Raw genomic sequence first — 288,358 nt, 5'->3', positions numbered from 1 at the left:
TCCCAAACGTGCTCCATCCGCCATGCTGCGCACTCCCAAACGTGGTCCATCCGCCATGCTGCGCACTCCCAAACGTGCTCCATCCGCCATACTGCGCACTCCCCATCGTGCTGCATCCCCCATGCTGCGCACTCCCAAACGTGCTCCATCCGCCATGCTGCGCACTCCCCATCGTGCTCTATCCGCCATGCTGCACACTCCCAAACGTGCTCCATCCGCCATGCTGCGCACTCCCAAACGTGCTCCATCCGCCATGCTGCGCACCCCCTATCATGCTCCATCCGCCATGCTGCGCACTCCCAAACGTGCTCCACCCGCCATGCTGCGCACTCCCAGACGTGCTCCATCCGCCATGCTGCGCACTCCCAAACGTGCTCCATCCGCCATGCTGCGCACTCCCAAACGTGCTCCATCCGCCATGCTGCGCACTCCCAAACGTGCTCCATCCGCCATGCTGCGCACTCCCAAACGTGCTCCATCCGCCATGCTGCGCACTCCCAAACGTGCTCCATCCGCCATGCTGCGCACTCCCCATCGTGCACCATCCGGCATGCTGCGCACTCCCAAACGTGCTCCATCCGCCATGCTGCGCACTCCCAAACGTGCTCCATCCGCCATGCTGCGCACTCCCAAACGTGCTCCATCCGCCATGCTGCGCACTCCCAAACGTGCTCCATCCGCCATGCTGCGCACTCCCAAACGTGGTCCATCCGCCATGCTGCGCACTCCCAAACGTGCTCCATCCGCCATGCTGCGCACTCCCAAACGTGCTCCATCCGCCATACTGCGCACTCCCCATCGTGCACCATCCGGCATGCTGCGCACTCCCAAACGTGCTCCATCCGTCATGCTGCGCACTCCCAAACGTGCTCCATCCGTCATGCTGCGCACTCCCAAACGTGCTCCATCCGCCATGCTGCGCACTCCCAAACGTGCTCCATCCGCCATGCTGCGCACCCCCCATCATGCTCCATCCGCTTGGGAGTGCGCAGCATGCCGGATGGTGCACGATGGGGAGTGCGCAGTATGGCGGATGGAGCACGTTTGGGAGTGCGCAGCATGGCGGATGGACCACGTTTGGGAGTGCGCAGCATGGCGGATGGACCACGTTTGGGAGTGCGCAGCATGGCGGATGGACCACGTTTGGGAGTGCGCAGCATGGGGGATGCAGCACGATGGGGAGTGCGCAGCATGGGGGATGGAGCACGTTTGCTCAGCCTCTCTCCTTCCAGCCTCCCTCAGCATCAGCCTCCCCCTCCCAGCCTTCCCCAAGATCAGCCTCTCTGCTCCCAGCCTCCTCCAGCACGCCGTGCTCCTCTGCCGACACTCACCCACACCCGATCGCATCCACTCACCCACACAACCGATCGCATCCACTCACCCACACAACCGATCGCATCCACTCACACACACCCGATCGCATACACTCACACACACAGACACTGACGATATTGCACATACGCGCTGATACTCACAACATCCGGGGATATCACATGCTTCTGGCCATGTGATCCTCCGTCAGGTCCTGGAAGCTCACAGCACAATATCGCCGCCGAGAAGCAAGCGATATCCCAGGATGTTGTGAGTATTTGGATGCGATGTGATGTGTGTGTGTGAGTGAGTGTGATCTGATTTGTGTGTGTGTGTGTGCTGTTATGTTATGTATGTTCCGCAGCTGCAGGACCTTGATGTGTGGATGCGATGTGATGTGTGTGTGAGGTGTGTGTGAGAGTGAGTGTGAGCCGGTGTACACTGGTAACTATGATACACATCGGGTAACTAAGGGACCTTAGTTACCCGATGTGTATAATGGTTACCAGCTTTCACGGCCTCCGTTAAGATCCCAGCATCGCAAGGTTATGTCTGGCGCTGCCGGGATCCTGACGGAGCCGGTGCAGAAGCAAGCGATATCCCAGCATGTTGTGATGTGTGGATGTGATGTGTGAGGTGTGTGTGAGAGTGAGTGTGATCTGATGTGTGTGTACTCACCTGGGAATCGGAGCCCCGTGTCAGTTGGGCCACAGCGAGCGTGCATTGCGTGAGGGGGGCGGGGCCTGCAGAGAGCCGGGGCGAGAGGCCAATCCGTGTGGGGGAGCGGGGCCATGGCGAGCCCAGCGGCCAATCAGCTTTGTGTCACCGTAAGGACACAATTTCGGAGCATGACAGACAGACAGACAGACAGACAGAATAAGGCAATTATATATATAGATATATATATATATATATATAAGACCAACAAATTAACTCATGTTTAGATAAACCAGTAATAGATGTAAATCATTTACCTTAGATGTTCAAGATTCCAGGGTCAGAGCGGTGTAACACACCATTGCTCTGACACTGTGGTTTAAATATATATATATATATATATATATAAGAACAGCATATTAACTCATGTTTAGATAAACCAGTAATAGATGTAAATCATTTACCTTAGGTGTTCAAGCCTCCAGGGTCAGAGCGGTGTGACACACCATTACTCTGACACTGGGGTTTAAATAGTGTAGAACCCTCCCTTTTCCATCCACATGACCTACTCCTGGTCACTCTATTGGACAGGGGTCACACAGGTTATAAACACCAAAGTCGACAAGTCAGTCTGTTAATAGCTGGTATACACATTTCTCAGCCAAATCGCTACAATCGCAAGCTTCTTAACATTAGCCAATTTTATCTAGTACTTTTATTTAAACAAAATCAGAGAGAATCGCCATGTACACGGCGCCTGCGCATTAGCTCCAGCCGAACCAGGAAGTACCAGGTGGAACGCACAATGCGTTCCACCTACTGCGCATGCGCCAAAGTAAAAGGCCAATGCGCATGCGTCCAGACGTCTAATACGCCGTAAACCCAGTGCACTAGTCACAACCGGACCAGGAAATCCTTAGTGGAATAGTGGAACGCACAATGCGCTCCACCTGCTGCCTATGCGCTAGAATTAAAGGCCACTGCGCATGCGTCCAGGAATCTAATAGCGCTAACAGCCCAGCGTTTTTATTTATATTAGATTTGTAGAAGCAGCCAGGCTCCAATAGTAGGGCTATCTAGTATTAAATCCCAGATGAACAGTAATATTTATATCTGCCCATAGTCTATTTTACGGATATAATACATCTTTTTTTTTTTTTTTTTTTTTTCTTTTTTTTCCGGCCGCTGCACTACCACAAAACGTCCACCAGAGGTCGGCAGTGTACATAATCAATTCCTTACTAGAAAATGCCATAAACTGTCAATAATGTCAAATATCTTTTAACTAATCTCTTTTTTTATACATACAGATGCTTGCATAGAGTTTTTTTTCTTATTTTATTTACTTTTTTAGGGGGTGTAATATAGCCCAGCTAGGGAAAAACTTCAAAAAATGATATTTATTAATTTTTCAAAAAATTAAAAATACTATGGGGTGACCTTTCCGGTCAATAACAACCCAGGCAGATTTTAGTTGAAAAAGCCGTCCCTAGCCTCTGTGCCGTAGACAGATAACCTCTCCTCCATGCACCACCACAACTACAAAAAAACAATTAAAAACCAGCTGCTCGTTCAGACCCTCAGGATTAGTGGATCTGAACCGATATATCCATTTACATTCCTTCTGAAGTAGAACTCTATTCCAATCTCCTTTTCTAGGTGAGGGGGGTACTTGTTCGATTACCGAAAACTTAATGCTTCCCAAATCTCCTCCATGGGCTGACCTGACATGTCTAGATACTGGGGTGTCTCTTGCATTCCGGATATCCCCCAGGTGTTCCCCTATCCTCTTGCGAAACTCTCTTTTAGTTTTGCCTATGTAATTAAGGGGACAGTTGCAGGTAATCAGGTAAATAACTCCCGTTGACCCGCAGTTGACGAATTCCCGTGTCCGGTATACTTTACCAGTGGTTCTACACTATTTAAACCCCAGTGTCAGAGTAATGGTGTGTCACACCGCTCTGACCCTGGAGGCTTGAACACCTAAGGTAAATGATTTACATCTATTACTGGTTTATCTAAACATGAGTTAATATGCTGTTCTTATATATATATATATTTAAACCACAGTGTCAGAGCAATGGTGTGTTACACCGCTCTGACCCTGGAATCTTGAACATCTAAGGTAAATGATTTACATCTATTACTGGTTTATCTAAACATGAGTTAATTTGTTGGTCTTATATATATATATATATATACTTATACCCCAGTGTCAGAGCAATAGTGTGTCACACCGCTCTGACCCTGGAGGCTTGAACACCTAAGATAAATGATTTACATCTATTACTGGTCTATCTAAAACATGAGTTAATATGTTGGTTTTATATATATATATAATGGGGGTTGTCTTGCTGGGGATTTGCTTCTTCTCTTATTATATGTACTATTAGGTTTTTGGATTTAAAAGAGTATGAATTTGTGTTTTTGACTCTGATATTGATTTTGTTATAACAGGCTATTATGCTTCTTTGAAAAATGAAAAAAATCTCCTGATGAGCTCCGTCGGTTATTGTGTATGGAGCGAAACGCGTTGAGATGAGATGAGAGTTATTAAATGAGTTCATGAAAAATTGAAAAAATTACATGGACTCTGGATAAAAGATCATGATGGGCAAGACGTGACGAGATTATGTGAAGATGAAATTTAATCACATGGACTCGGTTTAAAGAAATTTTTGGTGGTCTCTAGGCACCTAGAAGACAGATTTGGAAGATAAGTGGATAATTTCCATATCTCTGAATTATTGATATTTATGAGCTGTTATATATCTCAGGAGTACAGGGTCATTTTCTAAGCAAGCTATTGAGGATGATCATTGAAGAACAGTTTCTTCCTCATAATTACTGTTTGCCTCTACCAGTAAAAAACCTTGTTAATGTGGATGTGCCAGAGGTAATGGTGGTACTCACCACTTTTTGAGACGTTATTATTAATATTCAAGAGGGATAGAGGAGGGTCTGCTAAGGGCAAGCCGCCGAGGAATGGGGGCATCGAAAAACTTAGGATGTGCTCCATTGTTTGGTAAGGACATTTTTTGAGGGGAAGATTAGGGAGAGAATACAGATTCACCCGCCTCTCTGAGTTTTGACCTTCTCTCAGGTGAAATTATTGGTGGTTATCCACTCTATAAAAACGTCTCTATTTGTCCCCACTGAAGTGGGTGAGACTACCTATTGTCTTTTGTTTTATGTATTATTGTTGTTCATGTTTTGGTGTTTTGTATGCTTGGGTCAAAGGACCCCTTTTTTAATATCCAAATAAAGTAAATAATTTTTTAAAAAATTCCTCTTTGTCACTCAAAGTGAATGGGTATTTTTCTGATAGAATATTGATTTGAGGTACCCCCAAGAAAAGTTTTATTCTGAGAAATTCCATCCTCTACTATGCAAACGATACAGCAGAGGACATTTCAATCGTCTTTATATTGAGTTAAGGAGAAATGAAGATAAATTCCACGCTTACACCCGCATGACCATAACTACCTTTGATCGTTTGTTAGATGAGATTAGGCCAATGATCACATACCAGGACACAAATATGCGTTGTGCCATATCTCCTGAGCAACGTTTGCTAATCACTATAAGGTTTTTTTTTGTTTTTTTTTAAAGTTTTACTTTCAAAATATTGACAACACTAAAATTTATTACATTTCTCCACTTTTTTCCCTCTATTATATAGATTCCTTACAACTGGATTATCCTACTCTGCCTTACATCTTGAATTTTTACTTGGCAAATCTACTATTTTAATCATTGTAAGGAAAACATGTAATGCCATTTGGGAGAAATTACAACCTCTAGTGATGCCAGAGCCAAGTGTTGAAGATTGGTACTGGATAGCAAATGGTTTTTATGAAAAAACACAATTTCCTAATTGCATTGGTGCCATTGATGGAAAACATATACGTGTTAAAAAAACACCAAACTCTGGGACACAATATTTTAATTACAAACAATATTTTTCAGTTGTTCTCCTGGCCATAGCTGATACTAATTACAATTTTGTGGCTGTAGATATCGGTACGTATGGTCGAACAGGAGATTCCCGAATCTTTAATAATTCAGTAATGGGTCAGAGACTAAGGTCCAATGATTTGTCTGTACCACCCCCGCGTCTATTGCCTGGCACATGTGACACACAGGCACCTTTTGTAATAGTAGGTGATGAGGTCTTCCAACTTCGTAGAGAAGTCCTTAGGCCTTATCCACGTCATGTTCTGGATAACAGACGCCATATTTTTAACTATCGATTAACCAGAGCACGACGTGTTGTTGAATGCGCGTTTGGCATCCTGACAGCCAAATGGAGAGTCTTGATCACACCATTGCAATTGAGTGAAAACATCAATGTCAACACCATTATAAAAGCATGTGTTGTGTTGCATAATTTTGTCAGAAAATATGATAACATTGGAGATAATATTACATCTTCAATGGAACCAAATGAAACACATGGCAGCCAACTCATGGCAAGAAACATACGTGCCCCTTCCGCCATACGTGTGAGAGAAATTTTCACAAATTACTTTGTTTCACCAGAGGGTGAAATAGATTTACCACAACATGTTTTGATTGAGCATGTAAACATGACCTAGCCCGAATTTTTTTTTTAAAAAAAAAAAATTTGAAATAAGCTGTTCATGTTTAAAAACTACATATTCAGTGATGATGAAACCAAAATTTTCATTTATTTTGCATAAATAATGCTTTCAGAAGTTAACTTTACACAACTATGTGTGATATTGACCAAACATTTTTGATTTGTTTAGATTTGCTTCATATTACTTTGAAAGAAAAAAACATTGGTTTTTATTTTAGCAAAAAACATATTGCTTTCATATTTGCTTTATAATGAAAAAAAAAATTAAAAAAAAACATGTAACATACAAACTATTATGCTCATAAATTCTGATATGTGTGTGGTGAATGGGGAATGTTAACATTCAGTGGCTGGTGTGTTGATATGTTTGAATTTGGTGTGATGTATTGATTTGTTTGTTGACTATGGGCTGATCCTGATGCTTGACCATGTTGTTGTGCATGATAGGGCATATGTTGAGGCAAATTAGAACCTTGATGAGGCCTTAAAAAATTCCATGATTGATTACCGTGTTGGGCACGTGATCCAGGTGGCTCAATTACATGAGTGCCATAGGTAACCGGTTCACTAGCAACATGTTGAGCAACAAAAGTGTTGTGTGGTACATATTGTTGATGTTGGGATTGGTTTGGTGTTGGTTGTTGCTGTGTTGATTGTAATGTTTGTGTTTGAAATTGTGGAGGATGCATGACTGTTTGTGGAATGGTTTGATTTTCAGGTTGTGCTTGCTGCCTAACTGCATTATCAGGTTGTGGCATTCTCAGCTGATTATTATTTGACTGTTGCCATTGTTCTAGTGAATTAAACACTATTTGTGGGTTGTTTGGTGAGGTACAGGCATCTATGACGATTTGCATGGCTGCTCTAGCACGGAGTCGCACTCCTCTTGGAATTTGCCTAAGATAGTTTGCCATACTTCTTCATTAACAGTCCGAGATAGATATTGTAAAACACCGTTATCTACCTCGCGCCGTGTATTGATGATGGGGAGTTCTCGACGTCGTCGTGGTCTGCGTGACACTGGCAGGGCAACAGGGGAGTGGTCTAAAGCCACTGTAGGGCTGCTGCTCTGTTGTTGAACTTCCTCATCAGGATTATGAAACAATGCTGGTGTGTTATTGAAATCTTGCGATTCATTATCATTGTTTAGTGGATTTGCCAAAGAGGTGCCCTCTTCTCTCTGCTCCGCTGCTTGTTCAACTTGTGCCTCAGATTCTGATGTTGAACGACTTCTTAAATTACTGTCTGTTCTGAAATATTATAAATAAATAATCTTAATTCCAAGCATTTTTAGTTTTTGTTTAAAGAAATATATATGTTTACTTACGGCCTTAAATCCATTATTGGTGCCAAAAAATTCAAACGATCAAAATATATATTTTTTTTTTTTCGCTGAGCCTCAGATCCACTACGACATTGCTGTTGCCTTTCCCGTCGGTATTGATCACGGCAACTACGCCAGCGACGAGTTACATCAGACACTATATTATGGAGAAACCACATACATTAAAAATTATCCTACCATACCATTTTTGGCATGTGTGATATCAAACATCTCCAAATAAAATTTTACATTTGCACTTACTTATCTCTTGACGAACTTCAGAAGAGACACCCAGGCTACTGTGACCGTGATAGGCGTGATGCCAGCTGCATAAACATATGTTAACAATTATAAATGGGAAATAATTGTTAACATATGTTTATGCAGCTGGCATCACGCCTATCACGGTCACAGTAGCCTGGGTGTCTTGTATCCCAAATTTCAGGCCTTTCCTGCACCATCACCAGCAGCAGCTCTACATTGATGTGCCTGGACATGTTGTCGTGCAGTTGTCCGTGGAGGCTGAACTTCATGTTTGTTTGTTTTTTTTTTAACACATGCAAACTGAATTTATATGATGTAATTTCCTTTTTTTTTTATCACTCAAAAAAAAAATCGCACAGTATACGTAAAACACACGGACGGTCCGTGTGTGTTACGTTTTTTAATCGCACCCATTGGCTTTGATTGGCGATTCTCGGCCGTTTCACGCATGAATACGCAGCATGCTGCCGCTTTTCTCGCATCCAGATTCTGCATGCGAGAAAAGCTGACCAAAAGCTCGCACTCATAGAATAACATTGATCCGAGTGTAATGCGAGAATTTCTCGCATTGCTCTCGTCCGTATTTGTCGCTCGTGTGAGCGTACCCTTAGCTTGTATCTGGAGGAGAAGGCCCAGAAGTATAAATGGACTGGGAAGCAGAACAAGTTACCACAATTTTGCTTGTTAGGCCTTTTCATGGATGAAGTGGAGAGTTTTCTTCCATACCTTCATGATGGTGTTTCTGGAGGAATATGTGGATTCTTAATTTTGATACAATGCTTGTATTAATCATTGTGCTCCTAAAATTAAAGATTTATCTTTTTGAATTAAACATAATTTTCTTTATAATGGAAGACAAGAATAACTGCAGAAATATTTTGCATGATTAACACTAGAAGTCCCAGGAATTTCGAGCTCCATAGGGTTCCAATGGTAGAAATGTCAAATGACCCCTCCCTGGGACTTCTAGTGTTAAAGGGTTTGTCCCACAAACAAAGTACATTTTAATTATTTGATCCACAATTGGATGTGTTTACAAAAAATGGTCCTGTCCTGAGAATCTTATAAATGTGCCCATACTGTGTAATGGCTGTGTCTGACCATGCAGCATTGCTCCAGTTCATAGTCTGCACATACCTCAGCTCCTGCTCAGTAGAGAAGGCAAAAGAATATACAGATATTACAGCATGGGGTTGCAGCTGATTCTTTATGTGAGGTAAAACGTGTATTTAAACAGGCAGGGAAATGTTTTACCTCACAGAAAACAACAATTTAACAAATCCAATTATGGAAGTTATTTTATTCCAAGATCTATTGATTAAAATGTTAGTTTTTGTGTAGGACAACCCCTTTACTAGAGATGAGCAAAAAGATTTGCATTGTCCAGTTCCAAACTCTGGTCCAGACTTTGATTTTGTGGTGTACTGTGTATAGCATCTTCTTACTGGCATGTCCTGGGTGCATACACTGCTTTTCTTTCTAGCCCCTGCTGGGTTGTGATTACTTAGCAGGGCCTAAAAAACAACTGAGGTGCCTCATGATATTGTTAGACAAGGAGCAGTAAAGGTGGGCAAGAAATGCCATGCTGAAGATACTGGCCACTGAAGTGAAGTCCTGCTGCAACAAAGACCTAGACCAGAGGTCGGATCTGGATAGCACAACCTGTTTCGCTTGTTTCTTCTTACAATGTTTTCAGTGCAACAGAGAAGACAAAGATAATGCAAATAATATTTGAAATGATCGTCCATAGCAGCCAGATTGTTGTTTGTTTTATGTTATGTGAAATGAGATTTAGAGTCTGATTGGTGTTTATGGGAAACTGCTCAACTTTTTCCAATCCCCAGTGGGTTTTATTTACTGTTTGATGACATAGCTCACACTTGAAAGCTCTTGTCATATGCTGAAACAATTGTCTTAAGGTTTACATGGACCGACTGGCAGCACAAAACGACTGCTGATCAGTAAACTTTACCTGTCGGTGGTCATTTAAATGTCTGTTTACACTGGCAGACCAAACAAAGGGATGTGCACCTAGCAAACTGGTATAGATCGCTCAGTGTGCCATAGCTCTTGACAGTGCGGGTCCTGGTTTTGTGTAGCGCAAAATATCATTTCACCCAATGAATGAGAAACTTGCTCATTCATCAGTTGATCGGCAGCACATTTACATGGCACGATAATTGTGAAATAAGTTTAATTCTGCAGTAAAATTGCAGCTTATATTGAAAAAAAAAAATAGGTCTGATTCATAATGATAGGACTAAGGGGTACTTTGCACACAGAGATAAATCTGCGGCAGATCTGTGGTTGCAGTGAAATTGTGGACAATCAGTGCCAGGTTTGTGGCTGTGCACAAATGGAACAATATGTCCATGATTTCACTGCAACCACAGATCTGCCAAAGATTTATCTCTGTGTGCAAAGTACCCCTAAGTTGTAACCTAAGGCAGTGCTCATAGACAAATGACGTTTTGTTTGGTGGATTGGTTCGCTATACTCGAGCGGTTTTAACATTATCCCTTCTCAATCACTGTTTTCCCCTTATAAAATAATAGCTATACTCTCCTTCAATGAGGGCGCCTTTCTAGTAGTGGCTCTCCCAGAGATGACTTGACAATATGGCCTGAGATCTCTGCGGCCATTCAGTGCTGACTTCACATCATCTTCGGATGTAACTGATATCGAAAGGCTGTTACAGAGCAGCCACAGTTCTAACTTTCTCTGTATGTCTGATTTGTCTTAAAGGGAAGGTGTCGTCCAAAAAAAAATTTCAATAACTGAAAAAATGTAGTTTTAATATTTTAATGTTTTGTTTTAAATATTATTTGTTTCTAATTGAGCAAAATATAAAAAAATTAAAAAGTTTGATATTTTCCACTCAAACACTAGTGGGAGCAGCTTCTGAAATCCTACTGTAGAAGTAGCTTACATTACAACTACAGTAAAAGTGGGCAGAATCTACTCTCCTGTGTGTGATGTCACCTCCCCCTCCCATTCTTGGTGTTTTCAAAGGGATAAGGGAAGATGAAGTTTAGGATCACAGTGCGGAATCATTTTGATGGTGACCGCAGAGTGATCCTAATGTCTAAAGTGTCACCAAGGACAGCTTCATAGTGCTCCCCACATAGCGCTCTGCACGCCCCGGTCCATCAATCCTATGCCGCACGCAAGTCCGCCCGCAATCCTCTGCTACACGCTCGCTATGCTCTGCCGCACGCACGCCCATCCGCAATGCTCTGCTGCATGCTCGCCTGCAATGCTCTGCCGCACACCCGTCCACCCGTAATGCTCTGCCGTACGCTTGCCCGCCAGCAATGCTCTGCTGCACACCCGCCCGCAATGCTCTGCCACACGCAGGCTCGTGTATACTGCGCTCCTCAGTATACTGTGCTCTGCTGACCTGAGGAGGCTCAAGGTGAGCACATGAGAACGGGGGGAGCGGCGGAGAGGAGAGTGGCGGCGGGGGGAGGGTAGGGGGGGCAGGGTACCGGCAGGGGGAAAGTGCAGCACACAGCATACGCTGTGAGCTCCACAAAGATGGCGCCGATCTCCTCCCTCTGCTGTAATCTGGACAGCCCAGGGGGCGTGTCCAGGTCACAGCAGGGAGCTGTCCGTGTTAAGTCTAGGGGTTGGATCGCCCAGTGTTTCAGTAAAACTAGAATTAAATAAAATCTAAATAAACAGTAAGTTTAATTTTGTATTAAAAATACTTGATTTCATAATCACTTATTATTATTACAAAAATAAAAAACGTGAAACCTTACCTTTTAAGATGGGGAGAGTGAATCCATGACTGACTGGCGGCAGAGATGTTATCACATGTCACTCAATCTCACCACACCACCACAGCTAAGTCCCGCAGCTCCGCACGCCACTCCATCAGTTGCCGGAGTGACTGCGCCCATGCCCGGACGCAGAACTGGGTCAGCTCCCAGTCCAGCTAGGCGGCAGTGCCTGGCTCCAGGTTGCTGGACTCCTGCTCCCTTGGGGTAGACATCCTTCCCTCCGGCATGCAGAAACTTGTTTTTGCAGAGTTCCGGTGTCTCTCCTTGGGCCGTCCTCTTACATCCTGGACACACCCTAGGGGCGGGGAGTTCAGGTTTCGCGCCCTTTACTGATGGCACAGCAGTTTTACAGTCTAGAAAATGGCTGCAAGTTCAAATTTTGGTGGTTAAGTCTAAAAAGGCGCGCTGTCACCCATTTTGGCTGGTCTAGTCTGAATCCTGCCGACTACGCCAGTTCTTAGAAAGCTGTCGCGCCCCAGGGCAGCTGAGCTGCTTGGATCCGGGCGGTCCATGGCTTGAGGGGTCCCGGACCCGGGGGCACCGTCGAACAGTTTTCAAATGAAAATAAAAATATAGTCTGACTACTCAACTCGCAGTTTGCGTCCAGGGATGGTAGGGCTGCCTGTTACGGGGGACTGTCTGATAATAAAACTCAAAGGAATATCAGACAGTCAGGGTCCACCGTGCAAAGACTCTGCTGCAGACTATGGCAGAGGATAAGGGGTATATAAGTGTGCCACTGTAAATAGTAATAGCACAAGTGCAGAGTGCAATACCTCTGTTAAACTCACAGAGGAATATAATTAGAAAATAAAGCAATTCCTCCCTTACTTGGAGGGTGTGTGGTATGGTCTCTGTTAATGGTCACAGAGACAAAAGCAGTGAATGTGAAATGGCACCTACCTAGGTCCGTTCCTCTAGCGGTGCCAGGAGACGGACAGCAGCGTAAGCCGCACAAAGCTCGTACCTGCGTTCGCTCCACTAGTGTGCGAAGACACGAACCACTAGATATGGCACCTGCCTAGGTCCGCTCCACTAGTGGTGCAAAAGAGACGGACAGCAGCATAAGCCGCACAAAGCTCCTACCTATGTTCGCTCCCCTAGTGTGCGAGGATACGAACAACTGCCAGACGCAGTATAAGGAACGTTACCCTAGCGGCAACGTCCACCTACGAGTAGAATCACAAGGCCCAGCCGGACCATGTGCCTCAAGCACCTGCCTATGTCCGCTCCACTAAGATGTAAGGATACGGACCGCAGCCGAAGCTGTAAGGTATAAGAACGCTACCCTGCCGGTAGTGCTCACCTAGCATAGACAGAGAGATGCCTAGAGGGACGTGCACAGAGCGTCTACTCTCATGCATGAACCAAGAGGACTGAGCGCCAGACGGCGTGCGTCAGGGTCTTATATAGACTCTGTGCCTCATCCAAGATGGAGGACACCAGAGCCAATCCGCTGCCAGAATGACAGCAATGATGTCACGCTGGCCTATCACCGAGCAAAGCGTCACAAGCACATGACCAGCGAACAATCGGCATAGAAGGTGTCAGAGACATGTGACCACGTGTCACAAGCACATGACCAGCGGCCAATCAGCTTAGAAGGTGTCAGAGACATGTGACCTCGTGTCAGCGATGATGTCACCCGCACATGTGCAATGGCTCCAAGATAGGACTTAGTCTCCAGCACTTGCACATGTGCAGTAGACAGAAATCCGAACATAGTCTCCAGTGCTCGCACATGTGCAGTAGCAAGAAATCCGAACATAGCCTCCAGTGCCACAGCAACCGTAACACTGCTGCTGCGGGTTCCCACTGGGGATGATGGATGGGGCAGCGTGGATGGTGGAGCCCTCCGCAAGCAGGGCTTGTTCCCAGGGGTAGGTGTAGGGTTAACGTGGAGGCGCAGCGCATTAAGTCAGTCCAGACAGGGAGTACAGTTTGATTGTCTTACTGGATTCGCGCTCTGGGGACGTTCTGGATCCCAGGTGCGCTCGTGTCCTTTATAGCTGTGCCAGCCAACCTGGTGCCACTCTCCCACCTTTGCACTGTGGTGTATTTGTCGGTCCTCCCTGGCATGGAGCACTTGGAGGTCCCCCTGGTGTCTGGGTCCTGCCACAGGCAGCTTGGACTATTTAAGGGAATTTCTCCAGTTCCCCTCTTTGCTGTTGATGCCTCGGACGTTAGTGGTGGCAGATGAGTCCTGGAAACCCACCCACCTGGCAGAGTTATCAGATGGCTTGAAATCCTGGCCTGTTCTGGGATCTGCACCCCGTGCGTGCAAAGTACTGTGAGCCCTGGCTATCCACCCCACAGGATCCCTCTGTCCTTGGACCTTGCTCTCTCTTGCTCTCCAGCTACTTTTCTCCTCTGAGTGGCTGATCATTCTACTCAGGTTTTTGCAGAGTCTTTGCTACTTTCAATGTGTCTCAAGATTCCTTTGTCTGTCTTGACACCTGTCTCTTTTATTACTACCGCACACTTCTCTCCTCAACTCCTTCCTCTTTCACTTCCTTTCTCTGACTGACTAGCCACACTTGCAGGTCACTCACTCCTCCCCCAGGTCTGGTCCCTCCCTTCCCAGTTGGCTGCCTGTTAGCTCACAGTGCCCAGCCCTGTCACCTGGCTCTAAGGGGGGTCTCCCACCCTGGTTGTGAGTGTAAATGTCCTGGTGTGCTAGTGTGTGTGTGTACTGACTGGCACAGTCATGTAGGACCCGAACTGTAACCTTGTTGTGACACCTGGTTACCGCAGGGGCGTCACAACTACATTAAAAATAACGTATGGCACAAAAATGTACCAAAACGCATGTGCTGTTTGGTGCATTTTTCTGTCAGAAAGTGCAGATTTCATGGAAAACATTTCTGCACCAAATCTAGAACGTGCGCACATAGCCTAAAAGAGCACAGTCAAGAGAGTCGCCATAATTTACAACATTGGTTTGGAGTTGATTTCTTGAGGACCTCATTTTAGCATCTCCATTCTAGATGATTCACTAATGAGCTGGCTAGATTGGAGTGGGTTTTTTGAGGACCTCATTTTAGCAACTCTATTCTAGATGATTCACTAATGAGTAGTGATGAGCGAGTACTAAAAAGCTCGGGTGCTCTAGGCTCGGGCCGAGCATCCCAAGATACTCGTGTACTCGGCCCGAGCACCGAGCCCAATGTTATCCTATGGGAGACCCGAGTATTTTTATGAAATGACCCCCGGCAGCATGTAGAAACCCTAAAAATGTCACAAAAGTCTCATAGAGTGCTCAAATGACATGGCAACAGCATGGGGAAGATCCCTTGAAGCATTTATCACTCAAAAGTCACAACTGTGAACAATTTTGTCCGAGTTTTACGCCATTTTTACGGACTCACCAGAAAACCTTCCAAAATGACACCAAAATGAATTTTCATGGCGGAAATGTTAAGGGCACATACCCAATAGTGAGATAGAGCTGGTGTATGTTACTTTTTGAGATTAATACATGAAAGATTTTACGTAAAACATTGTGTGGCACTCCGATGTACAAAACGCACGTTTTGTGCTTTTTACTAGCGATGTCGGTCATTTTTTTTTTTTCATTCTATCTCCCGTCGGTCGGTCTCGCTCTGTCGGTCTCTCTCTGTCTTGTCTGTCTCCCTCTCACAGTCTGTCGGTCATTCTCCCCCCTCTCTCTTACTTACCGTTCCCCGATCACTGCCGCGGGGGCTGCACAGCTGTTCACTAAACTCCGGCGGCTTTTCCTCTTTTGAAAAAGCCGGCCGCTCATTAAACAATCTCGTATTCCCTGCTTTCCGGCGCCTATGATTGGTTGCAGTGAGACACGCCCCCACGCTGAGTGACAGGTGTCTCACTGCACCCAAACACAGCAGCCGGTGTGTGTGTGTATACTGTGCAGTGAAATAAATAATTAAATAATTAAAAAAAATGGCGTGCGGTCCCCCCAATTTTAATACCAGCCAGATAAAGCCATACGGCTGAAGGCTGGTATTCTCAGGATGGGGAGCTCCACGTTATGGGGAGCCCCCCAGCCTAACAATATCAGTCAGCAGCCGCCCAGAATTGCCGCATACATTAGATGCGACAGTTCTGGGACTGTACCCGGCTCTTCCCGATTTACCCTAGTGCGTTGGCAAATCGGGGTAATAAGGAGTTAATGGCAGCCCATAGCTGCCACTAAATCCTAGATTAATCATGTCAGGCGTCTCCCCGAGATTCCTTCCATGATTAATCTGTAAATTACAGTTAAAAAACACACACACACGAAAAATCCTTTATTAGAAATAAAAAACACTAACAAAGTCCCTCATCACCAATTTATTAACCCCGACAAACCCTCCATGTCCGGCGTAATCCACGGACCTCCAGCGTCGCGTCCAGCTGTGCTGCATGAAGGTGACAGGAGCTGCAGAATACACCGCCGCTCCGGTCAGCTTCACACAGCAACTGAGGTGAGTATAGCGATCAGCTGAGCTGTCACTGAGGTTACCTGGATGCAGCGTTGGCCACGGGTAACCTCAGTGACAGCTCAGCTGATTGCACTACTCACCGCCGCTCCGGTCAGCTCCACGCAGCAACTGAGGTGAGTATAGCGATCAGCTGAGCTGTCACTGAGGTTACCTGGATCCAGCGGTGGATGCAGCGGTGGCCGCGGGTAACCTCAGTGACAGCTCAGCTGATCGCGCTACTCACCGCCACTCCAGTCAGCTCCATGCAGCAACTGAGGTGAGTTTAGCGATCAGCTGCTGTCACTGAGGTTAATCGCGGCACCGCTGGATCCAGCGGTGGCCGTGAGTTACCTGACTGACAGCAGCTGATCGCGCTACTCACCTCAGTTGCTGTGTGAAGCTGACAGAAGCGGCGGAGTATTCTGCAGCTCCTGTCACCTGAATGTAGCAGAGCTGGACGCGACGCTGGAGGACTGTGGAGTACGCCGGACATGGAGGGTTTGTCGGGGTTAATAAATTGGTGATGAGGGACTTTGTTATTGTTTTTTATTTCTAATAAAGGATTTTTTCGGGTGTGTGTGTTTTTTAACTGTAATTTACAGATTAATCATGGAAGGAATCTCGGGGAGACGCCTGACATGATTAATCTAGGATTTAGTGGCAGCTATGGGCTGCCATTAAGTCCTTATTACCCCGATTTGCAAACGCACTAGGGTAAATCGGGAAGAGCCGGGTACAGTCCCAGAACTGTCGCATCTAATGTATGTGGCAATTCTGGGCGTCTGCTGACCGATATTGTTAGGGTGGGGGGCTCCCCATAACGTGGGGCTCCCCATCCTGAGAATACCAGCCTTCAGCTGTATGGCTTTATCTGGCTGGTATTAAAATTGGGGAGACCGCACGCCGTTTTTTTTTAATTATTTATTTATTTATTTTACTGCACAGTATAGACACGCCCACCGGCTGCTGTGATTGGGTGCAGTGAGACACCTGTCACTCAGCGTGGGGGCGTGTCTCACTGCAACCAATCATAGGCGCCTGTGGGCGTGGAAAGCAGGGAATATGAGATGGCTGTGTGCAGAGCACAGCGCGCCCGCCGGTATAAAGGCTCGGTCACGCTGTGCAGGCCGGCCAATCACTGCAATTCCACAACTAACAGGGCTGTGGCATTGCAGTGGTCTGCCAGCCAATCCCTGCATGAGGGCTGGCTCTCAAAAGAGCGCCAACATGCAAAGATGAAGACCACGAGTACAGCACGAGTATCGCGAAATTACTCGGTACCCGCCGAGTAGCCCGAGTACAGTGATACTCGTGCGAGTACCGAGCAGTAGCAAGCATACTCGCTCATCACTACTAATGAGCTGTCTAGATTGGAGTGGATTTTTTGAAGACCTCATTTTAGCAACTGCATTCTAGATGATTTGTTAGTGAGCCATCTAGATTGGAGTGGATTTTTTGATGATCTCCCTGTAGCCTCCACCAGTGACATATCACAATAGAGCAGGGGTGGGGAACCTTTTTACTGCCGGGGACCATTTGGAAATTACTGCCAACCTTCGGGGGCCACACAAAATTATCAATGTGAAAATGAACCAGCTATATTTGGTCAAATAATTAATTAACTCACCCCTATTGTGGTGGTTGGAGCTGGTTCTCTTTTGTGCGGCTGTGATGTTCGGCGATACTTATGTTGCTTCTCTCTTTTCCAGGTTTGTTACGGTCTGGAGCGCAGGCAACTCTTTGTGATAATAAGATTAGTAGACCATATACATCACACAACAGACACAGGGACTGGTGTATATAAATCACAGGAGACACATACATGACTGAAGGGGCTGTTGGCATATGCATCTCATAGGAGACGCTGGAACTGCTGTATGTACATGACAGGAGACACCTACATCACAGGAGACACTGGGGGCACATACATCACACGAGGGGCTGGGGACATAAAAAAAAAACAAAAAACTGAGCTGTGACAAATGTTCAATAAACATGCAACATTACAAGCATGTGAATTGCAGCCTCAAGACTAGAAAAAAAACAAGGAGAAAATTGTAGAAAAAATACCCTAACTATAAATAAATAAATCGCAAGTGCTTAATAAACAGGGTACTTAGTATATACATTTTTGCAAAAAGGTAAGAAGCTGTCTCACCTCGTCACGGTGTACCCATCTGAGACAGTCCCTAACCTACTAAAGTTAAAAACATATTCTGTACCTGACTAGTGTCATGTCAAAACTTCAACATGGATGGTAAAGTGGTTAGCTGGGTCCCAGATTAAATACACAGCAAAAAGTGAGAAGCAGGTAATTGTTCAGCCTCAGTATCAGGAGGGCTGCACCCCCAACTTGCATTAAAGCAAGATTAGTAGACCATATACATCACACAACAGACACAGGGACTGGTGTATATAAATCACAGGAGACACATACATGACTGAAGGGGCTGTTGGCATATGCATCTCATAGGAGACGCTGGAACTGCTGTATGTACATGACAGGAGACACCTACATCACAGGAGACACTGGGGGCACATACATCACACGAGGGGCTGGGGACATGTATATGCCCCCAGCCCCCTTCTGTGATGTATATGCTTTCAGCCTCTCCTTTGATGTATATGCGCCCAGCCCCTCTTGTGAGGTATATGCGCCCAGACCCTACTGTGAGGTATATTCGCCCAGCCCCTCCTGTGAGGTATATGCGCCCAGACCTGTTACGAGGGGGACCCGGGGAAGCGTGCCAAGATGGGGAATGGACAGCTTCTGCCGGTCAAGGTCCACTGTGCGGTGTAAGGGACCGCTGCTATGGTGGGTGAAGAGTGAGCGGGTTGCTGCTAGCGATCGTCTGGAATGTCACAGACGATCTATGTACACCGGTCTGCCCTAACCCGTGTGGGTTGTATGGCAGGGATCACACGGCTCGGTGTACCTGTTGCACGGGGAAGCACAGAGGTGCCCACGCACGTGTGCCAGTGGAAGTCACGAGAATATGGCACGAGGGTAGCACAGAGGTGCCCACGCACGTGTGCTTTCAATAACCAGGTGAGTCCAGTGGAGACTCGAGGAGCTCACCTGGGACAGGAACACGGCCTGTAGAAGGAGCTACTGCCGGAGCAGCAAGGCAGGGACACGGCCTGCAAACCAGGTGCTGCCTAAGCAGCAAGGGCCAAGCCCACAGAAGAAGATAATGCCTGAGCAGTGGCGTGGCAGCACACTGCCAGACATCCAAACATAGAAGGACGGTCGCGCGCCGCCATGATGGCAGGAGGAGCTTTTAAGGAGGTGTAGCTCCAGCCAAGGGCGGGCGCGAGGCGGAGATGACGGACTTGACCCAATCAGGATCCACGACATCCCAGCCTGGCCAGTCAGGATTCACCACGTCACCAGCCTTGTCACCAAGCCGTGTGACGTTAGTGGGCGAATCAGGATCCACCAAGCATAGCACATGCTCACCCTCCTGCCTCTGGGAAATAGAGGCGGGATCCTCGGTCTCACAATGTGTAGCGATAACGGGAGTTTCACTGCTTCCCTGAGCAGCAAATCTCTGCACATTGCGCAACCTCACAGACCTTCGAGGCTGCTGAGCAGGAGGAGCTGTGGCAGGCAAGGAATGGGAGACCGCCTCATTTCTTGCAACAGGAGTACCACTAGGTGTCACCCTTGTGCTGCCTCTCTGAGGAGGTTTCTCCTGCACTCTGCGCAGTCTGGCAGACCTTCGGCGCTGCGGAGCAGGAGCGCTCGTGGCAGGCAAGGAGACTGTCATTCCTTGCCACAGGAGAGCCACGAGGTGTAACATTACCCCCCCGTCTAGGCCCCCCCCCCTGCCCGTGCTCGAAGGCCGCTATCAAACCCGGGGCGTGGATATGATCCTCCAATTCCCAGGATCTATGCTCCGGACCACGGCCGACCCACTCCACGAGGTAGTACCTCCTGCCCCGTATAACTTTTGTCTCCACAAGCTTCGCCACCTCAGAGTCGTCGGGCGGGGAGTCAGTTTGAGGCGTCAGGGACCCCGAGAACTTGTTAAGTCGTACGGGTTTCAGGAGGGACACGTGAAAGGTGTTGGCTATAGCCCAGCGTGGAGGGAGCTGGAGTCGGTATGCAACCGGGTTCACCTGCTCTAGCACTTTAAACGGACCCAGGTACCTAGGGGCGAACTTTGCTGCCTGTACCCGTAGGTTAACATTCTTAGAGGACAGCCACACTAGGTCACCAGGGGCGAAGGATGGTGCAGGGCGGCGGCGCTCATCAGCCGTTGTCACCATCCGGTCTTTAGCCCTCTTAAGGGCCTCTTGGGTGTTATCCCAGATCTCCCGGGCCTCGGTCGCCCAATCCTCCACTCTAGGATCGGGTGACGTAATGGGCATCGGAACCGGGATTCTGGGATGTTGTCCGTTATTGAGCAGGAACGGAGTCTGACCAGAGGATTCATGGACCGAATTATTAATGGCAAATTCGGCCCAAGGAAGGAGGTTAGCCCAGTTGTCGTGGTGCGCGGAGATAAAATGGCGGAGGTAAGTTACCAAGGTCTGATTGGTCCTCTCTACCAGTCCATTGGTTTCGGGATGGTATGCGGAGGAGATGTTCAGCTCTATCTGCAGGAGCTTACAGAGCTCTCTCCAGAAGCGAGACGCGAACTGGGGACCCCGGTCGCTCACCACCTTGTCAGGCATGCCATGCAGCCTAAATACATGCCTAATGAATAAGGTGGCGAGAGCACGTGACGTCGGGAGTCGTGGGAGAGGCACCAAGTGGACCATTTTAGAGAAGTGATCCGTGATGACCCATACGACCTTGTGACCTGCTGACTTGGGCAGATCTCCCAGGAAGTCCATTCCCACCACTTCCCAGGGACGATCCGGCACTGGCAGTGGGTGAAGAAGACCTGCCGGTCTCTGCCGGGACGGCTTATTCCGTGCACACGACATACAGGCTCCCACATACTCCTGTATGTCCTGGGGTAGTCTCGGCCACCAATAGTGCCTAGTCACAAGGTCTCTGGTCCTTTTGACCCCAAAGTGACCCCCGACCTTGGAGGCATGGGCCCACGATAGCACCTCATTCCGTAGTTCAGGGGGAACGAGGGTCTTGCCAGGTGGCACCTGGTCCAAAGAAGTGGGAGTGACCATCCTCAAGCTGTCCGGGGGTAGTATAAGACGAGGCTCCTCCTCGTCCTCCTCCAACACAACCATACAACGTGACAAGGCATCGGCCCGTACGCTCTTCTCACCGGCCAGGTGGCGGATAATAAAGCGGAACCGGGAGAAGAACAAGGACCAACGGGCCTGCCTTGGATTCAGGCGTTGTGCTGTCTGGAGGTATGTGAGATTTTTATGGTCGGAAAAAACCTCAAATGGATGCTTCGCACCCTCCAGGAGATGCCGCCATTCCTGGAATGCTAGTTTCATCGCCAGTAACTCCCTATCCCCTATGGAGTAGTTCCTCTCGGCCGGAGAAAAGGTCTTGGAGAAAAAGAAACAAGGATGCTTCCTTCCTCGTTCGTCTTTCTGGTACAGGACTGCACCAGCACCGACCGAAGAGGCGTCTACCTCTAGTAGAAAGGGTTTGGAGATGTCTGGACGATGAAGGATGGGAGCTCTGGAGAAGTAAGTTTTGAGAGTGTGAAATGCCTCTATCGTTTCCCGTGTCCATGCTTTGGGATTAGCGCCCTTGCGGGTAAGGGCAATGATGGGTGCTGCCACCGTCGAGAAGTTGGGAATGAACTGGCGATAATAATTGATAAACCCCAAGAATCGCTGGATCGCTTTCAGCGAGCGGGGCTCAGGCCATTTCATCACTGTCTCCAACTTTCCCGGATCCATTGCTAACCCCTGACTGGACACGATATACCCCAGGAACGGCAAGGATTCACGTTCAAAAACGCACTTTTCTAGCTTAGCATATAACGAATGAGTGCGGAGCCTCTTAAGTACTCGGATGACATCCCTCCGATGGGTGGCAAGATCGGGGGAGAAGATAAGGATATCATCCAGGTATGCAACCACGGAAAGATACAAATCCCGGAAAACATCATTCACAAAGTCTTGAAATACGGCGGGGGCATTGCAGAGTCCGAAGGGCATTACGAGATACTCGTAGTGACCGTCCCTGGTGTTGAAGGCGGTCTTCCACTCATCGCCCTCTCGGACTCGCACTAGATTATACGCCCCGCGTAGATCCAGCTTCGTGAAGATCTTTGCCCCGCGGAATCGATCAAATAACTCCGTAATGAGGGGCAAAGGGTATTTGTTTTTGATCGTGATTGCATTTAATCCCCTGTAATCGATACAGGGGCGTAGATCCCCTTCCTTCTTTTGCACGAAGAAGAACCCCGCACCGGCCGGTGAAATAGACTTGCGAATGAACCCTTTTGCCAGGCTGTCCTGAATATATTTGGACATAGCCTCCGTCTCTGGAGCAGAGAGGGGATACACTCTGCCCCTAGGGGGCTCGGAGCCTGGCTTCAGGTCTATTCGGCAATCGTATGGCCGGTGGGGAGGAAGGGTATCTGCGGCCCTCTTGGAGAAGACGTCCCTGTAGGCCTCATAAGGTGTCGGTAAACCTGGCTCCCCTGTATTCCCTGAGGACCCAACCGACCTAATGGTAGCGGGTGGTTCGGTAGTCACGAGGTGCTCCCTACAGGATCCTGCCCATGATGAGATCTCCCCTGTTGCCCAGTTGAGTATAGGAGCATGCTGTCTCAACCAGGGGAGGCCCAGTAGGATCTCATCCGTCCCCCCTGGAAGCACCAGGAAGGACACCTGCTCATGGTGTCCTGGTGGTACTTCCATCCTGAGAGGGATGGTGATCTGGGTGATGGGATCGACTAGTAGGGACCCGTTGACTACCCGAACCCTGAGTGGCTTGGGTAAGAGAACCAGGGGAACTGAGTATCGGGTTGCCAGGGAGGTCGAAATGAAATTGCCATCAGCGCCTGAGTCCAGGCAGGCCAGAGCAGAGAAGAGAGTAGTGCCAAACTGCAACTGGGCGCTGATAGTCAACCTAGAGGGAGAAGCAGCGTCTAGTAACCCCCCTCTGATGGAAACTAGACGCTGTCTTTTCCCGACGGTTTGGGACATCGGGTAGCTATGTGTCCCCTCTGTCCACAGGACAAGCAGATGACACCAGACCGAGAACCTGGGGTAGAGGAGACCGCTTTGGACACCTCCATTGACTCCACGGAGTCGCCTACAGAGCTGGCTGGGAGACCTGTCTGGTGGAATACGGGAGCCAGACGCTTTTTAGGCCGTGAGGACGTGGGTGCTGAAGAGACCTCGAGCCTCCGCTCCGCCTGGCGGATGTCTATGCGAGAGGCAACCACAATCAAGGACTCTAAAGTAGCAGGCACCTCACGCGTGGCCAGTGCGTCTTTGACGAACCCTGCCAGGCCCTCCCAGAACACAGGGACAAGGACCTTATCGGGCCAGTCCAGCTCTGCGGCAAGTGTCCTAAAGTGTACGGCAAAGTTCCCGACTGAAGCGGACCCTTGCCGAAGTCGTAGGAGGCGCAGCGCGGAGTCGTGGGTGACTTGAGGACCGAGGAACACCATTCTCATGGCCCCAAGATAAGATGCTAAGTTATTCACCACCCGATCTCCGCGCTCCCACAACGGCGTGGACCACTTCAGCGCTCTCCCTGTGAGCAGGGACTGGACGAAGGCTACCTTCACCTTCTCGGTAGCGTAAAGAGTCGCGGACAGCTCTAAGTAGGTGGTAACTTGGTTTATAAACCCACGGCACTCGGAGCTGTCCCCGCTAAAGCGCTCTGGAAGCGCAAGGCGAGGAGACCTTCCGCCCAATAGCACAGCCTGGGTAGCCGCCTGGGTGGCGACTGTCGTCAGAGTAGTCTTATCGGAGGAAGACTGCTCCACTGCTGCCAATCGTGACTCCAACTGCTGCACATAACGCAGCAACTGCTGCTGCTCTTCAGCCATAGCCAGACCTTTGGCGCGACCGTAATGTTACGAGGGGGACCCGGGGAAGCGTGCCAAGATGGGGAATGGACAGCTTCCGCCGGTCAAGGTCCACTGTGCGGTGTAAGGGACCGCTGCTATGGTGGGTGAAGAGTGAGCGGGTTGCTGCTAGCGATCGTCTGGAATGTCACAGACGATCTATGTACACCGGTCTGCCCTAACCCGTGTGGGTTGTATGGCAGGGATCACACGGCTCGGTGTACCTGTTGCACGGGGAAGCACAGAGGTGCCCACGCACGTGTGCCAGTGGAAGTCACGAGAATATGGCACGAGGGTAGCACAGAGGTGCCCACGCACGTGTGCTTTCAATAACCAGGTGAGTCCAGTGGAGACTCGAGGAGCTCACCTGGGACAGGAACACGGCCTGTAGAAGGAGCTACTGCCGGAGCAGCAAGGCAGGGACACGGCCTGCAAACCAGGTGCTGCCTAAGCAGCAAGGGCCAAGCCCACAGAAGAAGATAATGCCTGAGCAGTGGCGTGGCAGCACGCTGCCAGACATCCAAACATAGAAGGACGGTCGCGCGCCGCCATGATGGCAGGAGGAGCTTTTAAGGAGGTGTAGCTCCAGCCAAGGGCGGGCGCGAGGCGGAGATGACGGACTTGACCCAATCAGGATCCACGACATCCCAGCCTGGCCAGTCAGGATTCACCACGTCACCAGCCTTGTCATCAAGCCGTGTGACGTCAGTGGGCGAATCAGGATCCACCAAGCATAGCACATGCTCACCCTCCTGCCTCTGGGAAATAGAGGCGGGATCCTCGGTCTCACAATGTGTAGAGATAACGGGAGTCTCACTGCTTCCCTGAGCAGCAAATCTCTGCACATTGCGCAACCTCACAGACCTTCGAGGCTGCTGAGCAGGAGGAGCTGTGGCAGGCAAGGAATGGGAGACCGCCTCATTTCTTGCAACAGGAGTACCACTAGGTGTCACCCTTGTGCTGCCTCTCTGAGGAGGTTTCTCCTGCACTCTGCGCAGTCTGGCAGACCTTCGGTGCTGCGGAGCAGGAGCGCTCGTGGCAGGCAAGGAGACTGTCTCATTCCTTGCCACAGGAGAGCCACGAGGTGTAACACAGACCCTCCTGTGAGGTATATGCGCCCAGACCCTCCTGTGAGGTATATGCACCCAGCCCTTCCTGAGAGGTATATGCCCCGAGCCGCTCCTGTGATATGTACGGCCCCAGCATCTCCAATGTGATGTATATACCCCAGCGTGTAATGTATATGCCCCTTAGCATCTCCAATGTGATGTATATATCACAGGAGGGGTTGGGGCATACACATAACAGCAGACACTGGGGCATACACATAACAGGAGACGCTGGGGCATATCCATGACAGGAGATGCTGGGGGCATATACATGACAAGAGGGGCTGGGGAAGAGACATTACTAGGTCACAGGGAGGCATAAGCATTGCTGTGGGGCACAGACTGCACTGGGGGGGGGCACACACATCACTAGGGCAGCACAGAGAGCACTGGGGGGGGCATGGACATCACTAGGTGGGCACAGGCATCACTAAGTGGGGGGGCACACAGACATCACTAAGTGGGGGGGGCACACAGACATCACTAAGTGGGGGGAGGGCACACAGACATCACTAGGAGACTGAGGGGCACGGACAGCACTTGCAAGCACAGATGTCACTAGGGGGTACACAGCATTGGAGAGAACACAGCACTGGGAGCTGCACACAGCACTACAGGGGGCACGCTGCACAGGACAAGGGGTGGAGAGCGGGAGGCACACAGCACTGGGAGCTGCACACAGCACTGATGGAGGCACGCTGCACCGGAGAGCAGACGGCACACAGCACTGGGAGCTGCACACAGCACTGCAGGGGGCACGCTGCACAGGACAAGGGGCGGAGAGTGGGCGGCACACTGCACTGGGAGCTGCACACAGCACTGATGGGGGCACGCTGCACCGGAGAGCAGGCGGCACACAGCACTGGGAGATGCACACAGCACTGATGGGGGCACGCTGCACCGGAGAGCGGGCATCACAGAGCGCAGGGGAGCGGGTGGCGCACACACACTGGGAGCTGCACACTTCACTGATGGGGCACACTGCACCGGAGAAGGGGCGGAGAGCGGGCGGCTCAACACTGAAAACAGTGAAGCTGCTGTGGGACGGAAGCGCAGAGCGCTAAACCCACCCACAAAGTAAGTCCTGAGCATGCTGGCACCTGCCAGCGAAAGAGCTCATTGGTGCATTCAAGCAGCACATGTGGAAATTTAAAGGGCTGGCAAGACCATGGTGGTGGCTGAAGTACTGCCGCCCCCGGGAATCTACCCAGGGGCCGCACAAAAGGTCATGGCGGGCCGCATGTGGCCCGCGGGCTGGAGGTTCCCCACCCCTGCCATAGAGGCAGGCCACACGACCGCTATGGGGCCCGTGAGTCAGGTGCTGGCACCGCCCCCCCTCCCACGGGCCCTGTGCTGAGGATCACACTTTCATTTATATCAGCATCACAGATGCCAATACAAATGAAAGCAATGATGAGAGAAGGAGCAGAACACTCCGTATCTCATCATTCCCCCGCTGTGTATCTGTGACACCCTGATGTGTCAGCACAGAGGAGTGCGGTGACATCACTACTGTGTGCCGCTGTACTAAAATGTCAGAGCGGCAGAACAGTGGACACACGCTGAGGAGACCGGAGAAGCGGGGGAATGAGGAGGAGTGAGTATATTTGTGTATGTAATCAGGATGGTCAGAGCACTATGGGGGAGCATACTACTATATGCGGGTTGCAAATAAGTATATGTGGGCTGCATATAACTATATGTTGGCGCACAATACAATATTGAGGCATACAATATGGTGGTGCACTATATGGGGGGCTGCATACTAGTATATGGCAGAATATAAGGGGTGGAGGAATATAAGAGGTGTATAATACTATATGGAGGAATATAAGGGGTGCATAATACTATATGGACAAATATAAGGGGTGTATACTACTATATGGAGGAACCTCAGGGGTGCCTAATACTATATGATCTTTTTTATATGGAATATAGGGGTGAATTATACATGGAGGACTGTGGAGATGCATAATACAATATGAAGAACTATGGGGTGCATTATAATACATATAGGACTACAGGGGCTGCATTATATGGAAGACTAATGGGGTTACCTTATACATGAACTATAGGGGTACATTATACATGGAGGAGTATGGGACTGCATAATACAATATGAAGGACACCTTATACATGGAATGCGGGGGTGCATTATACATGGAGGACTATGGGGCTACATAGTACAATATGGACTATGGGGCTGCATTATAATACATGTAGGACTATGGGGGTGCATTATAATATATGGAAACCTATGGGGTGCAGTTTAATATATGGAGGACTATGGGATGCAGTATAATACATGGATGACTATGAGGTGCAATATTATATATGCAAGACTATGGGGTCCAGTATAATATACAGAGGACTTTGGGGGCTGCATTATAATACATGGAGGACTATGGGGGGGATTATACAGTAATACATGGAGTACTATGGGGGCTGCATTATAATATATGCAGGACTTTGGGGGCTGCATTATATGAGGACTAATGGGGTTACCTTATACATGGACCATGGGGCTGCATTATAATACATGAAGGACTATGGGGTAAATAATACAATATGAAGGACTATTGGGACTGCATTATAATACATATAGGACTATGAGGGTGCATTATAATATATGGAAAACTATGGGGGTGCATTATAATATATGGAAAACTATGGGGGTGCAGTATAATATATGGAGGACTATGGGGTGCAGTATAATATACAGGGGACTTTGGGGGCTGCATTATAATACAGGGAGGACTATGGGGAGTGCATTATACAGTAATACATGGAGTACTATTGGGGCTGCATTGTAATATATTCAGGACTATGGGGGCTGCATTATAATATATGAAGGACTATGAGGGCTACCTTATACATGGACTATGAGGGTGCATTATAAAACATGGAGGACTATGGGGGTGCATTATAATACATGCATGACCATGGGGCTGCATTATAATACATGAAGGACTATGGGGTAAATAATACAATATGAAGGACTATTGGGACTGCATTATAATACATATAGGACTATGAGGGTGCATTATAATATATGGAAAACTATGGGGGTGCATTATAATATATGGAAAACTATGGGGGTGCAGTATAATATATGGAGGACTATGGGGTGCAGTATAATATACAGGGGACTTTGGGGGCTGCATTATAATACATGGAGGACTATGGGGAGTGCATTATACAGTAATACATGGAGTACTATTGGGGCTGCATTGTAATATATTCAGGACTATGGGGGCTGCATTATAATATATGAAGGACTATGAGGGCTACCTTATACATGGACTATGAGGGTGCATTATAAAACATGGAGGACTATGGGGGTGCATTATAATACATGCATGACTATGGTGGCTGCATTATAATTTATGGAGGACAATGGGGTGCAGAATAATATATGGAGGACTATGCGGTACAGTATAATATATGGAGGACTATGGGGTGAATTATAATACATGGAGGACTATGGGAGTTGGAGAGCTACCTTATACATGGAGGACTATGGGAAATGCATTATAATACATGGAGGACTATGGGAGTTGGAGAGCTACCTTATACATGGAGGACTATGGGAAATGCATTATAATACATGGAGGACTATGGGGTGCATTCTTTCTAATAATATAAAGGGTTATGTGGGACCCATTATACTATATGGAAGGCTATGTGGGGGCTATTATAGTATTTGGAGAACTATATACGAGGGGGGACAAAGACACAAGCTTGGGATGGGAAAGTTTTGTGCTGATGGAAAGAGGCTCTTTCCCTCAGCACCCAGCTTTCCCATGCTCTGAGACTGGAAAGCTGGATGCTGAGGGAAAGATGTATATCAGAGCATGGGAAACCTGTGTGCCAAGGGAAAGATGTATAGCAGAGCATAGGGAAGCTGGGTGCTGAAGACAAGAGCGATAACAGAACACAGGAAAGCTGGGTGATGAAAGAAAGAGGGATTTCAGATTATGGGAAACCTGGGTGCTGAGGGAAAGAGCCAAGTGTCAACATCATTATCCCATACCCCGAATGTCAGTTTCATTATCCTGTACTCTGTGCGTCTGTGTTGGGTGGGGGGGTCCCAGGTCCAAACTTTGCACTGGGGTCCATCAAACTCTAGTTACACCACTGCTTAGTACAGAGAGGACTAGATTGCAGTTGTTGCACTGAGGTTCGTGATTTCTGGGCACTGTACAGTCTATAGGCTAGAGTCACACTGGCGCATGACTCGAGAAAATCTTGCATTGCACGCCGCTTCTTGTTAGACAATGATGCAGCTCAGATCTACGATTTTTTCTTCAGTCCCAATTGGACCGAGGAAAAAATGGCAGTATGCTACAAATACAGGGAGTCTTGACTCACTTGTACCCAGAGAAGTCTACTGCGCTCGGATGACATCTGGATATACGCAGACAAGTAATGGAGAAGATGGAGAGATTAATCCCTCTCCTCTGCCCCTGTGATCCGATCACTGGATCGGATCACAGTATAATGATACTCGGCTCACATTCGCAGCAGAGCCTGATCCAAGTACCATTAGCATATCACATCTGATGCCTTATGCTAGTGTGGCTCTGGCCTAAGGAAAACCCTCTGTACAGCAACTCCATTCTAGTTTTCTCATTACAGAGATGACTAGATCAGAGTTGCTGCACTGAGGCTCATGATGTCTGATCTCACAGCACTGTTTATAAGAAACATCCTCTGTACAGTAACTCCATTTTATCTTCCCTACAGAGGTGACTAGATCGGAGTTGCTGCTCATGCCTTAGCTCATAATTTCTGAGCTCATTGTACTGTCTATAAGGACGTCTGGTGTACAGCAACTCCATTTTATCTGTCTCACTACAGAGATGACAAGATCGGAGTTGTTGCACTGAGGTTCATGATTTCAGAGCTCCCAGTATTGTCTATAAGGACGGCCTCAGCCAGTCCATGTGTTCCGAGATTGTATTGATGTGCATAGATGTTTGAATAAGCCCTTCTACAGATTACATGAAGGCTCCCATAAACATAGGGCTAAAGTCGCCAGGATCAGACAACAATCTGATGTGTATGGGGGCTTTCAGACAAAAGGTACTGTCACACATAACGAGATCACTAGCGACATCGCAGCTGAGTCACCGTTTTGGTGACGCAGTAGCGATCCCGTTAGCGATCTCGTTATGTGTGACACTTACCAGCGATCAGGCCCCTGCTGTGAGATCGCTAGTCGTTGCTGAATGGTCCAGGTCATTTTCTTCAAAGGCGACGTCCTGCTGGGCAGGACACATCGCTGTGTTTGACACTGTGTGACAGGGTCACAGTGACTGCTGAGATCGTTATAGAGGTCACTACTGCGACCTGTATCGTTCCTGCATCGCTGGTAAGATCTGACTGTGTGACATCTCACCAGCGACCTCCCAGGGACTTACCTGTGATCCCTATCAGGTCGCATCGTTTTCGGGATCGCTGGTAAGTCGTTGTGTGTGACTGGGCCTTTACCTCAAGAATGGATGTAAAGGGAGGGAAGGAGCCGGCGTGTTTGAATTCCACTTGTTGATCCTTTTGTTCTCTTGAAAGATAATCCACCCCCAGAGGAGGCGACATCTGCTCTCTGATAGAGAACACAAGAACATTTGGCCTAGCACTCCTGTCTGTGATAGTCAAGAGAGAGCTATTGGCCAAACAATTGTAGGGATTGGTTGTTTATGGGCCTTAAAGGGTTTGTGTAGTGAAAAACAAGTTCTCGCCTATCCATGTGCTAGGTGATAATTTGCTTATCAGAGTGTCCAATCACCTGGACCTGCACTGTTTGGGAAAACGGGGAATTTTCATCCATGTGTTTCAGGTACGTGAGACATCCACTTTTAACACGGATGCCACACGTACCATGTTATTCTATGGTATTCCTCACATATGCGTATTTTCACACGAACCGTGTGACTCCATGTTTCCCCGCACACATACATGTCTGTTTTTTCTACGGCAGCACAGGTGTCACACGTACCACACACTGATGTGATCCATGTGACATCAGTGTGACACGTACAGGAGAAAACACGTATCTCTGAAATAAAATGATTTTCTATACTCACTTGTCTCCAGCTCTGCTGTCTTCGACACTGCTGTCACTTGCTTCTGACCCCTGCTCATTATACTCAATGAATATGCACTGCATGGAGAACCTGGAAGCAGCAGCGCTGGAGAAATCAGTGCCAGGGACAGCTTTGCTGGGGACAGGTGAGTATCCAGCAGTGTGTGTGCAGTGAGGTCATCGGAGTATCCAAGGAACTCTGATGACATCTTAATGACCCCCACACTACTGCAGTTGTAGCAACAGTGACTTCACAGGTTCATCAGAGTTCATTGGGAACGTCTATGAATCCATGACATTACTGTTTTGACACCCCCGGTAGCACAGATATCACAGGGGTGTTGTCAGGATGTCATCTGAGTTCATTGAGAACTCCGATTAACCCGTGAAGTCACTGCCGCGCCCACACACACACTGCTGAGAGCACCCTTGCGGTGACCTGGGCTCACCTTATGAGGTCCAGGTCACCACAGGAAAGCATACACAACAGTGTGCGTGCGTGCCTGCCTGCCTGGGCTGCTCTCACAATCAATGAGGAACATTCGGTTCTCCATTGAATGTGAGAACATTATGTGATCCACGTGGCCCCATCCCTAATTGGATTACGGCGGACCCGGATTAGGGCTTTGATAGGGAAATAAATCTCTTGAATGATTTTCTCTTTTTATGTGTTTTTAGGTTTGCTTTACGGCAATGTCGTGGGACCTCACCATGGATTACAGTGGACCTTTTTTTTTCTTATTATTTATAAAAATCAAATAAATTGATAAATGAGGGCTGGAGTCGGAGGTTTTTTTGTTCAAATAAACTTTATTCTCCTTTCAATTACTGGATTAGTAATGGCAGTATCTGCTAGACGCCACCCATTACTAATACCAGGGCTTGATGCCAGCTAGAGCTGGCATAAACCCCACAAATATTACCCCGTTTGCCACCAAACCAGGGCAATGGGAAGAGCTGTGTCCAGCACCTGAATTGGCGTATCTAATGGATGTGCCACTTCTGGGGCGGCTGCGGGCTGCTATTGTTAGGCTGGAAAGAGCCAAATAACCATGGCCCTTCCCACCCTAATAATATCATGCCCCAGTTGTCTGCTGTTTCATGGCTGGTTTTTAGTAAAATGGAGGAGACCCCACATCATATTTTAAATCTTAAAGTTTAAAAAAATAAGCATGGGATCCCCTCTATTTTTTCATAACCAGCCAAGGTACAGCAGAGAGGTGAGGGTTGTTGCAGCTGCTGCTGTTCCTGTGCTGGAAATGAGAGTTGGGCGAACCCGAACATCTTTTTTTTTTTTTTTTTTAAATAAAAATGGTGTAAGACAGCTGGTCAAGCTAACTATCTCTATATTGCTATTCTATTTATGTTTCTATATCTATTTTTCAGGCTTTGCCCATCTTTTAGGCTATGTGTGCACATTGCGTAGTGTCCATGCTGAAAAATCTGCAGCGATTTGGCAGTTCATGTGCGCTTCAAATCGCTGCAGAAACACTGTGTAATGGATGCAGTGTGTCTGCAGAATAGATGCCGATTTCATGCGCTCTGGATGCAGCCTTTCCCATAAACAGAGCGGGAGCCGCATCCAAAGCGTACCAAATAAGTGACGTTACTTTTTAGAACGCAGCGATTTGGATAAAAATTTCAGCAGGCAAATCACTGCATTCTTAAACTCAACGTGCGGATGGATTATGCACAATCTTTATAGATTGTGCTGGGGACTCAGGCATTTACGTTGCAGTGCAATATGCAGCGTACGCGCCTGAAATTACGCAACGTGCGCACATAGCCTTACATATTAAAAACATTCATTTCAGTATCATGCATTTTTTACCGGTACCACACGGACGAGACCCTGGCACAAGTGGCTTGCACCTGTTTAAACATAGATGTCTGAAAGGGGCCTTACGGATACCCATCTATGTACTACAGTTTTGAGTTACTGCAAATTATGTTCTCCTCCTTGGCTAAAAATACTTCTCAAGATTTTTAAGGAGTATTGTTACCCCTGTGTAAAATATGTAGTGTGACCTCTGCCAGAGCCTGTCCTATGGAACAGTGGTGGCAACAGTCTCATACCTCCAGCGAAAAGCAACTTACGTCTCTTTAAAAAAGAAAAAAGATTTTGCCCCATATGACTTGAATCAGGCTGTATGAGCCTCATGGAGTTATGTCACCACAAAAGGAGGGAAACACTGAAAAAGACGACTGGGTCTAATAAATGTGGGGCATAAGAGGATCAGGGGTTCCAAAGACAGAAAATACATAGTCAGCGAGATCTGAACAAGTTGCTGTGGGTCAACATGCGAGGACTGTGTGAGTTGTGGAATCTACAGCAATGTGTGAACACAGCCTGATACAGATCCAACCGGCAGCGCCTGATCACTAATGTCACACCGAGGTTTATCATTCTAAAAATGAACATTCAGCCCAAACTTCTACAACAGTTTTATTAAAACAAGTATGTCAATAATTCGAACAAAAAGCAGAACTATATTTATACAGTTTTATTATTTATAGAGAACATTGATTCCATGCTGTACATGGGAACGGGTTACACACAAAATACATTTATAAATCGCAGTGAATAATCCAATCCTGACAGACTGGTACAGAGGAGCGGACCCTGCCCAGCCTGAGACCCCCCGACGTGCAACACGGCCCTCTGAAAGCCCTCCCCCCCCCAACGTGCAGCATCGCCCCCTGCCTAGTACAAGCCCCCAACCTGAAACGTCGACCAGTGCGAAACCGCCCCAAACCTGAAGCATCGCCCCTGGCGAGACCCCCCCCCCCCCCAACCTGAAACGTCGTCTCCTGACCAGTGCGAAACCGTCCCAACCTGAAGCGTCACCCCCTGCCCAGTGCGAGAACCCCCCCCAACCTCAAGCGTCGCCCCCTGCCCAGTGCGAGACCCCCCCAACCTCAAGAGTCGCCCCCTGCCCAGTGCGTGACCCCCCCAACCTCAAGAGTCGCCCCCTGCCCAGTGCGTGACCCCCCCACCCAACTTGAAGCGTCACCCCCTGCCCAGTGTGAGACCCCCCCAACCTCAAGAGTCACCCCCTGCCCAGTGTGAGACCCCCCACCCAACCTGAAGCGTCACCCCCTGCCCAGTGCGAGATCCCCCCCCAACCTCAAGAGTCACCCCCTGCCCAGTGTGAGACGCCCCACCCAACCTGAAGCGTCACCCCCTGCCCAGTGCGAGATCCCCCCCAACCTCAAGCGTCGCCCCCTGCCCAGTGCGAGACCCCCCCAACCTCAAGAGTCACCCCCTGCCCAGTGCGAGACCCCCCCCCAACCTCCCCCTGCCCAGTGCGAGACACCCCCGACCTCAAGCATCACCCCCTGCCCAGTGCAAGATCCCCCCCAACCTGAAGCGTCACCCCCTGCCCAGTGCGAGATCCCCCCCCCCAACCTCAAGCGTCGCCCCCTGCCCAGTGCGAGACCCCCCCAACCTCAAGAGTCGCCCCCTGCCCAGTGCGAGACACCCCCGACCTCAAGCGTTGCCCCCTGCCCAGTGCAAGATCCCCCCAACCTCAAGCATCACCCCCTGCCCAGTGCAAGATCCCCCCCAACCTGAAGCGTCACCCCCTGTCCAGGGAGAGAGCCCCCCCCAACCTGAAGCGTCACCCCCTGCCCAGTGTGAGACCCCCCCCCCCAACCTGAAGCGTCACCCCCTGTCCAGGGAGAGACCCCCCCCCAACCTGAAGCGTCACCCCCTGCCCAGGGAGAGCCCCCCAAACGTGCAGCGTCGCCCCCTGCCCAGTGCGAGCCCCCCAAACGTGCGTCGCCCCCTTCCCAGTGTCAGCCCTCAAAATGTGCGTCGCCCCCCTGCCTAGTGCGAGCCCCCCAAACATGCGTCGCCCCCTGCCTAGTGCGAGCCCCCAAACATGCGTCGCCCCCGGGCCTAGTGCGAGCCCCCAAACATGCAGCGTCGCCCCCTGCCTAGTGCAAGCCCCCCCAAAGGTGCAGCGACGCCCCCTGCCCAGTGCGAGACCCCCAAACGTGCAGTGTCGCCCCCTGCCAAGTGCGAGCTCCTATTCCTTATGGATGGAAGCCTCCACAGCACGGTGTTCGCAGCTTCTACACCTAATGCACAAAAGCTGAATGATTCCACCTCAGGGTCAGGATCCGTCCGCTCTGCACAATGCACAGGGGCCCGAGCACTGCTGCTTCCTGCTCACAGATCTGCGCCGCACTGAGGAGGCCCCGCCCCTTCCGGTGACGTCATTCACTCAAGAACTCCACTCCAGACGCTACCCTACTAGGGGGGTTGCGGAGCAGGTTGGAAATGTAGTAGATATATCTGTTTATTCGAACGTGCAGTGCTGAGGCAAAGGCTTCCACTCACCTTTGTACCCTGTGGCAAGGGAATCGCTACAATGGGACCTGTAGTAATCTGGACTAGTTGGAGGGCGGCAGAGCTGTATTAATCAAAATGGCAGTTAACTTACTGTCTAGTATGTATAGACATAGCAGGTGCACATGTCTTAAAATATGTCAGGAGATCCCTTCCGTAGAGTTCCCTTTAGGGCACTGAACAGTCCTTCTCTAAGTTGCTGTCTGGGGTCCTTTCCCTCCAGGCCAGCTGATCCTCAGAAAAGGAGCCTAGAGTGGGGGGTTGAAGAGCGCTGGAGCCCAGTGTGGGTGGGGTAGAAGGGTGCTGGAGCCCAGTGTGGGTGGGGTAGAAGGGCGCTGGAGCCCAGTGTGGGTGGGGTAGAAGGGTGCTGGAGCCCAGTGTGGGTGGGGTAGAAGGGTGCTGGAGCCCAGTGTGGGTGGGGTAGAAGGGCGCTGGAGCCCAGTGTGGGTGGGGTAGAAGGGCGCTGGAGCCCAGTGTGGGTGGGGTAGAAGGGCGCTGGAGCCCAGTGTGGGTGGGGTAGAAGGGCGCTGGAGCCCAGTGTGGGTGGGGTAGAAGGGCGCTGGAGCCCAGTGTGGGTGGGGTAGAAGGGCGCTGGAGCCCAGTGTGGGTGGGGTAGAAGGGCGCTGGAGCCCACTGTGGGTGGGGTAGAAGGGCGCTGGAGCCCAGTGTGGGTGGGGTAGAAGGGCGCTGGAGCCCAGTGTGGGTGGGGTAGAAGGGCGCTGGAGCCCAGTGTGGGTGGGGTAGAAGGGCGCTGGAGCCCAGTGTGGGTGGGGTAGAAGGGCGCTGGAGCCCAGTGTGGGTGGGGTAGAAGGGCGCTGGAGCCCAGTGTGGGTGGGGTAGAAGGGCGCTGGAGCCCAGTGTGGGTGGGGTAGAAGGGCGCTGGAGCCCAGTGTGGGTGGGGTAGAAGGGAGCGCTGGAGCCCAGTGTGGGTGGGGTAGAAGGGAGCGCAGGAGGCCAGTGTGGGTGGGGTAGAAGGGAGCGCTGGAGGCCAGTGTGGGTGGGGTAGAAGGGAGCGCAGGAGGCCAGTGTGGGTGGGGTAGAAGGGAGCGCAGGAGGCCAGTGTGGGTGGGGTAGAAGGGAGCGCAGGAGGCCAGTGTGGGTGGGGTAGAAGGGAGCGCAGGAGGCCAGTGTGGGTGGGGTAGAAGGGAGCGCAGGAGGCCAGTGTGGGTGGGGTAGAAGGGAGCGCAGGAGGCCAGTGTGGGTGGGGTAGAAGGGAGCGCAGGAGGCCAGTGTGGGTGGGGTAGAAGGGAGTGCAGGAGGCCAGTGTGGGTGGGGTAGAAGGGAGCGCAGGAGGCCAGTGTGGGTGGGGTAGAAGGGAGCGCAGGAGGCCACCAATGTGGGTGGGGTAGAAGGGAGCGCAGGAGGCCACCAATGTGGGTGGGGTAGAAGGGAGCGCAGGAGGCCAGTGTGGGTGGGGTAGAAGGGAGCGCAGGAGGCCAGTGTGGGTGGGGTAGAAGGGAGCGCAGGAGGCCAGTGTGGGTGGGGTAGAAGGGAGCGCAGGAGGCCAGTGTGGGTGGGGTAGAAGGGAGCGCAGGAGGCCAGTGTGGGTGGGGTAGAAGGGAGCGCAGGAGGCCAGTGTGGGTGGGGTAGAAGGGAGCGCAGGAGGCCAGTGTGGGTGGGGTAGAAGGGAGCGCAGGAGGCCAGTGTGGGTGGGGTAGAAGGGAGCGCAGGAGGCCAGTGTGGGTGGGGTAGAAGGGAGCGCAGGAGGCCAGTGTGGGTGGGGTAGAAGGGAGCGCAGGAGGCCAGTGTGGGTGGGGTAGAAGGGAGCGCAGGAGGCCAGTGTGGGTGGGGTAGAAGGGAGCGCAGGAGGCCAGTGTGGGTGGGGTAGAAGGGAGCGCAGGAGGCCAGTGTGGGTGGGGTAGAAGGGAGCGCAGGAGGCCAGTGTGGGTGGGGTAGAAGGGAGCGCAGGAGGCCAGTGTGGGTGGGGTAGAAGGGAGCGCTGGAGCCCAGTGTGGGTGGGGTAGAAGGGAGCGCTGGAGCCCAGTGTGGGTGGGGTAGAAGGGAGCGCTGGAGCCCAGTGTGGGTGGGGTAGAAGGGAGCGCTGGAGCCCAGTGTGGGTGTGGTGGAAGGGAGCGCTGGAGCCCAGTGTGGGTGTGGTGGAAGGGCGCTGGAGCCCAGTGTGGGTGTGGTAGAAGGGTGCTGGAGCCCAGTGTGGGTGGGGTAGAAGGGCGCTGGAGCTTAGGATAATTTCCCTTTAGGGCACTGAACAGTCCTTCTCTTAGGTGTTGTCTAGGATCCTTTCTGTCCAGGCTAGCTGGTAGGGGGAGGGGGTAGAAGTGGCCCTGGAGCCTAGAGTGTGGGGTAGAAAGTCTCTGGAGCCAGAGAGTAGGGGGTGAGGGCTAAAGGACCCTGGAGCCTAAAGGGTACTTTACATGCTGCGACATCGCTAGCGATCTCGCTAGCGATGTGAAATTCTAGATCGCAAGTGTGATCTTTCGAGATCGCACATAGGTCATTTTACGCATGTGCGATCTCGAAAGATCGCACTTGCGATCTAGAATTTCACATTTCTAATGAGATCGCTAGCGATGACGCAACATGTAAAGTACCCTTAAGGTAGAGTTCCCTTTAGGGCACTGGACAGTTGTACTCTAAGGTGCTGTCTAGGGTCCTTCCTCTCCATGCCAGCTGGTAGGGGCGATCCTCCAGTTATGATCACTATATAACCTGGCATGATATGATAAAGGCTAGCTGAACCCCAATGTCTAATGACCTCACAGTATAGGGTGTTACTGTGGTGGGTACACAGGTTAGGCTGGAGTCACACTAGCACAGGGGTGGGGAACCTTTTTCCTGGGGAGCTTTCCTGGGGAGGCCGCAGGGGCACTGGCAGCCCTGGGGAGGCCGCAGGGGCACTGGCAGCCCTGGGGAGGCCGCAGGGGCACTGGCAGCCCTGGGGAGGCCGCAGGGGCACTGGCAGCCCTGGGGAGGCCGCAGGGGCACTGGCAGCCCTGGGGAGGCCGCAGGGGCACTGGCAGCCCTGGGGAGGCCGCAGGGGCACTGGCAGCCCTGGGGAGGCCGCAGGGGCACTGGCAGCCCTGGGGAGGCCGCAGGGGCACTGGCAGCCCTGGGGAGGCCGCAGGGGCACTGGCAGCCGTGGGGAGGCCGCAGGGGCACTGGCAGCCGTTGGGAGGCCGCAGGGGCACAGCCTGCCGTGGGGATGTGCAGGGGCACACACACAGGCCTTTGGACGCTGGAGGGGCACACAGGCATGGGAGCACAAACAAACCTGTTGGACACTGAGGCATCAGCTCCTCTAATGTGGAACGAGAGCGAATTGAACTCGTACTCCACCCACAAAGTATGTCATCATGCTAGCATTGGCTAGCGTGAGAACGTAAGCCTCACAGGTTTTAAAGCGCTAGAAGCAAGCAAGACTGGGCTGCTGCCCGAGTTCTGCGGTCTCTGGAATCTGCCCAGGGGCCATAGAAAAGGTCATCGTGGGCCGCATACGGCCTGCGGGCCGGAAGTTCCCCACCCCTGCACTAGCGTATAGCATCAGATGTGATATGCTAATGACCCTCAGCTCATTCTCTACTGCGAGCGTGTGCTGAGTGTCATTATACTGTGACCCGATCCTGTGATCGGAGCACAGTTGCGGAGGAGAGGGAGAGATTAATCCCCTCATCTGTTCCATTGTCAGCCTGTGCGTATATCGCACCCATACACTTGAATGGGTGTGAGTGACATGGCTCTTGCAATCACAGGATGCTGCCATTTTCTCTTCAGTCCAATTAGGGCTGAGGAAAAACTCGCAGATCAGAGCTGCAGCATTGTCTTAAATGGAGCCGAGTGCAATGTGAGATTCTCTGTGTCTTTAGCCTTACACTCTCATCGTGAGCCAGAGAGGAGGGACTGGGCGTAAAAGGGCCCTTCCTTTAGCATAGAGCAGGTGGGGTAGAAGGATCCTGGAGACTAGAGCTGGTAGGGGTAGAAGGGCCCTAGAGCAGATGGGGTAGAAGGGTCCTGGAGCCTAGTGTAGAGATCCCTTTAGAGCACTGGACAGTCCTACTCTAAGGTGCTGTCTAGGGTCCTTCCTCTCCATGCCAGCTGGTAGGGGGGATCCTCCAGTTATGATCACTATATACCCTGGTGTGATGTGGTAAAGACTAGCTGAACCTCAATGTCTGATTACCTCACAGTATAGGGTGTTACTATGGTGGGGACAGGGGTTACACTTTCGTCTTGAGCCAGAGAAGAGCGGGTGTGGTAGAAGGGCCCCAAAGCCTAGAGTTGGTGGGGTAGAAGGTCCGTGAAACCAAAGAGAAGGGTGTGGGGTAGAAGGACCCAGGATCCTAGAGCAGGTGAGGTAGAAGGGCCCTGGAGCCAGAGAAAGAGGGGGAGGCAGAAGGATCCTGGAGCCAGAGAGGAAGGTTGGGGGCAGAAGGACTCTGCAGCCAGCGAGAAGTGTGTGGGGGTGGAAGGGCCCTGGAGCCAGCGAGAAAAGTGTGGGGGCTGAAGGGTCCTGGAGGCAGAGTGGAGGTCATGGGGGGGGGGGGGGGGGGGCAGAAGGTCCCTGGAGCCAGAGAGAAGAGGGTTCAAGTAGAAGGGCTTTGGAGCCGTAGGCAAGTTCGGGCAGAAGGCCTTGGAGCCTAGAGCTGATGGGGCAAAATGGCTCTGGATCCAGAGATGAGGGGCTGGGGGCAGAAGGGCCCTGGAGCCAGAGAGAAGAGGATGGGGTAGACGGGCCCTGGAGCCAGAGAGAAGGGGGTGGGGGGGCAGAAATGCCCTGGAGCCAGAAGGGAGGGGGTGGTGGGGGCAGAAGAGCCCTGGAGCCAGAAGGGAGGAGGTGGGGGCAGAAGAGCCCTGGAGACAGAAGGGAGGAGGTGGGGGCAGAAGAGCCCTGGAGCCAGAAGGGAGGGGGTGGGAGCTGAAGGGCCTTGGAGCCAGAGAGGAGGGGGTTTGGCCAGAAGGGCCTTGGAGCCAGAGAGGAGGGGGTTTGGCCAGAAGGGCCCTGGAGCCAGAGAGGAGGGGGTTTTGCCAGAAGGGCCTTGGAGCCAGAGAGGAGGGGATTTGGCCAGAAGGGCCCTGGAGCCTAAGGAAATTTACCTGAGAAAACCAATACTGTTAGAGATTTAGCTTCATATCATGTACATGTGTTGTACATTTTTTCCAAATATTCACATTTCCAGTGTTTGTCTCCTGACGACATTCCCTGTCCATAGTGGAGCTTGTGGGTTCCTTGTTTGAGTCCCTCTCTATGAAAATCAAGGGGGCATTGCTATGTATCAGGTGCTCTTTCTCTGAGAGTCACACAGTGACTGCACACATGTACCCAGAGGCTGGACAGCCCCTTTAAGCCTCGTTAAGATGTCAGTGATTTTTAAGGTTTAAGGTGATTTTTATTATTTTATTGTTTTAAAATCAATTTTCATTAGCGTTTGGTCAGTTTATCAGTCTTTGTCGTCCGTGATTTTGTCACAATTGAATTGCTAAGCTATTCCTACCCATTCCAATGGATTGCATTTTGTGCTGTCATGGATGAGTGATATGAATGCTGCACATTCTCATTGTTTCATTTTAGGACGTGTTGTGCCCCATATGGTTTGCTTGTATCAGACTTTTAAGCACCATCATGAATTTTTACTCCTTTTTTACAAAAAGTTACAATTTGATGCAAAACTGATCACAGAAAAAACGATCAAAAGGGAGTAACCCGAAAATATAGATCACAGAAAAAATACTCCTACATTTTTTTTCGTTAAACTTTTATTGAATATCAATATATTGAAAAATGAAGTAAGGGGGGGCGTGTTCAGAAAAATATAAAATACCGTACCCTAAGGGTCTAAAGTACAGTAAAAAATACAGTCTAGTGGACCAGCCAGCGGTATATCCCAGCAAATGGTGGAAGGCTTATATCGCTCCACCAGTCAACTTTACAAATAATGATACATCAATTTTTTAACATTCATTGCAGAAACATTTTAAATACACAATTATCATCCAGATCAAATAATTAACCATGCATTGAAAAAGAGACTTATATAAAATGTAAATTTATAGATAGATTTGGCATATATCTCTCAAATACAGAAACTTGAACTATATGTATTATTGGTAGGACAGTGTAAGAAAATATAACTTTAGAGTACTGTAGTAGGATAAAATAAACATACAGTATTCTTTTTATGTCAAAAAAAGCATAAACAAATTAGCCCCAAGTTATGGGCTGAGAGCCCTCTGTTGTGAAATATTTCATCAGAGTGAGGCTATATTTATGGATGGAAAAGAGGTCCCACTGATGAATTCTATTACATTGTACAAATATCTTTATTTGAGGAATGAGAATCTAATCCGATATATTACAACGTGTGATACACTATGGAACATATGTAATATTTATACCCCTGATGAACCTCCACCCAAGGAGGCGAAACCCGTTGGTTAATATTTCTTGGGGCTAATTTGTTTATGCTTTTTTTGACATGAAAAGAATACTGTATGTTTATTTTATCTCACTACAGTACTCTAAAGTTTTATTTTCTTACACTGTCCTACCAATAATACATATAGTTCAAGTTTCTGTATTTGAGAGATATATGCCAAATCTATCTATAAATTTACATTTTATACAAGTCTCTTTTTCAATGCATGGTTAATTATTGGATCTGGATGATTGCGTATTAAAAATGTTTCTGCAATGAATGTTAAAAAATGGAGGTATCATTATTTGTAAAGTTGACTGGTGGAGCGATATAAGCCTTCCACCATTTGCTGGGATATACCGCTGGCTGGTCCACTAGACTGTATTTCTTACTGTACTTTAGGCTCTTAGGGTATTTTATATTTTTCTGAACACCCCCCCCCCTCACTCCATTTTTCAATATATTGATATTCAATAAAAGTTTAACAAAAAAAAATTTTAGGAGTATTTTTTTCTGTGATTTATATTGATGCAAAACTGCATGAAGGTGGCCGGAAGTATATAGGACAATTGAAGGAAAGCTGATCGGCATTATCCATAACTTGCTCCTCTCATTGCCCCTTCTGCAGTCCTGTGAAAAACATTATACATATGTATAATAACACATGCGAATGTCTTTTTCAGAAAAGATTTTGTCGATGAACCAATACCAGGATGACCTCAAGAGCAAAGAAGCGCATTGTTCTTCCGTCTCGACCCGAGCCTCCCAGTGTTGATGACATTCTGGAAGATGTTTGTGGTGCCGTACCATCTGATCCTGTGTTTGTTTGTGACTTTAGTGACGGTATGCAATATCCATGGTAGTGAGAGTTCGTCCATTTGTCAGCCTTCTCTTCACTCACTCGTTTCTGTACTGTTGTCAGATTCCCTGATGCCTTCCCAGGAGCCCTCCAGTGATGGTGACAGGCAGTACATGCAGAGCTGCGCCTATGTGCAATTGAACAACCAGTTGAAAGAAGCCCAGGTTGAGCTGAAAGAAAAATATAAGTCATTGAGATCTTCTGGAATGAAGCTTGGAAAAGTTATAGAGGAGCTGAGAGAGGCAGCCATGTGATTTAACCCTTCTACTTCTCTGATAGAACCATTGCATGCTATTGAATTTACATGTTTAGTTGATGGGAGTATTTATCTGAAGTATGCTGATGATTTGTATGTATGGAATATCTTCAAGAAATATATAGCGCATGGAAGTTGTCACTTCACTAGGTATGTGTGCCTATCAGTTCTCCATGTGGTACAGCGTAGAAGATACAGATCTGGTCAAGAACATTGTAGATACTTTGGAAAAGAATGGTTACCACGGCTATGTTGAGCACCGTGATAAGGCAGCTGGGGAACTTGCGGTTTCTTCAGCTTCCGTGGTAATTGAATCCAGTGGGATATCTTTCCTCGTTCTTTCCCCTCATTCTCTGAAAGAGACTTGGTACAGGTGGGTATCTGACTGGTGCCTTACAAATGTTATTGAGAACAACACTGCCAGGATAATTCCAATATATGTTGGTTTGCAAGATGCTCAGATACCAGATATTCTAAGGATTGTAAATGGCCTCACATATAACAGCCAATATTTTAAATATAAACTTCTAAATACTATGAAGTCTGCAGTCCGGGTCTGACCATACTTCCGCTGGTCACACTTTTATGTTTAATTTTTTTTTTTTTTAATAAAGGGTATTTGATACGGGTATCGCCATTACAAGTCTGTAGACCATAACTAAATAAATGATTGGTAATATACCGTATTTTTCGTTTGATAAGACGCACCGGATTATAAGAGGCACCCCAAATTCAGAGCAAAAAAAGTGAAGAAAAAAAAAAAAAAATTGGGTCCGTTTTGTAATCCGGTGGTGTATTACCGGAGGGGGTAGTAGCAGTGGTGGAGGAGTCACAGGAGGCAGGAGCGCTGGGTGTCCCAGAAACTATAGGCTGTGCTGATTCAGCGTCAAACAGTGGGGCTGCCGTGCTGGGGCAGCCGCTGCATGTGGTAAGGGCTTCAAAGAAATGGCACCCGGAGTCAGCGCAGATTGAGCTCTAGGCTCAATGGCAAGCCGAGATCTTATCTGCGCAAGCACTACCTCCGGTCACCTTTTTCCTGAAGTCTGCTGGAGGGAGATCAATGGGCTGGAGGCAGTGCCTGCACAGATGAGAGCTTGAGCTGAGAGCTCCATCTGCGCACACACCGATTCTGGGCGGCATAATTTGAAGCCCTCACGGCCCGACCCACAGTGCCAGTCCAGCCACCGGAGACCCCCGCGCAGACCCTGCACAGGTGCTGCAGACACCGCACAGCCGCCCCAGCAGCAGCCGCCGGAGACCCCACACAGCGGATGCAGACACCGCACAGCCACCCCAGCAGCAGCCGCCGGAGACCCTGCACGGCGGCTGCAGACACCGCACAGCCGCCCCAGCAGCAGCCTCTGGAAACCCCACACAGAGGATGCAGACACCGCACAGCCAACCCAACAGCAGCCGCCGGAGACCCTGCACGGTGGCTGCAGACACCGCACAGCCGCCCCAGCAGCAGCCGCCGGAGACCCCACACAGCAGATGCAGACACCGCACAGCCGCCCCAGCAGCAGCCGCCGGAGACCCTGCACGGCGGCTGCAGACATCGCACAGCCGCCCCAGCAGCAGCCTCCGGAGACCCCACACAGCGGATGCAGACACCGCACAAACAGTGTATTTTCTTTTCCGTTGTTTATTTTTACCCAAATGGAGGTTGAAAAATTCATACACAAATAGAGTTCTGAGCCATCGTGTTAGTTACACTAGGCCCCAAGGGGGAATTATCTTAGCCTTCCAAATATTGTCTGAACCACCACTGTTTCTTATACCATAAATGGCTAAATAATAATATTTATATAGCGCTAACAAATTACACACAACATTGTCGGTTATACAGTAAATTATTTAGTGACAAAATATATATTTGGTGGAGGAAGGGTGAACTAGATGGACCTAGGTCTTTTTTCAAATTATGAAACTATGTTAAATATTCTGCAGCACCTTACAACTGGGGAGGGACCTGTACAGACAATAAACACATTGCAGGGTAACACATACCGTGTTTTTCCTAAAATAAGACACTGTCTTATATTTTTTTTGCCCCCCCAAAAAAGCAACTAGGGCTTCATTTTGGAGGAGGTCTTATTCTTGGAGAAACACGGTTGGGGGGTTTACCCCCCAAAAAAGCAGGACCCCTCCCCACCACTTCCCAGGAGACTCATACTTACCAGACCCGGACGTCTGCATGGCTCCCAGGTCCCTGTGATCTCCAGTGGGTGCTGCACGCGTCCTCCCCTGCTTCTGGCTGACACGCTCACACACAGCAGATCACTCACACACACAAAGCAGATCAAGCACACACACACAGCTGATCGCAGATCACACAAACATGCGCGCACACACACATCACATCCAGCGCTTTCGGCCACAGGGAATGATGGGAGGAAGTCGTGTGTCTGCAGGTCCTGTTGCGGCAGGTCCTTGCGCTCCACTGCACAGCCTCTCAGGATTCTGCCGGTGAGAAGAGATCAGTGTCGCTGGATATGGTAAGTGTGTGTGCGTTCCGATGTGTGTGTGATCTTAAGTTTGTGTGTGCAATCTGATTATGCGTGTAATCCGATGTTTGAGTGTGCTATCTGGTTGTGTGTGAGATGGAATGTTTGTGTATGAGATCTGATTGTGTGTGAGAGCTGATATGTGCGGGGGTGCGATCACTGCAGGTCCTGCCGCTCAGCGTCAGGTGAGTGTGATTGCGGGTGTCCACTATGTATAATGAATAGGGATGATCAAATACCTTATTATTCGACTCGACGGATATCCGGCGAATACCTCGCCGCTATTCGAGTATTCGCGAATATTCGACCCCCAATGTAAGTCTATGGGAAACCAGAATAATTTTATGTCGGACCTGTCGGTGATTTGTGGTGACTGAGCAAAAAGGCTGAAATGGATGGGAAAAGGCCGAAACAGTATGGGCACAGCCTTTAGAAGGTGCCTCACTGCATTTCTGGTGTCTTTGAATAATGTGGTCAGAGCAGCACGAGGCGTTTCGCCATAACAGCTCTCAAATCAAAGTAAAAGAGGGGAAATTGCTAAGAAACAGTTTCTAGTGCCTAACAACTGTAATAAAACGTCAAATCAAGCCCTGACCTCCCAAAAAAAAACCACTTTAGCATATGTTCACACGTTTCTTTTTTACAATTTTCCTTCTTTTTCGATTAGAAAGGGCTGTAACTTATACATTATATTGGTGTTTGTCTCTTCTCACTCCTCCTTTTTTTGGACATATTTGACAGCACTTTAAAAGGTCAGCTACAATGTGCCCGTTGGGATGTTGACCTTGTACTCCTCCTCCACCAGCACCACCAGCTCCAGTGGCCCTCTACTCAAATCTAGGAAGGGTCACTGGCTGTTATCAAATCTCAGACTTCTTAGGGCTCTCAGGTGGGCCCTGTAACATACATTGGGGAGGGATGGCAGTCATTTGTAGTTTTCTGTGTTCCCTATATCATTAGTGTGAAAGTTGGAATACGTATTCCATAATACTTTACAGTGCTATTGCCCATGTGGCCATTTGGATGTTGTGATGCCCTCCTCCTCCTCCAACAACACCACCGGCTCCAGTGGCCCTCTATTCAAATGTAGAAAGGGCCACTGCCTGTCCTCAAATCTCAGACTTCTTAGGGCTCTCAGGTGGGCCCTGTAACATAGGAGATGTAAAAAACTACAAATGACTACCATCCCTCCCTAATGTATGTTACAGGGCCCACCTGAGAGCCCTAAGAAGTCTGAGATTTGAGGACAGCCAGTGGCCCTTTCTACATTTGAATAGAGGGCCACTGGAGCCGGTGGTGTTGGTGGAGGAGGAGGGCATCACAACATCCAAATGGCCACATGGGCAATAGCACTGTAAACTATTATGGAGTACGTATTCCAGCTTTCACACAAATGATATAGGGAACGCAGAAAACTACAAATGACTGCCATCCCTCCCCAATGTATATCATTAGTGTGAAAGTTGGAATAGTACTCTATAAGACTTTACAAGGCCGTTTGGGTGTTGGCCTTGCCCTCCTCCTCCAACAACACCACTGGCTCCAGTGGCCCTCTATTCAAATTCTATTCAAATGATTCAGAAATGTATGTTTTATGGTCAAATGAACGCCACGCTGGGACATCGAAGTTGATGTCTTTGATAATGATTGCATCTGACCAAAAGCAGGTTGGGAGCAGGAGGCATCATCGCCTGCTTCCTAGACCGCAGTTTGTGAAGCATTAGGTATAACAATTTCGCCATAATGCATGTAACACCAAGGAGGCCACAAATGGGGACCCCCTAGGGCAAGAGCCTACTCCAAATAGCATACATGATAGGAGAACAAAGGAGATCGGGCAACGACGTGCACATAAAAAAAATTTCAATTTTATTAGATAAAATCTTGTGAAGACTACTAATACAAAAGACATATAGTAAGACAAGTCATACCAGGATGAGGAACAAATAGAAAAAGTGGCAAAAATTAGGTGGGCAATTCAATGCCACACAGCCTGCCCATATACTATACAGGGGTAAACATGTAAAAGGGCGTCACATTCCACAGTTATATGGCGTGGTGATATAATAATAAAATGACAGCCTCATGGAGAAAAAGAATAGCAGGCATGAAGTGGCGTGCTATGTATTAAAGTCTTGAGTATCAAAGACTAATATTAAGGTATGTTATCTCCATATAGGCACATCATGACAGTAATAGCACCACGCCGCAGGGGCACCCAGGCTAGGACAGAAGGGAGTTGCTATCCCAGCATGAGTATGCACAGATGGATTAATCCCAGCATGGGTGACCCAGCTATCAAAACGACACAGGGAGCGTGAACAATACCTGAGTAGTATGGCAGGGCAGGCTGTGGGGACAGAGAGCCTCCTTGACAGCTGTTTCGCCTATGGCTTTATCGAAAGGAGGTGTGAGTAATACGTATTGCACCATTTTTATTTAGGAACCAACAGGTGTGTGTGATCAGACTGACTGTGACGTGTGTACTGCGCGTGCGCCGGCGCCGGAGTACGGAGGGCGGCAGGGAACAAGGAGCCCGCTGTGTAAGGCGCACGCGCGGGACCACAGGACGCGTCGCTATGGTACCCGGGCGCGCGCACCAGCCAGGCTCGCTCCCCACCGTCGCCCGCAGTCAGCGCGCCGAGGGACGCGCAACACCACAGCCAGGTGATCACAAAAGGCGTGCACTGGCAGTCGGGCACTATGTAAGTATACAATACATTAGATGAAACCAGAGTTGCATTTATTAAGACCACCAGTGACGCGATGAAATCAATATCAAGTAGCAGGGTGATCTCGTCCAAAGGGAGGAAACATGAAAGGGACCTAAAAAAAGAAAAAAAAAGAAAAAAACAGACATAAAAGGGAAAAAGTAAATAACAGATAAAAACAACACGTTAAAATAGGGGAGCCCACATTAGACCACTTATTCAATATAACTGGTGCCACACACATAATGTGAGGCACAAAAGACCCGAAGATAATATCCTAAGACCGTGGAGTAAAAACACCACTTCACAGTCAATCAATTAAGGTATACAAGGATGTAAGCAAGGAAAAAGAAGGACATCACAAAAATGGAGCATAGCTAACCACTTCATTTAAACCAAAGGGCACGAGGGTGTTCAGAGAGACAATCCACCTCGACTCCCGCTGAGCGAGAATCTTGCGTAGATTGCCGCCCCGAACACCCCCGTGAATGACATCAATGCCCCTGATCTGTAGAGATTTCGGGCTGCAATTATGAACAGGTTTAAAGTGGCGGGGCAGTGTTTTCAACAGAGTGATGTCCTCCACTGAGGCCGCCGCAAGGATGTCTCTCACGTGCTCCCTGACCCTAATGCGGAGCTCACGAGAGGTGAGTCCGACATAGATCAGGGAGCACGAACATGTGGCATAATAAACCACATGTGTGGTACTGCATGTAATGTAATCCTTGATGGAAAACACCTTTTTACCATCCGAAGAGGAGAATGTAGGTGCCCTGATGATGTTACCACATGCGGCACAGTGGCCGCATGGAAAGCACCCACGGAGGGGACCCCTGGACCCAAAAGGATTTTGTCTGGGGGGAATATAATGGCTCCTGACAAGAAGATCCCCCAGGTTCTTCGCCCGTCTAGCCGTCATGAGGGGTCTCCTAGGAAGCACTCCGGCCAAGGTAGGCTCAGTAAACAGCACCGGCCAGTGCCTCTCAAGGATTCCCCTCATCGTGTCCCATTCATGATTAAATGTCCCAATAAACCGGATCTCACTGTCCATGGTTGGCCGACGTTGTTTGTATTGGAGAAGATGTTCTCTGGGGGTATTTTTTGCACGCAAATAGCCTTTTTTAATACATCTATTGCTATACCCCCTCGCTCTAAACCTGCACTGGAGATCGGACGACTGGGTTTCAAAGGTGGATGGGGTAGAGCAAATCCGCTTCATCCTCAAGAACTGTCCGGTCGGGATGGCGCGTATGGTAGACATGGTATGACCCGAGGATGCGTGCAGGAGGGCATTAACCGACGTGTCCTTGCGGAAGACGTCGGTTTGAATGCCCCCCAACGCATCCACATAAATATTAATATCCAAAAAATCCAGCTGTGTTTTACTGGATCGATATGTCAATTTGATGTTAAGAGAATTGGAATTGAGGTCATCCATGAACTGGCTGAGCTGCCCGACAGTGCCCTGCCAAATAATAAAAATATCATCAATGTAGCGGAGCCAGCACTGCACATGGGAGCCCCCCACAGCGCCACTGTCCCCAAACACCAACCTCTCCCAGAAACCCAGAAAGAGGTTGGCGAAGGCGGGCGCGCAGGAAGCCCCCATCGCAGTGCCGCGCCGCTGCAGATAAAAAAGATCTTTAAAAACAAAAAAATTGTGTGTCAGGGCAAAGTCGAGCAGCTCCAGAACCAGGGCAGCCATGGCGCCATCGAGACCGGAGGTTGAGAGGTAGAAGCGGACCGCCTCCAGACCGTCCGCATGTCCGATGCAGGTGTAGAGCGACTCCACGTCGGCACAAACCATGAGCATATCCGAATCCATAAAGATGCCATCAAGACGCCTCAGGACGTCCGTGGTGTCCTTGACATAGGAGGGTAAGTTTTCAACTAAAGGTTTTAAATAAAAATCAACAAATTTACAAATTGGTTCACATAACCCTCCCATGCCGGACACAATCGGACGGCCCGGGGGGTTGAGGGCATCTTTATGGATTTTGGGTAACAAATAAAATGTAGGGACACGTGGACAGCTAGTGAGCAAACCCTGGAGCATCTTCTCGTCAATGATGCCTTTTTGGTGAGCCTGTGTCAAAATTTTCTTTAAAAGAAGGGAAAAAGAAGTGGTGGGATTATAACTCAAACGTTCATAAGTTGTCTTATCCCTCAATTGCCTATGTGCCTCTCTTTCATATTTATCAACTGGCCAGACCACTATGTTCCCCCCCTTGTCTGCCCCCTTGATAACAATGTCATCATAACTCTGTAGAGAGGTGACCGCCGACCTCTGCCGATGAGTCAAATTATCATATCTACGTTTTGTAGAAACTTTTTTGAGGTCCGCGGTCACCAATCTGAGGAAAATATCTATGGCCGGGCAGAGAGACATGGGGGGGGAAACGCGTGGATCTGGGCCGTAAGAAATCAGGAGACCCACCTGAATTAGAGTTTTGTTCCTCGAGTAGATCCTGTAGATCCTGAAGGGCGCCCCTCTCGGTCTCGTCCAAATCATTCTGTGGTTGTCCCCGTGAGTATAACTTCTTAAAAAGTAATTTCCGGGCAAATAAATTTGTGTCCTTTAGCGCTAAAAAAAGATCAAAAGAATTGGTAGGACAAAAATTAAGCCCCCTGGAGAGCACATCAAGCTCATCATGAGACAGGACATGTGTTGATAAATTGATTACCTGCAATTTACCCTTATTGTTGCTTCCCCCGAGTGGTTTGGAAGGAACGTCAGATGTCTTTTGGCGACTTCGGGTCATGGCACCAATAGGATTTGCAAGGTTGCGTGTCCTGTCAGATGAGCCCGATGGTGCCTCCTCCAGGGATGACTCTGAAAAAAGTGAAGTTGAACGAGAACGAGAGGGGGGCCCTTGTCTTGAAAATTTTCGACCTCGGTTGAACCGATGGCTCCACCTATAAGCTGTCCCCGAGGAGTAGTCCTGGGCGTCACGTTGAAACTTTTTTGATTTTAGGTCACAAACTTCTTTTTCCCACTTTTGGGCATCACCAGCAATTTCTTGGTTAAATTTGTCAAAGGCATCAGCTAAGCACAAACTCTGGATGGTCCTTGTATATATATATATATAGTATATGGGCAGGCTTTGTGGCATTGAATTGCCCACCTAATTTTTACCACTTTTTCTATTTGTTCCTCATCCTGGTATGACTTGTCTTACTATATGTCTTTTGTATTAGTGGTCTTCACAAGATTTTATCTAATAAAATTGAAAATTTTTTTATGTGCACGTCGTTGCCCGATCTCCTTTGTTCTCCTATCATGTAGTTTGTGAAGCATGCAGCATCGGGAAGTGGCAGTTGTTTCACTCTGGAACTCAGGCTTTAGTCCACTAGCTAACACTGAGGATTTAAAAAAGTTCAGTTTCCCCAGGGAGGAATGGTTCCATCACCATGTAGCACAGCATCAGTGGGTACTCCCAACAGCTCCCAAACGCTTTTTTTTTTAAATTGGTAGGATAAGCAACAGGGCATAACATGCCAAGAAGTTTAAAACATTCAGTTTCCCCAGGGGATAATAGTTCAGACACCATGTAGCAAAGCATCATAAGGTACTCCCAACAGCTTTTTAAAAAAAATTGGTAGGATTTGCAATAGAGCATAACATGCCAAGGAGTTTAATACATTCAGTTTCTCACACCGCCAAAAGGTCACAGAAAGCCTCTGTTCCCACAAGACGATACGGCAACATCTCAAGGGCTATCAATCGTGAAATGTGTGCAGTTATGGTTTCTGCCCTTGGGTGCGTAACGGGGAATTTTCGCTTCTTTTCGAAGGTCTGTGGTATGGACAACTGAACAGAACGCTGGGACATCGAAGCTGATGTCGTTGATGATGATTGCATCTGACCAAAAGCATGTTGGGAGCAGTAGGCATCATCGCCTGCTTCCTACACCGCAGTTTGTGAAGCAGGCAGCACCGTGGAAGTGGAAGTTGTTTCACTCTGGAACTCAGGCTTTATTCCACTAGCTAACAGAGGATTTTAAAAAAATCAGTTTCCCCAGGAGATAATGGTTCAGACACTATGGAGCACTGCATCAGTAGGTACTCCCAACAGCTTTTTTTTAAAAAAATTGGTAGGATTTGCAACAGGGCATAACATGCCAAGAAGTTTAATAAATTCAGTTCCCCTAGGGTGTAATAGTTCAGACACCATATAGCAAAGCATCATAAGGTACTCCCAACAGCTTATTTAAAAAAAAAAATGGTACGATAAGCAATAAGCCATAACATGCCAAGGAGCTAAAAAAAATTCTGATTTTGCAGGGGGCTATGTGTAACACACCGTGGAGCACAGTATCAATAAAGAACACAAATAGAGACTGCCTGACCAATTGTTCTAGACAGTGTAGCCTTGAGAGTGCTTGTGCCAGTGCATAATGTACAAAGGCTTGAAAAATATTGCCCTGGGTGATTGGGCCAAACAATTACATCGCAGCAGCATAACAAGTTAGATTAGTCATGCGGTCTCATTAGATGATAGAAGACAAAACAGTCTTGAATGAGAAACAATGGAACTTATTTAAACCTAAGAAATACAAATTTTGGGGCTACACTTATTATTGAGTCTTGTTAACAGGCGGCCTGAGATACTCTGGGGCAATCCATCTGTGGAGACACGGGGCTCAGTGGGTGCTTTCGTCCACTAAAACCCGCCGCCTTTAGAAAGACAGCGTGGCTCAGGGCTCATCCCAACTGAACGCCGGCCTCCTTAACTGTGGGCGTAACACTACTCAGACAACACAGGGTGAGGGAACCACAATAATTAGACTTTATTGGATCCCCAAACAATTAACGGCACATAACACATAACCAGCAAAACACAAATGTAACAGGCAACAGAGTCTCACCCTTCCGCTGGCTCAACAGGGATTAGAATGTCCAGGCCTCCTAGCTTCCAGGGCCGCTTACTCCAATCCAGCAGCACCCCACTTTCGGTGGGCACCCACCGAGATAGGAATAGCGCCAGATTTAGGAAGCTGTGTGAGGTCTGTAAAGTCTGTAGCCAGGTGACCGGATTGTCCCAACCTGAGTGTCCTCCTTAGGTAGTCCTGATATGATGTTACAATCCTGGCAGCTGGAGTCGAAATCCCTAGACTGTGGATATGGTCTCCAACCGGAACCGGAGTCCCTAGATTGAAGCCATAAGATGTCCTGATCCTCTAGTCAGCTCCAAAGAGCTTAGACTGGATCCATCAGCATCCATCAACCTTCATCAACCCTGGTGGCTTAAAGAAGTCCCTTTTATAGCCATAACCTTCCCTTGGGATACACTGCGTCCTCATCGATTGGTTGGACAAGATTGCTTCTCCCATTGGATGAATTTCAAGCTGCATGGATAATGTTCATTTAAATGATGTGCATAGAAAGACTCAGTATATCTACATGGAGTCGGCAAGTCACCGACTAGAGCAGGGGTGGGCAATTAATTTTCCCATGGGGCCGCATGAGAAATTGGGATGGTTTTAGAGGGCCGGACTAATATAATTACCTCGGTTCTACACACACATATATATATATATATATATATACATATACATATACATATATATATATATATATATATACACACAAACACGCATATATACTGTGCGTGTATAATATATATACACATACACACAATGTATACATACACACACAATCCCCATATACTACATCACTACACCCGCCACATACTACACCTGTAATATACATCAGTATACACTACACCTGTAATAAACTACACCTCTATATACTATACCACTATATATTACATCACTACACCCCTATATACACCTGTAATATGCTACATCACTATATACTACACCTGTAATAAACTGCAGCACATCACTATATACTACACCTGTGATAACCTACATTACTACACCCCTATATACTACACTTGTATTATACTACATCACTACACCCCTATATACTACACTTGTATGTATTATACTACATCACTACACCCCTATATACTACACTTGTATTATACTACATCACTACACCCCTATATACTACACTTGTATTATACTACACTCCTATATACTACACCTGTATTATACTACACCACTACACCCCTATAAACACCTGTATTATACTACACCACTACACCTGTAATATACTACACCACTACACCCCATATACACCTGTAATATACTACACCACTACACCCTTATATACACCTGTAATATACTACACTACTACACCCCTATATACACCTGTATAATTCAGGTGTATATAGTGGTGTAGTATAATACAGGTGTATATAGGGGTGTAGTATAATACAGGTGTATATAGGGGTGCAGTATAATACAGGTGTATATAGGGGTGTAGTGGTGTAGTATAATACAGGTGTATATAGGGGTGTAGTATAATACAGGTGTATATAGGGGTGTAGTATATTACAGGTGTATATAGGGGTGTAGTGGTGTAGTATAATACAGGTGTATATAGGGGTGTAGTATTATACTACACTCCTATATACACCTGTATTATACTATACCACTACACACCTATAAAACTACACCACTACACCCCCCCCCATATACCACACCTGTAAAACTACATTCCCATATACTAAACCACTACACCCCAAATATTTGTCAAAAGTTACCCCTCTCCCCCAGCCCCCCGCCTGCCAGCCCCCATTGTCCCCGCAGGTTACTAGTAACCACTCACCTCTCTTTTTATCGTTCCCGTCCTCAGACACCTCCGTACGAGCCCCCCGCTGAGCTGCTTCTCCTTCACATGGCCAGGCTGCGCCGACGCTGTATTCCTAGGAGCCCCCGCCGCTGCCTCTCTCCATACGGCCCCCGCCTCTGCAGCTTCTCCTTCCGGGCAGGAACTTTTCAAATGACACACGCGCGCCGTACTGACGATATCAGGGCGCGCGTGTGTCACAGAGAAAAGTGTCGGGCAAGGAACAGAGGAGAGATTCCTGCGTTCCGCTGCCTACACTGTGCGGAGCTTCAGGATCTGTCCTCTGTTTCCTGCCCGACACGCAGCGTGTGATGAGGGTCAGGGCCGGCTCCAGGTTTTTGTGGGCCCCGGGCGGAAGAGTCCCAGTGGGCCCCATCAACACGCAGACACACATACGTACACATACATATTTAAAGACAAACTCACAAAAATACATATAGAACGGACACATCTATACAGCCATATACACTGACATACATAGATACACATTATACATGCCTACAGACACACAGCTCTGCTGCATACATACAGACACACATAGCTCTGCTACAGACACACATAGCTCTGCTACAGACACACATAGCTCTGCTACAGACACACATAGCTCTGCTACATACATACACACATAGCTCTGCTACATACATACACACATAGCTCTGCTACATACATACGCACATAGCTCTGCTACATACATACACACATAGCTCTTCTACATACATACACACATAGCTCTTCTACATACATACACACATAGGACTGCTACATACACACATAGCACTGCTACATACAGACACACATAGCTCTGCTACATACATACACACATAGCTCTGCTACATACATACACACATAGCACTGCTACATACATACACACATAGCACTGCTACATACACATATAGCACTGCTACATATATACATACATACACATTGCTCTGCTACATACACACATAGCTCTGCTACATACATACACACATAGCTCTGCTACATACATACACACATAGCTCTGCTACATGCATACACACATAGCTCTGCTACATACATAGCTCTGCTACATACATACACACATAGCACTGCTACATACACACATAGCACTGCTACATACAGACACACATAGCTCTGCTACATACATACACACATAGCTCTGCTACATACATACACACATAGCACTGCTACATACATACACACATAGCACTGCTACATACATACACACATAGCACTGCTACATACACACATAGCACTGCTACATACACACATAGCACTGCTACATACAGACACACATAGCTCTGCTACATATATACATACATACACATTGCTCTGCTACATACACACATAGCTCTGCTACATACATACACACATAGCACTGCTACATACACACATAGCACTGCTACATACACACATAGCACTGCTACATACAGACACACATAGCTCTGCTACATATATACATACATACACATTGCTCTGCTACATACACACATAGCTCTGCTACATACATACACACATAGCTCTGCTACATATATACATACATACACACATATCTCTGCTACATATATACAGTCATACAGACAGACACACACGCGGCTCTGGGGCCCAGCACATACGGCACCGGGGGGGGGGGGGAGGGTAGGGTTTTGCAGGGAATACACCTAGGGGGGGAGAAGAGCCCATACAGCTCACCAGGGCCCATAAATCGGGGGGTGGGGAGGGCACATACCGCTCAGGTCACGGTGGAGAGGGGGCCCACACAGAGCCGGAAAGAAGCACTGTGCTGGGGGTCGCTGGCTGGCACTGCAACTCTCATCTGTGGGATGAGCAGGACGCCGGCCGGTAGGTCCGCCCACAGATTAAGTTCAGCCAGGAAGTCTTTGCTCCTTAAAGGGACGGCGCTGCAGATTCCTACTCGGCCCGGGGGGCAGCAGAACTAAGGCGAGTGGGTCCTGGCCAAGGGTCACCAGAACTGACGAGGCCGAGTGGGCCCCCCCGGCTCTCCAGGGCCCCGGCATTTGCCCGGGCACTGATGAGGGCAATCTGACCACGCGCCTCCCGGAGCCTGGAGCTCCGGACAACAGGTCAGATTGCTCTCATCAGTGACCGGCCAGCAAGGACGCCCTGAGCCAGGCGGGCCGGTCACAGAGAGTAGGCGGGCCGGATGTGGCCCGCGGGCCGCCCCTTGCCCAGGTCTGGACTAGACAATGGCTACTAAGGTAATTACATTATCAATTCACAACTACAATACAATGAATGCTCCAAAGGGTCTGGTCCCAAACAATAGTTAAGCAAACATGAGTTACCACACAGTAGAACAATACGCCTGGCTGAATTTTAAGAAACTTTAACCCATGAGAGTCCATGTCGTCACATTCCTCCCCCTTCTTAATATTAGCCAGACATGATAGGCTTCCGATCATCCTTCTCCTCTTGTCGGGAAAGCCCATCCGCATTTCCATGGTTCTTGCCCTGTTTATGGGAGATGGAAAAATTGTAAGATTGTAATGCCAGACTCCACCTGAGCAAGCGTCCGTTGTCTCCGGCAGTGCGATTTAGCCAACTCAATGGATTGTGGTCAGTGAGGACTGTGAACTCATTGCCATAGAGGTAGGGCTGCAATTTTTTTAGGGCCCAGACTATGGCCAGGCATTCTTTTTCTATGGTGGCGTAAGCCCTCTCTCGGTCCAACAGCTTCCGGGAGAGGTACACTATCGGATGTTCCTCACCGTTGTCCCCCACTTGGCTAAGTACAGCTCCTAGTCCGGTGTCCAATGCGTCTGTTTGGACAATGAATCTGCGATGGAAGTCAGGAGCAGTCAAGACTGGGCTTTGGGCTAGCCGGTCTTTCAATTGGAGGAACGCAGTTTCACATTCTGGGGTCTAGATAAGGTTACGAGCATATCTTTTGGTTGTGAGATCAGTGAGCGGTTTTGCTATGGTACTTTAATTGGGGATAAACTTTCGATAGTAGTTTGCGGTTCCTAGAAACGCACGGACCTGTTTTTGATTGACCGGGCGTGGCCACTGGATAATGGCTTCTACTTTTGCAGGTTCGGGACGAATGCACCCACTTCCCACCCGATGTCCCAGGTATAGCACTTCGGCCATCCCCATTTGGCATTTGTCAGGTCGGATGGTGAGCTGGGCTTTGGCTACCCTCTGCAGCACCTGGGACACATGCTGAAGATGCTCTTCCCAAGTGTCGCTGAAGATAGCGATGTCATCCAAATAGGCCTGGGCATACCCCTGACATCCCTCTAGTAAATGGTCTACCATCCTCTGGAAGGTGGCTGGGGCATTTTTCATCCCAAAAGGCATGCTGGTAAACTCAAAGAGGCCAAAAGGGGTTATGAAGGCCGATTTCTCTTGAGCGTCTTTTGTGAGTGGGATCTGCCAGTATCCCTTGCTCAAATCGAGGGTAGATATAAACCGAGACCCCCCTAACCTATCTAGTAGTTCATCCACCCGGGGCATGGGGTAAGCATCTGTAATCGTGACCTCATTGAGCCGTCTATAGTCCACACAGAAACGAGTACTCTTGTCCTTTTTTGGCACCAACACCACACTGGCAGCCCATGGGCTATGGGAGGGGACTATGACTCCCATATTTAACATGTCATCCACCTCGGCCTTCATCATTGCCAACACAGGAGGGGTCACCCGGTAGTCGGATTGTCTTAGTGGGGTGGCTGCCCCTGTATTGACATGATGCTGGACCAGGGGGGTTCTACCAGGCTGACTTGTGAACAGGGTTTCATATGTTCCGAGTATGTCTGATATCTGTCGCTTCTGTGATGGACAAAGCTGCTCCCCTAGTGATACATCTTTTACCCCCATTTCCCTTTTGGAGTCCACTAATAGGTCTGGGATCTGGTCCAACTCTGGATCATCTAACTCTGGACAGCAAACTGGTTCTCGTTCCTCATAAGCTTTTAGCCTGTTGATGTGGTAGGTACGCTCACGAACACCTGCTCGATCCAGGGCCACGGTGTAGTCAGTATTGCCACATTTCTTGGTAATGGTGAATGGACCCGCCCACATGGCTTGCAGCTTGTTTTTCCGCACCGGTACTAGTACTAGGACCTTCTGTCCACAGGCAAATTCTCGGGGCCAGGCAGTGCGGTCGTAACATCATTTTTGCCTTTCCTGAGCCACTTCTAAATTCCCGTGGGCTAACGCCATGAGGTGCCTCATCCTTTCCCTAAACTTTTGAACATAGTCCAGTATGGGAACCTCTTCTGTGGGGAAGGTGCCCTCCCAACTCTCTCGTACCAGCTCTAGGGGCCCTCGTACTTTTCGGCCGTACAGCAATTCAAAGGGAGAGAACCCAGTGGAGTCCTGCGGCACCTCCCGGTAAGCAAAAAGGAGCTGCTGCAAGTTTTTCTCCCAGTCCCCCCCCCCTCGGACTCCACATATCGGCTAATGAGCTGTTTGAGCGTTTTGTTGAAGCGCTCACACAATCCATTTGTTTCAGGATGGTAGGGGGTTGTGCGCATGGGGTGGACTCCATGTTTTTCCCACAGGGTGTGAATCAGTTCACTTTGGAACTGTGCCCCCTGGTCAGTCAATACTTCCTGTGGAAACCGTACCCGGCTAAAGATGTCCAGTAGAGCTTGAGCCACGTGCTCTGCATCTATAGAGGTTAAGGCAACGGCTTCTGGGTAACGGGTGGCAAAGTCTACCAGGGTGAGGATGAATCTTTTTCCACTGCGGCTGGGGATGGCTAAGGGGCCTACTATATCAATGACAACTCTCTGGAACGGTTCTCCTATCAAGGGCATGGGTTGAAGTGGGGCACGGCATGGGGCTCCCCCCATACGCTGACACACTGGGCTAGAGGCTCTGTATTTTTGCACTTCTTGAGTGACCCTTGGCCAGAAAAAACTACGCAGCAGGCGGGCCCGAGTCTTTTCGGTCCCCATGTGCCCAGCCGCAGGAACATTATGAGCTAAACGCAATAGTTGGGGTCGGTATTGCTGGGGTACCACAAGCTGATGTACACGGGTCCAGGGTTTTTCTGGGCAGGATGCGGGCTTCTCCCGATATAAGAGGCCTTTTTCCCATCTATATACCTCCTCCTGATTTCCTCCCCCAGGTTGGGCGGCCGCACTACGGATAAGCTCTAGGGTGGGGTCTGACAGTTGAGCTTCCCTGAACTCCTTACGATCTATCTCCCCCCAATCAATGGCCACAGTTGGGTCTGATGTACTCACATTTGTTGGCTCTGATGAGGAGGCTGAAGATTGAGGAGTTGGGTTCTCCTCTGATGGGCTGGAAGAAAGATCTGCACCAGGATGGTGTTTGGCTTGGCTGCGGGTGATGGCGGTGACAAACTGGCTGGATAGTCCTTGTCCTAGGTCATTTCCCAAAATTACAGGGGTGGGGAGGCCGTCCATGAGCCCCACTTCAACCTCTCCTTGGTCAGTTCCCCAGTCCAACTGCACTCGTGCCAGAGGGATGTTCGAGCGCTGGCCCCCAGCAAGGGTGATGGTCACTTGGCGGCCAGGTAAATGATGTTCTGTGGGAACAATATCTGGGCTGACCAGGGTGATGGAAGCTCCCGAGTCTCGAAGTCCCTGAGCCTGTATATCACCGACCTTGACCGTCTGGATGTGGGGATGGAGGTTAGCTGGTGTACGGTGTCCGGCCTGCCGTAGGGTGTGGACTGGATAAACCACTTCCTCAGCTATTGGTGTTTCTCGGGAGTAGCATTCCTCAGGTCTCGTTGGTTCATCTCGGCATATGTTGACTGGTAGACGGGCTCCAGGCATGGGGCCCCGGTTTTGTAGACACTCTTTGGCCATGTGTCCAAGGCGCCCACACGTATAACAGCGCCGTGGGTTAGACAAGTCACCCACCCTGTTGGTAAACCTTTGTCTTGTTGGGGCTTCTGTGGGGTAATGAGTTAGTCCAGCACGTGAGTCTGGGGGTTGCTTGGATCCATGGGTGAGGGACCTCCTCTGATCGGTGGGCCTATTGGGCCTCCAGCTGGGTCGGTTGGCTGTAAATTCGTCAGCCAATCGCGCTGCTTGCTCTGGGGTGTCGGGCTTCCTGTCAGTTACCCATTCTCGGATTTCCGGGTCCATCTGCTCCAGCAGCTCTTCAAGCACTATCACATCCCGGAGGGCAGCAGCGGAGTGGGCAGCCCGACCATCGAGCCAGCGATTACAGTGTCGTCGGAGTTGACTGCCAAATTCGACGTACGAGACACCCTGGCGAGACATAGTCCGGAACTTAATGCGATGTCTATCGGGTGTTATGGTAAAAAGGGCCAACAAAGTGTCCTTAGTAATTCCGTAGTCCAAGCAGTCCTGAGGCACAAGTGATCGGACAGCCTCCTGGGCCCGGACCGGCAAGCTTGTCCACAGGTATTTGGACCACTCATCTGTGGGCACCTGGTGCATACGCATTAGCATCTCAAAGTTTTGCAAGTGTTCATCTATCTCAGTGCTGGAATCATTAAACACTGGCACATCCCTGTAGAGAAGATGACTTCCTTGGTGGTGGTCTATCCTGGAGGTAGGTGCTGATGGTAAGGAAATCCAAACACAAATTGCAGAACACCAGCCCTCTCTTCCCTTGAAGCTTCAGGCCCCAATGCAGTAAACAATTCCTTGACTCGGTCTGCTTGGGTTTGGTTTGTTTCCAGACTGTCAATGGATCTAGGATGAGATACAGGGTTTATGTTACGGGGGGCTGTCTGATAATAACCTAAAGGAGTATCAGACAGTCAGGGTCCACCGTGCAAAGACTCTGCTGCAGACTATGGCAGAGTGCAATACCTCTGTTAACTCACAGAAGGATATAATAAGTAAGTAAAGCAATTCCTCCCTTACTTGGAGGGTGTGTGGAATGATCTTTGTTAATAATCACAGAGACAAAGGCAATGTGTGCGAAATGGCACCTACCTAGGTCCACTCTTCTAGTGGTGCAAAAGAGACGAACAGCAGCGTAAGCCGCACAAAGCTCCTACCTGCGTTCGCTCCACTAGTGTGCGAGGACACGAACCACTAGATATGGCACCTGCCTAGGTCCGCTCTTCTAGTGGTGCAAAAGAGACGAACAGCAGCGTAAGCCGCACAAAGCTCCTACCTCTGTTCGCTCCCCTAGTGTGCGAGGATACGAACAACTGCCAGACGCAGTATAAGGAACGTTACCCTAGCGGCAATGTCCACCTACGAGTCGAACCACAAGGCCCAGCCAGACCATGTGCCTCAGGCACCTGCCTATGTCCGCTCCCCTAAGAGGTAAGGATACGGACAGCAGCCGAAGCTGTAAGGTATAAGAACGCTACCCTGCCGGTAGCGCTCACCTAGCATAGACAGAGGAATGCCTAGAGGAACGCGCACAGAGCGTCTACTCTTATGCATGAACCAAGAGGACTGAGCGCCATGCGGCGTGTGTCAGGGTCTTATATAGACTCTGTGCCTCATCCAAGATGGAGGACACCAGAGCCAATCCGCTGCCAGAACGACAGGAGTGACGTCATGCTGGCCTATCACCGAGCAAGGCATCACAAGCACATGACCAGTGACCAATCGGCATAGAAGGTGTCAGAGACATGTGACCTCGTGTCAGCGATGATGTCACCCGCACATGTGCAATGGCTCCAAGATAGGACTTAGTCTCCGGCGGTCGCACATGTGCAGTAGCAAGAAATCTAGACTTAGTCTCCAGCGCTCGCACATGTGCAGTAGCAAGAAATCTGGACATAGTCTCCAGTGCTCACAGAAACCGTAACAGTTTACCTCCTCTGATACCACAACGGCAGTGTCCTCATCATCCTTTGCATCATTCTGGGCATCCCAACAGACTAATTTACGGATCAAGTCTGACCGAGTGTCAGTGTTCCCGTATTCAATCTTTCGCATCTGGCACAGATCCTGTAGCATCCATTTACTGCTTCGGTCGTATCTCCTCTCTGGTCCTTGTCCCATGGCTGAGCTGGTGGGGTTGGACATGGCAGCGTCCGAAACCTGAATGCCTCCCCTATGGCCTGCTGGGTATGCTTATGTGCCTCCCTGGTTGTTGGACGGTGTCCACGAACACCAGTCCGCTGCAGCTCCCCTGGGTAAACCAGGCTGAGTAGTATCCCACTGCTGCCACCAATTGTGGAGACACGGGGCTCAGTGGGTGCTCTCGTCCACTAAAACCCGCCGCCTTTAGAAAGACAGCGTGGCTCAGGGCTCATCCCAACTGAACGCCGGCCTCCTTAACCGTGGGCGTAACACTACTCAGACAACACAGGGTGAGGGAACCACAATAATTAGACTTTATTGGATCCCCAAACAATTAACGGCACATAACACATAACCAGCAAAACACAAATGTAACAGGCAACAGAGTCTCACCCTTCCGCTGGCTCACCAGGGATTAGAATGTCTGGGCCTCCAAGCTTCCAGGGCCGCTTACTCCAATCCAGCAGCACCCCGCTTTCGGCGGGCACCCACCGAGATAGGAATAGCGCCAGATTTAGGAAGCTGTGTGAGGTCTGTAAAGTCTGTAGCCAGGTGACCGGATTGTCCCAACCTGAGTGTTCTCCTTAGGTAGTCCTGATATGATGTTACAATCCTGGCAGCCGGAGTCGAAATCCCTAGACTGTGGATATGGTCTCCAACCGGAACCGGAGTCCCTAGATTGAAGCCATAAGATGTCCTGATCCTCTAGTCAGCTCCAAAGAGCTTAGACTGGATCCATCAGCATCCATCAACCTTCATCAACCCTGGTGGCTTAAAGAAGTCCCTTTTATAGCCATAACTTTCCCTTAGGATACACTGCGTCCTCATCGATTGGTTGGACAAGATTGCTTCTCCAATTGGATGAATTTCAAGCTGCATGGATAATGTTCATTTAAATGATGTGCATAGAAAGACTCAGTATATCTACATGGAGTCGGCAAGTCACCGACTAGACAATGGCTACTAAGGTAATTACATTATCACTTCACAACTACAATACAATGAATGCTCCAAAGGGTCTGGTCCCACACAATAGTTAAGCAAACATGAGTTACCACACAGTAGAACAATACGCCTGGCTGAATTTTAAGAAACTTTAACCCATGAGAGTCCATGTCGTCACACCATCTATGGTTCATTTTGATCATTGTCAAACTGTCTGCACTTTCCGTGGATAATCGTGTGCGACTATCTTTTATTATTGATCTCGCTGAGCTGAAAACACGCTCAGACAACACACTCGCAGCAGGGCAAGCTAGCACTTCCAAAGTGTATAAGGCGAGGTTTGGCCAAGTGTTGAGCTTGGAAACCCAATAGTTTAAGGGAACAGTAGACTCTGAAAGCACACTGATACGGTCATCTACATAGTCCCTCACCATCTTACTTAACTGTTCCCTCCTTGTCATAGTTCCCCCAACCGTTATCTGATTCGCAGTTGACGGTTTGTGGAAAATGGACCAGTTTTGGCACATTAGTCCCCCGCCTGTGTTGCTCCTACTATGCATAGCCCTCTCTTGTAATCCTGTTGCATGAGATGATACGCTACCTCTGACGCCAGCATGATCTGAGGGTAATCGTTTCATCAACTGCTCCAGTACAGCCCTCTTTAATGTTTCCGTAGTACAATCCTTATTTGCCTCGACAAGTAGCAAAGTGAATTTGTCTTTGTAGCGTGGGGCAAGGAAGGTACATAACCAGTATTTGTTGTCTGCCAAAATGTGTATTAGCCGGCAGTCATGAGAAAGGCAGTGTGCCATGAACGGTGCCATGTGTCCCAAACTCCGAAATGGAACACTTTGTGTGTCACTGCTAAGAATACATTCTGTCTCCCTAAACCTCCTCTCCTCCTCAGTCTCTCTCTCCTTCTCCCGCTCCTCCTCAGGCCATCCATGCTGGGCAGCCCTGAAGCTTGGGTTGTCAATCCCTTGGTTACCTACTTCAAAGTATTCCTGTTCTTCCTCATCCTCCACATCCTCATCCTCATGATGCTGAGCAAAGGTGGCCTGAGCTTGTTGGCCGAGGTTGTGTGGATTACTAGCAACCATTGTGAAGTCTGGATCCACAGACAACTCGGGTGCATGAACACTTTGGTCAGTCAGACCATCGAGGGAGCGTTTCAATAAACAAATAAGTGGAATGGTAATGCTGATAACAGCATCCTCACTGCTCACAATGTTGGTACAGTAATCAAAATTCTCCAAAACCTGACAAATGTCTGCAATCCACACCCACTCGGCAGTACTTTTGTCTGGCAGCTGCGTCTGACGGGCATGTTCCAGCTGGAATTGGGATACTGCCCTCTGCTGCTGATGGATCCTGGCCAACATATGATAGGTTTAATTCCATCTAGTAGGGAGGTCACATATTAGTCTGTGACGAGGCAAGTGTATGTTCTGCTGCAGCACTGCCAGGCCAGCAAAAGAGGTAGATGACTTGTGGGAAATGTGCGCTAATACGTCGTACCTTGGTAAGTAGGTCTGGTATCCCAGGGTATTTCTTCAGAAAGTGCTGAACTACTAAATTTACAACGTGGGCCATGTGTACAAGCTTTCCAAGTTTTAAAGCCGCCACCAGATTACGACCATTATTGCACACTACCATCCCTGGACAAAGGTCTAACGGCTCAAGCCACTCATCTGTCTGCTCAGTTATTGCTTTCAAAAGCTCAGGTGCCGTGTGCGATTTGTCACCGATACAGATGAGCTTCAGTAGAGTGTGTTGTCGCTTAGCCGAGGCAGTGCTGCAGATATCCCAGCTGGGTAATAATGTCGACGGTTGGATACCGGCGGATGTTGAGGAGGATGCACAGGAGCAAGATGAAGAGTAGAAGGAGGAGGGAGTTGTTGCTGTGTAGGAGGCTACTGAAACTGTGATTGAAGTGGGCCTCGCTATTCTGAGTGTGGGAACTATATAGGATGTTGCCGGCTCCAGGTTCACCCAGTGTGCCGTCAGTGACATCAGCCATGTGAGGAGGTTCTGGAGCTGCAGCATTCCACATTAAGAACAAGAACTTGTTTAAGTACCTGCTGAGATTATCTGCATATCAGCATATGGACTAATGAAATCCAATCTTGGAATGAAAACCATTGTCTATGTTAATTGATGTGGAGTGTGCACCTCGACTAGGCCATTTTTCTGCCCCACCCCTAGATATCAGTGAGAAACCTTTAATAAAAACTGAAATAACTTAATTTTGTCCTAGAGAAATTTGGATTAAAATCTAAAGAACGGCGAAAAATCTTCAGTGCTAAGGTTTTCTCTGAAATATTGTGACATCTCCTCACTATTTCATTTGTCTATTTGAATTAAATGTGTTATGACATATTATATACACCCCTGATGAACCTCCAGTGTAGGAGGAGAAACGCGTCGGGTGAAAAATATTTAATAAAATGTAATTGAGAGTTTTGCAAATAATGTCATATAAACACGTTGTAACCTTGAGGACAATTTTGTCTGGACAAATAGACTCTGGGTACTCCCAATTTTCTCATTTCTTGATCTATTGGAATCTCAGGGTATAGACACACCTAGACTAAAATTCTCCAATCATATATATAAATAAGATGATTGGTACAGTGATATATTGAACCCGGTTGGGGGATATCACTGGTCTTTCTGCTATATGATCGGTCTAGGTTTATTGTATCTGTATATTGTATTTGGCTGCTTGTTGACTTCTTGGTCTATGTATATCCTATAGGAATTGTATGTAAAAAAAATTTTTTTAAAAATTCTCTTTGTATAATAAAGATTTAATATTTTAGTAAAGTGATTTTTATGTGAAATATTGAGATGTAGTGTCCCTGTCCACTTCCGCTTGTCCACGTGTCTGTGGGATGTTGCCGGCTCCAGGTTCACCTAGTGTGCCGTCAGTGAGATGTAGCGTCCCTGTCCACTTCCGCTTGTCCACGTGTCTGTGGTTAAGTGGGCCTTCCCTGTTATGACGTTGGTGAGAGCCCGTTTGATGTTTACAGACACGTGATTGTGGAGCACGGGGATGCCAGAATGAGAAAAATAGTGGCGGCTAGGCACAGAGTACTGATGTTCTAACACCACCAAAAGGTCGCGGAAAGCCTCTATTCCCACAAGCCGATACGGCAACAACTCAAGGGCTATCAATCGTGCAATGTATGCAGTTATGGTTTCTGCCCTTGGATGCATAACAGGGTATTTTCGCTTCTTTTCAAAGGTCTGTGGTATGGACAACTGAACGAAACGCTGGGACACCGAAGCGGATGTGGTCGTTGATGATTGAGTTTGGCCAACATCAGGTTGGGAGAAGGAGGCATCAGCGCCACCTTCTTGCACACCAGTTTGGGAAGCAGACAGCCCAGGGGAAGTGGCAGAGTTTTGAATCTGGAAATCGTGTTTTTCACCTAGAGCTGTCAACCACCTAGTGGTGTGCTTGGCTAACATATGGTTTCTCATGCTGAAGGTGCCCAAGCTGGAAGTATTTCTGCCTCTGCTAAGCTTGGTCTGACAGATTTGACAAATGGCAACCGTTTGGTCCGAAGGACTCTTGGAAAAAAACTCCCACACAATCGCACCATGGACCCTTGGACTCTGAGATGGCTGAAGTGGTGCACGGACCCTTGGACTATGAGATGGCACAGGTGGTGCTGTTATTTGATTTGCACAGTTGATTGACTTCTGGCAGTGGTCGAAACCCTATGTCTTACAGCCTTTTTGCGGACTATGGGCACATGCTCCTCTGCACTGCTGCTCTCGCAATCCATGCCACCCGTCCATGTTGGATCAATCATCTCATCATCGACCTGGTCGTCTTCAAATTCCTGAAGGTCAACATCTTCGGGAATGGAGGTTTCAGGCTGACCTGAGGGAAACTGTGTCTCATCATCCTACAACACTTCCACCTGATTGCCCAGCATGTCATGGCCAACAGAATGGCTTTCTTGTGGCCTTGGGTGCACAAAGATCTGTGCATCACTGCACACCACGGCCTCACCTGCGTTGGTGGTGTTGTGCGGTGAGAGGCAAGAAAGGTCAAAGGGTCCCCTAAACAGTTCCTCAGAGTAACCTGCTTTGGCGTCATATGTTTCCTTAGAATACTGATGTTGTGAGGAAGGAGGACCAGGCTGAGGATTTGATGGGCCAGCCCCTGGGCTACTCAAGTCTGTATGTGTGGACCCTTGGAATTTGCAACTCGACAAGTAACTGGAGGCATTTTCTGCTAGCCAACTCGTTACCTGTTCGCACTGTTCCAGGCGCAAAAGTGCTTTCCCACGTGGACAAGAAAATTAGGATAGGAAGGCAGAGGTAGATAAAGCAGGAACCTTTTTCTTTGGCTCGATCACACTGCTTGGGCGACCACCACTGTCACTACCACCTTGTCCACGGCCCTTACCTCCTTTTTTTCCCATTTTTTTTTTTTTGGTTTGATTATTTGAAGGTGAATACTGTAACGTGACCTTTTGTACAGGCAGTGGAACAACACTTATACCGGGATGTTAAACTTGTGTTAATAGTTTCTCACGATAGCTGTTTCTGTAAAGGCCCAGTCACACTAAACAACTTACCAGCGATCCCAGCAACGATACAACCTGATAGGGATCGCTGGTAAGTTGCTAGGAGGTCGCTGGTGAGATGTCACACTAAGCGACGCTCCAGCGATCCCACCAGCAACCTGACCTGGCATGGATCGCTGGAGCGTCGCTACACGTGGAAGCATGCTGCGCTTGGTAACTAAGGTAAATATCGGGTAACCAACCCGATATTTACCTTGGTTACCAGCGCACACCTAGCCACAGTACACATGGGGTTAATTACCCGATGTGTACTGCAGCTACATGTGCAGAGAGCAGGGAGCCGCGCACACTGCTTAGCGCTGGCTCCCTGCTCTCCTAGCTACAGTACACATGGGGTTAATTACCCAATGTGTACTGCAGCTACATGTGCACAGAGCAGGGAGCCGCGCACACTGCTTAGCGCTGGCTCCCTGCTCTCCTAGCTACAGTACACATGGGGTTAATTACCCGATGTGTACTGCAGCTACATGTGCACAGAGCAGGAGCCGGCACTGACAGCTAAGAGCGGCGGAGGCTGGTAACGAATGTGCTGCCTGCACATTTAGTTGTTGCTCTCTCGCTGTCACACACAGCAATGTGTGCTTCACAGCGGGAGAGCAACAACTAAACAAATGGCCCAGGACATTCAGCAACAACCAGCGACCTCACAGCAGGGGCCAGGTTGTTGCTGGATGTCACACTAAGCAACATCGCTAGCAAATTGTGCATCAGCAGCGATGTTGCTAGCGATGTTGCTTAGTGTGAAGGTACCTGTCACGGCCGGGCGGTCGGGCAGACCCAGGAGGTGGATCCACTGGACCGAACTCTCTGAGATGGTGGTAGGGAGTCCGGCAGCTGAAGCACTGATGGGCAGTAGAACAGTCCGTGCAAGAGAAGGCAGCGGAGGAGTCCCAGGGACCACGGAGTCACAGAAGGTGGTCTTGGTGACGTAGCTCAGGTTCGGAGGCCGAGGTGATATCAGGCGGGGTCCGGAACCTCTGGAGCAAGATGACGGGTCACCGCAGGGATCCGGGATGGTACGGACTGTCAGATGGCAGACGGACAGCGTGCGGGGATCAGGACACGGCAGACTGGATGGCGAGGCAGGTACGGCTCTACAAAGACAGATAGGTGAGTACAGGCACATAAACACCAAGAGACCTGACTCCTAGCTCAGGGAACACGAAGATCAGGCCCCGCCCCCTTGGACAATGACCCCCTATATACCCTGTACCTGTGCAACCTCATTTCCTGTTAATGGACGCTGGCCCTTTAAGAAAGGGTCAGTGACCGCGCGCGCGCCCTAATGCGCATGCGCGCCGCCCGGGTGCCAGAAGCCAGGGAAGGAGGCTGCGAGGAGGACGCAGGGGAGCCGGCCAGGTCCAGGGAAGCTGTCGGGCGCCGGGATCGGGGGCCCGGAGCCCTGGGACGGACGGAATCCGGTGACTGGGGAGCGGAGAGCGTGGCAGGTGAGCCGGGGAACGGGGGTGAGGACCCGGGGAGCGTGACAGTACCCCCCCCCCCACGCCCCCCTCCCCGCAACCGGGACATGAAGGCACGGATAAGAGGAGTGCCCACGTTCTCCCTGGGCTCCCAAGACCTATCCTCAGGACCATACCCTTCCCAGTCCACCAGGAAGAACTGTCGACCTCGTACGGTCTTCATGGCCACGATATCCCTTACCGCATAGATGTCATCATCGGCAATAGGAGGAGGGGCCGGACTGGCAGCAGCGGAGAAGGGACCAAGGACAACCGGCTTGAGCAGAGAGACGTGGAAGGAGTTGGGTATCCTCATCGTGGCCGGGAGCTGTAGCTTGTAGGATACCTCATTGATCTTGCTGAGGACCTTAAACGGCCCGATGTAGCGAGGACCCAGCTTGTAGGAAGGTATCTTCAATCGGATGTACTGGGAAGCAAGCCAGACCAGGTCACCAGGAGAGAAACACGGAGGATCCAGACGTCTCTTGTCAGCGTGTTTCTTCATCCGCTGGGAAGCGCGCCCAAGGGACGCTTTGACAGAGTCCCAAATGGTAGCAAAGTCACGAACTGCAGTATCAGCAGCCGGGACATCCGATGAAGGGGATATAGGCAATGGGACGGCGGGCTGGAGTCCGTAAACAACATGGAAGGGAGATTCGGAGGATGACTCACTGACGTGGTGGTTATGGGAGAATTCAGCCCAAGGCAGAAGCGAGGACCAGTCGTCGTGATGGGCGTTGACATAGTGACGTAGGTATGAGGTCACGATTTGATTGACCCTCTCCACTTGGCCGTTAGACTGAGGATGGTAAGAAGAAGAAAAGTCCAGAGTCACTCCCAGATGTTTGCATAGAGCCCTCCAGAAGCGGGAGGTGAACTGAGTTCCTCTGTCGGACACTATGTGGGATGGAAAGCCATGCAAGCGGAAGATGTGATGTATATAGGCTTCCGCGAGTTCCTGAGCAGAGGGCAGTCCGGCCATAGGAACGAAGTGGGCCATTTTGGAGAATCGATCAACCACGACCCATATGACTGTGTGCCCGGAGGATAATGGCAAGTCCGTAATAAAGTCCATTGCTATGTGTTGCCACGGGACTGAGGGTATCGGTAAAGGCAGAAGACGGCCATGGGGCAAGTGTTTGGGCGTCTTGTTCCTGGCACAGGAGGAGCAGGCAGAGACAAAAGCAGCGACGTCCGTGCGAAGGGATGGCCACCAGTAATGGCGTACAATCGCACCCCATGTTCTCTTCTGACCAGCATGCCCGGCTGTTTTTGAGGCATGACCCCAGTGTAACACTTTTTGCCTGTCGGTATCGGAGACATAGGTCTTCCCGGGCGGTATCTGGGCTAGGGTAACAGGGGCCACCGGAATGATGTTGCTAGGACAGATGATGGGTTGGGTAGTCTCTTCCTCCTGCTCCATGGGCATGAAAGACCTGGACAAGGCATCAGCGCGTACATTCTTGTCCGCGGGTCGGAAGTGAAGCTGAAAGTCGAACCTGGCAAAGAATAAGGACCACCTGGCTTGCCGTGGGTTCAGTCGCTGAGCGGACCGCAGGTATTCTAGGTTCTTGTGGTCCGTGTAGATGATCACGGGATACACTGCACCTTCCAGGAGGTAGCGCCATTCCTCCAGTGCCAGTTTGACTGCCAAGAGCTCTCGGTCCCCGATGGTATAGTTGCGTTCAGGCGCTGAGAAGCCCTTGGAGAAGAATCCGCAAGTCACCATCTTCCCGGAGGAGGACTTCTGCATGAGCACTGCTCCGGCTCCTGAGGAGGAGGCATCCACCTCCAAGGTGAACTGGCGGTTCAACTCCGGACGGTGAAGTACAGGCGAGGAAGCAAAAGCCCGCTTCAAAGAGCCAAACGCGGCGTCGGCCGCAGGCGACCAGTCCTTTGGATTTGCCTCTTTCTTAGTCAAAGCGGAAAGTGGAGCAGTCAGAGCAGAGAAGTGAGGGACGAATTGGCGGTAGTAGTTGGCGAATCCCAGGAAGCGTTGGATTGCCTTCAGTCCAGAAGGGGGAGGCCAGTTGAGAATGGCGGAGACCTTCTTGGGATCCATCTGCAGTCCAGTCTCAGAGATGATGTACCCCAGAAAGGGGAGAGAAGACTGCTCAAAGACACACTTCTCATACTTTGCGTACAGACGGTTCTCTCTTAGTCGTCGTAGAACCAGCTGTACGTGCTCTCTGTGGGTTGGGAGGTCCGGAGAGAAGACAAGGATGTCATCTAGATATACTACCACACAGGTGTAGAGGAGGTCTCGGAACACGTCGTTCACCAGTTCTTGGAAGACGGCAGGGGCGTTACACAGGCCGAAGGGCATCACGCAGTACTCATAATGTCCATCACGCGTATTAAACGCGGTCTTCCATTCGTCACCAGAGCGGATGCGCACCAGATTGTAAGCACCCCGAAGATCCAGCTTGGTGAACAGACGAGCTCCTCTAAGCCGGTCAAACAATTCGGGGATGAGCGGCAGAGGGTACTTGTTCTTAACAGTGATCTGATTCAGACCCCGGTAGTCGATGCAGGGACGTAAATCGCCCTCTTTTTTCTTGACAAAGAAGAAACCTGCTCCAGCAGGAGAGGAGGATCTCCGAATGAATCCCCTAGCCAGGCTCTCTGAGATGTAAGTCGACATAGCCCTTGTTTCGGCTGGAGATAAAGGATATATCCGTCCTCGTGGTGGCGTTGTTCCAGGGAGCAGGTCGATGGCACAATCGTAGGGGCGATGTGGCGGCAGTACCTCGGATTCTTTTTTATCAAAGACATCAGCAAAGGACCAATAAGCCGAGGGCAGCCCCGGTAGGTTCTCAGGAACCGGAGGTCGTCGGATGGGTTGTGTGGATTTTAGGCATCTCTCATGACACGAAGCACCCCAGCGGGTGATTTCGCCAGTGCCCCAGCTGACTGATGGTTCGTGAGTCCGTAACCATGGAAGGCCCAGCAGGATCTGATGGGACATGTGCGGTAGGACGTAGAAGGCGATGTTCTCGGTGTGAAGAGCACCGATGCGCAGTTCAACCGGCCTGGTGGTCCAGGAGATGGTGTCAGAAAGGGGTCTCCCATCCACAGAGGCAATCACCAGGGGCTTGTTGAGTGGGATAACAGGCACCTGGTATTTGTCCACGGTGGCTTGCTGGATGAAATTGCCTGCTGCCCCGGAATCAAGATAGGCCTCAGCCGTGAACCGCGTCTCTCCCGTTGTCACTTGCACGGTCCATGTGACCGGATCGGAGAGAGTCCCAGCACCTAGGGTGGCCTCTCCTACCAACCCTAGGCTTTGGAGTTTCCCGGCCTTTCCGGACAGGAACGGAGGAGGTGTGTGCCCTCACCGCAGTAAAAGCAGAGACCCTGGGCAAGCCGCTCTGCTCTACGTTGTGCAGACTGACGCACTCGGTCAATCTGCATGGGCTCGTGGACGGGACTCCCAGCTGTTGATGACTGAGGTACGGAGGGCTTCTGAGGAGGAGATGAATGCCGTAACGGGCGTCTCTCACGAGATAGCTCTTTGGAGCGCTCCTGAAAACGTATGTCCACACGAGTTGCTAGGGCAATCAGGGCATCTAGGGTGGAGGGCACGTCCCGACCCGCCAACTCATCCTTGATGCGACTCGAGAGTCCCTCCCAGAAGGCGGCTGTTAGGGCCTCATTATTCCACCCGAGTTCTGAAGCCAAAGTGCGAAAACGGATGGCGTATTGGCCCACCGTCAGTGTTCCTTGACGTAGGCGGAGGAGTGATGAAGCAGAGGCAGAAGCGCGTCCCGGCTCGTCAAAGGTGCTGCGGAATGCCTGCAGGAACTGTTGAAGATCCTTGGTCATGGGGTCCTCCTTCTCCCACAAGGGGTTCATCCACGCCAGCGCCTCGCCCTCTAGGTGGGACATTATAAAGGCGACCTTGGCTTGGTCGGAGGCGAACAGATGTGGCAGCTGCGTGAAATGAAGGGAACATTGATTTATGAAGCCCCTGCAGGTCTTGGGATCTCCAGCATAACGAGGAGGTGACGCCAAACGGAGTCGGGAAGCATCTGACGAGGTTGCCACTGGTGCGGGGGCCATGGCTTGCCTGGCGGGGGACCTGGGTGCCGCAGGCGTCATTGATGCTTGTAATGTGTACAGGCGGGTGTCCACGGAGGTCATGAATTGCAGCATGCGGGTCTGGACTTCACGCTGGCGTTGGAGTTCCTCTTGCAGAGCCATTAGTGCTGCAGCGGGATCCAGGGCCTGATCTTACTGTCACGGCCGGGCGGTCGGGCAGACCCAGGAGGTGGATCCACTGGACCGAACTCTCTGAGATGGTGGTAGGGAGTCCGGCAGCTGAAGCACTGATGGGCAGTAGAACAGTCCGTGCAAGAGAAGGCAGCGGAGGAGTCCCAGGGACCACGGAGTCACAGAAGGTGGTCTTGGTGACGTAGCTCAGGTTCGGAGGCCGAGGTGATATCAGGCGGGGTCCGGAACCTCTGGAGCAAGATGACGGGTCACCGCAGGGATCCGGGATGGTACGGACTGTCAGATGGCAGACGGACAGCGTGCGGGGATCAGGACACGGCAGACTGGATGGCGAGGCAGGTACGGCTCTACAAAGACAGATAGGTGAGTACAGGCACATAAACACCAAGAGACCTGACTCCTAGCTCAGGGAACACGAAGATCAGGCCCCGCCCCCTTGGACAATGACCCCCTATATACCCTGTACCTGTGCAACCTCATTTCCTGTTAATGGACGCTGGCCCTTTAAGAAAGGGTCAGTGACCGCGCGCGCGCCCTAATGCGCATGCGCGCCGCCCGGGTGCCAGAAGCCAGGGAAGGAGGCTGCGAGGAGGACGCAGGGGAGCCGGCCAGGTCCAGGGAAGCTGTCGGGCGCCGGGATCGGGGGCCCGGAGCCCTGGGACGGACGGAATCCGGTGACTGGGGAGCGGAGAGCGTGGCAGGTGAGCCGGGGAACGGGGGTGAGGACCCGGGGAGCGTGACAGTACCTTAAGTCTTAAAACCAAAAGGTATCTTTATTGGGCAAACTACCACTTGGAGGAGTCGACAAAGATGTTGTGAATGTCTTTCAGCCCCAAAAGAAAACAGGGTTTGACAATACTTCTATTTTAGTATTGGTTTTTGGCACTCAGACTGTGTTTTAGTAAGAGCAAGCCACTATGTAGGTTCTGTAAGATATGAAGCCCCCAAAATTAAACTAGGTTGCTGATAGGAAGGTACTGGCCTTGAGGCACAAGTAGTGCCACTGACACCAAGTATTAATGAAAATTGGGTAACACTGAGACTGTGTTTTAGTATGAGCAAGCCACTATCTAAGTTCTGTAAGATATGAAGCCACCACAATTATGCTAGTTTGCTGATAGGAAGGTACTGGCCTTGAGGCAAAGGTAGTACCACAGACACCGAGTTTTAATAAAAATTGGGTAACACTGAGACTGTGTTAAGCTGGGTTCACACTAAGCGACAGCGACAACGACGTCGCTGTTATGTCACCATTTTCTGTGACGTAACAGCGACCTTGTAAGTCGCTCTTATGATCGCTGCTTAGCTGTCAAACACAGCGACGCAGCAGCGATCATAACGTCGCTGTGCTATATGTGCAGAGAGCAGGGAGCCGCGCTTAGCGCTGGCTCCTTGCTCTCCTAGGTACAGTACACATCGGGTTAATTAACCCGATGTGTACTGCAGCTACATGTCACAGTGCAGAGAGCAGGGAGCCGCGCACACTGCTTAGCGCTGGCTCCTTGCTCTCCTTGCTACAGTACACATCGGGTTAATTAACCCGATGTGTACTGCAGCTACATGTCACAGTGCAGAGAGCAGGGAGCCGCGCACACTGCTTAGCGCTGGCTCCTTGCTCTCCTAGCTACAGTACACATCGGGTTAATTACCCGATGTGTACTGCAGCCACATGTGCACAGAGCAGGAGCCGGCACTCTCAGCAAGGGCGGAGGCTGGTAACGAAGGTAAATATCGGGTAACCAGGGAAAGGTCTTCCCTTGGTTACCCGATGTTTACGCTGGTTACAGCTTACCGCAGCTGCCAGACGCCGGCTCCTGCTCGCTTCATTTCGTCGCTCTCTCGCTGTCACACACAGCGATGTGTGTGTCACAGCGGGAGAGTGACGACCAAAAAATGAAGCTGGACATTCAGCAACGAGCGGCGACCTCACAGCAGGGGCCAGGTCGTTGCTGGATGTGACACACAGCGACAGCGACGGGACGTCGCTGCAACGTCACAGAAAATGGTGACGTAGCAGCGACGTCGTTGTCGTTGTCGCTGTGTGTGACACCAGCTTTAGTGGCCGCAGGCCACTATCTAAGTTGTGTAAGATATGAAGATCCCCAAAATTAGGCTAGTTTGGTGCTATGAAGGTATTTTGCTTCAGGCACGTTATGCCACTGACATCTAGTATTAATAACAATTTAGTAACGCTCAGACTGTGAATTGAGATAGTCGCTGACAGGCACCGCACTACACCTGAACCCGTTGTTTTTACAATTTTGGGACCTTTTTTTAATTGCAAGTTGTAATACCTATTGCTAGTATAACAGACACACGGGATGTAGCAGTGCTGAGATTGTTGATTATTAGTAGCAGATGTCAGGACAGCTTTAAATCTCTCCCTGCCTGTAACTAAGCTCTCCCTATATCACACACTGCAGTAACAGACCGTATGCAGCACTAATAAGAGGATTTTTTTTTTGGCCGGTTTAAAACAGGAACGGCTGTCACCTAACTAAGCAATGCAGTAACACTGTCCCTAAACCTTGTTCTATGATTTAGGCCCCTTTCACACGTCAGTGATTCTGGGACGTTTGTGCTTTTTTTAAAACGTACCAGAATCACTGACATACGCAGACCCATTATAATGAATGGGTCTGCTCACACGTCAGTGATTTTTCACTGCACGTGTCTCCGTGCGGCGTACCAGCGTGTGCGTGATTGCCGCACGGAGACATGTCCATTTTTTTCTGGCATCACTGATGTTCCACGGACCACGCAGTGGTGTGGTCCGTGAAACACGTGCCAGAAAAAAACGTGCTTTTAAAATAAAAATCATTTTTACTCACGCGTCCAGCGATGTCCTCTGCAGCCCGTTCTCCCTGCTGCTTCTGAACCGGCTCATTATTGTCGCGCATATTCATTATGCGCGACACAGCCGACCTGGAAGCAGCTGCTGCGGGGGTCACCGCCGGCCGGATGCTGCACCGCGGGAGCGATCAGCACCATGGACAGCGGAAGCGCGCACAGGTGAGTTGCTTTCTAAGTGCAATCAAGGGCCACGGAGAACGGAGCCCGGATTGCACTTAGACAACCCACGTGTGCCGTGAATCACGGCACACGCAGGGACATGTGCGTGTTTTACACGCCAGTGAAAAACGTCACTGTTTTTCACTGACGTGTGAAACGGGCCTTACACAGCTGCTAGCACATAGTGGGCACTGTGTTCAGCCCTTACAAAAACTATTTTGGATTGGGCAGCAGGAACACTATCTCATAGAATGCACTACAGTGTCCCTATACCTATTTCTAAGATTTACACAGCCGCTAGCAGCTAATGCTAAATATCTTCAGCCCTTAGAAGGACTAGTATTAATTGGCTGGAGAAACGCTGTCCCGCACACAGTACAGTCTAGCTAAACCGGCAACTCAGGAATTAATGCATCTTCACAAAATGGCGGCAGCCTTATATTACCCCTATGACGCTGTGCGGCCAAGCCAATCTCAGTAACACCACAACGAAGATGGCTGCGGCGTTACTGTGAGGGCAAGCAACGTCAGATGTGTTCATTGGCTAAAAAAGGCGCCAGGAAGTCCAGAAATGAAAATGAAAGTATCGGAGCGAATACCATATTAGCCGCCAGATACCGAATACCTCGAATACCCCATTATCCGACGGATACTGAACAATGGTGAATATATTCGCTCATCCCTAATAATGAAGTGTCCTGCAGTATCTGTAACTTTTTTAGCTGCACGGACACTTCATTATTGAATTGCAACTAGGGCTTATTTTCGGGGAAGGGCTTATATTTAAGCCTTGCTCCGAAAATGCTGAAATCCCTGCTAGGGCTTATTTTTGGGGGAGGGCTTATTCTTGGAAAAACACGGTAGTTCAAGTTACAGGATGCCCGGTATGGCCCAGCCATCATTATAATAGGGGTTTTCATATAAAGCTGTGTGTATTTGGGTGTCGTCAGCATAGAGATAATACTGGAAAACAATTCTGATGGTTTGTTCAATAGGGGCAGTATATAGAGAGAAAAGGAAAGGACCTATGACTAAGGGGTGCTTCACACATAGCGACAGCGACAACGACGTCGCTGTTACGTCACCATTTTCTGTGACGTAACAGCAAACTGGTAAGTCGCTGTTATGATCGCTGCTTAGCTGTCAAACACAGCAGAAGCAGCGATCATAACCTCGCTACATGTGCAGAGAGCAGGGAGCCGCACACACTGCTTAGCGCTGGCTCCTTGCTCTCCTAGCTACATTACACATCGGGTTAATTAACCCGATGTGTACTGCAGCTACATGTGCAGAGAGCAGGGAGCCGCACACACTGCTTAGTGCTGGCTCCTTGCTCTCCTAGCTACAGTACACATCGGGTTAATTAACCCGATGTGTACTGCAGCTACATGTGCAGAGAGCCGGAGCCGGCAGCACAGGCAGCGTGAGAGCTGCGGAGGCTGGTAACTAAGGTAAATATCGGGTAACCACCTTGGTTACCCGATGTTTACCCTGGTTACAGCTTACCGCAGCTGCCAGATGCCGGCTCCTGCTCCCTGCTCGATTCATTTCGTCACTCTCTCGCTGTCACACACAGAGATCTGTGTGTCACAGTGGGAGAGCGCCTTTGAAGAAAACGAACCAGGGCTGTGTGTAACGAGCAGCGATCTCGCAGCAGGGGCCAGATCGCTGCTCAGTGTCACACACAGCGAGATTGCTAATGAGGTCACTGTTGCGTCACCAAAACCGGGACGTAGCAGCGATTTCGGTAGCGATCTCGCTATGTGTGAAGCACCCCTAAGCCTTGAGGAACACCAACAGTAGAGATTTATCTCCCTCTCTCCTCCATAGCCGGCTATTGCCATTCTCGCCCTGCACTCGCGGTACACCGGTGTAATGCGAATGCAGTGCGATCTTTCTCTCGCCCCATAGACTTGAATGGGTGCGAGAGAAAGAGTCTCGCAGTACACTCGCAGCATGCTGCGATTGTTTTCTCTGTCCGATTGGGGCTGACATATAGGCTAATATTGGTCAGAGTGGAATGCGATGTTTTATCGCATTTCACTCGGTCCGATTTTCATGCCGTGTGTCTTAGGCCTAACCAGTAGTAGAGTAGAGGAAGAAGAGCCAGCAAAAGATACAGTGGAGGATCAGTCAGAGAGGTAGGAGAACCAAGAGAGAATGCTGTCCTTAAGACCGATATTGTGGCTAGTGAAGAGGAGTTGTGGTCTTCAGCTGTGTTCCACAACTCCAGTCCTCAGGAGCCACCAATAGTGTGTGTTTTCAGGATTTACTTAGCAATGTAAAGGTGCTGGGACCTGTACAGGTGATTACATTATCATCTGTGCAATACTAAGGAAATCCTGAAAACATGCCCTGTTGGTGGGTCTTGAGGACATGAGTTGGGGAACTCTGGTCTACAGGGTCAAATGCTGGAGAGAGATCCAGGAGAATCAGCAGGAAGTAGTGACCATCATGCTACATTTGTGCCGCCCCCGTTCCAGCAGCCGGCGCTGCTCGGATCCGTACCCAATGCGTGGCTCGAGGGATCCTCCGGACCTGGGGGTCACGCGGACACGTCGAATGAAAAGGGGGACGTAGTTGTATGGCCTTGACCGTATTTGATTCGTGACGCCACCCACGGTGTGTGGTGAAATGGGACACCACCGCTGCTGTTGTGGGATACCCGGGGGAGATGTAATGGCAGCCGGATGTTAACCCCTCCGTGGGTAGGGATGGTTGCCCCGGGGCCCAGTGTCTCTGTGCAGGGTATGGCGATGGCAGGGGCCTGCATGCCCGTATGTAGCAGGGGATGTTTGGTTACTCACAAGCAAATGAATCTCACAAGCCTTTTGTTAAATCAAGTTGCTGGTGGCCGGCCGCCGCGGCCGGTTGTACTTTGGCCTCCCACACGGGCTGGTGGTCACCGTCTCTTCCTCTGCACTGGTTGTGGTTGTGTGTTTGGACTTCCCGGGGTGGAACACGGGAGTCCGCTCCCGTCTTTCTGTGTGTCTGAAAAGCCGTGCCCGCTGATGCTGACCTGTGGGATCTATGGGCCCTGGCGGTTACCCTATCCCTATCTGTAGGTGGTTGTCTGCTTTTGGGACTTTGGTTGGGACAGGATCCTGCCTTCAGTCGGTTGATTAGCTAGGCCGTTGGTTCCGATCCTGGCTTCAGGGTCTGAGTACCCACTCTGTGCACAGTTTCTGGTCGGGTCTCCGGTGTTGATACCGGCGGGCTCCAACCCTGCTCCGGTCCTCTTCGGATCTGCCGAGCCGTCTTCCTGTCTCCTGCTGACGGAGACCACCGTCTGCCACCTAGCCAAGGTACCAGGACTCCAACCCTGGCACCGTTCAACTTGAACTTCTCCTCTGCTGGAGCTACACCTAGCTCCAGCCCCTACTCCTCTCAACTTGAACTACAACTTAATCTGTTTGTTTTCCCGCCCCGGGCTGTCTAGACCCCTAGGTGGGCATTCCCTAGCCGCCTGGTCCCGCCCACTGGTGTGCCTGTCTTGCCCTGAGGGGGGTGACTAGGGTTTCAGGTCGGCTGTATGTGACCTAGGTGAGGAATGGTGTTATGCGAGGGCCTAATGTGTGACTACCTGGTTTTGCCAGGGCGTCACATTCCCCCTTGGTTTAATACAGACCATCCGCGGGCTGTCCGACCACCAAGATTTATTTAACAGGAACTGAAAAGAGAAAATTAAAATTTAGAGTATAATAACAGTGGTACATTTTGGTTTTTTTTCCCTTACGGGAGGCACTTTTCTTAAGTGTTACACATGCAAAACCAGGACGGGACGGACCGGATCCTTCTCACCTCACCCCACCCTAAACAACCTGCCCCCTGGTGCCACCGCTAAGCAATGGTGCGCACCCCTTGCCCAAGTCCAGGACAGGTCCGGGTGTTGCCCTTACGTGCTGGGTAAAAAGTTCCTTACCCGGCAGTCTTTTTCAAGGGCCGCACGTCCAGGGGACCCCTGATCCAGAGGGCAGTCACCGGTTTCGGTGGTGACTGGGCCTCGGCCGACTCTACCGCAGGCCCTTCCTCCAATCAGCCTCTCCAGAGACTGCAGCAGGGTGAGAAGGTTGGTCAGGGACTATTGACAAGGCCCAATAGTTTTTGGGTTGGCCTGCCAGTTCATGGCCATGGTCCATTTTTAAAACTTTTAAACTGGAACTTTAAAGGGTTAATGGTCCCAACCCTCGTTGGGACTCACACTTGAGGTAGCCGGGGGTTTCGCTACCTAACTTTCATCCTCTGTGCTGGAGAATGGCGGAGAGGGGCGGAGGTAAAATTTTTCTCCAACGCTCACCCATCTCTTGACATCCAGGGCGAACCACCCCCTCTCTCCGCAATGCCGGGTATACGAGACCAATTCTCTGGGCTCCAGGTCTCGGTCTGGGTGGCCAACAGGTAGATGAGTGGCCACATCCCTCTGGGACACAAAGATCTCGGCTTCCAGGCCCGGCTCATAGAAGAAGCCCCAGCCTCTCTGGGCTTTGAAGTACCGGACCTGGCCTTGGTATGTTGGGCCCCATACTCGGAAGGTGGCATTCGGGAGATGATCTTTTTCTGCATATGTCCAGGACAGTACCTCCGCCTTTCTCTTTTCCCGGGCCGCTATTTCTTTGCTCAGCTGGCGCCGCTGCCATTCCCAATATGGAGCACTTGCTGCATGCTCTGCTTCCACCTGTGTGGAGGCTGGGCCCAGCCGGACTCCCTCCGTGCTGGCTACGACCAGCACCACTGGCAATGGAGGGCTCTGCTGTGTCATGGCCCGCTCTTCTACCCCACAGGTGCATCCCCGCTGCGTCTCAGCCGAGGCCGGGGACGTGGGAGCGGTCAGCGTCTCTGGCGGCACTGACTTACGGTCAGGGGCTGCCTCCGCTGCGGCCGGGCGGACTGCCGGGTCCGCCGTCATTGCGGGTGCTGCCTTCTCCGGGACCGGGTGTAATGTCATCAAGGTTGCGGCCAGGCTCGGGGCCGGACGGGGTGTCTTCTGGGCTTTAGTCTGGTGTGGAGCTGGTACGGGTGACGGAGCGGTGATGTGCTCGCGGCCTGAGGCTTCCGCTGGCGGGTCCTCACGGGCAGATGGAACGGGTACCGCCGCCGTGGCTTGTGGCAGCGGACCAAGCGGGGTGTCGGCCGCAGGTACGGGCAGTGAGGGAAGCGGCGTGGCGGACAAGGGCAGACCGGGCCCCTCGCAGAGTCCTGGCGTCCTTTGTCTGCTTGGGTCACATGCTACAGACTCTTCGCCCGCCCCCCCTTGGTCTTTTGCAAGCACTCCCTCGTGCGGCAGGTTAGTTTCATTTTCGGTCTCAGGGTGTTGTTTCCTTCCGGCCGTGTTCCCAGGGGGCGGGGCTTCAGCTTTGCGCCCATTCTTGGGGGAGAAGACGCTGGGCTGTAGTTTTTTGAGCCTAAAAATGGCGGCAAAAATGGCGACTTCTGAAAGTTTTTCAACGGATCACCGCTGACTGTCCAATTCAAGGCGCACTTCCACCAGGTAGCCGGATGGGTTTGAATCCTGCTCGTGACGCCAAGTTTCAGGGTGTGCCACCCCCGTGCCAGCAGCCGGCGCTGCTCGGATCCGGACCCTCTGCGTGGCTCGAGGGAGCCTCCGGACCCGGGGGTCACGCAGACACGCCAAATGAAAAGGGGGACGTAGTTGTACGGCCTTGACCGTATTTGATTCGTGACGCCACCCACGGTGTGTGGTGAAGTGGGACACCACTGCTGCTGTTGTGGGATACCCGGGGGAGATGTAATGGCAGCCGGATGTTAACCCCTCCGTGGGTAGGGATGGTTTTCCGGGGACCAGTGTCTCTGTGCAGGGTATGGCGATGGCAGGGGCCTGCGCGCCCGAACATAGCAGGGGATGTTTGGTTACTCACAAGCAAATGAATCACACGAGTCTTTTAGTAAACCAAGGTGCTGGTGGCCGGCCGCCGTGGCCGGTTGTACTCTGGTCCCCCACCCGGGCTGGTGGTTGCCGCCTCTTCCTTTGCACTGGTTGTGGTTGTGTGTTTGGACTTCCCGGTGTGGAACACGGGAGTCCGCTCCTGGCTTTCTGTGTGCCTGAGGAGCCGTGCCTGTGGGATCTATGGGCCCTGGCGGTTACCCTATCCCTATCTGTAGGTGGTTGTCTGCTTTTGGGACTTTGGTTGGGACAGGACCTGTAATCCTGCCCTCAATCGGTTTATTAGCTAGGCCGTTGGTTCCGATCCTTGCTTCAGGGTCCGAGTATCCCCGGTTTCCGGTCAGGTCTCCGGTGTTGGTATCGGCGGGCTCCAACCCTGCTCCGGTCCTCCTCAGATCTGCTGAGCCTTCTTCCCGTCTCCTGCTGACGGAGACCACCGTCTGCCACCTAGCCAAGGTACCAGTGCTCAAACCCTGGCACCGTTCAACTTGAACTTCTCCTCTGCTGGAGCTACACCTAGCTCCAACCCACACTCCTCTCAACTTGAACTACAACTTTATCTGTTTGTTTTCCCTCCCCGGGCTGTCTAGACCCCTAGGTGGGCGTTCCCTAACCGCCTGGTCCCGCCCACTGGTGTGCCTGTCTTGCCCTGAGGGGCGAGACTAGGGTTTCAGGTCGGCTGTATGTGACCTAGGTGAGGGATGGTGTTATGCGGGGGCCTAATGTGTGACTGCCTGGTTTTGCTAGGGAGTCACACGTTCACATGGCATTATTTTGGTTGGTATTTTACATCACTATTTTTGAGCCAAATTCTGATCAGCAGCGGAACAATCAGAGGAAAAGTACTGGTTTTCACCCAGTCTAGTTTAGGTTTACAAACATTGCAGTGAGTTGCAGGTTGTATTGAAGCTAAGGGAAAATTAAACTATTAAATCATCTTCCAATGCGAGTGCATACCTCCCAACCGTACCGGATACAGCGGGACTGTACCGGATCTGAGCGGGTGTCCGGTGTCATGATCGTGAGTCATGTGTCCCGTGGCTCCGCCGACCCGCTCTCTCCCCGTCTGATTTTCTCCCCCTCCTATCCACCTGAGCAGAGCCGAGCGCTACTTCACTGCTCTGGCTCTGTGTGCTGCCACTGTTATGGGTGGGCGGCAGCAGCACTTTCCTGGCTGCCGGCACTTTAAATCCGGCACCTGCAGCCGAGTGCACTGCTCACTGCTGGGCTGCTTGTGTACGGAAGTGCATCTGTGGGCGGAGCTACCGAGCAACATGCTGAGCTCTGCCCACAGATGAAGAGACTGGAGGGAAAAGGCTGCAGCACCAAGGAACGCTGTATGTGACCCCCCACCTACCCAGAGCTGTATGCCCCAGCCCTCTCCTCACCAGAGCTATATGCCTCCAGTCACTCCCCCTCATCAGATCTGTATGGCCCTCTCACCAGATTTGTGTGCCCCCAGCCCCCTCACCAGATTTGTATGCCCCCAGCCCCCACACCAGATTTGTATGCCCCCCAGCCCCCACACCAGATTTATATGCCCCCCAGCCCCCACACCAGATTTGTATGCCCCCCATCCCCCCAACAGATCTATATGCCTCTCAGCACCCCCCAGCTCTGTATGCCTCCAGCCCCCTCCCACCAGATCTGTATCCCCCAGCCCCACCTTACCAGATCTGTATGCCCCAGCCCTCTCCTCACCAGAGCTATATGCCTCCAGCCAACCCCCCCTCACTAGATCTGTATGCCACCCAGCCCCCTCACCAGATTTGAATTACCCACCCCCCTCACCAGATCTGTATGCCCCAGAGCCCCCACACCAGATTTATAAGCCCCCAGCCCCCCCATTGGAGCTGTATGTGCCCCCAGAGCTGTATAAGCCCCAACACCAGAGCTATATGCCCCTTAGTGATATCTATGCTACCAGTAATTTGTATGCCCCACAGTAAAGTGTATTTCCCCCAGTAATGTGTATACCTCTTAGTAACGTGTATGCCCCTCAGTGAAAAACACAGACGTTCTTCACTGACGTGTTAAACACGCATATGTCCCTTCATACTCCGTGGTTGTCCATGTGCAATCCGTGATACGTGATCCGTACTCCGTGATTGCACATGGACATATACTCACCTGCCCCCGCTCCTGCTCTCCATGGTGCTGAAGAGTCCCGCGATTCAGCATCCAGCCACCACTCTCTCACCTCTGCAGCTACTTCCGGGTCGGCTCTGGCTCCATAAATGAATATGCATGCCATAATGAACCAGGCAGGAAGAAGCAGACAGCAGCTGCCGAACTCAGCATCGCTGGAGAAGGTGAGTTGAAAAAACTTTTTATTTTAAATGTCCGTGTTTTTCTGGTACGTGTTTCACGGATCAGACCATAGTGTGGTCCGTGGGACATCAGTGATGCCAGAAAAAAAACGGACATGTTTCTGTGCGGCAATCACGGATACGCATGTACGCTGCACGGAGACACAGTGCAGACCTATTGATTATAATGGGTCTGCATAGGTCAGTGATTCTGGTACGTATAAAAATGAGCTCATACATACCAGAATCACTGACATCTGAAACAGGCCTAATATGTATGTGTGGCACCCTGGGCAAGCCAGGACGTCACAAGCACTACACCAACACACCCCACACCCCGGTTAGGCACACCAAAGCCAGACAAAAACCCTTGTTGCCTTCATCCAGGGGCTGATGTCCACACCAGGGGGTGGAGCCAGGCAGTTGGTCTCCGCCCACCAAGGAGTTCACAGCCCTGGAGGCGGGAAAACAGAGCAGTGAGAGTTGAGGAGTGAAAGTGAGCAGAAGTGAAGTGGTAGAGGAGCTGACTGAAGTTGGTCCGGGTGTGTGGCCCGGACGGAACAGCAAGGTTGGCAGATGGTGGTGACCGTCTGAAGGAGAGGCCTATTGGAGCTAGCCGTAAGGACCGTGGACGGGCGGTACGCAAAGAGAAGCCAGCACCATCCGGCAGGGGCTTACGGACCCTGACAAGGCTAGGAGTCGCCGTGAATTTGTCGAATCTGTTAGCGAAGGGAACCTCCTGGGTTTCCCAGCAGCCAAGTCCTGACAGAAGGCAACAGTCCAACCGTGAGAGGGAAACACCGCCACCGCCAAGGCTACCGTTCTCAGGGCCAGAGCCTGCGGGCAAAAGGGGCTCCTTCAGCACCCATCCAAGCTGGGGGAGCGGGTTACCGGTGGGAACCCATTGGAACCAAACATTACACAGGTGCAGGGAAAGGCAGTCACCATCAACCTGCCGGGAGCAGAAACCACCGCAGCCGCCTGTGGGACCCGTCCATCCAGCCATGTGTTTTACCAAGAACTGTGTCTTCATCATTGGCTGAGTGAGTACCACCGTGCCGTGCGGCACAGCGCTGCCCCCGCGACCCTGCACCTCACCAGGCCCCGTAACCCGCCTGCCATCCATCCCTACCTACCCCATCACCTGGCCCCGGGACAACCAACCCCCTACCCACGGAGGGGAGAACCAACATCCAAGCTGCTCCCCGTCATCGCTCCCGGGATCCCCATCTAGAGCAGTGGTGGTGTCACAACCTCACCACAACCGTGGGTGGCGTCACGGACAATATCCAATCCCCACAATCAAACCCCCCTTTTCACTCACGGGCGAGGAACGCCGCTCGAGTCCCCGGGATCCGGCCCACCGCTCGAGCCACCACCAAGCAGCAGCCGCAGCAGCAGCAGCCGGACCCGAGCAGTGGGAGAGCGCAGCGTCCCCTCCTCCGCCCGCGACAACTTGGCGTCACGAACAGGATCCTACCGCTCTGCCGTCTGGTAGAGGTGCGCCTTGTGACCGCCGGAGGTGTCCGGACGAAAATTTCGAGAAGCCGCCATCTTGGGCGCGAAAAATTCCCGCTCGAGCGTCTTCCCGAGTAGTGGAGGCGCGAGGGCTGAGGCCCCGCCCCTGTAGAGGAGAGCCGGAAAAAGACTAAGGGGGAATGGGATGGAAGATGTCGGCTCCCGAGTTGAATGCTAGCCCCGAACCGCTTGATGGAGCGGCGGCGCCCACGGGGGCAGAGGATGGTGAGATGGCTGCAGCCCCTGTTCCAGTCGCAGGAGCCGCAGGCCCCGAGAATGCGGCAGTAATTCCCCGCGCGGCAGCTGACAGCGGCCCGCCTGCCGCGGAGAGGATGACTGCCCCGACAACCCGCCCGACCGTGACCGGAATGGTGGGCGGCGCAGAAGACCCAGGTGGGGCCAGCTCGGGACAGGAGACGACAAATGGAAGTAGCTCCGGGGAAGATACGGAGTCCCTGTCGGGAGATGAGGCCCCGCTCGTCATTCGTGCCTTCGGAGACACATGGATGGCGCGCTGCAGGTACTGTCGGCAGTGGGGGAATTTTGCAGGTCAGTGCCCTGCAAATGGCCGGCCTTAAAGTAAGAAAGGTTCAAGCATGGTAGCGATTCCCGGTTACCTTGCTGTCGGTCCCCATTGGGACTCTACTGATGTTCCAGACGGCCCTCAAGGCTAAGGAGTCCGGTTGGAGGAGTAGTCGTACCCGCATCATCAGCAGCTGAAAATGGAGTCCTGTGGGACAGTGTCACCCCTGTGTGCGGGTGGCGTTGGGGGGTCGTGCTGTTCGGTGGTGGACTGTGGGAAAGCTGCGGAAGAAGTTGTACCGGAGCCAAGTGTTGTGGATGGCCCCTGGGACCCAGCTGACGGTCCCCGTTGGGACCCTACGGCAAGTCTCCGTTGGGATCCTACAGTTTTGTTTGTGGTAGCCCGTTGGCTACGAAGCACTGTTGCTATCTGATTTGCAATCTGATTAGAACCGGTCGTTGCCGGCAACTGGTCCCCGTTGGGACCCCTTACACAAATGCGTAGGAACTACTACGGACAAGCCCGAGAACTGGCAGGGCAACCACGAACTTGTGGTCTGTAAATAAAAATGTTTTTATGGCTAAACCGTTACCGCCTCCGGAGAGGCTGATTTGGAGGATGGGCCTGGAGGGAAGTGATGGCCTAGGCCCGCCACTACCGCAACCGGTGGCGATCCTCCGGGGGGTTTCAGGGGTTCGCCATGGATGTGGGTCCCCTGAAAAGGACAGAACCCGCTCGGGCAACTAGGCGCAGGACTGGGGTCAAGGTGTGCTGCCCATTTGCTTAGGGGCAGCATCAGGGCCAGGTTGCTTGGGTGGGAGAGAGTCGTACTCGACTTTGGACAGAACTTCTTTTTTCTATCCCACCTAGTCCCCCCCCCCTTTTTTGCAGAACATTTGTGCGTGCGCCCTATTTTTTTTTCTATGCCATGGGGGTCTAGTTTCCAAAATGGGGTCACATGTGGGGGAGCTCCACTGTTTCGGCTCCTCAGGGGATCTCCAAACACAACATGGAATACGCTAATTATACCAGACAATTTTGCGTTTAAAATGTCAAATGACGCTCCTTGCATTCTGAGCCCTGCTGTGCACCCAAACATTTGATTTCCACCACATATGAGGTGTCTGTGTACTCAGGAGAAATTCCACAATACATTTTATGGTGCAATTTTTCCTGATACCCTTGTGAAAAAAAAGCTACCTGGTTGAAGTAACAATTTTGTGGTAAAAAATGTTTTTTTATTTTCACGGCTCAACTCTATTAACTTTTGTGAAGCCCCCAGAGGTTCAAAGTGCTCAATAAACATCTAGATAAATTCCATGAGGGGTCTAGTTTCCAAAATGGGGTCACATGTGGGGGAGATCCACTGTTTCGGCACCTCAGGGGGCCTCCAAACTCAACATGGAATACGCTAATTATCCCAGACAATTTTGCGTTTGAAACGTCAAATGACGCTCCTTGCATTCTGAGCCCTGCTGTGTACCCAAACATTTGATTTCCACCACATATGAGGTGTCTGTGTACTCAGGAGAAATTGCACAATACATGTTATGGTGCACTTTTTCCTGATACCCTTGTGAAAAAAAGCTACTTGGTTGAAGTAACAATTTTGTGGTAAAAAAAAATTTTTTTATTTTCACGGCTCAACTCCATTAACTTTTGTGAAGCCTCCAGAGGTTCAAAGTGCTCAAAAAACATCTAGATAAATCCCATGAGGGTTCTAGTTTCCAAAATGGGGTCACATGTGGGGGAGCTCCACTATTTCGGCACCTCAGGGGCTCTCCAAACACAACATGGTGCTGCTAACGATTCCAGCTAATTTTCTGTTCAAAAAGTCAAATGACGCTCCTTCCCTTCCGAGTCCTGCCGTGCGCCCAAACAGTGGTTTTTCGCCACATATGAGGTATCTGCGTGCTCAGAAGAAATTGCCCAACAAATTTTGGGGGTTCATTTAATCCTGCTACCCTTGTGAATATGCAATATTTGAGGCTAAATTAACATTTTTGTTGCAAAAAGTAAAATGTTCATTTTTTTCCTTCCACATTGCTTTAGTTACTGTGAAGCACCTGAAGGGTTAATAACCTTCTTGAATGTGGTTTTGAGTAGCCTGAGGGGTGCCGTTCTTGGAATGTTGTCACTTTTGGGTGTTTTGTGTCATGTAGACCTTTCAAAATTGCTTCAAATGTGATGCGGTCCCTAAAAAAGTGGCTTTGTAAATTTTGTTGTAAAAATGAGAAATTGCTCATAAACTTTGAACCCCTATAACTTCCTTACATTTTTTTTCCCAAAAATTGTTCTGATGTAAAGTAGACATGTGGGAAATGTTGTTTATTACTTATTTTGTGTCATATGTCTCGTTGGTTTTAGAGCATAAATATTAAAAGTTTGAAAATTACAAATTTTTCAAAATATTCGTGAAATTTCCGTTTTTTTTCACAAGGAAACACAAAAAATATCGGCCTAAATTTACCACTAACATGAAGCCCAATATGACACGAGAAAACAATCTCAGAATCACCGGGATCCGTTGAAGCGTTCCAGAGTTATAACCTCATAAAGTGACACTGGTCAAAATTGCAAAAAATGTCCTGGTCTTTAGGGTCAAAATAGGCTTGGGGCTGAAGGGGTTAATGTCACCAGTATATTTCCTATACCTTATAATTATGATGCTGCTCCATGGAAACTTTATGTGCTACAGAAAAACTATATATCAGGACAAAAAGATGATTCCGAAAAGTACAAACTCACCTGTGATGAGTACAAAAAATATTTTTTGTAGACATGTGTTATATGAAATGACAGTTCAGATCTCTCTCTAATGATCTTTTTACACCTAGGCCTGTGATGGGGACAAGGGGGCATCCACTAGGTCTATAGGAAAAAAAGTTTAATCACAACCACAGATGTAGATTTTTTACCGTAAGAGCAATAAGGCAATGGAACTCTGCCACATAATGTTATAATGGGTGATTCATTACTAAAATTTAAGCGTGGCCTGGATGCCTTTCTTGAAAAATTTAATATTACTGGTTATGTGCACTACATTCTGTGAATAAGCTTTGATCTAGGGAACTAGTCTGATTGCCATGCGTGGAATTGGGAAGGAATTTTTCCCCTAATATTGAGCTTACTATCTGCCCCTTGTGGTTTTTACCTTTCTCTGGATCAACCTATAAGGCTATAGGTTGAATTCAATAGATTTAAGTCTACCTTCAACCTTATAAACTATGAAACTATACTGATGCAAAATACAAAACAGTAAGGTGGACCCCATACAGCTCTCCACCTAGTATAATGGTTTCCCACATAGCTCTCCACACACCATAATAGCCCCCCCCCCCACAGCTCTACACACAGTATAATGGCCGCCACAAGTCCTCCAAACTTTGATGGCCCAACATCCCTACTCCACCTACTCCAGCTACACCTACTCCAGCTCTGGTCTCTGTAGCGTGTGTTTTGAAGTTTCACACAGCTGGCACAATATAAGGCCTCTTTCACACGTCAGTGATTCTGGTACGTTTGTGCTTTTTTTTAAACGTACCAGAATCACTGACATATGCAGACCCATTATAATGAATGGGTCTGCTCACACATCAGTGATTTTTCACTGCACGTGTCTCCGTGCGGCGTACCCGCGTGTGCGTGATTGCCGCACGGAGACATGTCCATTTTTTTCTGGCATCACTGATGTTCCACGGACCACGCAGTGGTGTGGTCCGTGAAACACGTGCCAGAAAAAAACCGTGCTTTTAAAATAAAACTCATTTTTACTCACCCGGCTTCAGCGGCGCTCTGTGCAGCCTGTTCTCCCTGCTGCTTCTGAGCCGGCTCATTACTGTTGCGCATATTCATTATGCACGACACAGCCGACCCGGAAGCAGCTGCTGCGGGGGTCAGCGCCGGCCGGATGCTGCACCGCGGCAGCGATCAGCACCATGGAGAGCGGGAGCGCGCACAGGTGAGTTGATTACTAAGTGCAATCACGGGCCACGGAGAACGGAGCCCGGATTGCACTTAGACAATCCACGTGTGCCGTGATTCACGGCACACGGAGGGACATGTGCGTGTTTTACACGCCAGTGAAAAACGTTAGTGTTTTTCACTGACGTGTGAAACGGGCCTTATGATGTAATTGTGCCTAGTGAGCTGAGACGTCAGAGTTCAGATGCACAGATGGAATGATGGAACATGGAGCTGACGACTCCCTGATCCATTAATTTTCATTCAACTGTATCTGCATTCAGGATGCAGATACACGTGAAAGTTCCAGGCGGTGGGGATGTTTGGTGCCAATATTGCCAGCAGGCCCTGCCCTATTTATTTGTGCCATAGCAGTGTTCTTACTTCTAATCCCTAATACTAGACTTCCCCAACTCCAGTCATGAAGGCGCACCAACAGTGCATGTTTTCGGGATTTCCTTCATATTCCACAGGTGATAATTTAATCATCTGCACAGGTGATGATTCCATGACCTGCGCAATGCTAAAAAAAATCCTGAAAACATGCACTGTTGGTGCGCCTTGATGACTGAAGTTGTGGAACTCTGCCTTAGGCCCCTTTCACACGTCTTCTTCTGGTACGTTTGTGCTTTTTTTTTTTACATAAAGCTATTGGATTTTTCAAGTCAGTATTCACACAGCAGTTTCTGCTATTCCATGTATTCCCCTTACATAGTCACTGGTGTGCATACCTTATCTCCCCATAGTGATGTATTTTTAGGTTTTTTGCACCCAGTTCAGACTTAGAATGGTGTTCCAAACGTTATTCCTTATTGTTAGTAGTTTTTCGTTTGTGAACCCTCCCCATACACACCTATTGCCAATCCATATCATACGCATAAATAGCCTGGGTCTCAGCTTCCCATACACGGTAAGTTTTTTAACTGCATGAGAGGACACACACAAGCTAGGGACCCCAACGTAGAGAAATACTTTGGCGTAGTGTTGGGGCTCTATTGCATTGATCAATTCAGTAGCTAAATTTCTCTTGATTCATATGTTCATGGCAGTAATGCAGATTCCATTTTTCACATTTTCACTCTTACATAAAGCTATTGGATTTTTCAAGTCAGTATTCACACAGCAGTTTCTGCTATTCCATGTATTCCCCTTACATAGTCACTGGTGTGCATACCTTTATCTCCCCATAGTGATACCTTTCACACGTCAGTGATTCTGGTACGTTTGTGCTTTTTTTTTTTTTTAAACGTATCAGAATCACTGACATACGCAGACCCATTATAATGAATGGGTCTGCTCACACGTCAGTGATTTGTCACTGCACGTGTCTCCGTGCGGCGTACCCGCGTGTGCGTGATTGCTGCACGGAGACATGTCCATTTTTTTCTGGCATCACTGATGTCCCACGGACCACGCAGTGGTGTGGTCCGTTAAACACGTGCAGGAAAAAAACGTGCATTTAAAATAATAAACATTTTAACTCACCCGGCTTCAGCCGCGCTCTACAGCCTGTCCTCCCTGCTGCTTCTAAGCCAACTGATTACTGTCGTGCATCTTAATGATGCACGACACAGCCGACCCGGAAGCAGCTGCTGCAGGGGTCAGCGCCAGCCGGATGCTGCACCGCGGGAGGATTCAGCACCATGGAGAGCGGAAGCGGGCACAGGTGAGTTGATTTCTAAGTGCAATCACGGGCCACGGAGAACGGAGCCCGGATTGCACTTAGACAACCCACGTGTGCCGTGATTCACGGGCACACGCAGGGACATGTGCGTGTTTTACACGCCAGTGAAAAACGTCACTGTTTTTCACTGACATGTGAAACGGGCCTTATACCTAGCTTTCTATAGACAGCTCTACTAATCCTGCCTAATCGTCTGTTTGCCTTGCTCTAGAGCTCTGGTTGTCTTGTGTCTGGATTTGCTGTTGTCATGCGGTGTGCTGCTCTATATACACCAGGTGTAATGGCAACTTCTGACTCTGCAATGTGAACAGAGTCTGACACGCCACCTGGTGCTTCTGTATTTTAATTTCAAGGGTGCCAACACTTTTGGCCATTACTGTATATGCTGGTATTTTGAACTGCTTTTGAATAATATTAACTGATATCAATAATAATATATAATAATCAATAATAATAATAATATAATAACTGATCTCGAAGGAATGGGAGGGACAGGATCACATGGGACACATACCTTAAAGAGAACCTGTCAGCAGGATTTAGCACTATAAAGTAAAACCATGACATAATGGCACTATGAAGCGGATTAAACTGATGCCTGTGGTGAAGGAATCCTATCTGTGATTGTTGAATATTCATCCTCCAAAGTTTTCACCTAATGACATCTGTGCATGGGAGTGTATTGGGGCAGGAATAAAGAGCAGGGTCTTCTTCTGCCTGTCCACCTCTCCGCCTCCACTTACCTCCATTCTGAAATTCCACGCAGCCGCCATCATTGGGTGTGGATTGTACATATGCCGTGTGATTATACGGCTGGTCTGCAGGTCTTCAATAAAATGGTGTTGAATCTCTGTGTCTGTGGAATCACTCTGCGCATGCACCAATGGTGGCAGCACAGAATTTTAAAAAAGGTCAGGGCACTGATCTGTGTAACATAAACCATGGCACTTCTTGTATAATGGTGCTGAAATTGGATCCTGTCCTGTAATTAATCAAATAAAACACTTGGCATTCAAAGTCTCAGTTAAGTAGAAATATATTTAATGAGCTGCTTGCAATCCAAACAGTAACAGTACAGTAGACATTTCGGTCCACCTCGGACCTTCATTACTAGTGAAAATAATATATACAAAGGAATAAATTAAATAAAAAGCACATATTTTAGAAAAAATAACAAAAATTGACAAAATGAAAAATAATGTGAAGCTGAGAATTATCATGTCATGAGAATAGTGACATTAATTAGTTCATGAGAAATAAGATTCAGACAGCAAATAAAGCTGTAGTCCAAAATATAGATATGTAACTTGGCATAGTAAAAGAAACATCATTTACACACAGAGGTGAAGTCTCAAAAATTTACCAACAGAAAGTGAGAAAGAAAAGGGAAAAAATTGAAATGGAGTAGTAAAAGTACATAATAGGAATATGACAGCAAGGAGAACATACCGTAGATGCAAATTTAGCAGAGGTGAAGCAAAGTAGTACGGCAGAGCATATTGATCTTATTGATCAGTGCAAATATAAGTGCATGTTGCAAGTGTAATGGAAGAGTAGGAGACCTCACAGAAGCTGTCAGCAATATAAAAGTCAGCAAGTATCTGGTATGAGATTGACCTGTAAAAGAAACGATGAATTGGCAGAAAATCAGAAGACCCTATCCCCGATGCAAACTGACCAAAAAGACCTCCTAGTCGTTGCTCAAAAAACAATCTCTTATATAGTCCTCTTTGCCAAAAAATAAAAAAGTTACAATTTTAAGAATATTGCGACGGAAAAACTATTTATGAAAAAGCATTTTTAGTGTGATAGAAGCAAAACATAAAAAAAAACAGCATACAGTTGAAACCAGAAGTTTACATACATACATTATCTAAAAAGACACATCTCTCCTCTCTCTCTCTCTCTCTCTCTCTCTCTCTCTCTCTCCTCCTCTCTCTCTCTCCTCCTTCTCTCTCTCATCCTCTCTCTCTCCTCGCTCTCCTCCTCTTGCTCTCCTCATCTCTCTCCTCCCTCTCTCTCCTCTCTCCTCTCTCTCTCTCCTCCCTCTCTCTCCTCTCTCTCTCTCTCTCCTCTCTCTCTCCTCCCTCTCTCTCCTCCCTCTCTCCTCCCTCTCTCCTCCCTCTCTCTCCTCCCTCTCTCTCCTCTCTCTCTCCTCTCTCTCTCTCTCCTTCTCTCTCTCTCCTCCCTCTCTCTCTCCTCTCTCTCTCCTCTCTCCTTCTCTTTCTCCTCCTCTCTCTCTCTCCTCTCTCTCTCCTCTTCTCTCTCTCCTCCCTCTCTCCTCACTCTCCTCCTCTCTCTCTCCTCCTCTCTCTCTCTCCTCTCTCTCTCTCTCTCTCTCTCTCCTCTATCTCTCTCCTCCTCTCTCTCCTCCCTCTCTCCTCCCTCTCTCTCCTCCCTCTCTCTCTCCTCCCTCTCTCTCCTCCCTCCATCTCTCCTCCCTCCCTCCTCCCTCTCTTTCCTCCCTTTCTCCTCCCTCTCTCTCCTCTTTTTCCCCTCCCTCTCTCCTCTCTCTATCTCCTCCCTCTCCTTCTCTCTCTCTCTCCTCTCTCTCTTTGTCTCTCTCTTCTCCTCTCATTATTCTAGCCAACCTTGTAAAACTGTAGGGGGGAAAAAAAGCGCAATAGGGTCTTACCCGGTATGAGGGTAGACAGACAAGACAAAGAAGCACTCACCTGGTGAGGTTGTGCCAGTCACAACCCCTTATGATAGCCTGTGAGTGACCAGTGGTTTAGCTGCAGCCCCGGGAGATGAATTTTGTATCACACAGGTAGAAGAGAAGACCGGGTTTATGCCGCGCTAAAAACCACTGATGCGTGTAAATTAAAAAATTTCCTTTTTATTTGACAGTTCCTACGCATTTCAGAGACATCCGTCTCCTTCCTCAGGAAAAGAAATCAAAATGATTTCTTTTCCTGAGGAAGGAGACGGATGTCTCTGAAACGCATAGGAACTGTCAAATAAAAAAGAAATCTTTTAATTTACACGCATCAGTGGTTTTTAGCGCGGCATAAACCCGGTCTTCTCTTCTACCTGTGTGATACATTATTCTAGCCAAGAAACACATGCATGGGCGTCTTTTTAGATATTGTATGTAAACTTCTGGTTTTAACTGTAAATTTGCTATAATTGCATCGACCCGCAGAATAAAGCCGTCCTATCACTAACACCGCATGATGAACAATGCAAAAATAAAAATAACTATTCATGTACCGCTGTCTATTTCTTTATTCTCTCTCACAAAAATCAGAATAAGGCTTGCCTGACATTTATTCTGCCTCTCCACTAATCATATTTGTCTGAATTTCAGTGTAAATACCCAAAAAAACAAGATTTGGCCAAAACCCCCTTTTGGAACCACTCACTACACTTTGTACAGAATTATTAGGCAACTTGTATTTTAGAGGATTTTTTTTATTATTGATCAACAACTATGTTCTAAATCAAACCAAAAGACTCATGAATATCAAAGCTTGATATTTTTGGAAGTTGGAGTGGGTTTTTTTAAATTTGGCTATCTTAGGAGGATATCTGTTTGTGCAGGTAACTATTACTGTGCAGAATTATTAGGCAACTTAATAAAAGCCAAATATATTCCCATCTCACTTGTTTATTTTCACCAGGTAAACCAATATAACTGCACAAAATATAGAAATAAACATTTCTGACATGCAAAAACAAACCCCTAAAAATTTAGTGACCAATATAGCCACCTTTCTTTCTGATGACACTCAACAGCCTACCATCAATAGATTCTGTCAGTTGCTTGATCTGTTTACGATCAATATTGCATGCAGCAGCCACCACAGCCTCCCAGACACTGTTCCGAGAGGTGTACTGTTTTCCCTCCCTGTAGATCTCACATTTTATGAGGGACCACAGGTTCTCTATGTGGTTCAGATCAGGTGAACAAGGGGGCCATGTCATTATTTTTTCATCTTTTAGACCTTTACTGGCCAGCCATGCTGTGGAGTAGTTGGATGCATGTGATGGAGCATTGTCCTGCATGAAAATCATGTTTTTCGTGAACGATACTGACTTCTTCCTGTACCACTGCTTGAAGAAGTTGTCTTCCAGAAACTGGCAGTAGGTCTGGGAGTTGAGCTTCACTCCATTCTCAACCCAAAAAGATCCCACAAGTTCATTTTTGATGATACCAGCCCATACCAGTACCCCATCTCCACCTTGCTGGCGTCTGAGTCGGAGTGGAGCTCTTTGCCCTTTACTGATCCTTCCTCTGGCCCATCCATCTGGCCCATCAAGAGTCACTCTCATTTCATCAGTCCATAAAACCTTTGAAAAATCAGTCTTAAGATATTTCTTGGCCCAGTCTTGATGTTTTATCTTATGCTTCTTGTTCAAAGGTGGTCGTTTTTCAGCCTTCCTTACCTTGGCCATGTCCCTGAGTATGGCACACCTTGTTATTTTTGATACTCCAGTAACGTTATAGCTCTGAAATATGGCCAAACTGGTGGCAAATGGCATCTTGGCAGCTTCACGCTTGATATTCCTCAATTCATGGGCAGTTATTTTGCACCTTTTTTGACCAACACGCTTCTTGCGACCTTGTTGGCTATATGCCATGAAATACTTGATTGTTCGGTGATCATGCTTCAAAAGTTTGGCAATTTCAAGACTGCTGCATCCCTCTGCAAGACATCTCACAATTTTGGACTTTTCAGAGCCCGTCAAATCTCTCTTCTGACCAATTTTGCCAAAGTAAAGGAAGTTGCCTAATAATTAAGCACACCTTATATAGGGTGTTAATGTTATTACACCACACCTCTCCTCATTACAGAGATGCACATCACCTGATTTACTTAATTGGTAGTTAGCTCTCAAGCCTATACAGCTTGGAGTAGGACAACATGTATAAAAATCATCATGTGATCAAAATACTTATTTGCCTAATAATTCTGCACACAGTGTATAATGAGGCAAATGGAGACACTTTGAACTCTGTCTGGTCTCTGTGAGCTAAAAAGATGATGGCACATCTCCGGAACAAATGTGGACCATCACAGCTATGTGCATGCCTAAAAAGGTGTACACGAGCGAAACAGATGCCAAATGGATTCCAAAGTGTCTCGATCTTCCTCATTATAGTGAGTGGTTCCATCGGGTGTTTCATCTGAATCCCATTTTTGGGAGATTTGCATGGAAACCCAGATGTACAGTGAAGAAAATAAGTATTTGATACAGTATTGATTTTGCAAGTTTTTCCACCTTCAAAGAATGGAGAAGTCTGTCATTTTTATCGTAGGTACACTTTTAAAGTGACAGACAGAATTCCCCTAAAAAATATCCAGAAAATCACATTGTATGATTTTTAAATAATTAATTTGCATCTTATTGCATGACATAAGTATTTGATCACCTACCAACAAGTAAGAATTCTGGCTTTCACAGACCTGTTATTTTTTCTTTAAGAAGCCCTCCTACTCTGCACTCATTACTTGTATTAATTGCACCTGTTTGAACCCATTACCTGTATGAAAGACACCTGTCCACACACTTAATCAATCAAACTCCAATTTCTCCACCATGGCCAAGACAAAAGCTTTTAAGCTGTTTAAAGACACAAGGAACACAATTGTAGATCTGAACAAGCTAGAATGAGCTACAGGACAATAGGCAAGCAGCTTTGTGAAAAGGCAACAACTGTTGGTACAAATATTGGAAAATGTAATAAACACAAGATGACTGTCTCAGTGTGGGCTTCCATGTTAGATATCGCCTTGTGGGGTAAGTATGATTCTCAGAAGGTCAGGAATCAGATGAAAACTACATGAGTAGACTTGGTCAATGACCTGAATAGAGCTGGGACCACAGTCTCAAAGATTACAGTTAGTAACACACTACGCCGACATGGATTAAAATCCTGCAGGGCATGCAAGGTCACCCTGCTCATGCCAGCGCATGTCCAGGCCCATTTGAAGTTTACCAATGACCATCTGTATGATCCAGAGGAGGCATGGGAGAAGGTCATGTGGTCAACTGAGATCAAAAATAACTTTTTGGTATCAACTCCACTCGCCGTGTTTGGAGGAAGAAGGATGAGTAGAACCTCAAGGACACCATCCCAACTGTGAAGCATGGAAGTGCTTTCCTGCAAAGAGGGCAGGATAACTTCACCATATTGAAAGGAGGATGCATGGGGTCATGTATAGTGAGATTTTGAAAACAACCTCCTTCCCTCTGTAACGGGGGCAGGGGGTGCCTCAGGGGGTGTAGTCGCGGTCTCTCGCCCTGTGGGCGACAGGCTGACCCCCGACCCGGCCGTCACTGTTAGATCAGAGGTGTTGTTTGTGGGGCAGAGTGTGGGTGCCAGGGACACTTCCATGTGGGCAATTTGCTTCTCGGTGACACCTTTTTCTCTCGGCTCACAGGCCTCTTCACCACTCCCAGTAAAGAGCCACAGACAGGCAGTTGATGAACCAAGAAACATTTTATTGAACACAGCTTCCACTCTTCTTTACACCTTTCAGCATCAAGTCACTTTGGTTTACAGGTTAAACTTCTTGCTGACGGTTTCCTCTTTCCCCGGTAACTTTCCCTTGCCTGCAGGGGACATGCGTTAACCCCCTAGTAGCTGCACACTGAACCCTGTTTCACTGTAGCACAAACTACCGGCTCCGGATAAGTTCTCACCTTTCCACTTCTTTGCCGAGGAACTGCTTCACTTGTTTTCTACGGGCGTTCCCATTTACCTTCACTTCTTTGTCAGGGCACTACCCTTCGCCTGCAGGGGCCACTTGTTATCCCCCTGATAGCTGCACTGCACTGTAGTACACACTACCGGCTTTGGGACTAGTCTTGACTCTTCCACTTCTTCTGCCACTGCACCACTTCCACACTCTGCCCCGTCACCTCAGACTTCTTTCTCCAGTCACATCTCACTGCACACTGGACTCTGCATCCAGAGCCCTTCCTTCCCCACCTAGGCTGCCCTGCCCCTTCCTTCCCTGCCACTGTTACCAGGGGAACCAAAGCTCTACACTGGCACCTAGTGGGGAAACAGTTTATGACAGGTAACATTTTACCATTAACATTTACAATTTGCCACCATACTACTGTGGCGTCTTCAGGGGGGGAAAAACCGCTCCTTTACTACCAGGGGTCCGTCTACCCCTTACATTCCTCCCCTCTTTAACCTCAGCCTCCTGGCGAGGTTCGTACCTGCAAAACAACACATGTAGGAAAACACACAGACTGGCACACAAGTTTGGTGCCCGGAGTCCCTCCAGGGAAGCTCCCGGTCTTAGTCGCACATCTGCCCGGAGGCCGTCCTCAGGCGCTCCCGGTCTTAGCTGACCTTCTGCCCGGAGGCTATTTCCAAGCGCTCCCGGTCTTTGGGTGGGCAGAAAACAACAAGACAACAAGATTCCTTCTTAACAGTCATGGAAGGAGTCCACGCACAGTTCTGCATTAAGTTCCTCCCGGGTTCAGTACTTTTAACGTTACTGTAACTGGAAACATTCACCGGCTTTCAACAGTACCGGTTTTCAACGGCAAACAAATCACTCTCTTCCAGACGATTACCTTTTCCGCGTCCTACGGGCACCAGCGCTCCCGCTACGGCTTGCTTGTCTGTCCTGGCCTCCATTTTGTGTAGCACAGGTAACTGGAACTGTTGCTTCTGCTGCAGGGATTGCAATTTGCAATGGCGCCGGGGAAGGTGGAGGCGGTTCTTCTTTTCCCGCTTTAGCACACACTCCGCCCCCGGCTTCACCCACCAGGTCAGCACAGCGTTGGCGACGCCTTTTCTTTCTTGCGGCGGCGCCCACGTCTCTAGACCTCTGCAGCTTCTTGGGGCAGGTACCTCCCCTCTTTGGGCGGTGCACTCCGGGCTTCTTCCTCCCAGGCCAGCCCAGCGCTTTTCGTTTGGCGCCAACTTTTCGCGCCTCCGCTGAGTCCATGAGGACAGCCGCCATCTTGCCGCCATCTTGTGGCCTGTTCAGCACGTCAGGCACCACTTGATCTTCCTCACAGTCTCTGGTCGGGGTTTCTTGCATGCAGGCTTGATCCTGCCGACTACGCTAGTTTGTAACGGGGGCAGGGGGCGCCTCAGGGGTTGTAGTCGCGGTCTCCCGCCCAAGGGGCGGCAGGCTGACCCCCGGCCCGGCCGTCACTGTTAGATCAGAGGTGTTGTTTGTGGGGCAGAGTGTGGGTGGCAGGGACACTTCCATGTGGGCAATTTGCTTCTCGGTGACACCTTTTTCTCTCGGCTCACAGGCCTCTTCACCACTCCCAGTAAAGAGCCACAGACAGGCAGTTGATGAACCAAGAAACATTTTATTGAACACAGCTTCCACTCTTCTTTACACCTTTCAGCATCAAGTCACTTTGGTTTACAGGTTAAACTTCTTGCTGACAGTTTCCTCTTTCCCCGGTAACTTTCCCTTGCCTGCAGGGGACATGCGTTAACCCCCTAGTAGCTGCACACTGAACCCTGTTTCACTGTAGGGCAGATCTAGCACAAACTACCGGCTCCGGATAAGTTCTCACCTTTCCACTTCTTTGCCGGGGAACTGCTTCACTTGTTTTCTACGGGCGTTCCCATTTACCTTCACTTCTTTGTCAGGGCACTACCCTTCGCCTGCAGGGGCCACTTGTTATCCCCCTGATAGCTGCACTGCACTGTAGTACACACTACCGGCTTTGGGACTAGTCTTGACTCTTCCACTTCTTCTGCCACTGCACCACTTCCACACTCTGCCCCGTCACCTCAGACTTCTTTCTCCAGTTACATCTCACTGCACACTGGACTCTGCATCCAGAGCCCTTCCTTCCCCACCTAGGCTGCCCTGCCCCTTCCTTCCCTGCCACTGTTACCAGGGGAACCACTGCTCTACACTGGCACCTAGTGGGGAAACAGTTTATGACAGGTAACATTTTACCATTAACATTTACAATTTGCCACCATACTACTGTGGCGTCTTCAGGGGGGGAAAAACCGCTCCTTCACTACCAGGGGTCCGTCTACCCCTTACACCTCAGTAACAGCATTGAAGATGACCTGAACCACACAGCCAGGCCAACTAAGGATTTGCTATGTAAGAAGCATTTCAAGGTCCTGGAGTGCCCTAGGCAGTCTTGAGACCTGAACCCAATAGAAAATCTTTGAAGGGAGCAGAAACTCAATGTTGCCCAGTGACACCCCCTAAACCTGAAAGATCTGGAGAAGATCTGTATGGAGGAGTGACCTGAAAGATCTGGAAAAGATCTTTATGGAGGAGTGATATGAAAGATCTGGAGAAGGTCTGTATGGAGGAAAAGGCCAAAATCCCTGCTGCAGTGAGTCCAAACTTGGTCAAGAACTACAGGAAACATTTGACCTCTGCAATTGCAAACAAAGATTTTTGTAACAAATATTAAGTATTTGATACAATAGAAAAAAATAACTTATTTTAAGCAATAACATGCAAACTAATTATTTAAAAATCATACAATGGGATTTTCGAGATTTTTTTTAAATTCTGTCTCTCACAGTTTAAGTGCATCTGTTGCCTTACTGTGATTTTAAGACTTTATTGTACTGTGGCTTTAAGAGACTGCTTTCCTGCAGAGCACAATGGAATGATCCGAATCTCCCCTGCTGCTATGTGCTCGTTTGGTTCTCCCTGAGAAAAGTGCAGGCAGAACAGGAAGTGGCAGACAGTGTGAGAGAGTTCCAGGACGTGCAGAGGGACGCATACAGGAGTGTCGGTATCCAGCCTGCTAGTAGACACCGCCTGGTGAGCCCAGCTGCCCAGAGAATCATGAGAAGACAGGTTCTAAAACGCCCTCCCGGAGTTAAGTGCGCACCACCATACCGTCAAGCCATGGAGCGGATTGGTCCTGCGAACGGAGCAGTGAGTTTACGCCCAGACACAGCGGGTTAGGAAACTTTGTTAAGCCTCTGTAGTCAGAGTGCGGTATCCGCACATTCCCTAAAGGGGAGACCAGTTAGGACAGAGCAAGATTGTAGAACGTTGAATATATGCATATTGCTGTTTTGCTGTTAAAACTGTATTGTATGTTGTACTAATCGTGGCGATGTGGTCAGTTGCTTCAGTTAAAGAGTATACTGTTGTATTGAGGGTTGTTTTCCTGCATTTACTCCTTTTTCCCCCCTCGTACTGCTCGGCAGATTTTGTTTGTTATTCTTTGTAAATAAACATTCCCCTGGTTTGTCTGTTAATCTGTCTGATCCTGTGACTTGCTCTGCAGAGTGGAGGGCCCTCAATTCATCGCTTCAAGTGCCACTGCGAGCAGGGTCACGGTTATCAAGATGGAGGCTGCAGATAGCCGTGGCGGAAATGTTGTGGGGGACGCTGGCGCTAACAGGGTTAGCGCTGCCGCAGGCAATGGTGGAACCCCTGCAAGGAAACTTCTCCATATTTAATGTCCTACCCAAATTTGATGGAAGGAACATGCCGTTGTCGAACTGGGTTTCGTGGCTACACAGTGTACTAAAGGTTTATGGGATCGGCCCTGAGCTGGAAGCAAAATTTGCGTTAACGGCTTTAGAAGGAGAAGCCTGCAAAAGTGTCTGCCTTCAACCAGAAAATACAAGGAGCACGTTGAAGGAGCTGGTGACCTTCCTGGAATAGATTTATGGGGAAACTGTGTATGGGCCATCTCCGGGCAAAATTCTTCTCTAGACTACAGCAGGAAGGAGAAGATATCTCGCAGTATGCAACAATACTACAGAAGGTAATGGCAGAAATACAGAAGAAGGAAGGTGATCAGGGGGCCAGTTTAGAATTCATCAACAAGATACTCCGCGATAAATTCAACGTGGGGCTTTACAATACCTCATTACGAAGGGCTCTGTCGGAGCGTATCCGAGTGGACTCGACCCTCTTATTCCGGAAGATCCTGGTGGAGGTGGTGACATGAAGTAAGGAAGAAACCTACACATCCATGGTGGTATGCTACCACTCTGCAATTGGGGACACTGCATTGAGGACGATTCTGGCTCAGGCGATACAAAATTTGCAGGACTCTCTGACCAACATGCAACATGGAAGAGAAATTGACTTTGATGGAGTTGGACATGAAGAACTGCTCTGCCCCTGAAGTCCCTTATCTACTTCCAAAGTACCCCTATCAGACCTCCCACCACCTCCAAACATGAGACCATATCAACCAGGCCCCCCGTGGTCTTATAGATCTTACCAACCACCTGTGGAGACCGTACCCCGCAATCAAAATAGGTCATGGTGGAGTAAAGATGTTATCTGCTGGCGGTGTGAAGGATAGAGTCATTTGACCTGAAACTGCCAGATGGAACCCCCAGCCATACCATAACCACTGTTTAACTGCCAACCTCTACAGTAGTGTGGCACCCTGTGGGGAAACCCAAAGAGAGACAAACCCTTATGAGAATGATCATCATCATGGTAGCAGGTAGTCCATCCTGTGTGCTGAATTTGAAGGTGTCCTCGTAGATTGTTTAATTGACACTGGCCAAGTGATGACTATGCCGAAAGATTTCTTTAATCAATACTTCTAGGTCCTGGCAAGACCCAAATGAGAGACTCTGATTTATGTGTCTGCTGCTAATCAGCAGTCGTGACCCAGTTAGTGGGGTCATGTGGATGAAGGTATGCATCTGCGGTCAAGAAGTGGGGATGAAAGGGATTTTGTTGGTTGCGGAACACATCAGAGAAGATGTGCCCGTGATCTTGGCCATGAATGTCCTGCAGGAAGTGGACCAGATATTGTTTACTAAGAATGGCCCTGGTTACTGGAAGCATTGAACCCCGCACAAGGCCACCTAAGTCGCCTTCCAACATCTAATACAAGTTTGCCGAACTCAAAAGAGCGTGCAAGCACATTGTGCGGTAAGGGTCATTTGAAGCACCGCCAAAGAGCCTGTGGTGTTGTACCCTAGGAAGGAGAGTGTGGTCTATCTGCTGGTCGGTACCCACCAAAACCATGACAGGATAGAGGTGCTTGTTGAGCCGATAAATACCGGAAAAGGTGATCAGGAGGTGATGGTAGCCCGGACTCTAGCAGTAGTTCATCGGGGGCGAGTTCTCCTACGTGCTGTGAACGTGGGGCTGTGAGAAACCTCTCAGTTACCGGCAACGGAACTGGCTCATGTATATCTCCATCGAGGTGAGGTGGTGAACTGAAGAGAGGTATCCTTTTTCCTAGTGGAGGATGCTGGCTGGACTCTGGAAGTCTCAGAAGACACTGAGAAGCAGCCGTCCCCAGAGTGGAGTGGGCAAGTGGTTCTAGATCAGATGGAAGTAGATAAGAAGTCCCTTGGCCCCGAGAATGTACAAGTAATAGAAGTGATGCTGTGGAAGAATCAGGCTGCATTCACCCACCATGCCGAAGATTTTGGCTGTACAGATGCCATCACACATGAGATACCAACAGTGGACACACGCCCGATTCGTGAACGATACTGGCAGATTCCTCCCAGACTATATCAAAAGGTGAAGGAATTGCTGGGACAGATGCTGGAGTCGGGGGTGGTGCAAGCGACTAGGACATGTACTTGGCGGTCTGCGGGCTCACAACCTGAAAGTAAAACCAAAGAAATACCAACTCTTGAGTATTTGGGCCATACGGTGTCGTGGGATGGAGTAATACCATCCCAAGAAGAGGTGGGGACCATTCAGCAGTGGCAAACCCCCTGGACCTTGCGAGAGTTGAAAGCCTTCCTAGGACTACCTAGAACCACAAAGGTTAGTATTGAGGTAGCGATTATATCAGAACACCACTACTATGACTACTCTCATAAAAAAATATATTTTATTAAATTTCATAAATATTAAAACAGAACAATTATCGTGTTCTTATTTCTTCAAAACATTTAAGATCACATAGACATACATATAGAGTGTAGGTGTCAACCAAGGTTATACCCACGCCTGAGCACGGCCTCAGAAAGTGGTTGATATAGAGGAGGACAGAGTATGGTTGTTACTAGGTCACTGTCAGGCTGATACTGGTTAAATGTATACTGTATCTACCTTTTGGCTAGTGGATAGATGTCCTAACTGCCATTGAACCTCTCTCTACTTGAGGTATATGTGAGCCTCACTGTCCTTACCGACCTATAGCGGGGGTAACCACCACCAAAAAAGTGATAAAGTGCATAAAACAGAACCATAGGCAAACAAGTACAAGAATGCGTTAGATGTCCAGGGTTCTTATGTTAGGTATAGTTTCCCTAATATAAATTTGCTGGATTGGTTAGGTAAGAGCCTGGAGTACCACTTAGCTTATGGACCCCCCAGCTCTCCCGACGCGTTTCACCCCGCCTAACGCAGTAAAAGGGGATCATCAGGGGATATGATATGAGTCACTTCTTAGAAAGGACACAGGGGAAAAGGGTCCTCTTATTCAGGAAATGATGCCTGTTCCCTTTTGATATAAAGTTATAGTGAGAGGACTATTTAATGTCCGGGATGGTTAAGGTTATCAGAGTCTAGTCCCTGGATATGGGCGTGGTTGTATGTACACTCGTTTGCGAGTAGGCAGGTTCTTGTATCCACTCTGATTCTCAGGGAGATGTATAGTCTTATCTCACAGTTCTATAGAGCGGTTTGTGTATCAGTCCTCTTGGCAGATAGCGAGGGCGAAATAAATTTTCTAGCGATGTTTGGGAACCGTCACATCACTCAAGATATGGAAGTGACCCTTTTGAATGAAGGATATGTGGCAAAAATACTTCTTCTGTGAGAAAAAGCAACGGTGTGTACACAACGGATGAGGGAATGTACCCTGTCATAGGAATGTAATGGTGAGTCGTATGTCATATGTTTCCTATAGCTAGAGCTCTACCAGCAAGGACTGTTGGTCCCGAGTATCAGCACTCTAACACGCTGGGAGCTCACACTGGTTCCTGGTAACCCGTCACGTCCTCTGTCTGTTGCTGCCGTCCAGACCGCGGAACCAGTGTGAGCTCCCAGCGTGTTAGAGTGCTGATACTCGGGACCAACAGTCCTTGCTGGTAGAGCTCTAGCTATAGGAAACATATGACATACGACTCACCATTACATTCCTATGACAGGGTACATTCCCTCATCCGTTGTGTACACACCGTTGCTTTTTCTCACAGAAGAAGTATTTTTGCCACATATCCTTCATTCAAAAGGGTCACTTCCATATCTTGAGTGATGTGACGGTTCCCAAACATCGCTAGAAAATTTATTTCGCCCTCGCTATCTGCCAAGAGGACTGATACACAAACCGCTCTATAGAACTGTGAGATAAGACTATACATCTCCCTGAGAATCAGAGTGGATACAAGAACCTGCCTACTCGCAAACGAGTGTACATACAACCACGCCCATATCCAGGGACTAGACTCTGATAACCTTAACCATCCCGGACATTAAATAGTCCTCTCACTATAACTTTATATCAAAAGGGAACAGGCATCATTTCCTGAATAAGAGGACCCTTTTCCCCTGTGTCCTTTCTAAGAAGTGACTCATATCATATCCCCTGATGATCCCCTTTTACTGCGTTAGGGGGGGTGAAACGCGTCGGGAGAGCTGGGGGGTCCATAAGCTAAGTGGTACTCCAGGCTCTTACCTAACCAATCCAGCAAATTTATATTAGGGAAACTATACCTAACATAAGAACCCTGGACATCTAACGCATTCTTGTACTTGTTTGTCTATGGTTCTATTTTATGCACTTTATCACTTTTTTGGTGGTGGTTACCCCCGCTAGAGGTCGGTAAGGACAGTGAGGCTCACATATACCTCAAGTAGAGAGAGGTTCAATGGCAGTTAGGACATCTATCCACTAGCCAAAAGGTAGATACAGTATACATTTAACCAGTATCAGCCTGACAGTGACCTAGTAACAGCCATACTCTGTCCTCCTCTATATCAACCACTTTCTGAGGCCGCGCTCAGGCGTGGGTATAACCTTGGTTGACACCTGCACTCTATATGTATGTCTATGTGATCTTAAATGTTTTGAAGAAATAAGAACACGACAATTGTTCTGTTTTAATATTTATGAAATTTAATAAAATATATTTTTTATGAGAGTAGTCATAGTAGTGGTGTTCCTTCCTAGGACTAGCAGGATATTACCGGCTTTAATTGCCTTAATATATTTTGATGCACTTAGAGTGACCCCTAGTGGTTTAGAATTATAACTACATCACTGGCATAGCCGCCCTCTGTGCACTTAGTGTGACCCCTAGTGGTTTTTAACTATAACTACATCACTGGCATAGTTGCCTTCTGTGCACCTAGAGTGACCCCTAGTGGTTTTTAAAGTCATGTATTACAGCTATTCTTTCTATTATGATCTCTGGCCCATTATGACTCTTTGAGTCTTGCTTTATGCATATGGTCTCGTTTATGCATATGTGTAAATACTACTATGCGGCTCTGTTAATTGTATAATTACTGATGCATGTAATGTTGTTCCCATCAATACCTGTACTATTAATAAATGATAAACTGTATTTATATCTAAAAAAAATCTATTTTGATCAATTTGATTGGTTGTTTGGGCTTTAATGATCGCTTTCCTCTCCTTGCCTTCTAAATATGTCTATGCGATTTGCCCTTTCATATAGTCCCTTCTTCTATTGTATGAGCTGGTTGGATTCATATCTAATTATATATTATGCATATTAGATCACTGTTTCACATTTTTCTTGTATGTTGTACTAGTTGTGGTGATGTTGGCAGTCGCTTCAGCTAAAGAGTATACTGTTGTTCTGAGGGTTGTTTTCCTGCCTTTACTCCTTTTCCCCCTCCATCTGCTCGGCAGCTTGTGTTTGTTATTCTTTGTAAATAAACATTCCCCTCATTTATGCGTTAATCCGTCTGATCCCGTGATTTGCTCTGCAGAGCGGAGGGCCCTCGGTTCATCACTTCATGTCAAACACTTATTTTCCTCACTGTAAGTGCTCAGTGCAGAATACATGAATGTGATCCGAGCCTCATATTGAAAGCGATCAAAAGTTGTTCTGTATCTCAAAATGTTACCTATAAAACCCCTAACTTATCCCATACAAAACCAGCCCCCACTCAGGTCCATCATCTGGCACTGGAAATATAGGGGGGTTCCACATTACTGGTAGAAGAAAGACTCTGGAAAAGCAATATGGCGCTCACACCACCCAAATAAAATCCACTGACGTCTGTGCTCCCAAGTCTAAATGCTCCCCTCCTTCTAACCCCCCTAAATCACAGTAAGCGACCACGTGTGTAGCATTATTATAGTGGGGAGAGCGCACTTAATTTACGGGGTGTGTGTCTCCAGAAGCAGTAGCTAGGCACAATGTATAGTGGTCCTACAATATATGGGGGTACAATATATGGGCAATAAACTGGCATATTTGAATTCTCCAGAAAAAAAGCATAGCGGGGATGCTACAGAATAGTTATTGCAGCAATAGTCATAGATAAATTAATTGAGATGTACAATTTCTACAATGGGGTCACTTTTGTTTTTTTGTCTGATGTTCTTCTTCTGGCCCTTAGCAGCTCCGCAAAATCTGTACTCCAACAACCAAATAGCGCTCCTTCCTACTCAGCCCTGTCGTGTGGCCAAACAATATTTCTGGTGACATATAGTATATCATTGCGTTCAGGAAAAATTGTGCAATAAGTTGTGAGGTCCATTTTTACCTATTATCCCTTGTGTAACTGACAGATTTGCAGCTAATTAAAACATTTTTACCATTAAAATGTTATATTTTCTTGTCTCAATGTTATAAAATACTGTGAGGCATCTCTGGGATCAAAATACTCACTACACCCCTAGATGAATTCCTTACACAGTGATGTTTCCAATATGGGGGGCAGTTGTGAGGTTTCTCCTGATCTGGCACCTCACGGCTCGGCTACTGGAGGCCACAATCTATTCAAATGGAATTTGCGTTCTAAATACCAAGTCACGCTCCTTCTCATCTGATCCCCACTGTGTGCTCAAACAGTAGTGTACAGACACATATACAGAACTAACATGTTCCGTAAAAATTGCATAACAAATTATCCAGTCCATTTTCTCCTGTTACCCTTTATGTGAATTAAAAGTGAAATTTTAGCTTTAAAATCCTATGTTTTTTATTTTTATGGCCAATTCTAATAAAATTCCATGTGGTTTCTGGGTTAAAAATACTCAGCATACAAATAGATGAATTCATTATAGGGTTTAGTTTGCCAAACTTAGTCACATGTGGGTATTTCTGCATTGTTGGCATCATGGTCCAAATTTGTATTGCAAAAATCAAATAGCGCTGCTCCCTTCCGAGTCCTGCCATGTACCTTAGGAAATTATGGGGTCTGTTTCCTCCTATTATCTATTGTAAAAATTTCAAATTTCGGGCTAAGCAACATTTAAAACTTAACTATTATTGTCTCCATAACATTTTAAAAACTTCTGTCAAGCATCTAAGAGGTTCAAAATGCTGAAAACATCCCTACATAAATTCCTTGAGAGGTCTAGTTTCCAAAATGGGGTCCCTTTTGCGGCTTTCTGGTGTTTTGGTTCGTCAGGGACTTTGCAAGTGCAACATGGTGCCCAGAATCTATTTCAGCCAAATTTGCTTTCTCAAATATTGCTCCTTCCATTCCAACGCTCCTGTTTGTCCAAACAGAAAGTTTTGACTACTTGTTGAGTATCCCCTCATTCCTAAGAAAGTGGATAACAAACTGTGGGGTCCACTTTTTGGTGTTACCGCTTGTGAAAGTTAGAAATTTGGTGCCAAAGCAACATTTTTGTGAATATGAGTACCAAATGTTATCAAATTCTGTGAGGTACCTGTAAATGCTCACTATACCTCTGGATAGAATCCTTAAGGGTTCAGTTTCCAAAATGGGATCACTTGTGGGGTGTTCTACTATTTAGGTATCTTAGGGGCCCTGCAAATGTGACATGGTGCTCGCAATCTATTTCAGCGATTTCCTTTCCAAAATTCAAATATTGCTCCTTCCTTTCTGAGCCCTCCCATTTGTCCAAACAGAAGTTTCTGACCACATGGGGTATCAGTGTGCTCAGGAGAAACTGAGTAACAAAGTTTGTGGTCCATTTTGTCTTGCTATTCCTTGTAAATGGGAATAAATTGTCAAAAAACTCACAAAATAGGATAATCACTGGCGCTCAGATCAAAAAACCTATCAATAACGATTATCAAAGTTTTTCTAGTGTAATTTAATGTAGTATAAGAATGAAGCTGCTAGTAGGCAGGGGATACCGTGTGAATATCTCCAAAAGAATCAAGTATATATTATATAATATGCACTACTGCGCTAAACAGTCAATTACACATAAAAACACTTTATTTACCTGTTACAATGTGATTGAGACACTGAACGGCATTTAAAGTGTTAATATTTAGCTTCTGATGGCTTTAGGTGCATATGAGTACTATTAATGGAAAAAAACAGTAAATAAATAAATATGGTGATATTAATGAGACATACTGACAATGGCACTAACAGATATTAGCAGACATCAAATACCTGTCTCCGTTAGAATGAGAATTAAGCGATGGCTAATGGATTGGTGCTTGTAATCGGATGAACACCCCTAATGTGCTGAAATAGAGCGAATATTATATTTTATCAAGTTTCACTATTACTAGCATATATAATTAGTGCTCACAGGCTATCAGCTTATAATTGTCCCTTGTTATTTACAACATTATCACAATTATATATTTTAGTATATTAACTCACTGTTTGATGATAGAGTATATTTAACTCCTTATCCTCTGGTTTATATGTACCAGTCTCCCAGAGTAGTTCAGACTTGATTTGAGCTGCTAGAAGTGCAGCTTAGGCTAAGAACACACATCCGGCTTTTCTGCCGTTTGCGCATCCGGTGCGCTCCTGTACAAAGTATACAGTACAGTGGGAGTTTGTATATGCCTATCTACATATTGAGACTATTAATTCCGGATATAATCGGTTGACTTGGTGGTGCTTGTACATCTTTATGAACTTTGGGAATATGATAAAAGACGGGAATCATAGGAGTTTTATTTAAGATATAATCTGCTTCTTTTTTATTTAAAATGTCTAAATTTTCACCCTTCATGACTAACATTTTTAATTTTTTAAGAAATCGCATAGTCGGGTCACCGGATAATTTTTGGTAGGTTTTTCCATCACGCAAAAGTCGTAGAGACTCTCCATGATAATATTCATAATCCATAAGGACTATGGAGCCCCCCTTATCTGCTGGTTGGATTACCAGTTTATGGTTATTTTGGAGGCTAACAATACTTGCTTTTTTTTTGTGTTAAATTATATGAATAATATCTTGGATTTTTCTTTTTTATTTTTCTTATATCGTCTGTAATAGAATTTTCAAATGTGATAATGGCCTGTGAATACTCATTGATTGGGTTAAAATTAGATTTACATGTTAAATTCGTGTGAACATATTGTGAACTTACTTCAGGTAATGTGCTAGGTGTGAGAGATTTTTAAAAAAAATATTTTTCAAAGCCAAATTTCTAGTGAATTTCTTTAAGCCAATATATAAATCAAATGAATTACCTAATTTTGTGGGAGCAAATTTTATTTCAAATCTGTTTTATTATTTTTAAGTTTATAAATCAAGCATACATCTTGAACATTTATAAAGATTATAAAACATAAACAGTGATCTCGCAGTTTCAGAATGACAAAAATAACATCACATTGTATATTTCATTGGAACTCTATAAGCTATCCTTATGCTAACACTCCATGACAAACCATACACTAGAAATTAGAGTTCCAGCTAAACATGTCTTCCTGATAATTGACAAGACCACTCTCAACATAAAACAATCCCCTTTTGAGTTATTGAATAAACATTTAAGAAAAAGTAGAAAACTAGAGAAAAAAAAAAAAAAGAAAAAAAAAAGAACAGATATAAGCTTAGAAAAGAAAGAATCAATCAGAGTGAAGAAAGTAGGGTAAAGAGGGGGTGGGGAAAAAAAAGGTTTGTCACCATTTCTCATCCCAAATAACCTGCCAGACTCACTGTGAACTCAAGAGACTCCATGAACGTAATCCACGGTCCCCATACTGTGATACATTTTTCCGTGAGCCCATTTAGTTCAGCTGTGAGTTCCTCCATTCTCTGGAGGTTTGCCATCTCCTCTACCCAGTCAGCTAACGTAGGGCATCTAGTCTGTTTCCAGTATCTGGGAATAATTATACGGGCTGCTGCTAAACAAAATCGCAGCAGGTCCCTCTTTTGTGACTTGAATGAACCTGGGAGGATAGAGAGGAGGGCCACCTGGGGAGATCTCTCCACCTCACCCCCACTCATCTTTTTATATAGAGAAAACACTGAGTCCCAGAATGGTTGCAATTTAGCACAGCTCCACCATATATGTAACATAGACCCTTTTTCTGTACCACATCTCCAGCACATGTCGGACACTGAGGGAAAGATAGCGTGCAATTTGGTCGGGTATTGGTACCACCTTGTGAGAATTTTATAGTTTTTCTCTTGGGCGGCACAAGCCAGAGAAAGTTTGTGGGTCCACAGAAACGCCCTGCTCCATCCGTCTTCCGAAATGTCCTCTCCCAGTTCCTCTCTCCATCTATAGACAAATTTGGGTTTGTCCGACATGTCTCTCTGGTTCAGCATTTTATAAATAAGAGAGATGACATGCCCAGGTGACGAACCCTGCAAGAACAATTTCTCAAATGGAGTAGGGGGGTCCTCAAATTCCTCTCCCTGTCCTGGTTGGATAGAAACGATTTAAGCTGCATATATTCTATCCAGGAAGCTTCTCGCCCTGTGGCCCGTAGAGATGTATAAGGGGGCAGGTATTTCCCTGGAGCACATGAAAAAAACGAGTTTCCTCCACCCGAGCATACCCCAGAAATTCATTGGAATGAAGCCCCGGAGGGAACTCCTGGTTGCCAAAGAGGGGGGTAAGTGGACCACTCCCCTGTGAGAGAGAACCCCTCTTAACCTTACCGTCCCACGTCCCCATCACTGTCCAAATAAACTCCATTCCCTTCTCTATCTGTGACCTACTCTCCTTTCACATCCATGAGAGGAAGTGCAAAGGGACTCCCAATCCGTCCTGTTCGATCGCCACCCATTGTTTCGAGTTCCTATGGAAGTGCCAATCCATTATTTGGATAGTTGCCCTGTAGTATAACTGGAAATTTGGGAGCCCCGCCCCTCCATTATTTTTGTGTCTGGTAAGAGTTTTTATGCTTGTCCGAGGTCTCCGATTCCCCTAAACGAACTTGACAAAGCCGTCCGAATTTTGGAGAAGTAACTCCCCGGCAGCTGAATAGGTACCGTTTGGAACAAGAAAAGAAACCTAGGAAGAACATCCATTTTAATAGCGTTGATACGCTCAAACCACGATAGTCTTTTTTTGTCGTACTTCTTTAAATCCCTAATTGTCCTCTCTAACAAGGGTAGAAAATTATGATGCATAATTTTTGTTGGATCCCGAGGAACAACTACCCCCAGATATTTTATAGCTGACGGTTGCCACTTAAAGGGAAAATTTTGGGTTGTACGGGCTAGATCTTCCGCCGACAGGGTCACATTCATAGCCTCTGATTTAGAGAAGTTCACTTTAAATTTACTTAAGTTACCAAACTCCTCGAACTCTTTGAGCAAAGACGGGAAGGATATGTGTGGCTGGGAAATAAACATGAGGTCGTCCGCAAATAAAGCTAATTTGCGATTCCCTCCCCCGGCCTCTATCCCATGGATACTAGCATTATTTCTTATGGCAACCGCGAGATGCTCCATGACAATGACGTAGAGCAGAGGTGACAATGGACATCCCTGTCTTGTTCCATTGTGGACCTGAAACGATGACAACAGAAACCCATCCGTCTTAACTTTTGCTGAGGGTCTCGAATAAAGGGACGCAATCCTATCAAAATTTTTTTTGCCCAAACCCACCTGCTTTAAAGCGGCCATCATGAAACTCCAACTGACCGGTCAAAGGCCTTCTCCGCATCCACTGAGAGTAAACACATAGGAAGAGAATAAGCCCTCGACCGGGCCATCAGGAGGAACAGATTGTTGGTGTTGTCCCGTGCCTCCCGACTTTGTACGAACCCCACTTGATCTGTGTGTATTACCCCATGCAAGGAAGGAGCAAGTCTGTTGGCTAAGGCTTTGAAAAAAAGTTTTAGGTCTAGATTGATCAGTGAAATGGGTCTGTAATTTGTAACTAACATGTGATCCTTCCCTGGTTTGGGAATAACACATATATGGGCTTCGAGAGATTGCGCCACCCATTGGGAATTTTCTGAGATGGAATTAAATACTTTAGTCAAGAACGGGGATAGCTGAGTTTGGAATATTTTATAAAATTTAGGGGTAAACCCATCTGGACCCGGACTTTTGCCTGAGGGAGATTCTTTAATGATGGATGCCACTTCTGCTTCTGTAAAGTCCGTCTCTAAATTTTCAACCTCAGCACTGGGTATAACCGGTAGGGCCGTTCTGGATACGTAGTCGTTTATTTTATTTTCTAATGCGTCATGAGGCATGTCTCCAAATTTGCTCTTTATGTTATATAGGTCTCTATAAGACTTTTGGAACTGTTCCGCAATGAGAGTTGGGTTCTGAGTCGAAGAGCCGTCTGCTTGTTTAATCATGGGAATGTGGCTGGGGTCTCCCCTAGGGTGTAGAATCCTAGCTAGTGGTCTACCACATTTATCTGCATACTCATAGAGGAATCTTTTTATTCTAGTCCTATGTCGCTCATACTGTCGGTCGAGAATCGATTTAAGCTCCTCTCTATTTTTGACAAGCTCCGCCAGTGTCAAAGGTGATAATGTCTTCTTATGGGCCCTTTCCAGATCTGAAATATTCTGAAGTAGGGACAAAATGGTTTGGGCTCTCTCTCTCTTAAGCCTAGCCCCATGTTTGATCAAAACCCCTCTCAACACACATTTAAGTGCCTCCCACTGCACGGGAAGGGCTGTGGGGTCTTCTGAGTGTATTTCTAAAAATTCATCAATCGTGTTCTGTAGATCCTTCATGCACCCCTGATCCCCAAGCAGACTATCGTTCAGCCGCCAAGACCACGACCTTCCTGCCCCATCTGGGATAGTAAGGCTCAGGAATATAGGAGCGTGGTCAGACCAGGATATACTGCCTATAGAGGCCTGTATCTGCCAGGTCAGAGCCTTTTGGTTCACAAGAAACAGGCTATGCGGCTGTACGAGGAGTGAGCCGGGGAGAAGTATGTGTAGTCACGCTCCACTGGGTGTAACGTTCTCCACACATCTACCAATCGAAGCTCTTGTATTGAGCGTTTAACTTTTGTTAGCTTTCTGAGAGAGAGAAAATTGTGTCCCGAAGTTGTATCTACCTTAGGGTCCAAAGTGAAGTTTAAATCGCCACCCACGATCACGGTCCCTTCTGCGAATTCATCCAATGATGACAGGAGAGAGGAGCAGGACGTCGCCGGATCTCTGTTTGGTAAATACCAATTGACAATGGTAAAGATAGATGAATTAACATTAAGTTTCAAAAAAATTAATCTACCCTCAGTGTCCACTCTTGTGTCTAGAACCGTGTGTATCAGGGCTTTATGGATGCCTATAGACACCCCTTTTGATTTTGACTCTGGGTTGGTGCTATGGACCCATTTGGTGTAATATCTGTCTTTAAAGTTAGGGAGGTGACCAGTTTTGAAATGGGTTTCCTGAATCAATAATATATGGACTCGTTTCTTATGCATGTCAAAGAATACCTGAGATCGTTTTTGCGGGACATTGAGGCCCCTCACATTCAATGAGCCAAAGGTAATCTGCGTCATTCTGAGGAGGAACGGTGAGGAACCGGGAAGTAGGGTCAGAGGATGGGGATGGGAAGAGAGGTGTGGGTGAAGAGAATAGAAAAGGCTAGAGGAGGGAGAGAGAAAAAAAAAAAGGGGGGGTAGAAGAATTAAGTATATAAAGGAAACTACAAACAAAGAGAGAGTACCGTAGGCAAAAAGGACAAAGCACCTCTTGCCTGTAGGGCCGTAACGTGACCCTTATACTTGGTCAAATAAACTAGAGGTAAATGCAGAAAAATAAGAATCTCTATATACCAGGGATGTTAATCCTACGCCACTACCCTGTGGCGTGTTATCCCAATCAGGGAGGGAACTTTCCACAAAGGAGCCCCCTGCCCTGGACTAAAAAACAACTTTTAACTATATATATATTTTGATTTGCAACTAAAGCTCTGTATAAAGAAGGGAGAAGGGGCTTTGAGAGGGTATTGTACCTTATAATGTTGAGGGGCGCCCCCCCATTACACCCAGGATGGAAGGAGGGAACCCCCCACCCCCCTGTCCAGGGCGATACAATATCCCCACAACGCGAAATTCCCATCAGGACCAGGGGATAGACTCCATCATACTATGATCCTATAACCAAAAACATACTAGAACAATTTAATCCACCATCCTCTTATACATCAGACCGGCCTCCCTCCTCCTTCTCTACGAGAGCCATGCATCCGATCACCGACTGGGACGGTGACTCCCCCCCCATTGGAAAGTCCGGCCAGTCCTCTATAGGCACTAATGGAATGTCCAAGGCCGCGGTGAATGAGGGTAAATCCGCCGGAGACAGAAGAACATGCATTCGTCCAGCGTGCCGAACCTGTAGGCGGAAGGGGAACCCCCAGCTGTAAGGAAACTCGTACGAGCGGAGAATGTCCAGCAGAGGTTTAAGAGCTCTTCTCCTTTGTAGGGTAAAACGGGATAGATCTTGTAGAATCTGGATTTGGCTCCCCTCATACAATGGTGATACTCCACTGCGGAGCTTAAACAGAATGGCCTCCTTAATAACATAGCGGTGGACCCTACAGATCACATCCCGAGGTCGGTCGTTCTGGGCTGGTTTGGGGCCCAACGCTCTATGCGCTCTATCCAATTCCAGGGGTTGGCTCGATGGTTCACCCAGAATATTATTGAAGATCACTTGAAGGGTACCATGTAAGTCCTTGGACTCGACAGACTCAGGCAGGCCCCGCACTCTGAGATTGTTTCTTCGGCCCCTATTTTCAGCATCATCTATTGCTTCAACCACGTATTGTATTTGGCAGGAGTGTTGTTCTAATAGTGCCCCGTGGGCCTGTGAAGTGTTCTCCATATTCTGAATTTTAGCTGCCTGCACTTGACTCTGGGTGTCCACTCTCTCCACCTCCCCCTTCAGGGCTGACAGCTCTGTGCGGTACGCCTGCTCCAGCCTGGTTATATATGTCTCCATCTCTTCCCTGGTGGGTATAGCTGAGAAACGTGCCCGGATCTCATTAAGCTCTGTCAGAACTCATGACTCTTGTGTTTTTGTTATGGCTGGCCCTGACCCTGCATGCTTGTCTGCATCTGGTAACTTTAGATTTATGTTGTGCTTCTCCCTGGGTACGGTCTCATTTCTGTCAGGGACCTGTAACTCATTTGCAGTGCAGTGTCCCCCCTCCTGAAATTCCTCACACTCCTGCATCTGTGTTTTAGGAGAGGACGTTACTCCCCCCTCCAGAGGCCTCCAGGCTTCAGGGCTACTGTTTGTATCAGCAGGCACTTCCCCCGTGCTTCTCACTCCGGGTTTCCCCTGTACCTGCAATCTTGGGCTTTCTGGCCTTATCTTCTGTATCTCCTCTTCACTCCGGGTGGTCTCTCCTCTCAGTCACATCAGCTGCTGAGCCTTTCCCTGCATCTTCATAGCTGCCATCTCACTGCTGCACGCTGAGCTCACCTCGTGTGTAGCCTTAGCAGCCATCTTGGGTGTCACCTGTGAAGCTTCTCTCTGCCCCGGCCCGGATAAAAAGTGTTTGATCCCTCTCTCCTCCGATCGTGAAGCTCTGCTGCTGCACCCCTGGGATCTCCCTCGTCTCCTCCGCTGCATAGCCTGTGTTGCAGAGTCCTCAGTTGCGTGGATCATCAGTTATAAAGTCCAGTGGCAGGAGCTAAGACAAGTCACGTCCTCACTCCTTCATAGCCAGGACACGCCCCCTTGTGGGAGCAAATTTTAGACCTTTCTGTAATAATGATTCCTCATACAGAGTAGGATTGTATGAACTAAGGTTATATATCTTTTGGGCCTCTTGAGTATTGACATTGGTTAGCCTTTTGGTGGCATTTTTGCTCCTACATCCTCGTCTCATTTTCTTTTTGGAACCCCAAAAAATGTTTTTGGCAAACAACATTGAAATCTTAATTTATCTGTATAGTCATTTTTATTGGCGACTTTTGATGTAGTTGCTTTTGTGATATTTTTAGTAATATTTTTAGTATTTTTAGAAGCAGTAGTTGGTTTTTTTGGGGATAATTGATTTAGTGGATAGAATTTCTGCATAGGTTGTTTTTGGTCTAGTACCCATAGATCTATTCAGTCTTGAATCTCTATCATCCTTATTTAAATTTTCTGTATTAAGGGTAACTCTAGTAGAGATTAATGTGCCCTCATGATTATTACCAATTTTGTCAATAGATGTACAGTGTTGACTAGAGGTCATGGCTTTTAATAAATTAGAGACCGAATTATGTATAGTAGATGTTTCACAATTATTTTCTTGCTCATTGGTCCTATGTGTTGTGGTAATTCCAGTTACTTGATTCCAATTCAATGGGGTAGATGTTATACTCTCCCAAGAATCAGCTTGAATAGATTGTTGGAAAGTTGTTGGGATTGATAATTCAAGCTGGGTTCGATGTTGAAACATCCTTGGAATTACCGGTGTATATTCAGTTGAATTGGTGTTAGTTCCACCAGAAAATAGGGAGATACTGATATTCTCTTGGCCTTGTTTAGAGTCCAGTGTAATAACCTTGTCCAGAGTAGTCATATGTTCTTCACTAATATAAGATATTTGATCATCATATTGTGTAGCTTCATTATTTAAACCTAATTCAATTGGGACTCCATCTCTAATAAATTTTGCTACCTTCTTTTTAATATAGTTTCTTCATAAGTTTTTAGTCTCTGTTGGATGTTATCAATAATACTATAATATTCTAATTATAATCTAATTGGTTCCAATGTTTTAAAAATTTTATCTATTTCAGCGCTAACCTTACTGAGTTGATTTTTGCACATTTTAATGACAAATTCCAAAGCTTTTATGGAAAATTGTTGTAGCATAGTTTCCCATGCTTCTTGAATATTAGAGTCCCCAACGTTTCCAGCTAATGTCTTATTAATTCATAAACCTTTTGGAACTATCTTGTGTAATGCGTATTTTTCCAGGGATGTAACTTCCCATAATTGTCTCATTTCAGTATGTAATAGTTTTTCCAATAACCTAATATTTTGTTTAGCTAGTTCAATACTGTCAATAAATTCATCATGTGGCTTGGTTAATTTAATAATTTTGTGAGCCATAGATAACCGTGTTTGTCTATCGCTGTGTAGTTCAGATAAGGTCATGGTCGAGCTGCTGACAGTGTTCACACGTAAAAAAACCTCACAAAATAGGATAATCACTGGCGCTCAGACCAAAAAACTTATCAATGCACGATTGTCAAAGTTTTTTTAGTGTAATTTAATGTAGTATGAGAATGAAGCTTTTAGTAGGCAGGGGATACCGTGTGACTATCTCCAAAAGGTTGAAGTATATAGTATATAATATGCACTACTGCGCTAAACATTCAATTACACATAAAAACACTTTACCTGTTACAATGTGATCGAGACACTGAACGGCATTTAAAGTGTTAATATTTAGCTTCTGATGGCTTTAGTTTCTGACCACTTTGGGGGGTATCAGTGCGCTCAGAAGACATTGAGTAACAAAGTTTGTGGTCCATTTTGTCTTGCTATTCCTTGTAAATGGAAATAAATTGTGGTTAAAGCAACATGTTTGGGTAAAATGTTTTTTTTTCCTTCCAACTTGCATTAATTCCTGTGAAGCACCTGAAGGGTTAATAAACTTCTTGGATGTAGTTTTGACCACTTTGAGAGCTGCAGATTTTAGAATGGTGTCACTTTTGGGTATTTTCTATCACCTAGGCCTCTCAAAGTCACTTCAAATGTGATGTGGTCACTAAAAAAATGGTTCTGTAAATTTTGTTGGAAAAATGTGAAATTGCTGATGAACTTTTAACCGTTCTAACAAAAAAGATATGCTTTAAAAATTGAGCTGATGTAAAGTAGACATTTTGATAATGTTATATATTAACTATTTTGTATGACATAACTCTCTGGTGTAAGGGCATACAAATTCAAAGCTTGAAAATTGAGAAATTTTCACCAAAATTCCAATTTTTTCATAAATAAATGCAAAAAATATCATTCTAAATGTACCACTATCATAAAGTACAATATGTCACGAAAAAACAATGTCAGAATCACCGGGATCCGTTGAAGCGTTCCAGAGTTATAACCTCATAAAGTGATGCTGGTCAGAATTGTAAAGTTTAGCCTGGTCACAAAGGTGAAAATTGGCTCCGTCACTAAGGGGTTAAAGGAACGCTGCTTAGCTTTAATGAATTACAATGAAGCTATAACCTGAAGAATATTCTTTGATATTTTTAAACACTCATCCCTTCAGCAACTGAGATAATTATATGAGTGTTCTTATATAGAAGAATTTTATTCCAGGTTGGCAAAGTGACATTTTATTATTTCATGGACAGGCAATATTTTTTACGGACACATTGTAAAACCATAACAAACTATTATAATAAGTGATACATGTCTACATTTTTTTAAAAGACAAGGCAAAAAAGTTCACTAGTTTTATGGGCTGTCCTGGAATTTCTGGACAAGTGGCAACCCTTGACTTATTGTGAAATTACATAAATCTGTTTTGAAGAATAAGCTGAATAGTTTCTTTCAATGTATCTACGAATTGTGCTGCAATTTAAAGCCATAGGATCATTTTTAATGTTACAATCTCCATTGATTATATAATCTCCATCGATGTAGTATAGTTCTTGTAAATTAAATAAATTGTGCCTGTAGGAGTTTAAATGATTACAAAAGTAGGCATAATGGAGCTGATGATCTGAATGTTTTATGGGATTGTACTGAAATTACACTATTTTGTTTGCAATGTACAGTATGTGCGATAAATATGCTGGCCATAAACAACTGTAGATTCAACTGTATATGCAAATCTGAGTTTTAGTTCAAGCATGCATGAGACCTGAGGATCAGATGATGTACCTGTTCACATTAGGGGGTCCTAGCTGAACAGGTGCCAGATGGTAGAGTGCTAGCTCTTATTTCATTTCCAATTTATGATGAAGCCATGTTCCATTTCTCAGTACATTATGATGTTTAGAAACGCAGCAATACCAAATATGTAGTGATTTGAAGTTTTTTTATTGTACTTAATAGTCCCCTTAGAGACTACTGTGTGACTGTTTGATCACTTGTGCTATACATAGCAGTGCATCAGTACTACTATGTATAGCCAAAATCACAATCTCCTATGAGTGCCAACCCTGGTCTGGTTTTCACAGGAGTATCATAAAGACAGGCGCAGGGGTCTTGAGCAGACCGTCACCTGTCAAGGCAACCCATTGGCACCTCGCGATCACTTCTTGGGTGCCCCAACAGGCACGTGGAATGACGTGCCTCCTGCTGCCGCATGTTAAATCTCTGACAGCAACATGTTAAATGTTGCTGTCAGAGATTGACAACAGCATTTAACAGGTTAACAGCCATGGGCCTTTCTCTTCTCCACCTGCGGCTGCTAAAGACATATGATGTTTGATTAAATCAGCCATCATCTGCTGGGAAAGGTACAGAATATGCGTGCGAGCCTGCATCAAAGTCAGGAACATGACATATGACATGAAGGGGTTAAATGGAATTTGTTAGTAGGATCAACCATCCTAAGTCATCTACAAGATCATGTAGGTTATAGGAAGCTGAATAAGATGATGCATTGATATCTGCAATCTGATCTCTTATTCCAGACAAACCCAAGTTGTTCTTAATATGTAAATGAGCTATGGACTAGAATCTGCCTCCAGAGCATATTATAAATTAAAGGGGACAGTTACCAATGTGATTCCTGTAATGACTGACTCTTTGCTCTCTTATTCTTACTGGAGAACTGTGTGTGATTATAACGAACACGATACAGCAGAACTGAACTTTGTAGTTGTAGCTCTCTTTTTATAGTGCTGTCAGCTCAGTTGTACAGTTGTAATACAGGTCTACCTCAGAGCTCACAGCACCAGAGAAGATAGCTACAACTGCAAATTGTTTGTAATGAGAAAAGGTTCAGCTCTGCTGTAGAGTGTTAAGGCCGCTTTATACGCTGCGACATCGCTCAAGCGATCTCGTTGGGGTCACGGAATTTGTGACGCACATCCGGTTGCTTTAGCAATGCCGTTGCGTGTGACACCTATGAGCGATTTTGCATCGTCGCAAAAACATGCAAAATCACTCATCAGTGACATGGGGGTCCATTCTCGAATATCGTTGCTGCTGCAGTAACGATGTAGTTCGTCGTTCCTGCGGCAGCACACATCGCTCCGTGTGACACCGCAGGAACGAGGAACCTCTCCTTACCTGCCTCCCGCCCGCAATGCGGAAGGAAGGAGGTGGGCGGGATGTTCGTCCCACTCATCTCCGCCCCTCCGCTTCTATTGGGCGGTGGTTCAGTGACGCTGCTGTGACGTCGCTGTGACGCTAAACGTACCGCCCCCTTAGAAAGGAGGCGGTTCGCAGGGCAGATAAGTAGTGTGACGGTCCGCGTGATGCTGTGCGCCACGGGCAGTGATTTGCTCGTGTTGCACAACCGATGGGGGCGGGTACCCACGCTAGCAATATCGGTCATGATATCGCAGCGTGTAAAGCGGCCTTTAGTCTGCTCTCCTGATCTTACAACAGGCTGCCGCTGTCTGCTTCACCTTACCTGGCTACAAAAAATAGGGGGCACCCCACATTGTTTTTTGGGGGAAAATAATGAATTTGTAGCTAAAAACAAGGCTCAACACTTTTAGTGCACCATGAAAGGCACTAAAGGGTGCAAGATTATAAAATGCAGGGGAGTGGGACATTATATATATATCTTTCTTATCTATCCAGCTATCTATCTATCTATCTATCTATCTATCTATCCTGGTATCAATCCATCTATCTATTTAGGTATCTAGCTTTCTAGCTTTTGACTGTATGTAACCCTCCTTCAGTTCTTTTTGCGGTCAGCAAAAAAACGTAAGGCACACAGATGGCACTCGGACCATATACGGAACGGATGCGGTTGTCACACGGATGCATACCTGGAAAAACAGGACAGTTTTTTGCGGACTAACGGGATGGTCGTGTGAATGTAGCCTAATAGTTCTGACATCCTATGGTTAAACCATAATTCTATCTTACAGGTATACTTCTTTAAGTTCCTGGCTTATTTTGATGTCCTTCTCCGAAAGTACCAAGGGTTCCATTTCAGTACCATGCAGGATAAGTTACCACCACAGAAACATAACCCAGTGACCATGAGATGGTATACATAGTCACAATAATTTACATTTCATAAACTGCAATATTTATTTTTCGATTTCATACATAGAATAAACTAAAATGGCATTTCATCTACTCAGAAAAGAAAGCTTGAAATGTAGATACCAAGATGCAAACTCCTTTTTTTGTGCTAACAGTACAAGTGAAGCCTTTATCACCTTTCTTCTACATCAAATGCCCTTTAAAATGGCCATAAGAAAATTAAAGCAAAGGCCCACAAGGAACAATTGTCTTGATAATAATTGCAGATTGAAAGGAGTTGGCTCATTCACTCTATCTTTTCTTCTAGTATAATGAACAGGATTTATGTTTTCATAAAGTAGGGCGTGATTTTGTCCTGACTTTGACTCGAAGATAGAACATAAATATCTCTACAAGTGTTAATGTAAATTCTAAAATATTGGCACATGGAATAGCTAGCTATGTGACACAAAAGAGCAAAACTGCTTTAAACATATAAAGTTCAGTCCTCCTCCAGCTCCTCAGCCGCTCTCCTTCAGTGTTGCTAAGTCGAAATAGTTTCAATTTGGCAATATAAAAAAGATTTACTGATGCATTTTCTTCTGCTGTTGTGCAGGGGTAGCAAAAAGGTGTTTTTCAGCCATGCTTTTTCTGTGTCAATATTTTTAAGCTGAAAGAACATATAAAGGATTATCTAGAAACGTGCAGCCTGTATTTGTATTAAGGCTTTGCTCAAAGCATTGTTAGGTCTACTATTGGGTGTGATTGTAGTTTGCAGTTATAGGAACAGTCAACGCAAGCCAATATTGTATAGCGACTTAGAGATGTGGCTTTTGTGTGTGATTTCTTGTGTCATACATAATACTATAGAACTGATTTTTTTTATGTAACAACAAAGCCTTAAGTCTTTTAATGGGTTTTTGTTTTATTGCCCATCAGGACATCTGAAGGTTCTCCAGTATTCATAAAGTGCCAAAAGACATTGCATCAAAAGTCTATGGTGCAGCCACCGTCAGGAAATAGTGGTACTATATTATGTGGTAATTCTCATTTACAATGTGCATTTTTGAAAGTTTGGTTGAAGTGAAAAAACATCCAAGTCCAGCACATCTAATCCCAATAATATAATATGTGCAATTGTTTTTCAGGGCACCCATACAAGATGTGCTCATGGCTAGCAATCACTCACTGGTTACCTTACCTGCAGCTTCTTCCGTGACAGTCACAATAGGACTTGGCACATAATTAAATGGAGTAACTCTGGCTGCCCTACTGGGAGAACTGTGCCTGCTTGTGGGTAAGTTTACTACACCTAAGGCTACTTTTCCAGATTCAGGCATTGTTGTGGAAGTACCAGGCCTGTTTCTGCTTTCTATTGTGGGTGAGGTGCTAGAATTTGTCTTGTTAATATTAAAATCCTCTGTCTGCACTACAGCATCACTTGTTTTTCTACGTGGCTCAATAGACTCCTCTGAAAGTGGTAGTGCACATGCAGGCAGCGTGCTTCTCAAAATATGGGGGATATCTTCATCTCTTATCCGTCTCCATGTTGCCCTGCCTGAACCAGAAGGGGTGTCAATCCTTGGAACTCTTGTACTCTCAGTTTTTGATGTGCCCTGGCCTCCCCTTCCTTCTGCACGTGACCAGGGGAGATTGATGTGAGGAGAGGAAGAGTACCTTTTGAAAGGTTCAGGTGGAGATACCATATTTTTGACAGGTAGGCGAGATGGACTTTCAGAACTTGTCCTTCGTGGAGGACGGTTTGGTGATAAGGGAACTTTAGATTTTGAAGACTTGTGCACTTTTAGCTCCTCACATCGCGAGGAGCATAGAAAAACAGCAGGTAGAGCAGCATTACTTCGCGGAGAAGCTCTGTGCTGTCGTTGTGATATAGAGAGATCAGAATGCTGACGCCTGATACCCCCTGCAGATTCCTTTATAAAGGTAAGCTGACGCAAGATTCCAGATTTCTCTGACTCACTGTTTCGCACTTGGTTAAGGCGGCTGCTCTGAGCAGTGGGTCTTTTGCTTGGACTTTGTCGAGGAGCCTCACTAACCGATTCTACAGCCAAAGGTGAAGGACCAGGTGGACCACGAGGACTTGGTTTTTTCATATAAGGAATTCGCACAGGGGATTTTTGTGTTTTATTGCCTGGACCCTGGGAGTTCCTTACTCCCTTTGACTTTGGAGATGAAGGAGTTACTGATGATTGTATTTTCTGTGACAGTGTGGAATTTCTTGAGGAGGTACAAGAAGGACCACTATTGATTCGAGCTGGAGGTGTAGCACTTCTTTTTGGTAAACTCATTTCAACTCCAATATCTACGGATTTCCCTAAGCGATGAAGACTTCTGGAGCGCATACTGTTAGTGACTTTTGAAATTTCCTGAGGTGCATTATCCTTGTATGATTGCTTGGTTGGTGGTGTTTTCTCTTGTGCAGGCATGTAGATCACTGTCCTTCCACGGTAGACCATTGGTATATTAGAGGAAGATTTTTGGCTTGAATTAACAACTTTTCTTCCTATGTTACTTTTTGACCCTTCACTACTGCTAGATATTTCACTTGATGCAGAGATTTTAGAGCACTGAGGTCTATCTCGGTTTTGTTTATGCTGTCCATATAAAGGCTGCCGGGCTGATATAGAAGGGCTAGACATAAGAGAGTCTGAAGAAGGAGCTCCAGAGATAGTTGAGGATTCCCTGGAAATAGAAGCAGATGCTTTATGTATCCAGTTGACTATGGAGTTAGCACCTTCCTTGATTGCTTCCCAGTCCACAGTGTCCAGATCAGACATATCATCATTTTCTGCTTTGTCTTTAGTGGCATGCAGAGTTTCTTCTTTTTTCTCATTATTCCTATGGTTATGTTTCCTTTTGCGAGCTGACAAACGTCTCCTTCTAGGCATCATTGAACTTGTACATTTTTCCTCATCTGATGTATGGCTTTGTGAGGATTCACGATTCCCAATATGATTACTGGATTTCCTTACTTGTAGCCTTGAAGAATGCTTAATCATATTAGGCTTATCAATCATTTCTTGGGCATACATAGGCTCAAGGTCACTAAGAGAGCTCATTGAAGAGCTGAGAGAATAGCAAGGCATTGGTTCATCCTCAATCAAATTACTAAACTTAGCAGTAGCTTGACCATTTTTGTCAGCACGACTAGGTTCTTTGATATCTTGATGTTCAGGGTACTTGCATTTCTTTCTTGAGGGTCTGGATGTTTCTGTTTTCCTACTTAGAGAATCTTTGCTTAGATTTACAATATCAATCTCATCTTCATAGAAACAGTAAACATCTTCTTCTGTCGGCGTAGTGTGACAAAATGACTGGAAAGCAACATTCCCATGAGAACTTTCTCCTTGTTTGATGTCAAGTTGTCTTGGATGAGTAGAAGAACTAGTACATCTTTCAATATTTTGAATATAATTAGGAGGAAGTTTGTGAAGTGCATCAAGACTTCTACCTACATCTGTTTTATTAGATGTTTTCAACATAAAACTTGCCTTGGAAGGTCTATTAAATTTGTTGTTAGGTTTTGGAGAACCAACACAGAATATATTTTTATTTTCTTCTGTAAATGCTACATTTTCAAGAGAAAATATTCTTCTTCCTTCTGTTTGATTTTGACTATCTAACATAGTTCCATAGTCTCTAATTTCCATTCGGCTTTTTGGCCTATCCCTCTGGTCTTGACTTTCTTTTAAAGAATAATGAAGAGTTTCATCACTCAGAGAAGCAGCACTTGAGAAATTTATAGGAGTTCCCTCTGCTGAGTCTGTAAAAGAAGAATCATCATTAATTAAGTCTTTTTTGGAATTGAAAGTTTTTGCTAGCTGTGTATGAGCAGGAACTAACATGTACACTGGTAACTGGACTTGTTTTTTCATCTGAGAGTTCACAAGGTGTCCAGAAAGGACTGATGTTTTCATTTTACGTAACCTGGGAGGCATAGCTGAGTTGATGCATTCTTTTAATATATCTATATCATCATCTGATACAAGTTCCATCTCTGACTTTTTCATAAATCCTAAAAGTCGATCTTCACGATTGTCTACCTGTTTCTCATGTGCTACAAAGTTCAAACTGTTTTTCTCAGGAAATGGTGGAATAAGTTTGAGCTCAACATCTTTTTGAATATAATGTTCATGCAAGGGCAATGCACTTAGACTTGATGCACATGAGAAATTTTCAGTTGGCTTTTCCACAGTAAAGTAAATCATGGAGTCAATATCCTTAGGAATCTGGAACCTTTCTTTGAAATCTGTTATTTCCATGAATTTTTTCACATTGTTTTCCCATTGGATATTAAACTGACTTGCTTCCTTTTCAAGGTGGATACTTGGGTCAAAGCTTGGTGTTTTGCTTCTGCTTGGTGGCATGGTCTGTCCAGGGCTATCTGGTAATTCACTAGGACTAATGGTTCCACTGATCATCTCACTGCATGGGTCACTTTGAATAGAACTAGCAATAGAGGGGCTCTCAAAACTACCCAAAGAACTGACAGAACTGCAACGGCTCATCACTAATGGTGTCTCCTGAATGTAGTTTTCTGAGGAGCTAGATGGAGTCATATCTTCATTCCTAGATGGTGAGGTATCATATAGAAAATGCTTCTCTGATTTTTTCAGAGGAATAGCAATGGGCTGAGAGATGTTGAGGGTACTTCCATCTCTCTTGGCTCCTTTAGACCTGCCTGGTTTCCTCTTATGACCATTCATGCAGCCATCTTCTTCAAGGATTTCCAAGGAAGAGTCACTATCTATATCATTTTCACTGCGGCTGGGTCCATCCAGAAGGTTGTCTCCAGAAGAAAGAGAGGAAAGGGAACTACAGCGGGAGAAACATATTGGAGTACCCTCTACTGCATATTTTTGCAGTGATTCCTGCTCTCCTGTTGAGGAAGAATGAAGAGAGGTCTTATCTAAAGCTTTTGAAAATGTATCAGAATTCTGTGATGGAAGCATCCACGCTTTCTTCTTTGCAGTAAGAGCCTGCTGAAAAATATTGACAGGTAATCCTGCCCCATTATTTGTTAAATTGTCAATACCAGAAATGTGCTTGTAAGATGGAGATAACTTTATAGTATGTACCAATGTCTCTCCTGACAGTTTATTACTGGAATCATTTACTGCCTGCTCATCTTTTTTTTCAGTGCTATCCATAATTTGAGCTCCTGGAAGAGAGAGTTTTCTTTTTCTGAGCTCATAGAGTTCATTTGGATCCTCTCTTGACTGCCCTTGTTTCAAATCACTTTCATTGGGATCCGTTCTATCTGGTTTAATAACTAGTACATTTTTTAAATCAAGACGACTTGGTCGTTTTTGGTACCTTTGCAGCTCTTCCTTGTAGTCAAGTAAAGCCGCTCGGCTACATGGTCTCATATGTTCTTTTGGACAGTATCCATCACTTGTGCTACCACTGTTAAGACTGTCATTAGAGAGGCTAGTATAAGCTGTTTTTAAGCGCAAAAGTGCTTGAGCTCGACTCAAGTTATCTCTTCTCATCATTCCACTGCTGTCAGAAAATCTACAAGGAGAACAGGACTGAGCTCTGCCCTCATGTAGCTCATCTGAACCATATGGCCAGTCAATACAGTGATCCTCCGAACTAAGGCTGAAGCTATCATCAGAGGATGTGTGCATTGTAGAAATGTCTTCCACCAGTCTTTCTATTTTTGCTGCTGCACAAGTTGACAGTTTTTCAGCAAGGATCTCATCTTGAGTATTTTTCAACTCCTGTTTATTGTTTTCTAATTTTTCAGACTCGACACCCTTTCTTAATGAGGCAGGTTTTGGCACAGTCTGTCCCTGGTTGATAGAGGAGTGAAAGTACATGGAAAGTAAAGACGAATTTCCTGTATCGGCACTGATGGATGTATTTGGAATCTCATCATCATCAAAACAGCCAGAATCTGATGCATAATCTTTAACCAGGCTTTCTATGTGCCGTAAATGTCCCTTAACTGCCTGAGATTTTAGCCCTTGTTTGTCCATAGAGTCAAAAGTCTCAGCTAAGTGTTTGGCATCAAGCTCAGCTTCTAGAGCTTTCTGTTTTCTCATGTAGAGGGATGGCATGCAAGAACCTGGAGAAATAACAGATGCATCCTTGTACTTGAGCGGTCTGTGTGCCAACAAGTTTCTCAGGGCAGCTGCACTTCCCATGGCGATCATCTTGTGCTTGGAATGGATAAGATTGCGCAGCATACTGACGCCTCCCAAATCCCAAAGTAGTTCCTGGTCTTGAGGACATCGAGCAGATAGATTCCACAAAGTCCCACAAGCATTGCTAACAATGGTCAAGCTGTGGGATTTGAGATGTTGCAGAAGAGTCTGAAGACAGTTGTGATCACGCAGGATCTGCCTGTAAAAAAAGAAATGAAAAACATTTTTTTAAAAAAATATAAAGGGGTTGTGCAATGACAAAGTTTACTATTAAAAGCTTCTAAACAAGTACCAGTATATATTTTCACAGAAAATATTTAAAGTGGACAACTTGAATAAAGTCCTGGCCTATAGTGAAAAAGCTGGAGATGCGGCACACAACAGCGGAGAGAAGAGGAACGGATGGGGAGCAGCAGGGCAGCCATAGAGATGAGCGATTAGGTGAGGACTAGGTTTTGTTTTTTTATGTCTGACGTTTAACTGCGCGTTGTATGTAAGTCGGAAGTTTGTAACACACGGTTTGCCTATATATATATATGTAGATTTTAAAATCAGGAGCATCTGTATTTTTTTATGCCTTTTTTTAAATTGATGTCACTGAAGAGCTCATTTTACAAATAAAAACAACATCGCTAACGAGATGTCGTTGGGGTCACGGAATTCGTGACGCACATCTGGCCTCGTTAGCGACGTCGTTGCGTGTGAAACGTACGAACGACCGCTAACGACCAAAATTACTCACCTAATCGTTGATCATTGACATGTCGTTCTAATCCCAAATATTGCTGCTGTTGCAGGACGGAGGTTGTTTGTCGTTCCTGAGGCAGCACACATCGCTACGTGTGACACCCCAGGAATGAAGAACAACAACTTACCTGTGTCCTCCGGCAACGAGGTGGGCGTCACTTTCTTTTGGCTGCTCTCTGCCCCTCTGCTAGAAAGGAGGCGGTTTGCCGGCCGCAGCGACATCACTAGGCAGGTAAGTACGTGTGACGGGTCCTAGCGATGTTGTACACCACGGGCAGCAATTTGCCCGTGACGCACAACTGACGGGGGCGGGTGCTTTCACCAGCGACATCGCTAGCAATGTCGCTACGTGTAAAGCAGCCTTTAGATTTGCTGATAATCAGCAATGAGCATTTATAGAAAATTATCAATCCCAATAGCTAGCCTGTCTAAACTGGCTAGCCAGCACACAGGGAGTAAGCAAAAAACATTATACAGGTGAAATGATTTTTAACCCATTCCCAACATATGACATACTAGTATGTCATATTTCGGGTGCCCTTGTATGGAGCAGGCTCAGGAGCTATGTTAATATGGCATCATCTGGCCTCTATCAGCATTAAGCAGAGCTGAGCTCTGCCTGTTGCCGTTAAACCCTTAGGGTATGTGCCCATGACATGTACATGCAGCACCCTGGACACAGCATGTCATCTTCTGCGGGGCAGCAAGTGCTCTCCGCGGAAGACCGCAGCTGTCCATGCCCATGATCAGGGTTCGAGCCACTGCAGACTTTCTTTCTGTCCTCCTTGCAGAGAACACTTGTGGCTCCGCAGCAATAAACTGACATGCAGTGGTTCGAGAAGTCGCACTGCATATGAGTTTACACTGCAGCAAAAACATGCACAGTGGGCATCGGATTTCTAGAAATCCCATTCACTGTGCTTGTACTGTACAAAACAGCATTTTGGACACAGTGAAAACACACTGTATCCAAAACACTGGGAACCCTGATGGTTTGCACGCAGCCTTAAATGCCACTGTCAACCTCTGACAGTGGCATTTAAAATGCGTGTCCATTGACAAGAGTCAACCCCAACTCCTCTACCCCCACTCCACACACACATTTCCCTTCCAAAAAAACCCTCATAAACAAATGTTAAAGCTTTACTCAAAAGAGAAAAGGAAAACTTTTACCAGTAAATGCACATGGATTGTAATTTGGATGGAAAAAATCCATTGTAGATCTTGATGAATATTCCATGACAAATTTGCTAAGATTCTCATGCACTTTTATTGTACTGTAATACGCCGTGAAATTTTATCCCACAAATCTGGAGAGAAAAGCCATAGCATATCCATTACGTGTGATTATACCTTCAGGTTCAGGTAGCCATATGAAATACTACGGACTTAATTGGCTATATGTGTAGTAGTAATTATATATAGCACTGGAAGTTAATTAGGTGAGCTCACTAAGGATAATATATTGCTTTTTGGTCAGCGCCAATAATTCATAGCCTAAGATTTTTGTATTTTCCTGCTATTACTCTTTGCCAGGGTGCTGTCACTGTGTTTACATACTGCGATATCGCTATCGATATCGCTTGCGAGCGTTCCCGCCCCCGGCGGTTGTGTGTCACGGGCAAATCGCTGCCCGTGGCGCACAACATCGCTAACACCCATCACACGGACTTACCTTCCCTGCGACGTCGCTCTGGCCGGCGAACCGCCTCCTTTCTAAGGGTGCGGTTCATGCGGCGTCACAGCGACGTCACACGGCAGCCGTCCAATAACAGAGAAGGGGCAGAGATGAGTGGCCGGAACATGCCGCCCACCTCCTTTCTTCCTCATTGCCAGTGGACGCAGGTAAGGAGATGTTCGTCGTTCCTGCGGTGTCACACATAGCGATGTGTGCTGCCGCAGGAACGACGAACAACATCGTACCTGCAGCAGCAACGATATTTGGAAAAGGAGCAACGTGTCAACGAGCAACGATTTGTCACGTTTTTGCGCTCGTTGATCGTCGCTCCTTGGTGTCACACGCTGCAATGTCGCTAACGGCGCCGGATGTGCGTAACTAACGACGTGACCCCGACAATATATCGTTAGCAATGTCGCAGCGTGTAAAGCACCCTTAACTCTCCTTACCTCCATGTTTTTACTCAATTCCTAAATAAAATGTAAAATTTTAAATATTCTCTGATTTACTTTTGTGCATCTTTGATGTAGGTTGTGTACATTTCCCAAATGCACCATGGAAAAAAATGTTTTGGGGGGTATCGTTTCATAAACTACTATTGCTTAGTTTGCAGTCTATGTGCTGTCCTTTTCGTATACAGACGGCATAGGTTACCAAGAAGACACTTGTGTAAAGAAGCACTTAAGACCGGAGGAAAAGTGAATATGCAACAGTATATCAAAACAATATTCCTTATATAGGACATTATTTCACAATACTAGTAAAAACTAAAAATTAAACTATACTGAATTGGAAACATAGAAGTAGAGGAAATACTAGGACAATCCTTACCTGTAGTCATCACGTGTGGCAATTAGACTGGATACATTTCTGAGAATACCACCTCCACTCTCTATGATAGACAATGAGTTGCTCTGACACTTATAAGTCAGGGTGCTCACCAAAAAACCAAGTGATCCATCAACAGAACAGACAGATGCCTTGTTCTCAGTGCTATGGGCAGACAAATTCCACAAGGCGCTCAACACACTTTTCAGTGTAGACTCCTAATATGACAAAAATCACATTAATTATGGTGCCAAATGTGAACCATAAACCAATTATCTTCTAGCTATGATTCTTACCTTGCTGGCCCGTAATGCGCACTGCATTAAACTGACAACACTGCCTATTTCACGCAAAATCTTCTTACTGTTGATATCTGCTCGCCATGATAAATTCCTTAAAATACTTGATGCCACCTGGAAAATGGAATAATCACATGACGTAATATATACACTACATGCTCAATGTATAAAACAATAAACCAACAATGTGTGGAGTATATGTATAAAATATACCTGCTGAAGTTCTTCACTCGCAGATGCCAAGTGAGCCACAATTGCCTGCATGCAGCCACGTCGGGAGCACAGGGTAGCCTGTGTAATAGAAAATGCCCACCGTAGAGTTCACATATAAAACTGCATAGAATTTCATGTAAACTGACATGGTCAAGACAGTAATAAATAACAGCAAATAGTAATATTAGTAATGAAAGTATGCATATTCAATATATAGAACTACCCTCTAGTAGTGACTATATACAACCAGAATTATATAATTGGCAATGAATGTCTTCAGTATTATGATCAAATTATACATTAGACACATGCTGTTATGCTTCACTCCTCACCTTGTTCACGACATCCCCAAAAGTGAGATTGGTGAGTGCCATCCCTGCATAGCGCCGCAACGCCAAGCTAAGGGGATCATTGGTCATACGGTGCATCTGGTAGTCTACCTCTAGAAGCTCTGCAATTGATTGCAGACCACCTAAAGAATGCAAGAAAAAAAAAATAAGAGAAAATACACAGTTGAAACCAGAAGTTTCCATACACTCTATAAAGACACATCTGCAGGTTTTTCTCACTATCTGACATGAAATCATATGGGAATGTCTTTGGAAGCTTCTGATAGGTTTATTTGCAACATCTGAGTTAGAGAGACACCCGTGGATGTATTTTAATGCACACCTGAAACACACTGCTTCTTTATGTAGCATCATGAGAAAGGCAAAAGAAATCAGCCAAGATCTCAGGAAGAGAATTGTGGACTTGCACAAGTCTGGTTCATCCTTGGGTGAAATTTCCAGATATCTGACAGTGCCTTGTTCATCTGTATAAACAATTATACGCAAGTACAGACAAGATGTGAATGTCCAGCCATCATACCGCTCAGGAAGGAGACGGGTTCTGTGTACTAGAGATGAACGTGCTTTGGTCAGACATGTGCATATCAAAAAAAAGCAAAAGACCTTGTGAAGATGCTGGCGGAAGCTGGTAAGATTGTGTCATTATCCACAGTGAAACAAGTACTGTATTTTCATGGGCTGAAAGGCCACTCTGCCAGAAAGAAGCCATTACTCCAAAAGAAACATAAAAAAGACAGATTAATGTTTTCAAATGCACACAGGAAAAAGGACCTTAATTTTTGAAGACATGTCCTGTGGTCTGACAAAAGTAAAATTGAACTGTTTGGCCATAATGACCATCGTTCCGTTTGAAAGAAAAAGGGAGAACTGGTTACAAAGTGGCTTAAGGATAACAAAGTCAATGTTTTGGAGTGGCCATCACAAAGTCTGATCTCAATTCTATTAAAAATGTATGGGCAAAGCTGAAAAGGGGATACCTATGAACATGGCTCAGTTACACCAGTTTTGTTAGGAGGAATGGGCCCAAATACTGTACCTACCAACTATTGTGAGAAGCTTGTGGAAGGCTATTCAAAACGTTTGATCCAAGTCATACAGTTTAAGAGCAATGGTTTCAAATACTAATGAAATATATGTAATCTTTTGACTTAGTAGAAAGTAATAAAAATGCCTTAAAACATTCTCTCTTATTTCTCTGGCATTTGGCAAATACATAGATAATTTTGGTTCCTAATTGACCTAAAACGGGAAAGGTTATTTCTGATTTCATGTCAGATAGTGAGAAAAACATGCAGATGTGTCTATATAGATAATGTATGTAAACCTCTGGTTTCAACTGTATAATGTCTCAGAGTATATTTTGTAAATCTGCATTTCTCCTACTGCAGAGGACAGTCATAGGTAAAATGCATTCTTCTAGTGAAATCCATTCTCCGTGCTGCTGTCTTTCTGCCTTTGCAGATACTTACTGCATGCAGGTAAAGATGAAGCTATAGGAATTCCAGAGATGAAATTGGTTTCATAAGAAATTACCTAGCTCATTCATTGCTCTTCGATATTCTTCATCAAATGATAATTTCATGATGGCACAACTGGCTTGGCAGATTTGGGGTTCCACGGGCACTGGCACTGAAAGAAAGACCTTGTATGACTTCTCGGATGTCATTAATATATACTGTTTTTAAGCTTATACAACAGAATGCAGTAAGTAATGTAACTGCATTTCCATTCTATCAAATACTTAGATGAACAAAAATAGCAATATAGTCTCTTATTATTAACAGGTATATTACACATTGAAATGTATTTTGTAGATTTTGGCTGAAATGCAATGAATATTAAGTTATTAAAGTGTGATCCTTTAAATGAAGGGATTTATCACTGCAGCCAATACTAACTCACAATTCTTAAATTCTGTCTATTAGATATTTTGATTGAACATTGATAATTTAGGCCATCTATATTATTTACTCTTGATTTCCTTTTCACCATATCCTATGGGAATGGGGATGAATACTTCTGAAAACACCTGGCTGGCAAAAAATATTTTGTTAGCCAGGCTGGAAAAACCAGAGTAAAGAAGCCCAGCATAAAATTCTCCCTGGACCCCGCACATAACACTGGAGGTGACCAAAAGCAGGGAGGTGATCTTATGGACAGGTTACCTGGAATTGATATACATATACCTGGACTACTATCATGCACACCATCCTTCTGGTCATGACTTAGCATCCAGTCCCAGCAGGTCTCTGTATATGAACGTATCTGTTCCAGAATGTGGAGGACTCTCATCTCTTTTTTAGCTTGTCCTTCATCTGGTTGGGAGAAGATGACATTGTGAAGCGCTGCATTAGCTCGCATGCGGGCATCTTTGAAACTCTGTGATTCAAGTGTCCTTCCATCCCGTTCTGTTTCATGTAAGATCTGGAGTAGTAGTGGGAGACAGCCAGATCTACGCATTGCTTGACAACTGTCCTGTGAGCTGGACATAGCCAACAAAGTACGTGACATGTCATCTTTATCACGTGTGGCCAACATGGACAAAAGCCAGAACACAACCTCAACCTGCAACAAAAAGTAGGTATTACATTACTCAGTATTACAATCTTTGCACTAATTTATCATTGTGCATACACAAGTTCATTTCTCAGGTCAATACATCTGTCTTCTAGCCATTTTATACATTTACCTTGTTTTCTGGTTGAGCAGAGTTGTCTTCAGCTTGGGAGACGCTCTCTGTAAACATTTTCTCTGTAGGTTCATGACTTACACTGGGCTGTAAAAGATAATTATATTATATTGCACATGAATCTTCTTTCCCACACATTTGAAATGGTGATGGTGGTGGTTTTGGCTAAATCAGCAGAATGATTTTTTTAATAGAGCCCTCACCTATATATAAATCCTCCACATAGGTAACCTAAATGAGAAAAAGTAATGATTCACCCTGTAGAAGTTATTTTTACCTCGGTAGACTGTTCTCGGTTTTCAATTCTACGTATTTCTTCTAGTTGCTGCTCTATCTGCTCCACGCGGGATGCTCGTATCTGCCAGACAGAAATAAGTATAACGGTTCTTGTTTGTATTATATATATGTAATATATATAAATTCAATTATTTCAATAACCATAATCATATGTTTTATGTCTGAATAATTCAACAAAGAAATATAGTAAAAATATCTAATTTTTTAAAATCTATGCAAGTGATGCCCTGAGACATCTGAAGGGCTGAAAATAGTGGCCCATGGACTGCACCATGTCCTTCCCCACTTGCCTCCCGTGATTTCATTACTATTTGCTATGATAGCAGTAAATTCATTATTGGAGGACGGAGCCGTCTTCCATCAATCAGCATGTGCGACTGAGACAGCAGACACAATGACGTCACTACATCATGTCTTCTTTGAGGAGAGCCAGTGCCCCAGAGACCAGGGCAGAGCACCTGGGAAATGGGAGTAAGGCGAGTATGTGTGTTTTTTTTATTGTGCATGGGATGTGTGCCTGTATATAGGAGGCTTTATGAGAACTCATATTGTATATAGTAGCTATGTGAGGGCTCATACTGTATATAGTGGAATATGTGGGCACTCATACTGTATATAGGGGACTGTGGGGGCTCATACTGTATACAGGAGGCTATGTGAGGTCTCAACTTATATACAATGGGCTATGTGAGGGCTCATATTGCATATAAGGGGACCCTGTAGTCAATCACACGGTCAATTGGGGGCTGTGTGTAGAAGCTTACCGTATATTGGGGTGGCTGTGTGTAGGCTTATACAGTATTAGGGAGACTGTCAGCATACTTAGTTCTGCTCAAAATTAAGTGATACAATTAATATAAAATGAAAATTAACCCCTTCACAACTTGGGACGTACTGGTACATCCTAAATCATATCGGGGTAATCACTGCCGGCTGCTGCGATGAGCCAGCAGTGATCCCTGCACGTCTGCTGATTTGAACAGCAGACATGTGCAGCTAACAAGCGCAGGTGTAGCCGCGATCCACATGTGCCTGTTAACCCCTTAGATCATGCTGTAAAAATGTGACGTCGTGATTTAAATGGCCGCAGCGGGGAACCATAGGCAGATTATAATGAGGGCAATCTGGGCTACCGCCCGGGGCCCGAGGCTCTAGGGGGGCCCATGCTCCAGAAAGTAAATTGCCCCCATTATAATTTGCATGAAATATTTAATAGATGCTGGGTACGCCTGGCCTGCCGCCCGCCCTGCAGCACTCCATGAAAGTGCGGGCACCGGATCTCACTGATCAATTGTACTGGCGTCTATATTGTGTGTATATTTATATATATATATATATATATATATATATATATATATACACATATATATATATATATATATACACACACATATATATATAGTATATAGATATATACTGTATATGTATATATATATATATATATATATATATATATAGATAGATACTGTATATATACATATGCGTGTGTGTATATATATAAATATATATATATATATATATATATATATATATATATATATATGCAACAATGCCATCACCAATAGTAGAAAATAGAAAAAACCTATGAAAAACCTAGATGACAAATGAGTAGTGTTTAAGACAGAATAGCACTGGGCACACATGGCTGTAACTAAAGATAGAGCCAAAGGACCTAGAAAAAAAACAATAAAACAAACAATAACCTGCGCAATGACCAAGAATACTGTGGAAATAGCAGAAGCTGATGGTGAATTAGGGGCAGATGCAGTTCCAGCGCTACGCGTATCGCCGCAAAAGTGTCTTTCTCGAGCATTAAAATACGCATGGGTTATTGCGCAGGCTATTGTTTGTTTCATTGTTTTTTTTCTAGTTCCTTTGGCTCTATCTTCAGTTACAGCCATGTGTGCCCAGTGCTATTCTGTCTTACACACTACGCATTTGTCATCTATGGTTTGAACCTTACTATAGCGCGGTTTAGGTTTTATTTCAGCCGTCACTGCTAATTGGGGAGTATGGCAGGGTTTACCTGATCCAGCGTAGCGATATCTAGTGTTTGGTGTTCTCATAATACATATACTGTCATTGTTCTGCATTGTAGGTTTTTTCTATTTTCTATTATGTATCATGCTGGAAGTTTTATTATTTTTCCAGCTGTTATTCTGGTGATGTCATTGTTGCATTTTTATAGAGAGTGTTCAGACCATTAGCAGTCTATACATGTGTTTTCTCAATGTTTTTAAATTGTCTGGTACAATTTTTGTATTTTTTGACTGTTATAATAAAATTTGTTATACGAACTACTTATATGGTGAGCCCTCGTTTTTGGCACAACCCTTTCCTGCCAGCCTCATTGTTATTGTGGCGAGGTGATCCCTGGGGTGAAATGGGTGCCCTCCATCATTTTCTAGTGTGGGAAGTATATAGGGACACAATATAGGGAGAGAGGGTGAGAGGAGGAAGGTATATGCCGTCAATGTGTGCAGAAAGAGGATGGGAAAGGAAAATGTATATATGGCAACACAGTATGGGGATAGGTGAGGATGGGGAAGGGAGATGTATATATTTCCTCATTGTGAGGAGAGTGGGTGTGGAAGGGGTATGCATTTAGACACAGTATGGGAAACAAGAAGGAATGTATACAGACAGCATGGGGAGAGAGGGTGAAGGGGAATATATATAGACATAGTATGAGAAGCGGGGTGGGGAGTGCATATGAATACAGTATGGGGAGTAAACAGTGGAAAGAAATTTTGGGGACACAATATGGGGAATTTCAGGACTGTATGTGAGCGAGGGAGTAATTTTGAGAACACAGTATGGGGTGCAAACAGGCAGAATGGGCGCAGACACAGTATGTGGAATGAGGGGGGAATGAGTGTGGAGGTAGTGAGGAGACAGTATGGGATGAAAAAAATGTGAGGGGCACAAAATAGAGACTGGGTGGTGGGGAGGTTTGGAGAGGGGGCAGCATGGGGGGGACACATTGTGAGGCCACAGTGAGAAGGGGTGTGTGATAAGGGGGCACAGTATAAAGACTGGGCAGTATTTTGGGGACAGAGTGTAGAGGACAGTGTGAAGAGGTGACTCAGTATAGAAAGGAGAGGGCAGTGTGGAGGGCATGCACTATTAGAGGGACAGTGTGTGCGCCTCATATTTTGTGCAGAGACCAGAGTGAGGGATAATTACTGTATTTACTCAGGTACACAGTGAAGAGCAGATATTTTTTATATAGGAGTACTATAATAATTCTGATATTTTTAAGGGTATCATGCCAAGATGTGCTGCAGAAAAGTGGAGAAGATGGATTTCTGCAGAGTTGAGCTGTGTATGTGACATCATGACGTCTGTACAAGATAAAGAAAAGAAAAAGAATGACTCGGATCAGAGACAACGTCATCTATAAGGTACCTGGATGTAAATGATTTATGATGCTGACTATTTCACATCAGTACTGTGGTTCCTGTTTAGTCCACAGTCTGATAACTGATAACTCCCAGTATTTCCTTAACATCGTTAAGCATGTACTGGAGGTGTACTAATCGGGTTATATGGATGTATTTCTGTACTGCTGGTGGTTCTGGTGATGTATTTCTGCATTGCTGGTGGTTATGGTGTGGAGTTTCTGTACTGCTGGTTGTTTTGATAATTAATTTCTGAACTGCATGTGGCACTTGATGGGGAATTTCTGGTGGTTCTGGTCTGGAATTTCTGTACTGCTGGTGGTTCTGGTGGGGAATTTCTGTACTGCTGACGGTTGTGATGATAAATTTATTTTCTGCTGGTAGTTGTGCTGCTTTGTTTCTGTACTGCTGGTAGTTCTGGTCAGGAATTTCTGTACTGCTGGTGGTTCTGGTGGGGAATTTCTGTACTGCTGAGGGGTCTGATGATGAATTTCTTTTCTGCTGGTGGTTTTGCTGCTTTGTTTCTGTACTGCTGGGGTTCTAGTTATGTATTTCTGTATCTCTGATGGTTCTGGTGATTGTATACCTGTGCTGTTATTAGTTTTGATCTTGTACACAAGTAAGAATCCATAACTTGTAAGATTGTGTTATACGTTTCTATATTAAAGAGGTTGTTCATTACTTTAACATTGATGACCTATCCTAAGAATATCTTTAGGATATCCTTAGGATAGGTCATCAATGTCTGATCGGATGGGGTCTGGCCTGCCAGCCAATCAACTGTTCTAGTTACTGGGGGAAGCAGCAGGTGGCCGGAAATGCTCAAATGCAGATCGGCTCCGTTTTCTGATCGTGGCCACGGCTGGATACTGTACATCCACTCCTATTCAAATCAATGAGGTCCATATGCAGTATCTGGCATACTTGAGCTCACATGATTGTCCACTCTTGCCTCTGGCATGGGAGAATCCTAAGTGTGCAGAGCATGCGTTGTGGGAATCGAGAAGTCTGCAGTCACCTAGAGTGACTGCAGACTTTCACTGTAAACCTGGACAACCCCTTTAATTATAAAATTAAGCCCTGTAGCCCAATCCCAACAGCATGTAATGTACTCACTGTCAGGATTCAGCTCTTCATTCTGGCTCTAGCAGTCATCACATGTCTGCTCCACTCACATGCAATTTTCATATTTAGTCATGTGACAATTCGCTTCTCTTTCTACTTCTCTGTTTTTTATTGAACATTGAGAGAATTAGAAAGAGCAGGTCATCTGTACATGAGTAATCGTGCAAATCATGAGCGGTCACAAGACGACTAACCAAACCGCGGGGGGTGGCACCAAACAGAATTCTTGCCCCAGGTGCCAGAAAGCCTAGATACACCCCTGCGGTGACCTGTTCTCTGGAGGTGCCTGCCGACCTGTTCACTAGCAGCAGGCAGCAGCACACTATGTGAAACGGGGGGATTGTAATTTTCTATAAGGTGGGGACGAGGGTGTCTTCTATCAGTGTTCTGGGGCATCTGATCTATGTAGTTTCAATCCTCCATTCCCAATCTATACACTGTGTATGTATAGATAGGTGAAATGCCCCAGCACACTGTGTATGTATAAATTGGGAATGGAGGACTGAAACTCCATGGGTGAAACTCCCCAGCAGTTTTGCACTATATTCTGTGTAGCACTTTCTATATGAAAAATTTGTGAAAATTGGCAATAGTCTGGTTTACAGATTAAAGTTGGACTGCTTAATACTCTGCCTTAGTGTTTTGTTTTTAAACTGAAGGGTATAGTTATTAGATTAGTGGATGTTTTTAAGGTTATAGTTTCGGCAACTATTTTTTAGAAATTATCTCTTTCAAGTGTATGATGATGGACCCGTCACATGACCCATCACATGACCCATGTGTAGGGAAGGGGGCCCACAGATCCTGAAGAGCCCGGGGCTCTGGTTACCCTTAATCCGCCCCTGCGGGGAACGCACCATTCTTCGCCGCCATCGGAGGCCCCGTGAAGCGATCACGGGGAGTCGATGGTTTCCATGGTAGCAATGGACCATGTGATGATGTGGCGCCCCTGAGGCTTGCGTCGCCACAGGGACATTGCACCCCAGTCAGAGGTGTGATGTCCCATCCTGGATAAGGAAAGGGGTACATGCCAGTTCACAGGTAAAACTACACTACACCCATTGTTAGGCACACACAGGGACCAGGGACAGTGGCAGAAACCTTCCCATGCTGCATGCTGGGAGGAGACGTAAGACCCATCCCTGCTCCCATAGGGTGGTAGCTTAGCAACCGGGGGTGGGAAGAGCCAGCCGAGTGTAGAGCAGAGAGGAAGGTCAGAGTTTCAGTTTACCTCAGAGAGTGAGAGAGTGAGGAGCCAACATGTAGCTGTGAAAGAGAAAGGAGCTCTGTGAGTTCAGAGTGTCCGCAACAGAGAAAGAAAGCAACAGAGAAGGAGAGAAACAGAGAGTAGAAAAAGAGCTCTAGTCAGGCAGGAGCTAAAGAAAGAAGAAAGTGACGCTTCCTGGTGAAGACCCTGGGACTCGGAGGGTCCAGGTGACACCAAGCAGGGAACGAAGGGATTCCAGGGCCACAGATAGCTTCAGAGCTGGTGGCCAGTGAAGTCAGCTGAGAAAGGACGCAATTAGAGGGGTGCACTGGCATCAACCCCCAGATTTACCCGGGATCGGCGGAGGTCCCTGACGGTGGTCCCAGCAGTCCAAAGGCTCCTGCAGGCCTTGACAAGAACTGTGAGTAAAGACCTTGAAACTGCACCCCTGGTGTTGCCTCAGTTATTTCTCTGCATAGACACTAATAAGCACCAACTATGCCCCGGGGTATTGCTCCACCTGTGGGGAGCAGTACCATCATTGCTGCCGTATCATCACCCCGGAGGCCTCATAGAGCAGCGGCGGCTTAATAGCTGCATACCACAGGTGGCGTCATGAACACAAACTTTATTCACCCCCAACACTGCAGCCATATTTTATTGACACCCACCAGGGCCACGGAGTCGAGCCCCACCACCACTGACGACCCCCAGACTAGTCCGGCCCGGCATCGGGTGTCCCATAGCCCTGGGGTGGGCGAGTCAATGACTCCTGTCACTATCATGACGTAGTTCCTGGTAGAGCCGACAGAGTAGCGGCTCTAACAGGAAAGCTACATTTCTGCTGGTCAGAGTGGGGCAACTCTGATCAATAGAAATGAACACGCGATCAGACTGCTGATCCTTATAGTCTCCTATGGGGACTAGTAAAATAAAATTAAAAAAAGTAAAAAAAAGTTTAAAAAAAACCAAAAAATAAAATAAAAGTTCAAATCACCCCCATTTGCCCCATTTAAAATTAAACAATTAAAAAAAAAAATATACACATATTTGGTATTGCTGCATTCAGAAATGTCTGATCTATCAAAATATAAAATCAATTACATTTTTTCAGGGGCAAAAAAATTCCAAACTCCAAAACTACGTTTTTGGTTGTCGCAAATTTTGCGCAAAATGCAATAACAGGCGATCAAAACTCAAGACGCAAAAAATAAGCTGTCACTGAGCCCCATATTCCGGAAAATGAGAATACAATGGGTCGCAGAAAATGGCGCAAATATGTGCCATTTTTATTGGACAAAATTCAGAATTTTTTTTAGCTCCTTAAATAAAAGTGAACCTATACATGTTTGGTATCTACAAACTCGTACCAACCTGAGGAATCACACAGTCACATCAGTTTTACCATATAATGAACACGGTGAATAAAATAGCCCAAAACCAATTGTGCAATCTCACTTTTTGCAATTTTTCCGCACTTTGAATTTTTTTGCCGTTTTCCAGTACACTATATGGTAAAACTCATGGTTTCATATAAAAGTAGAACTCATCCCGAATAAAACAAGTTCTCATGTGGCAAATAAAAAAGTTACGGCTCTTGGAAGAAGTGGAGCAAAAAACAAAAATTGAAAATCGCCCAGTCATGAAGGGGTTAATATGCTAATATTAATATTGAACAGAATTAATTTCAGCCTATTGGATCAGCTCTCTACAACAGCCATGTGGCTCATGTGGCCCCTCAGGAAAATTAATTGCCCACCTCTGCTATTCATCATGCATCATTTATGCCATTTATCCAGAAAAGACAGCAGTACAGAAAAGAAGCAGTTTTAGTCTAGGGTCAGATGGCCATATATTCTCTCTTCTGAGAGAATTGGATCGATTATACAAATCACACTCTGATCAAACTCTGATTGGAGTTTCATCAGTGTCGGCATTTTGTGATCCAATTCTCGGAAGAGGAGGAGATGGACAAAAAACAATTCTCTATCTTCTCCATTGTGTTAGTCCTTGAAAACAGGATTGCTCTCACATGTCTTCTAAGCACAGTGGGATGTTTTCAATGGACTATTGACTTACATTGCCAAGTACGATATGATAATTTGATCAAAATTGGACATGCTGCGATGCCCCATAATATAACATAGGTCACAGTGCAATCCACTGTTTTGTCGGATCGCACTCGTACAGAAAATATGGTGGTGTGAGCGCACACTCAGAATGACTTACTATTCCCTCTGTATGCCTACGATTTCATATGGATGGGAAAAAGTGGTGGCATGATCCATCAGATTTAAAAATACGGACCCTCTTCGAGTATACTACACATAACTGAACTGCTAGTTCTTCATTGACATAGCTCGGCCATTTTTTTATTACCATACTGCATACAAGTTTGTAAGCGCTTGTTAACCATATAGGGTACGCTTAACAACTTAATACGCTGGAGTGGTCTCCTGTTACAGCTTTAGCTTCATTTTTATTCTTTTATCATTTTTATATATATATATATATATATATATTTCTATATATATAAATATAAAGTTGTAGCATGTTGGCTCTGGGTGGTGCTGCTATGGTTACTACTTTCACACTTCAGTCGTTTCAAATCCGCCAGGTCCGTCATTGCGACGGAATGACGAATCCATCGTTTTTTAGCTGTCAACGGACACAAAGGATGTGTTATTTCACAGGATTCCATTCACAGGAATCCTGTGAAATAACTGATCCGTCGCATCCGTTACATCCGTTGTGCATCCATTTTTTGACAAATCCGTCGTGATCCATTTCTTTTTGGCACAGCCTAATGGGAATGCCAGACATGCTAGGCATGCTCAGTAGAACATGACGGAATCCAGCACTGGATTCCGTTTTGTGACGGATTACGGCAGAATCCTGCATTATAGACAACCATTATACCTCTTGACGGATTGCGACAGAATCCTGCGGAGTGCGTTTTTTTGACACTCCAAAAAATGTTAGTGTCAGTTGCTTCCGCCCAACAGTCAGTCATTCAACGACTGATCCATCGCACGGTAGATGCAACGCAAGGCCATCAGTCGCAATCCATCGTTAATACAAGTTTATGGGGAAAAAAACTGAATCCTGCAAAATATTTTGCTGGATACCGTATTTTTTCAAGGCAACGGATTGTGACTGATGGAAAAAGACTGAAGTGTGAAAGTAGCCTTAGCCATGTGAATGCTGCGGTACTGTACAGCAGGTTTTACAGAAAAGATCCAACTTTACAGCACAAGATGGTTAAACAGAGGGAAGGACTCCCACCATTCACACCAAACTACATGATCTCACAGCATAAATGGATTGCCATGTTAGCCAAGAGTTTAGAACACCACTCGGCCGTTTTCACCTTCTATCGTTTGTCGGTCCTCAGCAGCTTGTGACCTGCTGCATCGCTTCAGGGTTTCATAGCCTAGTAGAGTTCAGACATGGCCTTCGCAGACAGCTTTTTAGCCAGTAATAATAGTGTGACGCCCTGGCAAAACCAGGTAGTCACAGATAGGCCCCTGCATAACACCATCCCGCACTTCGGGGTACTTTGCACGCTGCGACATCGCAAGCCGATGCTGCGATGTCGAGCGCGATAGTCCCCGCCCGCATTGCAGCAGCGATATCTTGTGATTGCTGGCGTAGCAAACATTATCGCTACGCCGGCTTCACATGCACTCACCTGCCATGCGTTGTCACTCTGGCCGGTGACCCACCTCCTTCCTAAGAGGTGGGTCGTGCCGCGTCACAGTGACATCACATGGCAGGCGGCCAATAGCAGCGGAGGGGCAGAGATGAGCAGGATGTAAACATCCCGCCCACCTCCTTCCTTCCGCATTGCAGCCGGGACGCAGGTAGGAGATGTTCCTCACTCCTGCGGCTTCATACACAGCGATGTGTGCTGCCGCAGGAACGAGGAACTACATCGTACCTGTCGCTGCACCGTCATTATGAAATGTCGGACTCTATACCGATGATTAGAGATGAGCGAACCGGTCGCGGTTCGGCTCGAGTTTGGTTCGCGGAACGGAGGTCTCGTTCGAGTTGGGTTCGTCGAACGTTCGACGAACCGAACTCGAACCGCATAGGAAACAATGGGAGGCAATCACAAACACATAAAAACACCTAGAAAACACCCTCAAAGGTGTCCAAAAGGTGACAAACAACTCACAACACAACACAAACACATGGGAAAGTGACAAGGACATATACTCATGCGAAAACAAAATAGCTGGACAAGGAAAAAGAGGAGGAGACACAGATATAGGCATGGCACGCCCTTCTAAAATCATGTAAAACACCACAAGGTGACTCCAAGCGGAGTCTCCCTTTTTTTCCAAAAATTGGGCCACACAGACACTAACCCCTTCAGTGGCAGCACTTGTGCCCTAGTTGTACACTTCACAGGTAGATTTGCATCAAGCACATTCAAAAATACGCCATACTTAACCGTCCCCAGGATGACCCCGGGGTAGGTAGCAAAGTCTTTCCTGATCCCAGCTCTGTGCATCTTGGATCATTTTTAAAAACAATGTAAGCAAGGGTTACTCCAAGCGGAGTCTCCCTTTTTTCCAAAAATTGGGCCCCACACACACCCACCCATTCAGTGGCAGCACTTGTGCCCCAGTTGTACACTTCAAAGCTAGATTTGCATCAAGCACATTAAAAAATACGCCATACTTAACCGTCCCCAGGATGACACCGGGGTAGGTAGCAAAGTCTTTGCTGAACCATGACTTGTTCATCTTGGCTCCTTTTAAAAAACACAGCAAGCAAGGGTTACTCCAAGCGGAGTCTTCCTTTTTTTCCAAAAATTGGGACACACACACACACACCCATTCAGTGGCAGCACTTGTGCCCCAGTTGTACACTTCACAGCTAGATTTGCATCAAGCACATTCAAAAATACGCCATACTTAACCGTCCCCAGGATGACCCCGGGGTAGGTAGCAAAGTCTTTCCTGATCCCAGTTCTGTTCATCTTGGATCATTTTTAAAAACAATGTAAGCAAGGGTTACTCCAAGCGGAGTCTCCCTTTTTTCCAAAAATTGGGCCACACAGACACTCACCCCTTCAGTGGCAGCACTTGTGCCCTAGTTGCAAACAGGATGTTTTGATTTGCATCAAGCACATTCCAAATCCACAAGCATTTACTCTCCCCAGGATGACACAGGGGTAGTAAATTCCTTGTGGATCCATGACTTGTTCATTTTGATGAACGTTAGTCTGTCCACATTGTCACTGGACAGACGCGTGCGCTTATCTGTCAGCACACACCCAGCAGCACTGAAGACACGTTCAGAGACAACGCTGGCAGCTGGACACGACAAAATCTCCAAGGCGTAAGTGGAGAGCTCTGGCCATTTTTCAAGATTTGAAGCCCAAAATGAGCAAGGCTCCATTTGCAAAGTCATGGCATAGATGTTCATTTGGAGATACTCCTGTATCATCCTTTCCAGCCGTTGACTATGTGTCAGACTTGTTGTCTCTGGTGGCCTTGCAAAGGAGGGTCTAAAAAAATCATGAAAAGATTCAATAAAATTGCTGTTACCAGCACCAGATACGGTGCTACTGGTACGGGTAGACTGTTGAAGATGACGAGACCGTCCCATGTTTGTCAAGTTACAACTGGGAGATTCACTCCCTGCACCTGCACGGTTGTTTGGTGGAAAAGCCGAGCTAAGATCGAGTAACAGCTTCTGCTGATACTCCTGCATACGTGCGTCGCTTTCTATGGCTTGAATTATGTCACAAAATTTGGACTTGTACCGGGGATCTAATAGTGTGGCAAGCCAGTAGTCATCATCACTTCTAATTTTCACAATACGAGGGTCATGTTGGAGGTAGTGCAGCAAGAACGCACTCATGTGTCTTGCGCAGCCATGCGGACCAAGTCCACGCTGTGTTTGTGGCATAGAGGTGCTAACCGTTCTTTCTTCCTCTGACATCTCCCCCCAACCTCTTTCAACTGAAATTTGACCAAGGTCTCCCTCATCCGCTTAGTCTTCCATCTCCATGGACAGTTCGTCCTCCATTTCTTCATGTTCTCCTGCACCTTCCTCAACATTTCGCCTGCTACCATGCGCCCTTGTTGATCCCTGTCCCCCATGGTCCCATGCCTGCCGCGTTGGTGATGATGAACGTCTGGACCTTGGTGATGTTGTTGTGTCTTGCGCATATGAATCCTCCTGTAGTTCCTCCCCTTCCTGTTGTCCCACCCCCTGACTCCGAATAGTGTTTAGCGTGTGCTCCAGCATGTAATTGACTGGAATTGTCATGCTGATAATGGCATTGTCAGCGCTAAACATATTCATCGCCATGTCAAAACTGTGCAGAAGGGTGCATAGGTACTTGATGTGAGACCACTCCATCAGGGTGATCTGCCCCACCTCTGCATCTCGTTGGCCCAGGCTATACGTCATGACGTATTGCACCAGGGCTCAGCGGTGCTGCCACAGTCGCTGTAACATGTGGGGAGTCGAATTCCAGCGTGTCGCCGCATCGCATTTCAGGCGATGAACCGGCAGGCCGAAAGACTTCTGGAGCGATGCAAGTCGCTCAGCTGCGGCGGTTGAACGGCGGAAGTGAGCAGACAGTTTTCGTGCCCTGGTCAGAAGGCCATCTAGGTCGGGATAGTGTGTTAAAAATTGCTGGACAACAAGGTTCAACACGTGAGCCATACAAGGCACGTGTGTCACCTTGCCCAGGTGAAGGGCCGCACCCAGGTTTGCAGCATTGTCGCACACGGCCTTACCAGGCTGCAGGTTGAGTGGAGACAACCATTTGTTAAACTCAGTCTCCAGAGCTGCCCACAACTCAACCGCTGTGTGACTCCTATTTCCAAGACATGTCAAGCTAAAGACCGCCTGATGCCGTTGCGCTCTGCTGCCAGCATAGTAATGAGGGGTGCGTGATTCCTTCTGCGCAGTGAGAACGCTGGTGGCCTGACCAGGCTGGCTTGGGGCGGAGGTGGAGGACCCAGATGAGGTGGAGGAGGCAGAAGCAGTGGCGGAACTTGGACAGACAGAGGATTGACACACAAGTCGTGGGGACGGCAAGATTTGTGCAGCAGACCCTTCACCATAGTTACATAGTTACATAGTTACTAAGGTTGAAAAAAGACCTAGGTCCATCTAGTTCAATTTTCCTCCACCAGTTCTACATTTGGTCACTAATTCATTTATAACCAACAATGTTGTGTGTACTGAGGAAATCATCCATCCCTTTTTTGAAAGCTGTTATAGTATCTGCCATTACTACCTCTTGTGGTAGGGTATTCCACAGTCTGACTGCTCTAACTGTAAAGAACCCTTTCCTATTTAGCTGTCGGAATCGCTTTTCTTCCACTCGCAGTGAGTGCCCCCTGGTCCTTAGTATTGTCTTTGGAAGAAATAAGTCATGAGCCAGTCCTTTATATTGACCACACATGTATTTATGCGTCTCCTCTGAGACGTCTTTTTTCTAAGCTAAACATATCTAACTTTTTCAACCTCTCATCATATGGGAGGCCTTCCATTCCTTGTAGTAGTCTAGTTGCCTGCCTTTGAACTGACTCTAACTTCTGAATGTCCTTTTTAAAATGTGGAGTCCAAAACTGGATCCCATATTCCAGATGTGGCCTTACAAGTGATTTATAGAGGGGTAATAATACGTTGGGATCGTGGGATCTAATCTCTCTTTTTATACACCCTAGAATCTTGTTTGCTTTTGCAGCTGCTGCTTGACATTGAGTGCTGCTGCTCAGCTTATTTGTAATGAGAATACCCAAGTCCTTCTCCTGTTCTGTAGTCCCGAGTTTACTTACCATCTATCACCATAGTTACCCAGTGCCCAGTCAGCGACATGTAACGTCCCTGTCCATGCTTACTGGTCCAAGTATCGGTGGTGAAATGCACCCGTTCACACACAGAGTTTCTCAAGGAAGCGGTGATGTTGTGTGCGACATGCTGGTGTAGCGCGGGCACACCTTTCTTAGAGAAGAAGTGGCGACTGGGCATCTGGTACTGGGGCACAGCGACAGACATAAGGTCTCTAAAATCTTGTGTCCACCAGGCGGAAAGGCAGCATTTCGGTAGCCAAGAGCTTACAGAGGGATAAAGTCAGCCTCTTAGCTTTGGCATGGGTCGCAGGAAATGGCCTTTTATTTGTCCACATCTGAGGGACAGAGATCTGGCTGCTGTGTGTAGATGGTGTTGAGTAGGGTGTCCCTGGAAAAATGCAGGTTTGTGAGGAAAGTGCAGGCGGAGATATGATGTTGCCTTCATCCAACGTTGGTGCTATCGATGTCGGACAGAGCTATACACACGCACTTGTTTCCCCTTCCAAACCAACTGACGACCCACCAAGCAAACTGCCTGTTGCGGTTACAGTGGTGGAAGTTGTGCGTGGAAAACCAGGTGTGACAGCTGTCCCCACAGTCCTAGAAGATGAAGAGCGCGCGGATGCACTGGAAGGGGCAGGCGGTGTATGGTTCGCTCCGCTAGGCCGCATTGCAGCACGGTGAGCTTCCCACTGGGACATATGATATTTATTCATGTGACGATTCATGGAAGAAGTTGTCAAACTGCTGAGGTTTTGCCCTCTACTAACAGAATCACGACAAATTTTACAGATCACATAATTTGGGCGATCTTTTGCTATGTCAAAAAAGGACCAGGCTAGGCAAGGCTTAGAGGGCATGCGACCTGCTGATCCACCCCGACTAGTGCTCAGAGGCACAGTGGTGGCTGAGGATGCAGTTGTAGACGTGCTATCAGTACTCTGACTCTGTCCAGGAAGGCGCAAGGTAACTTCGTGGTCAGTTGCATCCTCCTCCACCGTCTCTGTTGACCTCCTCGAGGGCCTGACTGTGGGATCTAGAACTTCCTCATCAATTGTTGTGTTTGCACTCCCCTCACCCTCAGACCGAGCCTCTTCTTGCCCTGACCGAATATTTAAGTTGTCATCCCAATCTGGTATCTGCGTCTCATCGTCATCAGTATGTTCCTCATTGTCTATAACAACAGGTGTTACAGTTTGTGAAAAAGGGTCAACATTATGCTCAGAAACTTGGTCCTCACGGCCTGAATGAGAGTCACAAAGGTTCTGGGCATCACTGCAGACCATTTCCTGGTCTGTACTCACTGTAGCTTGGGAGCAGACCTCTGATTCCCAGGCTATAGTGTGACTGAAAAGCTCTGCAGACTCAGCCATCTCAGTTCCACCATACTGTGCAGGGTGGATGGAGACTTCAGAGCTGGGAGAAAGCAAGTTTGATTGGGATGACAACTCAGAGGACTGGTGTTTTTTGGATGTGGTAGTTGAGGTGGCGGAGAGGGCACTTGTTGGACCACTTGAGATCCATTCAAGCATTTTCCTTTTTTGGCCATCATCTACCTTTGTTCCAGTTGTTCGTGTCCGTAAAAAAGGGAGCACATCGGATTGTCCACGGTAAGTAGTAGACACCTTACTTTTGCTGGAAGATGGTCTATCTTCAGCAGATGTTAATGGAGCTTTGCCACCTTCCCCACGGACAAACCCTTTTTTTCCTTTTCCAACACGCCTCTTCCCCTTTCCACCAGCATCTGTCATTTTGCCACTCATTTTTATTGCGACAAGATTGTGCACTTAAAATGTGGTAGTAAAAATTGAGAGGTGGTGTAGATTGCAGCGGTGGTCTATCTTTATTAACAGCAGAATAAACAACAATAACTATCCCTGACAATGCAACTACGGCCCTTAAACTGGCAGCATAGTTTGCTAGTATAATGGCTTAGTAACAATGAGTTTGAGTGTGCAATGCAGAGGTGATGCACATAGATTTGCACCAGTGGGACACTAATGGAAGTCCAACAGCCACTTTTAGGATGCCACTAAGTTTACTCAGTGTTTGCTAGTATAATGGCTTACTAACAATGAGTTTGAGTGTGCAATGCAGAGGTGCTGCACATAGATTTGCACCAGTGGGACACTAATGGAAGTCCAACAGCCACTTTTAGGATGCCACTAAGTTTACTCAGTGTTTGCTAGTATAATGGCTTAGTAACAATGAGTTTGAGTGTGCAATGCAGAGGTGCTGCACATAGATTTGCACCAGTGGGACACTAATGGAAGTCCAACAGCCACTTTTAGGATGCCACTAAGTTTACTCAGTGTTTGCTAGTATAATGGCTTAGTAACAATGAGTTTGAGTGTGCAATGCAGAGGTGATGCACATAGATTTGCACCAGTGGCACACTAATGGAAGTCCAACAGCCACTTTTAGGATGCCACTAAGTTTACTCAGTGTTTGCTAGTATAATGGCTTAGTAACAATGAGTTTGAGTGTGCAATGCAGAGGTACTGCACATAGGTTTGCACCAGTGGGACACTAATGGAAGTCCAACAGCCACTTTTAGGATGCCACTAAGTTTACTCAGTGTTTGCTAGTATAATGGCTTAGTAACAATGAGCTTGAGTGTGCAAAGGGCAGGAGGGTACAGTGGCAGGGTTGTGGGTCTGGGTAGAGGAAAGGAAGCCTGCCTTTCTATCGCTCCTAATGGGGAAATGCAGCGAGGAAATCCCTGACCTTAGCTACACAGATGCTGTCATCTTGTGTAGCTGTTAAAATCTGTTTTCACGGACCTGACTGTCACCTATGGCTCTGACCCTGCCAGTATTAGCCCTTAAAAGGACTAATAGAAACTTCTATCCCTATTCTGTATAGCGCTGTGTATAGAGCGTACACAGCAGTATCGGAGACAGGAGCTACGCCAGCGGTGACTGACACCAAGACGCAGAAGGCAGATAATGGCGTGCTGGAGGAAAATGTCCGTTTTTATAATGCATGGACATGTGACATGGACATCCTATCACACATGCCGTTGCTTCTCTGGCTAAAAGTCCACTTAGCTGTGTGTGTGTCTGGGATTGGCTGACATGCTGGCCCGCCCCACTACACGCGCGCGCTTAGGGAAGGAAGACAAGGGAAAAAAAAAAAATGATGTTTGCCATTATCCATACAGCAGTGATCTGAATGCGCTGTTCCCGCACACTATGCACTGAAATTTCATAATAGTGTGAGTCACAGAGGGACTTACACTATTACAGCGGAAAGCCAGCTAGTAATTAGCTTGTCTTTTTGCTGCTAGAACCGTTCTCGAACGTATCTAGAACTATCGAGCTTTAGCAAAAAGCTCGAGTTCTAGTTCGATCTAGAACAGCCCCCAAAATCACTCGAGCCGCGAACTGGAGAACCTCGAACCGCGAACCGCGTTCAACTCTACCGATGATACGATAACGACGCTTTTGCGCTCGTTAATCGTATCAAAAAGGATTTGCACACTATGATATCGACTACGACGCCGGATGTGCGTCACTTTCGATTTGACCCCACCGACATCACACCTACGATTTAGTAGTGTGCAAAGCCCGCCTAAGGAAATACACAGCCAACCTAAAACCCTAGTCACCCCCCCTTAGGGAAAGATAGACACACCAGTGGCCGTGACCAGGCGGTTGGACACGCCCACCCAGGGGTTTAGACAGCCCGGGGCGGGAAAACAGTAGTTAGTTGAGTTTACAGTTCAAGTTGGAGAGGAGTGTGGACTGGATCTAAGTATAGCTCCAGCAGGAAAAGTTCAAGTTGAACGGTGCCAGGGTAGGAGCCCTGGTGCCTTTGGCTAGGAGGCAGACGGTGGTCTCCGTCAGCAGGAGATGGGAAGACGGCTCGGCAGAACTGCGGTGGACCGGGACAGGGTTGTAGCCCACCGGTACAGACATGGAGAACCGACCCGGAAACCGGAGCACAAAGGGGGGTACTCGGACCCTGAAGCCAGGACTGGAAACAAGTGGCCTGGTTAATTAACCGATTGAGGCCAGGACTAGAGGTTCTGTCCCACCCAAAGTCCCTCATAGAAGAGAACAGCCCACCGATAGGGATAAGATGTCACCGCCAGGGCCCATAGATCCCACGGGCCAGCGTCTGCGGGCACGGCTCCTTAGGCCACATCCATCCGGGAGCGGACTCCTGAGTTCCAGACTAGGAAGTCCACCTTACACAAAGTCAGTGCAGGGGAAAAGGATAGAGACCACCAGCCCGGGTGGGGGATCTGAATGCAACCGGCCGCGGCAACGGCCACCATCAACTTGGTTTACCAGAGACTTGTGTGATTTATTGACTATGAGTAATCAAGCATCTCCCTTGCCGTCGCTACACCCTGCACCAGACACTGGGTCCCGGGGCAACCATCCCTACCCACGGAGGGGTTAACATCTAGCTGCCACTACATCTCCCCCGGGTGCCCCATAACAGCAGTGGTGGTGTCCCAGCTCACCACACACCGTGGGTGGCGTCACAAACTTAATACGGCCCAGCCCGTACATTTACGTCCCCCCCATTTATTCGGCGTGTCCGCGAGACCCCCGTGTCCGGAGACCCTCAAGCCACCACCCCCAGAAGGCTCGGATCCGAGCAGCGCCGGCTGCTGGCACGGGGGCGGCACAATAGTTTTCACCAGATTACTTAGTCACAAGTTGAAAAATGTTGCACTCTGCTGCCACCAGTGGATGTTTGTTAACTTACAGTTTGATATAAAGCTCTATAGAGATGAGCGAACATGACGAGTAAAGTTCGATTTTTGTACCGAACACAGACTTTACAAAAAAATCAATGTACAAGTTCGGAGTTCGGGGGCATTACGTATGCAAACCACTCAAGCAAGCATCGCTGTGCTCAGGTACACGAGATGCGAGCCGCTTGCAGCGTTTGATCAGCTGGCACTGAGGGTAAGAAAAGCGTGATTGGATGTAGTGTACACCCAAAAAACAATTGAAAAAGCTTGCCTACCCTCCCCTGGAAGTGATCTGTTTATGGCTGGGTGCATGTGGGCAGGGACCAGAACTGCTCAATCAGTGACTGCCATTGGGGTTCAGGTCAAGACCGGTTCCAGAACTGAACTTTATCTAAAGTCCGGTTAAACCTGTAGTACCAGGCAAACACAAGAGAGGATTCTCAGGTAAGTTTTATTGTGCCAATTTTCAGATAAGGATCCACTTTTACAACAGACTTTGTAAGACAAATATACCATCGCTGAGTATTTGGGGAGGTTCTTTTATACTGGAGATTTTCTTCGCCATTTCTGCACCTATTACCTAAATTTAGGTTGCTTACATTTATTTCATTGCTTTTTTTTAGTGTTTTCTACATGTATTTTTAGCGTGTTTTTGACGCTGCAGTCTTTGTCTCTTTTTCGTATATCATATTTTAAATAAATAGTTTTTTATACTTCCTGACATTCGGCTTTGACAAAACTTTATTGATAAGGCATGTGTGGATTACAGGCTGCGGAAACGCAGTAAAAACATGTTTTTTTACCTGTGGATTCTCCGCATGTAATGTAATTCTATGGGGGAAATCCACACATAAAAATCAGTGTACTGGCAAGAGAAACTGACGTGCATTTAAAAAGTGTACCGTAAAGTCAGTTTACGGAGCACAAAAAAAAGTACAGTGGGCATAACATTTCATAAAATCTTATCCGCTTAGCTACAACTATAAGACGCTACGTTTTTTACAAAACAAAAATACGAAGCATCAAAAATTCATAATGGGAGCTTAACCTCAAAGTACTACTCCAGATATTTGTTTTTAGCACTGGAGTGATGCTTCTCATCTAGGTTCCCTGCACTTAGTCTTATACTTACCTGCCAGCATCTTCACCATCTTGTGACTGCAAAATCTGATTGTCCGGAAGTCAGAAGTTATGTCACAAGCTTTCAATGCAAGTCTATGAGAGCCAGAACAGAAAACTGCTTGTTATGCTCGCCGAGTGAGTGATGTTAGTGAACCCACTCGGTCGCAACACACAGAAATCCCAGAGGGGCTTGACTACGGACCTGAGCCTGCTCTTCACCAGAGCTGCTGATGGTGGAAGTGTTACACTGCAGGTATTGGTCCAGGTGCTACTTGGGAAGACTGGTGTTGCATTGGCTGGCCCCAGGGGTACAGGAGCGACAATCTCTGGTATTAGGTTGTGTAGCACCCCTGAAGCCCTCTGGGTGCTACAAGATTCTGCATCCCCACCAGGATGCAAGGCCTACCCCCTTGGGGACCCAGAACTCCAGTGCCAGTAACACCAAGAACCCAGGTAATCCCAGTTTTCCCCAACAAGCTCCCATACAATGGTACCCAGCTAGGGTGGGACCATGGATGGCCGCCTAGAGGTGGAGCCATTCCAGTACACTAGTTGACCAGATGGGAGGGGCAGACTGTGGAGAGTAGTCAGAAACACAGGAAGTCAGGAGGAGAACTGAAGTGACAGTGGAGAAGGGAGACTGCGGGGAGACAGAGCAGTCAGCAGTGTAAAGGTGGAAGTGAAGTGACTCCCTGACTCTGGTTGACGGTGACCTGGTACCCAGGAGAGGTGGTTGCCGGTGGAGTACTCCCGGAACTACGCACTTGTAACGGGGGCAGGGGGCGCCTCAGGGGGTGTAGTCGGGTCCCCTCGCCTTGTGGGCCGCAGGCTGAACCCCGGCCCGGCCGTCACTTGCAAAACAGGTGTCTTGTTGGGGCAGAGTGTGGATGCATGGGGCCCATTCATGACAGCGTTCTTTCTGTGCTCTCCAGCTCCTTCATCACTTTCAGGAAAGAGACAATTGCAGGCAGCAGATAAACCAAACACCGATTTATGAAACAAAGCTTCCATCTTTTTGTTTGCAGCAGGTTTACTTTAGTACGTTACAAGTTACAGGTCCTTTTCTACAAAAACGGTTTCCTTTTCTCTACGGGCACTTTCCTTTGCCTGCAGGGGACATACGTTAACCCCCTAGTAGCTGCGCTCTAACCCGGATTTACTGTAGGGCAGATCCAGCACACACTACCGGCTCTGGATAAGTTCTCACCTCTCCACTTCTTTGTCAGGACACTAACCTTCGCCTGCAGGGGCCACTTGTTATCCCCCTGATAGCTGCACTCCACTCTAGTACACACCACCGGCTCCGGACTAGTCCCAACTCTTCCACCGTTTCTCATGGGTTTCCTCTGCTTTCTAGCCAAGAGTACTCACTCAGGCTGACTGCCTCGTCTCACTCCCACACTCTGCCCCGTCACCTCAGACCGAGCTTGCTCGCCTCTCACATCTCACTGCACACTGGACTCTGCATTCAGAACCCTTCCTTCCCCACCTAGGCTGCCCTGCCCCTCCTTCCCTGCCACTGTTACCAGGGGAGCCACTGCTCTACACTGGCACCTAGTGGGGAAACAGTTTATGACAGGTAACATTTTACCATCAACATTTACAATTTGCCACCATACTACTGTGGCGTCTTCAGGGGGGGAAAACCGCTCCTTCACTACCAGGGGTCCGACTAACCCTTACACACTGACGGGGTACAGGACTATAGGACAGTAAAGAGCTTCAAGCCGACCTGTTAACACCTGCACAGCAAAGGGGACCATCAAGGACCTTACTGACCCTAAAGAATCCGAAGACTCAATAGCAAAGGGAGAACTGGGGACAGGACCAGAGACTCCATGCCCACAGGGTTCACGCTACCGTCAGGCCGACAGAAGTGGACAACCACAGACCGGGGACCCCCAGTGTTCTATATCACGGGGACCCACTTACCAGAGACAGGTGCAAGGGCAGAAGGTACCAGAACACCAGACTGGAACTGGGATGAAGGGGACCTGGAGGCGAAACCAGCTGGCCTTGGGCAACCAGTTAACATCCAAGTGAGTAAACCAGGTGCACTGAATATCTGTCTGGACTCCTTCTTCCGACGCACACTGCACCATACACCCGCTGGGGCAATACCCTACTTGCGGAGGGACTACCAAACTAGCTGCTAATACCATCAGCCCCAGTAGAGACATTTTGCAGCGGCGGCTCCCTACATATAGACGCAACACCGCAAGTGGCGTCAGGACTAAACTTTATTCACAAATCCCCTGTAAATATCTCCATTACAAAAAGGGCCCAGGGCACGGAACCGGGTAACGGCAACCATCGTGACATTCCCAAAAGAAACACTGCCCGGAACCGAGTACCCCATATCCCTGGGTGCGACAGTTGCGGCAGCAGCAGGTGAAGATAATCCGTCCGAGGTGGATGGATGGACAAATAGATGGATGCGGCAGCAGCTGGCAGAGATGCTTGCAGCAGCAGGGCACATGGCTGGCGTGGCAGCTTGCTGCAGCAGCAGCAGGATAGGTAATGGCGGCCGGAGGAGTGGCTTGCAGCAGCAACAGCAGGTAGAGATAACGGTAGCTGCACTCTGTAATGCAAACAGATGTAAGCAACAGAACTAGCTGCGGCAGCAACACAGTGCTAGGGAACCTGACTACAGCAAGGAATTAAACTCATTGCCCAGGTAACTCTCAAAAGGGGTTGCCTTAAATACCTGCAATCTCCCAGCTGACCTGGGAGGCACGTCCGGGTTAAGAGGATGCTGGTCCTTTAAGAAAGGGAGTGTGGCCGCGGGCGTGCCATACAGGCCGAGGCCTGGTTTCAGTCAGGATTACTGACGCTCCATAAAGCCCCTGTCACATTTAACGACTTACCAGCGATCCCGAAAACGATGTGACTTAATAAGGATCGCTGGTAAGTCGCTGGGAGGTCGCTGGTGAGATGTCACACAGTCAGATCTTACCAATGACGCAGTAATGATCAGTGACCTGTATAACGATCTCGGCGGGCATTGGGACTGTGTTAGGAGGTCATTGGTAGGCGTCAAACACAGCGATGCGTCCTGCCCAGCAGAACGTCGCCTTTAAAGAAAATGGTCCCAACCATTCAACCACGACTAGCGATCTCACAGCAGGGGCCTGATCGCTGGTAGGAGGGTCACACATAACGAGATTGCTGCGTCACGAAAACGGTAACGTAGCAACAATCTCGTCAGCGATCTCGTTAACGATCTCGTTGTGTGTGACGGGGCTTTAAGGCTACAGCATGAGACGGAGATGGGACACTGCTGTATGACACCTGGACAGGTTGGAATCGGTAACCTCACTGGGGGAGGGGGACAGCAGAGTGCGAGGACGCCAGCATGAGCATTACACTGCTTTATGACAGTGGTTTTTGTTTTGGTGAATTAAGTTCTTGTTGTACAACATGAAGGGCATTTGCCTTGTAGCTATATCAGGGAAAAAGCCAAACTGGCTGCGGCTTCCAGGATTGTTGACAGTGGGATCTGCTAGAATCAGCTGAGAGGATTTCTGGTGAGGCAACCCCATTATCAGGTCCTTGATAATTGCCAAGTCCTGGAGCAGAACTTGCCTGTTTTATGAAAGTATATAGTCACCATGCCTGCCACAGTAGCAAGGCTTAGGGTGTGTGCACATAAAGTCTATAGTTTTGCAGCCAATTAGTAACCACTGATCAGCTGCAACCTTCACATTTCTGTCAGACTGATCTGTGGAGGCTGCAGCCCATCAGCATCTGTTCATGGGCTGCAGTTATCACATAACATAACAATTGTTAGTCACAAGAATGCGGGAATTACACCAGGAAGGGAAAACATGTTGCTATGTTATTTTGGGCTCTTAAGAATAAGTTGTCTAGGATTCGACATCTCTTTCAACTCCTGTACCTGTTTCCTACAATACAATTAGATTGCTTTGGGCAATGACTTTATATTGAAGTATTACAATTTATTTAATCAACTATGTATTACACACATGGTCAAAATTGTTGGTACTCCTCGTTTAATGAAAGAAAAACCCACAATGGTCACAGAAATAACTTGAATCTGACAAAAGTAATAATTACTAAAAAATCTATAAAATGAACAAATGAAAGTCAGACATTGCTTTTTTGCTTCCACAAAAAAAAAAATAAAACTCATGAAATAGGCCTGGACAGAAATGATGGTACCCCTGAAAATAATGTGACAAAAGAGATATGTTAAATCAAGGTGTGTCCACTAATTAGCATCACAGGTGTCTACAATCTTGTAATCAGTCAGTGGGCCTAACACAGGGTTAGGCTAGTTTCAGACGTCCGTGTTTTAGGTACGTGTGACATCCGTTTTTAACACGGATGTCACACATACCCATATTACCCTATTGTGTACGCTCACACGGCCGTGTTTTCACACGGACCGTGTGGCCCTGCTATTTCACACGGAGACATGCCCGTTTTTTCTCCAGCGGCATGGGTGTCACACGGACCGCACACTGATGTGATCCGTGTGACATCCGTGTGACATCAGTGTGACACGTACCGGAGAAAACACAGGGTTTTAAATAAAAAGATTTTATATATTTACCTGTATCCAGCAATGCTGTCTCCGGCTCTGCTGCCTCCCACTCCAGACCCCTTCTCATTATTTTCATTGATTATTCACCGCAGTGAGAAGCTGGAAGCAGGGGCATCGCGGTGACAGCGAAGGATACCGCACCGCCAAGGACAGCATCACCGGGGACATCGCTAGTGACAGGTGAGTATGCTGCCAGCAGTGTGTGCAGGGACGTCCAGGAGGTCATCAGATTTCCCAATGAACTCTGATGACCTCCTGATGACACCCCTGCGACAACTGCGCTACAGCGATTGTCACAATGATGAATTCCAGGGGTACATGAGAGTTTATTGGGAACCCTGATGAGTCTCTGGATGTCACTGCACAAACTGCTGCATACTCACCTGTCACCGGCGATGTCCCCGATGATGTCCCCGGCGGTGCTGTCCTCGGCTGTGCTGTACCCAGCCTGTCCCCACGATGCTCCGGCTTCCAGATCCTCAGGCAGTGAATAATCAATGAAAATAATGAGCGGGGATCAGGAGCGGGACGCACAGAGCCGGAGACAGCATCGCTGGATACAGGTAAATATAGAACATCTTTTTATTACAGAGAAACGTGTTTTACCCGGTATGTGTCACACGTATGCAAACACGGATGTCACACGTGTGACAAACGTGTAACACACATATGACACATGTATGACACACATATGACCATAACCATGCGTGTGACTGGTACCTGATTAAACACGGACGTCTGAAATCAGCCTTACAGATACTCACTGTGCTGTTTGGTGACATGGTGTGTATCACACTCAACATGGACCAGAGGAAACAAAGTAAAGAGTTGTCTCAGGAGATTAGAAAGAAAATTATAGACAAGCATGTTAAAAGGTAAAGGTTATAAGACGATCTCCAAGCAGCTTGATGTTCCTGTGACTACACTTCCACATATTATTCAGAAATTTAAGATCCATGGGACTGTAGCCAACCTCTCTAGACGTGGCCGCAGGAGGAAAATTGATGACAATTCAAAGAGACAGATAATAAAAGAGCCCAGAAAAACTTCTAAAGAGACTAAAGGTGGACTTCAAGCTCAAGGAATTTCAGTGTCAGATTGCACCATCCATCACTGTCTAAGCCAAAGTGGACTTCATGGGAGACGACCAAGGAGGACACCATTGTTGAAAAAAAATCATAAAAAAGCCATACTGGAATTTGCCAAACTACATGTTGACAAGCCACAAAGCTTCTGGGAAGCTTTTTGGCAAGGCACATCAGCTCTATGTTCACAGACGGTAAAATGAAGTATGTCAAGAAAAGAACACTGTCCCTACTGTGAAACATGGAGGAGGCTCTGTTATGATCCGGGTCTGCTTTCTGCATCTGGCACAGGTTGTCTTGAATCTGTGCAGGGTACAATGAAATCTCAAGACTATCAAGGGATTCTAGAGAGAAATGTGCTGCTCAGTGTCAGAAAGCTTGGTCTCAGTCGCAGGCCATGGGTCTTGCAACAGGGTAATGACCCAAAACACACAGCTAAAAACACCCAAGAATGGCTAAGAGGAAAAGATTGGACTATTCTGAAGTGGCCTTCTATGAGCCCTGACCTAAATCCTATTGAGCATCTTTAAAAAGAGCTGAAACCTGTCATCTGGAAAAGGCAGCCTTCAAACACGAGACAACTGGAGCAGTTTGCTCTTGAGGAGTGGGCCAAAATACCTGTTGAGAGGTGCAGAAGTCTCATTGACAGTTACAGGAATCGTTTGATTGCAGTGATTGCTTCAAAAGGCTGCGCAACAAAATATTAAGTTAAGGAGGTACCATCATTTCTGTCCAGGCCGATTTCATGAGTTTTATTTTTTTTTAAATTCTGTGGAAGCAGAAAAGCAATGTCTGACTTTCATTTGTTCATTTTCATAGATTTTTAATTTATTATCACTTTTGTCAGATTCAAGTTATTTCTGTGACCATTGTGGATTTTTCTTTCATTAAACGAGGGGTAATAATAATAATAATAATTTCGACCACGTGTGTATATTCTAATCCCTTTCTTACATACAAGAGCCACTACAATCTGAGAAGTAATAGTAATATTAGTTTATTATTTCATGATCTGCTGTAATAGGTTCTTCTTAATGTTCAAAATAACCTGAGTGCCACGATTTCAGCTAAGTGGCTGCTTATGAAAATTTAATGACAGTTTCCATCAAGTAAATATCCAGCTTTTAGACTATACTCTATTTCTTTTTAACTCTTCTATATAAAACGTTTATGTATGTTTTTGGATCATGTGTGCTTCCTAGCTCTATTTAGCACTAGAGTTGAGCGCAGTTCGCGGTTCGAGGTTCTCCAGTTCTAGGCTCGAGTGATTTTGGGGCCTGTTCTAGATCGAACTAGAACTCGAGCTTTTTGCAAAAGCTCGATAGTTCTAGAAACGTTCGAGAATGGTTCTAGCAGCAAAAAACCAGCTAATTCCTAGCTGGCTTTCCGCTGTAATAGTGTAAGTCACTCTGTGACTCACACTATTATGAAATTTCAGTGTATAGTGTGCGGGAACAGCGCCTTCAGATCACTGCTGTTTGTATAATGGCCATTTTTTTTTTTTCCTTGTCTTCCTTCCCTAAGCACGCGCGTGTAGTGGGGAGGGCCATTATGGCAGCCAATCCCAGACACACACACAGCTAAGTGGACTTTTAGCCAGAGAAGCAACGGCATGTGTGATAGGATGTCCATGTCACATGTCCCTGCATTATAAAACCGGACATTTTCCTCCAGCACGCCATTATTAGTGCCCCACTGGTGCCAAGCTATGTGCAGCACCTGTGCATGACACCCTCCTGCTCTGTTTTTAATAAGCTATAATGATAGCAAAAAATGCTGTCATTTAGTGGCATACAAAAAGTGGCTGTTGGACTTCTGTATTGTCCCACTAGTGCAAAGATATTAGCAGCACGTCTGCCTGCATTGCACCCTCAAACTCATTGTTACTAATACATTATAATACCAAAAATTGAGTAAACTTAGTGGCATACAAGAAGTGGCTGTTGTACTCCATTAGTGCCCCACTGGTGCCAAGCTATGTGCAGCACCTCTGCATGACACCCTCCTGCTCCGTTTTTAATAAGCTATAATGATAGCAAAAAATACTGCCATTTAGTGGCATCATAGAACTGTCTGTTGTATTCCATTAGTGCCCCACTGGTGCCAAGCTATGTGCCAACTTACCAGTGGCGCATCACAAGAGCTTCCAAGTTATCTACCTAAACATAGTCAAAACACATTACCCCCCCTGAATACCCTTGTTAGCTGAAGCCTCACAGATAATGCAGATGATAACAGTGTGAATGCAAACCACACAGCTCTGCAACACAGTCATGGAAATCTTGAAAAGCAACAGTCAATGCAAACATGTGTTGCTGTCCCTCTATGATTTAAACTGTACGTGACAATTTGACAGTGCAGAGGCAGCAAGTCTTATTGTCTATATAGTCGGCCTACCCAGAACAGATATGTGTTTTGCTAATAAAACAAAGTGTTGCGTGCCCGCATTATTGTCTGGGCACAGCCTACCGTACCCGGGTACTGTGATGTCCAGTTGCCAGAAATACAGACTTTACGCTCCTCTCACGGTAAACAGTATAGACAGCACCGTAAGAATGTTGGTCTGTGGCACAGGATGCTGCTCACTGACGTTACAGTGCTCATCATCAAAGTACAACACAACTCCCCTCACAATTGAACGAACTGTTTCCGCGGTGGCTCCTTGCTGTAACACACACCTTTAGCTTTTCCTTCTGTTCATAGACAGCATCTCCAAGTCCACACCCGAAGAGCAATTTTATATTGCTATAGTGACCAAAGGCAGCTCCAAAAAAAACAGCAGCCCCTTGTGTGTAGTCTGCAACAATGCATGTAATGAACGGCAAATAAGCATATTGCGTTGACAGTTGCTAAAGCTGAGCAATACACCTTCACGCTGTCAATTCATATCCATGTGATACTTCATGGAGGAAGTACTCAAAAGTGTGGATTTTTGCCCTCTACTTACAGATTGTTGACAAATCTTACAGATTCCATGACTTGGGTGATCCTTTGCGATGTCCAAAAATTCACAGGCTAGGCAAGGCTTACAGCCCATGCGACCTGCATAGCCAACACGACTTCTGCTCAGAGTCAAAGTTGTGGTCCAGGATTCAGTTGTTGACGTGCTTCCAGTACTTTGTCTCTGGCCAGGAAGACGCAACGTAACCTCGTCGTCAGTAGCATCCTCCTCTACCTCTTCTGCTGACCTCATCGACTGGCTGACTTTGGTTTGACAGTAAGTGTGGTCTCCAACCTCATCAATAACCCTGTGTGTTTTCATTCCCCTCGTCCTGAGTCCTCCGAGAAAACCTCTTCCTGCCCTGACCGAATAGTAAAGTTGTCATTCCAATCAGGTATCTGTGCTCCTCATCATGTTCCCCATTGTCTCCACCAGGAGGATTGACTTTTTGGAAATGAGGGTGTAGATTAGGCTCAGCACCTTCTTCATCGGGGCCTGGATCCCACTCACAAAGCTTCTGGCCATCTGCGCAGATCATTTCCCCTGTCTCATGGAACTCGCTACCTCAACACGTCAGATTATCTGCTACACCCGCAAGCTTCAAACTGAATCTGAAAACTCATCTGTTCAGAAATGACTATAACCTTCAATGACACCACCACCATACGTACTTGACGCTCAACCTACACCACTCCTACTGTCTCCTCCCAAAAATCCTTTAGAATGTAATCCCGCAAGGGCAGGGCCCTCTTCCCTCTGTACCAGTCTGTCTATAGTTACTTGTATATGTATTCTGTATGTAACCCCCTTCTCATGTACAGCACCATGGAATCAATGGTGCTCTATAAATCAATAATAATAAAAATAATAATAACTTCCTTGTCTGTACTCATTGCAGCTTTGGAGCAGACCTCTGATTCCCAGGCTATAGTGCGACTGAACAGCTCTGCAGACTCAACCATCTCTGTTACCCCATACTCAGCAGGGCTGGTGGAAACTTGAGAGCTGTTAGGAAGCAAGTGCGATTGGATTGACACCACAGAGGAATGGAGTATTTGGGATCTTGAAATTGGGGTGGAGGAGAGGCCACTTTATGGAGCACTTCAGATCCATTGAAGCAGCTGCTGTTTTGGCCTCATCTACATTTGTTAGCGATGGTCGTGTCCATGAAAAAAGGGATCATATCAGATTATCCATGGGAAGAAGTACACCTGTTCTTTTGGATGGTATTTGTTGTTACAAAACGGTGACGCCTTAAACGCAAGCAGCCTGCTGCGGTTTCAGTTGCGCCCAGGCATCAGCTGCCATTTAGGCCTGTGCCTCGGGTTGTCCAGCTGGCTGCTTTCTCCTCCACGTCTAAGTGTGGAGAGGCAGCTAGTGCGCATGCGTGTGCCGATTTACCCCAGCCGCAGCCTAACTCCAGTGTTTCGCCTAGTGAGTATGCTCAGCCTGACTGTGCCATTCCTGAGGCTAAGTCTTCATTTCGGGCTACAGCGCATATTCCCACACTTAGTGCGAAAAGCCTCTTTGCACAGGTACTTGCACTCCGTGCCTGGTCTAAGTCCTGTGTTGTGCCTAGACACCATGCTAAAGCTGATAGTCTTTTTTCAGAGACTGTATTTCATGCAACTGACCATGGTCAGGCACTTACTACATCAGAAACTAGGTCCGGTAATGAACTCTTTGGCTCTGCCCCTGATGTGGGGTGCCCATTTAGACCACAGGGCATCAGGTGTCCTGACGATGTGGCCAGGCCACTCCCAAATGGCTTGCAGAGGCCCGCCCCTATGACTTGTCACCTCATTATTGATGGTCAGACGATGACTGGTGAGGTGTTTGGGTCATGACAGCCATGAGGTCATCATTGAAGTTGCGGTTCCAAATAGGACGCTAGTTATGCCACTCATGACGTATCACTCTGCTTTTGTCTCCAGGAGGTGCATTGTGGTCCACCCTGGTTTGTGGCGGACCCAGGTTATAAAAGGGGCTGGAGACAACAAGGAGGTGCGCAGTCTTCTATTATGCTCCGAAAGAGCACACCTCCATGTGTTGAACCCATTGCGGCTTTAGGCCAGAGGTAGACAAGGATAGGGCGTTGATGCAGGCCGCCACCACAGTTGGTAACGCAGAACGGTTAAGACCAGCTCCTGTCCTACAAGTCCTGCTTGTGCAGCCCAGTGGCATTAACAGGCCTGCTGCTGCTGATGCGCCTGCTGTCCACAGGTGTGGCCCCAATGCACACGGTCAGCGTACTGAATGGCCCCTGTGATGTTAACAGGGAGTTCCTGGGCTGGGTGGGCGTGTGGACCCTGTGACGCTAACAGGGCTCCCAGTCTCAAGATCCGAGTGGCGTCTAACTTGGTTCAGGCTACTATTAGTTTCATAGCCACACAGCTCTGTATCCTCCACCGAACCTTCCAGTTGCCAACCTCTCCTTTTCCATCTGGGAGCACGGTGGACACTGACTGCTGATGGGGATATATTCCTTTCTCTTTCTTTTCTTATTAATTTTCGTTATATAGCGGTAACATAGTATATACCACCTTATCCAAATCTGCCAGTCCCACCGTAACAGATGGTGTTTCTTCATCAAATGTCACTTTTGCTTAACCAACAAACCCACGGACAAAAACTTTTTTCCCCTTTCCAACACACCTGTTCCCCTTTCCACCAGCATCTGTCCTTTTTCAACTCATTTTGTATATGACCAAAAGTACAACTCTGCAGGGACACCGTACTCAATGCCATCTCAGCACAGCAGCCAGCCCTCGGTCCCTCAGATGTGGACAAGTAAAAACCATTTCCTCCTATCCATGACAAAGAGTTGAGATTCACTCTGTGCAGCACTGGTGTTTAGTGGAAAAGCAGATCAAAGATTGCGTACCACCTTCTGAAGATACTCCTGTACACGTGCGTCCCTTTCTATGGCAGGAATTATTTCGCCAAATTTTGTCTTGGCTTGTCTTGATCTAACAGTGTGGCAACCCAGTAGTTAGCATTACTTTGAATTCGTACAATCCGAGGGTCATGTTGTAGGTAGTGCAGCAAGAAGACGCTCATGTGTCTTGTGCATCCAGGAGGACCAAGTCCTTGGTGTGTTGGTGGCAGAGAGGTGAGAATCGTGCCTCCTTCCTCTGCCCTCTCCCCCCAACCTCGCACAACCGAAATGTGAGCAAGCTCTCACTCATCTGCTGAGTCTTCCATGCCCATCGCAAGTTCGTCCTCCATTTCTTCATGGCTCCTGCACCTTCCTCAACAATTTTTGCTGATACTATGCGCCCTTGTTAATCCCTATCCCCCACCATAACTGCTGCCTAGGTGCCGCTTACCGTATGGACCTTGTAGATCTTATTATCCCTTCTGCATATGACTCCTCCTGTACTTCCTCACCTTCCTCTTGGACCAATACCTGACTCCGAATAATGCTTACAGTGTGCTCCATCATGTAGATGACCAGAATTGTCACGCTGAGAATGGCATTGCCAGTGCTAAACATCTTCGTCGACATTTGTAAACTGTGTAGAAGGGTGCATAGGTCCTTGATCTGACACCACTCCAGCAGCGTGATCTGCACCACCTCTGGATCAAGTTAGCCCAGGGTATACGTCATACCGTATTTCAGCAGGGCTCTGCGGTGCTGCCACACACGCTGCAACATGTGCAGATTCCAATTCCTGCGTGTCGGAACATCGCATTTCCGGCTTAAACCGTGGTTTAACCGCCAGACCCTAAGACTTCCGGAGCGATGAAAGTTGTTGAGCTGCTGGGTGCGAAGGATGAAAGTGAGCACATAGCAGCGTGCCCGCTGCACAAGGCCATGTAGGCCGGGATGGTATTTTAAAAATTGCTGGAGAATCAGATTCAACACGTGAGCCATACAAGGCCCGTGTGTCACATTGCCCTGACGAAAGGCCGCAGACAGGTTTGCATCATTGCCGCACACGGCTGTTAAGTCACCAACGTAGTCCACTCAATCAATTTCTACTCTGGTCCCAATGGGAAGTCACCACACCCTTTTTTATGCCCCTCCTGTCTGCAGACCACTGCCAGACAAAGCTATGAACCTCTTGTTACTGTTACCCCCAGTTCAGATTTATGAGTTTGTGTGCTTGTTACCTGACTACGTTTCCTGCTTGCTGTTTATGTACCTCGTTGGCCGATCCGCATTTCACCTCTGCTTGTTTTCTGATTAAGTCCTGGCCATCCCATTCTGTTCCTCTTCCTCAATTAATGTTTTTGACCCTGCATGACTACTATTCTCTGGAACTGCAGCCTTCCACAGGTATTGATCAACTTGGGCCCTGTGTAATTCCAAATCACTGTATAGGGGTTAAAGGGTTTCAGGGTTCTGGGTGTCCAGCTTGGTGAGTGGCTTGCCTCTAGCCTATCCTTTACAGCCCATCTGAGTGTGTCGATCCAGGCAGGCGTTACACCGTGCCCTCTGCAGAAGGCCATGTAGGCCGGGATAGTGTTTTAAAAATTGCTGGACAACCAGGTTCAACACGTGAGCCATACAAGGCACGTGTGTCACATTGCCCTGAAGAAGGGTCGCAGACTGGTTTGCATCATTGTCGCACCCGACCTTCCCTGACTGCTGGTTGAGTGGAGACAACCATTGATGAAACTCGGTCTCACTCTCCAGAGCTAACCGTCCACAATTCCTCAGCTGTGTCTCACATTTCCCCTACATTTCAAAGTAAACATTTGACCGCCTGATGGCCTTGAGCTCTGCTGCCAGCATAGTAAGGAGGTGTGTGGGATTCCTTGGGCGCAGTTACAAGGAAGGGTGGCATGACCACACAGGGTTTGGGCCGAGGTGGAGGACCCACACAAGGTTGAGGAGGCAGAAGCAGTGGAGGAACTTGTACATACAGAGGAAGGATTGACACACAAGTCGTGGGGACGGCAAGACTTGTACAGCAAACCCTTCTCCATCTCTCACCATAGTTACCCAGTGCCCAGTCAGCAACATGTAACTCCCCTGTCCATGCTTACTGGTCCAAGTATCTGTGTTGAAATGCACCCTGTCACACACAGAGTTTCTCAAGGAAGCGGTGAGGTTGTGTGCGACCTACTGTGGTAGCGCGGGCACGCCTTTCTTGGAGAAGGAGTGACGACTGGCCATCGGCTCTTGGGGCACTGCAATGGGCATAAGGTCTCAAAAATCCTTGGTCTCAAAAGGGTGTAAAGGCAGCCTTTCTGTTGCCAACAAGTTGCAGATGATGAAACTCAACCTCTTAGGCATGTCATGCCCTTCGAAAATCATGTAAAACACAGCGAGGGGATTCCAACCACAGTCTCCCTCGTTGCCACTAATTGGGCCACACACACCCCACTTGACTGGCATCAGTTGACCCAATTTTCAAGATGAAAAAGATGCTTTGCATGAAGCACTCTCAAAAATACGCGTGCCTTTCCCGTCCCCTGGCTGACCCAGGGGAAGAAAAGTCCTCTGAGAGCCATGATTTGTTCATTTTGGTTCTTTTAGAAACACAGCGAGGGGACTCCAACCACAGTCTCCCTCGTTGCCACTAATTGGGCCACACACACCCCACTTGACTGACATCAGTTGATGCCCCTTTTCAAGATGAAAAAGATGCTTTGCATGAAGCACTCTCAAAAATACGCGTGCCTTTCCCGTCCCCTGGCTGACCCAGGGGAAGAAAAGTCCTCTGAGAGCCATGATTTGTTCATTTTGGTTCTTTTAGAAACACAGCGAGGGGACTCCAACCACAGTCTCCCTCGTTGCCACTAATTGGGCCACACACACCCCACTTGACTGGCATCAGTTGACCCAATTTTCAAGATGAAAAAGATGCTTTGCATGAAGCACTCTCAAAAATACGCGTGCCTTTCCCGTCCCCTGGCTGACCCAGGGGAAGAAAAGTCCTCTGAGAGCCATGATTTGTTCATTTTGGTTCTTTTAGAAACACAGCGAGGGGACTCCAACCACAGTTTCCCTCGTTGCCACTAATTGGGCCACACACACCCCACTTGACTGGCATCAGTTGACCCCCCTTTTGAAAAAGAAAAAGATGCTTTGCATGAAGCACTCTCAAAAATACGCGTGCCTTTCCCGTCCCCTGGCTGACCCAGGGGAAGAAAAGTCCTCTGAGAGCCATGATTTGTTCATTTTGGTTCTTTTAGAAACACAGCGAGGGGACTCCAACCACAGTCTCCCTCGTTGCCACTAATTGGGCCACACACACCCCACTTGACTGGCATCAGTTGACCCAATTTTCAAGATGAAAAAGATGCTTTGCATGAAGCACTCTCAAAAATACGCGTGCCTTTCCCGTCCCCTGGCTGACCCAGGGGAAGAAAAGTCCTCTGAGAGCCATGATTTGTTCATTTTGGTTCTTTTAGAAACACAGCGAGGGGACTCCAACCACAGTCTCCCTCGTTGCCACTAATTGGGCCACACACACCCCACTTGACTGGCATCAGTTGACCCAATTTTCAAGATGAAAAAGATGCTTTGCATGAAGCACTCTCAAAAATACGCGTGCCTTTCCCGTCCCCTGGCTGACCCAGGGGAAGAAAAGTCCTCTGAGAGCCATGATTTGTTCATTTTGGTTCTTTTAGAAACACAGCGAGGGGACTCCAACCACAGTCTCCCTCGTTGCCACTAATTGGGCCACACACACCCCACTTGACTGGCATCAGTTGACCCCCCTTTTGAAAAAGAAAAAGATGCTTTGCATGAAGCACTCTCAAAAATACGCGTGCCTTTCCCGTCCCCTGGCTGACCCAGGGGAAGAAAAGTCCTCTGAGAGCCATGATTTGTTCATTTTGGTTCTTTTAGAAACACAGCGAGGGGACTCCAACCACAGTCTCCCTCGTTGCCACTAATTGGGCCACACACACCCCACTTGACTGGCATCAGTTGACCCAATTTTCAAGATGAAAAAGATGCTTTGCATGAAGCACTCTCAAAAATACGCGTGCCTTTCCCGTCCCCTGGCTGACCCAGGGGAAGAAAAGTCCTCTGAGAGCCATGATTTGTTCATTTTGGTTCTTTTAGAAACACAGCGAGGGGACTCCAACCACAGTCTCCCTCGTTGCCACTAATTGGGCCACACACACCCCACTTGACTGACATCAGTTGATGCCCCTTTTCAAGATGAAAAAGATGCTTTGCATGAAGCACTCTCAAAAATACGCGTGCCTTTCCCGTCCCCTGGCTGACCCAGGGGAAGAAAAGTCCTCTGAGAGCCATGATTTGTTCATTTTGGTTCTTTTAGAAACACAGCGAGGGGACTCCAACCACAGTCTCCCTCGTTGCCACTAATTGGGCCACACACACCCCACTTGACTGGCATCAGTTGACCCAATTTTCAAGATGAAAAAGATGCTTTGCATGAAGCACTCTCAAAAATACGCGTGCCTTTCCCGTCCCCTGGCTGACCCAGGGGAAGAAAAGTCCTCTGAGAGCCATGATTTGTTCATTTTGGTTCTTTTAGAAACACAGCGAGGGGACTCCAACCACAGTTTCCCTCGTTGCCACTAATTGGGCCACACACACCCCACTTGACTGGCATCAGTTGACCCCCCTTTTGAAAAAGAAAAAGATGCTTTGCATGAAGCACTCTCAAAAATACGCGTGCCTTTCCCGTCCCCTGGCTGACCCAGGGGAAGAAAAGTCCTCTGAGAGCCATGATTTGTTCATTTTGGTTCTTTTAGAAACACAGCGAGGGGACTCCAACCACAGTCTCCCTCGTTGCCACTAATTGGGCCACACACACCCCACTTGACTGGCATCAGTTGACCCAATTTTCAAGATGAAAAAGATGCTTTGCATGAAGCACTCTCAAAAATACGCGTGCCTTTCCCGTCCCCTGGCTGACCCAGGGGAAGAAAAGTCCTCTGAGAGCCATGATTTGTTCATTTTGGTTCTTTTAGAAACACAGCGAGGGGACTCCAACCACAGTCTCCCTCGTTGCCACTAATTGGGCCACACACACCCCACTTGACTGGCATCAGTTGACCCAATTTTCAAGATGAAAAAGATGCTTTGCATGAAGCACTCTCAAAAATACGCGTGCCTTTCCCGTCCCCTGGCTGACCCAGGGGAAGAAAAGTCCTCTGAGAGCCATGATTTGTTCATTTTGGTTCTTTTAGAAACACAGCGAGGGGACTCCAACCACAGTCTCCCTCGTTGCCACTAATTGGGCCACACACACCCCACTTGACTGGCATCAGTTGACCCCCCTTTTGAAAAAGAAAAAGATGCTTTGCATGAAGCACTCTCAAAAATACGCGTGCCTTTCCCGTCCCCTGGCTGACCCAGGGGAAGAAAAGTCCTCTGAGAGCCATGATTTGTTCATTTTGGTTCTTTTAGAAACACAGCGAGGGGACTCCAACCACAGTCTCCCTCGTTGCCACTAATTGGGCCACACACACCCCACTTGACTGGCATCAGTTGACCCCCCTTTTGAAAAAGAAAAAGATGCTTTGCATGAAGCACTCTCAAAAATACGCGTGCCTTTCCCATCCCCTGGCTGACCCAGGGGAAGAAAAGTCCTCTGAGAGCCATGTCCACATTGTCAGTGGACAGACGCGTGTGCTTATCTGCCAGCAGACCCCCAGCAGCACTGAAGACAGGTTCCGAGAGAACGCTGGCTGCAGGACACGACAAGATCCCCAAGGCGTACGTGGCAATCTCAGGCAATTTATCCAGATTGGAAGCCTAAAATGAGCAGGGCTCAAGTTGCACAGTAATGGCATCGATGTTTCCTTGCATATACTCATATATCTGTGTGTCCTCCTCTTTTTCCTTGTCCAGCTCTTTTGTTTTCGCATGAGTATATGTCCTTGTCACTTTCCCATGTGTTTGTGTTGTGTTGTGAGTTGTTTGTCACCTTTTGGACACCTTTGAGGGTGTTTTCTAGGTGTTTTTATGTGTTTGTGATTGCCTGCCATTGTTTCCTATGCGGTTCGAGTTCAGTTCGTCGAACATTTGACGAACCGAACTCGAACGGGAGCTCCGTTCGGCGAACCGACCTCGAGCCGAACCGGGACCGGTTCGCTCATCTCTATTTAGCACTTAAACTAAGCTCATTAGCTGCAGGGATATTATATGGTACTCCCACTTGGGTACAACTATGATTGAGGGACCTAGACAAGATACAAATGAGCTAATTGTCTACTATCAGTTCATTATCTCCCTGGATTTGGAATTACACACATTCCACTCAGTATAAAGCTTGGGTCACACTAAACGACAGCGACAACGACGTCGCTGTTACGTCACCATTTTCTGTGACGTAGCAGCGACCTTGTAAGTCGCTGCTATGATCGCTGCTTAGCTGTCAAACACAGCAGCCGAAGCAGCGATCATAACGACATGCGTCGCTGTGCTGCAACATGTGCAGAGAGCAGGGAGCCACGCACACTGAGCGCTGGCTCCTTGCTCTCCTAGCTACAGTACACATCGGGTTAATTAACCCGATGTGTACTGCAGCTACATGTCACAGTGCAGAGAGCAGGGAGCCGCGCACACTGCTTAGCGCTGGCTCCTTGCTCTCCTAGGTACAGTACACATCGGGTTAATTGCACGATGTGTACTGCAGCTACATGTGCAAAGAGCAGGAGCCGGCGCTGGCAGCGTGAGAGCGGCGGAGGCTGGTAACGAAGGTAAATATCCGGTAACCACCTTGGTTACCCGATGTTTACCTTGGTTACAGCTTACCGCAGCTGCCAGATGCCGGCTCCTGCTCCCTGCTCGCTTCATTTCGTCGCTCTCTCGCTGTCACACACAGCAATCTGTGCGTCACAGCGGGAGAGCGACGACCAAAAAATGAAGCTGGACATTCAGCAACAAGCGGCGACCTCACAGCAGGGGCCAGCTCGTTGCTGGATGTCACACACAGCGACAGCGACGGGACGTCGCTGCAACATCACAGAAAGTGGTGACGTAGCAGCGACGTCGTTGTCGTTGTCGCTGTGTGTGACAGCACCTTAATGCCCCCTTCACACGTCCGTGTTTCCAGTACATGTGGTGTCTGTTTTTTCATGTACTAGAGATACTTTCACTGTATGGCTGACAACAACCAATAGACTTCTATGGGCCGATCAAAAACATGTACAGCACACGGATGACATCAGTGTGACATTCGTCTGTGTAACTAAAATTAAATGAATTAAAAAAAATAAAGAATTTTGTGTGTTAAAGATGTGCAAAGAGGATAGAGAGAGACAGAGAAAGATGGATAGATACCTATATAGATTTTGCAGCTATTAGTCAAAATAAAAAAAAAATGATGTGCAGTTCCCCCCCATTTTTAACTCCTTCACAGACTTGGACGTCCAAGATAATGTTTCCCTGCATTTTCCCGGCGTATGTTGACTGATCACACCTGTTAACTAGTTAAAGCCCGATGTCAATCTCTGATTTAATGTGCGCCGGTGGGGAGTGCACTATTTCCCGCTCCCATCGACGGCCTCTTGACGTGATCACGATGTGCCGATGAGTTGTCATTACAGTCGTAGGTCATCTGATGACACCTGTCACTGTCATGACGAGTTTCCTGTGAATGCTGGCTGAATGCCGACATTCACAGGAGATCAGCAATTCTGCTGTTCAGAGAGATGCTGAGGCACCGCACTGTACAGCAGAAGCAATCAGAGTGTATGAGCTTCAAGTCCATGAAAAAGACTAGAAAAACAAGACCAGTACAAAAAAGACTTAAGAATTATTTTTTTCTGGTGGCTGCGACATTGCCATAAAATACAATAACAGGCAATCAAGACATCACATCTACCCAAAAATAGTATGATAAAAAACTTCAGCTCAGGAAGCAAAAAATAAGCTATCACTGAGCCCCAGATACTGAAAAATGAGAATGCTACATGTCTTGAAATATGGCGACAAAAGCACAATTCTTATTTTTATTCTTTTTTATAAATTTCAGATTTTTTTTTCACCACTTAAATAAAAATAAAACTATACATGTTTGTATCTACGAACTCATACTGACCTGAGGAATCATAACGGTAAGTCAGTTTTACCATTCAGTGACAATGGTAAGTAAAAAAAACCCAAAAAACAATAATGTAATTGCACTTTTTTTGCAATTTGAACGCACTTGGAATTTCTTCCCATTTTCCAGTTCAATATGTGGCAAAATGAATAGTGTCACTCAAAAGTACAACTCATCCAGCAAAAAAACAGCCCTCATATGGCAATATTGACAGAAAAATAAAAAAAGTTATGGCTCTTGGAAGAAAGGGAGGGAAAGACGGATAATTGCAGGGTGGTGAAGAGGTTAATAACAAGCAAAAGTAAAGCAGAAATCTGTAGGCTCATACAGTGTGTTCACTCATATCCTGTCCACCGCCATTAACTTGAGAACGGCAGCAGCTATAGTTATAAAGTGGTGTCTAGGTATAGTAAACGCAATGAAACCACCTATAGCGCCACCTGGTGGAAAACAACGGAGTTAGCATTTTTATCTCGAAAACGGAAAGAGAGAGAGAAAAAAAGTTAATTAAAAAATTGTAGGGCATCATCAATTCAATACGAATCGACACTTTGCATACAGAAATGCTATGATATGAAACCCATGACCCCCCCAAAACATTGAATGCTGGTCACGCATATGGCACTCATTTAACTTTGATGATCAAAGTGGCCACCGTCAGCTGCAATGCACATCTGGACTCTGGACAGCATACTGTACCTTGCTGCACGTTGTGCAATATGGTAGGTGACACGTTTGCACAAGTATCTGTAATATGTTGTCATAGGTCCTACTATGTTGGTGGAGGGGTCGCATACACCTGCTGTTTGATATGACCTCACAGAAAGATGTCCAATGGGGTCAGGTCAGGTGAGCATGGAGGCCACTCCACGCAGCCACCATACCCAATGACTTGTAGGAAGGTCTACATGAGGTATTGCTTCACGTCCGCAGCCTTGTGAGTTTTATACGTTCTAATCATAGCATTTCTGTATGCAAGGTGTCAATTCATATTGATTTGATGATGCTCTACAACTTTGTAATTCACTTTTTTTCTCTATTTCGTTCCGCTTTCGAGATAAAAATGCTAACTCCATTGTTTTCCACCAGGTGGCACTATAGTTGGTTTCATTGTGTAGCGCATGGCTACTTTACTATACCTAGACACCACTTCTATGCCTATAGCTGCCGCCGTTCTCAAGTTAGTGGCGGTGGACAGGATATGGGTGGACACACTGTGTGGAATTTACATTGTTATTTGGCCTTTCCGAGACCTAAAATATCAGTCCACAACTGGTCCAGAAGTGGCACATCACATTACATGTGCCCCTTGGCTCTTCCTGATTGCCCTGGTGTGGTGGCAATTGGGGAAATAGTTTATGGAGTTGATGCCTGCTGTGTAGTGTTAGAGTAACAATGTTTTGAAGTTTTGATTTTGAGGCTCTATCTCACCATCTACTACAGCTATGAGCATGAGACTACTAAATTTGACTTGCAACAATTTAACATATGATTAGTTATGCAGATTCTTGTCATTTCACTGCATTGTTAGGCCTCTTTCACACGTCTGTATTTAAACATGTGCAAGCCACACGTACCAGTATGGTCATTCGTGTGACATCTATGTTTGCCTACATGTGACATCCGTTTGACTGGTACTGGTAAAAAATGCATGATACTGAAATGAATGATTTTTTAATGTGTAAAAGATGTGCAAAGCTGGAAAAATTCCAGGTAGAACAGATGAATTAGATAGACAGATATAAAGAAAGAAAATAAGAAAGAACATATAAAATGGACAGAAAGAACAGATAGAATAGCTCACTAGATAGAGTGATAGCTAGCTTGGCAAGCTGTTTTGCAACATTTTTATTTTAAAAACAATGATGTTTCCAGGAAGTCACTATGAGATCCGTTGCTGGAGTTTTTTGTTTGAAAGTTGTGTTGTATTGTTCACTTCCTTAACCCTTTTTGATTTGCCTCACTGGTCTGTTATACATTACTCCCTCCTATTGTTTGGAGTGCCTTATACGATTGCTGTTGATTTTACCCCTCTCATCCATCCTGTGTCTTTAACCTAGAATGGGACTAGCGCTCCCACTAACCTGCTCTCTAGACAGGGCTGTGTCCAGGGATAGGTACGTGATTGCCACATGGGGTGAAATAACCTGTGTAGGGATGTCAGGGAATTTAGGGGTGCTTAAAGTAAGTGTCAGTGGTTGCCCCTTTCCTATTCTCCCTAGAAACAGTGTATACCTTCTCCCATCCCGCCTTACGCCGACTTTGGTGGAGCGTGACAACCTTAAGCCGCCCTGTAATGGCACCTGGTGCTTATCATCAGACAAATCTACCCTCACTATCAGAGGCTCTGGTGAAGGCTGGGTAGTCATGCCCCTTTCAGGGAAAGCCATATTTTGGGAACAGTGGGACTACTTTCCTCTCTCCAACACTGTACTGTGACATGAATATTCTTGTAGTCAGGAGTAGGAGAATCCGGTCAGTTGGTCAGCCTTTTTAGTCACCACCAGTTACAGAACACCATTAGGCAGAGACGCCTGATCTATCATTTGTGTGCAGGAATGAGCAGATCACATTATCTTCTTTCACAGCTGTGACTTGGATGTAATACAATACTTATCCAGTATTCGATGCATGTCATTCTGTTTAGTGTGCGACTACAAGATTCACCCTTTGTAGGGACAAGACTGGAATTAAATTGTGAGGTGTCAGGTTAGAGATGAATAATATAACCTATACCATTATTAATCACCTATCTGATACCAATTTGTAATTGTTTTTCCTTCGGTAATACGTATTTGGAACCCGGAAAAGATTTATCTTGACTACTTTTATAAAGGAAACCATTGGGGCATTTTTCTGCTTAGGGGAATACACTGTTTGGGATACCCTAAGAGAATGTTTCGAATATCTTACCACTGTGAGCCAAGCTGCACAACCCTGCTAAACATAACGAGTCTGATTCCAGTGTAAAAAGCTTTGAAAAGTCATAAATCGTCGGCACGAGGCGTACATCTCATAATGAATCTGGAGCCTCACACTCCATCCTGTCCACTCATCAAGACCGGCATGAAGATTACCAGACTTTATGAAATCTGATATATTTTGGTAAATTTACATAAGTCCCTTTAGTCAAAAATGGGTAGAAGTGTAATTTTTAAACAGAATTCATATTTATTCATTGATGTTGTTCCATCATTTCCCATTAATTTCAGTTTGTTAGGAGTTCAACCATACTGCACCCACTAATTAGATATTTATAGTTTATGAAGGAAGGTAATACGGTCCGTATCAATCCAGATATTAAGATCCAATCTTGTGCTTTTTTGTTGCTCTCTCACACTTAAAGGATAAGAAAACTGGAAGCAGTCACAACCCTCTAACATCATTGCAAATGATGAGCCTGCTGGCCATGTTTCTACGCAGTTCAGACGAGATCACCTGAAAGACGGCAGGTAACTTTATGCAGATGTTCATTGTGAAGGCTCAACACATCCATTATATGCCAGTTAGCAAGCTTCACTTTTAACACTAGAAGTCCCAGAAATTTCGAGCTCCATGGGGTTCCAATGGTAGAAATGTTAAATGACCCCTCTCTGGGACTTCTAGTGTTAAGGCAGGTGCAGACTAGTGTATTTTCATTCTGACTGTAATCCAGCTAAACATCGGATCACACTGGGACCAATGGTAGTCTATAACCGTTGACATGTCTAATTTTTTTTCTGCGTACAGAGTCTGTCCGATGAAGGAATCACTGCACACCAAAGTTTGATCCCATAGTCAGATCATACACGGCCATGCAAGTCAACGAGTGCATGAAAAACATCACACAGCACTCAGATGACAACTAAGGGCAGTCTGATGTCCGCTGACTGACACAATTGAGAAGAAGGAGACATTTTGTTCTCCATCTTCTGCTCATCCGAGAGAATTGGAGCACACTATGCTGACACTTGGATCAAAATCTGATCAGTGTTTCATCATAGTTTCATTCACATAATCATGCTGATTCTCTCGGATGAGACAATATGATCTTCTGCATGTGCCCTTGCAATGATGCTAGTGGAAAACAAATCTATGGATCCTAATGTGAACTTCACACTGAAGCACATCAGATATCCCATCTTGTCTACAGCAAATGCTGGACTTTAGAAAAATGGCTTCCAGTTCTTTATTTGTTCCACTGGATCGAGCTGAAACACACTTGTTTTTCCCGTACTGTTACACGGTCAACAAGTAAAGTGTTCATAGAATGGCTCAGTGAGACGATTTGTCGGACGCTGTCACAGGAACAGGAACGATGGGGATGATTTGGATTTAAAATTTTAATAACTAAAATAAAACAAATGCAACGCGTTCCTGAGATGATCCGTTCTCTTCGTCAGGCATAATTCAGCAGGAACAACATTCAATTTAAAGCACACAATGTAATGTAAAAATACCATTCTTTACTGGACACCTATTCACCTGGACACCTAGTCACACAAGGACTCAAGCACAGGATTGATCAAATTAACCCTTTCAGGGCATGTGTAAATATCATGCATTACATATAGGAATTTATACATGTAAATAAGGAGTTGGTTGAACTTTTTTTCCCCAACAATTTATATTTAAGGTTTATTTGTGTCTGTGATTGTAAAACCTTGCTACGGTTGTTGTTTTTTAAGAAAAGATTACAAATACATTTTTGCTGGTTTTGTCAATTTTGAGACAATTACTTTTTCTAAAATGATCAGATCTTCTGTTCATATGCTAGCTAAACTATATCACTCTCATTGCTATGTAGAGAATTCAGAAGTGATTGATTTAATCCTTAGGGGCATATTTCATGTGGGAGGGGGAAGGTGGGCAGAAATAGCAGTTAGAGCTAGGTGTCAAAGCCATCTCTGCCTCATCAGACAAGACCATTATTATAAACTAGAAGGTGGCCCGATTCTACGCATCGGGTATTCTAGAATTTACGTATTGTGTAGTTCATGTATGATTTTTGTTATATATATATATATATATATATATATATATATATAGATGTTGTTGTGTGTAGTTACCAAGTGTTTGTGTAGGCGCTGTACATGTTCTGGATGTTGTCTGGGTGTGATGGGGGGTGAGAGCGGTGTTGTTTGTGTGTTGCGTTGTTTGTGGAGCGCTGTGTGTCTGTAGCGTTGTGTGTGTGTTGCGCAGTTTGTGTGTGTGTGGTGTGTTTTGGGGGGAGGTATGTTTTGTGCAATGTGCGTGTTGTGCGGTATGTGCGTATATTTGTGTGTGCAGCGTTGTCTGTGTGTGTGGGTGTCTGTGTAGGGCAGTTGTTTGTGGTTCCCAGTGTGTGTGTGTGGTGTGGTGTGTTGTGCAGTGCGCGCGCGCGCGTACGTGTGTGTGTTGGGGGGAGGTGTGCACTTCCCATCGTGCTCCATCCCCCATGCAGCGCACTCCCCATCGTGCTCCATCCCGTATGCTGCGCACCCCCCATCGTGCTCCATCTCCCATCCTGCGCACTCCCAAACGTGCTCCATCCGCCATGCTGCGCACTCCCAAACGTGCTCCATCCGCCATGCAGCGCACTCCCCATAGTGCTCCATCCCCCATGCTGCGCACTCCCAAACGTGCTCCATCCGCCATGCTGCGCACTCCCCATCGTGCTCCATCTCCCATGCTGCGCACTCCCAAACGTGCTCCATCCGCCATGCTGCGCACTCCCAAACGTGCTCTATCCCCCATGCTGCGCACTCCCAAACGTGCTCCATCCGCCATGCTGCGCACTCCCAAACGTGCTCCATCCCCTATGCTGCGCACCCCCCATCTTGCTCCATCTCCCATCCTGCGCACTCCCAAACGTGCTCCATTCGCCATGCTGCGCACTCCCAAACGTGCTCCATCCGCCATGCTGCGCACTCCCCATCGTGCTCCATCCCCCATGCTGCGCACTCCCAAACGTGCTCCATCCGCCATGCTGCGCACTCCCCATCGTGCTCCATCTCCCATGCTGCGCACTCCCAAACGTGCTCCATCCGCCATGCTGCGCACTCCCAAACGTGGTCCATCCGCCATGCTGCGCACTCCCAAACGTGCTCCATCCGCCATACTCCGCACTCCCCATCGTGCTGCATCCTCCATGCTGCGCACTCCCAAACGTGCTCCATCCGCCATACTCCGCACTCCCCATCGTGCTGCATCCCCCATGCTGCGCACTCCCAAACGTGCTCCATCCGCCATGCTGCGCATTTCCAAACGTGCTCCATCCGCCATGCTGCGCACTCCCAAACGTGCTCCATTCGCCATGCTGCGCACTCCCAAACGTGCTCCATCCGCCATGCTGCGCACTCCCAAACGTGCTCCATCCGCCATGCTGCGCACTCCCAAACGTGCTCCATCCGCCATGCTGCGCACTCCCAAACGTGCTCCATCCGCCATGCTGCGCCAGCATCAGCCTCTCTACCTGCAGCATCAGCCTCTCTCCTCCCAGCATCAGCCTCTCTGTCCCCAGCATCAGCCTCTCTGTCTCCAGCATCAGCCTCTCTGTCTCCAGCATCAGCCTCTCTGTCTCCAGCATCAGCCTCTCTGTCTCCAGCATCAGCCTCTCTGTCTCCAGCATCAGCCTCTCTGTCCCCAGCATCAGCCTCTCTGTCCCCAGCATCAGCCTCTCTGTCGCCAGCATCAGCCTCTCTGTCCCCAGCATCAGCCTCTCTGTCCCCAGCATCAGCCTCTCTGTCCCCAGCATCAGCTTCTCTGTCCCTAGCATCAGGCTCTGTCCCCAGCATCAGCCTCTCTGTCCCCAGCATCAGCCTCTCTGTCCCCAGCATCAGCCTCTCTGTCCCCAGCATCAGCCTCTCTGTCCCCAGCATCAGCCTCTCTGTCCCCAGCATCAGCCTCTGTCCCCAGCATCAGCCTCTATGTCCCCAGCATCAGCCTCTCTGTCCCCAGCATCAGCCTCTCTGTCTCCAGCATCAGCCTCTCTGTCCCCAGCATCAGCCTCTCTGTCCCCAGCATCAGCCTCTCTGTCCCCAGCATCAGCTTCTCTGTCCCCAGCATCAGCCTCTCTGTCTCCAGCATCAGCCTCTCTGTCCCCAGCATCAGCCTCCCGCAGCATCAGCCTCTCTGTCCCCAGCATCAGCTTCTCTGTCCCCAGCATCAGCCTCTCTGTCCTCAGCATCAGCTTCTCTGTCCCCAGCATCAGCCTCTCCGTCTCCAGCATCAGCCTCCCCATCCCAGCCTTCCCCAGGATCAGCCTCTGTCCTCTCAGCCTCCTCCAGCACGCCGTGCTCCTCTGCCGACACTCACAGATCCGATCGCATACACTCACACACACCCACACACACCCACCCGATCGCATACACTCACACACACCCGATCGCATACACTCACACACACCCGATCGCATACACTCACACACAAAGACACACACACTGACGATATTGCACATACGCGCTGATACTCACAACATCCGGGGATATCACATGCTTCTGGCCATGTGATCCCCCGGCAGGTCCTGGAAGCTCACAACAGCACAGTATCGCCGCCGAGAAGCAAGCGATATCCCAGGATGTTGTGAGTATGTGGATGCGATGTGATGTGTGAGGTGTGTGTGAGTGTGATCTGATTTGTGTGTGTGTGTGTGTGTGTGCTGTTATGTGTGTGTATGTTCCGCAGCTGCAGGACCTTGATGTGTGGATGCGATGTGATGTGTGTGTGAGGTGTGTGTGAGGTGTGTGTGAGGTGTGTGTGAGGGTGAGTGTGATCTGATGTGTGTATGTGTGTGTGTGTGCTGTTATGTGTGTGTATGTTCCGCAGCTGCAGGACCTTGATGTGTGGATGCGATGTGATGTGTGTGTGAGGTGTGTGTGAGGTGTGTGTGAGGTGTGTGTGAGGGTGAGTGTGATCTGATGTGTGTATGTGTGTGTGTGTGCTGTTATGTGTGTGTATGTTCTGCAGCTGCAGGACCTTGATGTGTGGATGCGATGTGATGTGTGTGTGAGGTGTGTGTGAGAGTGAGTGTGAGCCGGTGTACACTGGTAACTATGATACACATCGGGTAACTAAGGGACCTTAGTTACCCGATGTGTATAATGGTTACCAGCTTTCACGGCCTCCGTCAAGATCCCAGCATCGCAAGGTTATGTCTGGCGCTGCCGGGATCCTGACGGAGCCGGTGTAGAAGCAAGCGATATCCCAGCATGTTGTGATGTGTGAGGTGTGTGTGAGAGTGAGTGTGAGAGTGAGTGTGATCTGATGTGTGTGTGTACTCACCTGGGAATCGGAGCTCCCTGTCAGTTGGGCCAGAGCGAGCGTGCATTGCGTGAGGGGGGCGGGGCCTGCAGAGAGCCGGGGCGAGAGGCCAATCCGTGTGGGGGGGCGGGGCCATGGCGAGCCCAGCGGCCAATCAGCTTTGTGTCACCGTAAGGACACAATTTCGGAGCATGACAGACAGACAGACAGACAGACAGACAGATAGACAGACAGACAGACAGACAGACAGAATAAGGCAATTATATATATAGATATACCATGGAATGTGGTACAGCCTAGCATAGGCTCTCAGGAGCCTCCAGTTAAGCCACTGGTGGTCAGCATTTTTCATATAATTCTTCTTGTCTATGTTACTAGCTGGGACCTCATATCTTTCATTAATTAGACTTTTCTTTTACGATTAACTCCTACCTGAGCTCTTTGCATCATTTCATCCGCCGTACCAAATCTTTCTTCCAAAACACAACGCAAATGCTCTGACTCAAACTCCAACTGTTGTCGGATAAGATCGATCTGTAGGGAGAACTGAAAGAGAACATTTAGTGCTCAGGATAAATAAGTATGATATTAGAAACCAGCAGTAGAGTGTAGAGAAGAGATACGTGGCACAGAATAAAGACATAATTTGTGCATCTGGATCAAGGTCCCCTAAGTCTCAGAGCATCTCACCGTCTCAACCTGGGGCAGCTCCTCCAATCGCTTGGACAGACTTTGAAGCTGGGAGTAATACCATAATTTCTCTTTTTCCTCCTTGTCAATCTCTGCCAGCAGCAGAGCTCTAACAAAAGAAATATTGTATATCAAACTCAATATAACACCTGGTTGTGTAAAGATTGTTGACTGCTAGAATCAATCAAAGCTAACCAGTAAGCCGAGAAAATAATGTATCTTAAAACAGATTGTCCTAATAAATCTGCTGCTCATTTATCAAAATATGTGTAAAATATAATAGTTGACAGTACTCAAAACCTATGTATACATAAAAGTAGACATTCACTTTGAAGACCAACCTTATGGTTAGCAAAACTTACAAGTTTATTGTATGCACATTATGTATGCTATAAGTCATACAGACATTTAGATATTTTTTTTACATGTAAAACATCCAAACATAACAATTCTAAGCGTAAACCAGCCGTCATTTGAAAGTACATTCAATAATTGAATAGATGGTCTTTTTTCCCCATCATGAATTTTACTGTCTAAAACTCCTCATTAATTGTTTGCCTTTGTAAAGTTTTTCACCTTTCCTTATCCAGTTCTGTCTTCAGTGCTGCACTGGACCGACTTTCCACTCGTCGTTTCTTCTGAGAACTGTCTGTGTATATTGATGATGTCCCAGAAGCCCGACCCAAGACAACAGAGGGATCAGGAGGACCAATCCCTGAAGATGTATACTGATTATATAAACCAGGAATATCACCTTGCAGAGCTGAAACAGAATGGAGCCATGTGAATGTAAATTAAACTTGTCAATGAAAGGTTGTTAGAAAAGATTGATTTACATAGAGCAAGTGAAATAAGAATTGAACATGTCACCAATTTTCTAAGTAAATATACATGAATTTCTCACCAAATTTTGGTAACAACCCATCCAATCCACACAGGCAAAGAAATTAAACCATAGATGTCCATAAATTTAGTTATCTGTAATTATGAGAAATTACACAGGGAAAATAATTGAACACATGAAGAAAGAGAGGTGCACAAAGCCATAGAAAATCATGTCACCTGCTGAAATCTATCAGTAATTAGAAAGCAATCCTGCCACTTAGTGAAAAAAATAAGATCAGCTGGTTCAACTTATGGCCATAAAAAGGTGTCTTATTAGCAAGGTAGCACACAAGAAACATCTCATTATGGGTAAAACCAGTGAGCTGTCTCATGACGTTTGCACTCGTATTGTTGCAAAACATATTGATAGCATTGATTACAGAAGAATTTCTAAATTACTGAAGCTTCGTCTCCTCTGAATTCTACCTGCATTTGAGGCTTCAGATTTAGTGTCCTGTGGATTTTTTAATGTGATGGTTACCCTGCTGGTTACTATCAGCTGAATAATCATCAGCTGATCTTACCCTAATTCTAGTGGCATGACCTCTGGCCACAACTTCTTAGCACTTGACACTTTAGTTGTGTATTGTGTTTACTTATTTATTCATCCTGCTTGAATCCTTCTACACTAACCCCTTTGCCTCATATTTTTTGTACCATATTTATACATACTATGCAGGTTTTTTGACGCTCCTTTTTCCAGTCAATAGCTGTGTTTTATTATGTGTGCATTTTAATCATGTATTAATAAAGATTTAATATTCAGTGACTACTTTGTTCGGGTTTTTTCTTTTTTGGTATAGTACAGAACACATTGACAAGATGATCCTGTCCGTGGGTTTGCAAAAAAACAGGAACTGACCGAGACAGATGGAATGGTCATGTGGATGAGCCCTTAGGGTCATAATGTGGAAGTGGAACAAACAGCATTTCACCATAAACCATCCATGACCAGTTGTTCATTGCAAGAGTTCAGGCAAGGGAGTGAATAATTATAAGAAGCGTTGTCCAAGGACCACCTGTGGAGAGCTACCAAAATACCTGGAATAAACATGCACAATTGTTTCAAAGAAAACAATAAGTAATGCACTCGACTTCCATGGCCTGTATCCACCTTCATCACACAAGACTCCATTGCTGCACAAAAACATGCTTAAAGCGTGTTTAAGGCTCTCTGCGCACATTGCTTTTTCATGCTTTTTTTATTTGCAGATTTTAATCAATACTGCAAGGAAAAATGCATCCCAGAAAGGCTATGAAAATCCTGAAGTGCTGTGCGCACATTGCTTCCTTTTGTTGCACAAAAAAGAACCAGCATGTCAATTCTTTCTGCTTTTTTTCCCCTGTGTTTCCCTATCTCAATAAATAAAAAGAGCATGAAAAAAGCATGAAAAGGGCATGAAAAAAAGCATAAACGTGGAAAAAAGGCACCTTTTTCAGTAGATTTTTCCTGCGAAGAGATGCAGTTTTATGTGCAGAAAAAAATATGCTACGTGCGCACATAGCCTAAAGTTTGCTCAACAACATGTAGGCAAGCCTGTGAAATACTGGGAATATAGTCTGGTAAGATGAGAACAAAATTGAACTCTTTGAGTACCAAAATGTACACCATGTTTAAAGGCCAAAAGTCAAATCGCCCCGAAAATACCGTACCAACAGTGAAGTTTGGAGGTGGGAACATCATGGTGCGGGGCTGTTTTTCAGAATACAGCAATGGAAAACGTCATATGATTAAAGAAAGGATAATTGGACAAATGTACCGAGACATTCTTGATAATAATCTGCTGCCATCTACCACGATGATGAAGATGTAATGAGGGTGGATATTTTAGCAAGACAATGATCCCAAACACTCAGGCAACAAAACTCTAAACTGATTTCAGAGAAAGAAAATAAAGCTGCTTGAATAGCCCAGCCAATCACCTGACCTGAAACTAATAGAAAATTTATGAAGGGAACTAAAGTTCAGAATTCATAGATGGAGCTCATGGAAACTTTAGGATTTGAACAGTGTTTGTGTCGAAGAAAGGGCCAAAATCCCACCTTAGCAATGCATATGACTAATATGTCCACACATAAGGCGTCTTAAAGCTGTCATCATAAACAAAGGCTATTGTACGAAATATTAAATACATTTCAGTAAGTGTTAACCCCGTCATGACCAGGCGATTTTCCGTTTTTCTTTGCTCCCCTTCTTCCGTAACTTGTTTATTTTTCCGTCAATCTTGCCATATGAGGGCTTGTTTTTTACAGGACGAGTTGTACTTTTAAATTAAGTCATAAGTTGTACCATATAGTGTACTGCAAAAAGGGAAAACAAATCCAAGTGCAGGAAAAATTGCAAAAAAATTGCGATTGCACTGTGTTCACTATATAGTAAAACTAATGTGTCGTTGTGATACCTCAGGTCGGTACAGGTTTGTAGACACCAAACATGTATAGGTATACTTTTATATAAGGGGTTAAAAAATTCAGAAGTTTGTCCAAAAAAAGTTGTCCACTTTGTGCACTATTTCCTGCAACCCGTAGCATTCTCAGTTTTTGGGATATGGGGCTCAGTGATGGCATATTTTTTGCATCTTATGTTTTTAATGATACTATTTTTACACAGATGCTACGTTTTTATCGCCTGTTATTGCATTTTGCACAAAATTTGCGATTACCAAAAACGCAATTTTGGCATTTGTAATTTTTTTGCCACTACGCCGTTTACCGATCAGATTAATTGATTTTATATTTTGATAGATCGGGTGTTTGTGAATGTGCTGATACCAAATTTTTATTTTTTTAACCATTTAATTTTCAACTGGGCTAATGGGGGGGTGATTTGAATATTTTTTAAAACTTTTTTTTCACTTTTTTTTCAGCCAGCGCTGTGTGGGCTGTAACAGGACCTACATCATGATAGCGACAGGAGTCATCACATGACCCTGTGCTATAATGGCAATTATTCGCTCCGCGTGATCTTGTCACGGGGTCTCCGATGGTGGCAGGGAAAAGCACGTTCCCCACTGCAGCGCTTTAAATCACACTGTCACATTTTGCCAATGCGATTTAAAGGATTAACAGGCGCGGGTGGATCACAGATCCACCTGTGCCTGTGAGGCACTCATATCTGCTATACAAATCAGCAGGTATATGTGGGGATCACCACTGGCTCACTGCAGCAGCTGGTGGTGATCACCCCTTCATGATTTAGGACTTAATGTTACGTCCTCAGTCATGAAGGGGTTAATACTTTTAGTAAAAGGTGATTTTTCTATAGTTTTGATTGCTGAACTCAGTAAAAATATAAAAAAAAATTCCATAACGTTTAGATTTTCACAATAGTAGCTGTGCTAATGCACAAGGGCTGCAAGTGTGCATCAATGCCTGTAGGACATTCTGTGCACTTTAAGGAAAGCTATGAGAATTTAGACTTTATTCTCAAGAAATTTAACTACAGTATGAGTATCCTAGATGGTCAATATGTGGTGATCAGAAAGTTCTCTCTTTGCTCCTTGGGCATCAAGGAGGATACACAAAGTACCCATGCTTTTTGTGTGAATGAAACAACCAGGATAAGACTCATCACTGGAGCCAAGAAATTTGGCCAAGCCAAAGAGAACATCTTTCACACGGCAGCCGTCCAATAGCAGAGATGGGGCAGAACATGCCGCCCACCTCCTTCCTTCCTTATTGCCGGTAGACGCAGGTAAGGAGATGTTCGTCGTTCCTGCGGCGTCACACACAGTGATGTGTGGTGCCGCAGGAACGACGAACAACATTGTACCTGCAGCAGCAACGATATTAAGGAAATGAACAACATGTCAACGAGCAAAGATTTTTCATGTTTTTGCGTTCGTTGATCGTCGCTCCTTGGTGTCACATGCTGCGATGTCGCTAACGGCGCTGAATATGTGTCACTAACGACGTGACCCCGACGATATATCGTTAGCGATGTCGCAGCGTGTAAAGCACCCTTAAGAGTAAAGGTATCAAGAGAAGGTTTGAAGACAAAAGGAAAGAATTAATTTCTAATAAAGTTGCAGAATAAATGTTTTGTGCACATTTTTGGCTACAATTTTTCTTGATCATCTCACTTGCACATAATTTAACTCTCGTTCTGTGCAAATTCTATACATAATGGTTAAAAATAGAAGTGCTTTTTTTCTAAACCAGGGCATAAAAAACATAAGGATCAGTCATAAAATTTGAAACAAATTTCATAAACTCAAATTTTTCATACCTTTGTTATTACACATCACTAAATTTATGGACATCTATGGTTTGATTTCTTTGTCTGTGTGGATTGGATTGGTTGTTCCGACATCTGATGAGAAATTCATGTCAATAGCACCATTTGAAATTTATTTATTTAGAAAATTGGTGATGTGTTTAATACTTATTTCACCTGCTATAAATGAGTAATGTAGTAAAAGAGATCACAGTTTAGCTTTCATGCCAGTATACTTATAAATACTTAGAATCTATTAGCTTTTTTTAGCAGCATCTAGAAATTCTTCATGTGTCCCTCATGGCATTGATAGTAGAATATAAAGGAAAAAAAACAAAAGTCAAATATAAGGCACACGATAGATTTTGAAGAGAAGAAAACTGGAGACTGATTTGCTTAGAACTGAGTACACTATATGTAAAAGAAGCCCAGAACTGAGTGCACTATATGTAATAGAAGCCCAGAACTGAGTGCACTATATGTAATAGAAGCCCAGAACTGAGTACACTATATGTAAAAGAAGCCCAGAACTGAGTGCACTATATGTAATAGAAGCCCAGAACTGAGTACACTATATGTGAAAGAAGCCCAGAACTGAGTACACTATATGTAAAAGAAGCCCAGAACTGAGTACACTATATGTAAAAGAAGCCCAGAACTGAGTACACTATATGTAAAAGAAGCCCAGAACTGAGTACACTATATGTAAAAGAAGCCCAGAACTGAGTGCACTATATGTAAAAGAAGCCCAGAACTGAGTACACTATATGTGAAAGAAGCCCAGAACTGAGTGCACTATATGTAAAAGAAGCCCAGAACTGAGGACACTATATGTAAAAAAAGCCCAGAACTGAGTGCACTATATGTAAAAGAAGCCCAGAACTGAGTGCACTATATGTAATAGAAGCCCAGAACTGAGTACACTATATGTAAAAGAAGCCCAGAACTGAGTACACTATATGTGAAAGAAGCCCAGAACTGAGTACACTATATGTAAAAGAAGCCCAGAACTGAGTGCACTATATGTAATAGAAGCCCAGAACTGAGTACACTATATGTAAAAGAAGCCCAGAACTGAGTGCACTATATGTAATAGAAGCCCAGAACTGAGTACACTATATGTAAAAGAAGCCCAGAACTGAGTACACTATATGTGAAAGAAGCCCAGAACTGAGTACACTATATGTAAAAGAAGCCCAGAACTGAGTGCACTATATGTAAAAGAAGCCCAGAACTGAGTACACTATATGTAAAAGAAGCCCAGAACTGAGTGCACTATATGTAAAAGAAGCCCAGAACTGAGTACACTATATGTGAAAGAAGCCCAGAACTGAGTGCACTATATGTAAAAGAAGCCCAGAACTGAGGACACTATATGTAAAAAAAGCCCAGAACTGAGTGCACTATATGTAAAAGAAGCCCAGAACTGAGTGCACTATATGTAATAGAAGCCCAGAACTGAGTACACTATATGTAAAAGAAGCCCAGAACTGAGTACACTATATGTGAAAGAAGCCCAGAACTGAGTGCACTATATGTAAAAGAAGCCCAGAACTGAGTGCACTATATGTAAAAGAAGCCCAGAACTGAGTGCACTATATGTAAAAGAAGCCCAGAACTGAGTACACTATATGTAAAAGAAGTCCAGAACTGAGTACACTATATGTAAAAGAAGCCCAGAACTGAGTGCACTTGTTAGGGCCAGGTGGATGGGCAGACCCGGGAGGTGGATCCACTGGGCCGAACTCCCCGATGAGGGAAAGGAGTCCGGTAGCTGGAGCACTATAGGTAGCAGAACAGTCCGCGCACAAGAGCACAATGGAGAAGTCCCTGGAACCACGGGGTCACTGATGGTGGTCCGGGTGACGGAGCTCAGGTTCGGAAGCCGGGATGATGTCAGGCGGGGTCCGGAACCGTTGGAGCGAGATGACGGGTCACCGCAGGGAACAGAGATGGTGCGGACTGTCAGGATGGCAGATAGGCAGCGTTCGGGGTTCGGGATACGGCAGGACCGGATGGCAATGCAGGATCGGCTCTAGAAGAGAGAGAGGTAAGTATCTCACAGGAACACAAGGAGACCTGACTCCTAGCTTGGGAAACACGAAGATCAGGCCCCGCCCCCTTGGACATTGCACCCCTTTATACCCCGTACCTGTGTGCTTCATTTCCTGTCAGTGGTCACTGGCCCTTTAAGAAAGGGTCAGTGACCGCGCGCGCGCCCTAATGCGCATGCGCGCGGCCCGGGTGCCAGAAGCCAGGGCAGGAAGCTGAGAGGAGGACGCAGCAGAGCCGGGCTGGGGCTGGGAAGCCGACGGGCGCCGGGAGCGGGGACCAGGAGGCCAGGGAAGCGCGGGCGATGGAGGCTGGAGAGCGGGGAGCGTGGCAGGTGAGCCGGGAAGCGGAGCAGAGGACCCGGGGAGCGTGACAGTACCCCCCCCCACAACCGGGACAGGAAGGCACGGATCAGAGGAGTACCCACATTCTCTCTGGGCTCCCAGGACCTACCCTCAGGACCATACCCTGCCCAGTCCACCAGAAAGAACTGTCGACCCCGTACGGTCTTCATGGCCACGATATCCCTTACCGCATAGATGTCGTCATCAGCAATAGGAGGAGGAGCCGGACTGGCAGCAGCGGAGAAGGGACCAAGGACAACCGGCTTGAGCAGAGAGACGTGGAAGGAGTTGGGTATCCTCATCGTGGCCGGGAGCTGCAGTTTGTAGGAGACCTCATTGATCTTGCCGAGGACTTTAAACGGTCCGATGTAGCGAGGACCCAGCTTGTAAGATGGTAACTTCAATCGGACGTACTTGGAAGCAAGCCAGACGAGATCTCCGGGGGAGAAACACGGAGGATCCAGACGTCTCTTGTCTGCGTGTCTCTTCATCCGCAGGGATGCACGTGCAAGGGACGCCTTAACTGAGTCCCAAATGGTTGTAAAGTCACGGACTACCGCATCAGCAGCAGGGACATCCGAGGAAGAGGATACAGGCAATGGGACCGAAGGCTGAAGTCCGTAGACGACATGGAAGGGAGAACTGGAGGAGGACTCACTGACGTGGTGATTATGGGAGAATTCAGCCCAAGGAAGAAGCGTGGACCAATCGTCATGATGGGCGTTGACGTAGTGACGTAAGAAAGAGGTCAAAATCTGATTGACCCGTTCCACTTGGCCGTTCGACTGAGGATGGTAGGCTGAAGAAAAGTCCAGAGTTACTCCCAGATGTTTACAGAGAGCCCTCCAGAAGCGGGAGGTAAACTGAGTTCCTCTGTCGGACACAATGTGTGATGGGAAGCCATGCAAGCGGAAGATGTGATGTATATAGGCGTCCGCGAGTTCCAGGGCAGAGGGCAGTCCAGCCATAGGGACGAAATGGGCCATTTTAGAGAACCGATCCAACACAACCCATATGACTGTGTGTCCGGAGGACAATGGCAAGTCCGTAATAAAGTCCATCGCAATGTGTTGCCAGGGAACTGAGGGTATAGGCAGAGGCAGAAGACGGCCATATGGCAGGTGTTTGGGCGTCTTGTTCCTGGCACAAGAGGAGCAGGCAGAGACAAAAGAGGCGAAGTCCGTGCGAAGGGATGGCCACCAATAATGACGTACAATCGCACTCCAAGTTCTCTTCTGGCCAGCATGACCAGCTGTTTTCGAGGCATGGCCCCAGTGTAACACTTTTTGCCTGTCAGTCTCAGAGACATAGGTCTTCCCGGGCGGTATCTGGGCCAGGGTGACAGGAGCCACCGGAATAATCTTACTTGGACAGATGATGGGTTGGGATGTCTCCTATTCCTGCTCCATGGGCATGAAAGACCTAGACAAGGCATCAGCGCGTAGGTTCTTGTTCGCGGGTCGGAAATGGAGCTGGAAATCGAACCGGGCAAAGAATAAGGACCACCTGGCTTGCCGTGGGTTCAGTCGCTGAGCAGACCGCAGGTATTCCAGGTTCTTGTGGTCCGTGTAAATTATAACGGGGTACACTGCTCCTTCCAGAAGATAACGCCATTCCTCCAGAGCCAGTTTGACTGCCAATAGTTCTCGGTCACCGATGGTGTAATTGCGTTCAGGCGCTGAGAAGCTCTTGGAGAAGAAACCGCAAGTCACCATCTTCCCGGAGGAGGACTTCTGCATGAGCACTGCTCCGGCTCCCGAGGAGGAGGCATCCACCTCCAAGGTGAACTGGCGGTTTAACTCCGGACGGTGGAGTACAGGAGAGGAGGCAAAGGCCCGCTTCAGGGAGCCAAACGCGGCGTCGGCCGCAGGTGACCAGTCCTTTGGATTAGCCCCCTTCTTGGTCAAGGCGGAGAGAGGAGCAGTCAGAGCAGAGAAATGAGGGATGAACTGGCGGTAATAGTTGGCGAATCCCAGAAAGCGTTGGATTGCCTTCAGTCCAGAAGGAGGAGGCCAGTTGAGAATGGAAGAGACCTTCTTTGGATCCATCTGCAGTCCGGTATCGGTGATGAGGTAACCCAGGAAGGGGAGAGAAGACTGTTCGAAGACACACTTCTCGTACTTGGCGTACAGACGATTCTCTCTCAGTCTTTGTAGAACCAGTTGCACGTTCTCTCGGTGGGTCTGAAGGTCCGGAGAGAAGACAAGGATGTCATCCAGATATACCACCACACAGACGTAGAGAAGGTCCCGGAACACGTCGTTCACTAATTCTTGGAAGACTGCTGGTGCGTTACACAGGCCGAAGGGCATCACACAGTATTCATAGTGCCCATCGCGAGTGTTAAACGCGGTCTTCCATTCATCCCCCGAGCGGATACGGACCAGGTTGTAGGCACCCCGAAGATCCAACTTGGTGAACACGCGAGCTCCTCTGAGCCGATCAAACAATTCGGGGATGAGCGGCAGGGGATACTTGTTTTTTACGGTGATTTGGTTCAATCCCCGGTAGTCTATGCATGGGCGTAAGTCGCCCTCTTTCTTCTTACGAAGAAGAAGCCTGCTCCAGCAGGAGAGGAGGATCTCCGAATGAATCCCCTTGCCAGGCTCTCTGTGATGTAAGAAGACATGGCCCTTGTTTCGGCTGGAGACAGTGGATATATCCGTCCTCGAGGTGGTGTAGTTCCCGGGAGCAGGTCAATGGCACAATCGTAAGGACGATGTGGCGGAAGTACCTCTGACTCCTTCTTATCAAAGACGTCCGCGAAGGACCAATAGGCTGAGGGTAGTCCCGGTAGGGAGTCTGGAACCGGAGATCGCCGGATGGGTTGTATGGTCTTCAGACAGTTCTCATGGCAAGAAGAGCCCCATCGAGTGATTTCACCAGTGCCCCAGCTGACTGAAGGTTTGTGTGTCCGTAACCAAAGAAGGCCCAGCAGGATTTGATGTGACATGTGTGGGAGGACGTAGAGAGCGATGTTCTCGGTGTGCAGAGCACCGATACGCAATTCAACCGGCCTGGTGATCCAGGAGATGGTGTCAGAGAGGGGTCTCCCATCCACAGAGGCAATCACGAGGGGTTTGTCGAGTGGAGTAACAGGCACCTGGTACTTGTCCACCGTGGCCTGCTGGATGAAATTGCCTGCTGCCCCAGAATCGAGGTATGCCTAGGCCGTGAACCGCGTCTCTCCCGTTGTCACTTGTACAGTCCACATAACCGGGTCTGAGAGAGTCCCAGCACCTAGGGTGGCCTCTCCTACCGACCCTAGGCTTTGAAGTTTCCCGGCCTCTCTGGACAGGAGCGTAGCAGGTGTGTGCCCTCCCCGCAGTAGAAGCAGAGACCCTTGGCGAGCCGCTCTGCTCGACGTTGTTCAGACTGTCGCACACGGTCGACCTGCATGGGCTCATGGACGGAGACACCAGATGCCGTTGACTGGAGTACGCCGGACTTCTGCGGAGGAGAGGAATGCCGTACCGGGCGTCTCTCACGGGACACCTCTTTGGACCGCTCCTGAAAGCGAATGTCCACCCGAGTCGCTAGGGTAATCAGGGCGTCCAGGGTGGACGGTACGTCACGACCAGCCAGCTCATCTTTGATTCGACCCGAGAGTCCTTCCCAGAAGGCGGCGGTTAGGGCCTCGTTATTCCACCCGAGTTCCGAAGCCAAGGTGCGGAAACGGATGGCGTATTGACCCACCGTCAGAGTTCCCTGACGTAACCGGAGAAGAGATGAAGCAGACGCGGAGGCGCGTCCGGGCTCGTCAAAGGTGCCGCGAAAAGCTTGCAGGAACTCCTGGAGGTTCTTGGTCATAGGGTCCTCCTTCTCCCACAAGGGGTTCATCCACGCCAGTGCCTCGCCCTCTAGGTGAGACATTATGAAGGCGACCTTGGCTTGGTCGGAGGCAAACAAATGCGGCAGCTGCGTGAAATGGAGGGAGCATTGGTTTATAAACCCCCTGCAGGTCTTGGGATCTCCGGCGTACCGGGGTGGTGAGGCCAAACGAAGTCTGGAAGCATCCGAGGAGGCTGCCACGGGAGCGGGAGCCGTGGATTGACTGGTGGAGGCCGGAGGTGCTGAAGACGTGACCGATGCTTGTAGCGTGTTCAAGCGGGCGTCCACGGAAGTCATAAAGTTCAGCATGCGGGTCTGGACTTCACACTGGCGTTGGAGTTCCTCATGCAAGGCCGCTAGTGCTTCGGCGGGATCCATGGCCTGATCTTACTGTTAGGGCCAGGTGGATGGGCAGACCCGGGAGGCGGATCCACTGGGCCGAACTCCCCGATGAGGGAAAGGAGTCCGGTAGCCGGAGCACTATAGGTAGCAGAACAGTCCGCGCACAAGAGCACAATGGAGAAGTCCCTGGAACCACGGGGTCACTGATGGTGGTCCGGGTGACGGAGCTCAGGTTCGGAAGCCGGGATGATGTCAGGCGGGGTCCGGAACCGTTGGAGCGAGATGACGGGTCACCGCAGGGAACAGAGATGGTGCGGACTGTCAGGATGGCAGATAGGCAGCGTTCGGGGTTCGGGATACGGCAGGACCGGATGGCAATGCAGGATCGGCTCTAGAAGAGAGAGAGGTAAGTATCTCACAGGAACACAAGGAGACCTGACTCCTAGCTTGGGAAACACGAAGATCAGGCCCCGCCCCCTTGGACATTGCACCCCTTTATACCCCGTACCTGTGTGCTTCATTTCCTGTCAGTGATCACTGGCCCTTTAAGAAAGGGTCAGTGACCGCGCGCGCGCCCTAATGCGCATGCGCGCGGCCCGGTTGCCAGAAGCCAGAACAGGAAGCTGAGAGGAGGACGCAGCAGAGCCGGGCTGGGGCTGGGAAGCCGACGGGCGCCGGGAGCGGGGACCAGGAGGCCTGGGAAGCGCGGGCGATGGAGGCTGGAGAGCGGGGAGCGTGGCAGGTGAGCCGGGAAGCGGAGCAGAGGACCCGGGGAGCGTGACAGCACTATATGTAAAAGAAGCCCAGAACTGAATGCACTATATGTAAAAGAAGCCCAGAACTGAGTGCACTATATGTAAAAGAAGCCCAGAACTGAGTGCACTATATGTAAAAGAAGCCCAGAACTGAATGCACTATATGTGAAAGAAGCCCAGAACTGAATGCACTATATGTGAAAGAAGCCCAGAACTGAGTGCACTATATGTAAAAAAAGCCCAGAACTGAGTGCACTATATGTAAAAGAAGCCCAGAACTGAGTGCACTATATGTAAAAGAAGCCCAGAACTGAGTGCACTATATGTAAAAGAAGCCCAGAACTGAGTGCACTATATGTAAAAGAAGCCCAGAACTGAGTGCACTATATGTAAAAGAAGCCCAGAACTGAGTGCACTATATGTAAAAGAAGCCCAGAACTGAGTGCACTATATGTAAAAGAAGCCCAGAACTGAGTGCACTATATGTAAAAGAAGCCCAGAACTGAGTGCACTATATGTAAAAGAAGCCCAGAACTGAGTACACTATATGTGAAAGAAGCCCAGAACTGAGTGCACTATATGTGAAAGAAGCCCAGAACTGAGTGCACTATATGTAAAAGAAGCCCAGAACTGAGTACACTATATGTAAAAGAAGCCCAGAACTGAGTACACTATATGTAAAAGAAGCCCAGAACTGAGTGCACTATATGTGAAAGAAGCCCAAAACTGAGTACACTATATGTGAAAGAAGCCCAGAACTGAGTACACTGTATGTAAAAGAAGCCCAGAACTGAGTGCACTATATGTAAAAGAAGTCCAGAACTGACTACACTATATGTAAAAGAAGCCCAGAACTGAGTACACTATATGTAATAGAAGCCCAGAACTGAGTACACTATATGTAAAAGAAGCCCAGAACTGAGTACACTATATGTGAAAGAAGCCCAGAACTGAGTGCACTATATGTAAAAGAAGCCCAGAACTGAGTGCACTATATGTAAAAGAAGTCCAGAACTGAGTGCACTATATGTAAAAGAAGCCCAGAACTGAGTGCACTATATGTAATAGAAGCCCAGAACTGAATGCACTATATGTAAAAGAAGACCAGAACTGAGTGCACTATATGTAAAAGAAGCCCAGAACTGAGTGCACTATATGTAAAAAGAAGCCCAGAACTGAGTGCACTATATGTAAAAGAAGCCCAGAACTGAGTACACTATATGTAAAAGAAGCCCAGAACTGAGTGCACTATATGTAATAGAAGCCCAGGACTGAGTACACTATATGTAAAAGAAGCCCAGAACTGAGTGCACTATATGTAAAAGAAGCCCAGAACTGAGTACACTATATGTAAAAGAAGCCCAGAACTGAGGACACTATATGTAAAAAAAAGCCCAGAACTGAGTGCACTATATGTAAAAGAAGCCCAGAACTGAGTACACTATATGTAATAGAAGCCCAGAACTGAGTACACTATATGTAAAAGAAGCCCAGAACTGAGTACACTATATGTGAAAGAAGCCCAGAACTGAGTACACTATATGTAAAAGAAGCCCAGAACTGAGTACACTATATGTAAAAGAAGCCCAGAACTGAGTGCACTATATGTAAAAGAAGCCCAGAACTGAGTGCACTATATGTAAAAGAAGCCCAGAACTGAGTACACTATATGTGAAAGAAGCCCAGAACTGAGTGCACTATAAGTAAAAGAAGCCCAGAACTGAGGACACTATATGTAAAAAAAGCCCAGAACTGAGTGCACTATATGTAAAAGAAGCCCAGAACTGAGTACACTATATGTAATAGAAGCCCAGAACTGAGTACACTATATGTAAAAGAAGCCCAGAACTGAGTACACTATATGTGAAAGAAGCCCAGAACTGAGTGCACTATATGTAATAGAAGCCCAGAACTGAGTGCACTATATGTAAAAGAAGCCCAAAACTGAGTGCACTATATGTAAAAGAAGCCCAGAACTGAGTACACTATATGTAAAAGAAGCCCAGAATTGAGTATACTATATGTAAAAGAAGCCCAGAACTGAGTACACTATATGTGAAAGAAGCCCAGAACTGAGTGCACTATATGTGAAAGAAGCCCAAAACTGAGTGCACTATATGTAAAAGAAGCCCAGAACTGAGTGCACTATATGTGAAAGAAGCCCAGAACTGAGTACACTATATGTAAAAGAAGCCCAGAGCTGAGTGCACTCTATGTAAAAGAAGCCCAGAACTGAGTACACTATATGTAAAAGAAGCCCAGAACTGACTGCACTATATGTGAAAGAAGCCCAGAACTGAGTAAACGATATGTAAAAGAAGCCCAGAACTGAGTGCACTATATGTAAAAGAAGCCCAGAACTGAGTGCACTATATGTAAAAGAAGCCCAGAACTGAATGCACTATATGTGAAAGAAGCCCAGAACTGAGTGCACTATATGTAAAAAAAGCCCAGAACTGAGTGCACTATATGTAAAAGAAGCCCAGAACTGAGTGCACTATATGTAAAAGAAGCCCAGAACTGAGTGCACTATATGTAAAAGAAGCCCAGAACTGAGTGCACTATATGTAAAAGAAGCCCAGAACTAAGTGCACTATATGTAAAAGAAGCCCAGAACTGAGTGCACTATATGTAAAAGAAGCCCAGAACTGAGTGCACTATATGTAAAAGAAGCCCAGAACTGAGTACACTATATGTGAAAGAAGCCCAGAACTGAGTGCACTATATGTGAAAGAAGCCCAGAACTGAGTGCACTATATGTAAAAGAAGCCCAGAACTGAGTACACTATATGTAAAAGAAGCCCAGAACTGAGTACACTATATGTAAAAGAAGCCCAGAACTGAGTGCACTATATGTGAAAGAAGCCCAGAACTGAGTACACTATATGTGAAAGAAGCGCAGAACTGAGTACACTGTATGTAAAAGAAGCCCAGAATTGAGTGCACTATATGTAAAAGAAGTCCAGAACTGACTACACTATATGTAAAAGAAGCCCAGAACTGAGTACACTATATGTAAAAGAAGCCCAGAACTGAGTACACTATATGTGAAAGAAGCCCAGAACTGAGTACACTATATGTAAAAGAAGCCCAGAACTGAGTGCACTATATGTAAAAGCCCAGAACTGAGTACACTATATGTAAAAGAAGCCCAGAACTGAGTGCACTATATGTAAAAGAAGCCCAGAACTGAGTACACTATATGTAAAAGAAGCCCAGAACTGAGTACACTATATGTAAAAGAAGTCCAGAACTGAGTGCACTATATGTAAAAGAAGCCCAGAACTGAGTGCACTATATGTAATAGAAGCCCAGAACTGAATGCACTATATGTAAAAGAAGACCAGAACTGAATGCACTATATGTAAAAGAAGCCCAGAACTGAGTGCACTATATGTAAAAAGAAGCCCAGAACTGAGTGCACTATATGTAAAAGAAGCCCAGAACTGAGTGCACTATATGTAAAAGAAGCCCAGAACTGAGTGCACTATATGTAAAAGAAGCCCAGAACTGAGTACACTATATGTAAAAGAAGCCCAGAACTGAGTACACTATATGTAAAGGAGCACAGAACTGAGTACACTATATGTAAAAGAGCCCAGAACTGAGTACACTATATGTAAAAGAAGCCCAGAACTGAGTGCACTATATGTAAAAGAAGCCCAGAACTGAATGCACTATATGTAAAAGAAGCCCAGAACTGAGTGCACTATATGTAAAAGAAGCCCAGAACTGAGTGCACTATATGTAAAAAGAAGCCCAGAACTGAGTGCACTATATGTAAAAGAAGCCCAGAACTGAGTGCACTATATGTAATAGAAGCCCAGAACTGAGTGCACTATATGTAATAGAAGCCCAGAACTGAGTACACTATATGTAAAATAAGCCCAGAACTGAGTGCACTATATGTAATAGAAGCCCAGAACTGAGTGCACTATATGTAATAGAAGCCCAGAACTGAGTACACTATATGTAAAAGAAGCCCAGAACTGAGTACACTATATGTAAAAGAAGTCCAGAACTGAGTGCACTATATGTAAAAGAAGCCCAGAACTGAGTGCACTATATGTAATAGAAGCCCAGAACTGAATGCACTATATGTAAAAGAAGACCAGAACTGAATGCACTATATGTAAAAGAAGCCCAGAACTGAGTGCACTATATGTAAAAAGAAGCCCAGAACTGAGTGCACTATATGTAAAAGAAGCCCAGAACTGAGTGCACTATGTGTAAAAGAAGTCCAGAACTGAGTGCACTATATGTAAAAGAAGCCCAGAACTGAGTACACTATATGTAAAAGAAGCCCTGAACTGAGTACACTATATGTAAAGGAGCACAGAACTGAGTACACTATATGTAAAAGAGCCCAGAACTGAGTACACTATATGTAAAAGAAGCCCAGAACTGAGTGCACTATATGTAAAAGAAGCCCAGAACTGAGTACACTATATGTAAAAGAAGCCCAGAACTGAGTGCACTATATGTAAAAGAAGCCAAGAAATGAGTGCACTATATGTAAAAGAAGCCCAGAACTGAGTGCACTATATGTAAAAAAAGCCCAGAACTGAGTACACTATATGTAAAAGAAGCCCAGAACTGAGTACACTATATGTAAAAGAAGCCCAGAACTGAGTGCACTATATGTAAAAGAAGCCCAGAACTGAGTGCACTATATGTAAAAGAAGCCCCGAACTGAGTGCACTATATGTAAAAGAAGCCCAGAACTGAGTACACTATATGTAAAAGAAGCCCAGAACTGAGTGCACTATATGTAAAAGAAGCCCAGAACTGAGTGCACTATATGTAAAAGAAGCCCAGAACTGAGTACACTATACGAAAAAGAAGCCCAGAACTGAGTGCACGATATGTAAAAGAAGCCCAGAACTGAGTACACTATATGTAAAAGAAGCCCAGAACTGAGTGCACTATATGTAAAAGAAGCCAAGAAATGAGTGCACTATATGTAAAAGAAGCCCAGAACTGAGTGCACTATATGTAAAAAAAAGCCCAGAACTGAGTACACTATATGTAAAAGAAGCCCAGAACTGAGTACACTATATGTAAAAGAAGCCCAGAACTGAGTGCACTATATGTAAAAGAAGCCCAGAACTGAGTGTACTATATGTAAAAGAAGCCCAGAACTGAGTGCACTATATGTAAAAGAAGCCCAGAACTGAGTACACTATATCTGAAAGAAGCCCAGAACTGAGTACAGTATATGTAAAAGAAGCCCAGAACTGAGTACAGTATATGTAAAAGAAGCCCAGAACTGAGTGCACTATATGTAATAGAAGCCCAGAACTGAGTACACTATATGTAAAAGAAGCCCAGAACTGAGTGCACTATATGTAAAAGAAGCCCAGAACTGAATGCATTATATGTAAAAGAAGCCCAGAACTGAGTACACTATATGTAAAAGAAGCCCAGAACTGAGTACACTATATGTAAAATAAGCCCAGACCTGATTGCACTATATGTAAAAGAAGACCAGAACTGAATGCACTATATGTAAAAGAAGACCAGAACTGAATGCACTATATGTAAAAGAAGCCCAGAACGGAGTGCACTATATGTAAAAAGAAGCCCAGAACTGAGTGCACTATATGTAAAAGAAGCCCAGAACTGAGTGCACTATATGTAGAAGAAGCCCGGAACTGAGTGCACTATATGTAAAAGAAGCCCGGAACTGAGTGCACTATATGTAGAAGAAGCCCGGAACTGAGTGCACTATATGTAAAAGAAGCCCAGAACTGAGTACAGTATATGTAAAAGAAGCCCAGAAGTGAGTGCACTATATGTAAACGAAGCCCAGAACTGAGTACACTATATGTAAAAGAAGCCCAGAACTGAGTGCACTATATGTAAAAGAAGCCCAGAACTGAGGACACTATATGTAAAAGAAGCCCAGAACTGAGTACACTATATGTAAAAGAAGCCCAGAACTGAGTACACTATATCTGAAAGAAGCCCAGAACTGAGTACAGTATATGTAAAAGAAGCCCAGAACTGAGTACAGTATATGTAAAAGAAGCCCAGAACTGAGTGCACTATATGTAATAGAAGCCCAGAACTGAGTACACTATATGTAAAAGAAGCCCAGAACTGAGTGCACTATATGTAAAAGAAGCCCAGAACTGAATGCATTATATGTAAAGGAAGCCCAGAACTGAGTACACTATATGTAAAAGAAGCCCAGAACTGAGTACACTATATGTAAAATAAGCCCAGACCTGAGTGAACTATATGTAAAAGAAGCCCAGAACTGAGTGCACTATATGTAAAAAGAGCCCAGAACTGAGTGCACTATATGTAAAAGAAGCCCAGAACTGAGTGCACTATATGTAAAAGAAGCCCAGAACTGAGTACACTATATGTAAAAGAAGCCCAGAACTGAGTACACTATATGTAAAAGAAGCCCAGAACTGAGTGCACTATATGTAAAAGAAGCCCAGAACTGAGTACACTATATGTAAAAGAAGCCCAGAACTGAGTGCACTATATGTAAAAGAAGTCCAGAACTGAGTACACTATATGTAAAAGAAGCCCAGAACTGAGTGCACTATATGTAAAAGAAGCCCAGAACTGAGTGCACTATATGTAAAAGAAGCCCAGAACTGAGTGCACTATATGTAAAAGAAGCCCAGAACTGAGTACACTATATGTAAAAAAAAGCCCAGAACTGAGTGCACTATATGTAATAGAAGCCCAGAACTGAATTCACTATATGTAAAAGAAGACCAGAACTGAATGCACTATATGTAAAAGAAGCCCAGAACGGAGTGCACTATATGTAAAAGAAGCCCAGAACTGAATGCACTATATGTAAAAGAAGCCCAGAACTGAGTACACTATATGTAAAAAGAAGCCCAGAACTGAGTGCACTATATGTAAAAGAAGCCCAGAACTGAGTGCACTATATGTAAAAGAAGCCTAGAACTGAGTACATTATATGTAAAAGAAGCCCAGAACTGAGTGCACTATATGTAAAAGAAGCCCAGAACTGAGTACACTATATGTAAAAGAAGCCCAGAACTGAGTGCACTATATGTAAAAGAAGCCCAGAACTGAGTGCACTATATGTAAAAGAAGCCCAGAACTGAGTACACTATATGTAAAAGAAGCCCAGAACTGAGTGCACTATATGTAAAAGAAGCCCAGAACTGAGTACACTATGTGTAAAAGAAGCCCAGAACTGAGTACACTATATGTAAAAGAAGCCCAGAACTGAGTGCACTATATGTAAAAGAAGCCCAGAACTGAGTGCACTATATGTAAAAGAAGCCCAGAACTGAGTGCACTATATGTAAAAGAAGCCCAGAACTGAATGCACTATATGTAAAAGAAGCCCAGAACTGAGTGCACTATATGTAAAAGAAGCCCAGAACTGAGTGCACTATATGTAAAAGAAGCCCAGAACTGAATGCACTATATGTGAAAGAAGCCCAGAACTGAGTGCACTATATGTAAAAAAAGCCCAGAACTGAGTGCACTATATGTAAAAGAAGCCCAGAACTGAGTGCACTATATGTAAAAGAAGCCCAGAACTGAGTGCACTATATGTAAAAGAAGCCCAGAACTGAGTACAGTATATGTAAAAGAAGCCCAGAACTGAGTGCACTATATGTAAAAGAAGCCCAGAACTGAGTGCACTATATGTAAAAAAAGCCCAGAACTGAGTGCACTATATGTAAAAGAAGCCCAGAACTGAGTGCACTATATGTAAAAGAAGCCCAGAACTGAGTGCACTATATGTAAAAGAAGCCCAGAACTGAGTGCACTATATGTAAAAGAAGCCCAGAACTGAGTGCACTATATGTAAAAGAAGCCCAGAACTGAGTACACTATATGTAAAAGAAGCCCAGAACTGAGTGCACTATATGTAAAAGAAGCCCAGAACTGAGTACACTATATGTAAAAGAAGCCCAGAACTGAGTACACTATATGTAAAAGCCCAGAACTGAGTGCACTATATGTAAAAGAAGCCCAGAACTGAGTACACTATATGTAAAAGAAGTCCAGAACTGAGTGCACTATGTGTAAAAGAAGCCCAGAGGGTATGAAACGATCAGGTAGGGTCTGTAGTGATAGAAAAAGATGCATCTGTAAAGGGTTATTCCCATCTCCAAGATCCTATTCCATAATTTAGTAGGTGTAATTCTAATAATATTAGCCAATACCTCCAATTAGAAATGTAGTCTAGTTCTCCTGATTCAGTATGTCACATACTTTCTGTGCAGGGAATTGCAGGACCTTAGGTATCCATGGTTACCATACTATGAAGAAAAAGACATGGATCGCACATCCCAAAAATACAATGATCTAAAGCCGCTAGGCAAAAAATTAAATAGAACATGAGGTTCTTTTGTTACCATTCTGATCAGATTGTATTAAGCCCACTGCCACGTCACGGCAAACCTCTTGAGTGGGTCCCTAACCTGACCTTTTTGTGCGGCACCGTGCACTGACCACCGCCGCAGCGACAAAGCGCCAGCAAGGCGGGCGACCTGGTGCCTCACAGCACCCATGCTGCAAGGCAAAGCCCCCAAGGCTCCAGGCCGCACCGCCCCACTGACACCGCACCGCCCCACTGACACCACACCACCACAACAGCAGCCACCACACAGCACCAGCACACAGTGAAAGGAGCTGTACACTCACCTCCCACTGACTCCCATATGTGAACTGGGAGCAAAAAGAAGGCTGACCCCTCTTGCAGTCTCCTGCTGATTAAAATCACCTGTGCCAAATGGGGAGAGTGCAGATCCAAGCAAAAAAAGAGGGGGATAGACTGATATAAATACCATACTATGAAGAAAAAGACATGGATCGCACATCCCAAAAATACAATGATCTAAAGCCGCTAGGCAAAAAATTAAATAGAACATGAGGTTCTTTTGTTACCATTCTGATCAGATTCTATTAAGCCCACTGCCACGTCACGGCAAACCTCTTGAGTGGGTGCTGTGAGGCGCCAGGTCGCCTGCCTTGCTGGTGCTTTGTCGCTGTGGCAGTGGTTGGTGCACAGTGCCGCACCATAAAGGCTTTAGATTAGGGACCCACTCAAGAGGTTTGCCGTGACGTGGCAGTGGGCTTAATACAGTCTGATCAGAATGGTAACTAAGAACCTCATGTTCTATTTAAATTTTTGCCTAGCGGCTTTTAGATCAATGTATTTTTGGGATGTGCGATCCATGTCTTTTTCTCCATGGCTTGTATCCATGGTTACGACCACGCACATACCAGCAAGTGGATTTATATAAAACTCATGTCTACTCTTTTTTTTTAAGCTGCGTTTTTTTAATCTGCAGCATGTCAATTTCTCTTGTGAATATGCTGAGTTTTCTGGGCATAATTTCCCAATAGACTTGCATTAGATGTGGAAAATTTGCTGGTAAAAAACCCCGCAGATGTGTTTTTAGTGTGTTTAAACACATCAAAGGTGCATATAATCAGCACCTAAGAATGTCAATACCAGGAAGTTTCAAAAACAAAGCAGCTTTATTTGAAAGATGACACACCGAACAGAGACAAAAAACAGCAATGTCAAAAACGTAATGAAAAATGGAAGGAACATAAGATGCGGGAATTCTGTAGCTTCAAAAACTCAACAAACACTGATTGTGGGATTGGAGCCTAAGATGTACCACAGCTATATCACTGTGTATTTATTACAGTCATGCAGGGCTCAATCAGAAGGCATAAACCTATAATCTAAGAAAAAGACTGATGGCACATCCTATCTTTCTAATGTGAACAGGTGCTAACTGAATATGAAACATAGAAACAAAAGGGAGATCAACAGCCAATGGCAAGGCGACCTCATTTTTGTTGTATCCCTATCAATGCCTTCTGATTGAGCACTCCTGCTCTTCAGGCTCAGGTAATTTTAATTCTCCATTTGCAGGTTCCTGTCCACCCATAAATTGTAGGGTTTTTTCACCCAAATAGAGACATTGTTTGATAGGGACCCAACAAAAATGAGGTCACCTTGCCACTAGCTGTTGGGCTCACATAAAATCTGGCCAATTTTGTCTGCTAAGTATCTCAACTTTTACATGTTTTTCATAGCAGTAACGCATGTCTATATTCCCATATTCATTGTTCCACATAACTTAGCACTGCAGTGTGAAACTGTCTCCTTTTTGTTATCATACACACCTCAGCTGCTGCAGAACCTCATTATACACACCTCAGCCGCTGCAGAAACTCATCATATACACCTCAGCTACTGCAGAAACTCATCATATACAACTCAGCTGCTGCAGAACCTCATAATACATACCACAGCTGCTACAGAAACTCATCATACACAACCCAGCTGATACAAAGCCTCATAATACACACCTCAGCTGCTGTAGAACCTCATCATACAAAACTCACCTGCTGCAGAAGTTCATAATACACTTCTCAGCTGCTGAAGAACTTCATAATACACACCTCAGCTGCTGCAGAACCTCATAATACACCCCAGCTGCTGACGATGCATTATAGTGATAGAAAGGCTTTCATACTATCAAAAAAACATGTGCAGACAGCAGTGATGCCATGTAAAGTATGAGACTCCAATGCTATTTTGCTACAAGATAAGGAACCTGACAGCTTATATCTCCTGCATGACCCCTGGGTGGCAGAAATCCGACATCGGCTCAATTATTGTAGTCGTGTATGTTTTATTCTGATGTTGCCGCATTTCAGATAAAACATACATTTAATATCTGTCTGGGGATGATGCAACCCGGAGGCCAGTCCCCGGAGGCTTCTCCCTGCTCTGCTGTCCTAGACTGACCAGTGTCGACCCTGTGTTTGACATTCTGTACACTGACCGGCTGAATTTGTAATATGCGCTCAGTTAGAATTTAAGTTGCTGATTTGAGTGGTCATCAACATCTGATCGCTCATAAGTGATTTGCAGACTGGGGGTCATCTGTCGAATAACGTCTTCTCCTGCTTCTCTCATTGTTATAATTTTCAATTCAGAGAAACAGGAGTAGACACCATTCGGCGGATAACCACAAGCTGCAAATCACATGTGAGCGATCACATGACCACTCGAGTTGGCAAATGAAATCCTAACAGAGCGCATTTTACACACCTTTAGGATATTGCAGGTCAATATTCAGAATAACAAACACGTAAACTACACAAATATAATCACTATACGTGACAGGTGCAGGGCATATGTAGGAGTATAATATATATTACCCCTACACATGGTCTGCACCCACCCTGACTACAGCTGCATGGCATACTGGCATCACGTCACAGGCCCCCCCTGATGTTATTATGCTTGTTAGGGGCTCACAGCTGCAGAGCAAGTGCAGAACAGGGAGCCAGTGGCTATCTGCCCATCCTTGGGTCCACAGGATGGAGCCATACTACATCTATAATCTATACACAGCAGGAGCCCTCACACAGCCTCCTCTGCACAGCAGGAGCCCCACACAGCCTCCTATATAAAGCAGGGGCCCCCACATAGCCTCCTATGTACAGCAGGGGCCACCTAATAGCCTCCTATATACAGCAGAAGCCACCCCATAGACTCCTATATACAGCAGGAGCCCCTACAGATGTCATAGAGACACATACAAAAGAGAGATTATACTCACCTAATCCTGATACTCAGCACCAAAGCCTCCATCTACTCTTCTATAGTGGCCTGCAGAAGCAGCACGATGCAATGGCGTCACAACGCTGCCCTCTTTTGCACACCAACGTCTCCTAACCCACAGGCCTGTAGCGATCTGCGGCTTAAGAGATGGGCAGTGATAGGGCATGGAGCAAGGATTGAACTGTATCGGGGGCAATATGACTCTGACACAGTTCAATGTGGCAGTTGCAGAAGATTAGTGGCTCTCAGCAAGATATTTGGGGCCAGAACCTGTGATCTTTGATGGCAGTGCCTCCCCTGCCGGCGGGTCCCCTCTATGTCCTGGTTCGGAGGCCTACCGGGACAATGACTGGTGTCTCAGTGTGCCAGACTTCCTCCCTCTCTGTGGTGAAGAAGGGAGAAGACAAGACGCAGAGCCCAGAGGAGGGGAGGGCGCCTCTGCTGGAACCTGAGCAGAGCGGGAGCAGCAAATAAAAGTTAATTGCTGTCTCGGTCTCCCTGCGGCTGTGGTGCCCCCTCTGCATTCTGCTAGCCGGCGCCCTGTGTGACCACACCAGTCGCACATAGCTAAAGCCAACCATGCACCTACTCATCGATGCCTTTTCATGGTCACATCCCCTGTGATAAATATTGTTTTGCTTCTTCCTTCTTCACAATACAGAACTGCTTGAGTCCCGATAATTGTGGTGTAAAGTAGTAAATACTAAACAGGAAGGAGTGAGGTGCTGCATTTTTTTTACTCCGTGTTTTTGTCGAGGGGAGATGGAGACAGACACGATAACTTCCGAGCCCCATCTCTGACATCTTACAAGAAGGGCCCACTTACACACTGTGTGTTTACAGACGCTAACAAATGAAAGGAAAATGTTGCTTTTAACTTTTCTACGAACACTCTAAGAAAATTATAATTTTGCTACCAGTTATCATTGTATGATTGCTGCGTAAATAAACTAAAAAGTCCCTTGTTTCAATACAATAAATAATAATCATTACGTACTCGGCTTGTGCTACTCACCTTTCATTTGGTCCAGTACATCTGACTGCATTGTCGTTGTCCCTACATCCTGTTCAAGTTTGTCTTGAAGATGTTTTAAAACCTCCTAAGATCAAGATACAATAAAAAAAGATGCTTAGATTTTTGTACAAGCCACAGGCTAGTTGGTTCTTTCATGCCCTTTGGCTACTGATCGCATGGTATACATTCCATAATCGTATACTCTTTTTCCAGACTGATCACAGTGGCTAGTCAAGCGGAAGGGGAAATATAGGAAACTATGTGAACAGATACAGATAAAATCATGACTATAATGAAGTCTCTGTTTGGGGAATGCAAAATGTCATAGTGCTCTGGCCTCCAGACCTAGTGTGGGCAATGTTACATCATTTTCATCAAATGTCAAAACACTCAAAAAACTGTGCTTTCCCAAATGTGAGCGTGTGATAAAATATCAAGTAACTAGGAGTTCATCATGACACCTGAAAGAATTCTATGTGCCCTGCACACAAAATGATATCCAAAACTAAGAACACAAGTAGGAAGTAAGGCTGCTTTTTTTCATTGACTGCATTGTATTGAAGACGTTTTCCACACCTGGACTATTATTGGGCTGCTGTGCTCCAACATCCCCTGGTGAAATGTTGGACAAGTGAGAAAAGTCAGAGTGCAGCAGCCCAATAGCATACACTCATTAGCTGCAGGGCTCGATTGGCAAAACAATGCCACTCAAACCTGTGAGACCCAGGGTCAACATCGCTGGAATGGTTAATAACCATTATTTTTATTTATTCAATTAGGGTCTGCTTTTTAAATACTTCCTTTTACATGTAACGCATGGTCCTGGATCATTTAGAACGTAAACTAACACACAACTATAGCAGCAGCTACGCAATGTAAAACGAAAGGCCAGAAGACGATTCTGTGATTTTTGGCAGCAGTCCCTGCGAGCTCCACTTTCTGACTAGTAAGCGGACCGTTGCAGAAGAGGTATAGTATCCTGGAAGCGCAGCCTATAAAGTCTTCAGATTTCCATCACAAACATGGCACATATTGTGATCATGTCAAGGACTGGAGTAGATTTCTTGCAATGGCAGCTGTAAGGCACAGCAATTTAATGAATTTTGTGCATCTTACTCCAGTGCAGTGCTCAACAGGACTGATTTCTTTAGAATTTATTTAATTGCATTTAGTGTGACACATGAAGAGTCTACTGTGAGGTGACGCTGGCATGTAGTGTCTGTCAGGGGTGTGTATAGCTATATCCTATAAAAGAGATAGTTTAATAGGACTCTGTAAAATGGTGCCATTGGGGGTGACCACATTGAGTTGCACATATGATGCATTGCCGTGCAATCAGCTCTGTATTATGTAAGAAAACGAATAGATCTTCTCTGTATGGAAAAGGAAAAAAAAACATTAGTTTTCCTGTTAATGAGCAGTTATGCCTCAAACTGACTAACATCAGAGTAGGTCTAGCCAAGCAATTAAGTAAATTGCCATTTGCAAATATGTCATTGTAGAAGGTTGGCTTCTCTTCACTGTTTCCAGGCAGACATTATACTATCATCCCATTACTACAGGTCTGAATGAATATTTCACAAAAAGCTCTCACTATTAAATTAAAGTTGAAATGATCTGAAAGTGTATGTTCATTTTTTTCTATCTTCTGAGACCTCATTGATATGTCAGAAAATGCATTAATGATTTGAGCTGGGACTCCCACCGAACACCAGAGGAAACCGTGAAAGGATCTTTGCCCCTTCAGCTTTTACCTGAATATTTTCTCTAAGGCTATGTCCGCACTTTGCAGTTCAATTCTGCAGCGTGTAAGTCACTGCGTGTGTGTCTCAGAACGCAGCCGAAAAAGCTGAGCCGCATTCGGCAGAACGCAAAGTGCGGACATTCCTGGAGAGAATTCATGCGTTCTGTGCATTCTGGATGCTTTTCCCACTCTGTCTATGGCAGAGAAAGCATCCAGAACGCACATTTTTCACAGTACGCACCTACTCAGCTCTGCAGCATCCCCATAAACTTGCAGCAGAGCCGAGTGGGACCGCACTGTCACTGTCATGGCTGGCTGTGGGACAGTGCTGAGCAATCAGAATGAACTCGGATGAACTTCACCCGACTTCATTGAGATCGCACAGCTCTGTGCCTGTGTCACAGCCTGATTTGCGGTCACACGTGAAGGACTCACCTGTGATCTCAAATTCCCTGAGTGACTGCAGTGAGCCACGCGATCAGCTGTGCTTTCACTCAGGTTACTCGCGGTCACAGCTGCAGTCCTCCACGGTGGCCATGAGTAACCTCAGTGACAGCACAGCTGATCGCGCGACTCACTTCAGCTGCTGCATGGAGCTCACAGGAGCGGCGGTGTTCTACTGCCGCTCCTGTCAGCTTCCGATGTAGCAGAGCTGGAAGCGTCGTGGGACCTTGCGTGGATTACGTCGGACCTGGAGGTGTTTTTGAGGGATTAATAAAGTGGTGAAAGAGGGTGTTTTTTGTCTTTCATTACAAATAAAGGATTTTTTGGATGTGTGTGTTTATTTACTTTAACTTACAGGTTCATCATGGAAGGTATTTCGGGGAGATGCCTACTATGATTAACCTAGGACTTAGTGGCAGCTATGGGCTGCTGCCATTAACGCCTTATTAGCCCGTTTGCCACCGCACCAGGGCAGTTCGGGATGAGCCGGTAAAGCCTCGGGACTGTCGCATCTAATGGATGCGGCAATTCCGGGCGGCTGCTGGCTGATACTGTTAAGCTGGGGGGCTCCCCATAACATGGAGCTCCCCATCCTGAAAATACCAGCCTCCAGCCATATGGCTTTACCCAGGCTGGTATCCAAATGGGGGTACCGCATGTCGTTTTTTTTCCATTTATTTATTTATTTATTTACTGCTCGATATAGACACGCCCACCAGCAGCTGTGATTGGTTGCAGTGAGACAGCTGTCACTCAGCGTGGGGGCGTGTCTGACTGCAACCAATCATAGGCGCCGGTGGGTGGGGGAAGCAGGGAATACGTGATGGATTAATGAGCGGCCGGCATTTTCAAAAGAGAAGCCGCCACAGTGTGAACGCCATGCTGCGCAGCGCCGGTGATCGTGGATCGGTGAGTATGAGAGGGGGGTGGGAAGGAGAGACTGACATGGACAGAGAGAGAGATAGAGACATAGAGAGAGAGACCGACCGACCGACCGAGAGAGAAAGATGAAAAACCTGCCTTTGGCTGTGTCCGCACTTTCCATTTCCACCTGCTTTTCAGCTGCATTTTAGGTCCGTTTTGAACTGCAGCGTTTTCATGCCAAAAGGCATGTGTTTTAATTTTCCAACAAAGTCTATGGAAAATGTGAATTTCTTGTCCCCACTTTGCGTTTCCAAATGCTGCGTTTAATTTGCATAATTTTGGGCAAAAAGTCTGCGTTCAAAGAAGCAGCATCTCAATTGTTTTTGCCATTTTGTCTGCATTCTATACCCATTGAAATCAATGAGTTGTAGAAAATCGCTGCTAAAATGTTAAGCAGTGCGTTTGCACTGCATTATTATTGCGATCCACATGTTTTTATTTAACATAACAAAGGCAGGTCTTTCGTCTTTCTCTTTCTGTTGGTCGGTCTGTCGGTCAGTCTCTCTCTATGTCTCTATCGCTCTCTCTGTCCATGTCGGTCTCTCCCTCCCACCCAATCTCTCATACTTACCGATCCATGATCACCGGCACTGCGCAGCACGGCGTTCACACTGGGGCAGCTTCTTGTGTTTTGAAAATTCCGGCCGCTCATTAATCCTTCACGTATTCCCTGCTTCCCCCGCCCACTGGCGCCTATGATTGGTTGCAATCAGACACGGCCCCATGCTGAGTGACAGCTGTCTCACTGCAACCAATCATAGCCGCCGATGGGCGTGTCTATATCGAGCAGTAAAAAAAAAAAATGAATAAATGAAAAAAAAACGACGTGCGGTTTCCCCCCCCATTTGGATACCAGCCAGGGTAAAGCCATACGGCTGGAGGCTGGTATTTTCAGGATGGGGAGCTCCACGTTATGGGGAGCCCCCCCAGTCTAACAATATCAGCCAGCAGCCGCCCGGAATTGCCGCATCCATTAGATGCAACAGTCCCGGGACTTTACCAGCTCATCGCGAATTGCCCTGGTGCGGTGGCAAACGGGGTAATAAGGAGTTAATGGCAGCAGCCCATAGCTGCCACTAAGTCCTAGGTTAATCATGGCAGGCGTCTCCCCGAGATACCTTCCATGATGAACCTGTAAGTTAAAGTAAATAAACACACACATCCAAAAAATCCTTTATTTGTAATGAAAGACAAAAAAACACCCTCTTTCACCACTTTATTAATCCCTCAAAAACACCTCCAGGTCCGACGTAATCCACGCAAGGTCCCATGACGCTTCCAGCTCTGCTACATCGGAAGCTGACAAGAGCGGCAGTAGAACACCGCCGCTCCTGTGAGCTCCATGCACCAGCTAAAGTGAGTCGCGCGATCAGCTGTGCTGTCACTGAGGTTACTCACGGCCACCGCTCTCAGGTGGAAGACTGCAGCTGTGACCGCGAGTAACCTGAGTGAAAGCACAGCTAATCGCGTGGCTCACTGCAGTCACTCAGGAGATTTGCGATCACAGGTGAGTCCTTTACGTGTGACCGCAAATCAAGCTGCGGCACACGCACAGAGCTGCGCGATCACAATGAAGTCAGGTGAAGTTCTTCCGAGTTCATTCTGATCGCACGGCACTGTCCCGCAGCCAGCCATGACAGTGACAGTGCGGTCCCACTTGGCTCTGCTGCAAGTCTATGGGGATGCTGCAGAGCCGAGTGGGTGTGTACTGTGAAAAATGTGTGCTCTGGATACTTTTCTCACTCTGTCTATGGCAGTGCAAGCATCCAGAACGCATGAATTCTCTCCAGAAATGTCCGCACTTTGCGTTCTGCCGAATGCGTCTCAGAACACAGCTTTTTTGGCTGCGTTCGGAGACGCACACGCAGTGACTTACACGCTGCAGAATTGAACATAAAGTGCGGTCATAGCCTGAGGCTGAGTTATGTCCCAGCAGTTGTTCTCACTTTAGCGATACAGAAAATGCATGGTACTTGGCATCATTTAATGATCAGTAAAGTACACGCTCATGGAAGCCCACCAATGCCATCTAATGACGTATTCTTTCACTCTCACCTTCATGTCAGATGTGTCATGTTCAAGGCGGCTGAGTTGGCTGCTGTTATCCTGCAGCTCCCTCCTCAGGTGAGAATTCTCCTTCTTCAGGTCCTCTACCTGACGGACTAGCTGATCATATGAGGCTGGAGAGCCAACTAGTCCAATTCTTGCACACACCTACACAAAATCACAAAGAAAACACAGTTGTAGATATTGACTGTGAAAGGCCTATGCTAGGAGTACGACCAAACACAAGATCATTCTCTTTTCCTGTATCTACTCTTGATTTCTCCTTAAAAAACCTGCATCAAAAACAGCAAGTGTGATTCAAGCCAAAACAAATGTCTTTTTTGCAAGTGACAATCACGCTCAAAATCTCCTGAGGTCTGAAGTGAAGCATAGCCCTGATGTAAGTGAGTGTATATAGTTCTACATGTCGCACATTGACTTCTAAAGTAAAGAAAACCTGTTGTGATTTTTTTACACCTCAAACTAATGGCATGTATGTACAGGTGCTTTCATCCTGATTAAACCCATGCCTTGAGTCTAGAAAACCATGTTCTAGTTTTAAACCCTCCCTGTACCTACCCTTGTTCTGACTGACAGGTAAGTAAGTCACTGACATGAGAATGACCGGACAGACACACAAGGCAGATGGCAGGCAGGAAATAGGGAGTGCGGCCAGGAGAGCTGCAAGTGCAATGTCCCTCCCTGGAGCACTTGCAGATCATTTGCATATATGCTGGGTTTGCTGGAAACTAAACAACCAATTTCTACAATCAAAGTGTGGATTTAATCAGCATGAAATCACCTGTCCTCATATGTCATCAGTGTGAGGTATAAAATCCTCTTGACAGGTTTCTTTGTATAATCCAGCTCATTACAGTCTACAAGCATACCCCCAAACATTATGTGAACATAGTTTACTAAATATTTTAAGCATTACAGTTTCCTTTATCCAGAGTCTAAACGGCAAAGACAAATCCTAGGACTATCTTTTGGCAATGAATGTGTTAAGCATTGCGGGTCTCTGGTAGCTTAGGCATTAATCAGTTATGTAGCGTTACATCTGTGATGTCACCGTCTGTGGATACAGAACTCAAATCGACCCCATTTATGGAAATTGTAGATGAAGGCCACCAATCAGAACACCCAGCTACAGAGAAAATATCATGGCAACAACCAATCACAACCCCCTGACGTGATCTCCAGCAAGAGAGGAGATGAGCAGCAGCATTTTAGGGCTTGCTTCCTAGTGGCACACTGTAAGAAATAACATCACTGCTTCTTCTGCACGAATGTGAGATTTTCTGGGGTTTTACCACATCATAGATATTTCTACAAATAGAATAAACTGTTTTGTCTTTACACTACAGAGAAGATAAATCTCCAGAAAGACAAATGTCTATTGTCTCTAGCAGTGTGCAGTGTCGTAGTGATGCCAGGCGCATAGATTCACCGCCCAAGGTTATCTGTACAAACCATATACAGCCCATTAATGCAGCAGTATGTGAAGCATCTGATTCCTGCACTGAATCTGCTGGGACATAGAGCGAAAATCAGCCCTGCCATAAGCAAATAAAGTTATCATTGGTAACAAATTATACGTATTACCTAATTATAACATAACCTTTATCTTCTAACAGGTAAAATTATAACTATATATAATGCACAATATAGACGAATTCTCATTTCTTTGCCAAGAATAATTACTCCTACATAGCCATTAAAAAAGGTTTCTCTCCTAAATTGCCATGCTAGTGTACCGCCCCACGAGCTCGGCTGTGACCACCGAGCCGCTAGGATCCGTGCTCGTACTGCGGGTGGTGGCTCGAGCCTCTCACGGACCCGGGAGTCACGTCGCTCTGCAAGGGGGTTGGCGCTACACGCGGGGACTTGGGTGAGGAGTTCCACGGCCGGGGCCGCGGTTGTTTGGCTTGGATTGTAAGTTTGTGACGCCACCCACGGGTTGTGGTGAATGGATGGACACCACCGCTGCCGTTAACTAGGCCTCCCAGGGACGGTGTTGCGCAGCTTGGTGTTGACCCCTCCGTGGGTAGGGGAGCGATGGTTCCAGGGGCCCGAGGGAGGTGCTGAGGCGGGATAGCGGGTTGGACGCTGGTGCGGTGCGGTGCGGTGCGCAGCCCGAAGGCACTGGTGTACTCACTCTGACACAATACACTGGAGTTTCTGGTAAACCAAACGGAGTGATGAACGGGGCCCGCAGCCGGCTGCAGATTCTCCCGGTATAGGTTGGTGGTTTCCGCCTTTCTCCTGCACCTCTATGTGTAAATGTTTAACTCCTATGCCTAGACACCGGTAGTCCGCTCCCCGACTTGTATTGTAGGAGCCCGTTTGCCCGCAGACACTGGCCCTTTGGGTCTCTATGCGTTGGCGGTGGCTTTACCCTGTATGGTTGGGCTGTTGTCTTCTAACGGGTCTTGTGTGGGATAGGTCCTAAAGTCCAGTCCGCAATCAGTTGATTCGACTCGGCCCTGTCGGTTCAGGGCTTTGTACTGGGTCTGAGTACCCCTCCTAGTGCTCCGGTTTCCAATCGGTTCCCCGGTTCGGTACCGGCGGACCACCACCCGACCCCGGTCCCTACGGTTCCACCGGCTGTAATTCCAGCTCCTGCAGGTGGCCATCACTGTCTGCCTCTTTGCCAAGGGTGACTGGGCTCCGACCCAGCCACCGGAGTAGTCTATGGCAGGCCTGGGCGCAGGTCTGCCTCTGGACTCAATCTCCCTCCTTCACTGTCAAAACTACTCTGCACTGTCAACCTGAACTTGTGTCAGCGTTTTCCTGCCTTCAGGCCTGTGAACTCCTCGGTGGGCGGAGCCAACCACCTGGCTCTGCCCCCCTGGTGTGGACATCAAACCTGGAGGGTGGTGACAAGGTTTTTAGTTTGACTGATGTCACCTAATCGGGAGGGGGTGTGGTGTTGTGTGTGACTACCTGGGACGACCTGACTAGTCCAGGGCATCACACTAGCAGTCCTCTTTATTGCCGGTGCCCTGGATAGATCCATAATCACATTATGCTGTGTCAGCATCCAGCACAAGCAGTGCACAAGTGTAGCCGAGGCCTGTACAACGCCTGGCTGTGCGTGCGCTACATACCATTTGAGCTGTCATATAACAACATATTCAGGTAAGATATCACTCATGCCAGACGGGCAGTCAGCATGACTGCTATGAGTGTGAAACTCTCAACCATATCAATGAACCAATGATCCACCCCTTCTTAAAAGGAATGTGTCAGCATGTTTTTGGTATGTAATCTGAAGACAGAAATATAGAATTCAGGGATGGCTCTCTTGTCAAAGTCCGATCTGTTGTTCATTTGCTATGTTTGTATAACCAGCAGGACTTGCTTGCATTAGAAAGTCACACAACAGTCTGACACGCTCCCTCCTCTTGATTGACACCTCACTATCAAAGTATAATATTTATACAAGGGGCTATTGATAAGTCTTTGGCTTTGTGATCTTTTTTTGTTTCTATGGTAATGAATGTTACACCACATGAAAGCCTTGTGTTTAATGTTTTCAAAATTTTGTGCTTGTTGCTTATGGCAAGAGTGTTCTACGCACCCAGGAAAACAAAATGGCGGAGCCTAATGCGATATTCACAACAACTGAGAGCAGAGGAGTGATAAAATTCTTGTTTCTGCAATGAAAGTCCACATAGGATATTCATAGTGATATGTCGCAGACATTGGGGGATCAATGCCCTTCATATTCCTCGGTTAAGAACTGGGTTGCCAAATTTAAAACGGGCCACTTAAGCACAAATGAGGAGGAACTTCCTGGATGACAGAGTGGTTGTTGTTCCGGAGATTGTTGATGCTGTGTACAACCTCACACTGGAGTATTGAGGAATTTCAGCCTAAGCAATAGCAGACATCATGGGGATTTCCCGTGAACGTGTTTGTGTCATTATCCATGAACATTTGCACATGAGGAAGTTATCTGCAAAGTGGTTCCCCAAATGTTTGACAACAGATCAGAGAAGCATGCAAGTGAACACTTCCCCATCCATTTGTCAGCGTTTCCGGACTGATAAGAACTTCCTGGATCGACTGGTCACTATGGATGATACCTGGATTTATTTGTATGACCCTGAAAACAAGAAGCAGTCAAAAGCATGGAGGCACAGTGGTTCTCCTCTTCCAAAGAAGATCAGGGTGCAAAAATCAGCCACTGAGGTGATGGCATCTGTGTTCTGGGATAAGGTGGGTTTGCTGCTAGTGGACTACCTTCAAAAGGGTTCTACCATGAATGCAAGGTATTAAGCCCGCTTTACACGCTACAATATATCTTACGATGTGTCGGCGGGGTCACGTCGTAAGTGATGCACATCCGGCATCATAAGTTACATTGTAGCATGTAACATCTACGTGCGATTGCGATTGAACGTTAAATCATTCATCGCATACACGTCGTTGAATCCTGAAGAATTGCATGTCGGGATGTTCAATGTTCCCAAGGCAGCACACATCGCAGTGTGTGACAACCCGGGAACATTGAACAGATCTTACCTGCCTCCCGCGGCTCCAGCTGGCAATGCGGAAGGAAAGAGGTGGGCAGGATGTTTACATCCTGCTCATATCCGCCCCTCCGCTTCTATTGGCCGGCTGCCACGTAACGCTGAACGTCCCTCCCACTCCAGGAAGTGGACGTTCGCCGCCCACATCGTATGGACGGGTAAGTACGTGTGACGGGGGTTAATCGTTTGTGCGGCACATTCAACAAATTGAACGTGCCCCACATACGATGGGGGCAGTTACGATCGCATATGATATCGTATGCGAAATCGTAACATGTAAAGCAGGCTTTACATTGAACTTTTGGACCAATTGAAGGCAGCTCTGAAGGTCAAAAGGTGCAGCAAGCTGTCCAAAGGAATCTTGTTCCTGCAAGACAATGCTTCCGTTTACACTTTACAAGTGACCAAAGCAAAACTGGCAGAGCTGGTCTTTCAGCTGGTTGACCACCCACCTTATTCACCAGATGTAGCTTCCTCCGACTATCATCTGTTTCCAAACCTGAAGAAAAACCTCAAAGGTAGCAAATTTCACACCATTTCTGAGGTCATGGCTGTTATGGATGCATGGTTTGAGGCACAAGCGAAATTCTTCTTTTTGCTAGGCTTACAGAACTTGGAATACCAATGTAAGAAGTGTGTTGACATCAGTGGAGAGTATGTGGAATAAATGTAAAGTTTCACCATCCTATCTCGTTTCTTTCTGGGTAAAGCCATAGACTTAAGGCTACTTTACACACTGCGATATTGGTCCCGATATCGCTAGTGTGGGTACCCGCCCCCATCTGTTGCGCGACACGGGCAAATCGCTGCCCGTGCCGCACAACAGCCGTCACACATACATACCTGTCCGGCGACGTCGCTGTGACGGGTGAACCGCCTCCTTTCTAAGGGGGCGGTCCGTGCGGCGTCACAGCGACGTCACTGAACCGCCGCCCAATAGCAGTGGAGGGGCGGAGCTGAGCGGAACGTAACATCCCGCCCACCTCCTTCCTTCCTCATAGCGGCCGGGAGGCAGGTAAGGGGAACTTCCTCATTCCTGCGGCGTCACACGCAGCGATGTGTGCTGCCGCAGGAACGAGTAACAACCTCGTTACTGCTGCAGTAACAAGATTTGAGAATGGACCCCCATGTCGCCGATTAGCGATTTTGCACGTTTTTGCAACGATGCAAAATCGCTTATCGGTGTCACACGCAACAGCATCGCTAATGCGGCCGGATGTGCGTCACGAATTCCGTGACCCCAACGACTCCGCATTAGCGATGTCGCAGCGTGTAAAGCCCGCTTTAGACTACTTTCACACTTGCGTTCATCGCAATCGGCAGCTATGGAAAGTAGCGCAATCCGTTAACGGCTTACGCTGTATCCCATAGACTTGTATTGATGACGCACTGCGACGCAAGTGTCTGCGTTGCATCCGCCGGCTGACGCTGAGTCGTTATTTTGACTGAGCGCCGGGCGGATGTAACGCAGAATATAGCGTTTTTTGTTGCTGTAAAAAAACGCACTTCGCAGGATTCCGTAGGGATCTGTAAAGAGGCATAATGAATGTCTATGGTGCAGGATTCCGTCGGCATGCGTTTGGCGACAGATTCCAGTGCAGGATTCCGTCACGTTCTACTGAACATGCTCAGCATGTCCAGCAGAACATTCTAAATCGTTTAAAATCACTCCTGGTCTCTCTCTCTCTCTGTATGTCGGTCGGTCTCTCTGTGTGTGTCAGTCTCTCTCTCTCTGTGGGTCGGTCTCTCTCTCTCTGTTGGTCGGTCTGTTGGTTGGCACTGCACAGCTGTCACACTACTCTGGCGGCTTTTCCTGCTTTTGAAAATGCCGGCCGCTAATTATTCCATCTCATATTTGTCGCGGGCGGAGGAGGAGACGCCACTACGCTGCGCTAACGTTCTGGTCCGGCGCTGCTGCTCGGTGGCTCGAGCGGTGGGCTGGATCCAGGGACTCGAGCGGCGCTCCTCGCCCGTGAGTGAAAGGGGGAGGTGATTTGGTTTGGGGGATTTAGTCCGTGACGCCACCCATGGGTTGTGGTGAAGATGGGCACCACCGCTGCTGGTGACGGGGATCCCGGGAGTGATGGTGGGGAGCAGCTCGGATGTTGTTTACCCCCTCCATGGGTAGGGGTTGGTGGTCCCGGGGCCCGGTGATATGATGGGGCTGCAGGGCCGGTGAGGTGCAGGGTTGCTGGGACAGCACGGCGCAGTGCCGGATGGCACAGATGTACTCACTCAGCAAATGAGGCACAAAGTCTCCGGTAAACCAAACGGCTGGATGGACGGGTCCCACAGCCGGCTGCTGTATCTCTCCCTGGACAGGTGATGGTGGCTGTCTCTCCCTGCACCTTAGTGTTCTTGTTTGACTACGATGGATTCCCAATGGTAGTCCGCTTCCCGGTGTATGGATGCCGGAGGAGCCCGTTTGCCCGCAGGCGCTGGCCCTTGGGTCTCTAGCCGTTGGCGGTGTGGACGGTTGCCTTCAATCGGGACTTTTGCTGTTAGGAAACCCCTGGGGTTCCAGTCACATTCAAATTTGACTGTTGTCAGCGGTTCCAAGCCTGGTCGGGGTCCGATGGCCCTGCCTGTGTGTGCTGGCTTCACTTCGCTCCCCGGTCGGTACCGGCGGGCCAACGCCCGACCCCGGTCCTACTGTTCCACGTTGCTCCACCACTCCTGCAGACGGCCACCACCATCTGCCAACCTTGCTGTCAGTGCCTGGGCTCCAACCCAGACACCCAAGTGTTTACTCGTCTCACTTCCACCTCCTGGACTAAACTTTCACTTTTCCTGCCTCCAGGCCTGTGAACTCCTCGGTGGGTGGGGCCAACTGCCTTGGCCCCGCCCCCACCTGGTGTGGACATCAGACACTGGAGGGAGGCAACAAGGGTTTTGTGTTTGACTAATGTTGCTGTCCTAGGGGTGGGGGTGTTTGTGTGTTATCTGTGACGACCTGGCTAGTCCAGGGCGCCACACTTTCACTGCCTCCAATGCCCACCGGCGCCTATGATTGGTTGCAGTCAGATGCGCCCTTACGCTGAGTGACAGCTGTTTCACTACAACCAATCACAGCCGCTGGTGAGCGGGTCTATATCGTGCAGTACAATAAATAAATAATTTAAAGAAAACGGCGTGCAGTCCCCCCCCGAATTTTGATACCTGCCAAGATAAAGCCACACGGCGGCTGAAGGCTGGTATTCTCAGGATGTGGAGCCCCAAGTTATGGGGAGCCCCCCAGCCTAAAAATATCAGCCAGCAGCCACCCGAAATTGCCGCATCCATTAGGTGCAACAGTCCCGGGACTCTATCCGGCTCATCCCGAATTGCCCTGGTGCGGTGGCAATCGGGGTAATAAGGAGTTAATGGCAGCCCATAGCTGCCACTAAAGGCCCCGTTACATGCAACGACATCGCTAACAAGATGTTGCTGGGGTCACGGAATTCATGATGCACATCCGGCCTCGTTAGCGACGATATTGCGTGTAACACTTACAAGCGACCGCTAACGATCCCAAATACTCACCAAATTGTAGATTGTTGACACGTCGTTCATTTTCAAAATATCGTTACGCATTTGGGACGCAGGTTGTTCTCCGATCCTGAAGCAGCACACATCGCTATGTGTGACACCCTGGGAACGACGAACAACAGCATTCTTGTGTCCTCCGGCAACGAGGTGGGAGTGACGTTCATGCAGCTGCTCTCCACCCCTCCGCTTCTATTGGTGGCCTGCTGTGTGACGTCTCTGTGACACCGCATGAACCTTCCCCTTAAAAATGAGGCTGTTCGCAGGCAACAGTGACGTCATTAGGAAGGTAAGTTGGTGTGACGCGTAACAGCGATATTGTTCGCCACAGGCAGCGATTTGCCCATGACGCACAAACGACGGGGCAGGTGCTATCGCTAGCGACATTGCTAGCGATGACGCTGTGTGTAAAGAAGCCTTTAGTCCTAGGTTAATCATGGCAGGCGTCTATGAGACACCCCCAATGATTAACCTGTAAGTGAAAGTAAATAAAGACATACACCCAAAAAAAATCCTTTATTTGGAATAAAAGACAATAAAACACCCTCTATCACCACTTTATTAATCTCCATATACTCCTCCAGGTCCGACGTAATGCACACGAGGTCCCACGATGCTTTCAGCTCTGCTACATCGGAAGCTGACAGGAGTGGCCGCAGAACACCGCTGTGAGCTCCATGGAGAAGCTGAAGTGAATCGCGCTGTCAGCAGGAACGTCACTGAGGTAGTGCCGGTGTGTGTGCGGTGATGATGGGTGCGGTAGTGCCTGCGTGTGTGCGGTAATGATGGGGGCTGTAGTGCCTGCGTGTGTTCAGTGATGATGGGGGCGGTAGTGCCTGCGTGTGTGCTGTGATGATGGGGATTGTACTGCCTGCATGTGTGCGGTGATGATGGGGGCGGTAGTGCCGGTGTTACGAGCCGGTGCCGCCATAGCCGCAAGCAGCCTGCTGTGGTTCCTGATGCGCCCAGGCGCCGGCTGCCGTTCTTGGCCGTGCCTCGGGTCGTCCAGTTGGCTGCTCCTTCCACGACGTCTAAGTGTGGAGAGACGGCTAGTGCGCATGCGTGCGCCGATTTATCCCAGCCAGAGTCTAAGCCCGGTGTTTTGCCTAGTGAGCATGCTCAGCCTGATTGTATTATGTCTGAGACTAAGTCCTCAGTTCAGGCTACTGAGCATGCTCCCACAATTAACCCTAACAGCCTCTTTGCACAGGTACTTGGACTTCGTGCTGTGTCTAAGTTCTGGGATGTGCCTACTGAGCATGCTCACACTGATAGTCTGCTTTCTGACCCTGTTGCTCAGGCTACTGAGCATGCTCAGGCACTTAGTGCATCAGAGGCTAGGTCCGGTAAGGACCTCACTGAGCATGTCCGTGAGGTGGCAGGCCCTGATAGGGCAGAGGGTGTCAGGTGTCCTGATGACGTAGCAACTCCGGACTGGCTCGCAGAGGCCCGCCCCTATGATCTGGCACCTCACCATTGGTCGTCAGACGATGACTGGTGAAGTTTTTGGGGCGTGGCTGCCATGAGGTCATCAATGACGTGGTGGTTCCGGATAGGTCGCACGTGACGTCACTGATGACATGGCACTCTGCTATTGGACCTTGGTGGTTCCACCCTGGGTTTGGGGCGGACCCAGGTTATAAAAGGGGCTGGAGACAACATGGAGGTGCGCAGTCTTCATTTAGAGTTCTTGGTGGCATAAGCCTTGTTGGAAGCGGTAGGTAGGGCTAGGCGAACGGTGCCTGTCACGCCAAGATTCGTGGCTCAGCACATGAGGGTCAGGCGCCGTGCTTCCTTGCTACCGTTCCTGATGTGCTAGAGCAGTCCAGTGGCGTTAACTGGGCTGCGGCTGCTGCGTTACCTGTTCAGTTGTGCCTCCTACGCACACGGACAGAATACCTGCTGCGTCACCTGTCCGAGAGTGCCCTCTACGCACACGGACAGAGTACCTGCTGCGCCACCTGTCCGGTTGTGCCCTCTACGCGCACGGACAGCGCACCCCAGAACCCCTGTGAAGTTAACAGGGTGTTCCTGGATTGGGTGTGTGAACCCTATTATCCTCCTCGGCTTCACAGTCAAATGCTACTGGTGTGACTACCTGGTCTGACGTGTCCTTTACACACGTGGCCAGTCGAGTGGTGGCCAGAAACGCTAATCGGAGGACCACTCAGTCTGACGTGTCTTACACACGTGGCCGACAGGGCACTGTCGCAGCGGTCTTCTCGGTCAACGCTAACTGGTTACCATCCGGCCTGACGTGTTGTTACACACGTGGTCGGAGTAACGTCCGCTCCACCGAAACGCTAACTGGGTTGTCGTCCGGTCTGACGTGTCCCTACACACGTGACCGGTTCCTTGAGTTATCTCAGAGCCATCCAGCTCTATAGTCTCCGCCTAACCCACAGGGTGCCAGCAGCTCCATTACCATCTGGAGCACGGTGGGCCCCGACTGGCGATTGGGATATATACCCCTGGTCCTAATCTGCCGGTCCCCCCGTAACAGTTGGTGTGTGCAGTGATAATGAGGGCGGTACTGCCTGCGTGTGTGCTGTGATGATGGGGGCTGCAGTGCCTGCGTGTGTGCTGTGATGATGGGGGCGGTAGTGCCGGTGTGTGCGGTGATAATTGGGGGCAGTAGTGCCGGTGTGTGCGGTGATAATTGGGGGTGGTAGTGCCGGTGTGTGCGGTGATGATGGGGGCGGTAGTGCCGGTGTGTGCAGTGATAATGAGGGCGGTACTGCCTGCGTGTGTACTGTGATGATGGGGGCTGTAGTGCCTGCGTGTGTGCTGTGATGATGGGGGCGGTAGTGCCTGCGTGTGTGCGGTGATAATTGGGGGCGGTAGTGCCGGTGTGTGCGGTGATGATGGGGGCTCTCTCTCTCGGCTAAAGAAAACTAAAAGAACGTAACGCGTTATTTCACAGGAATCTGTTGCCTTTATTATCACACTATTTACAACGCATCAGTCACATGCGCCACACAATGCAAGTGTGAAAGTAGCCTAATTTGCAGCCCCTCATAGAGAGCCTGGTGTGGGCGGGACAGCTCTCTGACCTCTGCTGTGTTGCTTCATTTAAAAATTCTGATTGTGTCAGAATGGCTGCACCCAGTAATCTAAGTGACACATTATTGGATCCAGGATTTCGGCCTACATCATGCTGCTCTTAGATGAGGTTGTAAAACCCTGCTGACAGATTCCCTTTAAGACTGCGGAAGGTTTAAGGCTATGTGCGCACGTTGCGTACAGTTCACTGCAGAAATTTCTGCAGCGATCTGAAGAGCACATGTGCGCTTTAAATCGCTGCAGAAATGTCCGTAGTGAAGCAGATTCCATGCGCTCTGCCTGCAGCTCCTGCCATAGACAGAGCAGGAGCTGCCGGCAAAGCGCACGGAAGAAGTGACATGTCACTTCTAAGAACGCAGCGCTTCGGCAATAAAACGCCACGTGCGCACGGCCCCTGCACAATCTCCATAGACTGTGCAGGGGACGCAGGACGCATGCAGTTACGCTGCGCTACAAACACACGTGCGCACATAGCCTAAGACAGGAAGAATGTACAAAACATTAGAATTCACCTTGGAGTTCACTGACCTACTGTCTATAGATGTACAAAGTCTTACCTCTTGTATGTATACTGGATGTCTTATATTCCTATAAGCTACTCTAGTGGATTCATTTACTTATACTATAGAGGTTTCATTTTTATTAATTGTTTTACCAGTGAAATAAATATTAAATCATGAAGAAAAACGTGTACTATGTGCTTGGCATAATGCAGGGATGTACAGAAATGCCAATGATGTGCTTTTTTGTGCACAATTTTCAGATTACAGTTCTCAAAAATAAAATCTATATGTTTATTTCTTTTGAGAACTGAATATGTGTAATCACAGCACGTTGTTAATACATAATTCCGAGTGATTCTAGTAATATAGGAGAGCAGGAGTCGGAATATAAATTCCCACAACTAGCAGAGAAACAGGTCACTTATACACTGGGGAATTGCACCATGAAAGAGAACAGAGAGGCTAGACAGTGCTCAGAGGCATATAGGTGGATAAACAGTGTTTTCTGTGGCAACCCCTCCATACAGAGCTAAGCTGTAATATGACAAAGTGGCAGATCTGCTGAAAACAGTTTGCATACCATCTGTAATAATGCATTATTTTTTGACAAGAGTTCACCTGTGAAAATTCCACAAATTCACATTCATGATACTTAACATGGGGTGCTTTAATAATGGTTGGCTGCAACTTCAGACTTTCTTGCTACTGGAAAACAAGGATATCTTTGTAATCAGATGCAATACATTTTGTCACTTATACTTTTTAAAAGCTCTATAAAATGTAGGGGCTAGTATTTACACAACTGTATCAGATAAGCACAGCTCTCTATTTCTTTGTATCCATTTCTTAAAGGGACAGTATCGCGTTTTTTTATATGTTTATTAAAATAAGTGATTCTGAAATGAAGTATTTGTAATTCAAATTGAAATTCGTAGCTTATTTAGTTTATATAAATAAATAAATAATAAGCTGGCCATGTGCAAATATTTTTTCCTAGATGTTAACTTTGCTTTATCCACTTTCCTTAGTTGATAAAAATCGGCAAATAACAACGGTCACATCAAAAAGGGCCTTTCACCAGTTTGAGCATGTTATACTGGCCACATGGATTAATGGCTGCAGGGCTGAGTAAAACAGTTTTTAATTTCTACTCTCCGTTGTGGATATATTAGCTTAAAAATTTTAGATAATAGTTTATGTTATAGTTCAACCGACTGTTACCAGAGTATTTCTCTACGTTGGGGTCCCTAGCTTGTGTGTGTCCTGTGTCCTCTCATGCAGTTAAAAAACTTACCGTGTATGGGAAGCTGAGACCCAGGCTACTTATGCGTATGATATGGATTGGCAATAGGTGTGGTTGGGGAGGGTTCACAAACGAAAAACTACTAACAATAAGGAATAACGTTTGGAACACCATTCTAAGTCTGAACTGGGTGCAAAAACCTAAAAATACATCACTATGGGGAGATAGGTTTTTGCACCCAGTTCAGACTTAGAATGGTGTTCCAAACGTTATTCCTTATTGTTAGTAGTTTTTCGTTTGTGAACCCTCCCCAACCACACCTATTGCCAATCCATATCATACGCATAAGTAGCCTGGGTCTCAGCTTCCCATACACGGTAAGTTTTTTAACTGCATGAGAGGACACAGGACACACACAAGCTAGGGACCCCAACGTAGAGAAATACTTTGGCGTAGTGTTGGGGCTCTATTGCATTGATCAATTCAGTAGCTAAATTTCTCTTGATTCATATGTTCATGGCAGTAATGCAGATTCCATTTTTCACATTTTCACTCTTACATATAGCTATTGGATTTTTCAAGTCAGTATTCACACAGCAGTTTCTGCTATTCCATGTATTCCCCTTACATAGTCACTGGTGTGCATACCTTATCTCCCCATAGTGATGTATTTTTAGGTTTTTGCACCCAGTTCAGACTTAGAATGGTGTTCCAAACGTTATTCCTTATTGTTAGTAGTTTTTCGTTTGTGAACCCTCCCCAACCACACCTATTGCCAATCCATATCATACGCATAAGTAGCCTGGGTCTCAGCTTCCCATACACGGTAAGTTTTTTAACTGCATGAGAGGACACAGGACACACACAAGCTAGGGACCCCAACGTAGAGAAATACTTTGGCGTAGTGTTGGGGCTCTATTACATTGATCAATTCAGTAGCTAAATTTCTCTTGATTCATATGTTCATGGCAGTAATGCAGATTCCATTTTTCACATTTTCACTCTTACATATAGCTATTGGATTTTTCAAGTCAGTATTCACACAGCAGTTTCTGCTATTCCATGTATTCCCCTTACATAGTAACTGGTGTGCATACCTTATCTCCCCATAGTGATGTATTTTTAGGTTTTTGCACCCAGTTCAGACTTAGAATGGTGTTCCAAACGTTATTCCTTATTGTTAGTAGTTTTTCGTTAGTGAACCCTCCCCAACCACACCTATTGCCAATCCATATCATACGCATAAGTAGCCTGGGTCTCAGCTTCCCATACACGGTAAGTTTTTTAACTGCATGAGAGGACACAGGACACACACAAGCTAGGGACCCCAACATAGAGAAATACTTTGGCGTAGTGTTGGGGCTCTATTGCATTGATCAATTCAGTAGCTAAATTTCTCTTGATTCATATGTTCATGGCAGTAATGCAGATTCCATTTTTCACATTTTCACTCTTACATATAGCTATTGGATTTTTCAAGTCAGTATTCACACAGCAGTTTCTGCTATTCCATGTATTCCCCTTACATAGTCACTGGTGTGCATACCTTATCTCCCCATAGTGATGTATTTTTAGGTTTTTGCACCCAGTTCAGACTTAGAATGGTGTTCCAAACGTTATTCCTTATTGTTAGTAGTTTTTCGTTTGTGAACCCTCCCCAACCACACCTATTGCCAATCCATATCATACGCATAAGTAGCCTGGGTCTCAGCTTTCCATACACGGTAAGTTTTTTAACTGCATGAGAGGACACAGGACACACACAAGCTAGGGACCCCAACGTAGAGAAATACTTTGGCGTAGTGTTGGGGCTCTATTGCATTGATCAATTCAGTAGCTAAATTTCTCTTGATTCATATGTTCATGGCAGTAATGCAGATTCCATTTTTCACATTTTCACTCTTACATATAGCTATTGGATTTTTCAAGTCAGTATTCACACAGCAGTTTCTGCTATTCCATGTATTCCCCTTACATAGTCACTGGTGTGCATACCTTATCTCCCCATAGTGATGTATTTTTAGGTTTTTGCACCCAGTTCAGACTTAGAATGGTGTTCCAAACGTTATTCCTTATTCTCATCCTCCCTCACACTGACTGCTCTGAGATAAGATCTGGAAGAGTTTGTAATGATTCATAACTCAGCCCTGCTGTATGCAGATATCATGGAGGAGAGCATAGCGTTCTCTTCTTTCCCATGTGTTGCTGCGAGCTTAGGATTGGTCAACCTCATACAAGGTAAGAAGTATATTAGCCAAGAGACAAATCCTTGGTAATGCCTAGTTCAACTATGACATAATTTATTGTTAAACTTTACAAGCTAATAATTCCTCAAAAAATAGGAGATCTAAAAAAAAATGCTATAAATTTCATTTTACTAAGCTCTGCAGGCAATATTCTATGATGGCCAGTTTAACATGCTCAAACTGGTGAAAGCTCCTCTTTAAGATGACTACGGAATATTCTACGGCTGTTCTTCTTTGTCCAATAAGGGGCTTTACAGTATTACATACAATGATTTTTTATCAATGGTAACTGTAATTAAACTAAATAAAATTAAAATTTTGCTAAGTTTTGGCACCTTAGGGTGCGTGCCCACAATCAGTGTTTGCAGCGTTTTGGATGTAGCGTGTTTTCTCTGCGTCCAAAATGGCTGCGTTGTACAGTACAAGCATAGTGGATGGATTTCTAGAAATCCTGTGCCCACTGTGCTTGTTGTTTCCACAGCAAACACTGACCTGCACTCCAAGCCGCAGCGTGCCAATTGTTTACTGTGGATTCACATGCGTCCTCTGTAGGAAGAACACAAGTGACAGACTGCAGCGCACTGAACCCTGATCGTGGGTACAAGCAGCTGTGGTCTCCTGTGTTCTCCTGCAAAGGAGACTCGTTGCCCCACAGGTCAGAACCCGCTGTGTCCAGGACGCAGTTAGCCCTGATCATGGGCACGTACCCTAATAGAATTAAAAAAAAAATAAGCTGTGGGATTTAAGAAGCATCAGAATTGAGCAATATGTCCAGAGATACAGAACAAGACATATTATAAATTTGCCATTTAAATAGCCAGTTTCATAGGCTCAGGGGATACTGAAGTACAGCACCTTGCGAAAGTATTCAGCCCCCTTGAATTTTTCAACCTTTTCCCACATTTCAGGCTTCAAACATAAAGATAATAATGTTAATGTTATGGTGAAGGATCAACAACAAGTGGGACACAATTGTGAAAATGAATGAAATTTATTGCTTATTTTAAAGTTGTTTTAAAAAATCAATAACTAAAAACTGGGGCGTGCAATATTATTCGTCCCCTTTACTTTCAGTGCAGCAAACTCACTTCAGAAGTTCATTGAGGATCTCTGAATGATCTAATGTTGTCATAAATGACTGATGATGATAAATACAAGCCACCTGTGTGTAATCAAGTCTCCATATAAAAGCACCTGCTCTGTGATAGTCTCAGTGTTCTGTTTAAAGCACAGAGAGCATCATGAAGACCAAGGAACATAAGAGGCAGGTCCATGATACTGTTGTGGAGATGTTTAAAGCCGGATTTGGTTACAAAAAGATTTCCAAAACTTTAAACATCCCAAGGAGCACTGTGCAAGCGATCATACTGAAATGGAAGGAGTATCATACCACTGCAAATCTACCAAGATCCGGCCGTCCATCCAAACTTTCATCTCAAACAAGGGGAAGACTGATCAGAAATGCAACCAAGAGGCCCATGATCACGCTGGATGAACTGCAGAGATCTATAGCTGAGGTGGGAGAGTCTGTCCATAGGACAACAATCAGTCGTACACTGCACAAATCTGGCCTTTATGGAAGAGTGGCAAGGAGACAGCCATTTCTCAAAGATATCCATAAGAAGTGGCATTTAAAGTTTGCCACAAGCCACCTGGGAGACACACCAAACATGTGGAAGAAGGTGCTCTGGTCAGATGAAACCAAAATCGAACTATTTTGGCGCAATGCCAAATGCAACACAGCTCATCACCCTGAATACACCATCCCCACTGTCAAACATGGTGGTCGCAGCATCATGGTTTGGGCATGCTTTTCTTTAGCAGGGACAGGGAAGATGGTTAAAATTGATGGGAAGATGGATGGAGCCAAATACATTACCACTCTTGAAGAAAACCTGTTTGAGTCTGCAAAAGACCTGAGACTGGGACGGAGATGTGTCTTCCAATAAGACAATGATCCCAAACATAAAGCAAAATCTACAATGGAATGGTTCACAAATAAATGTTTCCAGGGGTTAGAATGACCAAGTCAAAGTCCAGACCTGAATCCAATCGAGAATCTGTGCAAAGAGCTAAAATCTGCTGTTCACAAACGCTCTCCATCCAACCTCACTGAGCTCGAGCTATTTGCAAAGGAAGAATGGGCAAGAATTTCAGTCTCTAGATGTGCAAAACTGATAGAGACATACCCCAAGCGACTTGCAGCTGTAGTCGCAGCAAAAGGTGGCGCTACAAAGTATTAACTTAAAGGGGCTGAATAATATTGCACGCCCCACTTTTCAGTTTATTATTTTTCAAAAAAGTTTAAAATAAGCAATAAATTTCGTTCAACTTCACAATTTTGTCCCACTTGTTGTTGATTCTTCAATTCTTCACCATAACATTAAAAAATGTTATCTTTATGTTTGAAGCTTAAAATTTGGGAAAAGATTGAAAAATTCAAGGGGGCTGAATACTTTCGCAAGGCACTGTGTATATATATATATATATATATATATATACACACACATACTGTATACTGTATATATATATATATATATACTCGTGTGTGTGTATATATATATAAATATATATATATATATATATATATATATACATACATATACTGTCCCTGCGAGAGTATGAAAAGTGTAACCTTGTCCCTGTTATCGAGAAAATCAGGTCCAAAGTAGCGGGTTGGTATAAACTACAGCTATTTATGGTTGGTAGCTTGAATCTTATTAAGATGGTGCAAATGCCCAAATTATTGTACATATTGCATAACTCACATGTCTGGATTCCGTTAAATCGCTTTCACAAAATAAATATACTGTTGAAAAATTTGATCTGGCGAAAAGGGAAATCGAGAATCAAATTTAATACTTTACAAAGGCACAAAGAAAATGGTGGTCTAGCCCTCCCGATTCCCTGGTTGTATTTTCTAGCTGCACAGTGTCAACATATGAAAGGATGTAAGGAGCATCAGCTGTTAAGTTCATTGTATGGTCTATTACAGTGCATAGAGAGGACAGGGCTTGTAATAGAAAGTCTGGAGTCAGGCAGATTCAGGGCGATGGCCCCCAAGTATTCCCCATTTAATCTTATATATAAAGCATGGCTGAGGGTGAAGAGCATTAGGGGAGTGCATTACTTCACAGGTTATACTCCTATATGGGATGATGAGTGATTGCAGGAGTTTAAGCACTTAAAGGGATTTGAGAAGTTGAAGGTAGCTCAAAACCTGTATATTGGCCAACTTCTTCAATTTTATGGTTCTCTTAAAACATTTCAGGATACTAAAGCTCACTTTCCTATATTGGGTCCCTGCCATTATCAATACTTACAAATTAAGCACGCTTATAATGCCCAGTGGGAAATAGAACGTATCACGGTACAAAGGGATCTGGTTCAAGATTCGATGTGCACATTGGTGGATACAAAAGGAGTGATCTCAAGTATGTATAATGCATATACTTTTATATACTTTTTTTTTTATATACTTTTATGTGGCCTTTTACCTTCTTGGATGGTTTTCCCATAACAGTTAAGGCAAAATGGGAACGAAAACTGGGGTCTATTTCGGAAGACCATTGCCAGGCTAAATTGGAATATGTTCCCAAGCTCTCATTAAGCGAGCCTAAGCAGCTATTGCAATTAATGATTATGCACACAGTGTATTCGTGTTGATTACGGAGCGACTTGCCTCTTGTCATGCTGAAGGTGAGGTTGAGCACTGACTCTAAAGGCCCTGTCACACTAAGGAACATCGCTAGCAACATCGCTGCTAACGAACAACTTTTGTGACGTTGTTAGCGATGTTGGTGTGTGTGACATCCAGCAACAACCTGGCCCCTGCTGTGAGGTCGTTGGTTGTTGCTGAATGTCCTGGGCCATTTTTTAGTTGTTGCTCTCCCGCTGTGAAGCACAGATCGCTGTGTGTGACAGCGAGACAGCAACAACTAAATATGCAGGCAGCAGGAGCCGGCTTCTGCAGAGGCTGGTAACCACAGTAAACATCGGGTAACCAAGAAGCCCTGTCCTTGGTTACCCGATATTTACCTTTGTTACCAGTCTCTGCCGCTCTCACTGTCAGTGCCGGCTCCTGCTCTGTGCATATGTAGCTGCAGGACACATCGGGTTAATTAACCCGATGTGTGCTGTAGCTAGGAGAGCAGGGAGCCAGCGCTAAGCATTGTGCGCTGCTCCCTGCTCTGTGCACATTTAGCTGCAGTACACATCGGGTAATTAACCCGATGTGTGCTGTAACTAGGAGAGCAGGGAGCCAGCGCTCAGTGTGCGCTGCTCCCTGTTCTCTGCACGTGTAGCTCCGTGCGCTGGTAACCAAGGTAAATATCGGGTTGGTTACCCGATATTTACCTTAGTTACCAAGCGCAGCATCTTCCACGCGGCGCTGGGGGCTGGTCACTGATTGCTGGTGAGCTCACCAGCAACTCGTGTAGCGACGCTCCAGCGATGCCTGCCAGGTCAGGTTGCTGGTGGGATCGCTGGAGCGTCGCAGTGTGACATCTCACCAGCAACCTCCTAGCAACTTACCAGCGATCCCTATCGTTGTTGGGATCGCTGGTAAGTTGCTTAGTGTGACTGGACCTTAAAGGGTGCTTTACACGCTGCAACATCGCTGACGATATATCATTGGGGTCACGTCGTTAGTGACGCACATCCGGTGCCGTTAGCGACATCGCAGCATGTGACACCAAGGAGCGACGATCAACGATCGCAAAAACATCAAAAATCGTTGATAGTTGACACGTCGCTCCTTTTCATAATATCATTAGTGGTGCATGCCGCTGGTTGTTTGTCATTTCTGCGGCGTCACACATCGCTGTGTGTGACACCGCAGGAACGACGAACATCTCCTTACCTGCATCCACCGGCAATGAGGAAGGAAGGAGGTGGGCAGCATGTTCCAGCCACTCATCTCTGCCCCTCCTCTGCTATTGGGCGGCCGCTTAGTGACGCCGCAGTGAGGTCGCTATGATGCCGAACGCACCTCCCCCTTGAAGGAGGGATTGTTCGGCGGTCACAGCGACGTCGCTGAAAAGGTATGTGCGTGTGACGCTGCCGTAGTGATAATGTTCGCTATGGCAGCGATCACAAAATGTTGCACGAACAACGGGGGAGGGTGCTATCGTGCACAACATTGCTAGCTATTGCTAGGACCCTTAATTGTCCACGATGCAAAGCGTAGGATGCTGGAATTTTGCATATGCTTTGGACGTGTCTGAGACAGTGTGCATTTTGGACAATACTAATAAATATGATTGAAGGATCACATGGTTACCGAATTCCAAAAGAACCATTGATCTGTATTTTGGGTTGCATGGAAGATCTGGTACTGGAGAACACTGGGAAAATAGCAGTGGCATGATTGTTATTTGTAGCTAGAAAACTGATAGTTACACTGTTTCCCCAAAAATAAGACACTCTTATTTTTTTTTCCCCGAAAAAAGGGCTGGGTCTTATTTTCAGGGAAGAGCCTATTCTCAGGAAACCATGGTTGGGAGTAAGTTTAACCCCCAAAAAAATGCAAATGCAGATCCCCCTTCCCAGGATCATTATACTTACCACACCTGGACGTCTGCGTGGCTCCCAGGTCCTCCTGCGATCTCCGGCGGAGCTCCCAGCAGGTATGCTGCATGCTGTTGTGCCGCCCCCATACCAGCATACGCCGCTGCTCGGGCCGGACCTTCAGGGGTGGTGGCTCGAGGGTCTCCGGACCCAGGGGGTCTTGCAGACACACCGAATAAAATGGGGGGACGTAGATAAGTTTGTGACGCCACCCACGATGTGTGGTGAGGTGGGACACCACTGCTGCTGTTACGGGGCACCCGGGGGAGATGTTGTGCAGCAAGATGTTAACCCCTCCGTGGGTAGGGATGGTGGCCCCAGGACCCGATGGCTCTGGTGCAGGGGGGATGATGACCGCAGGGGGTGCTGGTGTACTCACTTTTAGTAAAACACACAAGTCTCTGGTAAACCAAGGTGGTGGTGGCCGGTGCCGCGGCTGGTTGCGTTCGGGATCCCCCACCTGGCTGGTGGTCTCTATCCTTTTCCTGCACTGTTTAAGTAGAAAAGACTTCCCAGTTTGAAGCGTAGGAGTCTGCTCCCGGCTGGATGTGGCCTAAGGAGCCGTGCCCGCAGACGCTGGCCCGTGGGATCTATGGGCCTTGGCGGTGACCTCTTATCCCTAATCGGTGGGCTGTTGTCTTCTATGAGGGACTTTGGGTGGGACAAGACCTCTAGTCCTGGCCTCAATCGGTTAATTAACCAGTTCCACTTGTTTCTGGTTCCTGGCTTCAGGGTCCGAGTACCCCCGTTTGTGCTACGGTTTGCGGGTCGGTTCCCCGTGTCGGTACCGGTGGGCTACAAGCCTGGCCCGGTCCACCTCGGTTCCACCGAGCCGTCTTCCAGTCTCCTGCTGATGGAGGCCACCGTCTGCCTCCTAACCAAGCTACCAGGGCTCCTATCCTGGCACCGCTCAACTTGGACTTGACTGCTGGAGCTTCCCCTAGCTCCAGCCCACACTCCTCTCCAAACTGAACTCTAACACTCTACTGACTGTTTTTCCCACCCCGGGCTGTCTGGACCCCTGGGTGGATGTGTTCCAACCACCTGGTCACACCCACTGGTGTGTCTATCTTTCCCTAAGGGGGGTGACTAGGGTTTAATGGTTGGCTGTGTGTTTCCTAGTGAGGGAAGGTGTTATACAGGGGCCTATTTGTGACTACCTGGTTTTGCCAGGGCATCACACTGTCCTCTCCTCCTTGTGGCTGACACACATATCAGATCTCATACATAAGATCTCACTAATCAGATCTCACGCATCAAATCTCACACATCAGATCACACACGTCAGATCTCACACATCAGATCTCACACATCAGATCACACACGTCAGATCTCACATCAGATCTCACACATCAGATCTCACACATCAAATCTCACACATCAGATCACACACATCAGATCTGAAACATCAGATCTCACACATCAGATCACACACATCATGCATCAGATCACACACACACAAACACTCGAGATCACACATACAATCGCACGCGCACACACTCACCACATCCTGTGATACCACTTGCTTCCAGCCAGCAGGGGACTCCCTGCTCTCTTGTCTCTATGATGTGTTCCACTGCTGGGTCCTCCATGCGTTCCACCCGCAGGTCCTAGAGCTCCACTGCACAGCGTCAGCGTCACAGGTCCTTATGCCACCCAGAAGCAATTGATATCGCTGGATGTGGTGAGTGTGTGTGTGTGTACAATCTGATGTGTAATTGTGTGTGCGATCTGATGTGTGTGGGTGTGCGTCATCTGATGTGTGTGGGTGTGCGTCATCTGATGTGTGTGGGTGTGCGTCATCTGATGTGTGTGGGTGTGCATTCTGCTGCAGGTCCTTGATGCGTTCCACTGCTCCCGGAAGGCATCTGATGAGTATGATCGTGGGGTCTTCTCTTTCCTGTCTTTTTTCTTTTGGGTGTGTCCACTGTCTATAATGAAGTGTCCTGCAGTATTCTTTAACTTTTTTAGCTGCATGGACACTTCATTATTCAACCGCAACTAGGTCTTATTTTCGGAGGAGGTCTTATATTTAAGCCTTGTTGAAAACTCCTGCTAGGTCTTATTTTCGGGAGAGGTCTTATTTTCGGGGGAAACACGGTAGACACTGGATCAACGAAGATCTCCCTTCTCGTAGGGATTATATTAAGCAGGTAACCACCCTGATACACACCGAAATGGCAATTTATCAGAATGGTAGATATAAATATGCTGATAAGATCTGATCCCAATGGATGTATTGTTAGGAATGATGCAGCATTGGTAGCAATTAAATCTGGAAGTATCTGGTGAATTAAGCATGGCACTCACAAAAATATATATCTGTAAATAATCGCTGCAGAATTCTGGACCTGCCATATAGGCTACATGTATATGGTTTACTTTAAGGGAGGGAGCATGGAAAGGGGGTATTTGTTGTTTCTTGTTTGCTGATGTTTTTTCTTTTTTTTTTTACAAAGGAAAATTATTGACTGTTCTTATATAACATGTTATGTATAAAATTAATAAAAAGTATTTGATGAAAAAAAATCAACCACAGGTAAGTTTAATTATTCATTATTCAGGTGTCAAGCAGACAGTTGACTATGAAAGGGTATAACTTAAAGGTAAGGTGTCGCATTTTTTTATTTTTGTATTAATAATAGTGATTATGAAATCAAGTATTTTAAATACAAAATTAAATTCACTGTTTATTTAGTTTTTATTTAATTCTATTTTTACTGAAACACTGGATCTGCTGTGTGTAACGACAGTTATTCACCTCATCTATGGTAGTCCTCTGTGCACTCACTCTGATTGTCGGGCTCCGACCCTATTCTCTACTACACAGAGCTTCTGCTGTGAACTGGACACGCCCCCTGGGCTGTTCAGATCACAGCAGACGGAGGAGATCGGCACCATCTCTGTGGCGCTCACAGCATATGCGGTGTGCTGCACTTACCCCCTGTCACCCGCCGGGATGGGGTGAGTACCGATGCCGGCCGGCAGCACAGTATATGGAGGCGCGGGATACAGTGCGGTGCAGGATACAGTGTAGTGCAGGATACAGTGCGGTGCAGGATACAGTGCGGCGCAGAATACAGTGTGATGCAGGATACAGTGCAGCGCAGGATACAGTACAGTGCAGGATACAGTGCAGCACAGGATACAGTGGCGCACTATGCCAACTGTCCTTAGGAACACTTTAGACATTAGGATCACTTTGCGGTCACCAACAAAATGGCTCCGCACTGTGATCCTAAACTTCATCTTCCCTTATCTTTTTGGAAACCCCCAGATTGGGAGGGGGAGCTGTGACATCACACACAGGAGAGCAGATTCTGCCCACTTTACTGCAGCTGTAATGTGAGCTAGTTCTACAGTAGAATTTCAGCAGCTGCTCCCCCTAGTGGAAAATATGAAACTTTTAAATATTTTTTTTATATTTTTCTCAATTAAAAACAAATAATAATATTTAAACAAAACAATAAAACATTAATATTTTACATTTTTTGAGTTATTGAAATTTTTTTTTTTTTTTTACGACACCTTCCCTTTAAAGAAAACCCCCTGCCATTTCATGCTGTCAGTAATGGCACCACTTTGAAAAGAAATGTCACAAGATCTGAGAAAGAATATACTATCTTTACACAAGAAAGTTGAAGGCTACAAAATCAGCAAAGCTTTACTTTCAGTCAGAATACTGCAGCAAAAGCGGTACATTTTTTACAAAGATGGAACTGCAACTATCTCACAGAGATGTTCAGGCCGACCACAAAAGTTAACACCAAAACATGAATGCCTTCTGATGAGAAGAGTTGAATAAAATTGACATTCAAGTACACTGCAGTTAGCTAAAAAAGCAGAAAAACAAACAGGGGTATTTCCTGTGACACAATAAAGGGTACTTTACACGCTGCGATCTCGCTAGCGAGATCGCATGCGATCGTACCCACCCCCGTCGGTTGTGTGACACGGGCAAATCGCTGCCCGTGGCGCACAACGTCGTTAGTCCCAGTCACATGGACTTACCTGCCCTGCGACGTCGCTCTGGCCAGCGAACCGCCTCCTTTCTAAGGGGGCGGTTCGTGCGGCGTCACAGCGATGTCACACGGCAGGAGTCCAATAGAAGCGGTGGGGCGGAGATGAGCGGGACGTAACATCCCGCCCACCTCCTTCCTTCCGCATTGCCGGCGGAACGCAGGTAAGGAGATGTTCGTCGCTCCTGCGGTGTCACAGACAGTGATGTGTGGTGCCGCAGGAACAACGAACAACATCGCTAATAAGCAGACAGCGATTTTTGGTTTCTGGACGATCTCTCCACGGCAAACGATTTTGACCTATTTTGCGATCGTTTAAGGTCGCTCGTAGGTATCACACACTGCGATCTCGTTAATGAAGCCGGATGTGCGTCACAAACACCGTGACCCCAACGATAATTCACTAACGATATTGCAGCGTGTAAAGCCCCCTTAAGGCTAAGACCCCACTTTGCGTTCTCCTACTTGCAGTTCTAAACACACGTTTTTGGCTTAATTGATTTGACCAAAGTTGCCTTTTTCAGAAATTTAGCGCTGAAAATGCATGCGTATTTACCGCGTTTAAGATGCCTTTTCAGCGCTTTTTACATGCTTTTTCACCTGCGTTTTGACTTTTGACAGATGCGTTTTGAACATCAAGACACTGCTAAATAAAGTTTAAACTGTCAAACACAATGAAAAAAGGGAAAAAAAAAGGAACACATAGAATTTTAGAAATAATTAAGAAAATAGAAATATTGAATAAAATTATAGCGGTAATATACTATTTATTGTAAAAAAAAAAACAATAAATTATGATTTTTCTTTAATTTAATTGTCGAACTATGTGTGTGTGAAAATGTGAAAAGGGACATATGAAATCATTAATTTAATGTCCAAAAAGCATGCATTTTGGTAGTCCAAAACGCATGTTTTCTGCAAATAAAAAGCAGGTAAAACGCAGGAATTTGAAGGAATCTTGGTTTTTGCCATTTCTCATTGACTTCAATGTTAGCAAAACGCACCCAAAATGGCAAAAACAATTGACATGCTGCTTCTTTGAACGCATGTTTTTTGCCACAAAATATGCAAATTAAACGCAGCGTTTCAAAACGCAAAGTGCGGTCTAGAAATCCCCATTTTCCATAGACTTTGCTGTAAAATCAAAACGCATGCCTTTTGGCATGAAAAAGGTGCTTCTCAAATTGGGCCTAAAAAGAAGCTGAAACGCAGGTGAAAACGCAAAGTGGGGTCTTAGCCTAAAGGCTACTTTACACACTGCGATATCGGTACCGATATCGCTAGTGTGGGTACCCGCCCCCATCTGTTGCGCGACACGGGCAAATCGCTGCCCGTGCCGCACAACATCGCCCAGACCCGTCACACATACCTGCCTGGCGACGTCGCTGTGACCGTCGAACCGCCTCCTTTCTAAGGGGGCGGTCCGTGCGGCATCACAGCGACGTCACTGAGCGGCCACCCAATAGCAGCGGAGGGGCGGAGATGAGCGGGACGTAACATCCCGCCCACCTCCTTCCTTCCTCATAGCGGCCGGGAGGCAGGTAAGGAGAGGTTTTTCGTTCCTGCGGCGTCACACATAGCGATGTGTGCTGCCGCAGGAGCGACGAACTACATCGTTACTGCTGCAGTAACGATAATCGAGAATGGACCCCCATGTCACCGATGAGCGATTTTGCACGTTTTTGCAACGATGCAAAATCGCTCATCGGTGTCACACGCAGCAACATTGCTAATGCGGCCGGATGTGCGTCACAAATTCCGTGACCCTAACGACTCCGCATTAGCGATGTTGCAGCGTGTAAAGCCCCCTTAAGGCTTACACTGCAGAGGAATGGCATGCATGGGTGTCATCCTCAAAGGAAGCCCATATACATGGAATAAAACCCTTGCACAAAAAATCCAACTACAATTTGCGAAGGCACATGCTGAAAAATGTGAAGACCTCTGGAACTATATGCTTGGTAGTGATGAGAACAAGACAGTATTGTAGCTCATGGGGGGGCAGAGGGGTCCAAAGCCCTGGGCCCCGTTACTTGAAGAAGCTCACCTGGACCCACGGCCTCTTCTGTCATTAGGCAGACCTTAGGTTGTGATAAGACAGTGGCTGGTCCAGAACTTTCTTGATAGTCATCGTCACCTCGTTGTTTGAGAAATTGCTATCCATCAAACTTTGGTAAGGGCTGCAAGAATTATTATGTTTATTAAATTTAAGCAGCATTATTTCTGTGGGAGTGGGGTGAATGTGAGAGGAGAGTGCGAGCTAAAGAGGGGTAATTGGGGGTGGCGCTGTGGACCTTATCACTATTCTGCTTAACGTTATGAGATTATATGCAAACTCAAGTCTTAGTTGCTGTGTGGGGAAGGTCGAGATGGGGAGGTAGGGGACTTATTATATTTACAGCATGAGTCTTATTATAATCCCCAGCCTGTTAGTATAACAAGCCCCCATACAGTAACCATGGCATGAGCTGCACTTTATTTAAGGGGGTTGTAAGGTCTTAAACTAAGCGTCAGCAGTCACTGTATGTGACTCTATATGACTTGTGAATCCTCATATCGCGCATACTATAAACTGTGAGCGGTAGCGTAGCTAATAAGGGGCAGAGGGGCGGCTTGGGCAGTACACTCTGAGAGTCCCACCCGGAGCTACGCTAATTTTAACTGTACAGGCATTCACAGTTCACAGATACAGTTAGGCTATGTGCTCATGCTGCAGTTTTGCTGCATTTTTTCATGCATTTTAATCAATATTGCAAAGAAAAACTGTGCTCATTCTGCAGTTTTGCTGCATTTTTTCATGCATTTTAATCAATATTGCAACAAAAAACGCATCCCAGCAAAGTCTATGAGAATCCTGGATTACTGTGCATATGTTGCAGATTTTTTTTCCTTCAAATTTTGGTGCAGAAAAAATCTACAACATGTTCATTTTTTCTTCATTTTTTCCTGTGTCTGATATAATCCAGTGCAGTGCTCGTGCTCAATCACTGCAGTAGTTTATATCTGTCAGTGCTGTACTCACCGGACTGACACTTTGACTCACACACCATGCTTCCCTCACTTGTCTGTGAGGTGATTCATAGCGCAGTAACCCGGGGTCATCATGGTGACAATCCAGGGTTGATATGGCAGCAATCGTGTCCCTGTGATCACATTACAAGTACCCGATCGCCAGGGAGAGGTAAGTGATACCTCTTCCTGCTTCCTGAATACTGCGATCACAATTGATAGCAGTATTTAGGGGGTTAAACTGCTGGGAACGACACAGCACTGCATCTGACAGTGAGAGTCGGGTCTCAGCTGTAACATCAGCCGGGCAGTACTATTAGGAGGGTGGAATTTACCACCTGGACCCAGACGTCTTGCTTAAATGGCGTCTTTGGACAATTAGGTTGCGATTCTGCTCCCAGTTGCCGTCTCTGTTGGGTGAAGGACTTGTTTTTTATCTACACAATACCAAGTCACCATATATTTATTAATCTGCAAAGTTTGGGAGAGTATTGACATCTAATCAATTACATCCACTGTAGCCCAGGAGGACTACAGCTAAAAAACTCCAATTGTACTGGGATAGTCAAAAAATTATAAAGTCGTGAAAAAACAAAACCCTATAAAATTACTCTTTATTTATTCAATATTAAAAAATTACCCAGGTGATTCACCCGCACACAGGAGGACTACCAACAAATAGTAAAGTACCCTACCAACATCTACAGTTCTTTTCAACTATGAATTTATCATTGTGGGTCATTTATATACCTTGATCTCGATGATATGATGGATAGTGTCTGTATTATAGATTCCCTATTTATGACCTCGTATTAGGATGGCATTTCTTTGATCTATTAAAGGGTGGTATAACCGATACTAGCCCTTATTTGATCAGAAATAGGAGCATTAATAAGAGCCATTAGCATTTTTGGGCAATTTACTATGAATGGTGGGTCAATTACTACCTGTGCTGCGAGTCTCCTAAACTTGGGCAGGAGGATATTATGGATTATTAATACCACTCCGTGTTGTGTCTGGTATTTGTGTGCTGATTTTTTGCACTTTGCACTTTTTGGAGGCTGGTGGTGGGTATCTCTAAGGCTATGACCGCACTTTGCGTTGCCCTACATGCATTTTAGAACGCACCTTTTTGCCTTAATTGATTTTGCCAACGTTGCCTTTTCCAGAAATTTAGCGCTAAAAACGTTTTAGATGCGTTTTTAACGTTTTTTACATGCTTTTTCACTTGCGTTTTGACAGATGCGTTTTGAACATCAAGACACGGCTAAATAAAGATTAAATAGTCAAACATAATAAAAAAATAGGAAAAAATATCTAATTTTGGAATTAAGAAAGAAAATATTGATATTTCATGAAATTATAGCGGTTTTATAATATTTAATGCTAAGATAGCAATAAAATCATAATTTTCTTTAATTTAATTGTTGGACTAAGTGTGTGTGTAAAGGGACATATTATTCCATTATTTTAATGTGTGAAAAGCATGCGTTTTTGAAGTCCAAAACGCATGTTTTCTGCACCTAAAAAGCAGGTATAACGCTGGAATGTTGATGTTTGTTTCTTTTTGCCATTTCTCATTGACTTCAATGTTAGAAAAACGCTGCAGAAATGGCAAAAACAATTGACATGCTGCTTCTTTGAACGCATGGTTTTTGCCACAAATTATGCAAATTAAATGCAGCGTTTTAAAACGCAAAATGCGGTCTAGAAATCCCCTTTTTCCATAAACTTTGCAGGAAGATCAAAACGCATGCCTTTTGGCATGAAAATGTTGCAGTTCAAAACGGACCTAAAAAGCACCTAAAACGCAGGTGAAAACGCAAAGTGCGGTCATACCCTTAAGGTAGTTAGGAGTACAGAGGGAGAGCCGCCGTGGAATGGGGGCACCACACACCTAAGGTGCCTAAAGCTCCATTATTAGGCAGGACCAAGAGTAGGGAGAGTTATACCCCCTAGGATCCATTTTTGATCAGAATTCTTGCATTGTCAACTTTTACCTCAGGCCTCTCTATATCAATCTCTAACACCTCTCTATCTAGTGTGCACTTACAAAGTACATGCACATTGTGTGTTTGTTGGTTTGATCGAATAAATTGTTTTTTAATTATTATTTAATAAATAGTATTTTTTATGGGTATCAATATGTAAATTGGTCTAATATCAGCCTGAGACCTGGTGGCGATCGCGGGGGAACAGAGCAGGAATCCCCGCCATCGCCATGACCTAAAAACTAAAAATTATTTAAAAAACGTGTAAACGTTATAAAAAATGTGTATTTTTTCTCCTGTGTTTCTCCTGCCAAAACATGCAGTTTTGGGTGCAGAAAATCTGCAGACAAAGCTGCTACCTGGGCACATACCCTTAATTTCTGCTGTAGAGCATGGAGGCTCGATCTCCCTGCACAGCCGTTTTCCGTTCTGGAGGCTGTAGGTCACTTTACTCCTGTGGCCACAGAGCGGAGTGCACAGGATGGGAGTTCTGTTACAATGACATCACATTCATCTGCCTATTACCTGCTGTTGTCTGCTGCTAGACTCACTGGGGTAAGGTGAGTATATGATGTTTATGTTTTTCTTTGAAAATTATATTATGGCCATAATGTGTGAAGTCACCACAAAAAATATTGGGGGCTACCAAATGGGCCTCTATTAATAATGGGGGCTACTAAGGAGGACCCCATAACCCATAAATAATAGGGGCTACTGATGGGGCTTCCATATATAGAGGGGACTACTAAGGGAAGGCCATCATACATATTGCGGGCTACTAAGGGGCTATAGTGTGTGGGGGATACTAAGGGGTTCATGACAGTGTGGGGGCTACTAAGGTGTCATGACACAGTGTGGGGCTACTAATGTGGCTGTGACATTGTGGGGGCTACTAAAGTGGCCATGATCCAGAGTGGAGGCTACTTAGGGGCTATGAAACAGTGTGAGGGCTACTGAGGAGGTCATTATACAGTCTGGGGCCTACTGAGAGGGTCTTCAGACAGTGGTTTTGTCCCCCTGAAACAAACCCCCACCCACGTCTCTGGACCAAGATAATGTCATGCTAGTTATGGGGAAGTACCAAGTGAGCTGTAAGAAGGTAAGAAGGGAAGGGGACCCCTTTGCCTAGGGAAGACGGAGATGGTGACCCCTGACCAAACTTACTGTTGGTTCCTGGGGTCCGCCACCACCCTAGATAGGTTCTGCACCTATGCTCTGAGCCAGACACCTGACCCTAGGTATCTCTAGTGCTGAACCCTAAATAAAGAGCGGGTGGGCTGAGCTCTTTGTCAACCCCACTAAACACTAAAGGAAGACACAAGGAGGACACATAGGAGAAAGTGCATGAATTACTTATCCACAGCTGACGTGGACAGAACTTCAGCAATGCTTCAGCAATGATACCATATATGAGAACAAGCCACCAGCTTGCAACCAGAGCTTGTATGAACTGAATAGTATCACCAGCACAAGTCCAGGGAAAATGGGAGTATTTAAGCACAAGCGGAATATTGATAATCAGTAGTTGTATGGAAGGAGGGCTCCACTCATTCCTAAATGGGAATAGATGAAAATCCAGCAGTAAAGCTACCTAGTACAATGAATACTAACAGCAGGTACAATAGAAAGTCAGGGAACATTTTGCTCAGCCAAACGCTGTGACCTTCTACTGCCAGGAACCACATAACTGTCTGTCACCCGTGACAGATAAATGTAACTGATGGCTTCAAACTTGTACGGGGTTGCAAAGGTTAGGAGTGCAAAGAAAAATCCAAGGTGCCTACAGTGAAACATGGTGGTAGCTGTGTCCTTATGTGGGGCTGCATGATGCTGTTAGTGTCAGGGAGCTACATTTCATTGATGATATCATGCATTCACAGGAGTGCTCTGTATTGAAAGAGAAGATGCTACCATCTCTCCATGCCCTTAGTAGATGTGCACTTTTCCAACATGACAATGATCCAAAACACACATCTAAGGCCACGCTTGTATTTCTGAAGAACAGGGTGAAAGTGATTCAGTGACCAAGTATGTTTCCTGATCTAAACCCAAACAAAACACCTAAGGAGAATTCTGGAAAGACAAGTTGAGCATCAAACTCCATACTGTATCTAGGCTCTAAAAGAGGTTGTTCTAGAAGAATGGAAAAAGATAAATGTTATATGTTCTAACTTGTTCATTCCATGCCTAGAAGACTTGGTGCTGTCCTTAAAAATAATGGAGGTTATACATAATACTAGATGTAGAGAAACCAAGGGAAAAAAAAAAAAAAAAATTGGTGAAAACATACCCTGCTGTAACTAAATAAAAGCATAGTGCATATAAACATAGGGTACTTAGTAAACACTGTTTTTTGATCAAAAAAAGCATAAAGCTATCCCACCAACGCCAAGGTGTACCCAGTTGGGATAGTACCTACACTCTCTAATATTAAAACCTTACCATGGGTCTAAAATAGGCCTCAATGTGGCTAAGGGCTGAGAGCGACCGGGTCCCAACAGGACACACAGTCAGGGGATTCTCAGCGAGCTGGGCATTTCATTCTGTGCATCCCCTGACTGTGTGTCCTGTTGGGACCCGGTCACTCTCAGCCCTTAGCCACATTGAGGCCTATTTTAGACCCATGGTAAGGTTTTAATATTAGAGAGTGTAGGTACTGTCCCAACTGGGTACACCTTGGCGTTGGTGGGATAGCTTTATGCTTTTTTTGATCAAAAAACAGTGTTTACTAAGTACCCTATGTTTATATGCACTATGCTTTTATTTAGTTACATCAGGGTATGTTTTCACAATTTTTCCCTTGGTTTCTCTTTGTCTAATGGCCAGTGTGAACATGAGCTCACAAGCTCCATGTGTATCATCTCATACTCCAGCTCACTTTTTTGTTTTTATGTAGTTTTTTTGTATTCAGTACAAATAGGGTGTGGCCCCCTTCTCAGCGAGCTGGGCATTTCATTCTGTGCATCCCCTGACTGTGTGTCCTGTTGGGACCCGGTCATTCTCAGCCCTTAGCCACATTGAGGCCTATTTTAGACCCATGGTAAGGTTTTAATATTAGAGAGTGTAGGTACTATCCCAACTGGGTACACCTTGGCGTTGGTGGGATAGCTTTATGCTTTTTTTGATCAAAAAACAGTGTTTACTAAGTACCCTATGTTTATATGCACTATGCTTTTATTTAGTTACAGCAGGGTATGTTTTCACCAATTTTTTTTTTTTTTCCCTTGGTTTCTCTTTGTCTTATGGCCAGTGTGAACATGAGCTCACAAGCTCCATGTGTATCATCTCATACTCCAGCTCACTTTTTTGTTTTTATAATACTAGATGTAGTAGTTTTCATTGTGGGGTATATTCATTTTTACATCAATTAAGTAAAACTGAAGATTTTATAATGAAAGTTATATTTTTAATCTTACTTAAATGTTCTATGACACTCAGTCATCAATATTTTGGAAATTATTCTTGTGTTCAGTGAGATATTGATTTAAAATCTTACTTCAAAGGGGGTGTACTCATATTTACTGAACACTGTATAGATTTAGCAGAAAAAGTATAAACAATGAAACATCTGCTTGGAGTTTGACCAATTTAGGATACAGTATTGCTGAGCGTGTAAGAGCTATACAAATAAATGGCAATATATCGTGAATATCAAATAAAACACTGTGCAAAAACAACAGATTTTACTCTGAGACCCTATTTTTTAATTAGCCAAGAAAATATATTAATCTTTTTTAAAAGAATGTGAGAATTGATATTCTCATATTGTAACAAAAAATAAATAATTCTACTAAAAATATTCATATATATATGAAATAAAAAAGTCACAAATAAGAGGGGCATAATTTCAGGAATGCGAGAATACAAATCAGAGAACTTACAAAATCATTAGATCGGGGTTATTAAAATACTGAATTACCATGAAGATAAATTCTGCGTAACATAAAATAAGAAGTGACACACAGGGAGCGTAGATCTGCCCAGGCCTCAGCTCACAGGCGACGGCTGTGCGACCCTGCAGCTCTGCTAGTGCGTGAGGTAAATTCAGTCATGCAGGGGAAAAGCTGGCACGAGGCTTTACCAAGTCACCATCTGGGGCACATGTAGAAATTAATGAGTTCTTTAAATTAGCTGTTTATATGGAGAATCCCAAGGGCCTTGCATCTGTATAATCAAAGCACTGTGGGTGTGCAGTGGAACATGCAATTATGGCTATTGAACACAAATACAATTAGAGGCTCCTCATTTTTTATAGCAGATGACTTTTTTATTTAGACTTTACTGAATAGGTACCATTATTGTCCTATGTTCTGTGCCCCTGCATGCTTTTCTTTTCGCTAGTGTTATCACAACCATTCTCCATCTGATGACATGTCCTGGTTGCTGAGCAGTCCCACAGCTAATGCCAGTGTTCCCTGGGCAGCTCTGACCAGCAGAGAAACAAGAAGACCATTATAAAAAGAGCGAGAGACCACCCCTATTCCACCCAAATCCCACCATTCTCAGCTACACTCCTCCTCACAGGCTTCAGCCTGACAGAATAAGTAAGAATACATTACAGCCCATCCACGGAAAAGGAAAGACACCTTAAAAATGGGAACAGTGAAATGAGGGAATGTTTCAGCACTCTGGACAGATCATGAAATATTAGGAATATTCAACACCAGGGAAAGAATATTTCTTCAAAGGCCGATGCGTTATATAATGATAGCAATGTCTATACGATCAGTCAGCTATACACAGAATGTTTAGAAATGGCCTTCAGGATGTGTAGGACTCAGCACATATAGCTATAGAAAAAAAGTGATCAAAGTAATACCAAACCATCAAGCATCCATGTTATGTCCAAATGCAGTTAAACAAAGACATGATGTAATGCCTCAAACCCCAGGGGGAAATAACAAAATTGCATTCCAGAGGAGTCAAAGGGTCAAGAGGGGGCAATACTGTCACTATAAGGTCCTTTGATTGCAATCATCTCTGAAGGGCTAGTCTGTGACACAGTCAGCACCAATATATTGATTTCATTGTGGAATCCCTGTGGAAAGACAAAGCTTAATGTGTTACATGCAAATAGGTGTTGGATCAGGTCTGAACTAACAGAACAAATAATGTATGTTGCATATAGCACCTGCCACTTGGCCGAGCACATTGCAAGAGCAATAAGAAGGATGGCTGGAGGACGGGCAACAAAATAAAGGATTATTTTCACTGTGGGATATTGAAGCAATGCAGACTTTATGCAGTACACATCTTTAGGCTAGCGCCACACATCCGTGCCTCCGGTACGTGTTTGGCATTTTTTACACGTACCGGAGACACGGAGACACGTACAGCAATGCCACCCTATGGTAGCAGGCACACACACGTAAAACCACACGGAACGTGTGTCCGTGTGCGTTTGTACATGTGTGCGATTTTCAAAGCGCTGACATGTCCGTTTTTTCACCGGCAGCACGGGTGTCACACGGCCCGCACCCGTACCACACGGGTGTAGTGTGGATGTGTTCCCGTGTGACACGCGCCGGAGAAAACACACGTCAGTGAAAAAAAAACAAAACATTAACTCACCTTCTCCAGCCCTCCTGTCTCTGCCGCTGCTGCCTCTTGCTGCCGACCGCCGCTCATTATTCTCATTGAATATTCACTTCACTGCCTGGCAGCAGCAGCAGCGGGGAGACGGGAGGGCTGGAGACCGAGGATCAGCACCACTGACAGCAGCGCGGACATCAGGAAGGACCAGGTGAGTATAATAATTACCGGTTCTACGTGTGCTATCGCGGATAGCACACGTAGAACACACATGTCACGCACGTACCAGAGACACGTACTTACCTGCACGCAGCACGCAGGGAAAATACGTGTCTCTCGGCACATGCGTGATTTTCACGTGAGTGTGGCAGAAGCCTTAGGTACATACAAAACAGGTACCAACTATGAAATGAAATATTCTCAATCAATATGGGCCTATATCTATAACACAGCTGCACATGCTTCCCAGCTCTCTACATTTACATTACTTGAAGGAACACCGCATAGAAAATGAACACAAATGAAGTCTGTCTTGGCCCTTGCATTGTCTTCTTCCCTTTGATCCCACTGAGAAATAGAACTGTTCTGAAATCATGAAGACAACCCTGCAGACTTACAATCAGATTTTTTTACAATGCTCATTTTTGGGCATGTTTGACCCTGTCATGGACGTTTTTAATATGAATTTATGAATAAAATTTTGACATTTTAAGAAAGAAATTTTCCGTGGACTGGATTGCTGGATTTTTTATTTTGTTATACCAAGCCTTGCCACCTTCCTTTCCTTGCACGGTCCTGGATGAGCAGTTTCCTTGATGAGCAGGTGAGCCGGACAAATTCTTTGTTTTGTTTACAATCAGAAGCAGTATGGGCAACATTATCTGCTATTTACAAATACCATTCATTTTCCATGTAGTGTTCTTTCAAGCTGAGGTCTACACTCTACGGGGCTTCTGATGATTAAGCTTAATAAAGGAGTGGACATAAGAGGGGTGTATAAGTCCTTCCGTTATATTTTTATTTACTTTGATAACCTTTAGATTCCAATCCAACCTACCATGTGCTATGATTCTGACCTATTACTACATGACTCTGATCCCCACTAAGAGCCGTGAACTGTAATGCCTGTAAACATTAAATTATAGAACCCTCCAGCCCACAAAATTCCATTATGTTACTCCATTTCACATCTTCTAAAGAGAAGGAAAGTATTCAAGTACTTCTCTTTACTGCTGACTCTGCCATTACTTTACATTATGCATATGACAAATACAACAATGTGCCAGTAAATCAATGATCAGCCATTGATCCGGAAAATGAAAATGAGGCTGAAAAACAGTATGCAGAATAATATATACTAAACCTTCATGCTTAAAGAAGACTGCTGAGATGACCTGCATGGATTAAGCATGTAATGTGACCAAAGACATTGTCTTTTTTACGCCATTCCAATCTTTGTGTATGTGTGGCATGTGCACTCAGCGAACCCAAACTCTACACGGAGTAAGGGATAATTAAAAAAAAAAATTCCTTTCCAAGGCGTTGTCATAATAAAATGTTTAATGTGTACATATATTCAAGCCATAAATTCCTAATTCTTCAACCGATCAATATGTTGAACTAAAAATTAGGTTAGATGTGAAAAATTTATTAAGGATTGTGTGCCACCACCTACATATAATTGCATAAAAATCTGCAGCTTTTCCCACAGTCTTCACCTTTCCTGTGTGGAGTTTGTGGGGTAGTCCATGGCACAACAGAAATAATATACTTTGCCAGATGTTGGCATCAAATTATAGAAGAGATCTACTACAGCTAATTGCTAGTATAGATAACATAGATAGCTCAGCCAATTCAGCAGTACTTGCTTTTCCTGATGTGTCTAAAAAAAATAGCTAAAACATTAGTTCTGCTGAGAGGACATATCTGCAAGCTTAGAAAGACCGCGCGCCTCAAGGTATGTGGTCAGGTGACCATATCGCTTAACATGGGTTCCCCAAATGAATTTGTGGACTCAGTCTTGGGTCATGATGAAGCAGCAGTTCTCAAGTCCTGTAGAATCACACCGGTGACAGAAGCAGGTTCCTATTTACATCCCTAAGCTCCCTTTTCAGGATGTGTCTGCTGTGAGCTCCACACAGCAACTGAAGTGAACCACACGATCAGCGGTGATGTCACTCAGCTGAGTCCTCCATCTGCAGCTCACTTCAGTCGCAGCCTTATTTGCAGTCACGGATGGAGGACTCCAGCTGTGACTAGAAATCACCTGAGTGATGGCACCACTGATCGCGCAGCTCACTTCAGTCACTTGGGTGATTTGCTGGCAGAGGTGGAGGACTCCAGCTGTGGCTGCGGCTAACCTGAGTGACTTCACCGCTAATCACGTGGCTCACTTCAGTTACTGCAGGCAGTCATGTTCTATGGCGCTCACTGTGAGCATCAGATGTAGTAGTGCTGGAAGCATTGTGGGACCTCGTGTGGATTATGTCGGACCTGGAGGGGTGTTTGGGGGGGTTACTAAAGTGGTGAGAGGGGGCTTTTTTGTCCTTTATTTAAAATAAAGGATTTTTTGGGTGTTTGTGTTTTACTTTCACTTACAGATTAGTGATGGGGGGTGTCTCATTTACGCCTGCCATCACTAAGCTAGGGCTTAGTAGTAGCTGTGGCTGTTATTAACTCCTCATTACCCAGAATGCTACCGTATCAGGGCAACGGGAAGAGCCGAGCCCAGCACCAGACTTGGCGCATCTTATGAATGTGGCACTTCTGGGGCGGCTGTGGGCTGCTATTGTTAGGCTCGATAGGGCCAAATAATGATTGCCCTTCCCACCCTAATAATATCAGCTCCCAGTAGTCTGCTGTACCTTCGCTGGTTTTACAAAAATGGGGGGGACTTTTTTTTTTTTTTTAAATCAAATAATTAAAAAAAAGTGTGGTATCCCCTCTATTTTTCATAACCAGCCAAGGTGCAGCAGACAGCTGAGGGTTGCAGCCTTCAGCTGCTGCTCTTCCTGTGCTAGATATGAAAAATGGGGGGGGCGCTTCGTCATTTTTTTTACAACAAAAAGTAAAGAAAACAGCTGTCCAAACTAGCTATCACTCTATTGAGCTATTGTGTTATTTCTTTATATTCTGTTCTTTCTTTCGATCTAGTCTATATGTTCTTTCTTTCTATCTATTCTACGTTCTTTCTATCTACCTATCGATTTTTTTTCTATCTATTTTTTTCTATCTATTCTAGCTATTTATCATTTATCCTATCCTATCATATTTTTTTTTCTCCTTTAAAAAACGCATTAACAAAAACGTGGAAGAAACGCATCTAAAACGCATGTATTTTTACCACTTTTTTTGTCAAAGGCAGTGTTTACAGTTGTCAAAGTCTGCCAGAGGGTGCAGTTTTGTTGTCAAACCAAAAACGCAGCGTGCGGATATACCCTTATTAGTATGATGGTACATGGGCTGTGACCACAGAATTTCAGTTTCCCAGCAATGGGACTTATGCGTATGACAACCACTTACCCAGTCATTGAGAGCCTAATTACCAGCCTGACATTGACATAATATAATTGCATGATTAACATGTTGCCCAACTCTGTGTCCCCCAAAAATTGCTTTCTCAAAATGATGCACATCAACATTATAAAATAATAAAACAAATGACAGAGCAGCAATGGTAGGTGGGTATATTAATACACTCACACTATATTACATGCATATACACACATTCACGGAATAAAAAGCGTAACGGGAGTGCTGCTTTAAAGAGCATACAGAGCAGTTCTATAATCGATAGTGGGTGCACAGTATGCAACTGCATCTTGGGGTAACCTGTTCCCGTACAAGTGCAGTGTATATTTTCTCTACTGTGACATTTCTGATTATGTTACTTTGACTGTAATATAACTGTGTGAATTATACGCACGTTTTATCTCACATTTAATACCTCTGTGATTTGACATCATTGCAGTAACTATCCCTGTAATGACATCACTATAGTGCTTAGCATTTAGCTATGACATCACTACACTGTGTGCACAATTATTAGGCAACTGAAATTAATAATTAAACAGCTCAAAATACATTTCTGATATTAATAAGAAATCAGTGACCAATATAGCTATCCTTCTCAATAACAGTCATAAGCCTTCGATCCATGAAGTTTGTCAATTTCTTAATGTGTTGCTTATCAACTTTTTGGACTACACCAACCTCAGCCTCCTCCCAGTCAGTGTTCTTTCATCTTTAAGGCTAGCCAAGCACTGTAGTACTTCGATACAAGCCATGGATCAATGTCCCACATAAAAATCATGGTTTTCTGGAAAGATGCAGACTTTTTTTTTTTACTTGTACCATTACGTGAAGAAGGTGTCTTCTAAAAGCAACAAGTAGATTTTATTTTGAATCCATCTTAAACTCAAAAAGGTCCAACTACCTCATCTCTAATAATATCAGCCCACAGCAGTCACCCTCATCTCATCGGTCCATAAAACCATTGAAAAATCTGCCTTCAGATAGTTCTATTCCCAGTTTTTATTGTTATAATGATACACACATGGTCAACATTTTTGGTACCCCTCGTTTCATGAAAGAAAAACCCACAATGGTCACAGAAATAACTTGAATCTGACAAAAGTAATAATAAATAAAAAAAATCTATAAAAATGAGCAAATGAAAGTCAGAAATTGCTTTTCAACCATAATTCCACAGAATTTTAAAAAAATAAAACTCATGAAATAGGCCTGGACAGAAATGATGGTACCCCTGAAAATAATGTGACAAAAGGGACATGTTAAATGCAGTTGTGTCCACTAATTAGTTGTGTCCACTAATTAGTATCAAAGGTGTCTACAATCTTGTAATCAGTCAGTGGGCCTGTATATAGGGTTTCAGACACTCACTGTGCTGTTTGGTGACATGGTGTGTACCACACTCAACAATGACCAGAGGAAGCAAAGGAAAGAGTTGTCTCAGGAGATTGGAAAGAAAATTATAGACAAGCATGTTAAAGGTAAAGGTTATAAGACTATCTCCAAGCAGCTTGATATTCCTGTGCACATAGTATTCAGAAATTTAAGATCTATGGGACTATAGCCAACCTCCCAGGACGTGGCCGCTGGAGGAAAATTGATGACAAATCAAAGAGACGGGTATTACGAATGGGAACAAAAGAGCCCAGAAAAACTTCTAAAGAGGTTAAAGGTGAACTTCAAGCTCAAGGAACATTAGTGTCAGATCGCACCATCCGTCGTTGTTTGAGCTAAAGTAGACTTCATGGGAGACGACCAAGGAGGACACCATTGTTGAAAAAAAAAATCATAAAAAAGCCAGACTGCAATTTGCCAAACTACATGTTGACAAGCCACAAAGCTTGTGGGAGAATGTCCTATGGACAGATGAGACAAAAATGGAACTTTTTGGCAAGGCACATCAGCTCTATGCTCACAGATGGAAAAAATAAGCATATCAAGAAAAGAACACTGTCCCTACTGTGAAACATGGAGCAGGCTCAATAATGTTCTGGGGCTGTTTTGCTGCATCTGGCACAAGGTGTCTTGAATCTGTGTAGGGTACAATGAAATCTCAAGACTATCAAGGGATTTTAGAGAGAAATGTGCTGCCCAGTGTCAGAAAGCTTGGTCTCAGTCACGAGTCATGGGTCTTGCAACAGGATAATGACCCAAAACACACAGCTAAAAACACCCAAGAATGGCTAAAGCGGGCTTTACACGCTACGATATATCTAACGAGATGTCGGTGGCGTCACGTCATAAGTGACGCACATCCGTCATTGTTAGTGATATTGTAGCGTGTGACAGCTACGTGCGACGGTGAACGAGCAGAAATACTGACCTTCTTGTTCATCGTTGACACGTCGCTCATTTTCTAAAAATCGAACTTCCGGTTGTTCATTGTTCCCGAGGCAGCACACATTGCTCCGTGTGACACCCCGGTAACGATGAACACAGCTTACCTGCTTCCCGCCGGCAATGCGGAAGGAAGGAGGTGGGCGGGATGTTTACGTGCCGCTCATCTCCGCCCCTCCACTTCTATTGGCCGGCCGCTGTGTGACGTCGCTGTGACGCCGAACGTCCCTCCCCCTTCAGGAAGTGGATGTTCGCCGCCCACAGCGGGGTCGTTTGGAAGGTAAGTACGTGTGACGTTGGGTTACAACATTGTGCAACATGGGCAAGAAATTGCACATGCCGCACAAACGATGGGGGCGGGTGCGATCGCAAATGCGATCGCATGGCTAATTGCAGCGTGTAAAGCAGCCTTAAGAGGAAAAGATTGGACTATTCTGAATTGGCCTTCTATGAGCCCTGATCTAAATCCTATTGAACATCTTTGGAAAGAGCTAAAACATGCCGTCTGGAAAAGGCAACCTTCAAACATGAGACAACTGTAGCAGTTTGCTCTTGAGGAGTGGCCAGAATACCTGTGGAGAGGTGCAGAAGTCTCATTGACAGTTACAGGAATCGTTTAATTGCACTGATTGCCTCAAAAGGTTGTGCAACAAAATATTAAGTTAAGAAGGAACCATCATGTCTGTCCAGGCCTGTTTCATAAGTTTTATTTTTAAAAATTCCATGGAAGCAGAAAATCAGCAATGTCTGACTTTCATTTGTTCATTTTATAGATTTTTTATTTATTATTTTTGTCAGATTCAAGTTATTTCTGTGACCATTGTGGGTTTTTCTTTCATTAAACGAGGGGTACCAACAATTTTGACCACGTGTGTATATTTGGCTCACTGGTGGTGAGGTTTCAACCTTCGTTACCTTGGCCGTGTCTACGAGCACTGAACACCTTGTTCTTCTGGCCACTCCAGGGAGGTTGTAATTCTGGAATATGACAGCACTGGAGAATAATTGGGTTCCTGATCACTTCATGTTTGATTCTTCTCAAATCTTTGGCAGTTAATGTTCGTCTTTTTGTCTCTACACGTCTTTTGAAACCCTGTTGACTATTTGCAACAAACGATTTGATGGTTCTTTGATCATGCCCAAATATCATACCAATTTCAAGAGTGCTGCATCCCTCTGTCAGACTTGTAACAATTTTTTTTTTTCAATCAGTTAAATCTCTTTTTTGGGCCACTCACTGTTAATATTTATGTATCTTCACTATGTCTGCTATTCCTGTTGTAAATTAATGATGCTCACTAATAATACAGTTTATGGACATTTGAAAACTTGCAGTCGATGATATTTTCTTTTGGGTTAATTTTAATGAATACTGGTTAGTTTGTGAGAGACATTTATAGCCATTATGATCAATATTAATATCAAGTTGTACTAAATAATTTGCATGTGTATCTATACATACTTAGCCAAATGTAATATGGGAGTTATTTACTAATGATACTGTATCCAAGGTTACTACAAATAATTAGATATAGGCAATGATTTTGTACACAACAATCTATTAGAACGGAATAAACAAATCATTCAACACATTTAAGTTACCTGAAGTAGGCAACCCCTATTCAACCGTAACAAGAAACATAATAAATAAACCATCATGATAGAACGTCTTTACCAGCATTCAGCAATCCCAGTGAAATCTATGTCACAAGTTATAGCTATCTACAATGCAGACATTCAGATATTCAGTATATTCTTATTTAGTGTGTTCAAGACGATATTTTGTCCTGGTTAGTAAGTGTCTACAACCATGCTGGGACTCTATTCATGATCTCAATGCCTCTTACCTCCATTGCAGACTCAAATCAGCTTGTCACTCAGCATAAATAACAATAGTAATCGCAAAATTCTTCATTCTGGGGACAAAATAAAATTTTCACACAAGTAAAACAGATTGTTCACTGATCAGTACAAACATTAGTTCTACAAATCCACTGGCGTCACTCCTATACCTGCCCATGGCCCCAACCTTTCTCCTTATAATGGGCTCCAGACGGTAAAATATAACCACCCCTAACAGATAGGGTTATTACGACTATTCTAGATCTCCAGATTCTTTGGAGCTTTATTCTACCAGATCCTATTGATGTTTCCTGAAAATCGTCACCATAAATCTATGGTTCATACCTGATTCTAGACATGGCTACACCTTTGGATTCCTGCCTTCCATCCTTCTCAAATGCATGTACATAGTACAGTATGTTTCAGCATCTTGCACCTTCGTCACAAACACACACATTCACGCACACATTCCATGTCTCCTCTATCTGGTGTGCCGCACTACACCCCAACATCACGCTCTTGTATTCCTGCATATATTAGAGGCCCATTCCTTACCTCTCGATTTCTTTGTTTAATGGCTAGATAAATCGGTTCTATGCCACCGTCACTAAGCCCACCCATTTCCATCCAATGCTAGTCCCTATGACCTCCCACCACTTTGCCTCAAATGTCTATTTATACCTGAACAAATACACTACAATGAGCCGCCAGCCAGAGTTTAAATGTTTTCCACCATTATTAATCTGCCAGCTGCAGAAAACAAGATGAATGCTAAGCATTGCAAATAGCAATTATTGCAAATAATCAAGAATAATAAGGAACATTCCTTACACATACCTAATATTTTCAAACACTTTCTAAGACGGTAAAAGAATACACCTGCCTCTTACTCACCTGCTACGATGCAGAAATCCAGAGGATGCTGAGAGCCCTTGTGTTGTCAGCAGCCTCCATGAATCCTTCCTCTCTATCTCTCCCTTCACTGTCTCACCTCCCCCTCCCTGTACGCTCAATCCCTCCTCTCAGGACACATTCCTCCTCCTCTCTCCCAGTGTCTAGAGCTCTATACTGTACAGTTCATTATCTTTCTCCCAGCATCCTTCCAGCTCGTTCCTTTTATTAGTCTATCACTTAATTACTAATTCTGTAATATCAAATATACAGAATTCCTCCTAGTAGGGTGATGAGACCCCATTTATCAATATGAAACACAACTCTAAAGCGTCTCATTCAAAAGAACATATTAACATTTGTACAATATGCATATTTTATTCTTCCACCCATTGTCCTCTGATTTAATAATATTATGTGTTTGCTTTTTAACTTTAATTTGCTTTTGCTACTGGAACAAATGAGCTAGCAATAAAATTTCAACCATTTCCTCCTGAGAGCTCCAACCCTATAACAGCCCCCCGGAGTAACTCCTAATACGAAAGAAATGATTAGGAAATTATTTTATTGCCTTCTCAGATATACAGATTGGCAACCAATATATAATTAGGGATTCCTTTATATCTTCAGTACATTGGTATTTATTCAATCAGGGTCAAAATATTTATTTATTTTTTTCACCAAGCCACAAGGGATATTATTACACTATCACATTTTTCTGTATATGTGCAGGATGTTTATAAATTGATTATAAATATGTACATTTCTTTAGCATGTACAGTTAAAGCCAGAAATTTACATACACTGCCTATAAAGACACACCTGCATGTTTTTCTCGCTATGTCACATGAAATCGGAATAAACCTTTTCCGTTTTAGGTCAATTAGGAACCAAAATTAGTTATATTTGCCAAATGCCAGAATAATGAGAGAGAGAATGTTTAAAGGAATTTTTTTTTACTTTCTGTAAAGTCAAAACTTTACATACATTTCTTTAGTATTTGATAACATTGCCCTTAAACTGTGTGACTTGGGTCAAACGTTTGGGATATCCTTCCACAGGATTCTCACAATAGTTGGTAGGAATTTGGGCCCATTCCTCCAGACAGAACTGGTGTAACTGAGCCATGTACCTATTTATAATCAATTTATAAACATCCTGCACATATACAGAAGAATGTGATGCTATTACACTATCCCTTGTGGCTTGGTGAAAACAAAAATATATATTTTAACCCTGATCGAATAAATAACAATGTAGATATAAATGATTCCCTAATTATATGTATGTGAACTTTTGGTTTCAACTGTACATTGAACAAACATATAAACGCAACACTTTTGTTTTTGTTGCTATTTTTCATGAGCTAAATTCACAGATCTAAGAGTTTTTCTATGTACACAGAAGATCTATTTCTCTCAAATATTGTTCACAAATGTGTCTACAGCTCTGTTAGTGAGCACTTCTCTTTTGTTGAGATAATTCATCTATTTCACAGGTGTGGTATACATATCAAAATGTTGATTAGACAGCATGATTATTGCACAGGTGTGCCTTAGGCTGGCTACAATAAAAGGCCACTCTAAAATATACAGTTTTGTCAAACAGCACTGTAACTCTAATAGGTTGTGGAGAATGGGCTTAACCTCACTGCACCCTGAAGCAGGCTTTCTCAGAGGGGTGTAACTAAGTGCCTACCCAGTCCTCACCAGAGCATCTGCTGGTGAGGTTGGACTTTGCTGACAATAGGCTCCAAGTACTACTTCAGGGCAGTCCCTGGTTGTTGCACTCTACTAAGAGTCTGAACAACGCACAACAAGAAAGATGGGGTGGGAACCATTGCTTCAAACAAAACCACAGGAAGGATAACCCCTGGCACTTACCCTGAGCAACTCTGAGCTCCCTGATGGCAATAGACGAGTTTTTTTCACTCCATGCAGCTATCCCTGTCTTACCCTAATTATGAACCTGTCTAGTGAGCAGGGCAGCAGGTACACTAGTCCTGCTCTATGATAATAACACAAAGGGAAAACGACAGACAAGGGAAAAAGAAACTACATTTACTTAACATATACCCCAAAATATAGAGGGATAAAAAAACGGCAAGGAAAGGGTAATAAATCAAAAGGGAAATAATGAATAGGAAGACACCAAACAAACTTCCAAGTAGCAATCTCCAGGATCTAGTAAAAAATGATATATATCTTTCCATGGCTCACCCCGCTATGCCAGGACCATAGAATAGCAAGCTATCACTGACACCTAATAAGGCAAAGTGGTGAGTACTTATACCAGAGGGGAGTGGGAAAATCAGAACAGCTGAGGCAACTCAGGACTGCAAGCCAAGAAAGACAAAAGTAACTGATTAACCCTAGCAGTACCAGCACAAGGAAAGTCGTCACAACTAATTAGACCCTAGAATAGGGGAAACCTCTCTCTGTCGCAATACCCCAATCACAAGCACAATGCCACAGAAGTCACAAGTTTTGAGGGAGCGTGCAATTAGCATGCTGACAGAAGGAATGTCCACCAGAGCTGTTGCCCCAGAATCAAATGATCATTTTTCTACTATAACATAAGCCGTCTGCAAAGGCATATCAGAAAATTTGGCAGTACATCCAATCAGCCTCACAATCACAGACCATGTGTAAACACACCAGCCTAGGACCTCAACATCCAGCATCTTCATCTCCAAGATAATCTATGACCAGCCACCCAGGCAGCTGCTGCAACAATCAGTTTGCATAACCAAAGAATTTCTGGACAAACTGTTAGAAAGCATCTCAGGGAAGCTCATCTGCTGCTCGTTGTCCTCATCGGGGTCTCTACTTGACTACAGTTCATCTTCATAATCTACTTGAGTTGGCAAATGCTCATGTGACACCCTGGACTAGCCAGGTAGTCACAAACACAACACCACACACACCCCTTCACCGGACAGGTGACACCAGTCACACAGAAATCCTTGTTGCCACCCTCCAGGTTTGATGTCCACACCAGGTGGGGCGGAGCCAGGTGGTGGGCTCAGCCCACCGAGGAGTTCAAAGGCCTGGAGGCGGGAAAACACAGCAGTTGAAGTTGAAGTAAGGAGTTGGAGTTGAGTGGAGTGAGGAGAGGAGAAAAGACACGCACCAACGGACCTGAGACCAGGCCCGCCAGTAGAACTGCTTGGTGTCTGGGTTGGAGCCCAGGCACCTCCAGCAAGGCGGCAGATGGTGGTGGCCATCTGCAGGAGTTGGGAGTACGGTCGGTGGAACCGTAGGACCGGGGTCGGGCGGTAGCCCGCCGGAACCGAACCGGGGAGCCGATTGGAAGCCAAGCACCAGGCAGGGTACTCAGACCCCCGACTAGGCTTGTAGCCGCCCTGATAGTCAAATTCACTGATTGCAGTCTGGACCTCAGGGGTTCATTCCCACCCAAGTCCCGATTGAAGGCAACAGCCCAACCATCCAGGATAAGTGCCACAGCCAAAGGCAAGAGATCCAAAGGGCCAGCGTCTGCGGGTAAACGGGCTCCTACGACACTTACACGCCGGGGAGTGGACTACCAGTGTCCAGGCACAGGAACAACATACACACAACATAGGTGCAGGGAAACGACAGCCATCACCAATCCGTCCGGGGAGAACACTGCAGCCGGCTGCGGGCCCCGTCCATTCTGCCGTTTGGTTTACCAGAGACTCCCGTATCTTGTGTCAGAGTGAGTACACCAGCACCTTCGGGCCGTGCACCGCACTGCACCGCACCCGCGTCTAGTACGCCCTCGCCTCAGCACCTTCCCGCGGGCCCCCGGGACCAATGCCCCCTGCCCACGGAGGGGTTAACACCGAGCTGCATAACACCGTCCCCGGGAGGCCTAGTCAACGGCAGTGGGGGTGTCCACCATACAATCACCACAACCTGTGGGTGGCATCACGAACTTTGCCTATTCCACCAAACCCCTGCGTGTACTGCCACTACCCCTTTCAGAGCGATGTGACCCCTGGGTCCGTGAGGGCTCGAGCCACCACCCACAGTACATGAGCACGGATCCGAGCGGCTCGGTGGCCGCAGCCAAGGCCGCGGGGCGGTACACTCACATTCTATCTTGTCTGGCAAGTTGGAGAGGTGTTTTCTTCACATATGAATCTCGGTTTTCACTGTACAGGGCAGATGGCAGACTGCGTGTATGGTATTGTGTGTGTGAGCTTTTTTTTAGGTCAATGTTGTGAATCAAGTGGGCCATGGTGACAGTGGGATTATGGTTTGGGCAAGCGTATGTTATGGACAATGAAAACAGGTGCATTTTATTAACGCCATTTTGAATGCACCGAGATACCATGATGAGATCCTAAGGCCCATTATTATGTTTTTCACCCATGACTATCACCTCGTGTTACAGCATAATAATACATAACCCCATGTTGCAAGGGATCTGTACACAATTCCTTCTATGATTTATATGCCTCCATCCACTCTTATGATGTATATGACTTCAGCCCCTCCAGTGATGTATATGCCCCCATCCCATTCGGTCGTATATATATATATATATATATATATGCCCCCAACCCATTCTTTGATGTATATCACCCCAGCATCTCCTGTGATGTATATGTCCCCAGTATCTCCTGTGATGTATATGCCCCATCCCCTTCCTGTGATGTATATGCCCCCAGTGTCTCCTATGTAATTGCCCTCAGTTTCTTCTGTTGTGTATATGCCAATGTCCTATGTGATATATACAGCAGTTCCAGCCGACACAAACCTGGAAAAGCAGTTGTGAGAAGCAATAAGATTAATATCACTTAATATCACAACCGCATCAAAAATAAGCCGCTCCAGCCACCACAGTGAGTTGTTTGACCAAAGGTTCCCCACCACTGCTATTGATAGATAGATGACAGAAAAATAATAGAATTTAAAGAAGAAAAACAGCGCTCCCTGTGTGAACACTTTAGGTGAAAATAAATAATGATTTGGTAAAATACCCACTCACCCTTCCACGTTGTGCTGGACAGGCACAACGCTGAGGTAAAGCCTGACAGTATACTCCTCCGCCAGTCAAATCCACCATCCACCTCTCTGTTCCATGATGTTCCTGACCTCCAATCTCAGAACCACTATCCAGCAGAAATCATCTGAAGGAAGGCTCCATCCTCCGATCCCAAGCAAGCGGCAGCCAGAGAGATAACACCGGCATTAATCCAGAGTAGGGTGAAGGTAAACTAATATTTGGTGAGTATTTGCTATCACCTGCACAGTAAGCGCACGCTCAACACACTGTTCACAGACCACTGAACAACTGCTCTCACGCGGCAATCATGATACATCTGACCGCTGCTGCAGGACCACCGGCTCCTCATCCTTTTTTCTTGTATATTCTGTTTTTTTTTCTAGAAAAATATTAGATAGATAGATGGAAAGATAAATAGAATGTTTAAACAGCCGCTCTGTTGATCCGGACAAATTGCAGGTGCACAGAGATGCGTGGCTGCTTCCACGGGAAGTAGACAAAGAAAAATGTTTGTCCAGCACCAATATGGATTAAACTCTCAAATTTATTGACATTTTTTTAAAACATCATAAAACACAAGACAGCTGACGCGTTTCTGACGTCAGTCAGTTGTAGGTACTGCATTAACGGAGATGTCAACTATTTTATCTACCTTGTAGCGGATATGACCTGCGCCTCAGGTGAAATTAGCTAAACGCCAATGAGATGCAAGGACAGGCTGATAACTTAACCCTTTAACCTCGGGAAAAGAACTAGACTGTGCCTAAATAGTCATCAGTATCTACAATGTGAACAAGGTCTGTAAAAGAAAACCATCAAAACAGAAAAAATAAAAAAATATACAGAAATACATGAAAATAATGTGCATATATTACATGAAGTGATGCAATAAATGGGTATACTGCATAATGAATACAAATAATGAAAAAAAGATAATGAAAAAAATGCAATTGAATAGTTTGCATGCAACATCAACTGTTTTTGACACTTTTTGACAAAATCCTATTAGAGAAAATATTCTCTGATGGTATACAGTTAGGTCCAGAAATATTTGGACAGTGACACAAGTTTTGTTATTTTAGCTGTTTACAAAAACATGTTCAGAAATACAATTATATATATATAATATGGGCTGAAAGTGCACACTCCCAGCTGCAATATGAGAGTTTTCACATCCAAATCGGAGAAAGGGTTTAGGAATCATAGCTCTGTAATGCATAGCCTCCTCTTTTTCAAGGGACCAAAAGTAATTGGACAAGGGACTCTAAGGGCTGCAATTAACTCTGAAGGCGTCTCCCTCGTTAACCTGTAATCAATGAAGTAGTTAAAAGGTCTGGGGTTGATTACAGGTGTGTGGTTTTGCATTTGGAAGCTGTTGCTGTGACCAGACAACATGCGGTCTAAGGAACTCTCAATTGAGGTGAAGCAGAACATCCTGAGGCTGAAAAAAAAGAAAAAATCCATCAGAGAGATAGCAGACATGCTTGGAGTAGCAAAATCAACAGTCGGGTACATTCTGAGAAAAAAGGAATTGACTGGTGAGCTTGGGAACTCAAAAAGGCCTGGGCGTCCACGGATGACAACAGTGGCGGATGATCGCCGCATACTTTCTTTGGTGAAGAAGAACCCGTTCACAACATCAACTGAAGTCCAGAACACTCTCAGTGAAGTAGGTGTATCTGTCTCTAAGTCAACAGTAAAGAGAAGACTCCATGAAAGTAAATACAAAGGGTTCACATCTAGATGCAAACCATTCATCAATTCCAAAAATAGACAGGCCAGAGTTAAATTTGCTGAAAAACACCTCATGAAGCCAGCTCAGTTCTGGAAAAGTATTCTATGGACAGATGAGACCAAGATCAACCTGTACCAGAATGATGGGAAGAAAAAAGTTTGGAGAAGAAAGGGAACGGCACATGATCCAAGGCACACCACATCCTCTGTAAAACATGGTGGAGGCAACGTGATGGCATGGGCATGCATGGCTTTCAATGGCACTGGGTCACTTGTGTTTATTGATGACATAACAGCAGACAAGAGTAGCCGGATGAATTCTGAAGTGTACCGGGATATACTTTCAGCCCAGATTCAGCCAAATGCCGCAAAGTTGATCGGACGGCGCTTCATAGTACAGATGGACAATGACCCCAAGCATACAGCCAAAGCTACCCAGGAGTTCATGAGTGCAAAAAAGTGGAACATTCTGCAATGGCCAAGTCAATCACCAGATCTTAACCCAATTGAGCATGCATTTCACTTGCTCAAATCCAGACTTAAGACGGAAAGACCCACAAACAAGCAAGACCTGAAGGCTGCGGCTGTAAAGGCCTGGCAAAGCATTAAGAAGGAGGAAACCCAGCGTTTGGTGATGTCCATGGGTTCCAGACTTAAGGCAGTGAATTGCCTCCAAAGGATTCGCAACAAAATATTGAAAATAAAAATATTTTGTTTGGGTTTGGTTTATTTGTCCAATTACTTTTGACCTCCTAAAATGTGGAGTGTTTGTAAAGAAATGTGTACAATTCCTACAATTTCTATCAGATATTTTTGTTCAAATCTTCAAATTAAACGTTACAATCTGCACTTGAATTCTGCTGTAGAGGTTTCATTTCAAATCCAATGTGGTGGCATGCAGAGCCCAACTCGCGAAAATTGTGTCACTGTCCAAATATTTCTGGACCTAACTGTATACATGGAATTAGCAATTTCTCTATAGCAATATAAAAACATCTGTTTAGAAACCATGTGATCTGATCAGAACTGTGAAATGATACATAGGAAGAAAAAAATATTTTTAAAAGAAATATAAAAGATCATGTCTAAAATTGAGACCTTGGGGGTAGCGAGCATCCAATTGTAGTATCCAATATGCCTCCCTTGTAAGCTCTTAAACCAGTCCTTTCCTCTAGCTGGCATAGACACACATTTAATTCTATTATCTAATAGGGAACCGATATCCCCATGATAAAAATCTCCAAAATGTTTGGAAAGTCCAGAGGAAGAACGGGAACTGGTGGCAGACACAGGGGAGGCAGCTGATATATGTTCAGCTATTCTGTTTTTCATTGGATGAGAGGTACATCCTGTATAATACTTGTTGCACTTTGTACATGTGGCCATGTAGACCACATATGTGGTGTTGCAGTTGATGAAAGGAAAACAATATTTATCGAAACTTGGTGTCATGGCGGCAAACTGCTTCCTGGTCGAGCATTCACTTCCTGTACTGCGCAATAGGGTCATCGTATACACACAGGTTTCCGTGCTTTCCCTGCCCACCGGCCGTCCTGTTGTCTATGATTGGTTGCAGGTAGACGCGCCCCCAGTCTGTGACAGCGTCTGCCTGCAGTCATCGCTCATTGCTACATTCACAGCTGGCGGTCGTTCTCTATGGCTGCTAGCTGTGACATGTAGCAGAGCTGGATGCGGCGTGGGACCTCGTGAGGATTACATCGGACCTGCACAGTGTTGGGGGTTAATAAAGTGGTGAAGGAGGGTGTGTTTTTATATTTTTTTTCCAAATAAAGGATTTTTTTCTCTGCGTTTGTGCTTATTTACTTTCATTTCCAGGTTATTGATGCAAGTATTTCATAGACACCTGTGCCATCACTACCTAGGGTTTAGTAACAGCTGTGTGCTGTTATTAACCCCTCAATACCCCAATTGCCACTGCACCAGTGCAATTCGGGAAGAGCCGGTAAAGCACTAATGGATGCGGCAATACCGGGCAACTGTGGCTGAGGGATGAAAATTGGGGGGGGGGCGCACATTGCTTTTTTTTTTAAGCAACAAAAAAAATGCAAATTTGGTGCTGAAGTCTAGTGCAGACAATTTCAGCACCAAATGTGCACCTCCTGGCACAAAACTGCAGCACAATTTGCGGCAAAAAGCCTGAACAAAAAAATGCGTCAAAAACCGCAGCAAAAAAATGCAGAAAAAACACGTTTTTTTTGCCAGGAGGTGTAAATTAGGTGCAGGAATATGGTGTAAAAATGTCAGCACCAAATCTGCATCTCTTGGCCAAAAAAACCTGTGATTTTCTTCTATGAGAACTCAGAGAACTCAGTGAACTCAGTAACCTCCACCTAAGCTCAAGTTACCTGCGATGACAGGTCCAGGACCATGGGAACCTCCAGCTGTGACCGCAAATGGCCTGAGTCATGTCTCCGCTCATTGCGCAGCTCATTCATTCTCTGGAGCTCACAGCGAGCGGTCGTGCTATATGGCCGCTCGCTGTGATATCCAGATGTAGCAGAGCTGAATATCCGTGGGATCTCGTGTGGATTACGCTGGACCTGCAGGGTGTTGGGGTTAATAAAGTGGTGAAGAAGGATATGTTTTTGTATTTTTTTTCAAATAAAAGATTTTTCTTTGTCTTTGTTCTTATTTACTTTCATGCACAGGTTAGTGATGCAGGTATCTCAGAGACACCTGTCCCATCACTAATATAGGGTTTAGTGTTATGATTCAGAACCATGGAAGACCACCACAAATCATTGGCAAAAGGTGACAAGAGCATTGGCAACTAATCTGGCCGCCATCCCCTTACTAACCATCACAACTAGAAGTAGCCAAGGGGTGAACTAACATCCTGTGCACCGCGAACCCAGCCGGAGAACTAACTATCCTAAAAGTAGGAAAGATGAATAACTCTCTGCCTCAGAAAATAGACAAGAATAGCAAGCCCCCCACATTAAAAGACTGCGGTGATATAGGAAAAACACAATACCCAGATAGATGACAGGATTAGCAAAAGGTGAGGCCCCCGCTGACTAAAATAGGAAAGGACAGGAGAGGGACTGATGGTGGCCAGAGAAAAACCCTGCATAATACCAACTTCCTGATAGTACAAAAAGGCCCTCAGATCGCACGATCTGAACTTCGTCCTATACCAGGTGCCCTTGTCATACCAATGAACAGAAAACAAGAATCATAACAAATTCAACAAGCCACAAACACATGGACTCAAAGGAGCTATACTCCACACAGAACTGCAGGGAGTTCCCCAACAAACCACTGAGGGGGAAAATCTGTTACATCTCGTGGCTCTCCTCTTGCAAGGAATGAGGTGGTCCCCTATTCCTTGTCTGCCGCGAGCCCTCCTACTCAGCAGCGCCAAAGGCCTGGGAGACTGCAGGAGTTTCCTCCTCCTAGATGCAGCAGAAGGGTGACACCTAGTGGTTTACTCCTTGTAAGGAATGGAGTGGTCTCCCATCCCTTGCCTGCCACATGTCCTCCTGCTCAGCATCGCAGAGGGTCGGAGTGGTTGCACAGTGTGCAAAGGATAGATGCTCAGGGAAGCAGCAAGACTTCCCTTAGCTCTGCACATTGTGAAACCGAAGATCCCGCCTTTATGACCCAGAGGCAGGAGGTTGAGCATGTGCCCCACATGACATCTTCTGATTCGCTCACTGGTATCACACGGCCAGATAACGAGGCTGGTGATGTGCTGAATCCTGACTGGCCGGGCCAGGACGTCACAGATCATGATTGGGTCACATCCGTCTCGCGCCCGCCCTTGGCTGGAGCTACATCTCCTTAAAAACCCCTCCTGCCATCATGGTGGCGTGCGACCGTCCTTCTATGTTTGGATGTCTGGCAGCGTGCTGCCACGCCACTGTACAGACATTGTATTTTGCAGGTCTCGCCCCTGCCCTGCTGCTCCGGCAGTATTCCGTGTAACAGGCTGTGTTCCTGTCCCAGGTGAGCTCCTTGAATCTCTGTCGGACTCACCTGGTTTCTGAAGCACACGTGCGTGGGCACCTCTGTGCTACCCTCGTGCCATATTCCTGTGACTCCCGCTGGCACACGTGCGTAGGCACCTCTGTGCGTCCCCGTGCAACAGGTACACCGAGTTGTGAGCCCCGTGCCATACAACCCTCACGGGTTAGGGCGGACAGGTGTACGCAGATTGTCTGTGACATTCCAGACGATCGCTAGCAGCAACCCGCTCACTCTTCTCCCACCATAGCAGCGGTCCCTTACACCGCACAGTGGACCTTGACCGGCGGAAGCTGTCCATATACCATCTTGGCACACTTCCCCGGGTCCCCCTCGTAACATTACGGTCGCGCCAAAGGTCTGGCTATGGCAGAAGAGCAGCAGCAGTTGCTGCGTTATGTGCAGCAGTTGGAGTCACGATTGGCAGCTGTGGAGCAGTCTTCCCCCGATAAGGCTGCACTAGCGACAATTGCCACCCAAGCGGCTACTCAGGCTGTGGAATTGAGCGGAAAGTCGGCTCGCCTTGCGCTCCCAGAGCGCTTCAACGGGGACAGCTCCGAGTGCCGTGGTTTCATAAACCAGGTTACCACCTACTTGGAGATGTCCGCCACTCTTTATGCTACTGAGAAGGCGAAAGTAGCATTCGTCCAGTCCCTGCTCACAGGGAGAGCGCTAAAATGGTCCACGCCGTTGTGGGAGCGTGGAGATCGGGTGGTGAATCACCTTCCAGTTTATCTTTAGGCCATGAGAAAGGTGTTCCTCGGGCCTCAAGTCACCCACGACTCCGCGCTGCGACTCCTACGCCTTCGGCAAAAGTCCACTTCAGTCGGGGACTTTGCGGTGCAGTTGAGGACACTCGCCGCAGAGCTGGACTGGCCAGATAAAGTCCTTGTCCCTGTGTTCTGGGAGGGTCTGGCAGGGTTCGTCAAAGACGCGCTGGCCACGCGTGATGTGCCGACCACCTTAGAGGCCTTGATACGGCTTGCTTCTCGCATAGACATCCGCCACGCGGAGCGGAGGCTCGAGGTCTCTTCAGCACCCATGTCTACCTGGCCTACAGAGCCTCTGACTCTCCTTCCCCACCAGACCAGTCTCCCAGCCAGTTCTGTTGATGACTCTGTGGAGCCCATGGAAGTCTCCAAGGTGGTCTCCTCTACCACAGGCTCTCGGCCGCCGGTCGTTTGCTTTGCCTGTGGGCAGAGGGGACATGTAGCTACCCGATGTTCAAAACCATCGGAAAAGAGACAGTGTCTGGTTTCCATCAGAGGAGGAACCCTAGACGCTGCCTCTCCTTCTAAATTAACCCTCAGCGCCCAGTTGCAGTTCGGCACCACTGTCTTCCCTGCCCTGGCTTGCTTAGACACTGGCGCTGATGGCAATTTCATTTCAGCCTCCCTGGCAACTAGGTACTCTGTTCCCCTGGTCCTGTTGCCTAAACCAATCAGTGTCCAGGTAGTCAACGGGTCCCTACTTGTCAAACCCATTACCCAGATCACCGTCCCTCTCAGGATGGATGTACCACCAGGCCACCATGAGCAGGTGTCCTTTCTGGTGCTTCCAGAAGGGACGGATGAGATCCTACTAGGACTCCCCTGGTTGAAACGGCATGCTCCGATACTCAACTGGACAACAGGGGAGATCTCGTCCTGGGCAGGGTCATGTAAAGAACACCTCGGGACCACCGGGTCACCCACTCCCCTAGACCTGGTGCCACCTGGCCAGACCCTCGTTCCCCCTAGGTTACGGAATGATGTACTTTCCTGGGACCATACCTCCAAGGTCGTGGGCCTCTTCAGGTCCAAAAGGACCAGAGTTCTAGAGGCCAGGCATGATTGGTGGCCGATGGCCGACTCCTCGTCTGACAACCCTGAAGTAGCGAGGTTGGTTAAAACAAAAATCGTTCAGGGCAAGAGGTACTTCCTTGTGGAGTGGGTCGGTTGTGGACCGAAGCATAGGACCTGGGAATTGGAGGATCATGTCCACGCTCCGGGTTTGGTAGCAGCCTTTGAGCACAGGCGGCGGGGGGGCCCTAGACGGGGGGGTAATGTTACATCTCGTGGCTCTCCTCTTGCAAGGAATGAGGTGGTCCCCCCATTCCTTGTCTGCCGCGAGCCCTCCTACTCAGCAGCGCCAAAGGCCTGGGAGACTGCAGGAGTTTCCTCCTCCTAGATGCAGCAGAAGGGTGACACCTAGTGGTTTACTCCTTGTAAGGAATGGAGTGGTCTCCCATCCCTTGCCTGCCACGTGTCCTCCTGCTCAGCATCGCAGAGGGTCGGAATGGTTGCACAGTGTGCAAAGGATAGATGCTCAAGGAAGCAGCAAGACTTCCCTTAGCTCTGCACATTGTGAAACCGAAGATCCCGCCTTTATGACCCAGAGGCAGGAGGTTGAGCATGTGCCCCACATGACATCTTCTGATTCGCTCACTGGTATAACACGGCCAGATAACGAGGCTGGTGATGTGCTGAATCCTGACTGGCCGGGCCAGGACGTCACAGATCATGATTGGGTCACATCCGTCTCGCGCCCGCCCTTGGCTGGAGCTACATCTCCTTAAAAACCCCTCCTGCCATCATGGCGGCGCGCGACCGTCCTTCTATGTTTGGATGTCTGGCAGCGTGCTGCCACGCCACTGTACAGACATTGTATTTTGCAGGTCTCGCCCCTGCCCTGCTGCTCCGGCAGTATTCCGTGTAACAGGCTGTGTTCCTGTCCCAGGTGAGCTCCTTGAATCTCTGTCGGACTCACCTGGTTTCTGAAGCACACGTGCGTGGGCACCTCTGTGCTACCCTCGTGCCATATTCCTGTGACTCCCGCTGGCACACGTGCGTAGGCACCTCTGTGCGTCCCCGTGCAACAGGTACACCGAGTTGTTAGCCCCGTGCCATACAACCCTCACGGGTTAGGGCGGACAGGTGTACGCAGATCGTCTGTGACATTCCAGACGATCGCTAGCAGCAACCCGCTCACTTTTCTCCCACCATAGCAGCGGTCCCTTACACCGCACAGTGGACCTTGACCGGCGGAAGCTGTCCATATACCATCTTGGCACGCTTCCCCGGGTCCCCCTCGTAACAAAAATCTGCATGCAAATAAACAGAAAACAACCACAGCAAATGACAAACCCAGATAAGCAAAAGAACCAGACAATAAATAAAGAGCAAGCACTTATCTGGGATTGATGTGGTGTAGAGCAGGATGAAGCAGGCTGGAGATACAAAGAACAACTGACATCCTGCAACAGAAGCGTTAGCAAAGGAAACACCCATTGCACAACACACCTGGTCCAAGTCCAAACCATTCCTGGCCACCAGAGGGAGCCTCCCAGCAGCCAAAACATAACTAACATTCACAACAGTTTAGTAGTAGATGTGCGCTGTTATTAACCCCTCATTACCCCGATTGCCACCGCACCAGGGCAACGGGAAGAGCCGGTAAAGCTCCGGGATTGCCACATTTAATGGATGTGGCAATACTGGGCAGCTGCGGGCTGAGACTACCAGTCCCTGGCTGGCTTTATGTTGGCTGGGGATCAAAATTAGGGGGGATTGCACATCATTTTTTTTTAAATTATTTATTTAAATGAAAAGATTTTAAAAAAAGCCGCATGCGGTTTCTCTTAGGCCAGAGTCACACTTGCGAGGGACTCGTGCGAGTCTAACATCGTATCACCCGGCACAGCTGCACACTCTTCTGACAGGAGCAGGCGCATGTATTTCTAGGTACATGGATGCTCATGTTTAGAGAGCGGCAGGCCATGCCGGGTGATATCATGCCAGACTCGCAGAAGCCTGATATCGCGTTACCGGCACAGCCGCACACTCTTCTGACAGGAGCGGTCCGCATGTGTTTCTAGGTACATGCACGCTCATGTTCAGAGAGCGGCAGGCCGTGCCGGGGGATGTCATGCCAGACTTGCACGAGTTTGACATTGCATCCTCGGCGCAGCCACACACTCTTCTGACAGGAGCAGGCCGCATGTGTTTCTGTCTACATGCACGCTCACCATACTGACCTGCAGACACTTGCACTGCTTTCCCCACCCACCGGCCATCCTGGCACCTGTAATTGTTTGCTGTCAGCTGACACGCTGCGGTGGTGGCGCCCATGAGGCTTCAGTCACCACAGAGGTACTGCACCTCAGCCAGAGGTGTGGTGCTCCATCCTGGGTAAGGAAGAGGTCATCCACCGGTATGCACACAACACTCTAAATTAGCAGTTCTCCACTGGGTCAGGGTTAGGGCTTAGTGCCATTAATTCTATGTATAGCCACCACTGGTGATGGCATCTCCCTCCCCCTAATCCGACAGGGCCTGGGAGTGGAGTCTAGTTAGGGAAGGGACACTATAGTGACAGAGAGTCGAGAGTGAGCAGTCAAGGAGTGAAGACCTGTGGTCTGGAGCTGGTGCCGCTCGACCCAGGCACAAGACAGAAAGGATCATAGAGCTAGGGACCTCAATATAGAGATATACCTTGACAAGGTTTTGGGGCTCAGTTACATTGATCAATGCGATTGCTAAATATTTCCTTTTTCCTAATATTCATGGCAGGTATGCATTTCATTATTCACACTTTCAAGTTAGCAAGTGGCATTTTTCATTGTATGCTTCAATATTTTTTGGTATGCTTATGGCATTATACTATTATCTCAGTTTGATGTGCAGCCTTATCCTTATGTATTATGTATTTTTTTGGCTTGCACTCATAATATATATTAGTGCTCACTTCAGTTATCCTATTTAGTAATATGAAGTTTTTTTCTGAATGTGAACACAGCTCCACCCCTTTCGGACATGTTTTTTCCATCTCCTATATAAGCAAGTCCTTGGTTACTGTTCTGCCATATATGGCAGCCTGCTAATAGTCATTCATTGCAATTCCTGTTACAACCCCTAGAGGTCGCTGTTATTCTATTAATTAATGAGTTTCTCCTTTAAGCTAAATGTATTCTGGGTAAGAAACGCCCTCTTCTGAGCTGAGAAGAAGCCTGCAGCCATTTTCTCTTTGGATTTGTCAGGAAAGGACCTGCCGACTTACCTCTCTGTACATTCACCCCTGCCTAGTGTAATGCGGTGAGCAAATCAAATTACATGTGTTAGTGATAGAATCTTAGATGGAAGACTGTAGTAAATGCATTGTACATTGTAATCCTACATCTTAGTCCCTGCCTTGTTTGTATAGATAAGATTTTCTATGTGTTGCACCTGCAGTGACCTTTCACCTACATCCTCATTTTAACTGCATCTCATATACTGTTATGCTATGTTAACTCTGTATTAACACTGTACTGACTGTAATCATTTTCTTGTTATAGTTTTTACCCGTATTCAATTGTATCTTGGATATACCGTATTCCATATTCCATACCATATTCGACTGTACCTTGGATATTCCTCTATTCACTGTATATTCCACGTATACCGCAATCAAGTTCACGTTACCAGCTAATAAATCAAGGCTACTGAATTCCACAGTCTGTTTATTTGAAATGTGAGCGAGGGTTTAGCTGTATGCCGGAGATTCACAGCTTTACGTGAAAGAAGGCAGAACAGTAAAAACGGACACTGACCGCAGGCGGTAGTTGAATAGACTGCATTGGACCGCTATCAACCACACTGCACCATATACGGGTACTACAGCAGCCACCATACAGCCGCAGGGATCAAGACCGCAGTCCTCCCCAGCAAGTACTACACCTTTCCCGCCATGCGGAACTCGTTCCCGTATAGACCCAGCTTTTCCGCCCAAGTTATCATCAATCCACAGCTGAGTGCACAGAGCCTGCGTCCCGAGCACCCTCAGTCAGGACAAGGTCCCGAGCAAGCTGCTCTAACAAGTCTTCAGTGAAAGAGTTCACTGCTCTCGCTCGTGCAGAAGCTGAGGCAGCAAAAGTAAAATCCATCTTTGCTGCACAAGAGATGCAACTAAAGCTAAGACAAGCAGACCGAGATGCAGAAAGTGCATGCCTGCAAGCAGAAACTGCATGTCTGCAAGCAGAAAGAACACGCTTACTAGCTGAACAAGAAGCTGAAAAAGCACGCCTGCAGGCCTCTCTGGACAAACTTATTGCAGAAAAGGAGGCAGCAGCGGAAATAGCCAAAGCAGAGTTCCTGGAGGCCGCGGAGTATTCTGAATCCGAGGAACGCAGCAACGTACTTGGGCCAGACGTAGAGCAACAGGATCCAACCCAACGCGTCTCAGAGTATGTCCACCAGCATCCCGGAACGGACGACAACCCTGATCCACGACATCGATCAATCTATATCGAGTAACAGAGACTCCATCCCGAACTGCAGTACTGTAAGCAAGAAAGTATGCAGCAGGTCGACGTCGACTACAACTACAGTTTTACAGAACAGAAGGTATCACCTCCATCCCGAATTAGAGGGACACCTTTTGCTTCAGAACGGTATTATACAGACTACCCTGAGACTGAAGCTACTAAAAGGTATGGTATGGTACACACTAGACATGACTATAACACACCAGCTCGCACCAGCACCAACCAAACTACCATGGACTTTGCAAAGTTCTTGGCTCGCCGAGAACTGGTTACTAAGGGACTTGTAAAGTTCACTGACAAAACTGAGAACTATAGGTCATGGCGAGCCTCGTTCCAGAACACCATTCGGGGTCTGGACATTTCTTGTAGCGAGGAGTTAGATCTCCTAGTAAAGTGACTTGGTAATGAGTCGGCTGAGCACGCCAAACGTCTAAGAGACATTAATATAAAGCATCCAGCCACAGGCCTATGTAAGGTGTGGGAAAGACTTGATGAATGCTATGGGTCCATAGAAGCCATTGAAAATGCTTTATATCAAAGAATTGATGGTTTTCCTAAGATAGGGCCTAAAGGTTATCAAAAACTTAGAGAACTGAGTGATTTGTTGATAGAGTTACAGGTTGCCCAGGAGGAAGGAAATTTGCCCGGATTGGCTTTCCTGGACACTGCCAGGGGATTTAATCCGATAGTGCAGAAACTTCCTTACAACCTACAAGAAAAGTGGGTCACATGTGGTTCACGGTACAAGCAAATTCATAATGTGCCTTTTCCTCCCTTCACTGTATTTGTAAATTTTGTTGTTCATCAAGCTAAAGTCAGAAATGACCCCAGTTTTGACTTCACCCTGTCGTGTCCCACTACCCCCGGTGTCAAACTCAATAGGACACCCGTGGCAGTCCATAAAACTAATATTTTTTCCACAGGACCTTCTCAACATGCTAGTAAGCCACCTCCAGTAGAGAACGGACCTCAAGATGTCAGTAAGAAGTGTCCCCTACACAAGAAACCGCATCCGCTACTAAAATGCAGAGCCTTCAGGGAGACATCTTTAGAGGGTCGCAAAGGTTTCCTCAAGGAAAACAACATCTGCTTCAAATGCTGTGCTACAACATCACACCTCGCCAGGAATTGTGAAGCTAGCGTGAAATGTGCAGAATGCAGCAGCACGGATCACAATACAGCCTTACACCCTGGACCACCCGCACGAGTGTTGTCACAAGCAGAGGAGCACAATGCCAAGCAGAAGGATACTGACGTGGACTCCCCTGAGGTCACCTCTCAATGTACCGAGATCTGAGGAGGACCCGTAGGAGGAAGATCCTGTTCAAAAATCTGCCTTGTCCGAGTCTACCCAGCAGGCCATAGGGACAAAGCAATCAAGATATATACAATCCTGGATGACCAGAGCAACAGATCTCTAGGCACGTCCATCTTCTTCAACAACTTCCGCATTGTAGGCCCCGGTTCTCCCTACTCCTTGAAGACGTGCGCAGATACCGTTGAGGCGGCGGGGAGGAAAGCAACCGGATACAAAGTGGAGTCTGAAGATGGCCAGATCTGTCTATCATTACCGACCATACTGGAGTGCAATCAGATTTCCAACAACAGGTCTGAGATACCTGCACCGGAGGTAGCTACTCATCACCCCCATCTGAAGCGTATAGCTCACCTGATACCTGAGTTGGACCCAGAAGCCCCAATAGCTTTACTCTTGGGAAGAGATATACTACGAGTTCACAAGACTAGAGAATACATCAACGGCTTCCAAAATGCTCCATAGGCACAGAAGCTCGATCTTGGATGGGTCATTATAGGAGACGTCTGTCTAGGAGGAGCACACAAGCCGACCTCAGTCAACAGTATGCTCACCAATACATTAGAAAATGGACGCCCGTGTCTTTTCCAGCCATGTCAGAATAGTCTGCTGGTAAAAGAGTTACCGTGCAGCACCCCTCTGCCTTGCCCTTTCTTAGTTCCTTCCAATGAAGACTACGCTTGTGAAGGTGAACAAAACCACATAGGCTGTGCAGTCTTCCACAGGACAAAGGAAAACAACAAGACAGCGATGTCCATAGAAGACAGAATGTTCTTGGACACCATGGATCGGGAAATAGTCAAAGACAAATCAAACAGTTGGGTCGCACCCCTACCATTTCGACCTCGGAGACGACGCCTACCAAACAACAGGGAAATGGTCTACAATCGCTTCATCTCCCTCAAGCACAAACTTCAGAGGTCACCTGAGGCAAAAGAACACTTCTTTACCTTCATGGAGAAGATCTTACAGAACAACCACGCGGCGGTCGCACCCGCACTTCAAGACTCCGAGGAGTGTTGGTACTTACCTATCTTCGGTGTGTACCATCCCAAAAAGCCAGGCCAGATAAGAGTGGTAGTCGACTCGAGCGCCAAATGTTAAGACATCTCGTTGAATGATGTCCTATTGTCGGGCCCAGACCTCAACAACAGACTTCTAGAAGTACTAATCTGTTTCCGCAAGGATTCAGTAGCATTCATGGCTGACATACAACAGATGTTCCACTGTTTTCTCGTCAAAGAGGAACACAGAAACTATTTGAGGTTCTTCTGGTATCGCAACAACGACCCCGATAAAGACATTGCAGAGTACCGGATGAGGGTACACATCTTCGGGAACCGTCCTTCCCCAGCAGTCGCTATCTATGGCCTCAGAAATTCCGCCAAAGAGGGTGAAGAAAAGTATGGGTTAGATGTCAGATCCTTCGTAGAAAAAGACTTCTATGTAGACGACTGCCTGAAGTCCACACCAACAACTTAGGCTGCAATCAGTCTCCTAAAAAGGGCTCAAGAAATGCTTGCTCTGTCTAACCTGAGGTTGCATAAAATTGCCTCCAACAGCCGAGAATTGATGGAAGCCTTTCCCTCTCAAGACTATTCCAACAATCTAAAGAACTTTAGCCTGCTTAACAAGTTGCAATTTCGCATACGATCTCGTATGCGATTTGCAACGCCCCCATCGTATGTGCGGCACATTCAATGTGTTGAACGTGCCGCACAAACGATTAACCCCCATCACACATACTTACCCGCCCATACGACCTCGATGTGGGCGGCGAAAGTCCACTTCCTGGAGTGGGAGGGACGTTCGGCATCACATCGACGTCACACGGCAGCCGGCCAATAGATGCGGAGGGGCGGAGCTGAGCGGGATGTAAACATCCCGCCCACCTCCTTCCTTCCGCATAGCTGGCTGGGAGCCGCAGGAGGCAGGTAAGATCTGTTCATCGTTCCCGGGGTGTCACACGCTGCGATGTGTGCTACCCCGGGTACGATGAACAATCTGACGTGCAATTCTAGAGAAAGGTACGATGTGTATGCGATGAACGTTTTACTGTTCAATCGCAATCGCACGTACCTGTCACACACTGCAATGTACCTTACAATGCCGGATGTGCGTCACTTATGACATGACCCCCCCGACACATTGTAAGATATATTGCAGCGTGTAAAGCGGGCTTTAGACCTAAGCATTGACTCCCTTCCCATGCAGCGGAGCCTAGGATTGCTTTGGGATTTGAAGATGGATGCCTTCACCTTTAAGATCAACAAAGACGAGAAAGCTTTCACGCGCAGAGGAGTTCTTTCTTTTGTGAATAGCTTGTTCGACCCATTGGGATTCGTGGCTCCAGTAACCATCCAAGGCAAGATGATGCTAAGAGACTTCACCCAAGAGACATCTGATTGGGATGACCCACTTCCAGCAGAAAAAGCAGATCTGTGGACTGAGTGGAGGAAGTCTCTCTAAGCCTTGACCGACCTTTGTGTAAAACGATCGTATGCTCCTGTGCCATCCACGGAAGTCAAAACACAAAAACTTTGTGTCTTCTGTGATGCATCAGTCAAAGCGATCACAGCAGTAGCGTACCTCAAAACCACAGATGCGAATGAACAGAGCCACATCGGGTTCATTATGAGCCGGACAAAACTGGCGCCATTCCGTGAACACACGATACTCAGACTTGAGCTCTGCGCTGCCGTTCTCGCTGTTGAATTGGCCGAACTTCTCAGATGGGATGAAACGTGACACTTTTATGTGTACATTAATCCCAATCCAAACAACTCGTGTTGGATAACCACAAGATATATTGAACCAGAGAAAAAGAGTGGTATAACTCCATATAATAAAACAATAAATTTTATTTCACATATAAAACATACATTATTAATAGCAAGATTCACAGCAGTGGGTCCTCAAAAAATAGGTGAGCTGGTATCATAGAACAAAAAGTGATTGAAAACAGTTCATGCAGAAACAGGTCAACAACATTTGACAATAATATTATAAGCAGATAGTTTTGAACTTTAATACCAAGGAACAAACCAAAGGTCTATTGGGGCTTTAAACAGTCAAACAGCCTACCAACTAGAAGGTAATCCTTGTAAATCATATAGACGTCAAAGAGCTGAACCCGTACTGACCAGTAGAATGGATACCGCAACACCTGCCTGTCCCAACGCGCGTTTCACCTTCTTCTTCAGGGGACGTATGAGGGACTAGTGTGGATCGAAGGTATATATGTGCTAGATAATCACCTTGAAATTAGAAACCTATGTGCTAGCCCGGTTACTTAGTTTATACGTGTGTGGCTGCATAGCCGCCCTGAGGGGCGTTCCTTCCTGACTCATCGCACTGATAGCCTATCATGAAACATTGTGTCAGTATCTGTAAACACCCGGCCCACCAGTGGGGTACAGCAAAACTGCAATTAGCCGGCCAAACATATCATAGCTGTATAATAAACGCTATGCTACAAAGAGAGAGCATGCCTACATGAATAAACGAGCTGTACTTGAAAAAAAACCTGCGCCAAGGTATATAAGTGGGCTGCGGCATTCCTATTTGCCATGACAACCAAGACGTCATGGTTAATGAATTATACGCCCATTGGGGCTTTAGTTCCGAGTCATCACTTTGTGGGCCAATCAATAGTCAAAACGTCAGGATCCGTAATATCCGGCTTACCAACAGTGCACAGCGAAACAGTGACCAGTCTCATGGTGGCCCGCCCACAGCATACATATGGTGCTGAAACTGGGCATGCGTCAGGTACGTAAGTGTGCCGTGGCGTCCCCAGTTTACAATCAATCGTCATGGATATTTGGACTAAACGCCCATCTCAAAGCACTGAGAGACAATCATTGGATATAACGTCAGTGCCCACAGTCGCCCGGCCTACCAATGAGGCACAGCCACATTACGTCCGGCCTCAAGTTGGCCAGACGCATCAGACCGTACAGCATATGAGCAGTGTTAGAAGAGGGGCATGCGTGGAGGCAAAAAAGTATGCCGCGGCATCCCTAGTTGCCATAATAGCCACAGTCGTCATGATTATTTAATTATACGCCCACCAATCACAGCCTTATAAGCTTGGATCAGTGTTATCACTGCTATAACATAATCAATACAACGTATAACTCAATATTCTCAAGGTGGTTGCCAAACATCTAAATCTAATCCTATCATATAGGCCACCCTACCAGTCCAGGGCCATATAGGGTAAAGTGTAACTCTTAAATAACTAAGCTTACTCATAAACACATGCTGCAAAGCATCAACTTATGGTATAATAATTACAAAATGTATGGACCCCCCATCAAAATTGACCGAGACCTGAATCATCAGATGAGCAGCCACTCATCCAACATATATTTTATTTCATCCATTACTCATGACCGCGCCAAGATCTAAATATTGTTGTAACAAAAATAAAGTATGACATCGGTAGCCCTTAGCTGTAGATATTATTCAACCCCCTCCATGTAATCCAAAATTGAACCCGAAAACTAAACAGGGACCCAGCATGTTGCCAGCATTGGGACTCCATTAGGAACCTAGAAGGTATCTAGTGTAATCTACCAGGAACACCACTACATAATAGAACCAATATAGTTATCAACTTAAACTCAAGCGGACAGCTGCCCCTTAATATTATAATTAGTCGGATGGAAGGCTATCACAAATCCAGGGCATAACCCCATTGGTCAGTCTATAAACCATCACAACTCTGCATCTCAATGATGCCAATCACTCCTATTATAAGCCGTAAACTAGTAAGGGTTGAAAAGATGGCAAAGGAGCACAGTAACCATAAGGGCAGGAACTTCAGTCTCCGTCTCGTTGCGGCCGTGGGTGGACCAAGTCCGTCAGGCAACCTTGCACCAACAGGATTGGCCACCAATGGGGCCGCAATCAAGAAGGAGACATTCGTGACCCCAATGGTCCTGCGCTCAGCCAGAACCTAGTATGTTGGAGGAAAAAAAAAAAAAGGAAAAAAGGCAAGGGTTATTGAGTCATATAAGTCCTATGTCGAGGGTTGAGGGTGGACGGCTTCAGTACTATAAGAGATCATGTCCAAATTCCATGGATTCAATCTTGCAAAAGAGTCCTCACACCATACAAATCAACACGATTATGTCATTATAATCCAGGGCCTTAAGAAAAAACACACAAGAGTTAGTACAGACAAATCATTAGTGAAATATGATCTAGCAATTGGCATCGGTTGCATCATTCCTGGAGTGATGAAACTCCAGAACATATATATCCAAGATCCAAAAATCACCGTTGAATTACGGTCTTTGTGATAATGAAAACTAAAACCAAAATAGAATGTTAAAACATAATTAAAAAGATATATATATATATATATATATATACACATCTCACTCCTCGTTCAACCTACAGGAAAGAGCTAAAGCCAAAGTGCTCATTAAGCCCCTTGGGTGCGACAGTGTCTAGCAAGTAGATCCACTTGCTTTCCAATTTACCCAGAGTTGTGTTGAAATCTCCCCCTCTGGGATCGTCTTTAATCTGATCTATGGCCTTAATTTTTAAAGATGCAGGATTTGAATTGTGGAATTTTCTGTAGTGCCTAGGAAGAGTCTTTAAATGTTCATTTTCCAGGGCTGTTTTGGATTTTTCTATATCACGTACGTGTTCCCGTGTACGGATTTTGAGTTCTCGACTCGTGAGGCCAATATAGAATTTACCACAGCCACAAGTGGCCTGATATACCACATTTTTGGATGAGCACGTTAAATGTTGTCTTATGACATACTCCTTCTGCTCTCTGGTACCAGTAAATGTTTTGGACTTGACCATGTTCAAACATCCCTTACACATCCCACATGGGTAAAAACCCGGAGAAAATGGGGTTTTCAATTTATTTTTGGAGCCCTGATAAGAGCTTTGCACTAATAGGTCCCTAAGATTTTTTGACCTTCTTACTGTGACTGAGGGATGGTCAGGTAAAAATTGTTTCAGGATGGGATCCATCAGCAACACTTGCCAATGCTTATCCAAAATTGCCCGAAGTTCACTCCAGTGATTATTGTAAGTAGTGATTAGCCTGACCGGTTGTTCCTCTTTAATCAGATCATGACTAGAGTACAATAGTTGCTCCCTCGGGGTGTTCAAAGCTCTCCTGTATCCTTTCCGGATACATTTCCTGCTATATTCTCTACTCAGGAACCGATTAGTCAGTTCTTTAGCTTGAGTATGAAATTTATCATTAGAGGAGCAGATTCGCTTGGCTCTCAAAAATTGGGAGGTAGGGATGCTCTTGATGGTTGCTGGATGGTGGCATGACTGAGCATGAAGAAGGGTGTTTGTCGACGTTGGTTTCCTGAATACATCAGTGCTTATGTCGCCACTGGGAGAGGCATGGATTTTGATATCTAAAAATTCCACTGAACGGCCATATTTATATGTCAAAAAAATGTTTTTGTTATTAGAATTAAGCCGATTCATGAACAAATCCAATTGTTCGATTGTGCCCTCCCAGATAAACCAAACGTCATCAATGTACCTGATCCAATTCTGGACCAGGCACACAAATTCATCCGGCTCCGTCTGGAAAAGTTGACGTTCCCATTCCCCCAGAAACAGGTTAGCATAAGAGGGGGCGCATGCCGCCCCCATTGCTGTACCCTGCATCTGGAGGAAAACCTCATCCTTAAACATAAAGCAATTATGCCGCAAGATGAAATTGAGTAATGTAAGGATAAGGTCCACCAATCCCTGATCCAAATTGCTAGATTGTAAAAAGAACTCAGCAGCAGCCAACCCATCTTGATGTCTAATAGAGGAGTATAGGGCCTCCACATCCGCCGTAACCATCAAAGCCCCATCTCCAATATTAAGATTATCTAACCTTTTCAAAGCTGCAGTGGTATCCTTGATGTGTGAAGGCAATGTAAAAACAAGTGGCTGTAAGTAATATTCAATAAAGTTACACACCCTCTCACACAGCCCACCATTACCGGAGACAATTGGCCTTCCGGGGGGGTTGTGTGGGTTCTTGTGCAACTTTGGAATTATGTAGAATGTTGGCATCCGCGGGTTAACAATCAAAAGTGAATCCAAGATTTTTTTAGGAATAACTCCTATCTGGAACGCCCTATCTAGAATTTCAAATAGTTCTGCCCGGTATTCCACCAAAGGATTGTATGACAACTTTTTATAGTTAGCGGTGTTTTTAAGTATTTTATAGACTTGTGCCTCATACTGGGTGTTAGGCCAGATAACTAAATTCCCGCCTTTATCGGCGGGTTTTATTGTGACAGCAGGTAGAGCTTGTAGTTCCTTTAGTGCTTTTCTTTCAGCATAATTGAGATTAGAGGTCTGATGCTCGTAAATCCTCAGACCCTCAATTTCATTGCTGACCAGCTTGACAAATATGTCAACCGCAGGGCATGAACTAAATGGAGGGAATTTTTTGGACTTTGGATATAGATGTCTCAGAAAAGTTCCAAGTTCCTGAATTGATTCCCCTAACAAGTCAACATTAGAATCAACTCCCAAGGGTTCACTTACATAGTCATCTGCATTTCCAATGTCGCCTTCCATAGCCAAGGAGTTTAAGGCTGATATGGCTTCTTGTTCCTTTTTGGAGCTGTAAACTTCTCCTAAATTAGATTGATAGAAAAAACGTTTAAGTAGGATTTTTCTTGCAAATAAATGCAAGTTCTTGACAGTGGTGAACTTATCAAGATTGCTGGAGGGGGAGAATGATAGACCCCTCTCCAGTACACTTAATTGATGATCCGTTAGAGAATATGAGGATAAATTAATTACCTTCAATTAGTCATCACGGACAAAGCCTTCATGGTGGTATATTTTAGGCTGAGTCCTTGGTCTATCCCACTGTCTCGTTCTCATGTGTCGTTTATCCCATGTTTCAACTTCACTCTGGGAATTTTCTCCTTCACTAATGGAAGCGACTGAAGACAAAGAGGAGCTCCTATACTGTATTTTCTCTTTCTGTTTCGGGATCTGCCATCTAAAGATCTTCTGTGCCTCAAAATCCGCAACATCACGATGGAATTTTTTCCCTTTCAGTTGGCTGATCTCCGCCTCCTATTTTTCGATATCTTTTTCCAATTCAGAGAAAAAATTATTGATCACCATTTCCTCAATGTCTTTAGTCATACTTTTCTGTAGTTCTTCCAACTCCAAATCAAGGGCGGCTAAGGACAACGCATTTTTATCCACAATAATCCGCATGAATTCATTGGAACAAGTAAGAGACGCTTCAATCCACCGTTTCATCAGATGCTCATCCTCTAAAGGGAACGTGGGGTAAGTCTGTATTCTCAGGCCTCTAGGCACAATTTTTGCAGATAAATAGCTTTCCATAGAGGCTTTAGTCCACCACATTTTCATCTTTTTATGCGTCAAACTTTTATATTTAATGAATTTTTCCTTGTTGGTTGAACGAGGATTGTAAAAATCAATGGAGGACCCCTGCTGGAATATATTAGTAGCTTTGTTGCGCCAGGAAACTTCCTTGGCCTTGAAATCCATAATTGGTCTATTGTGACCTTATTCTGCAATAAAACAGATATATAACATTAATCTCAATCCAAACAACTCGTGTTGGATAACCACAACAAGATATATTGAACCAGAGAAAAAGAGTGGTATAACTCCATATAATAAAACATTAAATTTTATTTCACATATAAAACATACAACATTATCAATAGCAAGATTCACAGCAGTGGGTCCTCAAAAAATAGGTGAGCTGGTATCATAGAACAAAAAGTGATTGGAAACAGTTCATGCAGAAACAGGTCAACAACATTTGACAATAATATTATAAGCAGATAGTTTTGAACTTTAATACCAAGGAACAAACCAAAGGTCTATTGGGGCTTTAAACAGTCAAACAGCCTACCAACTAGAAGGTAATCCCTGTAAATCATATAGACGTCAAAGAGCTGAACCCGTACTGACCAGTAGAATGGATACCGCAACACCTGCCTGTCCCAACGCGCGTTTCACCTTCTTCCTCAGGGGACATATGAGGGACTAGTGTGGATCGAGAGTATATATGTGCTAGATAATCACCTTGAAATTAGAAACCTGTGTGCTAGCCCGGTTACTTAGTTTATACGTGTGTGGCTGCATAGCTGCCCCTAGGGGCGTTCCTTCCTGACTCATCGCACTGATAGCCTATCATGAAACATTGTGTCAGTATCTGTAAACACCCGGCCCACCAGTGGGGTACAGCAAAACTGCAATTAGCCGGCCGAACATATCATAGCTGTATAATAAACGATATGAGCTATGCTACAAAGAGAGAGCATGCCTACATGAATAAACGAGCTGTACTTGAAAAAAAACCTGCGCCAAGGTATATAAGTGGGCTGCGGCGTTCCTATTTGCCATGACAACCAAGACGTCATGGTTAATGAATTATACGCCCATTGGGGCTTTAGTTCCGAGTCATCACTTTGTGGGCCAATCAATAGTCAAAACGTCAGGATCCGTAATATCCGGCTTACCAACAGTGCACAGCGAAACAGTGACCAGTCTCATGGTGGTCCGCCCACAGCATACCTGTGGTGCTGAAACTGGGCATGCGTCAGGTACGTAAGTGTGCCGTGGCGTCCCCAGTTTACAATCAATCGTCATGGATATTTGGACTAAACGCCCATCTGGGCGTGACTAACGGCTCAAAGCACTGAGAGCCAATCATTGGATATAACGTCAGTGCCCACAGTCGCCCGGCCTACCAATGAGGCACAGCCACATTACATCCGGCCTCAAGTTGGCCGGACGCATCAGACCGTACAGCATATGAGCAGTGTTAGAAGAGGGGCATGCGTGGAGGCAAAAAAGTATGCCGCGGCATCCCTAGTTGCCATAATAGCCACAGTCGTCATGATTATTTAATTATACGCCCACCAATCACAGCCTTATAAGCTCGGATCAGTGTTATCACTGCTATAACATAATCAATACAACGTATAACTCAATATTCTCAAGGTGGTTGCCAAACATCTAAATCTAATCCTATCATATAGGCCACCCTACCCGTCCAGGGCCATATAGGGTAAAGTGTAACTCTTAAATAACTAAGCTTACTCATAAACACATGCTGCAAA

The 288,358-nt window shown here is 46.5% G+C and overlaps 2 protein-coding genes across 2 annotated transcripts; one reads left to right on the top strand and one right to left on the bottom strand.

The window, feature by feature from the left end:
- The first annotated feature begins 35,719 nt into the window (after positions 1-35,719).
- C1H19orf25 (chromosome 1 C19orf25 homolog) lies at positions 35,720-44,054 on the top strand. Its single transcript, XM_075337892.1, has 3 exons — positions 35,720-35,816; positions 42,944-43,103; positions 43,183-44,054. Exons 2-3 carry the CDS (start codon positions 42,974-42,976, stop codon positions 43,371-43,373), a joined length of 321 nt encoding a protein of 106 aa, XP_075194007.1. The 5' UTR covers positions 35,720-35,816; positions 42,944-42,973; the 3' UTR covers positions 43,374-44,054.
- Positions 44,055-124,781: 80,727 nt separating this feature from the next.
- Positions 124,782-260,022, bottom strand: APC2 (APC regulator of Wnt signaling pathway 2). The gene is made up of 16 exons (XM_075353140.1): positions 259,933-260,022; positions 259,044-259,112; positions 216,101-216,259; positions 210,934-211,018; positions 186,462-186,648; positions 185,886-185,994; positions 185,628-185,741; positions 137,986-138,066; positions 137,709-137,795; positions 137,206-137,584; positions 136,553-136,648; positions 135,002-135,141; positions 134,670-134,747; positions 134,454-134,570; positions 134,161-134,375; positions 124,782-131,103 (listed from the first exon to the last, which is right to left on the bottom strand). Exons 2-16 carry the CDS (start codon positions 259,047-259,049, stop codon positions 125,916-125,918), a joined length of 7,041 nt encoding a protein of 2,346 aa, XP_075209255.1. The 5' UTR covers positions 259,050-259,112; positions 259,933-260,022; the 3' UTR covers positions 124,782-125,915.
- Positions 260,023-288,358: the final 28,336 nt, after the last annotated feature.

Source organism: Anomaloglossus baeobatrachus, chromosome 1 (genome assembly GCF_048569485.1).
Source record: "Anomaloglossus baeobatrachus isolate aAnoBae1 chromosome 1, aAnoBae1.hap1, whole genome shotgun sequence".
Lineage (NCBI taxonomy): Eukaryota > Metazoa > Chordata > Amphibia > Anura > Aromobatidae > Anomaloglossus > Anomaloglossus baeobatrachus.
This window is presented reverse-complemented; position numbering and strand designations above follow the sequence as displayed.

Excerpts from the sequence above, each read along its gene's own strand:
- C1H19orf25 (XM_075337892.1), top strand. The coding sequence starts at position 42,974 with ATGACCTCAAGAGCAAAGAAGCGCATTGTTCTTCCGTCTCGACCCGAG. Across the intron at positions 43,104-43,182 it reads TGTTTGTGACTTTAGTGACG|ATTCCCTGATGCCTTCCCAG; the intron begins GTATGCAATATC and ends TACTGTTGTCAG.
- APC2 (XM_075353140.1), bottom strand. Across the intron at positions 138,067-185,627 it reads AAATGATGCAAAGAGCTCAG|ATACGAGCATCCCGCGTGGA; the intron begins GTAGGAGTTAAT and ends TCTGTCTGGCAG. Across the intron at positions 131,104-134,160 it reads GCCACACGTGATGACTACAG|GCAGATCCTGCGTGATCACA; the intron begins GTAAGGATTGTC and ends CTTTTTTTACAG.